Here is a 288,358-nt window from a genome sequence, read left to right as displayed (position 1 = left end):
TCAAATAGCTCAACTATGATTTCAAACTTGCTAGTGAGAAGAGGTTATTTGACATTAGCTCGCTTGATGAATGGAGAACCCAGGCCTATGAAAATGCCAAGTTGTTTAAAGAAAAAGTTAAAAGATGGCATGATAAAAGGATACAAAAACATGAGTTCAGTGTAGGTGATTATGTATTGTTATACAACTCTCGTTTAAGATTTTTTGCAGGCAAACTTCTCTCTAAATGGGAAGGTCCTTACGTTATTGAGGAGGTCTATCATTCCGGTTCCATAAAAATCAACAACTTTGAAGGCACAAATCCAAAGGTGGTGAACGGTCAAAGAATCAAACATTATGTCTCAGGTAATCCCATAAATGTTGAAACTAATATTATTGAAACCATAACCCCGGAGGAATACATAAGGGACACTTTCTAGAACGTTTCAGACTCCGAAAAGGAATAGGTACGTGGTACGGTAAGTAAACTGACTCCAAAACAGTTCTAATGGCAATTTTTCACCGTTTTGGAATATTTAAGAAAATAGGAAAATAAGAAGCAGACCGGAAAGGACACGAGGCTTCCATGAGGGTGGAGGGCGCGCCCTACCCCCTGGGCGCGCCCCTCTACCTCGTGGGCACCTCGTGTGGTCTCCGGACTCCGTTTTCTTGCACGATACTTCTTTTAGTCGGTAAAAATTTATTATATAATCTCCCTAAGGTTTTGACCACCGTATCACGCAATTATCCTTTGTTCTTGTTTCGAGCTGCTTTATGTCAGGGTTGTCAAGGCCAGGCATCATATCGTCCCCCTCCTCCAACAATGGTGACAACGATGCTTGGCTAATGAAGATAGAGCTGAAGAGGGAAGAACCCATGGAGATCAGCAAGGATGAAGGAATCAAGAAGGTCACGGAGGACCAAGTTCCGGTAGCAGAAGCCATCCTTCAACTTAATCACAATTTTCTTACCCCAACTGAGATCGAAGCTTTCAAGATGATTGAGTTAGCTCGTATACAAAACAAGTATCTCACACGTGAAAATATTTTGTTGAAGGAGCATATCATCGCACTCAAGGGCATTATTTGCAAGTTGGAGGACCTCCTACGCTCGATGTGCGACTATCCATCATCACCTCCATCTCCTTCACCAGCAAAAGAGATATAATCACATGGGTATGGGCACTCCCCTTGGAACTGCCAAGCTTGGGGGAGTGCCCCGGTATCGTATCACCATCACTTTTATCTTTACCGTTTTTCTTAGTTCGATCCTTTTGATAATATCTTAATCTAGTAGAATAAAGTTTTAGTATGATCTAGTTGTGAGTTTTGCTTTATGATCCGTCTATGTAATCGAGTCCGTGAGCTATATATAATAAAGATTAGTGTTGAGTCAAGGGCTTGATTATTTTGCTATGATCTTGAGGGAATAAAATAAAAGAGAAGAAATAAAAAGAAATAAAGAGATCATATGGATCTTATGGAGAGCAATGAGCTCACATATAAAGAGTATGATGAATAAAAGTTGTTGAGAGTTGACGAACATAGTTTTGGTCATTGTTGCAATTAATAGGAAGTAATAAAGAAAGAGAGGTCTTCACTTATAAATATACTATCTTGGACATCTTTTATGATTGTGAGCACTCATCAAAGTATGATATGCTAAAGAGTTGACGTTGGACAAGGAAGACAACGTAATGGGTTATGTCTTCTTACATGTGAGATGAATTATATTGTCATGGATCATCCAACATGTTAAGCTTGCCTTTCCCTCTCATGCTAGCCAAGTTCTTTGCACCAAGTAGAAATACTACTTGTGCTTCCAAATATCCTTAAACACAGTTTTGCCATGAGAGTCCACCATACCTACCTATGGATTGAGTAAGATCCTTCACGTAAGTTGTCATCGGTGCATGCAATAAAAATTGCCTTCTAAATATGTATGACTCATTAATGTGGAAAATAAGCTTTATACGATCTTGTGATATGGAAGAAATAAAAGCGACAGACTGCATAATAAAGGTCCATATCACAAGTGGCAATATAAAGTGATGTTCTTTTGCATCAAGATTTTGTGCATCTAACCACAAAAGCGCATGACAACCTCTGCTTCCCTCTGCGAAGGGCCTATATTTTACTTTTATCTTCTACCTTATATAAGAGTCATGGTGATCTTCACCTTTCCTTTTTACATTTTATCATTTGGCAAGCACAATGTGTTGGAAAGATCCTGATATATATAGCTAATTGGATGTGAGTTTGCATGAGATATTATTGTTGACATTACCCTTGAGGTAAAATGTTGGGAGGCAAAACTATAAGCCCCTATCTTTCTCTGTGTCCGATTAAAACTTAGTACCCATAAATATTGTGTGAGTGTTAGCACTTGTGAAAGACTAAATGATAGTTGAGTATGTGAACTTGCTGAAAAGCTCTTATATTGTCTCTTTCCTATGTTATGTTAAATTGCAATTGCCTCAATGACTGAGATTAGAGTTTGTTAGCTTTCAATGAAGTTTATGATTCATACATGAAATTGTGATTGAATTGTTATTTTAGCATAAGAGATCATATAACAATATATATATATATATATGTTGTTGTTCTAAGAATGATCATGATGCCCTCATGTCCGTATTTAATTTTTATCGACACCTCTATCTCCAAACATGTGGACATATTTTTCAATTTTGGCTTTCGCTTGAGGACAAGCGAGGTCTAAGCTTGGGGGAGTTGATACATCCATTTTGCATCATGCTTTTATATCGATATTTATTGCATTATGGGCTGTTATTACACATTATGTCACAATACTTATGCCTATTCTCTCTTATTTTACAAGGTTTACATGAAGAGGGAGAATGCCGGCAGCTGGGATTCTGGGCTAAAAAAGGAGCAAATATTAGAGACCTATTCTGCACAGCTCGAAAATTCCTGAAACTTCACGGAAGTTATTTCCAGAATATATAAAAAATATTGGGCGAAAGAAGTTCCAGAGGGGGGCCACACCCTGACCACGAGGGTGGGGGCGCGCCCTACTCCCTGGGCGCGCCCCCCTGCCTCGTGGGCTCCCTGGTGGCCCTTCGATGCCCATCTTCTGCTATATGAGGTCTTTTGTCCGAGAAAAAATTATAAGCAAGCTTCCGGGAAGAAACTCTGCCGCCATGAGGCAGAACCTTGGCGGAACCAATCTAGGGCTCCGACGGAGCTGTTCCGTCGGGTAAACTTCCCTCCGGGAGGGGGAAATCATCGCCATCGTCATCATGAATGATCCTCTCATCGGGAAGGGGTCAATCTCTATAAACATCTTCACCAGCACCATCTCATCTCAAACCCTAGTTCATCTCTTGTATCCAATCTTTGTATCCAAACCTCAGATTATTACATGTGGGTTGATTACTCCTTGTAGTTGATGCTAGTTGGTTTACTTGGTGGAAGATCATATGTTCAGATCCATTATGCATATTAATACTCCTCTGATTATGAACATGAATATGCTTTGTGAGTAGTTACGTTTGTTCCTAAGGACATGGGAGAAGTCTTGCTATTAGTAGTCATGTGAATTTGGTATTCGTTCGATATTTTGATGAGATGTATGTTGTCATCCCTCTAGTGGTGTCATGTGAACGTCGACTACATGAAACTTCACCATTGTTTGGGCCTAGAGGGAGGCATTGGGAAGTAATAAGTAGGTGATGGGTTGCTAGAGTGACAGAAGCTTAAACCCTAGTTTATGCGTTACTTCGTAAGTGGCTGATTTGGATCCATATGTTTCAAGCTATGGTTAGGTTTACCTTAATACTTCTATTGTAGTTGCGGATGCTTGCAATGGGGGTTAATCATAAGTGGGATGCTTGTCCAAGTAAGGACAGTACCCAAGCACCGGTCCACCCACATATGAAATTATCAAAGTACCGAACGCGAATCATATGAACGTGATGAAAACTGGCTTGACGATAATTCCCATGTGTCCTCGAGAGCGCTTTCCTTCATATAAGAGTTTGTCCAAGATTGTCCTTTGCTACAAAAAGGATTGGCCCATCTTTCTGCACCTTATTTACTTTTATTACTTGTTCCTCGTTACATTTTATCTTATCACAAAACTATCTATTACCGATAACTTTAGTGCTTGCAGAGAATACCTTGTTGAAAACCGCTTATCATTTCCTTCTCCTCCTCGTTGGGTTCGACACTCTTACTTATCGAAAAGGCTATGATTGATCCCCTACACTTGTGGGTCATCATTCATGACCAAGCATTCTAAAACTAGTGATAAATCAACTACCATCTTTTTCCAAACAACCAAGTATTTTTTACGCGAAAACAATACATATAGATGGAGTGATTGTCAAGGTTGCAAACTGACATAGCGTTGCAAGTTCATTGCAGTAGCAACCGACTAGGTCACTGCATCGCTGGCAGGGAAGGAGGGCAGCTCACCTCACCTACGATGCATGTCCAGCGGCGCCGCCGCAACTGGTCCCGGGATTTGGCTTCTCCTACCGCCAATTTGAACAGTTGCACCGGCTCCTCATGCCATTGCGTAGGCATGCGCATTCTTTCCTCCGTAGTCGGCTCCGTGAATATGATCTCTGCCATTAGCCCTAGCTTGAAATCAACGCGACGCTGCCAGATGCTTACATCCCTCAGCATCTCTCCCCTGAGATCGACTTGCGCCTCCGCCTTGTGTTGCACCAGGCATAGCTCCTTGGAACTTCTCTCCAATCGATGTGATGCTTCCTTGATCCGATTTTCCCTTGCTGCCCACCACCTAAAACGCAGCCCTGGCATGTCCTCTAGTGCCACCAATCTGTGATTCCAGAGCAATGGATCCCCTGTAAAACACATGTGGGTTTAGCTCAAAGGCGGCAGTGTTGTGGGCCGCAGCGAGAGGGCAGCCCGTGGGATCCTGGGATCTAAGGGATTATCCATGATTTAACTACTCGCATGCGCGTAGTGGAGTAATAATGTCTTTATTCCGCCCTCACATCCACTCAATTTGCATGCGCTGTATTAATTGACCATCAATGAAATGAAGGATTTACACGCGTCAAATTATCACATGGGGTGGATCTTCATACAAAAATGCGTCGTCCCGTGTACCCTCATGTGCGTGCGAGGGAATGAGTGCGTGCGTGGCGTGCGTGCACATCTTTGCTTCATGCATGTACCGCCAGTGTGGCTCAGAGAGGACGAGTACATTCTTATGGAAGCAACAACACGTCACTGTGATCAATCCACACAAGGAGGTCGCCACAACTCCTCCATGTGTGCCACATAGCTTCATGAACTGTAAGAGACACTGTGTAGCGTGCCATTGGAATTCTAATTTACGTGTTTGCACATACTCGAAGTACTAGTAAGGTACACGTGCATTGCACACATCAGATTTGGAAACCAAATTATGAATAAATAGCACACTATAGCATGTAAGCGCTGAGTCATATATGCCTGACGTAGACCTTCGTTTAATTCTTATAGTTCATCTCATTCAAAATAAATTGGTTTTTATAAAAAAGCTAGGGCCTCTTTGATTCATAGGATTTCCAAAACGCGGGAATAGGAAAAACATGGGATTAGAATGGAATGTCGTCTTGAATCCTACAGGATTGTACGAGTGTTTGATTGTGTATAGAAAAAACGCAGGATTCTTTCAAAGTAGTTTGAGTGGATGGGATGTTTCCTATGAAATGTAGTGCAAATGAATGCTATGGAAAAATTTCTATGGTTTACAATCCTACGAATCAAACAACCAATATAGGAAAAATTCCTAAGGATTAGAATCCACCAAAATTCCTTTGATAATCCTTTGAATCAAAGAAGCCCTTAATCTATTTTATGATTCATGGAATCGTGCATTGTAAAGCATAAAGTAAAAACAAATAATGGCAATTCAACTAGAAAAAAAGTTTGGGCAGTTATGATATGGAAGATTCTAGAACAAAGGAGAAGCACTTGTGTTTTGAGGTTTGTGCATTATGCTTAAGTTCAACCATGGAGTCTGCTAGATTGTACATGTGGCAAAATCCGGTGGGAGACTAGAAGATGGTGCGAGGGGCGAAGTGGTGGGAGACTATGAAGGAGTGCACAAGTGCGAGATCGGTATTTGAAGAGAGGGGGCGAGAACGTGCGCTGTTGCGCGTAGTGGCAGACCAATGAAAAATAAATGAGGTAGGGGCCAAGAATTGCTAGTCCTTTATGAGGAGGGCCAATTCATCAACTTAAACCATTTTACCAGCAATTGTCTAATGATCACATTCATATTAGCCTCGATATATAGTGATGTTTGGGGGGGCAGGGCCCTGGCTGCCCCTGTCTTTGCCACTGTGCGTGTGTCTGAGAGATGAAGCAGAGGCATGGATGATGAGAGGGGACGTTGGATATATAATTAATATGGGTGTATTAGCTATGTAATCCTATATAGAGAGGTATAGATTGATCGATGTGGACGTGGGGAAGAGGGTGAGACCTCAGTAGATATATAGATTGATCAGTTTGTGTGGAAAACTGTGAAAGACCTAGCTATATATACACACTCATAGGGGAACATCGATCATTGCGCATGCACGTGAGAGATAAAGAATGCCCGATATGAAGGGGAGGGGGAGGTGTGTGTGTGCATGCATGGGAGACCGACCTGAAGAAAAAGATTGCATGTGTGTGATGGATAATGCTGACTGGTACTGTGTGTGCATGCATGCACGAGAAAAAGTTAATGGTACAATTATAAAGATAAGATGACTGAGGGAGTCTTGGATTAGGGGGTCTCCGGACAGCCGGACTATATCCTTTGGCCGGACTGTTGGACTATGAAGATACAAGATTGAAGACTTCGTCCCATGTCCGGATGGGACTCTACTTAGCGTGGAAGGAAAGCTAGGCAATACGGATATGTATATCTCCTCCATTGTAACCGACCTTGTGTAACCCTAGCCCCCTCCGGTGTCTATATAAACCGGAGGGTTTTAGTCCGTAGGACAACATACAATCATACCATAGGCTAGCTTCTAAGGTTAGCCTCTACGATCTCGTGGTAGATCAACTCTTGTAATACTCATATCATCAAGATCAATCAAGCAGGAAGTAGGGTATTACCTCCATCGAGAGGGCCCGAACCTGGGTAAACATCGTGTCCCCCGCCTCCTGTTACCATCCTCCTTAGACGTACAGTTCGGGACCCCCTACCCGAGATCCGCCGGTTTTGACACTGACATTGGTGCTTTCATTGAGAGTTCCACTGTGTTGTCGCCGCAAGGCTTGATGGCTCCTTCAATCATGGCTAGCGATGCGGTCCAAGGTGAGTTTTTCCTCCTTAGGCAGATTTTTGTATTCGGCGGCTTCACACTGCGGGTCAATTCGCTTGGCCATCTGGAGCAGATCAAGAGCTATGCCCCTGGCCATCAGGTCAGATTCGAAAACTTGAACTACAGGGCCGACATCCGTGGAGACTTGATCTTCGATGGATTCGAGCCCATGTCAGGTGTGCCGCTCAGTCGCGACGAGCATGACGTAACTCTGTCGTCGGAAAATGTTCGGGAGATCGCATCTGCAACTACTCCGTCCATCAATCCAGAGCAAATCGTGCCATCCGAGAGCGGAGGGATAGACCCCGCCATGGAGGCCGCACTCTTAGTGGCGATAGAGCCGGATACTGACTTCACCCCTTATGAGAGCCGTGTCACCAAACCACTGGATTCTTCTCCGGCCCCGGACTCCGAGCCGCCTGCATCCGCACCCATCGAATCCGATTGGGCGCCGACCATGGAGTTCACCTCCGCAGATATCTTTCAGCACTCCCCTTTCGGCGATGTGCTAAATTCATTAAGGTCTCTCTCCCTGTCAGGAGAACCTTGGCCAAACTATGTCCAGCTAGAATGGGATGCGGGCGACGAAGAAATTCGCTGCCTACCCACCACCCACTTAGTAGCCACTATCGACGACTTAACCGACATGCTCGACTTCGACTCTGAAGACTTCGACGGTATGGACAACGATGCAGGAGACGAACACAAACCACCGCCCACGGGGCACTGGACCGCCACCTCAGCATATGATATATACATGGTGGACACCCCCAAAGAAGGCAATGGCGACGAGCCAGCGGAGGATGACCCCTCCAAGAAGCAACCCAAGCGCCGACGTCAGCGGCGCCGCTCTAACTCCCACCACAGCAAGAGCAGTGATACCGGCACAGGAGATAATAACACTCCAGATAGTGCTGAAGACAACAACAATCCCCTCCAGCACGATGTAGAGACGGAGGACGAACAAGATAGCCCTCCAGAGCGGGCCGTAGATGGAGAACCGGAGGAGGACAATTACATGCCTCTCTCCGAAGACGAGGCGAGCCTAGGCGACGAAGAATTTATCGTGCCTGAGGACCCCGTCGAGCAAGAGCGCTTCAAGCGCCGGCTTAGGACCACGGCAAATAGCTTGAAGAAAAAGCAGCAACAGCTTCAAGCTGATCAAGACTTGCTAGTAGACAGATGGACCGAAGTCCTTGTGGCCGAGGAGTATGAACTCGAGCACCCCTCCAAGAGTTACCCTAAATGTAGGTTGCTACCTCACCCCAAGGAGGAAGCATTGAAACCTCATTCACCAGTGTACGATGCGGCTGACCGGCCACCGCGTGGCCGAGCCAGAGAGGCGTTTCAGCCTGAAGTTCAGCCTACACCCCGCCGCCACTCAATCAAAAATACTAAGGCCCGGGACAACAAAAGGGACCTGGGAGACGTATTGGAGAGTAAGGAAAAAATCACAAGGTCAATATACGGGTCACGGGCACGCGCGCCAACACGGGACGATGATCGTCGCGTCGGATACACCAAGAGTAAATCCGGCCGGGCCAAATACAGCAGACAAGATTCATATGAACTGCGTCGGGATATAGCCCGGCACAGAGGCGCCGCACACCCCCTATGCTTCACTGATGAAGTTATGAATCACAAATTCCCGGAGGGTTTCAAACCCATAAATATCGAATCATACGATGGCACAACAGATCCCGCTGTATGGATAGAGGATTTCCTCCTTCACATCCACATGGCTCGCGGTGATGATCTACATGCCATCAAGTACCTCCCACTAAAACTCAAAGGACCAGCTCAGCATTGGCTGAACAGCTTGCCAGCAGATTCCGTCGGCAGTTGGGAGGACCTGGAAGACGCATTTTTTGACAACTTCCAGGGCACTTATGTGCGGCCACCGGATGCTGATGACTTGAGCCACATAACCCAGCAGCCAGGGGAATCGGCTTGACAAATCTGGACACGGTTCCTGACCAAGAAAAACCAAATTGTAGACTGTCCGGACGCAGAGGCCCTAGCCGCATTCAAGCATAACATCTGTGACGAGTGGCTCGCCCGCCACCTCGTCCAGGAGAAGCCGAAATCTATGGCATCCCTCACAACACTCATAAACCGCTTTTGCGCGGGCGAGGATAGCTGGCTGGCTCGTAGCAACAACACATCGAGGAATCCGGACACCTCGGATACCAAAGATGTTAACGGTAGGCAACGTCGTAACAGACCAAAGCGCCGCAATAACGACGATAACATGAAGATACGACAGTCAATGCCGGATTCAGAGGCTCTATATCCGGTCAGCGGAAAAAGCCATTTAAAAGAAATACTCCGGCTCCGTCCAGTTTGGATCGCATACTGGATCGCTCGTGTCAAAGCCACGGCACCCCCGACAAGCCAGCCACTCACACCAACAGAGAATGCTGGGTGTTCAAGCAGGCCGGCAAGTTAAATGCTGAAAACAAGGACAAGGGGCTGCATAGCGATGACGAGGAGGAGCCCCGGCCACCGAACACAGGAGGAGAGAAGGGGTTCCCCCCACAAGTGAAGACGGTGAACATGATATACGCAACCCACATTCCCAAGAGGGAGCGGAAGCGTGCACTAAGGGACGTCTATGCGATGGAGCCCGTCGCCCCAAAGTTCAATCCATGGTCTGCCTGCCCGATCACCTTCGATCGCAGGGACCACCCCACTAGCATCCGTCATGGCGGATCCGCTGCACTGGTCCTAGACCCCATCATTGACGGATTTCACCTCACTCGGGTCCTTATGGACGGCGGCAGCAGCCTGAACCTGCTCTATCAGGATACAGTGAGAAAAATGGGTATCGATCCCTCGAGGATCAAACCCAGCAAAACCACCTTTAAAGGCGTTATCCCAGGTGTAGAGGCCCATTGCACAGGCTCAATCACACTGGAAGTGGTCTTCGGATCACTGGACAACTTCTGAAGCGAGGAGTTAATCTTCGATATCGTCCCGTTTCACAGTGGCTATCACGCACTGCTTGAACGGACAACATTTGCAAAATTTAATGCATTGCCGCATTACGCATACCTCAAGCTCAAGATGCTAGGACCCAGGGGGGTCATAACAGTAAATGGAAACACAGAACGCTCGCTCCGCACGGAAGAGCACACTGCAGCCCTCACAGCAGAAGCACAAAGCAGCCTTTTAAGGCAGACCACTAATTTGGCATCACAGCCCCCGGACACCTTCAAGCGAGTCCGGAATAAGCTGCAACAGGATTGCCCGGCACGTTCAGAGCTCGCCTAGCAATTCGGCCCCCGTCCCAGTCCCAGCCAAGCGACGAAATCCGTGCCGCGCATACACAACTACGCACTGAAAATACCATGGACATAGGCGGGGGCACGATCAGGGCACGTCCCACAATGCGGCTTAACCGCCCTAGGGGCTATACACCTTTATCATTTCTTTTCTCTTTCAGGGCCTAAATCTTCGGACGCCCTTCCCAGCAGTACGATTGCCGGACACATTCCGGAATCAACAACCAAGGCGGCAAGAAGCTAAGATGAACACGGGAACCCCCAGGTGGTCTCTAATAATAATTGACATACCCGTTTTTCACTATCCATGCGCAGCTTGCCCTGGGATAGGACATTTCGAATTGTCCTACTTTCTTCTTATTGCACTACTTGTACCAGCATGCTTCGACGTATTATTTAATAACAATGCATATCATTAGTCTATTATTGCATTATTTCTCCTTTTCTCTCTCTTATATGTCCATTTACGACAATCCGCACCCGTACGTTCCGGTACGGTCAGTACGCCAGGGGCTTTCATTCGCCCCATAATACGGTGCAAGAAGTCCGAACACTTTCGACAGTGCGGGACCCCGAACTTATAGCATTATATGCATCCGCTCCGAATCATGTCTTTGGTCAAATGTCGGGTTTGCCCGGCTCCCATGCTTTGGTACCTTATGTTCCGCTATATCGTCTAAGGTAGTGGTGGGAGAACTACTGCGATTGTGTCCCGGTTCTTCTGGACGAGCACCTCAGTAGAGAAAGCCGAAAACTGACTGTCATGATAAGGCGAGAGACTGGTCGCTGTTCGAGAGCTCTCAAGTCCTTAAAGACTTTTTCCGCTTCGGGCGAGGAGTCGGCCTTGTCTGGCTTAGGAAAGTATAGCGCCCCAAATTCGGCCTTCCGAACACTAGGGGCTTCGCCAAAGTTTAAAATTGTAGACTTCTATGGCTAAAGTGAGAGTGATAAAGCCTTATAGTCCGATTGCCTGGTTCGTTGCGCTGAACACCTCCCTTGAAGGACCCAAAATTTGGGTAAAGAGTGCTCGGGTTTATCCCGAACACCCCAGTACTAGTTACATGGGGGCAGAAGCCGACGACTGGCCAACTCTCAGATGTTATAAACGGCCGCACAGAAGGTAATATTTTAAAACACAAAAAGCGTTGCATAGCACAGATGAACTTGTTTCATATTACAGGACCACATGAGCGTGATTATTCAAAAATTACATCCTTGGCACATTCATCCGCCACAAGGCGGGAACCCTTCAGGACACTCTCATAGTACATCTCGGGGTGGCGATGCTCCTTGCCCTCCGGCTGCCCCTCCTTCACCAGCTTCACGGCGTCCAGCTTCGCCTAGTGCACCTTCGCCCGGGCAAAAGCCCTGCGCGCACCCTCGATGCAGACGGACCGCTTTATGACTTCAAGCCGTGGGCAGGCCTCCACAAGCCACCTCACCAGACCGAAGTAGCTGCCGGACAAGGGCTCGCCAGGCCACATCCGAACTATCAGGCCCCTCATGGCCTGTTGTAACACCCACGATGCGGCTATATCTCCCACGTGTCGGAGCACGACTTAGAGGCATAACCGCATAGTAGGCATGTCGCAAGAGGGGTAATCTTTACACATCCCATGTACTAAATAAGAAAGGGATAAAGAGTTGGCTTACAATTGCCACTTCACAAAGTACATATATGTAGCATTACATCATCCAGATACAATCAAGGTCTGGCTACAGAACCAAATAAAGAAAGACAACCCCTAATGCATAGATCTCGATCGCCCCAACTGGGCTCCTCTAGTGATCGAACATAAACGAAACAACATAACGAACACGATCTTCATCGAGCTCCCACTTGAGCTCAGCTGTGGCATCTGCACTGGTATCAACGGCACCTGCAACTGTTTGGAAGTATCTGTGACTCACGAGGACTCAGCAATCTCACACCCGCGAGATCAAGACTATTTAAGCTTATGGGTAGGAAAGGGTAGTGAGGTGGAGCTGCAACAAGCACTAGTATATTTGGTGGCTAACTTACGCAAATGAGAGCGAGAAGAGAAGCAAAGCAACAGTCGTGAATTAGAAGTGATCAAGAAGTGATCCTGAAACTACTTACGTTCAAGCATAACACAAGAACCGTGTTCACTTCCCGGACTCCACCGAGAAGAGACCATCACGGCTACACACGCGGTTGATGCATTTTAATTAAGTTAAGTGTCAAGTTCTCTACAACCGGACATTAACAAATTCCCATCTGCCCATAACCGCGGGCACGGCTTTCGAAAATTCAAACCCTGCAGGGGTGTCCCAACTTAGCCCATAACAAGCTCTCACGGTCAACGAAGGATATTCCTTCTCCCAGGAAGACCCGATCAGACTCGGAATCCCGGTTACAAGACATTTCGACAATGGTAAAACAAGACCAGCAAAGCCGCCCGAATGTGCCGACAAATCCCGATAGGAACTGCACATATCTCGTTCTCAGGGCACACCGGATTGTCCAAACTTCCGGTAGGCCAGCCCAGAGTTGCCCCTGGTGGCCACCGGCGGCTGACAGGTTGGACCAACACTCAGAGGAGCACTGGCCGGGGGGGGGTTAAAATAAAGATGACTCTCGGGCCATGGAAACCCGAAGGAAAAAGGCTTAGGTGGCAAATGGTAAAACCAAGGTTGGGCCTTGCTCGAGGAGTTTTATTCAAAGCGAACTGTCAAGGGGTTCCCATTATAACCCAACCGCGTAAGGAACGCAAAATCAAGGAACATAACACCGGTATGACAGAAACTAGGGCGGCAAGAGTGGAACAAAACACCAGGCATAAGGCCGAGCCTTCCACCCTTTACCAAGTATATAGATGCATTAATTAAATAAGAGATATTGTGATATCTCAACAATATCCATGTTCCAACATGGAACAAACTTCAACTTCACCTGCAACTAACAACGCTATAAGAGGGGCTGAGCAAAGTGGTAACATAGCCAAACATCGGTTTGCTAGGACAAGGTGGGTTAGATGCTGCACATGACAACATGGGATGCATGATATAGCAAGTGGTAGGTATCGCAGCATAGCAAAAGAGCGAATAACTAGCAAGCAAAGATAGAAGTGATTTCGAGGGTATGGTCATCTTGCCTGAAATCCCGCAAGGAAGGAGAATGGGTCCATGAAGAAGACAAACGGACGTAGCCGAACGGATCCTCACAACTCCGAAACGAAACCGAAGATAACAAGAGAGGCAACCCGACAAGAAGCAAACAACATAGTAAACAACCATCACATAAGCATGGCATGATGCACAACCAAGTATGATGCATGTCTGGTTTAAAGAGGCACGGCATGGCAAAATGCACAAGCAAAACTACAAGTTAAGTGGAGCTCAATATGCAACTCCGTTGCATATTGACGAAACACCACGTGACTTATTTAGTTCTCTCTCGTTTAGGTACCCAACAATATAAAATGTTGATTAACATGGCAAGAGGTGAAACATGAGTGAAATACACAATTAGGCATTTTAAATGAGGCCGGAAACATCAAACAACAAATCCGGTAGATCCCCATATGCATTTAGCAATTTAAAGCAAATAACAATTTTTAACATTTTAATTGTTGTTATCATGGTGCGGATGACATGTGCAAGTTTATGCAATTTTTATTAAAAGTTGGCAAGAGCATTATGAAGCATTTGTCACCGTGGTGGAAAGAAAAAGGATGCCACGGCAACGATAACGAAAACGGTGCCACGGCAACGTTCCGGTTCCGATAACTCGATTGAGATACCGATGCAAAAGAGGAATATGCGGATGCGAGGAACACGCAAGAGATGGTGGGGTGATCCCAGTTACCTGGTGTCCCATGTGTCGGTGGCATGGAAACCGAGGGTCGTGCATGAAACAAACGGGCACGGTGCAAACACAAGGTTCAACTCGTATCACACAACATTCGTCCACGGTGGTCGTCTCGACGTTATAACTTTGAAGCATGCGTTTACGGGACGGAACGAGTATGTAGAGGGAAGTAGGCATTCTTGCAACGGCGGTAGTGGAAGTAGTCGTTCTCGCTCCGTAGATGTTCATACTCCGTAGGTGTTCGGGGTCAAAACAAAGAACTTGACGTCCACGGGTCTTCGAGGGTCGACGGTACATGTTCTGTAGACGTTCAGGCGGCGATAATGGTACACGGTTCATAGACGTTCATAGTCATAGCGAGGAACTTGACGAAACCCAAGGCGACGGCACTTGTACATGGTCCACGAGTTGTCGATCGTTCGGGGTCCGACTTGCGGATCTTGCCGACATGAAGGGGTACTTGGCATTTTCGTAGAGATACTCTCGATATTGGCGACGGTAGTGGTTCCCGTTTGTTCGGAGAGATGCTTGGTGAATCCACATAATCATACACGGCTCTTGTCGGATCCATGGCGACGGAAATTTGGAGCATCACTAGACTTGGCGATCTTGAAGAAATGAAGGAGTGTCGAGGGGCTTGCTGGTCCCTGCCTCGAGAGGTCTTCGGAGACGCGTGGAGGCAGCTCGAGCTGCTGGTTGCTGGCGCATGGTCAAGCGGCGGCTGGAAGAAGTGGCCGGCGTCGGCCTTGGCATGAAGCAGGGAAGCAACGATAGATGCTGGTTGTTGGCAGAGGACGGACGGAGCAGAGGAGCTCCAGCAAACATGCGGTAGAAGCTAGCAGGGTCCAGCGGGAGCTCCTGCAGGGTGCAGCCGCAGCGAGGGGCGGCCTCCGGGCGTTGTGGTCGAGGTAGAGGAAGAAGGGCGCGACGGAGATGGACGGCGTCGACGGAGATGCAGGTGCGGGGTCGCCGGAGTTGACCTCTGGTGGCATCGTGGGAGACGCAGGCGCAGCGTCCTGGCGAGGCGACGGCGCGGAGGCGGGCCTACGAGGGGGGCGTGACAGAGCTCGGCAGGAATGCTCCTCTGGGCACGGACAAGGACGGCGGCGGGCGGCCATGAGGGACCTCCCATCCAAGGCGCAGCGGTGGGAGCTCCTGCACGGCGACATACGAGGCGGCAAGGAGGAGGCGCTCGGGTCGGGCATGTGTGCGGAGGCGGCGGCCTGGAGGGATCGAGAGGAGAGAGCGAGAAGAAGATGGGATCGGGCAGGGATCGAGGGAGAGGAAGAAGGCTCGGCGGCGCTCGAGGGACAGAGATGGGGATCGATCGGGATTGGGTAGGGTTAGGTCGGGGCGCTTGGAGGCGCAAGTGGAGAGGGAGGGCTGCGCCCAGGGAGGCCGGTGGCTGGGCCTTAGGGAGGAAAGTGGGGAAACAGGCCGGCCTGGCACTGAGGCCCAAGTGGCCAACTGGACCTCTCTCTCCCCCTCATATTTCTTTAGCAGAAAAGACAATAAAGAGGGGGAAAGAAAGAGAGGGTTAGGAAAAGATTTTGGACATGGGGATAATTTTCCCGAACTCACAAAAATTCGCTTGTTCCGAGAAAAATAGAAAAGGCCAAGATTGGAAGATGTAAATTCAAACTCATTTGAATTTAATTCAAATGGGTTTGAACTAGGACTTGGTTTTGGAAGTGTCCAAAAATGTTGAGGTTTTTGGTGGAACTCCGAAAAGTGAAGAAAGAATTTAGGGCAAAGTTTGGAGACGAGGAATTTAGTAAGAAAAGCATGGAATATTTTGCAAGTGTGTTGCGGTAAGTTCCAAAGGATGGAATATTTATTATATCCCCCTAATATTGGGAGGATATGTTATAAAGAGAATCACCATGTGAATATCCCTCGATTTAAATGAATCGAAGATCCATACAATTTAATTGGATGAGTTTTAAGAAGAGGTGCAAGATGACATGATGCAATGCACATGATGCAAAAAGAAAGCAATAGACCAAACAAATCACACGACGAATCTCGGAAACCATGGAAGGTATCTGAAGCTCCGGTCTTGGGGCGTTACAACACTCCAGCACTACGAGAGGATCTTGTCACGAGATCTAGGATGGCACCGGAGAGAAAAGGAAGAGGAAGAGAAGAGGTAAAACTAAGTTGCTTCTTGACAATTGAGTGAAACCAAAGAACCTTGAGAGGTTGAACAAAACGAAAGAAAGAATGCAACGAAGATGAACAAAGTCGAAAACATCCCGTTAGAAAAAAGGAACAAGGAACATTACTAGAACTTTGTAGGTTGAAAGACATCAGAAAAGGGTGCAATGGATAAGAAGTACATGCAAGCACCCCGGTTGAAACGAGATGTACAAGGAATGATAAAGATCAATTACGACAACTCTCCGGTTAAACAAGATAGAGAAGGAATAAGAATGGTGTAATTTGGGCAACACTCCGACTGTAAAATGGGAGGAATAGAACATGGTCTTCACAAGATGAGAGGATACTTGAAAAGAGGACACGACGCTTCGGTTAAAAGGATAAGCACGAAAAAAACACGATCCTCACCATTCGAGATGATGATTGAAAAGAGCAACATTACAATGCCTCCGGAGGAAATGAAAGAATGGAATGAATGAACGGAGGGAAACACAATCTTGAGAGAGCACGCTTACGACAAATGCTGGAACGGAGTCGTTGGACTATCAGCAACGAAAGGATAAGCTTTAAGTGGGCTTATGGAGAACATCTCAAAACTGAGGTGAAATTCTGCCACTAACGAAAACGATAGATTGGATTGAGGTCAACAGGGAGACGAGAAACTATTTCACCGGGAGGATAAATGAATAACTTGGGTCATTTATAAGCACCATAAAAGCAACAATCCTTAGGGAAGGCTTAAGGTGAAATATAACCCAAGATAACTCCAAAGAAGAGAAAGATTGGTTGAAAAGATGTCTTGAGCGAAGAGAAAATGATGGATTTAGATATGTCACTCTTGAAAACTTGTGAATCATGAAACACGAAGGAAAATTATCAACAATGACATAACACCACCTCAAAAGATGAGATATGAAAGAATTGCACTTTGGAATGCAAGATGAAGAATACTTGAGCTCCTTTGAAAAGAATCTTGATGAACACTTCGAGAAGGAATTAAATCCTTGATGAACCATCATGTAGGGCCTCCATGAAGAACTCCGGTAACAAAAGGATGATCTAACGAAAGGAAAGAGAAGTTGAAAACACAAGGTGAAGCCTTGCGATGATTTAGATGGAGCTTCGCGACGAGATAATGCGAAAAAACTTGGAACTCCGGAAAAGAAAGATGAACAAATGAGATCAAGAATTTTGATGAACCTATGGACTAAGGAACTAATCACTTAGATGAAACAAGAATAAGAATTACATTATGCTTGTCCTTCACCAATTTAAATATATGACAAACAACCGATTTGGCATACTACTTATTCTCGTAGAAAGGATTAAGATAGATATTACGCAAACTTGAAAAGGTCTTCAACAAACCAACGGTAGGATTGGAACAACGAATAAATTGATATGATAACGAAGGAAAAGAAATCTTGAATAAACCACCGTAAGATTTGAAAAACGAACGAAGTAAAGGGATGAATCACCGGTAAGAATTAGCAAATGAACGAAGATACATGAGAGAGTTTAGATATAAGAGAACGAAGAGATCATGAACTAATTAGAGGATATTTGATCGATGCACCGGTAATATTTGGAGAAATGAGAGCTGAAAGCTGGAATGAATAAATCCAAAATGGTGGCCTTCGAAGAATCAAATTGAAAAGAATCTTGAATTGCTCCGCATAGGTGAAAAGAATTTTCACAATCAAAAACAATTATGAGAGGATGACATCAAGCTAGAATCACGAACCTTCGAGAGAATGGACAAGATTGAGAGATAAAAATCTCCTTCGGTCTTCAAATTCGAGAATGACGACGAGAAACACCTTCATGAATTGTTGAGATGCTCCGGGATGAAAATTAGAAAGGTTGAACCAATGATGAAAAGAATTTGAAAGATCTTGGAGAAAGGCATTTGACTGATGATAACTAATTCTTACGTCAAACTTTGAAAATTTTGAGAATAACTCCGGTAAAATTAGAAGAGTTAGGTAAGATCCTGGGAAAAGACCTGTGGGTTAGGGCCCACTCAAAAGAACCACCGTTGAAGAGATTGCTTGAAAAGAGAGATTGCGCCGGTTGAATTAAATGGCTTGAAAGAGATAACAACCTTGAAATAGGTTTAACGGATCTTGAATGAAAAGACGAGCCTTCTGAGATATCTTCACCACTCCAGATAACATGAATAGCAAGAGGTGGATGATTAAGAGATGCACCGACATAATAAAATATATGAAAGGAAGAAAGGGATATGATCAACATCGAAAGCTTGAATTGAATCCACCAGAGAAGAAAAGAGAACAAGAATGATAAATACTAAACTCCGTTAGTATCTTCCCGAGAATCACCGGATAAGAACATTGACGGAAAAGAATGGAGAGACTTCACATGAATAAAATGGATACTTGATTAAGAAATCTGAATCCTTGAAGAAAAAGGGATGGGAGGGCGGGAAAACAAAGGCAGCTTGGGATGAATGAAATGAACACCGTTGCAAAGAACTTATAATTGCTCTCGTGAATGTTGAAAATGATCGGATCCACTTGAAGAGAAGCATGCCGGTTTAGAAGAAATTGAGTTGGCAAACTCAAAGATCAAGAAGGATTTGTATTCACATAGGAACATGAGAACACTGCTTAGGAAAGGTATGGAATCAACATTTGACATTCAAGCAACTCGAATACCACAACTCAAAACAAAACAAAGGATTGGCTTGCAGAATAAGCCGGCACAAACATATGATAGAGATTTCGTCCGAAGTTTTCATGGTGGGGCCCACACGGGCTCGATCGTACAGCACCATCATGTACAAGGCAGTGCATATGACATACGAAGCGTCCCCGAGTCAGCATAGCCAAGGACTCTTTAAGACACAACGAGACCACCGTAAAACTAATCGTGGATAGGCGGACCACTAGACGTCGAACCCCAATTTCATATCATACATCTGTCAGAAAGATATCCTAGGAGCTACTTGAATTCTCACTTATAAACTCCCGAAACTTTCTGGTTATGCAATCAGGTGTTCAGGATACAGGGGAAGCATAATATCTCACCCAAACTAGCAATTCCTACATCCAGCTGTATCCATCCTTCAACACATAACCAAGAAACCTTCGGAAATCATTTATCTCAACCTTCGAAAAGCATCCGTTATACGAGTTCTGGCAATACTCCCGAACTCCCGCCCTAGTACTGGGTGGCGTCGAGGTTATCTCACCAACAACTGCATAAAAGAGATTTTCGATGTCGGCGAAACTCAGGTATTCCAGAACTGCAATGATAAAATTGTGACGACAACACCTCGGAGCTCAACTCCCCGGGACACTGCCACAACCCCTAAATGTTAGGAGGCACCAAGAACGGTGTTCTCGTCGCAAAACCATCGGAACGATTCCAAGATACCCACATGATCCTAAAAAAATCGTGAAATTTGAGGAGAGGTAAGTCAAAACTTCTACGTCAGGAGGCCTCACCAGAGCGACGAAGGGACTGAGGAGTAAAAAGAATCCTATTCTCCGATATATATAATCCTATAAGACTCAAAACATTTTTCTAGACTCAACAACGCTAGCGATTCGATCAAGCAGGGGGCTCCTAAGTCGGGGAAGGCTGTATTACCAACTTGTAACACCCACGATGCGGCTATATCTCCCACGTCTCGGAGCACGACTTAGAGGCATAACCACATAGTAGGCATGTCGCAAGAGGGGTAATCTTTACACATCCCATGTACTAAATAAGAAAGGGATAAAGAGTTGGCTTACAATTGCCACTTCACACAATACATAAATATAGCATTACATCATCCAGATACAATCAAGGTCCAGCTACAGAACCAAATAAAGAAAGACAACACCTAATGCATAGATCCCGATTGCCCCAACTGGGCTCCTCTACTGATCGAATGGAAACGAAACAACATAACGAACACGATCTTCATCGACCTCCCACTTGAGCTCAGCTGCGGCATCTGCACTGGTAACAACGGCACCTACAACTGTTTGGAAGTATCTGTGAGTCACGAGGACTCAGCAATCTCACACCCGCGAGATCAAGACTATTTAAGCTTATGGGTAGGAAAGGGTAGTGAGGTGGAGCTGCAGCAAGCACTAGCACATATGGTGGCTAACTTACGCAAATGAGAGCGAGAAGAGAAGCAAAGCAACGGTCGTGAACTAGAAGTGATCAAGAAGTGATCCTGAAACTACTTACGTTCAAGCATAACACAAGAACCGTGTTCACTTCCCGGACTCCGCCGAGAAGAGACCATCACGGCTACACACGCGGTTGATGCATTTTAATTAAGTTAAGTGTCAAGTTCTCTACAACCGGACATTAACAAATTCCCATCAGCCCATAACCGTGGGCATGGCTTTCGAAAGTTCAAACCCTGTAGGGGTGTCCCAACTTAGCCCATCACAAGTTCTCACGGGCAACGAAGAATATTCCTTCTCCCAGGAAGACCCGATCAGACTCGGAATCCCGGTTACAAGACATTTCGACAATGGTAAAACAAGACCAGCAAAGCCGCCCGAATGTGCCGACAAATCCCGATAGGAGCTGCACATATCTCATTCTCAGGGCACACCGGATTGTCCAAACTTCCGGTAGGCTAGCCCAGAGTTGCCCCTGGTGGCCACCGGCGGCTGACAGGTTGGACCAACACTCAGAGGAGCACTGGCCCGGGGGGGGGGGTTAACATAAAGATGACCCTCGGGATCCGGAAACCCGAGGGAAAAAGGCTTAGGTGGCCAATGGTAAAACCAAGGTTGGGCCTCGCTGGAGGAGTTTTATTCAAAGCAAACTGTTAAGGGGTTCCCATTATAACCTAACCGCGTAAGGAATGTAAAATCAAGGAACATAACACCGGTATGATGGAAACTTGGGCGGCAAGACAAAGATAGAAGGTTTGCTAGGACAAGGTGGGTTAGAGGCTGGACATGGCAACATGGGAGGCATGATATAGCAAGTGGTAGGTATCGCAGCATAGCAAAAGAGCGAACAACTAGCAAGAAAAGATAGAAGTGATTTCGAGGGTATGGTCATCTTGCCTGAAATCCCGCAAGGAAGGAGAATGGGTCCATGAATAAGACAAATGGACGTAGCCGAACGGATCCTCACAACTCCGAAACGAAACCGAAGATAACAAGAGAGGTAACCCGGCAAGAAGCAAACAACATAGTAAACAACCATCACATAAGCATGGCATGATGCACAACCAAGTATGATGCATGTATGATTTAAAGAGGCACGGCATGGCAAAATGCACAAGCAAAACTACAAGTTAAGTGGAGCTCAATATGCAACTCCGTTGCATATTGACGAAACACCATGTGACTTATTTAGTTCTCTCTCGTTTAGGTACCCAACAATATTAAATGTTGATTAACATGGCAAGAGGTGAAACATGAGTAACATACACAGTTAGGCATTTTAAATGAGGCCGGAAACATCAAACAACAAATCCGACAGATCCCCATATGCATTTAGCAATTTAAAGCAAACAACAATTTTTAACATTTTAATTGTTGTTATCATGATGCGGATGACATGTGCAAGTTTATGCAATTTTTATTAAAAGTTTGCAAGAGCATTATGAAGCATTTGTCACCGTGGTGGAAAGAAAAAGGGTGCCACGACAAAGATAACAAAAACGGTGCCACGACAATGTTCCGGTTCCGGTAACTCGACTGAGATACGGTAGCAAAAGAGGAATGTGCAGATGTGTGGAACACGCAAGAGATGGTGGGGTGATCTCGGTTACCGGGTGTCCCATGTGTCGGTGGCATGACAACCGAGGGTTGTGCACGAAACAAACGGGCACGGTGCAAACACGGGGTTCAACTCGTATCACACAACATTCATCCATGGTGGTCGTCTCGACGTTATACCTTTGAAGCGTGCGTTTTTGGGACGGAACGAGTACGTAGAGGGAACTAGGCGTTCTCACGACGGTGGTAGTGGAATTAGTCATTCTCGCTCCGTAGATGTTCATACTCCGTAGGTGTTCGGGGTCAAAGCAAGGAACTTGCCGTCCACGGGTCTTCAAGGGTCGACGGTACATGTTCTGTAGACGTTCAGGCGGCGGTAGTCGTACACGGTTCATAGACGTTCATAGTCATGGCGAGGAACTTGATGAAACCCATGGCGGCGGTAGTTGTACATGGTCCACGAGTCGTCGATCGTTCGGGGTCCGACTTGCGGGTCTTGCCGACATGAAGGGGTACTTGGCGTTTTCGTACAGGTACTCTCGATCTTGGCGACAGTAGTGGTTCCCGTTTGTTCGGAGAGATGCTTGGTGAATCCACATAATCGTACACGGGTCTTGTCGGATCCATAGCGACGGAAACTTGGCGTATCACTAGACTTGGCGATCTTGAAGAAATGAAGGAGCGTCGAGGGGCTTGCTGGTCCCTGCCTCGGGAGGTCTCCGGAGACGCGTGGAGGCAGCTCGAGCTGCTGGTTGCTGGCGCATGGTCAAGCGGCGGATGGAAGAAGTGGCCGGGGTCAGCCTTGGCATGAAGCAGGGAAGCAGCGATAGATGCTGGTTGTTGGCAGAGGGCGGATGGAGCAGAGGAGCTCTAGCAAACATGCGGTAGAAGCTATCAGGGTCCAGCGGGAGCTCCTGCTGGGTGCAGCCGCAGCGAGGGGCAGCCTCCGGGCGTTGTGGTCGAGGTAGAGGAAGAAGGGCGCGACGGAGATGGACGGCGTTGGCGGAGATGCAGGTGCGGGGTCGCCGGAGTTGACCTCTGGTGGCATCGGGTCGACGAATCTCGGAAACCATGGAAGGCATCTGAAGCTCCGGTCTTGGGGCGTTACACCTGTTCGGCCGCCTTGTGGAGCTCGACCAATTGCTTCAGTTGGTTGCTCAAAGGCATCGGGTGTTCGGTCCCAGTATACTGGGACCACAACAACTTCTCTGTCGAGCTTCCCTCTTCAGCTCGGTAAAACTCCGCGGCATCAAGTACACTGCATGGAAGATCTGCGAACGCTCCTGGAGAGCTCCGGAATCGGGTAAGAAAAAGGAAAGTTTCCTTCACATGCTTGCTTTGCATAATGAATGCCTTTCCCGCTACTATTTTCTTCGCCGCCTCAATTTCCTGGAGGGCCTTGTGGGCTTCAGCCTTGGCGCTCCGGGCGCTTTCAAGCGCCTGTGCGAGCTCGGACTCTCGCGTCTTGGAGTCAAGCTCGAAGGACTCATGTTTCTTGGCAAGAGCCTCGAGCTCTTGCTGCACCTCGCCCACTCGGGCTTCTTGCTTCTCCCGCTCGATGCGCTCCTTGGCCACTTTGTCTTCGGCCTCGGACAGCGCCTTCTTCAGGGTCGCCACCTCGGTCGTGGCCCCTGGCAAATTCATGATGATCCTATTATTTGGCAATCAAATTCTTTTAGAAAGCGTACACAAGGTATTGCATACCTTTGATCCCCTCGAGCTGCCTCTTGGTAAGGCCAAGCTCGTCCCCAAACCGCTCCAGGTCCTGCTTCAGTGCAAAGACCTCCGCAGTATGCGGCAGCGGCCAGCAGGGAAGCCTGCACTTACAAATAGACACATTCTTATTAGACTCCCAACTCATCATTTGATCCTCTATTCGGCCTTTCTTCTCGAACACCGAACAGAGCATCAGGGGCTACTATCTATGCGGTAATATTTTCTTAGATATATATATATATATATTGATTGCTTACCTCAAAGCCTGTTAGGAGGCTGGCGCAAGCTTTGGTCAGCCCGTTTTTGGCGGACTAAACCTTCTCGACCACCGCACTCATGATAATGCGGTGCTCTTCGTCGATGGAAGCACTGCGAAGCGCTTCCAGCAAGTTGTCCGGTGCCTCGGGATGGACAGAGGGCACCGGCACGGATGGTTGGCCCCCCTTAACGGGGGACCGCCTGCCGGAGTCTGGAACCATCGAAGGTTCCGGCACAGTGTTCGGCTCGGGGCCGAACTCGGAGCCCGTAGGAGCCTCGCTCACTTGGTACCTAGGGTCCGGGAAGTCGCCTCGAGGCGCCCCTAGGACCACCTCCCCTTGACTCGGTGCCTTTCGAGACAACACCCCGGCGTTGTCCGTAGGACGAGGGGTGGAAGCGGTCGGGAGAGAACCACTGTTCATATCCGACGAGTCCAAAGAACCGCTCGACGAGGATACGTCGAGATGAGATCAGGACGGACTGCATAATCATGTTCGGCATGAGGAGAGGCAGTACAATAAAACATACCATGAAGTACTATGGTGTCCGGACACTTACGACTTCGCCAGGGGCTTGTCCCTGGGTAGCCACTCGTCGCCGCTGTCGGCGGCCGTCGTGGCACAGTCCGGAGGGAGGGTCCTTCCTTTCTTGGACCCTTCGGCCTCCCCGGATGGGTCGGCCTTCCTTTTCTTGTCTCCCCCATCCGGGGGAGAGAACTTTCCTCCTCCTCCTTGTTTTATGGGAGGAGGGCGCGTCAGAATGATCGAACGATGAGTCTGATGCAGCCTTGCGCCGGAGACCTTTTCAGGTCCCCGTGGCCTTCTTCTTGGCCTTCTTTGTCGGCACCACGTAAGGTGCCGGAGTCAGCATCTCCGTCAGGAGTGCATCTGCGGGATCTTCAGGCAGAGGGGCTGGGCAATCGAGTCGCTCCGCTATCTTTATCCAGTCTTATTGATGGCGTGAGAACTTAGATCCCGCACATCATTTAAACGGGGCAAATAAATACCCTGAAAGATATGAAAACTTACCGGATTGGCGCGGCGCTTTGCGCTGAGTCCGCGGTCCTCGGTGAGGGAAGGGGGAACCTCGGCGCCTTTAAACAGCACCCTCCAGACGTCCTCGTGTGTCGTGTCAAAGAGCTCTCGCAGCATTTGGTGCTGGGCCGGGTCAAACTCCCACAAATTGAATGTCCGTCATTGGCACGGGAGAATCCGGCGGAAGAGCATGACCTGGACCATGTTGGTGAGCTTGATTTTCTTGCTAATCATGTTCCGGTTGCAGGTCTGGAGTCCGGTCAGCTCCACCGAAGAACCCCAGGACAGGCCCTTCTCTTTCCAGGAAGTGAGCCGCATGGGGAATCCGGATCGAAACTTGGGGGCCGCCACCCAGTTGGTGTCGCGCGGCTCGGTGATGTAGAACCACCCCGATTGCCACCCCTTTATGGTCTCCACATAGGAGCCTTCTAGCCAGGTGACGTTGGGCATTTTGCCCACCATGGCGCCTCCGCACTCTGCTTGCTGGCCGACCACCACCTTCGGTTTGACATTGAAGGTTTTCAGCCACAGGCCGAAGTGGGTCCGGATGCGGAGGAAGGCCTCACACGAGACGATAACCGCCGAGATGTTGAGGATGAAATTGGGGGCCAGATCGCGAAAATCCAGCCCGTAGTAGAACATGAGCCCGCGGACAAACGGGTGGAGAGGAAATCCCGGTCCATGCACAAAGTGGGTAAGGAAAACTACCCTCTCATGGGGTTCGGGCATAGGGACGATTTGTCCCGCAGCTGGCAGCCGGTGCACGATGTCCGCGGCCAGATATCCGGCTGCCCGTAGCTTTGTGATGTCTTCCGCCGTGACGGAGGAGACCATCCACTTGCCTCCCGCTCCGGACATGATTGGAGTGGTTTGAGGAGAAACACGCGAACTTGGGCGCTGGAGCTTGAATGCGCGAGAATGGATAAGCAAGGAGGAAGAAGGCGTGGGTAAAAAGGGGGAATCTTTGTCCCTTTATAAGGGCGGAGGAGGCGATGCGCCTCCCCACTTACCTGTTAAAATCGCCTACTCCCCGAGTGCCGTAATTGATGGCACAGTTGGTTTACCCATACCCGTATTGATGAGAATCCCGTGATAAGGGGACACGATCTCTGCTTCGACTAGACGTGTCAAGAAAACCGCCTCGATATGTGCGGTGCTGGTTGAGGAAAACTGTTCGAATGATGTCCGAGCCATGACATGATGTGATATTGCTAAACGTGTTAGCAGATTAGATTTGTGGAAATATTATTCTTTCTCCGATGGTATATGGAACTTGTTTTGCAGAACCGGACACTATCCTTGTGTTCTAAAAATCTTCCATGGAGTATTCGGAGGAGGAACCCGCGTTGCAATGCCGAATACAATACTGCGTGCCGGACTCATCGTCATTAAAGCCTGGTCCAGGGGCTCCTGAGGGAGTCCTGGATTAGGGGGTCTTCGGACAGCCGGACTATATCCTTTGGCCGGACTGTTGGACTATGAAGATACAAGATTGAAGATTTCGCCCCATGTCCGAATGGGACTCTACTTAGCGTGGAAGGAAATCTAGGCAATACAGATATGTATATCTCCTCCCTTGTAACCGACCTTGTGTAACCCTACCCCCCTCCAGTGTCTATATAAACCGGAGGGTTTTAGTCCGTAGGACAACATACAATCATACCATAGGCTAGCTTCTAGGGTTAGCCTCTATGATCTCGTGGTAGATCAACTCTTGTAATACTCATATCATCAAGATCAATCAAGCAGGAAGTAGGCTATTGCCTCCATCAAGAGGGCCCGGACCTGGGTAAACATCGTGTCCCCCGCCTCCTGTTACCATCCGCCTTAGACGCATAGTTTGGGACCCCCTACCCGAGATCCGCCGGTTTTGACATCGACAATGACTGTGTGGGTGTAAAAGACTAGGTGATGTCATAATCAATGTAAAGTAGAATTCAAATATTTGAATAAGAGATCATGATATTTGAAACCCATGCATGCATGAATATAACTGAGATATGTGTGGTGTGGTTTGGAAACGAGCATGTTGTACTGTATACACATTGAACAAGGTCAGACCGATTTGTAGTTGAGATATCGATGGCAGACATCGTTTGGCCACATTACATTTGTGCATCGACACACTGTTCTAATTGGAGATGATGGGTGGCTGTCGCATCACATACCAATATCTATACCCCTATATATATTATATTTTATATTTTTTATATAGTGTGCGGATAACTTTAACTTTGAAAGATGGTCGTTGGATGAGGCCAATCCGATGGTGCAAAGATGGAAAATTTGAGCACAACTGGCCGTTGGATATCATCTAGATTCCACCAGATTTTGCCACATGTACAATCTAGAAGACTCCGTGGTTGAACTTAAGCATAATGCACAAACCTCAAAACACAAGCACTTCTTCTTTGTTCTAGAATCTTCCGTATCAGAATTGCCAAAATGTTTTTCTACATGATTTGCCATTATTTCTTTTTACTTTATGCCTTACAACACACAATTCCATGAATCTTAAAATAGATTAGCTTTCTTATAAAAACTAGATGATTTTGAATGAAATGAAGTATAAGCATTAAACGAACATCTACATCATGCATATATGGCTCAAACCTTACATGCTATAATGTCGTATTTATTCATAATTTGGTCGCGAAATCTCATGCGTGCAATGCACGTGTACCTTACTAGTCTAAATGGTGTTTGTGTGTGTGTGTGTGTGTTGTGCTTGTTAAACACATTGTACGTAGTATATCATACATGGTTTAGATTCCGAACATCTAGCTAGAGCATACATGTACTATGATTTGAATTCAACATAAAATCTGTATATATATTTGAATTTGAGATCGTATGTACATGTAGTTCGTATTTACATAGGAATTTACTTCTCCTATATGCATGTCATGTGTTGTGAAGATAATATTTAGATGGTTGTATAACTAACCCGAGTACAGTCCCATTCAAATAGGGAAAATGTACTCAAATTTAGTCCATATGCTAGACAACACACATTGTTTTTTATTGTTGAGGGAAGTGCAAATTGTTTTGGTACTATACACGTTATGTTTGTTGTCCTGATTTTTTAGTTCTTTTGTTGTATTTGAATGCATTTCTAGTAATATAGTAAAACGGGACATAGCTCTCTCTAGTGATGAGGTGCGAATTGTCTTTTTTCTGGGTACATGTTAAGCTTGTTCTCCCGAAATTTCAAGCCGCGCCTTGTTATGCCAAAATTTCAAGCTAGCGTCTCTGTCTATCGTGATGCGAAACTCCCGCCTCTTCAACCCGCGCCTTGTTACCTTGAAATATTTAAGATATAGCTTTGTCTCGTTGTGCTCCGACAACTCGCTCCATCTCAACCCGCGCCTTGCTATTCCAAAATTATAATGCGCGCGAAAACTCCCACCTCCTATGAAATCCTGACACGCGAAATGCCCGTGTTACCCCTGAACCGAAAGAACCGCCTAGCTCAAATCAGTGGGGGTACTTTTGTAACTTACCCCACATTTCGAACAAGCGCGTCCCTAAGCCATGGTTCCCCACTCCCATCCCATCTGCCCACCCATTCGTACACCGAGGCCGTGAAAACTCTTGACGCCCCACACCCTCCTCTGTCTATCACCCAGCCGGAGCCTCTTGCCCAACGACGTCATCCATAGCAACACCTCGACGTCCCTCATCCACCGTACCGGATAAGGATCCATCATCGATCTCGTCGTCCCACCGGTTCAGCCACCCTGTCCTCCACCTCCAAGGAGCTGCCCCAACGTTCCCCTTATCTTTCGTGCCTCCTCCATTCCCACACTGCTGTCTTCACCTACACCACTGGAAGAGTATCATCATCACTGTTTCCTCGGATGAAGCTGAGGCGTAATCGGCGCCACCAAATAGGTTGTACACTAATCTCCGCATTTTCTTCTTGATTTGATCTCATGGTGCTACCGGCGCTCGGTCCCGACCCGACACGGGGCGGCTCCATCAACGGAGGCGTCGCTGGCCACTTCCTCCACGACATCGCTCCCTCGGCGGCGATGTCCACATCAATAGGAGCTGCTATTGCTTTAGCTCTCGCTCGCGCTGCTGCTCTGCTCTTGCTCTCTATCCCCTGCTTGGTCTGCTCTTGCTCTTGTTCGCGCTGCTGCTCTCGCTCTTGCTCTTGCTTGCGATGCTGCTATGATTTAGCTACACTTCAGTCGACTGAATCGACTTTCGGGACAGTCGATTTTCAGGGGGTGGGGGAGGGGGCTCGCCAGAGGTAAGGAAGAACCAGCCGCAGCAGGGAGGGGGGCTCGTCGGAGAGGTACCCCAGTATCTATCTTAGGGTTCAGGGTGGGGGCGGTGGTCTCCGGTGGTGGCGTGGGGATCGCCGGAGAAAAAGCTCGGCACAGGGGGCCTAGAGGGATGGCCAGGGCAGCGGCGGACCGGCGGTGGGGAGTGGTTTCGGGGCGGGCGGGGCGGCGCATCGCCGGCCGCGGGTGGCGGGGGGAGGCTGTTTGGCCGGTGGTGGCCGGCGGCTCAGGGTAGCCTCACCTGATGCTGCTACACGACTAGCTACCCCGGCTCTCGCACGCGCTACTGCTGCTGCTACTGCTTTTCTGCTACTAGTGCGTTCAGTTTCGATAGAAAAATTCAGTTTCGATAGTTAAGTTCAGTTTCGACAGTTAAATTTAGTTTCACGAGTTAAGTTCAGAGATGAGCGGCTGATGTATTTTACATCTAGAACTTTGTGGTTATGTATTCTTACGTCATCTATTGGAGATGCTATTAGAATTCCACTCAGGTTAGCGTTGTCTCTCTTGTCTTGCTTCAGCCTCGGCGTCGTACAACTCACCGGAGCTGCTCCAACAACGAAACCCTCCATCACAGCGGAGCAGTACCCCGAGCTCCAGCTCCAGACACCTTAGATATTCTTCCCCTCCTCCGACAGCCAAGTCAGCTGGATCATCCTCACTGACCAACCCAATCACGCTGAGATCAACATGGCTTCGCCAAAGAGGTTGTACACTTGTTGCATCTCTTTTTTACTCTACATGTTATGTATATATTGTCCACTGAGCACACGTAGTAACGTGAAATACGATTAGTTTCTCCTACTATATGACAAGCAGTGAGGTACCAGACAACTTAGTTATCCATGATGGACTCTCTTGAACGCCATCATTATTAATCTCTGCGCGTCTGAGCTGTGCATTTGTCGATGGGCCTGGGAGTTGAGCTAGTAGGGCAGTGGCCTGGGTCCAAAGTAATAGAAGTAGCACAAAAACATTTTTTGAGTGTAGGCTTTTCCTTGCTCAAGCCTGCCTACTAGAATCACCAGTGCTTGAAAGGAAAAGTGAAGGAAAACATAGGAATTGGAAAGTTTCCTATGGTACTACTATTCATGAATTTGGTTCAAAGGAATGGAGCAAGGGAAAACTGTAGGAATTGTTACTTTAGTGTCTCCTTGAAAGAAAAACCGTAGGAATTTTAATTTCCACTTGTCCTCCTTTTCAAATTCCTATTCATGAAGCACAAGACTAAGAGATAGTAGCATAATAACATTATAACCGTACATTTTCTTGTGGTTTGACTAAATCTCACCTTGCTTCTTTGCATCCCGTGATCTTCCAATTCTTGTGAATCAAACACCCAGATTGGCATAAATCCTATGTTTCTAAATTCTCTTTTTTGCACATGCATTCCTATCATATTCCTGTCTATTTCCTATCCCTGCATTGTAGAATCCTCAAATTCAAACAAGCCCTTACACAATTACTTCTGTTACAGATATGTGTGAATGAAAAACTTGTGTGGTTTGTCCTGCTCCTGCTGTGATGTGTTACACTCCAGCTCAGCTGATCCAATGACGGAAGGGTTCACCACAGCAGGGATCCACTCTCCAGACTGTCTTTCGCCGCCTTAGATCTTCTTCCCTGCCGTCAGCAACCACGACAACTGCATTACCATCATCAACTGAGCAGATGAGCTTGAGGACTACACGGGTCCGCAAGAGAGGTCACACTCTTCCGTGTATGCTTACATTATGCATTGCTTAATATGATGACATGCTACTTTATCATCGTGTTCACCTATTAGACTCCGAGTCAGGTCCAAACTAATGCTGAAACTTGAGTTTTTAAATGGTTGTGGGGTACATATTGGGGAAGCAATCAGTACTATCTGTCTACTATCTGGTTAATCTCGGGTGTCTACTATGAGTTTCATGTTGAGTGCAAACAAACATTAAAGGAGCCATTATCTGTACTTTTTAACTAAAGCTATTATCTGCCTGATATCATTGGTTTTGGGTCTATCCACAGTTTGCTACCATCACTCTGGATTTGTGCATGCACTCCTTACATAATCTCACTATGTTTTATTCCTATGCATGTTAGTTATTGTACACAATGGAACTGAACATGTAGAGCAAAAGAGACGAGCCTTGTGTGGCAATAAAATTTCATGCAGACGTCGCTCCATGGTGGGTGCAAAGGCAGCCCCCCTCCACCCATTACGGATCATAATCAAGAGGAAGATAAATGTTCTGAGGGGGATTCAGAAGGAGAAGACCACTCCTATTTACCCCCTGAGGTCTTCACTCTAACTTGACATGCTGATGTTGGTAATACCATGCATATGGTGCCTTGCATTGCTTACTGGATACATCAAATATGTCATCTGCTTTGTTTAGACATGCTTTGTGTCAATGCCATCTGTTTAGTTTCTTTATCCTATGTGTGAATCACGCAATGCCATCTTGTTTAGCCAGACATCATATATGTGAATTTTGCAATGCCACCCTGGTTAGCCAGTCATCTTATATGTGAATTATATCATGCCATCATTTTTTATTACGTGTTAAATTTGTCAACAATTTTAGCACATTCAATTACTCTTCCTGTGCATGAGCCATTCGACACGGTCATGGAAAAAATCTGAAGTGGAAACAAGGTCTTCAGAGTAGACAATGCTATCTGACGAAGCGCATATCTTGCTAGTTACGGATAGCTCCTCAAAGGAGGATTCAGAGACAGATGACCAGTCCTATCCCCCCCCGAGGTGCATGCTCTAACTTGGTAGGGTTATGTTGCTCATATCGTGCGTATGGTATCTTGCATTGCTATGTCATTTCCTTAGTTTAGACATGCTTTGTGTGAATGCCACATGTTTAATGTCTAATTACCATATTTGTGAATTATGCAATGCCATCTTGTTACAAGACATTATATATGTGAATTATGCAATGCTATCTTGTTGCAAGGCATTATATATGTGAATTATGCAATGCCATGCTATTTAGCCAAGCGTCATATATGTGAATTATATCATGCCGTCCTTTTTTGTAATTCTCGTCGCATTTGTCGACAATGTTTGTATATTCAACTGCTCTTCCTGTGCATCAGCCATTTGAATTGGTGATGGAGAAATCTGGAGTGAAAACAAGGTCTTCAGAGCAGACAATGCTACCTGCTGAAGCAGATATCTTGCTGGTTACAGATAGCTCTTTAGAGGAGGATTCAGATATTCACTTGCTTAGTATATAAATCATATATTTGAATTATATCATGCCAAGATGTTTACATAGACAGCATGTATCTAAATTTTATGGCATGCCAACCCATTTTCTAAAGACATAATATAGTTATATCTTCTCATCCTGTTTACATAGTCATCATATTTTGAATTATGTCATTCTATCCTATTTAGTTAGCCATCATACATTTGAAATTGTGTCATGATATCCTGTTTAATTAGCCATAATATATCTGAAATTATGTCCTGCTATTCTGTTTGGTTAGACAACATAAATGTGAATTATTTCATTCCCTGTTTTCTTCCCTACTATCCATTGCATATGTCTATCTTATAATGTCTGTACATTCAATTACTTTTCTTGTTTATCAGCCATTTCAATTGGAGGGGGCGATGGCAGTATCTCTAGGAGTAAAAACACGGTCTTCAAAAAAGATTGTGCTACCTGTCGATGCAGATAGAACCACGGTTGTACTTGCCCAAGAACCAGCCCCACCACACATAACTCAGACTCACGCAGATTGTACCCCTACCCAGTTGGACAGAGAACCAGCTACACCCTTCTAACCCCAACCCCAACAGATAGTAACCCAGTTCCAGTTGACAGAACACCGTCTCCACCACAGAGCACCCAAACACGAGCAGTTAGTAAGGCAACTACAGTACCCAAAGCACGAGGACCACCACTCCGAACCAAGTCAACGCTTAAAGCAGAAGAAGAATTGTTCTCATGTCAGGTTCCGTAGCTATGGTTCATACTACTTTGCTATTGCATCACTGTATTTACTCATACCAACTAATTTCAAATTGAAGGATGCAATTGAAACTCCAATGGCGCAATAGGTTCATACCACTTTCTCTTGTTTTAAACCTATTTCTTTAACGTGTTTGCTGTTGTAACTTGCTCTATGTTGATTTCAGTTTCAATTGAATAAACAGTTATGTTCTCATGCCATGCACATTACAAGTGTTGTTCTTGTTGTGTAGTTTCCCACACTTATATTCTGTCTATGCTGCTTTGTCTTAAATAGATATGATTCAAACTATATCTATCTTGATTTGGCAACATAAACTAGAATGATATAGACCATATAGTGACCATACTACATAGATATATGTTTGTTTCATGCTATTATCCTGTCCACCTTACTACTGAACTAGTTTACAAAAATGAGTTTCGTATGCTACATTGTAAACCTGTATGTGTTTGTTTGTTTCTCTTTTAGAACGCGGATAAAATATTCGAGAAGAGTACCCTGTTATGCAATGGTAAAGGAAGTAATGCAGATAAGGGTCAAGATAGTGAGACATCCCTGTTGGTCTCCAAGAAAGCTGATAAAAACTATATTGAAGACACTAAGACAACCCCAAAGTCATGTCTTGATGTAGTGTTTGAGTTACTGGCTACTACTGCTGGTACCCGCTCTTCGAACTCGCTGCCTGATTCAGTTTGGCTTCTTGAGTCTCAACTTCAAGTTGAAAGACATCGATCAGATGTTATGCCCAGGAAGCCGAAGGACTGAGGAATTCCCTGCAGAATTCGGATGCATACTTTCTGGTGCAACAACAAGTGCTGGAGGATTTAAGTGCCAAACAAGAGAAAGTTAATAAGCTTGCTAAGCATCTTGCCAGCATTATGGGTACCCAGGATATTGTTTCTTGAGCTCTTCTGAAGTGGTTTCAGTTTTGGACTTTTTTTGCTGTGGCGTTTATTTGCACTTGTCGCCAACTTTGACAACCAGTGTATATGATATGCTGCTTTGTTCCCTATATTTGCACTGGTGGCGAACTTTAATGCCCAGTGGATGTAATATGTGTAATAGCCGTGATAGCCTAGCGTAAGTTGCTTGCTTATTTATTTCCTTGTTGTCTTGTTTATTTGTTTGCTTGTAGTCAGTGCAGTTCTTTTTCTGCGGTTTGCTAGTGGCCGCAATAACCTATTTTTTTAGAACTAGGCCACAATAACTAGGGGCTACATATTTACTGTAGTAACCATGGGCCTCCTACGGTCCATAGAAATAGTGGGCCTTCTTAGGGCCATAGAAAGAATGAGCCTTCTTAGGGTCGTAGCATCAATGGGCCTTCTACGTGCCATATGATCGATAGGCCAAACATGGGCCAATAACAGACCGCATTATGGGTCGTAAACAGGCTAGATTTGGAATCGTCGGTTCATGGGCCGACAATAACAGGCCGTCGTTAATCGGCCGTATTTGATAACGTTATGAAAATGATTGAACGGAGTAACGGGCCACAAACAGGCCGATTGTAACCACGAGCTGAATTTGGCCCACAGGCAGAAAAGGACAATGACGGGCCGTAAGTAACCGAATGCTGGAAATGAGCCCAAGAATAAATGGGCCCTGAGAAGGCCGAAATATAACACGGGTTGGAAACGGCCCAATGGAATAATGGGCCCTTAATGGGTATAAAGGGGTACACTGTTCATTGCGGGCCAGATTCACCACGGGCCCTTAATGGGCCAAGAGTTACAAATGGTCTCGTATGGGCCGAAAGACATCATGGGCCATACATGGGCCGGAAGTTACAATGGGCTGGAATCATATTTGAAGGCCCAGATGAAGCTACTAGGCTGAATTCAGATAGGCCGTAACGAGCCGTGAGTTAGCGGGCCGTAAATGGGCTATATGCGAACAGGCCGTTAACAGGCTTTTCATGGGCCGGCCCGTTACCTTTTGACCAAGTCAAATGGGCTGGCCTTTTCACCGGAATGGGCCTCTGTTGGGCCGTGCCATGTGTCGACGTATAATAGGCGCCTCCTGTCCAATGAATGGATGACATCTGTTCCAACGGTGAGCCAACACGTGTTTCCTCCGGCCAATGAGAATTTTACACATGGAAAATCCTCATTGGTTTGGGCTGTTAGCGGGTTATCGGATCCATAACCGGACCCGATAGCTTAATAGCATCCCGTTACAGTGGATGCCACGTGTCGGTCACCCTTGACGAAAGCACTTCCATGACGCACGATTAATTGTCATGGAAGTGGACACTTCCGTGATGATAATTTTGGTAATGTCATGGAACACTTCTACGACAACACATGTATGACTATCTTGATTCTGTCAAAAGTTTGTCATGGATGTACATGCATGACAGAAAATGTGACCTACTATCATCACGGAAGTGTCTTTTTTTGTAGTAGCGCTTGCTGCTAGACAAACAACCTTGCCACTCTCAGCTCGGCCGCTTGAACTGTTGAGCAAACTCGAAACAGAACAAGGGCGTTGCTAATAGCGGGAAGGTCACCTCGCCATTCTCAGTGCGGCTGCTTGAACTGTTGAGCAGACTCGAAACCGAACAAGGGCGTTGCCAATAGCGGAAGGGTCCCATTGCGTGCAGGTTTTCCGTACAAAGAGCAAGATCTTTCGAGGAGAATAACCTTATATTAAGAAGAAATGCTCAAGGTTGTGCGTGACTTAGCTTTTTACTACCACGCGGATGGTTATTGCAGCTGCGGACGGCACCAGAGCGCGGCTGATTGATGTCGCCTTCTTCTCTCGAGCCATCGCAACGATGGAGTCGATAAGTTGACTCCAAAATCGGATTTTCACACCTTGCGCCCCCTACCTGGCGCGCCAAAGATGTTGGGGGAAGTGACACCTATGGGATCACAGAGAATCCCTTCTACAGTTGGCGGGCGTGGGGCTGTGGAAAGAGCGGGTTTAGAAGATCAACACGGGGGAATTTATCCAGGTTCGGGCCGCAAGTGATGCTAATACCCTACTCCTGTTGGTTTGTGTTTATTTGGTGTTCTTGGACTAGCTATAAGGCGTGCATCGTCCAAAAAGTCCGAATCCCCCTCTAGTATGCCTCGGTCCTCCTTTTATAGCCAAAGGGGTCGCCAAAGTGGCACACATGAGGTGGAAAGTTGTACTTCACACAAGTCTATCGCCTGGCACCGCAGGACAAACACATTTAATGCGCTACCGATGTGCCCTCTCACTTTATCGGGGACAGCAAGGAAGCTCGTCTCGTCCGTCGCCGCCTCGTCTTGCTCAGACGCACGTCCAGGCTGACTAGGCATGCAACGCCACGCTGGCTGGCTGGCTGCTGAGTTGGTGTAGTAGCAGAGTCTTCACGAAGATCTGCATGCCACCACACAGGTGCTTGCTGAGTTGGCCTAGAAGCTGCACGTCACCACACAGGTGCATGCCTTGTTGGCGGGTTCACTGCTGTGTTGGAATGGCGGTGAAGCCTTGGCAGGTGGGGGCCTGGCTGTGGCCCCGGAGATGTCCCCGGCAAGGATCTTGCCGGGGGGATTTCCGTATTCTGGTCCTCATCAGGTCTTGTAAATTCTTGGTCTCCACAAAGATCTGCATGCCACCATGCAGGCGCCTCCCGAGCCTTGGTTCCAACGTCATCGACGGTGTCAGGACTCTTAGGCTCAAGGTTGGCGACTCTGCTGGTGTTGGGCAAGTTGCCCCGGCAAGGCTCTTGCCGGGGAGATCCCACCTTGTCCCTTCGCTCCTCGCGCCTCTGGCTTGGCGCTGCTCTGGTAGTCTTGTGTGTTCGCTTCCTCTGCTCCGCCAAGCGTGGTCGCAGGCATGTGGCTGCGACTGCCCGCGCACAAGTAAAGGGGTACAAAAAGGACCCCTACTTTTGTACATCGACATATAGTTTATGAACATCAACATTAAAATAGGACTTTTTACCAGCGTTTTATGGACACAATTGGTCTTGTTCAATGTGTGCACTATAGTTACAATTAATCCCATCCAAAATCCAGCGTTCACACGTTGTGCTATCTCTGCCAGATTATCAACAAAGTTTTTGACATGCTTCAAGCCCTTCCAATGAAATTTGGTATGCTTAGTAACATACAGATCATTCACTATGCATCCAACATATCCTGCTTAAAAGGTGGAAAGGTATTATTTATTCAGAACATGGCAGAAGAATATATAGTGCGCATAAATTGGTAAATAGAATTTGTTACCTCCTAGGAACGGAGTCGGAAAGTGAAATCACAATTGGTTGCTTAAATAGTGATTAATTAGTCAAAACAAATACCCCGATTTTGCTAAGTAATATGACAACATAGAGAAAGTTGAAAGGACACTAACCTCGATCATACTTTGATCGGCTGATGACGTTGGGGAAGTAAACATCCATGTTAATTAGACTAGGCTATGGTGCAAGCACTAGCATTTTATTGCTAGCTTTTAGTTCATAACACTTGGACATTTTTCTCCAATGGTCCGCATTAAGTTTTATGCTAACCGTCGTTGCAAACCCATGCTGCTTTGTCAATATGACATCCTGGGAGTCATCACCAAAGTAAAGCCCAAGATTTCCTTCTACTCCTGTTCTTGCAAAGCAAGGGATGTATTGCTTGAAATGAAAATTAAGATCGTAAATGAGATATATTGAAATAACAAAGCAAGATGCAAATATGGGAGTAACTGATAGAACAGATCAATATATAGATGAACTGAAAGTACAAAAATGTATAATTAAAAATAGATAATGTAACAAAGATTTGATGCAAATATATAGATAATGTAGCAATAGACGGTATATGTTCACAAATTTAGGCCATGCCGACCGTGGTAGGTTGAGATTGAACATACCGAGCGCTCCCTAAAGTCATACGGAATGGTGAGATAGAACTTCATTTCCGACTAGCCGCGACCACACTTGCACGATTTGTGCTCGCACTGTGGACACGTGAATGAACACCCATGAATCAGCTAGAACAAAAGTGATTCCACGACGATTTCCGCCGGTTGATTAACAACAACGGACAGACTACGATAAGAGATGAGTGAATATTTTGCTAAGTTGATTGTCTTCTCCATGAGAAAAATCCCTGGCCCAATCCCGCAGAAAACCCCAGTCGGCCAGAGTCTAGAACATCGACGCAGATAGGCGGATGAAAGCGGTAGGGGTGAAATCCCGTGCCGTTTGGAGCGCAACCTCCACCCCCCGACAATAGCCGTCGAGCTTAGGGTGGCCGCCGCGATAGAAGTTGATGAGGTGCAAAGTTGCAGAGGAGTTCGCGGTGAGTGGGTGGGGACGAAGTGGGCAAGGGTTTTCTTTCTTTCTTTTGCATGTGTGGGTGAACACACACGGTTCACAGAGGCGACGAAGATGAATCGTATGCGATAGTAAATCACCAAGATTGAATGGGAATTCAAATTTCATTTGTCCTTTGTCCATGAGTTTTTTCTACGATGAACATAAACCCTGCTAATCACCGTGTTTAAATTTGACACTTTTCCGGGTTCATTTACAATATTTATGGTATTATGTGCATTTTCTAGGCATTAATGCACATAATTCAAATTCAAACAATCGGTGCTTGAAAAGGTGCACGAGAACGGTCTGGAAAACCATGATCGTTCTATTTAGTAAATTCGCATGCCTTTTACAAGGAATGGGGGATATTTCAAGGAAATGTGTTTACTGGGTACTATAAAAAATGAAATACATGCTTGGAAAACATGAAGCCTGGCGTGGTGCCATGGTATGGCCTCACCATGCCCTAGTAAAAATTTGAGAATGTTTGTCTTACGTCGTCATGCACGCCATTCATAAATCAAACCATCACCGAGGAAATTTCATGGTTTCGAGGGGGAAATCAGCAAGATTGAAGGGGTTGAGAATCCAAATTTCCTTCCTAGCTTGACATTCAGTTTTTTCTACAATCAAGATGTCCCCTCGAATGCAACGTGTTCAAATTTGGCATTTTTCAGGCTCATTTACCATATTAGGGGATTATCACTGGTACAGCGAGGTGCTATACAAACGGTTTTTAACCCCTTTCCGCGATGGCATTTGGAACCACCGCCAAGTCAGTGTGGGCGATAGGGGGGTCCTTCCCACATGCACCAGAAAACGTCGGGGATATGCCCTCCTGGCACAGACGCTGGACAAAATGAGGTCATGTGCGATCGGCAAGCGACCAAATACGGTTATACATACAGTAGTGCTCAAAAAAATACAAGTATATAGGCAGAATCGTTTCAGGTCGTAAGTATATACAACACAGTCAGTCCCCCCCCCCCTAAATGTTTCCATTCATATATACATCCCACACAGTCGCTCCAAGGCAAACGTTTCCATTCGCAGGTATATCACACACAATTTTCCCCGTCAAATCGTTTGTGATAGCGTTGGAATTACACATGATATTAACAATTTTATCATTTGAGTTATTGAATGCATCACACACGCTGCATCGAAGAAACTGTGTGGCAAAGGCTGCCATCACACACAGTTTTTATGTGGTAAACATTTGCGCAAGGTGGCCTAACGCAAACAATTTTCAAGAGAATGTCGTGTGTGATTGTTAATTGATCCAACATGGTTTATTCCTAGAAACTGTGTGCGTTGCCTGAGGTCATCGCCCATGGTGTTTTCTGAATAACCGTTTGCAATAGAAAAACCTAATTAGCAGGCTAATTTCCCTATTATTAATAATCCATTTATTAATCTAATTGACATTCATATTAAGCACATAATATATTTCATTTCCATTTTAAGGAAGCAGGATTTCACAATTGAAATACATCAGAGTACAACATGATATAGCTTCAGGAGTCAGCTACCCCATTACACAACTGCTGCAGCACCAAATTTCCCATGCAACATCTAGAACCTTTCGAAATTAGCATCATAGACGGTACATAGAAAGATGTATCTTATCTGGAATACTGCTGAAGCGAAAGGCGAATATTGAGCCTTCATTCAAGTTGAAGGTCTTTGCAACTTTAGGCCAGTGCCTATGGATGATTGACCGTCCATCCTTTGTCTTCTTCAGGAACACCTCACTACTGCAGGATGGTCCAAACGCGACACTACGATCAGAGACCCTTCGACGAAACCATGTGCGGTTCCATAATCGCAAACGGTGGTGTAAAAAACCCATCAAAACAGGTGCAAAACCGTTTGCGATGACGGATGCATCAAACACGGTTCTGATTTTAATTGTGTGTGCGATGCAGGGCATACAGTTTAGTACAATTAACTGTTTGTGATGAGGTGTAACAAAAGAAACAGGCAGCCAGATGAAGGCGTGTGCTATATACAGCATACGGTTCACACGGATGAACTATTTGTGATTAGGAGGATCAAAAGAAATGGGCATCCAAATGAAGGTGTGTGCAATATACATCAGACGGTTCACTAGGATGAACTGTGTGTGATTAGGGAACACAATGTAAATGGTTCAACTGAACAAGATGTGTGTGATACGCGACAAACAAGTTCGTAATCAGAAATGTGTGTGAAGTCCAATAATAGCACAGACGATTGCTGCTAATAAGCCGTGTGATTTGCTCTGTCTACAGAAGAATACCATGTATTTATATATATATATAACTGAAATAAACATCCAATTACATAAGTGACTATACAGATCATTCGCACACACCTCAACAAACAATTGCATGCATTCTAAAGTAGGAGAAACGATCGTCTAGTCATCTACTTCTTGTGACGCTCCCGCCACTGCTATGTGGCTCGATCCCTCATCTGGAGCAAGAAGAAGACAATTGCTCATGTCAACGATCCGCCTGTATATCTCGTAGCTTGTGTACGTGTCCTTGGCCACGTACTTGACGTGTTCTATCTAAAACGTTTGCGATCAAGAGCTGCACAAATCCTACTCGGCACATTTTCCCTTGGCTTCCTAGGGAAGCTGTCGGTTTACATACGGGGGTTCTAACTAAAACGTTTGCGATGAGTGTTTTATATTTAAAAAACCATTAACGTTTTTTCAAAAGAAAATCGTTTCATAAGTCTGTACTCCCTTCGTTTCTTTTTAGTCTTCATATAAGATTTGGTCAAAGTCAAAGTTTGTAAAGTTCGACCAACTTCACTGAAAAAATATCGACATCTACAATACTAAATTTATATGGTGTGAATATTAATTTCATGATGCATCTTACAATATTGATTTCATATTATGAATCTTGATATTTTTTTCTATAAACTTAGTCAAAGTTAACAAAGTTTGACTTTGACCAAATCTTATATACAAACTAAAAAGAAACGGAGGGAGTACATTAAGAGAGAAAAACGCAAGTTCGCTCAAAGCATATCTTTCATTCAGTCATACTGCGAATTTATATTCATATGACCAAGATACAATTTTAAACCCAAGAAAAAAACTATTTCCGGCAATGGCGGAGGCGGTGTGCCGCGCCGTCATTGTCGTTGTCATCCTCCGTGTCGGATTTCGGGTTCCGGCAGACCCTTGAGGTTTGAACACTGGGGTGCGCGTGGAGATTTCGCCTCCTACCTACCTGCACCCCTCCGCCTCGCTAAGATCTAAACTATGGAAAGAACAACACAAGAGACACAGGGTTTATACTGGTTCGGGCCACCGTTGTGGTGTAATACCCTACTCCAGTGTGTGGTGTGGTGGATTGCCTCTTGGGCTGATGATGATGAACAATACAAGGAAGAACAGCCTCGCGAGGGTCTGTTCTTGGCTGGGGAGATGAACTGCTGGGAGGAGTTCAGTCACCTTTCTCTCTCTCTCTGATCCTTTTATCCTTTCCGAACCTCTATCCCCCTCCAACCTCCTTTCGCTCTGTGGGTGGCTGGTCCTATTTATAGAGGCCCTGGTCCTCTTCCCAAATATCGAGCGGGAAGGGAGCCAACAATGGCGGGCTAATTTGAAGGGGGACAGCTAGTACTAGCTACCCTGACAAAAGTAGTCTTCGCCTGCACAAAGCTCTGGTGATGACGCCGTCTCGGGCTCCACGATGACCTCCTTCTTGTAGTCCTCATGGTCTTGGTCTCGTTGCATCGAAATGGAAACCTTTGCCTGATGCCTCGGTACTCCGCGGCTGCGCTTGCCCCCTTTACACCAAAGAGGAAAGGAGGACACTGCGCGGGCTGGCACCCGCCTGGCGCCCTCGGTCGTCATGGCTTGTGTCACGGGCACCTCGTGAGGTACCCCGCCTTGATCTCTCCGCCTCCTCGTGAGCCGGCCTGACGAGGCCATGCCTGAGGAAGCTCCGCGTCGTCTGCCCCGCGAGGCTTGGCCCCTCGCGAAGGTCTTGGGTTTGTGTTGGTGAAGACGGGCCGTGCTGGGCCCCCTTTTGAGCTACGCCGCAGGCCGCAGGTAGGCAAGTCTGGGGACCCCCGTTCCCAGAATGCCGACAGTAGCCCCCGGGCCCAAGGTGCGCCCGGACTTGGCCGTGCGAGGAGGCGGAAGGGCAAGAGCGAAGCGCCGCGTGCCCTAACAGCCTGTGGCCTTGGGCGCCGCGTGGCGGTTGATTGGACGTGGGCGGCACTGTTCCCCCACGCCCTCCTTATTTTGCGCCATGCTAGGCGGACCCGTAGTCGTACACATCCATTCCCTTTTCTGTTGCTCGAGCGCCCTCTATCCTTCCTCCGCTTGAACTCCGGTTTCTGTTTTCAACTCAATCTTGAGCCTTCCCCCCCCCTTCCCATCGCCATGGCTCCGATGAAAAAGGGAAGAGGGAAGAAACCCGTGTCTCCGCCCTTCCCGCCGCCGTTGGCGGCCCCCGCCAAGGGCTTGGGTAAGGTCAGCTCGGCTCTGGCCACCATCTTCAATGAATGCGGGAGGACGACGTCCTGGCCCGCATCCCACTTCTCCATCGACAGGATAGCCACCGAGGTCCCGTATTTTGCCGACGCCCTGTGGGCGGGTCTGGTTCCTCCCTTTTCTGATTTCTTCAATGCCGTGCTTTCCCATTATCAGATCCACATGATGCATCGGGGTCCTGAATCCATCACTCTCCTTTCGGTCTTCGCCTTTGTTTGCGAGGCTATGATGGGCATCCTTCCTTCGGTCGCCTTGCTGCGCAACTTCTTCTCGCTGCGCCTTGTTGACCCTACCCAATGCTGGGCATGTGTGAGCTTCGTTGCCGCGTCTGAGAGGGCGGCCTCTGGGATTGACTTCAAGCTTCCTCCGCCCGCGGCTAGGTTCCGCGATCGGTGGCTGTATGTGGATGCTGGGGTGCCCAGCCCCCTGCTGTCAGAGCCAACTTCGCCTGCTGTCCCCAATTCAGGCTGGGGCCAGGAGACGCTTGAGAGCCCCCGGCTCGTCTTCGTCTGGCACCGCTTCGCATTCTTGAGGTCGCTTGGCGCGACAACGCCCAAGGTGGTGAAGGAGTTCCTGCTACGCCGCGTTGCTCCTCTCCAGGGCTACTCCCGCCGGATGTGGGCCTTCAACAGGCGTGATGATCGTATGAGGCTCCAGGAAGAGGACCTGACGCCTGAAGTGCTAAGGATGGCGCTCTTGACCCTGACGGGGGACCCCAACCCTGGCAGCATCCAGCAGGGAGGGGCCTTGCTATACCTCTGCCAGAGCGGGGGCGATTTTGTGAGGCAGATGCCTATCTTCGATGAGTGGAGGCCGCGCCCCGCCGGCCTCCAGGGGCCTCGCGAGAACCCAGTGGTGGTGACTGCCCTTCCAGTCGGCCAAGGTGGCTCTTCCTCAAGTGGCGGAGCAGGGAGGCACGAGGCGCCAGAGGCCAAGGGGGCTCCCGGCGGGGCGCCAGCGCTGGGCGATGCTCATGAGGAAGCAGTTATCGGGGCCCGTGCCGCTGAGGTTGAGGGTGACAAGCAGCTGCCCTCTACGCCTACGACCGAGGCCACTGAGGCTCCGGCGGCTTCTCTTGGCGAGGCGATTGGCGGCGCACATCAGGCAGGCGCCCCTGACGCAGATCGCCTTGACGCTCCATCTTCGTCGCAGGTTGATCCCTGCGCCCGACTCTTAGGCCGCTTCCGCGTGGACTTTGAGGCCCTCCGAAGGAGAAGGGAGGCCCTGGGCGACGATTACCCTTGTCGCCTGCTGAAGCGTAGGAAGTACTTCGCCACTGATGAGTAAGCCTTCTCCGTTCCCAACTCCCGATCCTTCTGTTGCTCTTACTGACCCTTGCTCCGCAGGCCCCTTCCAACCGAGCTTGGGGAGACGGCTGAGGAGCCGTCCCCCTCGGCTTCGCCCCCTCCACCGTCCTCAAGCGCTCCGAGCAGTGGAGCCCTTGTGGTGAGGGCGATCGACGAGGCGAACCGCCCCGAGGCGTATCGTGGCCCCGCTCACCTCGCGATCCTTGGTGGGCCTTCTTGTGGCATAGCCAGCCTGCCGTGGACTTCTCGCCTGGTCGTGGACTAAGATTGGCTGAGGCCCTTCTTGCGCTCTTCAGCTGGGGACGGGCTGGCCCCAGGCCGGGCTTCTGACGCGGCGTGCCCGGCCGTCGCGAGGGTGCCAGCCCCCAGCTCCCAGCCCGGAGGGGGAGTGCTGACTCGCGGCCCCCGGCGCTTGCTTGGGGCAGATGATGGTGTGGAAGACGTGCTCGAGCGCGCTCGGGAGCGTCGCGCTCTCCGCCAAGGATTCCTTCAAAGGGCGGCTGACGCGGTAAGCCTACTTGGAGAGGAGCTTGCCGATGAAGACGCGTGCCTTGAGGCCAAGGGCCTGCGCCTGGCTGTAGAGAGGCGCGAGCTAGAGGGCGCCATCGCCCTTGCGCGCCGTCAGCGCGATCTTGACGATGCAGAGGCCAAGGCGTCGCTGGTGACCTCTCGGGAGGCCCGTTCTTGGGCCGCTGAGGAGGCTCGGGAAGCTGACCGGCGGCGCACGGCGGTGGAGGAGCGGGCTCAGGAGCTCCTGGCCTGGTGCCACTCACTGGAGGAGCAGGTGGAGCTGCGCGAGGCAGCCCTCGCGTCGATGAAGGTGGCCTCCGGCGACCCAGCAGAGCTCCAGAAGCGTGAGGAGGCGTTGACGCTGGAAGCCGCCGAACGTACCCGTGAGTACGAGCGTCTGGAGACGAGGGAGCGCTTGGTGACGCGGGCGGAGGATGATGTTGCCGCACAGGAAGCCCGCGTCCTGGAGGAGGTCGGACATCGAGTGGCGATGGCGCATTTGAACCTCGAGCACGAGTTCGAAGAGAAGCTGGGGTTGATCCGGGCCGAAGCTGAAGGCAGGACTGCTGCCTTGAGGGCCAAGCTAGAGGATGCGACACAGCGGGCCGACGCTTTCCGGGCCGCTCTTGAGGTGGCGCAAGGTGAGTTAACCGCCTCCCAGGCCGAGCTGCTCCTTCTCCGCCAGCACATGGAGGAGGCTGAGGTCATCGCGGGCCAGAACGCGGACGAGATACGTCAGCGGCGGATCCTGGAGCATGAGCACGGCCCCATGCTCACCACACTCCGGGAGAGAGCCAACACAGCCTTGGGCAACATCTGCGAGGCGGCTGTTGGCGAGCCGCACGCAGTCAACTATGCTGGCAATCTTCAGTTCTTCATGGACGTGCTGACGCAGCTGGAGGCGCGGTCGGTCAGGGCTGACAGGTTGGTGGAGGAGAGGAGCCATGCCCTGCTTGGGCGCGCCTTTTCTCACGTCTTCAGCCACCTCCGGAACATGGATCCCCACTTTGATTTTGACGCCGCCATCGCCCCAGTCCCCCAGGCCGTCCGAGGCGATCTGGCGCACTGGGTGGAAGACAATGTGGATGCTCTTATCAGGGCCTTCGCTTCAGACAACGACGATGTGATCGTGGCGGCCGACGAGGGCGCCGTGGTGAACAGCCCTGCCGCCGCTGGAGGCGACGCGGACAGTGATGGCGAGTTCAGCGACGCCAGCAACGGCTCGGGTGGTGCTCCCGAGAACGCATTGGGGGATTCGTCCGACTGATCGTGCATCGCTCCTACTTCCTTACCCTGCATGAATAGAACTCAGGTTTTGGCCTGATTGCAGTGAGAGCATTTTGGAGGGGGATCCCCTCATGTAAAACTTGCGTTCATCGTATAAGTAGACGCTACATTGCCCATGCGCCCGCGCCAAGTGGTTGGCCCAAGCGACGCGCTGGTCGGCTAGTTTACCTTTGTCCCGTGCTGGCCCTGAGGCAGCGTGGGAGGTTGTGGTGTCTCGAGTGTTCCTTGATTGGGTTCGTAGGATCTGCAGTAAAACACCCTCCTGAGAGGTCACGTCGGCGGCAGTCTGGGCTGCGCGCGAGCTAGGCCTGACCCGGCTCACGAGGGGCTCGCGAGGGGAGGCAGCTGAGGCGAAGTGGTAACCAAAACGCGAGAAATTGCTCGAATGAGACTAAGCACCCCTTCCCCGAACACACGCAAATCTCAAATTCAAATCCAACTTGAATCTAGCGGGGGAAAGCGACAACCAAAGGGAAAAGCAACGAAAGCAAACAAAAGGTCGCGTCCGGCACCTAGTCTAGTCTTGGACGTCTTCTCACCAGCGCGGAGCTAAGTGCTGCCACTGGGCGTGGGAGGGAGCCCCAGGGCCTAAGGCCGGCACCCCTGAGACTCCGGGGCGTGTACAGCCCCACTCATTATTACGTGAGAGTGTCACGGGGCAGCGAGCTTCACAGGCACTGGGCCTTCTTCATAGGTACTGGCCTTGCTTCATATCGCCAGATGAGGGCCCCGCCGTGCGCCACACTCTAGTGCCATCAACGACAACCGGAAACCAGGACGCCGCCGATGGGGTAGAGTAGTCGCTAGCGGTTCCCCTGACGACCACGGGTCCTCCGCCGGGGGCAGGCCCTGAGGCACCTCCCCAGCGGAGGGCCTACCTCCTGAGAACACCTTGCTCCGAACGCCGTGGTGGTGATGTCGGATCCCGGCCCCTCTCCTGCAGCCCCCTGCGCCCTCCTCCCGAGGGGCAGGAGACTGTGGGAGCGGGGCAGCTGCTCGCTGTGGCGACCTGCACCTCCTGCGATCCATGGTTAGCGTATGCCTGCTCCTGAAGAATTAGCGGTACCCGATAATCGTTGTCCCCAGCATGGCCAGTGGGACCGTCCCGGGGCTGAGGAGCGAGCCTTGTTCGCTCTCGTGTGGGTGTCCTTGGTCCATCATGAGGGGCACGTATTCCTCCGGTGCCGTCATTCCGAATGCCACGCCATAATGCTTCGCATGCCACGCGGTCCTGCCTGACGCGCCCACCGTGGGGTGGCAGCGCGGCTGTCCACTGGGGCCGCGGGTCGCGTCGAGTCCTTCTTCTTCGCGGACCGGGAGCGGGGGCAGCGCCGCCGCCGGTCCAGTGCTGACAGCTTTGCTGGCGTTGGAGTAGCCTTGGAGCCCGCAGGCGCGCGCAGAGCCCCCGCGCGGGCCGCCCTGGGCTTGAGATGGGAGCTGGGTGCAGAAGGGGTGAGCCCCCGAGGCGGCGAAGCCCAGGAGCTCTGCCACTCGCTCCAGCAGCACGTCGCGGCCGCCCTCCAGCAGCCTGCACTGCAGCAGCTCTCGGGCCACTATGAGCGTGGCCCTCGAGTTCGCCTGCTCCTTGTGGGTGTACGGTGTCGTGGTCGCGGCGTGATTGGAGGCCCTTGCTGCCGACCGCGCCTGCCACGGTGTGAGAGCTGTCGAAGCCTGTCCGCGTCGCCCGCGGCCCACGAACTGCCTGGGGCACGGGGTCGCCCGAGGCGAGCGGCTCTGCACGGGCGGGCCACGCCGCCCACGGATCTGGGTTGCCCGCCTGGTCGCCAGACATGGTGATGACGACGGGATGGGGCGCGAAGCGGTAGAAGGTGGATTCCGGCGCACCCCTACCTGGCGTGCCAAATGTCGGATTTCGGGTTCCGGCAGACCCTTGAGGTTCGAACACTGGGGTGCGCGCGGAGATTTCGCCTCCTACCTACCTGCACCCCTCCGCCTCGCTAAGATCTAAACTATGGAAAGAACAACACAAGAGACATAGGGTTTATATTGGTTCGGGCCACCGTTGTGGTGTAATACCCTACTCCAGTGTGTGGTGTGGTGGATTGCCTCTTGGGCTGATGATGATGAACAATACAAGGAAGAACAGCCTCGCGAGGGTCTGTTCTTGGCTGGGGAGATGAACTGCTGGGAGGAGTTCAGTCACCTTTCTCTCTCTCTCTCTCTGATCCTTTTATCCTTTCCGAACCTCTATCCCCCTCCAACCTCCTTTCGCTCTATGGGTGGCTGGTCCTATTAATAGAGGCCCTGGTCCTCTTCCCAAATATTGAGCGGGAAGGGAGCCAACAATGGCGGGCTAATTTGAAGGGGGACAGCTAGTACTAGCTACCCTGACAAAAGTAGTCTTCGCCTGCACAAAGCTCTGGTGATGACACCGTCTTGGGCTCCACGATGACCTCCATATTGTAGTCCTCATGGTCTTGGTCTCGTTGCACCGAAATGGCAACCTTTGCCTGATGCCTCGGTACTCCGCGGCTGCGCTTGCCCCCTTTGCACCAAAGAGGAAAGGAGGACACTGCGTGGGCTGGCACCCGCCTGGCGCCCTCGGTCGTCATGGCTTGTGTCACGGGCACCTCGTGAGGTACCCCGCCTTGATCTCTCCGCCTCCTCGTGAGCCGGCCTGATGAGGCCGTGCCTGAGGAAGCTCCGCATCATCCTCCCCGCGAGGCTTGGCCCCTCGCGAGGGTCTTGGGTTTGTGTTGGTGAAGACGGGCCGCGCTGGGCCCCCTTTTGAGCCACGCCGCAGGCAGGCAAGTCTGGGGACCCCTGTTCCTAGAACGTCGACACTTCGGGACGCCGTTGTTGAATTCTTCAATGCAGCACAAAATGTTCTTCACTTGTAAATGAAACAACATGTCATCGCGCGATCGACGGGTGGGGCATAGGAGGACGGCAGCTGGCGGCGCTGAGAGGTAGCGGTCGACGGCGGCATGCCGCTGAGGGGGGGGGGGCACGCGGGCACGGGGGCTGGCATGTACACAGGTTTGACTGGGTCCGCGGAGACCTCGCTGACACCCGCGGCTTCTAGCTCTGCGATAGTGCTCGGCGACCAGCCCGTTAATTCTACGGGGATGGTCACTGGCGCGGACGCAGGGATGGGAGCTGGGACAGGAGCGGGGGCAGCAACCGCCGCGGCTAGCTCGTTCTGGGCCATGGCCATCAGGCCCCATTCCTCCTTATTTTCTATCTCCTCCGGCTCAAAGTCGACTTCACCAAACTTAAAGACTAGTGGCAGATGATCCTTCTACGCCATGGTGTTGGTGGAGGTCTGCATGAGGGAGGGCAATGGGAGGCGAACAGTAAGGCCGCCCGTATTAAGCAGCGGCTCGGGCGCCATTAATGGAGAGCAAGGTGGGCGGCCATGGAAGTCAAAGGGCTCGCTTCCCAATGAGCATGCGCAGCGTACAGCTCGCATGCTTCCCGATGAGCCTGCGCATTGGAGGACAGCTTGGACGCCTCTCGGTCAGCCTACACACCGGACTGCGCTTGCACGCCTCCCGTTCAGGCAAGGTCAAGTAGCTGTCCACACGGCACCTCCTATAGCCATTAAAACCAAGACATGTGGCGTCACGTGAATCGTTAACAGAACACACACGGTTTGAATTATACAAATGTTTGAGATATTAAAGTGGCAGCTATTTTTTCAAAATGCCTTTGTTGGCTATTAGTAGAGTGCGCCTTCTCTCAAAATGGACACGAAAAATACCACGACATATCGGGTGTCATTCCGTGATAACATGCCAATTTTCAAGAATTTCAGACGAGTTTTGGATTTACTATAATTTAAAAACAAAGTATCTCAATGTTTTGCCAGCAATCAACGGTGCCCAAGTGTTTGAAATTCATTCCCATTTCTTGCATTGGACCTAAGCATGCACCCAAAGATAAAGATTTGATTTTTCAACTAATTTATATGCACTGGAGCATGTGTATGTACTTCAAATTTGAATTATGCACATAAATGCATTGAAAACTCAGTTAATGCATAAAAATGTCAAATGAACCCCGAAAAATCACAAAAATTGACACAACACTCCTATTGTTCTATGTTGACAAGAGAAAGTTTTTGAAAGCAATAAGAGGCAATGGATATCGTTTCGTCCCCAATGGTGGGACGTTCCCTGTCGGATCACGGGTTCCGACAAAACCCTTAAGGTTCGAACACTAGGGTGTGTGCGAAGATTCCCCCCTGCCGATCCACGTCCTAACTCAGCTAAGTTCTTACGAACTAACTCGACGAACTCGCAACATGAAGGACACAAGATTTATACTGGTCCGGGCCACCGTTGTGGTGTAATACCCTACTCTAGTGTGGCAGTGGTGGATTGCCTCTTAGGCAGAGGATGAATAGTACAAGGGGAAGAACAGCCTCCTGAGGTTGAGGTGTTCTTGTGCTTGGCGAACTTGTGTGTGGCCTTGGTTGGGTGGATCCGGTCCAAGATGAGATCCCGCTCTACGGTGGTGGCTAGTCCTATTAATAGAGGCCCTGGTCCTCTCCCCAAATATTGAGCGGGAAGGGAGCCAACAACGGCCAATTCGGAAGGGGACAGCTAGTACAGCTTATCCTGACAAAAGTGGTCTTCGCCTGCAAAAGGCTCTCATGGTGACGCCACCTTGGGCTGCATGGTGACCTCCGTATTGCCGTCCTTCTGGTCTTGGTCTTGTTGCACCGATATGGAAACCTTTGCTTGACGCCTCGGTACTCCGCTCCTGCGCTTGCCCCCTTAGTACCAAAGAGGAAACAAGGACGCTGCGCGCGCTGGCGCCCGCCTGGTCTCGATTGTCATGGCTCACTTCATGAGGCAAACCTCTCCGCCCCTTGCGAGCCAGCCTGGTGAGGCTGCCCCTGAGGAGGTCTTGCGTCATCCGCCTCGCGAGGCTTGGCCCCTCACGAGGGTCTCGAATTCCTTATTGATGAAGATAGGCCGTGCAGGCCTGCTAGCAAAGCCACACCGTGGGCTGCAGGCAGGCAAGTCTCGGGACCCCCATTCCCAGAACGCTGACAGTAGCCCCCGGGCCCAAGGCGCGCTCGGGCTTGGCTTCGAGGCAAAGCCAAAGGTCATGTGCGGAGCGCCGTGGGCCCCAATAGCCTGCGGCCTTGGTCGACACGTGGCGGTTGATTGGTCGTGGGCGTCTCTGCTTCCCCACGCTACCTCGGCAACTGCCCGACTTGACATGTCCCTGCGACATGCAAGGAAAACCATCATTACCTGCAATCATGGGGGGTGCTGGTTGGCCTTCTCTTGGTATAAGTGGGAGGGTGGTGGAGCCCCCATCGCCCATCTTTCCTCTGCCTCTCCCGCTTCTTCCCATTCCTAGCTCCACTCCTTTCTTGTGCAGACATGGCGCCGATCCGGAGGTTTTCGGCCGTAGAGAAGGACAAGGCTCCCCTCAACGAGCCCGAGCTGCTCCCACCGAAGAAGAGGAGGTCTCATCACCGCGAGATGGTCGTGAGGCCGGCGGTGTCGCGGCCTTGGTATGAGAGGCCGCCTCTTGGGTACCCGTTGCCCTTGTATGCTCACGCAGATGATTTCGAAGGGAGGAGCGGTGAGCGGCGCCGCCCGCGCCAGGGCCGTGGTCGCCGTGCCACGGAGGCGTGCGCCGTCGCCCCAGGGGTCCACGTTGCGAACTCCTCGCGCGAGTTCGTGCTGTGGGCGGCGATGCCGCCGAGCACTTGGATTCACCTCCCATAGTTCTTCGCCGCCGAGATGCCGCCGAGGGGCCTTCGCGAGCTTTGGCTGCAACACGCCGACTACGACGCCCCAGCGACTGGAGCGGAGATTGGAACCGTTGCCTCTGGGAAGATCTTCATGACTCGAGGCTGGGGTGAGATTGCCCGAGTCTGCCGCGCGGAGGGCGCCCTCGTGATCCACTTCGAGTACGACGGCGCCTCCGTGCTGTTCGTCAAGGTCTTCGACAAGGAAGGCCGTCGCCTGGAGTGCTGCGCTGAAGGAGGTCGCCAGGACGACGCTGCGGTGGGCGCTGGGCCCGTCGCAGGCCTCGCCTTCAGCTCCTCCAGCGACAGCGGCGACTCCTGATGGTCCAGTGACTCTCTCGAGCTCGTGGAGTCTCCGGAGACGAGCGATGACAGCTACGTGCCTCCGAGCTCCTGTCGAGCCCGGAACAGGGTTGCGGTGTCCAGCCACCGTCGCCGCTGATCTAGATGGGGTTGGCGCCGTCCTCACGTGGCCCACTGTTGATGATGGCGTCGGCGACATCTAGTGCGTGTAGATAGAATTCCTAGGAATTCCCTCCCTTTTGTTCCATGTGAGGAATCAAGAAATGAACCCCGTGGGGGCGTGTTAAAGTGTCTGTAATGCCTTTTGTCAACATTGCCCTTATTATGAAGATTTTGCATGCGCATATCCTGCCGAGGCTCGGCCTCCCCTTTCCAATCATGCGGCAACTTGGTGCTCTATGCTGACAGGTCCTGGTCCCCAGGCAGGCTGTAGCCATTGCCGGTATGCCAGGTTGCGTGCCATGGTCAAGGCCATGAGGTGAGCGGCCTGAGGTCCAATAAGAGCTCCTGAGGCGCGACACTCAAGATGTCCCCTTTAGCGTGCAAGCAGCTGTCTTAGGAGGGGAAAGGAAGAAAACGTTGCCGCAGCAGGGCAGCGAAGGGAGTGAGCGAGGGTCTCGTGCCGTAGCGACTGGTGGATCCAGAGCCAGAACTTATCTTGGCTATCTGGGGTCAGCTCCTCGAGTCGTGCTGAACTCGTACGTCGGCCACCGTGGAGTAGCTAGGTCAGGCCCGTGCGGGCCTCCCCCTCCCCTCCATGTTCTTCTTGGTGCTCTACGTCCTCAGGTCCCGGCCCTCGAGCGAGCTCAGCCACCGCTGGTATGCCAGGTCGCCTGCCATGGTCAAGGCCAGGGGTGAGGGGTGGAGAGCTAGTAAGAGCTCCTGAGGTGCGATGCTCAGGAGCCCCCTTTTTAACACGCAAGTGAATCGCATGAGAGAAGAGGGAGAGTCTGCGGTACCGCCTGCTGTGTCCCTCAGGAAGTTCCTACAAGTTAGCGCGAGGAAGCGCACCGGTCGCCATGGTGATTGCTGATTTGCTTCTGGTGCGTGAGAGGGGACTCCCTACCGCGGAGAGCCCCCGGGGCGTGTACATCCCCGCCCTGACAGGTGGCTTGCACGGCAGGGCTAGACGAGGTGTATCTGCGCCCTCATGAGCCAGCGTAGAACTCATGAGGCCCTACCTCAAGGCAGGTTGCGCCTGGTCTTGGTTCTTGTTCGCTATCTTGGTCCTGCGAGGTGGTTAGACAACGCGAAGGGTCCTGAAGAAATATGGCCGGCGCGCGGCTCCTATGGTGGGTGGCGATCAAGCGGGTGATAGACATAGATAGATTAAACATGAAAGGCAACCTAGCTCAGGTAAATGCAAAACGATACGCGCCACTAGGTCCGGCCTGAGCGGCTTGGGGATGATGCAGCCCAAGGGGCGCCCCAGCAAGGTAAGCTAAAGACATAAACAAGGAAAGATACATGCCGCGAGGACGGAACCATGCGGCCTGGGAATGATGCAGCCCTGGGGGCGCTCCCAGCTAAATGAACTTGGAAAATGTCACCTGGTTCTGTTGATGAAGGAGAGTTGGGGCAGCTGAAGGTATGCGGCGAAGAGGCTCCTCCTCATGAGCCGCCGGGGCCTTGAGCCTCGAGAGGCTCTAGGGGTCCAAGGGGTTCCTTGAGGACCGTCTTCATCTCCGTCAGCACAGCGTGGTGCCTGGCCTCCTGAGTCGCAGGGATGCTCTGCAGGTTGCGCTGATAGGTGGTCGCCACGCTCGGCAGGCCAAAAGGCATGCGAACGTAGCTGTGAGGTGGGCCCTTGCAGCGTCCCACGTGCGAAGGCCAGAAAAGCTCCTGAGAGGCGGCTCGGTTGAGCCCTGAGACGTCGATGCAGACGCGCAACCCGGCATCCTCGCCTGGATGGGGAGCTGCGCCTGGTGAGCTGCAGCCGCCGTGCATGGCCCTTGCGTCTTGCGGTTCTGAGTGGTCTCGGTGATGAACTCCTGAACTGTGGGCACTCCTTGCCCTGTGTTCTCCTGAGGGAAACGTGACGTGAAGCACGCCTCCAAGTGGTGCCCAAGCGACTCCCTCGTGATGTTGGCAAAGTCTGAGGCCCTCCAGAAGAGAGCCCCCGAGCCCTGCCCGAGAGGGGGCGTCGGGTGTGCTTTCCCATGCGATGGAGGGAGGCGCCCCAGGCGCGGGCGCCGATCCTGACGAGGCGCCGCTTGCCTGAGACCCTGCGTGGCGCAACTGCTTCTTCTTCTTGGGGGTGGCCTCAGGAGGGCGCTCTCCCTGGCTATTGGGGTTGTCGATTGTTGCAGCTTGGAAAGCACACTCGAGGGAGCACACCGCGTCTCTTTCCTCGCACGGGACTGTGATGATTCCGCCGCTTCCCGGCATCTTGAGGACATTGTAGCCGTGATGGGTCACCGACATGAACTTGGCCAGGGCTGGATACCCGAGGATGGCGTTGTATGGCAGGCGGATGTAGGCGACGTCAAAGTCGACGTGTTCAGTGTAGTAGTTGTTGCATTCTCCGAAGGTAACAGGGAGGCGGACCTGCCCGATCGGGGTATTGGAGCTGTCGGTCACTACTGAGAAAGGCTTGGTGGGTTGAAGCTAGTCATATGGCACTTGGAGGCTGTAGAACGTGTCGACGGACAGGACATTGAGCCCTGCGCCACCGTCGATGAGGGCCTTGGTAACTTGCACATTGTTGATGACTAGTGAACAAAGCACTGGGAGGACGCCTGCAGTAGCTGCGCACTTGAGCTGATCTGCCGAACTGAACATGATGGGGCACCTGGACCATTTGAGCGGGCGTGTGGCCTCAAGCTTGGGGAGAACTACATTCACTTCGTAGCAAACTGTTTGAAGATACGCTGCGAGGCTGGGGCTTGAGCTCCTCCCAAGATGCAGGCGATAGCGCACGGCTCCTGGAAGCCCCCAGCCCCCTTGCCTTAATGGTGGTAGTCATTCCTTCTGGGTGGTGGCGGTAGTGGAGGAAGGCCAGCGTTGCCCTGAGGACGATCCTCACGAGGCTGGTCCCTCAAGGTGACCTCGCGAGACTGATCTTGCCAGTGGTCCTCACGAGGCCGGTCGCGCCACTCCAAGCGCGGGCCACGGTCGTCCCAGCGTCCGCCAGCACGTCCTCCTCCTCGGCCGTAGCCCCGGTCGCTGCGCTTGGGGCGTCGACCGAAGCGTCATTCTCGAATGGCTTTGAGCTCTTGAGAGTCGTTGGTGTTGTGGGTATGCAGGTTATGAAAGGTGCAGAATGGTCGGCTACTCTTGGATGACTCGGGCTGGTCTCTACCGCGCTTGGTGTTTGGTTCCGCTGCGAGCACGGCTGCTCCCTTGCGCTTCACATCCTTGGCCTTGGTCTTCTTTTCCTCTGGGTCCGTAGCTGGGAGCTCGAGGAGGGAGAGGCACCCCTCCTCAGTTGTTGCACACTTGGTCGCAATGTTGAACATGTCCAAGGTCGTGCACATCTCTTCATGGATGGCGAGCTCCTCCTTCATCTTGACGGTGCGGACACTGTCGGAGAACGCTGAGATGATGTCCTCGTCAGTCACCTTGGGGATCGTGATTCGCGCGGTATTGAAGTGTTGGATGTACTCATGCAAGGTCTCTCCTGGTGGTTGCTTGATGTCGCGCAGGTCACCCATGACCGGGGGGCGGTCGCGAGTGCCCTGGAAGTTGGCGATGAAGTGGTTGCGCATCTCGTCCCAGGAGGAAATCGAGCCTGGAGGCAGGTTCAGGAGCGAGAAGCGGGGGCCATCCTTGAGGGCCATGGGAAACCAGTTCGCCATGACTTTCTCGTCGCTGTTGGCCGCCTCGATGCTCAGCTTGTAGAGCCGCAGGAACTCCATGGGGTCAGGGGTGCCGTCGTAGCGAGGAGGCAGATCTGGCTTGAACTTGCTGGGCCAGGCGACGCTACATAGCTCGGGGGTGAAGGCGTGGCAGCCGGCCGTGGTTACCGGGGCCCGCCTTGGAGGTGGAAATTGGTTTTGGCACCCGCGTGCCGCTATGGCAAGCGGCGTGGGGCCTTGCCGCAGCAAACGATCCTGGCGTGGCGGTGCGAGGAGCGGCGGAGTGTTCACTTGCGGTCGAGGGACTTCTTGACAGCTTCTTTCTTCACGCTCGGGCGCCGGACGCGATGGGTCGCGCTGTGGAGCCACGTGCCTTGGTGCTTGGGCACCGTCTTGGTGCAGAGGTGGTGGAGGTGCTTCATGAGCTGCATTGCCCGTGGCTGGCGGAGGGAGAGGCAGAGAGTGGGACGGTGCAGGGGAGCCCCCTGCGGCGCAGACAAGCTCGGCGATGCGGTCAAGCCAGTCCTCGTAGAGGTCGTCGATTGGGCGGTAGCACAGGAGCTCGTGCGCCATGAGGAGCGCGGCCCGTGCGTCAATGGGAACGCGACGAGCGTGAGACGACAAACCAGCAGGAGTCAGTGATGGAGTGGCGGTGCGGCCGTCCTGTCGCATCGAAGGGTGCAGCGAGGATGCTTGCTGCTCGTTCCCCGCCGGGCCGGTGGCGGCGTTGGCAGCAGGCGACGGAGAGCGATGGGTTGGTCCGCCGACAGGGGCCGTCTGAGCAACGCGGGTGGCGAGGGCAGCCCGGCGCTCGGCGCCGGCGCGGCATGCATTTGCCATGTAGACGATGAAGCGGCATGACACGGAGCGACAGAAGGGAAGCTTCGGCGCACCCCTACCTGGTGCGCCAAATGTCGGATCACGGGTTCCGGCAAAACCCTTAAGGTTCGAACACTGGGGTGCGCGCGAAGATTTCCCCCCTGCCGATCCATGTCCTAACTCAGCTAAGATCTTACGAACTAACTCGACGAACTCGCAACACAAAGGACACAAGATTTATACTGGTTCGGGCCACCGTTGTGGTGTAATACCCTACTCAAGTGTGGTGGTGGTGGATTGCCTCTTGGGCTGAGGATGAACAGTACAAGGGGAAGAACAGCCTCCTGAGGTTGAGGTGTTCTTGTGCTTGGCGAAGTTGTGTGTGGCCTTGGTGGGGTGGATCCGGTCCAAGATGAGATCCCGCTCTACGGTGGTGGCTAGTCCTATTTATAGAGGCCCTGGTCCTCTCCCCAAATATTGAGCGGGAAGGGAGCCAAGAACGGCCAATTCGAAAGGGGACAGCTAGTACATCTTATCCTGACAAAAGTGGTCTTCGCCTACAAAAGGCTCTGGTGGTGACGCCGCCTTGGGTTCCATGGTGACCTCCATCTTGCCGTCGTTCTGGTCTTGGTCTTGTTACACCGATAAGGAAACCTTTCCTTGACGCCTCGGTACTCTGCGCCTGTGCTTGCCCCCTTAGCACCAAAGAGGAAACAAGGACACTGCGCGTGCTGGCGCCCACCGGTCTCGATCGTCATGGCTCACGTCACGAGGCAAACCTTGCGAGGTTTGCCTGGCCTTCAACTCTCCGCCCCTCGCGAGCCAGCCTGGTGAGGCTGCCCTTGAGGAGGTCTTGCGTCGTCCGCCTCGCGAGGCTTGGCCCCACGCGAGGGTCTCGAATGCCTTGTTGATGAAGATGGGCCGTACAGGCCTGCTAGCAAAGCCACGCCGTGGGACGCAGGCAGGCAAGTCTGGGGACCCCCGTTCCCAGAACACCGACATTCCCTACCGAAACCATCATGCTTGTTGTGAGAAGCTCTGGTTTGTGAGAAGCATATACCCAAACCTGCACCAAATGGGACAAAAATTTTACCACGGCATGTTGATGCCACCCCATGATACCATGCCAAGTTTCAGACGAGTATTGGATTTACTAGAATTTTAAAACCAGGTAGCTCAATGTTTGCGGCCGAGTGACAGTGGCAGGGTATTTGACATTCATTCCCATTTCTCGCATGGGACCTAAGCATGCAACCAAGGACACATATTTGAATTTTCAACCAATTTATATACATTAGAGCATGTGCATGCAGTTCAAATTTGAATTATGCACATAAATGCATTGAAAACTTAACTAATGCATAAAAATGTCCAAACGAACCCCGAAAAATCCGAAAAATTGACACAACACTCCTGTTGTTCTATGTTGACACTAGGAAAAAATTGAAATCGGGAAGAGGCAGTGGATATTGTGTCGTCCCCAAAGGTGAAACGTTCCCTACCGAAACCATCAGCCTTGTTGTGAGAAGCTCTGGTTTGTGAGAAGCATATACCCAAACCTATCCCAAATGGAAAAAAATTACCACATCATATTGATGCCGCTCCATGATAACATGACAAGTTTCATGAATTTTAGACGAGTTTTGGATTTATTAGAATTTAAAAACAATGTATCTCAATGTTTGCGGCCGAGTGACGGTGGTAGGGTGTTTGATATTCATTCCCATTTCTTGCATGGGACCTAAGCATGCAACCAAGGACACATATTTGAATTTTCAACCAATTTATATGCATTAGAGCATGTGCATGTAGTTCAAATTTGAATTATGCACATAAATGCATTGAAAACTCAATCAGTGCATAATATTTCTAGACGAACCCCAAAAAATACCAAAAAAATGACACAACACTCCTGTTGTTCTATGTTCACCCTAGGAAAAAAATTGATATCGAGAAGAGGAAATGGATATCGTTTCGTCCAGAAAGGTGAAATGTTCTCTACTGAAACCATCAGGCTTGTTGTGAGATGCTCTTGTTTGTTGTTGGATCTCGGGTTTCGGCAAACCCTCAAGGTTCCAACACTGGGGTGCGCACGAAGATCTCCCCCTACCAACTCACGCCCTGAACCTCGCCACGATTTCAAAGGAAAGCTCGACGAACTCGCAACACAAGGGACACAAGATTTATACTGGGTCGGGCCACCTTTGAGGTGTAATACCCTACTCCAGTGTGGTGTGGCGGATTGCCTCTCGGGCTGAGGATGAACAATACAAGGGGAAGAATAGCCTCCTAAGGCGAGGTGTTCTTGTGCTTGATGGGTGCGTGGATGGGTTGGATCTAGTCCAAGATGAGATGACTGAGAGCTCTCCCTCCTCCTACTGTGGTGGCTAATCCTATTTGTAGAGGCCCTGGTCCTCTCCCCAAATATTGAGCGGGAAGGGAGCCAACAATGGCCAATTTGAAAGGGGACATCTAGTACAAGTTATCCTAAGAAAAGCAGTCTTCGCCTGCCAAAGGCACTGGTGGTGACGCCGCCTTGGGCTCCATGGTGACCTCCGTCTTGCCGTCCTGCTGGTATTGGTCTTGTTGCACCGTGTAACGCCCCAAGACCGTTGCACCAGGTGTCTTCCAGTTATTCGTTGTTGTTGCCATGTAATTTGTTTGCGTGTTGCATATTTCCATGTCATCATGTGCATTGCATCGTCGTGTTTTTCAAAAATTGCATTCGTCCGGGTCTCCCAGTTCTCTCCATTGTTCCGTTCTGAGCCCAACCACTCTCGCACGCACCCGCGACATGTCCAAAATAGTATTTTATAAGTGGCTGGAAAATGTTCTCGACATGGGTTGAAAGATGGCATGCAGTGTTGTTATAGTGTAGATAGGCCGCCTGCCAAGTTTCATCGCATTCGGAGTCCGTTTGATGCCCCAACGGATAACTATAGCGACAATATAGTTGGTCAAATCGTCGGACGTTTTTGGTCTCCGAAAACAGTTGTCGGGATTTCCCTCTCTTTCCTCGCTAGACCGTCTACACAGTCCACTACCTACCGCCAGGCCCAACCTAACCTCTCTCATCAGCCCGCAGCCCTCCTTGCACGGGCGTCCTAAAGCTGTCCCGGACCCGACCCGGGCAGTTGTCATCGTTGGATTCAGATCATCCCCAAACATCCCTAAAACATCTGCGATTATTTGTTTGGACTCCCAAAGCATTTTATTGCTGACCGTTGGATTTTGATAGAATGAACCCTAAAACTTAGGGCACTTGTCCCATCCACCCTTGGACTCCCCTCTTTTCCATATATATAGTCCACCCCTAGTCTAATTTCAGACTAAACCCTAAAACTTAGGGCACTTGTCCCATCCACCCCAAGCCACCGCCACTCCTCCTCTCTCTTCCTCCTCGGGTTCATCCCCAATCCAAAAAATCCCCTCCTCGCTTTCACCACCACACCAACCCGAGCCAGCCACCTCTCCTTTCGCACCAGCCTCCTGCTTCCATCGGGATCCATCCCGATCCACCAGCCAGCCACCATCAAGTCCTCCTCCTTGCCTCAATCCAGCCCACAAGAGACGAGCTCCTCCTCTGTTTTCTCCTTGAGCCTGCAGCAACAGCGCAACGCCCGAGTGCACTTCACCTTGCCTGACCTGTTGGACCCCGCCGCATCCATGATAGAGCTCGCCGGAGCAAGCACCACCAGGTCGTCCCTGCACCCTGCCCTCTTTCTTCTCCTTCCCCGTGATCTCTTCCTCCTGACCTCTCTTTCCCTTTCATGGTCCGCAGCAGAAGGAACACTGTGGCTGCCCGAAGCTTCCCGCCCGCGCCCTGGAGCTCCATCCCCGCACCCAGATCCGTCGGATCCTGCCGTCCCAGTCCCTTCTGGCCGGTCCCCGCACGCAGCCAGCGCCTCTGCTCGCCTGCGTTGACCCGAGCCGCTGTGTTGGCCTGCCTCGTTCCACCGGCCCAGCTCCCCCAAGCCCGCCAGCGGCTACGCCCAAGGCCTAGCATGCGCAGCCAGCCTGCCTTGGCCTCTCCACCGACCTGGGCCTCAGCCCGGGGTGAGCAGCCCAGCCAATCCAGATTTCAGGCTATCATGTTTTTTTCCTGTCCAGCGAATTTAGTAATTATTCCAAAGACAACCGTTTTACAGAAAAACCCTCATGTTTCATGCATTTAATAACTCACAAATGATGCATCGGATTAAAATGATTTATATATGAAAAATGCTTATAAATTCGTCTAGTTTCATAATATGCTACTTTCATCCATGTTTAAAATGTTAAACTTGTTGTTTGTGTTTATTTTGCATAAATGCCATGTTAAAATGATTTAATTCATAACTAATCAACCGTAGCTCGGATTTAAATAATCTTTATATATAAATGGGGTAGAAAAATGCATAGATTAACATGGTGGAATTACTTTGCATGTTTAATAACCCTAAAATTGTGTATAGGGAAGAACAGTACCAACCTTAAAATATGCACATGGGGATTTTCCAGAATTGTTGTTTGTTGTTCAGACCTCATTTAAATTTCTTAGATAGTATAGTTTTATTATGTTTCACCTCTTGCCATGTTTAAAAACATTTAATATTGTTGGGTACCTAAACGGGAGTGAACTAAATAATCGAATGTGGTGTTCGTCAACATGCATCTTGTTACATGTTGATCTCCACTTAACTTGTAGTTTGTTAGTGCACTTTGCCATGCCATGCCTCATTAAACCGGACATGCATCATACTTGGTTGTGCATCATTCCATGTTTATGTGATGGTTGTTTACTATGTTGCTTGCTTCTTTCCGGGTTGCTTCTCTCGTTAGCTTCGGTTTCGTTCCGGAGTTGTGAGGATCCGTTCGACTACATCTGTTTGTCTTCTTCATGGACTCGTTCTTCTTCCTTGCGGGATCTCAGGCAAGATGACCATACCCTCGAAATCAATTCTATCTTTGCTTGCTAGTTGTTCTATCATTATGTCGCACTACCTACCACTTGCTATATCATGCCTTCCATATTGCCATGTCAAGCCTCTAACGCACCTTTCCTAGCAAACCGTTGTTTCACTAAGTTACCGCTTTGCTCAGCCCATCTTATAGCGTTGTTAGTTGCAGGTGAAGCTGAAGTTTGTTCCTTGTTGGAACATGGATACTTTGGGATATCACTTTATCTCTTATTTAATTTAATGCATCTATATACTTGGTAAAGGGTGGAAGGCTCGGCCTTTTGCCTGGTGTTTTGTCCCACTCTTGCCGCCCTAGTTTCCGTCATATCGGTGTTATGTTCCTTGATTTTGTGTTCCTTACGCGGTTGGGTGTTATGGGAACCCCTTGATAGTTCGCTTTGAATAAAACTCCTCCAGCAAGGCCCAACATTGGTTTTAACATTTGTCACCTAAGCCTTTTCCCTTGGGTTTTCACGAGCCTGAGGGTCGTCTTTATTTTAAACCCCCGGGCCAGTGCTCCTCTGAGTGTTGGTCCAACCTGTCAACCGCCGGTGGCCACCAGGGGCAACTCTGGGTTGGCCTACCGGAAGTTTGGACAATCTGGTGTGCCCTGAGAACGAGATCTGTGCAGCTCCTATTGGAATTTGTCGGCACAATCAGGCGGCTTTTCTGGTCTTGTTTTACCATTGTCGAAATGTCTTGTAACCGGGATTCCGAGACTGATCGGGTCTTTCCGGGAGAAGGAATATCCTTCATTGACCGTGAGATCTTGTGATGGGCTAAGTTGGGACACCCCTGCAGGGTATAAACTTTCAAGAGCCGTGCCCGCGGTTATGTGGCAGATGGGAATTTGTTAATATCCGGTTGTAGAGAACTTGACACTTGACTTAATTGAAATGAATCAACCGCGTGTGTAGCCGTGATGGTCTCTTTTCGGCGGAGTCTAGGAAGAGAACACGGTCTTGTGTTATGCTTGAACGTAAGTAGTTTCAGGATCACTTCTTGATAACTTCTAGCTTCTTGACCGTTGTGTTGCTTCTCTTCTCGCTCTCTTTTGCGTATGTTAGCCGCCATATATGCTTAGTGCTTGATGTAGCTCCACCTCATTACCTTACCCTAGCCAGATGCTTAAATAGTCTTGATCTCGCAGGTGTGAGATTGTTGAGTCCTCGTGACTCACATATGCTTCCAAACAGTTGCAGGTGCCGATGATGCCAGTGCAGGAGATGCTACTGAACTCAAGTGGGAGTTCGAGGATGATTTGGGTCGTCACTACGTTTCATTTCCTGATGATCAGTTGTGGAGCCCAGTTGGGACGATCGGGGATCTAGCATTTGGGGTTGTCTTCCTTTATTTTGGTTCCGTAGTCAGACCTTTGATTGTACTTTGGATGATGTATGGATTATTTATGTATTATGTGAAGTGGTGATTGTAAGCCAACTCTTTATCCCTTTCTTATTCAGTACATGGGATTGTGTGAAGATTACCCCTCTTGCGACAAACCTACCATGCGACAATGCCTCTAAGTCGTGCCCCGACACGTGGGAGATATAGCCGCATTGTGGGTGTTATACACCAATATTGAAATCTTTGCTTGATGCCTCGGTCCTCTTCGCCTGCGCTTGCCTCCTTAGTACCAAAGAGGAAACAAGGACATTGTGCACGCTGGCGCCCCCCTGGTGTCGATCATCATGGCTCACGTTGTTGGAACCTCGCGAGGTTTGCCTTGCCTTGATCTCTCTGCCCCTCGCGAGCCAGCCTGGTGAGGCCACTCCCGAGGAGGTCTAGTGTCATCCGCCTCGCGAGGCTTGGCCCCTCGTGAGGGTCTTGAATGCTTGTTGGTGAAGATGGGCCATATGGGCCGCTTGCAGAGCCACACCGTGGGTCGCTGGCAGGCAAGTCTGGGGACCCTCGTTCCCAGAATGCCGACAGTAGCCCCCGGGCCCAAGGCGCGCTCGGGCTTGGCTTCAAGGCGAAGCCGAAGGGCAAGTGCGGAGCATCGCGGGCCCCATTAGCCTGTGGCCTTGTTCTATGCGTGGCCATTGATTGGACGTGGGCGTCTCTGCTTCCCCATGTTGCCTCGGCAACTGCCTGATTTGACGAGTCCCTACTGCATGCAAGGAAAAACCATCATTACCTGTGATCATGGGGGGCGTTGGTTGGCCTTGTTCTGCTATAAATGGGGAGGGGGCAGAGCCCCCATCGCCCATCTCTTCCCATTCTGCTTGCTTCTCCCCCTTGCTCCATCGCCAGCTGCGACACCAATGGTGCCGTCGAAGAGGTTCTCCGCCGCGGAGAAGGGGAAGGCCCCTCGCAAGGGGCCCGGCTCTCCGGTGCCCAAGCGTGGACGCGGCCGTCCTCGCAAGCACACCGCGACCCACGCCGCGGCCCCCCACAGCCGCGGCGCTGCCGCTTCGCGTGGCAGGGGCCGCTCCGGTCGTGGCAGCCTTGTTGATGAAGGGAGACGTGTCGTGGTCGCGCGGCCTCCCCGGCCGCGCTTCCACTCGGTGGAGGTGCTGCCGGAGTTCGTTGTCTGGTCGGAGAACCCGGCCGGCAACTGGCTTCAGCTCCCGTGCTTCTTCGCCGACGAGCTACCGGCCTCAGGTCCCGGCAAGCCCTAGCTACAGGCGGACGGCTGCTGTAGCAGGGCTTCCTAGGTCGCGGTTGAGGTCTCTATCACGGGCAACATAGCCATGTCTCGCGGCAGGCAGACATTTTCCCGCGCGCGCGGCCTGAGGAGGCGGTGCACCCTCCGTTTCAACTATGATGGTGACGCGACCCTCTATGTGAGGGTGTTTGAGGAATATGGTCACCGCGCCGGGTGCTGCCCCGAGGTCAACGACGGCGAGGAGGTGCTCGGCCTTGCCGATAGTTGTGATGACGATGAGGGCGAACCCACCCTTGGGGCCGACTATGTCTCATCTAGCTACGGCACTCTTCCTTCGGCGACAACTCCAGCAACGGTGGTTACGACCAGCCGCCATGCCGCCGCACCCGCTTCAAAGGCGGTAGTGGGTCGTCTCGTCGCCACGCCTCCGTGAAGCACGAGGAGGGGTCTGGCTGAGCTCGGGACGGCGCCAAGAGCCCGCCCTCGCGGACCGCTGTAGGGGCACGCGCCGGTTTTATTTCATTCCTCCTTTCCTTCCTGTATTAAGAAAAAGGCCAGTATGGGCCCCCGAGGGGCGTGCAACAAACTGTGATTTATCATGTATTATGCTATGTTTATCGTTCTTGTGCTGTGTCGCAACATCGTTGTTTTATGTAGAGATAACTCAGCTTGACTTGCTCGGAGTAGTCTCCTCCTCACGAGGCGGTCGCTTCCTGGTTCCTGTCGAGGCCTCCTTGGCCTGGTAGGCGCTTAGGAACTGTAAAAAAAAATCTTTAAGAGGCTTATCGTCCACCCGAGCCTTGGTCACAGGCGCCGCTGGCCTTGACCCAGCGCTTTGTATCACGGTACCCGAGTGGCATGGATTAGGAGAGGTGCACTAGCTTGTAGCTCGAACGAGGGTGCCTCGCGAAAAGCAGACGAAAGGCAAAAAAAGGAAAAATGCTCACGACGTCACCCATCCAGCCCCCTCGCGAGGAATGCGAGAGAGAGTACACGCTAAACTGAAGACGGAAACAGAGGAAGAAAGTGATGGAATCAAATCAGCGAAGAACACTAGAAGCAAACTTCAACTAAAAGAGGGCGAGCCTACTGCGAAAAGCAAATGAAAAGCCACGTCCGGCACCTAGTCTAGTCTTCATGTCTTCTCACCAGTGCGGAGCTAAGTGCTGCCACTAGGATGTGGGAGGGAGCTCCCGAGGCCCGAGGGCGACACTCCTGAGACTCCTGGGCGTGTACATCCCCACTCATTATTACGTGAGAGTGTCACGAGTGGAGATCTTCATAGGCACTGGGCCTTCTTCACAGGCGCTAGGCCTCTCTTCAGGGGTAGAACTTCCGGAGGTGCTGGATGTTCCAGGCGTTCTGGATGGGTACCCCGTCCTGTGTCTCCAGGCGCACGGCGCCAGGCCTCGAGACATGGACGACCTTGAACGGGCCCTCCCACATGGGTGAGAGCTTATGCAGCCTTTCCCTGGAGAGCACCCGCCTCAGGACGAGGTCACCCACCTCGAGCGTCCTGGAGCGGACGCTACGACAGTGGTACCGCCGCAGCGCCTGCTGGTATCTTGCTTCCCGTAGTGCAGGTTCGCGGTGGCGTTCCTCCCCCAGCACGAGGTCCATCCCCCGCGTGGCGTCCTGCTGCATCTCATCAAACGCCAGGATCCGTACGGAGCGATGATTGACGTCGTGTGGGAGGACCGCTTCTGGTCCATAGACGAGGAAGAACGGGGTCTCGCCTGTGGGCTTGGTGGAGGTGGTGCGGATGGACCACAACACGGACTACAGCTCGTCGTGCCAGCCCTTGCCGTAGGCTTTGATCTTCTTCTTGAAGGTCCTGGTCTTGAGGCCTCTCAAGACCTTCGCATTGGCGCGTACAGCTTGGCCATTGCTCCGGGGGTGCGCCACTTAAGTGTAGCAAATCTGCGTTCCAAGGTTAGTGCAGTACGTTTTGAAGAGATTACTAGTGAACTGCGAGCCATTATCAGTGATGATGCGGTTGGGGACCCCAAAATGGCTCACGAGGCCCTTGATGAACTTGACCGCAGAGCCAGCTGGGATGGTGCGGACGGCTTCCACCTCCGCCCACTTGGTGAACTTGTCGATGGCAACGTAGAGGTATCAGTAGCCCCCAGGCGCTCGAGGGAACGGGCCCAGGATGTCCAGTCCCCAGACTGCGAACGGCCATGAGAGTGGAATGGTAAGGAAGCCCTGAGCTGGGTGATGGATTTGCTTGGCGTGGAATTGGCAGGCCTCGCAGGATCTCACCAGCTCAGCTGCATCGTTGAGCACCGTAGGCCAGTAGAATCCGCTGCGGAATGCCTTGCCGATGAGGGTTTGTGACGACGAGTGGTGCCCGCAGTCCCCGCCGTGTATGTCGGCTAGCAGCTCTTTCCCCTGTTCCCTAGAGATGCAATGCAATGAAATGTCATGTGGCCGCTTCTTGTATAACTCACCGTCCTGGATGTAGTATGTCGTGGCTTGCCGGGCCACACGCTCTACGTCTTCCTCCTTCTCCGGCAGCGTCCCTTGCGTCAGGTATTCCTTGAATTCCTTGGTCCAGCATCCCTCCTGGGGCTCGAGCACCAAGATTAGAAGCGCTCCCAAAGTCGGGCCACAGGCTAGGGCTCCCGCGGTAGGTGGCTGCGGGAGCTCCTCCCGAGGCTATGCTGTCCTTGAAAGCGGTGGTGTCGCTGATGGCTTGAAGAGCCGCTCCTCGAAGACACTAGGCTCTTGGGGCTGTCGCTTGGATGCCCTTCTGACGATGTCGTCGTCTTCCTTGTTGGTTCCTCGGGGCACGTGCTGCAAATCCAAGTCTAGGAACTGCTTCTCCATCTTGCGCACTTCCGCGAGGTATGCCTCCATGTGTTTGTCCTTCGGCTCGTACACCTTGTTGGAGAAGTTGACGAGGAGCTGCGAGTCGCCCCTAATGGTGAGATGCTTCACCCCTAGTGCCGCCGCAGCCTTCAGGCCGGCTATGAGGCCTTCGTACTCTACAATGTTGTTGGAGACCTTCTCGCCCTGCTGGAAGCAGAGCTGGATGACGTAGTAGGGCTTGTCCTGAGTGGGCGAGATGAGCACTGCTCCAGCCCTCACACCTTGGCGCGCGAAGGCACCATTGAAATACATGACCCAGCTGTCAGGCACCTCACTTCCCGGCGAGAGGGACCGGTCCTCGCCTATTTCAAGCGTCGGGCGTCCGTCCATTCTTCCACGAAATCGGTGATCGCGGCTCCCTTGATGACCCTGGTGGTGCTGAATTCCAACTGGAATGCCTACAGCTCGATGTTCCACTCGGCAACCCTCCCGGAGGAGTTGGGGCTCCTGAGCACCCTCTCCAGTGGGAAGGCCGAGACGACCTTGATGGGGTGGCCTTGAAAGTAGTGCCGCAGCTTACGTGAGGCCACCAGGAGCGCAAGTAGGAGCTTCTGAGGCATGGGCTACCGAGCTCTTGCATCCCGCAACACCGTGCTGACGAAGTATACCGGGTGCTCGATGAGGGTAGGCACGCTGATGAGGCATGCACATTTCGAGAGTTGGGGTGCCTCCTGAGGTGGTGGAGCCCCCAACGCCTGATCGCTTGTCCAGGCCTTTGTGGGTTCGGGGGCGTCGTCCTGCTGAGCTTGATCTTCTGTCGTCGCTGCTGCAGCCCTTGCGGCGCCCTCCTGGTCTTGCGACGTCTCTGCTGGGGGCGTAGCTCAGCGCGATGCACCCTTTTCTTGGTGTTTTTCCCGAACCGCTACTAGAGCCGCGCTGGCGGAGTGGGGAGTGGCGGCAAGATAAAGCACTAGGGGCTCGAGAGTTCGCGATGCCACCATCACTAGAGGACTGGTCAGGTATCTCTTGATGTCTTGAAATGCTCGGGCGGCCTCCGAGGTCCACTCGAATGGGCCCCTCTTCTTCATCAGCTTGAAGAAGGGTAGAGCGCGCTCTCCCAGCTTGGAAATGAAGCGTCCCAACGCAGTCACCCGTCCAGCAAGCTTATGCATTTCCTTGAGGGTTTGCGGTGGACTCATGTCTTCAATGGCCTTGACCTTCTCTGCGTTGGCCTCGATCCCCAAGTGGGAGACAAGGAAGCCCATCAGCTTGCCGGAAGGGATGCCAAACACGCACTTCTCCGGGTTGAGTCGCAAGTCCACCTGGCGAAGGCTTTTGAAGGTCTCCTCCAGGTCTTGGATCAAGGCCCTCGCCTCCCGAGACTTCACCATGATGTCGTCGACGTAGGCTTCAGCGTTTCTCCCGAGCTGTCGACCCAAGGCGATGTGCATGAGCCGCTGGAAGCTTGCGACTACGTTGCGCAGCCTGAAAGGCATGCAAGTGTAGTAGTACACCCCACACGGGGTCAGGAAGGTAGTCTTCTCCACATCTTCTACCGCCATCTTGATCTGGTGATATCCTGAGAACACATCCAGGAAGCATAACAAGTCACACTCGGTAGCGGAGTCGACGATCTGGTTGATGTGTGGAAGGGGGAATGGATCTTGGGGGCAGGCCTTGTTGAGGTTGGTGAAGTCGACGCACATTCGCTCCTTTCCGCCTTTCTTGGGCACGGCAACGGGTTTTGCTAGCCACTCGGGGTACCGAACCTCGCGAATGACACCCGCAGCCTCCAACTTGCGGGTCTCTTGGATGAGGAAAGCTTGCTTCTCCGTGGACTGTCGCCTCGCCCTCTGCTTTACGGGGTGTACGTTGGGGCACACCTTCAGGTGCTGCTCTATCACCCCTCTTTGGACCCCTACCAGCTGATCGGGTTCCCAAGCGGACACTTCCTTGTTTGCGTCCAAGAACTTCACCAGCGCCTCCTCCTGATTAGGCTTGAGGCTGGCGCCTATGGTAAAGGTTGCCTCCGAGGACCCGTCCTCCTCGACTGGCACTCGCTTGGTTTCTTCCTTGTCGTGAGTGAACAGCTGCTTCTTCTTGGTTGGTGCGGTTCCCTTGGCCTTGGAGGCATCCGCGTAGACGGGCCGCGCTGTTGCGGCGGTCTTGAGGGCGAGCTTGAGTGTCATTAAGGCTTCCTTGGCGTCCCCAACTACCGTGAGGACACCCTTGCTCCCGGGCATCTTCATGAGGTTGTAGGTCGGATGGGTCGCCACCATGAACTGAGCCAAGGACAGGTACCAAAGGATGGCGTTGTACGGGAGGCCGATGTAGAAGTCGACCATCTCGGTGCGGTAGTTGTCACGCGTCCCGAAGGTCATGGTGAGGCGGATCTTCCCCAGGGAGTGGGCGGAGCCTCCAATAACCCCTGAGAAAGGCTTGCTAGGGCGGAGCCACTCGAGCGGTATGTGAAGAAGGCTGAAGGCCTCGACGGAGAGCACGTTGAGGCTGGTGCCGCCGTCGATGAGCGTCTTGGTGACGGTCATGTGGCAGATGGTGGGCGTGCAAAGCATTGGGAGCGCACCCGAGGCGACGGTGGAGACGGGATGATCCCCTGAGTCGAAGGTGAGGTCGGCCTTGGGCGCGGCCAAGCTCGGCGGAGCCCCCGGGCGCATGGAAGTGGCGCCGATCTGGCAAAAGAATGGCTTGACGTGACGATCCGAGGGTGGTGCTTGTAAGCCGCCGAGGAGGGCCGCAACCGCGTGGTGCGCTGGCGCCACGTAGTGTGCAGCGAAGAGGCCATGCAACTCCTCCCAGGATGCCACCGTGGATCCGGGGAGGTTGAGCAGCCAGGCACGCGGTGCGCTAGTGAGGGCCATGGGTAGCCAGTTGGCCATGACCTTGTCGTCAACCAGGCCTTAAGGACGGCCTCCTCATACGCCAGCAGGAAAGCCGACGGGTCCTCCCCGCCGTCGTAGCGCGGCGGCATCTCCGGCTTGAACTTGGGTGGCCACTGCACCCATCGCAAGGCGGGAGCAAGGGCTCGGAGCCCCCAAGCATCACTGTGGGCACCCGTAGATCCGGCCGGAAGGGCGACGCCAGCCATGGAGAATGGGCATGAAGATGGTGGAGCGCGAATCGCCGGAAGGAAAACTCCGGCGCACCCCTACCTGGAGCGCCAAATGTCGGATCTCGGGTTCCGGCAAACCCTCAAGGTTCGAACACTGGGGTGCGCACGAAGATCTCCCCCTACCAACTCACGCCCTCAACCTCGCCACGATCTCAAAGGCAAGCTTGATGAACTCGCAAGACAAGGGACACAAGATTTATACTGGTTCGGGCCATCGTTGAGGTGTAATACCCTACTCCAGTGTGGTGTGGTGGATTGCCTCTCGGGCTGAGGATGAACAATACAAGGGGAAGAATAGCCTCCTGAGGCGAGGTGTTCTTGTGCTTGGTGGGTACGTGGATGGGTTGGATCTAGTCCAAGATGAGATGGCTGAGAGCTCTCCCTCCTCCTACTGTGGTGGCTAATCCTATTTGTAGAGGCCTTGGTCCTCTCCCCAAATATTGAGCGGGAAGGGAGCCAGCAACAGCCAATTTGAAAGGGGAAAACTAGTACAAGTTAGCCTGACAAAAGCAGTCTTCGTCTGCCAAAGGCTCTGGTGGTGACGCCGCCTTGGGCTCCATGGTGACCTCCGTCTTGTCGTCCTGCTGGTCTTGGTCTCATTGCACCGAAATGGAAACCTTTGCTTGACGCCTTGGTACTCTTCGCCTGCGCTTGCCTCCTTAGCACCAAAGAGGAAACAAGGACACGGTGCACGCTGGCGCCTGCCTGGTCTCGATCGTCATGTCTCACGTCGTTGGAACCTCGCGAGGTTTGCCCTGCCTTGGTCTCTCCGCCCCTCGCGAGCTAGCCTGGTGAGGCCGCTCCCGAGGAGGTCTTGTGTCTTCCGCCTCGCGAGGCTTGGCCCCTCGCGAGGGTCTTGAATCCTTGTTGGTGAAGATGGGCCGTACAGATCCGCTTGCAGAGCCATGCCGTGGGCTGCAGGCAGGCAAGTCTGGGGACCCCTGTTCCCAGAACGCCGACAATTATGATTAGCTTATGCGCAAACCTGCCCCAAATGGGACAAAAAAATTGCCACGACATGTTGATGCCGCTCCATGACAGCATGCCAAGTTTCATGAATTTTAGAAGAGCTTTGGATTTACTAGAATTTAAAAACCAGGTATCTCAATGTTTGCGGCCGAATGACGGTGGCAGTGTGTTGGACATTCATTCTCATTTCTTGCATGGGACATAAGCATGCAACCAAGAACATGGATTTGAATTTCCAACCAATTTATATGCATTAGAGCATGTGCATGTAGTTCAAGTTTCAATTATGCACATGAATGCATTGAAAACTCAGTTAATGCATAAAAATGTCCAAACAAACCCCAAAAAATCACAAAAAATGACACAACACTCCTGTTGTTCTATGTTGATACGAGAAATTTTTGAAATCAATAAGAGGCAATGGATATCGTTTCATCCCCAAAGGTGGGACGTTCCCTACCGAAGCCATCATGCGTGTTGTGAGCAGCTCTAGTTTGTGACAAGCATATTCCCATGCCTGCCCCAAATGGGATAATTTTTTTACCATGGCATGTTGATGCCGCTCCATGATAGCATGCCAAGTTTCATGAATTTCAGACGAGTTTTGGATTTACTAGAATTTAAAAACAAGGTACCTCAATGTTTGCGTCTGAGTGACGGTTGCAGGGTGTTTGACATTCATTCCCATTTCTTGCATGGGACCTAAGCATGAAACCAAGGACACATATTTGAATTTTCAACCAATTTATATGCATTAGAGCAGGTGCATGTAGTTCAAATGTGAATTATGCCCATTAATGCATTGAAAACTCAATTAATGCTTAAAATGTCCAAACGAACCCCGAAAAATCCCAAAATTGACACAACACTACTGTTATTCTATGTTGACACTAGGAAAAAAATTGAAGGCAATGGATATCGTTTCGTCCAGAAAGGTGAAACGTTCCCTACCGAAACCATCAGGCTTGTTGTGAGAATCTCTGGTTTGTGACAAGCATATCCACAAACCTACCCCAAATGGGACGAAAAAAATACCACGACATGTTGATGCCGCTCCGTGACCACATGCCAAGTTTCATGAATTTTAGACAAGCTTTGGATTTACTAGAATTTAATGTGTAAAATGTTCAAACGAACCCTGAATAATTCCAGTTATTTTACGACACACATATAATTGCATGTTCACTGCAGATAAAAGGTCTAGCAATTCAAACACCGTCCATTGCCATTGTGACCCCATTATGTAATTCAAATCAAGATGAAAAATCAAGTAGATCCCACACAGTTTATTATCACCAACTGTGTGAGATGGAGCACAAAATATTCGGGAGAACCTTCGGTGTATAGTACGGCTATGGCTTACGCGAGAAGGTGCATTGGCTAGAGTCCACAGCCGGCGTCTCAAGCACACTAGCTCGCGCCCCAAATGTCATTTCATCGTTCAATCGTTGCCGGTGAAAGATGGGCACATGGACCTGCGTCATGAGGGAAACTTCAGTGGCCCACTTCGGTGAGAGCACGGCCGCAGCCGCCATGCGTGTGCTAACAAGGTGCATGAGCACAGCTGCAATCTGCGACCGGGCGGCCAAGGCAAACCAAACGGCCCATATTGCTTCTCAGGTGGTGGCAGCAACATCTGCCTCGGGGATAGCAACTGGCGAGAGCGGCACAACAGCTGACTGTTCCACAGCTGTGGCCTTAGCCCTAATGGAGGCTACCCATGACCATGTCGAAGCCACCCACGATGATGATATGATGTAGACAAGATCTATCTATGTACAGATAGACCCCATTGTTTTATCGTTAGTAGCAACGATACATACGTGTTGTTTCCCTTTCTGTCACTGGGATCAAGCACCGTAAGATCGAACCCACTACGAAGCACCTCTTCCCATTGCAAGATAAATAGATCAAGTTGGGCAAACAAAACCCAAATATAGGATAAGAAATACAAGGCTATAAGCAATCATGCATAAAAGAGATCAAATAAACTCAAATACTTTCATGGATATAAAAAGATAGATATGATCATAAACTCAAAGTTCATCGATGCCAACAAACACACCGCAAAAGAGTTACATCATATGGATCTCCAAGAGACCATTGTATTGAGAATCAAGAGAGAGAGAGATGAAGCCATCTAGCTACTAACTACGGACCCGAAGGTATACAAAGAACTACTCACGCATCATCGGAGAAGCACCAATGGAGGTGGTGAACCCCATCCAAGATGGTGTCTAGATTGGATCTGGTGGTTCTGGACTCTACGGTGGCTAGATGAATATTTCGTCAACTCCCCTAGGGTTTCTGGAATATTGGGGTATTTATAGAGCAAAGAGGTGGTCCGGGGGGCACCCGAGGTGGGCACAACCCACCAGGGCGCGCCTGGGCATCCTGGCGCGCCCTGGTGGGTTGTGCCTCCCTCGGGGCACCCTCCTAGGCGCAGCCAGGGCCCGTTATGTTCCTTTTGGCCCATTAAAATCCTCCGTAAAGTTTCGTGGCATTTGGACTCCGTCTGATATTGATTTCCTGTGATGTAAAAAACATGGAAAAAACAGCAACTGGCACTTGGCACTATGTCAATAGGTTAGTACCAAAAAATTATATAAAATGATTATAAAACATCCAAGATTGATAATATAACGATATGGAACAATCAAAAATTATAGATACGTTGGAGACGTATCAGAAGTAAATGCTCTAATTTAAGGATGGCTAAGTTGATTAGGCTTAGGGGTACAATCGATGGCAATTTGATTGGTCGAGGTCCAGCTCATCTTCAAAATGACGTCTAGGCCAAAAGGATGAATTCTAGGATCTAATTGGGGATTGCGAGCATTCGCAGCATATCGAATCAAGGGACCCGAAATGATAGTGACAGAGGATGTCAACGAAGATAACTAGAAGTATGGAATTAACCATAATGCAGGAAGGCAGGGAATTCGGAAGCAATAGGCTGTTGAGGATTTTCAGAAAATCGAATGGTATTTTGAGGAATTTTGCGAAACACATGATCAACTAGGGATTAACAAATCCTCGATAAGTGTGAGAAATTATTTGCAGGTGTATTCACACTGGAAAGAGCTAACAGTAGGCACAAAGGATTCTCGAGATATTGGAAAATATTCCATGGTATCTAGTAATATCAAGAGCATCTTGGAATAAAGGTATGGATGGCGAGTGTATGTATTCATCCATAGGGACATATCAGTGATAGGGAATTGCAAAAAAGACGGGCACAAAGTCTTGAGAGAACATCAGAGGGTATCTTCAAAATCTTTTGGTGCAGCAGGTGATCATGTGGAATGAAGGAGCTCTCCGGCAGGAAGTGGTAATGAAAACCTAGAGTTATAATTAGTAAAATCATTTGACCCGAATAGAGGAGAGATCAGAATCCAAGAGTACAGACGAGGAATAGAAGATCCTAATACCACCCAATGGCATGGGCCCATAAGCCACACAGCCATGTTAGTAAAAGTTTTGCAATGACTAGACTCGACTTCGACCAAGGAGTCTGGAAGGGGATTCCCATAGGTAGTCGGCTCTAATACCAACTTGTGACGCCCCCGATTCAATCATACACTAATCATACACGCAAATGTGTATGATCAAGATCAAGGACTCACATGAAGATATCACAACACAACTCTAGACACAAATTAAAACAATACAAGCTCTATATTACAAGCCAGGGGCCTCGAGGGATCGAATAAATAAGCTCGAATACATAAGATTCAGCGGAAGCAATAATTTCTTAGTACAGACATGAGTTAAACAAGTTGCCATAAGATGGCTTGCACAAAAGTAGCAACGATCGAAAAGGCAAGGCCTCCTGCCTGGTGACCTCCTAACTACTCCTCGAAGCCAAACTCCACGTAGAAACATCCTCAGGATCCTCTGGCTCCTGGACTTGATCATCTGGTTGCGACATGTGAGAAAAATGGAAAAGGGGGAAAAGAGGAAAGCAACCGTGAGTACTCATCCAAAGTACTCGCAAGCAAGGATCTACACTACATATGCATTGGTATCAATGAAATGGGTAGTATCTATGGACTGAACTACAGAATGCTATAATAAGAGGGGGATAGCTAGTCCTAGCGAAGACTATGCTTCTGGCAGCCTCCATCTTGAAGCATATAGAAGAGAGTAGCTGGTAAGTTCACCAAGTATCATCGTATAGCATAATCCTACGCGGCGATCCTCTCCTCGTCGCCCTGTGAGAGAGCGATCACCGGGTTGTATCTGGCACTTGAAAGGGTGTGTTTTATTAAGTATTCGGTTCTAGTTGTCGTAACGTAGGAATACAACTCCGGTCGTCCTTTTACCGAGGGACACGGCTATTCGAATAGATAAACTTCCCTGCAAGGGTGCACCACATTACCCAACACGTCTGATCCCGTTGTCCGGACACACTTTCCTGGGTCATGCCCGACCTCGGAAGATCAACATGTCGCAATCCTACCTAGGCACAACAGAGAGGTCAGCACGCCGGCCTAAATCCTATGCACGCAGGGGTCTGGGCCCATCGCCCATTGCACACCTGCATGTTGCGTACGTGGCTGGTGAGCAGACCTAGCAGCCTCCATTACAAAGGAAGTTGCATTATGCGGTCTAACCCTGCGCGCGCCACTCCGTCGCTGACGTCAAGAAGGCTTCGGTTGATACCACGACGTCGAGTGCCCATAACTGTTCCCACGTAGTTGGTTAGTGCGTATAGGCCAGTGGACAGACTTAGATCAAATATCCAAATCTCGTTAAGCATGTTATTAGAAGTATCTGCGGATGCCGACCAGGGACCAGGCCTACCTGTCTCCTAGGTGGTTGCAACCTGCCATGTCGCTCCACCACAAAGTAACCATCAGGGGGCTGTCGGGAACCCAGGCCCATCACTACCTGGATGGAACCACCTGCCCCTTCAGCCCCCTCTCTGAACAATGACATAAGTATGTAAAAGTATATAGTATATGTACCTGTGATCACCACCCGAAGTGATCACGACCCAGTAGTATAGCATGGCAGACGGACAACAGTGTAAGGCCATTGATGATAAACTAGCATCATATACTAAGCATTTAGGATTGTAGGTAAAGGTAACAACAAAAGTAACAAGGACAATCTATGCAACAGAATAGGCTCATCCAAAAGCAGTAACAGCTACACTACTCTAATGCAAGCAGTAGAGGGAAAGAGTAGGCGATGTCGGGATGAACAAGGGGCGCTTGCCTGGAAGCTTTGTTGCACAGGAAGAAGGGTCGTTAGTGACGTAGTCCTACCTAGTGGCATCAATGTCGGTCTCGGGGTCTACCGGAGAAGAAGAGGGGGAAGAAATAGTAAATACAGAGCAAACAACGCATCACAAAGTGTAACATGGCAATACGCGGTGCTAGAGATGACCTAACGCAGTACTAGGCGATATTGGCAAAGGGGGGAAACATCCGGGAAAATATCCCGGTGTTTGGCATTTTCGGACAAACGGACCGGAGGGGATGGTTGCGTGTTCGCTATGCTAGGGACGTGTGGCAGATGAACGGACTGCATATTCAGATTCATCTCGTCGTTTTGAGCAACTTTCATGTACAAAGTATCTTCATCCGAGCTACGGTATATTCTCTATGTCTTTCTAAAGTTTTAACCATTTTCTAGAATTTATTTAATTAATTTAAATCAACATTATCCAGAATAGTATGGGATGACATCAGCATGACGTATGTGTGGCATCAGCAGTCAACAGTGCGGTCGACTGGAATCGAACCTAAACTGTGGGTCCAGTGGGTCAGTGACTGTGGCTTTAACAGTGTTAGATTAACTAAATAGATTAATTAGTGGGTGGGACCAACTATCAATGAGTGATTAGCATTTAACTTAATTAATTAATTAACAGATTATCTATTTAACTAAAATCCTTTAATCGGGCGGGACCCACATGTCAGTGAAATGGGGTCGGCCACATCAACGGCTGAACAGGTCAATGTGTTAACTGCGCCCACCCATCAGCGACACAGGATGACCCACGCGTCAGGCAACTCAGCGAGAGCCGACGACTCGTCGGAATCACGCCGGCGAGCTCGTTCGCGGCGGCGCATCCTCGGGCATTGTCGAAAATCACCCACAAGGCATCGTTTTGATCATGGTCGGGCGCGTTAGAACGGCAAGACGACGACGCGTCAGTTGGTGGTGGTTTCGCGGGCTGCGGTGGCCGGAGATGAGCAGTACAACGTCGGCGGAGAGCGCGGGCGGCGGCGGCATTCGGGACCTCATTAGGATCATGCTACGGGACGCTAGAGGGCGCGTGCGGTGGTGCGTTCGGACTCAGGCGTTGAGCCGCGTCGAGTGGTGCTGCTGGCCGGAGTTGGGGCTGCCAAAAATGGTGCCGGCGAGGAGCTAAGGCGGCGGCCGAAGCACGGTCAGGTTAGAGCCGGGCTAGGAGGAATGGGAGGGGGCGCTGGTGGTTGTTACCGGCTCCTACAACCGCGTTGAGAACGATAGCGATCTCAGACGAGGGTTGCGGCCACGGGGGCCACGGGGGCGAGCTTGACCGCGACGGCGGGAGCATGCGTGCGATGGGGGCGAGCTACGGCTATCTAGGAGAGCACAGGGAGAGGCGGAATGGAAGCGGTGCTCACAGCGGGGCGGTAGGGGATGTCAAAGGGCATGCGGTGGGTCGACGGCGCCAGAAACGACAATGCACGGCGTCGGGTCCGGAGGTAGAAGACGACCTCGAACGAGCGTTGCGTTGGCGATGGGCTTGAACGGGGCATTGTAGCCGACGTAGGCGAGGACGAGGGAGCTCCTGGGCAGGCTTCGAGGACATGGGGGAGGCGGTGCCCGCGGTTACTCTGTTTGCGTGGCCATGGGCGCGCTTAGGTGAAAGGGGATCTGAGAAGAGGGAAGCGCGGGTGCGCGAGAGAGGAGGGGGTCGATCTAGGGTTAGCGGGGGGTTCGACGACGACCTTATAGACGGCGGGGATACGCCGGATGGCTTCCGCGTGGCCAACCATGGCCACGGACGCACGCCCGGCGACCATCGCGTGCGGTGAGCAGTAGGAGCTAGGGGAAAGGCCCCCTAGTGGGCTGGGCTGGCTACTATGCACGGCTGGGCCGTAAGGACAGTAGCATTTCCTTCTATTCCTTTTTTTCTTTTTAAAACTTTTCTGTTTAAGTTTTATAAAATGTAAAACTTACACCTAAATTAGTACAGTAAATTAGGCGACTTCCACAATAAGTTTAGTAGTTAAAGAAATTAGTTTAGCATTTTTATAAGTTAGAAAGCATTTAATTAAATGATTTAGCCACTATTTTCAATAGTTTACGGCATTAAAAAATTATAAAGACTTGGTTTCTCCACCAATATATCTTATGAATTATATGTCACTTCCTGAACATTTTAGTTTAAATACTTGAAAACTTTTATTGTTTGACTCGATTTTGAATTTGAATTCGAACAGGATTTGTATCATCGTGAGATCAACAACAGTAATTGTGGTGACGTGGCATCATTAGTAGAGGGTTCCTGTAGCTTAATTATCTGGGCGCTATAGTCGAACAATTGATAGAATAGTGCAAAGTTTTAACGATATCCAGGGCAATGATCATTAATATAGGCATCACGTCCATGAAAAGTAGACCGACTCCTGCCTACATCAACTACTATTACTCCACACATCGACCGCTATCCAGCATGCTTCTAGAGTATTAAGTTCATAAACAACAGAGTAACGCCTTAAGCAAGATGACATGATGTAGAGGGATAGATCCAATCAATATGGTAAAAAATATCTTTTATCCTTAATGGTAACAATACAATACGTGCCTCGCTACCCCTACTGTCACTTGGTGAGGACACCACAAGATTCAACCCATCACAAAGCACCTCTCCCATTGTAAGAAAAACCAATCTAGTATTCCAAACCAAATCGATAGATCGGAGAGAAATAAAAATCTACCTTAATCATGCATAGAATAGTTCAAAAAAGACTCAAATAAAATTCATAGATAATTTGATCATAAATCCACAATTCATCGGATCTCAACAAATGCACCGCAAAAGAAGATTACATCGAATAGATCTCCAAGAACATCAAGGAGAACATTGTATTGAAGATCAAAGAGATCTAACAAGCCATCTAGCTATGGACCCTTAGGTCCGTGGTAAACTACTCACACACCATCGAAAGGGCAGCAAGGTTGGTGTAGAGGCCCTCCGTGATCGAATCCCCCTCCAGCGGAGTGCCGAAAAAGTCCCCAAGATGGGATCTCATGAGAACAGAAGGTTGCAGTGCCGGAAAAGTATTTTTGGTGTGCCCTCTGGCGTAAGGGGAATATTTGGGAATTTATAGTGCTGGAGTTAGGGTTAGGAGAGCCACGAGGGACCCACAAGCCTAGGGGGCGCCCCACTGGGGCATGCCCCTAGGGCTTGTGGCCTCCTCGTAGGTCTTCTGGCCTCCTCCCGAAGCTTCCTAGGTGTTTTGTTGTCCAAGAAAAATCATCAAAAAGTTTCATTCCTTTTGGTATTGATTTTCTGTAAAAGAGAAAAACGAGGAAAAACATCAAATGGCACTAGGTTAATAGGTTCGTGCCAAAAATAATATAAAATAGCATATAAATGCATATAAAACATCCAAAACATATAATATAATAGCATGGAACGATAAAAAATTATAGATACGTTGGAGACGTATCAAGCATCCCCAAGCTTAATTCCTGCTTTTCCTCGAGTAGATAAATGATAAAAACAGAATTTTTTTATGTGGAATGCTACCTAACATATTTATCAATGTAATTCTTATTACTGTGGAATGAATGTTCAGATCCATAAGATTCAAAACAAATGTTTAATATTGACATAAAGATAATAATACTTCAAGCATACTAATAAAGCAATCATGTCTTCTCAAAATATCATGGCTAAAGAAAGTTATCCCTACAAAAACATAAAGTCTTGTCATGCTCTATCTTCATCACACAAAGTATTTATCACGCACAACCCCAGTGTTAGCCAAGCAATTGTTTCATACTTTTGGTGTTCTCAAAAAAAATTCAACTCTCACGCAGTACATGAGTGTGAGACATCGATATATCACTATAGGTGGAATAGAGTATGGTGGAGGTTGTGAGGAGAAGACAAAAAAAGTCTCACATCAACTAGGCAAAATTAATGGGCTATGGAGATGCCAATCAATTCATATCGATGCAAGTGAGTAAGGATTGCCATGCAATGGATGCACTAGAGCTATAAGTGTATGAAAGCTCAAAATAAAACTAAGTGGGTACGCATCCAACTTGCTTGCTCAAGAAGACCTAGGGAAATTTTGGGAAGCCCATCATTGAAATACGCAAGCAAAGTTCTATAATGAAAAATTCCCAGTAGTATATGAAAGTGATAAAATAGGAGGCTCTCTATCATGAAGAACATGGTGCTATTTTTGAAGCACAAGTGTGGAAAAGGATAGTAACATTGTCCCTTCTCTTTTTTTCTCTCTTTTTTTCTTTTTTTTCTTTTAGGCTCTTTGGCCTCTTTTTGTTTTTTATTGGGCTCTTTGGCCTTTTTTTATTTTAAGTCCGGAGCCTCATCTCGGCTTGTGGGAGAATCATAGCCTCCATCATCCTTTCCTCACATGGGACAATGCTCCAATAATGATGATCATCACACTTTTATTTACTTACAACTCAATATTAGAACAAAGGTATGAGTCTATATTAATGCCTCCGATGGTGTACTGGGATGTGCAATGATCTATTGTGACATGTATAAAAAATATGAACGGTGGACAAGCCACAAATACTATGCTAACTAAATGTTCATGTAAAGCAATATGACAATGATGGTGCGTGTCATAATAAACGAAATGGTGGAAGTTGCATGGCAATATATCCTGGAATGGCTATGGAAATGCCATGATAGGTAGGTACGGTGGCTATTTTGAGGAATGGTAAATGGTGGGTTTAAAGAACTGGCGAAAGTTGCGCGGTACTATAGAGGCTAGAAATGGTGGAAGGGTGAGAGTGCGCATAATCCATGGACTCAACATTAGTCATAAAGAACTCACATACTTATTGCAAAAGTTTATTAGCCATCGAAACAAAGTACTAATACACATGCTACTAGGGGAGAGGTTAGTAGGAGTTAACCATCGTGCACTCCCGACCTCCACACAAAGGATGACCATCAATAATAAATCATGCTCTAACTTCATCGCATAAAGATAGACCATACGTGCATGCTTTGGGAATCACAAACTTTAACACAAGTATTCCTACTAATCCACAATTACTCTCCATCATGACTCTAATATCACCATCTGTATATCTCAAAATAAATTCAAGGAATCAAACTTCTCATATATTCAATGCTCTTTATGAAAGTTTTTATTATATCCCTCTTGGATGCCTATCATATTAGGACCAAATTCATAACCTAACAAAATTTCCATACTGTTTTAAGATTGTCAAAATAATATAAGTGGAGCATGATAGTTCATCAATTTCTACAAAATAAAACCACCGTCGTGCTCTAAAAATATATAAGTGAAACACTAGAGCAACTACCTAGCTCAAAAGATATAAGTGAAGCACATAAAGTATTCTAATTAATTCATGATTAATGCACGTTCCTCTCGAAAGGTGTGTACAGCAAGGATGATTGTGGCAAACTAAAAGGAAAAGACTCATATAATACAAGACGCTCCAAGCAAAACACATATCATGTGGTGAATAAAAATATAGCCTCAAGTAAATTTACCGATGGATTGAAGACGAAAGAGGGGATGCCATCCAGGGCATCCCCAAGATTAGATGCTTGTTTGTCCTTGAATATTACTTTGCGGTGCCTTGGGCATCCCCAAGCTTAGGCTCTTGTCATTCCTTATTCCATAGTCCATCAAATCTTTACCCAAAACTTGAAAACTTCACAACACAAAACTCAACAGAAAACTCGCAAGCTCCGTTAGTATAATATAGAAAATCACCACTTTAGGTACTGTTGTGAGCTCATTATAAATTTATATTGGTGTTATATATAATGTATTCCAACTTCTCCATGGTTCATGCCCCCTAATACTACCCATAGATTCATCAAAATAAGCAAACAACGCAAAGAAAACAGAATCTGTCAAAAACAGAACTCTGTAGTAATCTCGAAATTTCGTATAGTTTTGTAACTCCAAAAATTCTGAAAACTTAGGACGATATAGGCAATTTGTATATCAATCTTGTGTAAAATATTCAAGAATTTATCACATTCCAGCAGCTCAGATCAATTCTGTTACTAGGAGTAAAAGTTTCTGTTTTTCAGCAAAATCAAATCAACTATCACCATGGATCATCCCAAAGGTCTTACTTGGCACAAACACTAATTAAAACACTAAAACACAATTACTACAGAAGTAATATTGTGTATTCTCATAAAAACAGAAAATTAAAGCCTTTTAGCTAGGCTTTGATGTTTTTAATGATACTCACATGAAGCAATTGAAACATGAAGAGAGCATCATATAGCATGTGAAAAACAAGTTTAAGTCTAACATACTTCCTATGCATAGGAACTTTATAATCAAACAAACTATCAAGACAAGCAAAAACTAGCATATGCAAGCAAGAAGAAAGAAACAATAGCAATCTCCACATAAAGAGAGGTAATTTAGTGACATGAAAATTTCTACTACCATATTTTCCTCTCTCATAATAATTACATGTAGGATCAGATTCAACAATATAGCTATCATATAAAATTTTCTCTTCATGATCGACATGCATGCAAAGTTGACACTCTTCCAAAATAGTGGGATTGTCATCAAATAAAGTCATGACCTCTCCAAGCCTACTATTATCAAAAAAAAATCATAAGATTGATCAAACTCCAAAGTAGTGGGATCATTATTACCTAGAGTTGACACTCTTCCAAACCCACTTTCAATATTATTACATACACTATTATCAATATCGTATTCATGATGAGGCTTAAATAAACTTTCAAGATCATAAGAAGAATCACCCCAATCATGATCATTGCAATAAGTAGTGGACTTATCAAAATTAGCATCCCCAAGCTTGTGGTTTTGAATATTATTAGCACAATTTACATTAATAGAATTTATAATAGCATCATTACAATCATACTTTTCATTCAAGGAGCTATTGTGAATCACTTCATAAATTTCTTCTTTTAGCACTTCATCACAATTTTCCGATAATCATGTGCACTCAACTCACTAGCAATTGGTTCACCATAATTGGATCTGTTAGAAAGATTAGCAAGTGGATGAGGATCCAAAAACTTTTTTCTTTCTGATTTGGAATAAATACACAATTATGGCAAGCAAATAAACCAAGACATAAAGGCAAACGGAAAAGGACGAATAAAAAAGAAATATTTTTGTGTTTTTCTGAAAACTTTTTAGAAGTGGGCAAGAGGAAAATGAGAGGCAAATGGGAAATAATGAAATGCAAGAGATGAGAGTTTATGATAGGAACTTGGTAGGCTTGATATAGAACCTCCCCGGCAATGTCGCTAGAAATTCTTCCTGCTACTTCTGGATCTTGCGTTGATTTTTCCCTTGAAGAGGAAAGGGTGATGCAGCAAAGTAGAGATAAGTATTTCCCTCAGTTAATAGCCAAGGTATCATTCCAGTAGGAGGCACAAGAAAGTCCCCAATATATGCACCTGCACAAACTTACAAACACTTGCACTCAACGTGAAAAAGGGGTTGTCAATCCCTTCACGGACACTTGCAAGAGTGAGATCTAATAAAGATTGATATAGAATATAAGTAAATAGGCAAAACAAAGTAAATATAAATAAATTGCAGCAATGTATTTTTGGGTTTTTGGTTTTATAGATATAAAAATATATGACGGAAAATGGACCCGAGGGCCATATGTTTCACTAGAAGCTTCTCTCTTGAAGAAAGCTTACAGTTGGTAAACAAATTACTATTGAGCAATTGATAGAAAAGTGCAAAGTTATGACGATATCTAAGGCAATGATCATGAATATAGGCATCACGTGTGTGAGACGTAGACCGACTCCTGCTTGCATCTACTACTATTACTCCACACATCGACCGATATCCATCATGCATCTAGAGTATTAAGTTCATAAAGAATGGAGTAACGCCTTAAAAAAGATGGAATGATGTAGAGGGATCGATCCAATCAATATGGTAAAAAACCATCGTTTTATCCCTAATGGCAACAATACAATATGTGCCTCGCTACCCCTACTGTCACTGGGTGGGGACATCGCAAGATTGAACCCATCACAAAGCACCTCTCCCATTGCAAGAAAAAGCAATCTAGTAGGCCAAACCACATTGATAGACTGGATAGAAATACAAAGCTATCTTAATCATGCATAAAAGAGTTCAGAAAAGACTAAAATAATATTCATAGATAATCTGATCATAAATCTACAATTCATCGGATCTAAAAAATGCACCGCAAAAGAAGGTTACATCGAAAAGATCTCTAAGAACATCAAGGAGAACATTGTATTGAAGAGCAAAGAGAGAGAAGAAGCCATCTAGCTACTAGCTATGGACCCTTAGGCCCGTGGTAAACTACCCACGCATCATCAGAAGGGTAGCAAGGTTGGTGTAGAGGCCCTCCATGATCAAATGCCCCTCCGGCGGAGTGCCGAAAAAGGCCCCAAGAAGGGAACTCATGAGAACAGAAGCTTGCGGCGGTGGAAAGGTATTTTTGGTGTGCCCTCTGACGTAAGGGGAATATTTGGGAATTTATAGTGCTAGAGTTAGGGTTAGGAGAGCCATAAGGGGCCCACAAGCCTAGGGGCGTCCCCCTAGGGCGCGCCCCAAGGGCTTTTGGCCTCCTCCCAAAGCTTCCTTGGTGTCTTGTTGTCCAAGAAAGATCGTCAAAAAGTTTCGTTCCGTTTGGACTCCGTTTGGTATTGATTTTCTGTAAAAGACAAAAACAAGGGAAAAAATTAGCAACTGGCACTGGGCACTAGGTTAATAGGTTAGTCCCAATAATAATATAAAATAGCATATTAATGCAAATAAAACATCCAGCTAATATAATAACATGGAACAATCAAAAATTATAGATACGTTGGAGACATATCAACCAACAAAAGAAAAAAATGTTTTATGACTTAAAACATTACTTTTGGGATGACACACATCTTTATAAAGAAGGTGTAGATTGTATAATTAGACATTGTATACCTGAGCATGGATAGGAACAAATCCTACGGAAATGTTAATCTAAAGCTTATGGAGGGTATCCTGCGGGAGATAGAACTGCACACAAGGTATTACAATCTGGTTTTCATTGGCCTACTCTTTTCAAAGATGCCTGTAAGTTTGTCTTATCTTGTGATGAATGTCAAAGAATTGGTAATATTGGTAAGCGACAGGAAATGCCTATGAATTATTCACTAGTTATTGAACCGTTTGATGTTTGGGGCTTTGATTATATGGGACCTTTTCCTTCCTCTAATGGGTATACTCATATTTTGGTTGATGTTGATTATGTCACTAAGTGGGTAGAAGCTATTCCAACTAGTAGTGCTGATCATAACACCTTCATTAAAATTCTTAAAGAAATTATCTTCCCGAGGTTTGGAGTCCCTAGATATCTAATGACCGATCGTGGTACACATTTTATTCATGGTGCTTTCCGTAAATTGCTTGCTAAATATGATGTTAACCAGAGAATTGCATCAACATATCATCCTCAATCTAGTGGTCAATTTGAACTTAGCAACAGAGAAATAAAATTAATATTGCAAAAAACTGTCAATAGGTCCAAAAGAATTGATCTAAGAAACTTGATGATGCACTTTGGGCCTATAGAACAACTTATAAACATCCTATGGGTATGTCTCCATATAAAATGGTTTATGGAAAAGCTTGTCATTTGCCTCTTGAGTTAGAACATAAAGCATATTGGGAAATTAAAGAACTCAATTATGACTTCAAACTTGCAGGTGAAAAAAGGCTATTTGATATTAGCTCGCAAGATGAATGGAGAACCCAAGCCTATGAAAATGCCAAACTATTTAAAGAAAAAGTTAAAAGATGGCATGAAAAAAGAATCCAAAAGAGGGAATTCAAAATTGTTGAATATGTTCTATGGTACAATTCTCATTTTAGAATTTTTGCAGGAAAACTTCTTTCCAAATGGGAAGGACCATATGTCATCAAAGAAGTTTATCGCTCTGGAGCTATCGAGATTAATAGTGCCGAAGGTACCAATCTGAAGGTGGTCAATGGACAAAGAATTAAGAACTATATTTCATGTACGCCTATTAATGTTGAAACTAACATTATCCAAACCATGACACCGGAGTAACACATAAAAGAAACCTTCCAGAAGTCTCCAGAACCCTGAAAAGGAAGAGGTACGTGATACGGTAAGTAAACGGACTCCAAAAAATTCCACGGAAATATTTTCTGCCAGTTTTGGAATATTAGAAAAAATTAAGAAATAATAAACAACTGGGAAGGCAACCCATGTGCCCACAAGGCAACAAGGCGCACCTGCCCCACCAGGTGTGCCTGGTGGGTAGTGGGCCCCTCGGGCCACTTCCCGACTCAGTTTTCCTTCCGTATACTTTTTTTCCCAAGATAAAAATCTTTATATATGCCCCCGGACGATTTTACCACCGTATCACGGAGAAGTCCTCTATTCTTGTTTCGTGTTGTTTTTCTAACAGATCTAGATCGCCATGGCTGCCCCAAGCTCCTCCAAGGACAAGTTCTTTGAGAAGGTCATCAACCCGTACCTATCGGAGGTGTTGAAGCACCCTCAAGCCATTGAGATGCGTGAGGGGGTGCTCCACATCCGGGACATTCAAGGCCCCAAGAGGATGGGAAGCGTGGAGGCCAGGCTCGAGGCGGTGGAGCATGAGATCTTCAAGTGCCAAGCGATGGTGGAGCGTGGAATCAATGCCAATCACTCCATGATCATGGAATTCACCCGTGATCACAAAGTGGATGGCCAGTCTATGGAGGACATTGTCTTCACACTCAATGACGAAATCAATTTTATGCAAAGCCAAACCTATGATCTTCAAAATCAGGTTTTTGAGTATGAAGCAAGATTTAAAGGTAAGAGTTTAGCTATAGATTTTAGGACTCAGGAGACTCGGGAATACTCTTATGATGGTGAGCCCCTACCATGGAAGCCGGAGGACAAGCTTACTACCTCATCTCCACCACCTCCATCTTCATCAACAATGATGGAAACTTGAGTACACGGGTATGGGCACTCCCCTTGGCTTGTGCCAAGCTTGGGGAGATGCCCCGGTATTGTATCACCATCACTTTTGTTACCTTCACCAACTTTTAGTTTAATCCTTAGTTATTTCGTGATTTAGTTGAATAAAAGTTTAGTATGATCTATTTTCAAGTGCTAGTTTCGTGATCTATCTACCTATGTAATCGATTTGAGAGTTACATAATAAAGTTTAGTTTGAGTTTTTGCTTCTTTACTTTTCTGTTTCAATCACAATAAAGGAAATAATGAAAAAGATAATATGCTAATCTTATGGTAAGTAATAAAATCACATAAGGAAAGTAAAATGATAAAATTTATTGAAAGTTGACAAACATAGCCTTGGTAAATAATGTATTTCATGAAAGAATTAATAAGGGAAGAGAAGAGTCACATGCAAACATACTATCTTGGACATCGTTTATGATTGTGAGCCCCCATTAAATATCTTATGCCAAATTTTTGACGTTGGACAAGGAAGACAGAAGTTATATTGCCATAGATCCTTCAACATGGGCTGCTTGCTCAATATCTTTGCTAGCAAAAAATCCGCACTAAGTAGAGATATTACTTGTGCATCCAAAAACCCTTAAACACAAATTCATATTTTGAGAGTCCACCATACCTACCTATGGATTGAGTAAGATCCTGCAAGTATGTTGTCATCAGTGAGAAAGCACAATGAAAATTGCTTCTAAATGTGTTTGATCTTTTAGTGTAAAGAAAATAAGTGTTGTATGAACTTGTGATGGCAAAGTAATAAAAGCGACAGATTGCATAATAAAGGTTGCTATCATAAGGGGCAATATAACGTGAGGTTCTTTTGCATGAAGAGATTGTGCATACAAAACCGAAAAGCGCATGACAACCTCTGCTTCCCTCTGCGAAGGGCCTATCTTTTACTTTTATGCAAGAGTCAAAGTATTTTCCTCTATTCCTTTTTATTTTCTCTTTGGCAAGCATCATGTGGTGGGGAAAGATCTAGGCATATATATCTAGTTGGATATGAGTGGGCATGAATTATTATTGTTGACATCACCTTTGAGGTGAATAAGTTGGGAGGCGAAACTATAAGCCCCTATCTTTCTATGTGCCCGGTTGAAACTTTTTGCTCATATATATATTGTGATTCTTAGCAATCATATTATGATGAATTGTTACTTGTTCGTGAGAAGCTATGTCTGTATTTTGTTTTTATCGACACCTCTCTCTCTCTAAACATGTGGACATGATTTTTGATATCGGCTTTCGCTTGAGGACAAGCCAGGTCTAAGCTTGGGGGAGTTGATACATCCATTTTGCATCATGTTTTCCTACTATTATATGTAGTGTTTTTATGCAATATAATACTTTGTGGAGTAATTCTAATGCCTTTTCTCTCATAATATCCAAGGTTTACACAAAGAGGGAGAATACCGGCAGCTGGAATTCTGGACCTGAAAAAGATATGTCAGAGATACCTATTCTGCACATCTCCAAATGATATGAATAAATAAAAATACTGGAGAAAAGAACTACCAGAGGGGGCCACCCAAGTTCCCACAAGGCACCAGGGTGCGCCACCCCCTCTGGGTGCACCCTGGTGGGTGGTGGGCTCCTCGGCCCACCTCCGGTGCCCATCTTTTGGTATATAAGGTGTTTTGACCTAGAAAAAAAGAGAGGACTTTTGGGATGGAGAACCACCGTCTCGAGGTAGAACTTGGGCAGTAGCACTTTTCCCCTCCAGCGGAGCGATTCCGCCGGGGAAAATTCCCTCCGGGGGGGGGGGGATCGAAGCCATCGTCATCACCAACAACCCTCTCATCTTTGGGAGGCCAATCTTCATCAACATCTTCAACAACACCATCTCATCTCAAAACCCTAGTTCATCTCTTGTGTTCAATCATTGTACCGGAACCTCAGATTGGTACCTGTGGGTGACTAGTAGTGTTGATTACATCTTGTAGTTGATGCTAGATGGTTTATTTGGTGGAAGATTATATGTTCAGATCCATTATGCTATTTAATATCCCTCTGATCTTGAGCATGAATATCATTTGTGAGTAGGTTCCCTTGTTCTTGAGGCTACGGGAGAAATCATGTTGCAAGTAATCATATGAACTTGATATTCGTTCGATATTTTGATGATATGTATGTTGTGATTCCCTTAGTGGTGTTATGTGAACGTCAAATACATGACAATTCACTATCTTTGGGCCGAAGGGAATGCATTATGGAGTAGTTATTAGATGATGGGTTGCTAGAGTGACAGAAGCTTAAACCCCAGTTTATGCGATATTCCGTAAGGGGCTGATTTGGATCCATATGTTTAAAGCTATGGTTAGATTGTTATCTTAATTATTCTTTCGTAGTTGTGGATGCTTGCAAGGGGGTTAATCATACACTACAGGAATCAGGAACTTTGCCATCAGCCATGGCGGACGGCAAAGGCACACATGGCGGACGGCAAAGACCTTTGTCATCAGCCAGCTGACGGCAACACGTCCGGCTGAACAGGATACAGCAAAGGCTTCTTTGCCGTATGCTGGCGGACGAAAAAGATACAAAGGTCTTTGCCATCCGCCAGCCGACGGCAAAGAGCCTGGACGGCGCACGTGTCAGCTTAGGTCCGTTAAGGGGTTAACGGCGTGCACTGTCGTCGGCTAGCGGACGGCAATAACCTTTGTATCCTTGCCATCAGCTAGCGGACGGCAAATAGCATTGAATCATTGTCGTCGGCCAGCGGACGGCCAAGCGTGCCATGTGGCGGCACCTGGTGGGCTGGCCTATTTGGTAGCTTTGTCGTCAGCTGGCTAACGACAAATATTAAACGTTCTTTGATGTCCGCTGGCCGACAACAAAGCAAAAAAAGGCAGCCTACTGCCCCAGGTTGCACAGGTAGCTGATAGGTGGCATGTTTGCCATCCGCTAGCTAATGGAAAAGCTCGTTGCCGTCCGCCAGCAGACGACAAAGTGTCTATATAGCCCCTGTTTTTTCTGTTTTTTCTTGAAATCATTCAATTTGATAGAATTTCACATATATATATATACACATATGAAAATACTTTTGACAAGCATACCAACACATATACATACCAAATCATATCCCTACCATATGGATATGATCATCCAACACATATACATAGCAAATGGTTTCATCCAACACATATACATAGCCAACCTATCCAACAACAAGCATACAATGGTTTCATCCATACATACATATATAGGTACCAAGTTTGACATTGTTCATCATACAAAATCAAAACAAGAAGGAAGCATAAAGAGAAGAGTAGACTCCATCAACGCAAGCTTCCTCATCTAAAGCAAATCTGCAAATTGGGAAAGAAGCAAGTTAGAAGAAGAAGAAGAAGCAGAAGAAGAAGAAGAAGAAGAAGAAGAAGAAGAGGGAAAGGAAGAAAAGGAAGAAGAAGAAGATTATTTCTTCTCTTTCTTTTTCTCCTCTCCTCTATTTTTCCTTCTTCTTCTAACTAAGGTAGGTAAAAATGCCATTTTATTGCTAAGCTAGGTAAAAATGCTAAGTGTAGGTCATTTTAGAGCTAAGCTAGGTAAATAGGTCATTTTGGAGCTTACTAAGGTTATTATGTCATTTTTGAGGGAAGTAGGGTAAGTCTATATCATTTTGGAGGTAACAAAGATTATCATGACATTTTTGAGGAAAGAAAGCTAAGTATAGCTTATTTTTTTGTCTAACTCAGGTAGTTATGCCATTTAGGAGGAAAGTAAGCTAAGTATGCATTTGTTAAGCAAAACACTAGAGAAAACTTACCCTCATCACAACAAATGTGATGAAGATCACAACAAAGGTAACAATTGATCCAACGGCATAATGATACCAAGCCTCATTATCAATGGCATATTTTCTAATATTCTTAAGCCTCAGGCGTATTGCATCCATCTTCAAGCGCATTGCATTCATCTTCATCTTGTGATCATCGATGACATCGGCAACATACAACTCCAATGTCATCTTCTCTTCTTCAATTCTTTTAATTTTTTCTTTCAAATACTCATTTTATTTTTCAACTAAATTTAACTTCTCGACAAGAGGGTCACTTTCAAATTCCGGTTCACATGCCTCCTAGATTAAATATCTCTATGTGAACTTGATGGCCATAATTGTCATAAATGAGAAATGCAACAAATAGTTATGAAAGAGAATTTACCACATCTGAATCATAAAGCGGGTGAGGGCCGATGAGGACGGACATCAAGACCATGGCACTACGTATAAGAAACAATCATACAAAGTAAGAAAATATACAAGTAACTATATAAATCATACAATCATACAAGTAACTATATAAATCAAGTACAACATAAAAAATTGAATACCTAGTCATAATCTGGTTCAATAAATGCTTCAGGATCAATAAATGCATCATCATCACTATCGGTAATGACATGCTCATCATCATCATTAATAATAAATGCATCATCATCATGTGGAAGACCACCTCTACGTAATCTGTCAAGCATTGACATGTTATCCGCAGCAGTAACCTCTTCTAGTTCAGGCTCTTTTTTTCCGGCTGAGGGGTAAAGTCGGGTTCACTGTCGCTGTCTACTTCAATGTACTGGGGTGAAGTAGAGCGGTTATTGAAATGTTTTTTGGAAAGACGCGTTTCTTGGAAGAATTCTCCTTCATATGTATCTAGGTTAATGTGAGGTGCATAATCATCTTCACTGGGGGGGGGGGGGAGGTGGTCCAACACATGGCGGCACTTCATAAACGACATCCCAACCTTTGAGATTAGGATCACTTTGGCAGACCCACGGTAGATAGAAAACTTGGGTTGCCTGTTGAGCCATAATATAGACATCGAGAACATCCAAATGGGTGCTTTGATTGATTTCCACTAGCCCTATATGTTCATGAGTCCTTCTTGTGTCCTACGGCTGGAACCAATAACATTTGAAGACTACGCCGTTTAGTGGGTTTGCACCATAGAATTGATGTTCATAAATTGCTTCAACTCTTCCATAATACTTGATATCTCCTTCGTCAATAGCAAAGACACAAAAATTTGTAGACTTTCGGTCGGCCATAGATAGCTCTTTGCCATAGGTAAGAAAGCGATACCCGTTGATGTTGTATTTGACAAATGAACAGACCTTATAGTCAAAACCATTAGCGACTTATCTGAATTCGGCGCCGTAAGCTCTGAATTAGCCTACAAATTTAATACGAAAGGGATTTTTTGCATTAGCCAAAAATTAGACAAATAAATGGAATTATCTAATGGAAATTACCATTTGTTTGAACCAAGAGATGAAACCAGGATAGCCGTCCACTTGACTCACCTTATATTTTTGGCTTTCCTTTCGGTTCTTTCATGTTTTGTAACGGCCTATCACATAGCGCCTCCAGATCGACTCTAACCTTAGTATTATCCTTTGACTTTCCATCTACGCTGAACAATGTACCAAAAAGTGCCTCGGCGATATTCTTCTCAGTGTGCATCACATCGATGTTGTGTGGGCAAAGGAGGTCTTTGAAGTAAGGCAGATACCACAAGCATGTATTGTTAGTCCACATGTGTTTCAAATTATAGCCCTTGAAGTTCTTCTTGTCTTTCCTGAACTTATGGCGAGGATCCAGGAACTGTCTATGCATGTTGAAGCAAGAAAACTTGCGGCCGGCCTAAAGCCAACGAAACTCAAGAGCTCCCTTGCATGTGGGGCATGGGAACCTTCCATTCACACACCAACCAATGAATAGTGCATATGTCGGCAAGTCATGTGTCGAGTACATGTACCAGACACGCATTATGAAGTTATGTTTGCTAAAGGCCTCGTATGTCTTGAACCCATTATCCCAGGCTTCTTGCAAATCGTCCTTCAACGGCTGCATGTACACATTCATATTCTTCCCCAGATAGTTGGGCCCTGGAATTATCAACGTCAGGAAAATGTTCTTTCTTTGTATAATCTGTTCGGGGGAGAGATTGAGTGGAAAGACAAATACGGGCCAACAACTGTATTGGGCTGCCGTCAAACCAAACACACTGAACCCATCCGTGCTAATGCCGACTCGAGGATGCCTCGGATCTGCCACTTTGTCATCATGCAATGCATCGAAGCTCTTCCATGCTTCATGGTCCGATGTGTGCACCATCATCAGCTTCCCATCTGCATCTAGTTTGGTTCTTTTTCCCATTTTGTGCCATGTTATCTGTCTTTCCATCTCTTCGACCATGAAAAGACGTTGAAGTCTTGGTACGATTGGCGTATACCGAAGAACATTAACGGGGATTTTGGTCTGCCTCTTCTCACCCATACCATTGTCTACCACCACATACCTGGATGACTTGCAAATGGGACAATAGTTCAAGTCCGCATACTGAAGCCTAAATAAGGCACATCCTTTCTCACAGGCATGTATCTTCTCATAGGGCATCTTAAGAGCATGGAGAATTTTGTCTGACTGGTACAGGTTTGCAAGTAGTACATGTCCTTTGGGTAGAAAACATCCAAATATTGTCATAATTGCGTCATAGCATTCTCTGCCCAAGTTGAATTGAGCCTTTAGAGCCATTATTTGTGAGATGGCATCCAGCTGACAAAACTCAGTGTGCTCGTGGAGAGGATGTTTTGAAGACTCCAACATTTCATTGAAGGCCTTTGCAGATTCCTCCATCTCATCGTCCGAGTCCCGAGCATCATCAAAGTATTGCACCATGTCTTGCATCCCGATACCACGCTCGTCGGTGCGACGACGAAGCACCTCAGCTCTGGCACGTTGGGAAGACTCGCATGAAATGTCCACATCGTATAATCTGGCGCAAAACCCCACTTCTGCAGGTGTTTTCCCATTTCATCATCTGTCCTCTTGTGCCAATTGTTGCACCCGGCGCAGGGGCACCATGTTGTCCTCTGGCCATTTGCAAATGCGGCCCTCAGAAACCCCTTGGTTTTTGTTAACCATTCAATTGTCTTGTTTTTCTGACTAGTGTGACTGGTGTACATCCACGCACGATCAGTCATCTTGCCTAGCTACTGGAAAAATAAGAAACATATATCGTAACGTGGCATCCACCGTAACGGAACGCCGTTAAGCTATCGGGGCGGGTTTTGGATCCGATAACCCGTTAACAGCCCCGACCAATGGGGATTTTCCACGTGTAAAATCATCATTGGCTAGAGGAAACACGTGTCGGCTCATCGTCGGGATAGATGTCATCCACTCACTTGACAGAAGGCGCCTATGATACGTCGACACGTGGCATGGCCCAAAAAGTTTAAATGGGCCGGCCCAACTAAAGGCCCACAAGATTTTGCGGACCATAATGGGCCGGCCCAGCTAAAGGCCCACAAGATTTTGCAGACCATAATGGGCTGGCCTAGCTAAAGGCCCACAAGATTTCGCGGGCCATAATGGGTCGGCCCAGGTAAAGGCCCACAAGATTTTAGTGTGCCATAATAGGCCGGCCCAGGTAAAGGCCCACGGTGACTCTAGCCCATAATGAACAGTAATTTTCTTTATACCCGTTAACGGACCATGATTTACATGGGCCGTTTCCAGCCCATGTTAGCTTTCGGCCTATTGACGGCCCATACGTTCTTGGGCTCCTTTTCGGCCCTCGATTACTTCCGGCCCGTTACTGGCCTGTTCCCCTAATGGGCCAAATTTGGCCCATGGCAAGAGTCGGCCCGTTACTGGCCTATTCCACTAATGGGCCAAATTCGTCCCATGGCAAGAGTCGGCCCGTTACTGGCCTGTTACCCTAATGGGCCAAATTCGGCCCATGGCAAGAGTCGGCCCGTTTCTGGCCTGTTAACCCGTTGCGCCGTTTCCAGCCCATCCTATATTCTGACCCATTAACGACCCATTATGCCTCTGACAGAATTAGGCTTTGTTTTCCTACGGCCTGTTAATGGCCTGTTACCGTGCTGGGCCGATACCAATTACGCCCGATTATGGCCCATGTAGACCCATTTATCCGACGGCCCGAGGCCCACCGATTACAGGCCCATTTATTGATGGCCCGTAGGAGACCCATGGATCCTACGACCTGTATATGGCCCATGGTAGTTGCGGCCACTAGCAAACCGGGGAAAAAGAAGACTAGGAAATAAATAAGGCCGAAACTAACGCTAGGCTATTAAGGTGATTGCACAGATTACATCCACTCGGCATCAAAGATGGCCACCAGTGCAAATATAGGGAACACCCTACACTATAAAAAATGGCTTGATGTTTTCTTCAGGCGGTGGCTGCACGTTAAGAATAAATTTTGTATCGCACCAAAAAAATTATAACTATATAACCAAAGGAAGGTTGGCATAAAACTTAACAGTCTAGCAGATAAATGCACCACCAGAAGTTCAGAAGCTCAGTTCATTTGACCTGACTGTTACGTTTTCATGATGTATTGTCCAATGGAGCACCATAACCCTCGCCTTCATTTACCCTAGGCTCTTGAACAACATAGCAAATGTCTGATAGTATGGTTTCAAAACCATGCATATCTTGACGACATTGAGCTATGTTTCTCCTTGTTTCACAAAGGGTCTCTGTTAGGGAATGGACTTGTGTCTGTAGCGCAGATACAACATTGCTTTGAGCTTGCATATCTTGATCATGAGGCAGTTTGGACGATATTGCCTTAACAACCAACCCAGTATTACGCAGGAACGTGCTTTTGGCACTGTTAGTGGACAGGTAGTGACCCACTGCAGCAAGAGCTGACATTGCGGTTATAGTTGCCTCGCCACCTTCAGAAGATGGCGGTTCCACCATTTTTTCCATAGCTCGCTGAAAAGTTGAGGTTTTACATTAGTAGTACCAGAACAGAAGATATTAAGGAGGCAGCAAAACCAAACAAAATAGCTTTGGTCTATATACAGAACTTATTCTGGTGAACCCATGTAAAATATTAGTTGTATTTTATTGCAAAGTACATAATAAAACCAGGTTCCAAACATATGACCATGTACCATTGCTAATGTATTGTCTATTTCTTCACATTGTATTGAGGTCTAAGGATAAAGAGACGAAGTTTATAATACGGTAAGCATAGTATGACGTCATTCATATCACAAAACAACTGAGAACAGACAAACAGGCAATTGTAACATTGTGTGGGCAAGTCCAGCACGGAACTAGATTATGGGTCAAGATCAAAGGAACATCACTCCTCTCTTTTAAACCTTGTAAGGTGCAATGATACGCTAAGACAATTGTGTATAAAATTGAAAAGAGTAATAGACATTGGATGCAAACCATGCAGTTTAAGGCACAAGTCAGAGTAAGTAGTAGTTAAAAGGCATGAGGATTAAGGACTTACAACAGCGGCTTTAACTGGTGTAGTCATGCCCTTCTTCTTGCTGGTGTGACAGTCCTTGAAGATTTCCACAGCATTTGGTTCAGGTACTTTTGGTCCTTGCGGGCTTTCCTCTGCATTTGGAACAAGTAAATATAGATCTAATAATATGGTACATCGAAAAGAGTGAAACAGCAGCTAATTACAAGAGCCTCACAGTGTGCAATATAGCTACGAGATCCTGTCGTCTGTTGGAATTTCACTTTCGTACGGTTGGCCTTGTTCTTTGAACAGTTCACCTACAAGAAGATAGATTTGTGTGGCACATGCGTAAATAGGACTTCAACATGTGATCTGATGACATATATATATATATATAATGTACCTGATACTTCGGATCGGACCGGTGTTTAACGAGGCCTCTCCAGTCTTCATCAGATATATTTTCCACTGGAGATGTTTGGGCAAGTTCACTGTTAGCCTTGCCTTCAAAGTGAGTTTTCCTCAAGTTATACCGATACTGTCGCAGAGCAGACTTGAAAACATGGGTGCAAGCTTGTCTGGTTGCATCATCTTGGCTATCCAACTTGAACCTCATCTGTTGAAAATTATGGGAGTCTCATTATCAGCAACCTAGAAAGTATTGGACAGAGCAAGACGATATTACTAGTTTCCATACATAACCATACTTACAGATAAATGGTAGAGGAAGATGTTGAACTGGGTTTCGTCTTTGTCATTCCTGTACTGAATCCATGTTGGGAGGATACGTACATGACACCTAACAGCAACCGCTGCCTCTGATACTAACTTGGCTGACTCTGTAGCATCACGTGGCCTTTTTAAACCTGCCTCAAAACGGATCTCCATTCTTCCTCCTCTAGATATAGTTAACCTATCGAGCATTATCCCTAATGTTTGTTTTCTCTTGCCCCTAGGTGCTAGTCCAACAACAAACATAGGAAGTGTTAGTGTACATCAAACTATGAGACTACATATAAAGAAGCATGCAACTGTAACTTGACTCCATCAACTACCTTATTGATGTTGAAGCTCACAAGGTTCAACTGATATTGCCAACTCGTCTTGTGTCAAGAGTGCTTGGGAAGTAGTGTCAGGTGGCAAGGGAGCTTGGGAATGTGCTGCTAGCTCAATTGACGCATGAGTACGTCATGCAACTGGTAGTACTGTGGTAGGTGTTGCAAGAACTAGGGCTGTCTCTACTTGTTTGGTGGCAGCTATTTGTTTCTGTTTGTCTTTTTTTGCAACTCGTGTAGCATGGGATGTCGTGTTTGTAGAATTTTCTGCTGGACTTTAACCTTCTATTGCACCATCAGTACCAGCAGAATCTACAAGATTCATTCGCTTCTCATTCCCTGCCATTCTGTGTTTCTTCCTCTTTCTCTGTGCCCTGTTAAGTCAAGCCGACAAGAAAAACGAATAACAATTTAGTTCTTCATAACAAATTGATTTGTGATGCAGACGAACTGAACTTTGATGTTATACAACCACATGATAGGAGGATGTAATATGTATGAAAAACAGGACAGAAGAGATAACCAGAACTATGATGTGTAAACTAAGAAGAAGACATTTCACCAAATTAGAAGCAATGCAATGGAAGGTAGACACCATATGAAAGATGCTACAAATATCGCTCTGCCAAGTTAACAGTGTCTCATCATAAATGGCGTTTAAACAAATCTGAAGCAGTACAAGAAATAAATCATATGCAAGATGCAAACAACATCACACTACCATGTTAGAGGTCTCTCGTCATTAGTGCCATTGCATATTCACAGCATTACATATTCACAGCTTATGATGTGTAAACTAAGGAGAAGGCATTTCAACAAATTAGAAGCAATGAAAGCTAGACACCATATGAAAGATGCAACGAATATCACTCTACCAAGTTAAAACTGTCTCGTCATAAGTGCAATTTCAACAAATTAGTAATACAAGCTAGAAAAGAATGTGAGATGTAACCTATATCACACTCCGAAGTCAAACGTGTCTTATGATAAGTGATTGTTGCAAGTTACACAACAGTAGTAATTTGATGTAAGAACATGGTGTGATAGACAGATATTGTATGTTCTAGAAACAGGAAAACGTGTCTTATTCAAGTATAATGTGTAAAGTAAGCAGATGGAATTCAACAAAATTCGAAGCAATACAAGCTAGACAGCACACATAACATGCAACCACATATAACAGTGCCAAGTTAGAGGGAGCACCGGTGATGCTGCACTAGGGGAGACGTGCTCATCATAAACATAGCTTTGTTGAGTGTCTATGCTTGTGTTGTCTTGGAAATCATCTTGGGGTGTGGAGGAGTAGAAACTGTAGAGGCCCTCCGTTCATAAGGAGCACCTTTATCCGCTACCTTGCTAACTTCCTCCCGCTTTATTGATTTTGAATTGTAAAGTAAAACCGACAAGAAAAAGAAATAAAATTCTCTCTTCAGAACTCATTCATGCATGATACTAACAATCACTACTTTGATGATAGGCAAACACATGATACCAGGATGGAATATGTACGAAAAACAGGACGGCATGGCATGTTCACAACTGTTTGTGTAAACTAAGCAGAAACCATTCCAGCAAATAAGAAGCAATGCAAGCTAGACACCACATGAAAGATGCAACCAATATGACTCTACCAAGTTAAAAGTGTCCCATCATAAATGGAATTTGAACAAATTAGAAGCAGCGCATGCTATAAATCATATGAAAGATGCAACTAATATCGCACTGCATATACAAAAGGTGTCTCATCATGTTGATTGATGCGGGATACAAAAAAACAATAGTTTTATGTAAGGACATGCTTAATAGATAGATGTACTATGTATAATGTATAAGCTAAGCAAACTAGCACATGTAGTGTAACCAGATTGGAAGAATTACAATCTAGACACCATATGTAACATGCAACCACATATCACACTGCCAAGTTAGAGCAAGCACCTATGATGCTTGTGTAGGGGAAATGCTGTAATCAACTACAGAGCTACGTTCACCATCTTCATCTAGCATTTCTGTTTCTTGAGAATCATGTCGGGAGGCTGACGCTGCATTCTTTAAATGAGGAGTAGTCCCCTTGCGTGCCTCCCTCGTCATAAGTGATTGATGAGGGATACACAAGAACATTAGTTTGATGTAAGAACATGGTTAATACACAGATGTACTAGTATGTACCAAAAACAGAAAGGCATGTCATATTCAAAGGTATAATGTGCAAGCTAAGAAGATGCAATTTAACCATATTGGAAGCAATACAAGCTAGACATCCGGCTGGAGTGGTGAGCATGATCATCTAGGACCTGAGAGCCTGGTGGGAGGCGGGCTGCTTCGCCACCATCGCAGCTTTTTAGTTGGCTTCCAGGTGATGCCTATCTTTGCTGGGCTTGTCACTGGCTCGGCCAGTGCCCTGACTAGCTATTTGTCTTCTGGTGCTCACGGGATCATGGTTCATGTAAAAAAATATCTTTCCTTATCTTACCGACTTCGGCCTTTCGAATACAAGCTAGACACCATATGGAACATGCAACCACATATGACACCGTGAAGTTAAAGCAAGCACCTGGGATGGTGGTTCATTGCGAGCGAGGTCATCAACTCCAGAGCTACGTTCCCCGTCTCCATCTGCTGACGCTACACCCTTTAAAGCGTTGAAACGTGTCTTGCCTAGCCGCACACCAAATTGGAGCGACTTCTCTCTTTTCTTTTTGGCTTCTCTCATGGTAGCAGAGTCTGAAATACCCTTGCATAAAAACACAACAGTGAGAGTAAGGGTGAAGTGTGTGCAGAACTAGTGCACTGTAAAAGTAGCTTTAGTAGGTGGCTAAAAAATAAATGACAGGAGACATATGATAGCTCTACAACATTGCATTACAAACAAAATTAGATTCTACTCTGTATGATTTTGTAATATATGAGCACAGGAAATGCAGGTACTCCTCCAGCACACCACCACATGTGGTCATATCTAAGATAATAGTTGACTAAAAATAAATAGGTCAGCCAATTTTTTTAATGAACCATCCGATCTATAAGGAACGGGCAGATGGCCTTCGTCTACCTCCCGCCAGTAACTGTTGACGGTCTTTCTCGAACTGCCAGCGACCACCGGCCCAGACCCCTGCCTCCGCCGCCCCGCCCTCCCATCGACCTCTCACCACCGCCGTGCTTGGCAGCGCCCCTAGGCCATCCCTTTAATCCCGGCCGACCTCCAGATCGGGCGCCAGCAGCTCTAGGCTGCACACGCCCCTAAGATAAACTCCAAGGCGCTGCTTCCCAGGTGTAATAGGCATACTAGCGCCTGTTACGCCGGGGAATGCTTCCGTTAATTGGGAATCAAGTGGCCAGAAATTGAAATTCAGGGGGGCGACGGGCCTCTAGCTAAGGTGAAATATTATATGAGGAGAAACCTTGTGCATCGCAAGTTACTAGGAACATCTAGTATCAAGAAGAAGCGGTCAACTAGTGTCTTCTGTGGGATGAATACCGTGCAAGCAGAGACGTAAGATTTGCACGAATAATGGAAGAGGAGTACCTTTTTCGGTTGTCGGTGTGGTCACCTCCACAAGTCACACCGATTTTTTTCTTCTTACCAGGGAAACCGATGTTCTGGAGGGTGCAGGCTTGGACGAACCCATGGCCAAATTGTTGACTGTGTTGCCGTGGCCGTATGTCGGCGGAGGGGAAGCAGATCCGAGGCGGCGAAGGACGGCGTAGCAGGAACAGCTCCGGTGTGGTGGAGGGTGGCGAAGTTGGAGCGGCAGCGGTGAGGCGCAGGACGGCGTGGTTGAACTGGCTCGGGTACGGACGGCTCGGCCTCGGCTTCAACTACTAGCCATGGAGGGCGTTGCGGTTGAGGTTGCGGTGGACGACGACATCGGGGTATCGGCTCCGGTGTGATGGAGGAGGGCAGCAGTTGATGGGTGGGATGGGGTGGCGGACGGAGGACGCCGGGGTTTCACAGCTGGTGGAGAGGTAGTTTTGGCGCCCACGGAGTACGAATGGGGAATCAGACGGGTGGGGGGGAACCATGTTTCGGTCTGGGACGCGCTTGTTTTTGGCTTTTTGGAACAGAAATGGGACGCGCTTGTTTGAAATTTGGGGAAAGTACAAACTTTGCCCCCCTCTCAAATTTCGGACCTACTGCGGGTCAGGGGTAGGATGGTAATCCCAGGTGTCCCAAATAGTGGGCGGGAGAGATTTCGGCCGCGCGCGTGTGTGCTTAGGTGGCCATTGTGTATGAATGTTTTTCGGATGCGGTTGCGTGGCGTCTAGATGAAGCTACAAACCTACCCCGGTTTAGACCTTTGGACATCGGGCCGGTAGGTTTCACGGGTCGGAGTTATTAGAAAAGTAATTTCCTTGTACTACCAAACATTGGTCTCACGCGGTTTCGGGCGAGTAGAGGCTCTTTTGGCGCTTCGTTCGAAATTTTGAAACACAAGCATTCACGTTTAGAGTACTCTTGAACTATGAGGATTGACCTAAATATACAACGTTATATTAGACCTTGTATGTTTGAAAACCTCATTAAATTATTCGCTTCTTTTTGAAATTTTGACACTTGAAAATCCTATAACTATGATTATTTTGGAATGGAGGAGCTAAATTTGAATCTATTTTGTACACAACTACATATGCTATTATGTACAAAATCAGAGCAAAGATTGGTGCCCCCATAATTTAGGTATGGTTTACAAATGCCATGATATCAAATTCAAATAATTGAATGGACTTCATGTTGAATTCGATTTTTTTAAACCACCTTAAGTTGAATTCAAATGTATGCTAGTTCATAGGTAGTACCTAGTTATAATGTCCATTGTGTAACTTTTGTATGTATAATGTGCTTTACACACACAACATGAACTATACTCACGTTTATATTCGATTGCAAAAGCGATGCATGTTCTGGAGTTCAAATTACTAACTATGTGGATCAATTGTGTCAAATAATAACATAGACATGCTCAAATTCGATAGAATCTAGATGTCTGATGGATCAATGACCGCTCCTTACGCGAATTGCAAATATCATGATCCCATCCTAATATTTGGATACAATTTATATCTTTAATCAATGTGTAGAGCAGTCTTTAATCAATATTTGGATACAACATTCCTTTTGAATAAAGTGTGGCCAAAAAATTATTTTAGAGTTTCTACATATATATACAACATTACAAAGTTATATGGAGGAGTATGAACGCTAATTTGCATTGCATGGTGCCCACAATGATATTTATTCCGCACTATGAATTTGTATATTTTTATACTATATACAAAGTTAGTCATAATAAAGAGAAACGAAGAGCATCTCTCTCTCCATCGCATACCCCCCTGTACGCCCCTTTCACGTATGCACACAAAACTATCTCCAGGTCCTCTAAAAGTAAGCCCCCAGAAAATTCACGCATGTTTCATCTTTCTCTCGCGATATATGCAATGACGATCATTGTATTTGAAGCGAAAGCACGATACGTACATTGGACTTCAGAATCCACTCATTACGGTCACCATTTACGTTTAGTGGTTATTATGTAGTCACGGGCTCACCGTACAACTCTGTATTTGCTCATGACATGACTAGTTGACCAGTTAAACGCTCCACGTGGCACCTCTAGTGTTGCATCACATTATCTCACTACCATCATGCCCACCTGTCGACTTGTATCTACTCTACATCTACACTCTTATAAAATACACTAGACCATGCCGGCGCGCGTTGCTGCGCCCGTCTCTTTTTTCAATCAAATGATTGTGATTTTTGTAAAAATATGAGGCATAACAAGTATCTTGTAAAAAGGATTTTGCCCCAATAGAAGAGTTGAAATAAAAAGATGGTTTGTTTCATGATTCTTCATAAAGCTGTAGTGCTCTTCACATCTTTGTAAGCCAAAAAAATACATCAATTTTTGCAGAATAACAATCGAAAAATTTAGTAAGAACTGTTTCAATCAGAGCCTCATTTGGCCGTACATAACCAGTGCTCTCATCTTCTTGTTGAGCTATATATAATTTCTTCACTAATATATATCATCATAAGCATAAAAAATGACATGTTACATGATCGTCACATGGATATGCAAATTAAATAACTATTGCTTAGAAGAACAAATGAACTTGCTATACTTCATTCCTAAAATGTAATACATACTGTAATAAAAAAATTGAAACAGTCACTTGCAGGAAATATCTGTAAAGACAGTCATAAGATGGATCTGGTACCAGAAAACTACAAATCACTTGCAGGAAAGGGTCGGGTAGGTGTATTCAAGACGTAATAATCGTTGAAGATACATCTAAAAGTCTGCAACCTGTAATAACATGCCCGAGTTACACATTATGAAGGCGAAGTGCATAGGTTCAATCTAAACAAATGATTTCCCTGAAAGATAAACCGAGGAAAGTACTTGGAGTATGGGCATAGGATTTATCTCTTAGCAACTCCTTTTCATATATAAAAGAGGAAAGTCCTTCATTGCGCTTTAGGACCTGCAGTAACCAAAAACTATTGAGCCGGTGGTGTCTATTTTGATACTCGCATGTTGGCCTAAGATGGCATTAAATTGATCTATGAGTAATATCCAGATTGCATATTTATTTGAATAGACAAAGATATTATAGCCAGGAAAGACTAATTTGTCAATGTCATAGAAATTTATATTAAGGCTAACCGATCATACGTCGCTGCATAATCTTACTTCAGATCAGCGATTTTGTCTTCGGAGCAGTCGCCCAGCCTGTCTAGCGCTATTTAGTGAGGAACAGAAGCTCGTCTAGGATTATAAGGAATCCAATGGCCAGAGACATCCAAAATTTGAAATCCGACAGCTAAAATCGCTGATAGCCTGAGAGGGCTGGATTAATACGCGGCTTTAATATGCTTCACAAAATCAAAGGTATATATAAATACTTCATAGTTGGTTTTTGATGTCTAGATTGACGTATTTTTCTGATGTCTTGGAACAGTCCATGTGAAGATGTGTACATCGTATCAGCTCAAATCATTTGTACCACCCAGAAGACAAATAACTTACTTAATAGAGACCAAAAATAACATGGAATTAAACTGCAAGAAGTCACAAAAATAAAGCAGTCAATATGTGCAGGAATTTCGTGCACAAGTGGAAATACAGAAGCATTCCATGACCTCTCGGCAGATCAAAACCTATATTATCTTCCTTACACTCTTGCTTGGATTGGCATTTAGTTCAGCACCTACAGGGTTACAATCTACACTACTTCCGCAGATGATTCCTAAGCATTTAAAAATTAAAGGAAGAAAAATATGCATATAATCTGACCATATACATGCAGTAGCTTCTGAAGGGCCTTCTTTTTTGGCAAGAAAGCTTCTGAAGAGCCCATAGTTTTCTAAATCTCTAATAATAGGTAGGCATACAATTTACTTTTAAAAGCACACTTGAGCGACTATAGTAGTGCCTATTAATAATATGTGGTACAGTACAGCCACAACAACTGATCTCGTATCATAATACGGATCAGCAGGCATTGTGTACAGAACACAAAAAGGAATCAGAGTTAGTGTATCCTCGTAGAAGATCGTTGGACCAAAAGTGGAATTATTGTATCATAATATTAGAAGCAAAATACCCATGACGCATTATCTGCAATACCCATGTGTCAATTGCAGTGTTAGATGGTTTGTTGACATGCAAGTTTTAACTAAGCATGATAGAACCATCACCCAAATATATAAATTTTACAGCTTACCATAACTGATCATCTCCCAAATAGTACCTATAGATAAAACACATGTTCTAATCCCCCTGGCCTGTTTTTAATTAATTATGGAATATCAACTAACTTCACCCTTTTGCATCCCAAGAAGATGAGTACCTGCGAAGCTTTGTACCTTGTAAACCTCATTGACCTAACCGGATAGAATCAAGAGAAAATTTAAGGGATTGAAATGGAGTTCAGAAGTGGAAAAAACATACCGAAAATAAAATCAATCACGAATTAACACCGATGGTATTAAAGTCTCCCAATTCTGCTAATCAGTTGCAATATTTTCCGTTGAAGAAGAGCGCAAAACACAGAGAAGCCAATGTAGTCATTTGGATGGTGAAAATTTTCATCACTGGTAACTCAAAAAACTGGAAACTTAAGTCAAAAGCTGCAAGACATCCCTGGTGAGATGAAGCAAGAGACTATCTAGTGTGGGAGATGAAAGATCGGGCAAAGTAGTGGATCGAACATCAGGAAGAAGGCAATAGCATATGTACTGTTGAGGCCAACGCCATAGTGGACTACTAGGACACACCGCGTACCAGCCGGCGTGCTATTTCAGTCCTGGTCCGCTGGAGGAGCCGCTGCTGGCTACGCACCTACGGTCCGCCCTCGATTGAAGTCGTGGTCGAAGAGGATACCTAAGATCTCTAGTGGGAAGGGCTGACTGAGTCTTGCATTGAGTGCCGCCGCTTAAAGTGGAGATCGACAAAAGAATATGCCGGCAGTGGCTAGGGCGGCGACCCACTATGACCGGCCGACACCTGGATTGATCGGCCCTCGGTTCACCCGCACCTGGCGCTTCCGCTTGATTCCCTCGAGCTGGATTCCCTCGCGATTGGCAGGAGGCGGTCGCCCACTTCGCCTGAATTGAGCGGCCGCGGCATCCGCCTTGGTTAGGGTTAGCGAGCACACCAATCACCCAAGCGGTTGCTCTGTCGCTATATGGGTTGTTTGGCCCAATTAACCAGATTAGTCAGAAAAAGTTACGGGAGTAGCTGCCCTCCCAAGAGCTTTCCATCCAACGGCTTGAGACGGCCATTATGTGAAATCAGACGGCTCCGAAGGCTGATAGCCTGAGGGAGCTCCTAGGGTGTCCAGTTATAATGTCTTAAAATAAAATACACTCTTATAAAAAACAGAGTTGGTGATGATGGTGTGCCTGCCATCCTGCAATATAGGCCGTCCGATTTATATCTGACGGATAGGAAAGAAACTATGGCAATTTTGCAAAAAGGTACCCACACACCTCTCCACATTTGCAAATAAGGCCTTCCCTCGTTCATCCTTTTCTCTCACAAGATAAAAAAGTCATACAAATGCATCTTGATGTTACATGCAACGCACAGGCATCTTGCTAGTAAGAATGAAAACAAACGACAAAAAAAATATTTGGACGGTGGTTCGAAGTCATGACCGCGGGCACAGCGGACAAGGTGGCCTTGTATTGGTATGCTGAGCTGTCTGTTTTAACACACAGGAGCTGGTGTGGTGATTATACACACACGCACGCATGCACACGAATTGCATCCAGGCAACACTCACACAAACACATGCACCCACGCACGCACGCAACACTCACACGTACACATGTAGCCACGCATGCACGCATGCATGCACACACCAGTACACCACACAACCAACACACACTCTCACGCTCAAGTGCTCAACCTACACGTGCATGCGCACACATCAGGCCCTGACAGACACATACACAACCAGGTGATTCCCGCGCACGGGTTGGAGCCTTGTCGCACCTGCGTAAATTTGTGTTTATCTGACCTTTTGCCTATGCGAACTGATAGGTGGGACCCACAACGAACGTGGTCAATTTAACTAGTCAACATGGCGCCAAACAGACTATTTGGCCAGTCAACAGAGTGCAATCCGATGCTGAGCTGTGAGCAAGTGACCGTATAATCACCGTAAAACGTATATAGTGACCGTAATCAGCTTATTCTGAAGTCCGATGACCGTATTACGCTTTTCTCTCTGTGGGCCCTCCAAAACTACATCTCTACAAGTTCTCGCATGTTACATCTAACAACTATGCAATACAGCACTACTACTACACTCTAACACAATAAATCATATGTGTTTTTAGTTTTACTAGATATCATATTGTTACTTATAATTATTCAGTTTGCATACATTAAAATTGCCTTTGAAATGTATGGCCAGTATCATCTACCGCGCGGGAAAAATCCTGCCCTTTCCTGTTTAATCAGGTTTGTATCGATGGATCATGCGAAATAGCAAAACTATAGTACTATACAGTACAAGTGACAGTTCACTGGGACGACGTGTCGTCTACTCCTCCGTCGTAAGAGTGGAGCGCTCGCTTTCATAAATCTTCTAGTCTCTTTCGCCGACATGTGGTACATCAAGCTACCGGGTCCACGTGCCATACCGGAATACAGTGCAGAGCAGCCGGGGTGAAGCACCCCAGTCATGGCGCCGGCATAGTAATGAGCAATGAGGCGTCAAATCACAAAGCTGCACCTTTTCCGCAGTTAAGTTGGAGGGACGAAGCAACCATCATTTCACTCGTTGCTGAATCCGCTTCTCCCTCATCTTCTTCAACTTAACCACGTGCTGCTTCTGCCGTTGTTCTGCCTCATGTGGGACGCAGATCGGCTTGGTAAAGCACTGACACGTGGGACTGCATGTTAGCAAACCGCCAGGACAACATCTTCCGAAAATAAGAAGCCTAATCCTAGACTTACAAAGGGCTACGTAACTGCTACATATACTTTCCATCTAATCTATATATGCCCCCCTGATTTTCAGTTGGGGTGGGCCTAATCCTCTCCTTCAATCCAATCAAATAGTCCCACATCACATCAGTTCGTAACTTTACGTAAACCATTAGGTTGATGTAGCATTGCTCAAATAAGAAACCTCCCCCGCCATCCGCACGGCAAAATCACCTCCTTTTTACTAATCTCGATTCTACAATTTTTTAGATAAATATAATTGAGATTTGTATAGATAGCACACAGGAGCAAAACCAAGTGGTACGGTTAAGGGCATCCACAATGTGTAGCCAAATGTGAAAATAGCTTTTGGCATCGTGGGAACCATTGTGGACGGTGTTGCCAAAGCCAAAAAGATGGAAACGAAGCTCCCTGATTGATTGATTGAAGGAATAGAAAAATGCAACGTCTCTCCTCTTTCTCCCATGCTTGGACGCATGTAGTACAGTATAGAGCACAGAGTCTACTCCCCTGTCCCTTCTATCACAAATCACAAAGCAGTGAGGCGTCAAATCACAAAAACACGGACGAAGCAACCATCATTTCACTCTTCGCTGACTCCGCTTCTCCTTCATCTTCTTCGAGAAGCCATTTCACCGCATTAGTTATAGTAGTACTAGTAAAGGACTTCCTGGATGCAAATAAGGCGGTTGTCTCGGCTTGCAGGCGGCACTTGCGAACGACTTACCGTGGTCTCCCTCAATGGTGTTCTCCGTCGAACACACTTCGCCAAACCACCAAAAAAAATATCGTCGATGTCACCGCAATGGGGAAGGAAGTCAAATATAGTTACTACCTCCATTTTTTTGTACACAAGGCCAGTATATAAAAATTACAATTTGCAAAGGGCCACTAACACTAATCGAGGCAAAATTGATGACGTTAGCAACCAAGGACATTAATATCCCCTGCATGCATGCGGAAGTGAGAAGGTTGGTTTGCATGGCGCTGCATTAATCAAGCGATGAGGAGTGAGACGGTTAGCTCTTTGGTCTTTGGAGAAAAAAATACTCATTAATTGACATGTGAAACGAGGATTTGTATCGATTAAATCCCGCGAAGGAAAACCCAGCCTTTCTTTTTTAACACTAGTACTCCTAGTACATACGTACTTATCCTATTTGGGTCTAGGCCTTGAATTGCCAAACTTCGCCACACATTTTTGCCAAGCTTGCCTAAAGTTTTCAAAATGAGAAGGAGGTACACTTGCGCACGGCTATCGCGGTCGCACCGCACCCTCACACGGTCGCTCCTGCACACCGCGTTCGCACCGCACCCTCACACGGTCGCTCCTGCACGCCGCAAACCCAACCAAGGGAACGCACCCTCACTGACACGTGATGTCGCATGTGAACACACCAAACTCAGCCATCCTATCGCTGACACATAATTTTTGTTCATAGAGTATGTTTATCCAACCGCATGTTGGGGAGTATCCGTACGGCCCGTGCGGTGGTCTGTTGGGGAAGAAGAAGAGGTGAGGAAGAAGGAAAGAAGGGTTAGGAGGCGTAGGATATTCATCCAACAGCCTGAAATGGTAGAATGACCCAAGTCAAGCGACTTGCATAACAAATATATGTTTTTACACCGCAAAAGGTCCATGAAAACAACAACATAAAGAAAAACTATCACTGCTCGCGGAAAGAGACGACCTCGTCGTCTTTGGCTGCCGGCGCGAACCAGCCGTCGCTGCCGACATGTGTCTCCGCACCTTGGTTGTCCTCGGCCTCCAGCTACTCGTTCAAGCGGAGCGTGCGGGCGCTCTGCACGGACGAGAGCACAGCCCGGTTCAAGTCGAGGACGTCCGGTTCCGCCTGCAGGAGGGCCTCGATGGCAGCGGCATCCGCGCGCTCCGCGTTGAGTCGAGCCTCCGCCGCCCGGTTCAAGTCCAGGACGTCCGGTTCCGCCTACAGGAGGGTGTCGATGAGAGCAGCATCCGCGCACTCTGCGTCGAGTCGAGCCTCTGCCGCCCGGTTCAAGTCCAGGACGTCCGGTTCCGCCTGCAGGAGGGCTTCGATGGCAGCGGCATCCGCGCGCTCCGCCTCAAGTTGAGCCTCCGCCGCCCGGTTCACATCCACGACATCCGGTTCCGCCTGCAGGAGAGCCTCGATGGCAGCAGCATGCGCATGCTCCGCGTCGAGTTGAGCCTCTGCCTCCCGGTCCTCCTTTAGTATCGCCATGTTGAACCGCTGGTCCGCCTGCACCATGGGGGACTCGGACGCCGGCACGAAGTCGACGTCCATTGTCTCATACCCATCGGGGGCCTTCTGCGCCGCGACCTCCGCCATGAACATTGGATCGGCTTCCTCCTCCTCGTAGCTTGGCTCCAGAGAACTCGGGTATTGGCCTGCCGCAAAGCGAGCTTGGGAACGGAGGTCTGTGGCGCCGACCGCCGCCGTGATTTCTGCGCGGCGCTCCGGCGTCAGCATCTTGTAGTAAGTGATCTTGCGGCGCACCATGGCTTTCCGGGGAACTAGGGGACGCTTGATGCGGGCTAGGGGATCGAAAGGTGGGGGAATGGGCTGGAGATTTGGTGTGGTTTGAGGGCAGTGGCTGGTGTAGGCCGAGCAGTGAAGGTTCTGGTGTGAATAGTGGTTCCGGTGACGACCGGTCAATCGGTTTTGACTGTACATCGCTCTTGTCGTGTTCGCATCGCAGCCCGGCACGCTGGACCCTCCACGTCGCTCACCAAATGGAACGCGCTTCGTCTTGCGTTTTCACTCGCTTGTGGGACAGCAGTTGAGAGCAAACCGACGTCCCTCCCCCTCCCCTGCCCGCATCATTTATTATACCACCACTCCCTCCGTTTTATGCGGAGTAAATAAAAACAGAGGGAGTATACTACGGATGAGGATCCCCTGACGTGGCCGAACCCATTGAGTAACTGACATGCGGGGCCTAGCTAGCATGGGGTTCGCCAGTAAATGACCGAAAGGGAGGGTAAGGCAGGGATACCTACGTCAGAGGATCCACTTCCACTATACTACTTTGACCAAATGTTAGAGTAATAATATATGATATGCAACTTACACAAATGTTAGAGTAATAATATATGACATGCAACTTACACAAATGTTAGAGTAATAATATATGACATGCAACTTACACAAAGCATACATGGTCTAATGCGTTTTTCGAGGCTAACTTTAACCAAATGTTAGAGTAATAATATATGACATGCAACTTACACAAAGCATACGCTCAAATTCGTATGTGAAAGGAGTTTCCAATGATATAATTTTCACATTATACATCTCATGTACTATTGATCTTGTCAATAGTCAAATTGGAAACCATCTCGAGTACAAATCTAGGAGTACGTACGAATCTAACAATATTGATTGGGCGTTGTTGAATGTTGATACCTTTTTGATCAAAGTAGATATACTTTGACTACACATAAAACTTATATGTAAACTAGAAAGGATAGGAGGGAGTATATTGTACATTCAAAAATGAAACAAACATTGAATACCCTTTATATATGATTTGCGGATGCTATGATCACCGGTTCAAAATTTTGAATCCGCCTTAGGTATCACGTGCCCCCACTTGTTCCCTCTCGATTTCATCTCAGGGTCCGGAGATCTATTGAAAGAGGACTAGGGTGGGTACATGCGAATGATACTCGGCGGAATGTTCAAATGAGGCATCCGGGAGGATGGACTCGACTGGAGGGCGACATGATCGATGGAGAAGAGGGTTGGAGAGGAATGAGAAATAAGCAAACGCCACATGATTATACTTGAACGGCTCAAATAAACAATAAGTTGTCTCGCTTGGCCTACATAGTGAAAGGCCTAATGCGCAACACGGAGCACTGACGCTCGAATATGGCCGGGAAAACAGGGAAACAGACATGCGGGGCACACCCATCGGGACGACGTAGCGCAGACTAGTCCAATGGAGGAGCTGGCCCACGACCTCCTCGCCACCGACAACTGTTCATGTGGGTCGTTGGGGCCAACAACGGGGCGCAGCTCCAGCACCGCCTCTGGACACGGCGACCGCAGTGAGCGACACGCTCATATCGTCGCTAGACACGGTCGGTTTCAGTTTGCCGAGGGTGGCGTTAGTGCTGTGGCACGACCAACGGTATGTTTGGTTTGTGCCCAAGGTTGCCCCATCAAAGCATTGGGTAGCCAAAATTTTGGTTGAGGTATTGGTTGCCCATGATTTGGCCGACATTGGCAAGAAAAATGAACTTGAGTTGGCTAGAGTTCATTGGCATGCCAAAGAAATGGCAACCATCCAAACAAAGACCAATCTTTGGGTCATGACCAAAATTTTGGTTGAGGTATTGGTTGCCCATGATTTGGCCGACATTGGCAAGAAAAATGAACTAGAGTTGGCTACAGTTCATTGGCATGCCAAAAAAATGGCAACCATCCAAACAAAGACCAATCTTTTGGTCATGACCAAAATTTTGGCAAGGTGCACTTTGGCCACAATCCAAACACACCCCAACACCCGGCTCGTCGAGGATGCACGGGGCGCCGGGATGTGTCCATGGAGTGGTGTAGTGTGGCCAACTGCATCCTCTGGACCTGAGACCATGCCGGTCGTCTTGCTTTTTCAATTACATGCGGGGATCGCATGTGAGCAAAGGGCATCTCCAACGTTGCCACGACCGCAGCTGACTACCCTGGCACACCAAAACCCTCGTCCCTCGCGCCGTTGCGCGGTGCGTTCCCAGCCGGCGCCAGCTGCCCGCATTCATGTCGTCCGTTCGTATGTCGTCATTAAGAGGCTCGATGCCTGCGGAACCAACTCCGGCGACTTAATGACGCACCCGGACGCTTGGCCTCACCGGAATGCGCTACTTAAAGAGGCAACGCCCAGCTAACCTCCACACCATAGCGCATTGTCCTCCTACCTGGAACCACATCTGCCATGACCGCAAGCGCGAACACTCTGCGGGAGAGCTTGTCTTCGGGGATGGAGCTCGAGGTCGCCGCCCTCGCTCAAGTCGCCGCACAAGCGGTGGCCACGCTGGCGGCCGACGACGGGAGCACCGTCAGCCACGCGTTCTACTTGCCGCCGTCCAACGTCCGGCACCACCGAGGTCAGGGACCCCTCCGAGGATGAGTAGGGCATGGGAGACGGCAGGGCATGGTGTGCCAACTGGCCGGTCCGTCTCCCGTGTTCTACTTTTCCTCGCTGAAGACCGCACCTTCACTTTCCGGGTCTTGAACCCCGCCCCCCCACATGGAGATCATAGATGGAGGACGTCGGTCGCCGTCGTAGAATAGGTTTAGGGTCGGGTTTCTTTTATTTTTTTTGTCCTATAAAAGTTCGAAATGTAATGAAAATCTGTCGTGTTTGCATTAATCTCGACCGGTGTATATGAACTTTCACAATAATATACATATTGTAGGAGTACTAGCAAGATGCCCGTGCGTTGCACGGAAGATCAAGATCTTGTGGGAGAAAAGGATGAACGAGGGAAAGCCTTATCTGCAAATGTGGAGAGGAGTGTGGGTAAATTGTCATAGTTTCCTTCCTATCCTTTAGATATAGATCGAACGGCCTATATTGCAGGATTGGACACATCTTTCTACATCTACGGGAACCTACGAAAGGGTTAACGTAAATTGCCTCTCTCTCTCCTCCCCTGATTTTCATGGTGGTGGGCCCCTCCCTCCCCCCAATCTACAATCAACAGATCACACGTTTCACATTATGTTAATTACGTAACTAGGATTACGTAGGTGTAGCATTACTCGTCCTAAAAAACCCAACTAAGCCAACCTCCCAGCAAATCGCGCGGGAAAAGACTCGGCCGCGTCGTTTTAGTCGGGATTACCGGATTACTAGTAGTAGTATCGATGGATCGTGCGAAGCAACAGATTTTTTTTGAGGGGGCGAAGCACCTAGTTTAAAAGGAAAAAATGCGGTACACTCACAGCACTCCTGTCGCGGTTGCATTGCACCTCACATACGTTCGGTCCTGCACACGGCTCACGCAAACGGAACGCGCTTCGGCTTGCCTCTTCACTGACACATGGGACTGCACTTGGAGAAACCGACCATGCGCCAAACTCCCCCCGCCCACCGTGCGAAAATCCTCCCCCCCCCACACCCTAAAATCCCCCCCAAATCCGATTCAACCGCCCTTCGGCCAACTAGCCAATAATATTCCCCAAACCCCCTCCCCCTGTCCCCCTCCACTCCATTCGCTCCGCCAAAGCCGCCCTCCCCGCCGCGCTGATACGTCGGCGCCGCGGTTCAGCGATCCTCTCGCTCCCACAGTACGCTCTTGTAGACTATCGTCCTCTAGCCGCGCTGCCACCTCTGGCTACGTTCTTGTGGAGGCGCACGGCGGTCAGCGCTGCCACCGCTGGCGATGTTCGTGTGGAGACACACGGCGGTCAGCTTCTCCCGCGGTACGCGCATTCTATACTGAGGCCCCGTTCATGTTGGTGTAGCGCTGAATGTTAGCTGATAGACACTGTTAATCTCATTGTTTGCCGAATTAGTTTACTGTCAATATGCTCTGCTTAAGAAGCTTCCTTGCCCTGTTCTGCACTCAATCTGCTTAGCTGAGATGGCATGCCAAGGCCGATTAGTTGCTAAAATATCCTGCCATATATTTATTGTGACGTAGATTGCCATGGTCTAGTAGCCAATCTGTTAGCTGAAATAGCTCTACACCGTTTTATACTCGATCTTTGTTGCTGCGATGGCCTTCGATAGTTCGATGGCTGTGTGCTCGGCCTCATTGACTGCTGAAACAGCCTGCCATAATTTGGCACTCAAATCTGTTTGCTGAATTAGCTTTACATATATTTCGTTACTTAGATCTGCTCGTCCAAATAACTTGCCATAGCTTTAGACATCGACCTAGGTATTTTTTTATGGACTTCATAAAAAAGCATATATGTTTTTCCTGTAATATCTAGTAGAAGAACTAATTTGTATGTCTAACTGATGGACAGGACTTGGATAACTTCTGCTCGAAGATTCTCCGCGGTATATGTCGAGGGGGTTGAAAACTTCATGAACTTTATCAGAGCTGAGTACGGTGGTCCGAAATTAGATGTGCTCTGCCCGTGTAGCAGTTGTATGAATTCAGTTACAAGACCCCAGTCAACTGTGCAAAATCATCTACACTTGTATGGGATGTCGGTCACATATACTAGGTAGGTTCATCATGGTGAAGCTGTGAACATCAATGTTATTGACTACGTGGAAGCAGCAGATCACCATCTTGATCTGCCTAATGCTCAGGTGGAAGAGGAGGAGGTGGTGGTGGTGGCGGAGCCAGTGAGTTTGACCAACATTGAAACAATGCTACAAAATTCTCGTGCATTCCATGAACTTTCACCTGCAGAAGAAAAATGGTGGGCCCGCATGTTAGAACAATGCAACGTTGCTGTCACCCCAGGAAATAAGCTGTCAGTATTCTTAGCTATGGTCACCTTTCTTCAGGTGAAGACATCTGAGCGGATGACCAACAAATCATTCGATGCGATGTTGGCTGCTTTCCGCGAATCTTTCCCAGATGCGTCTGAGCTGCCACACACCTACAATAAAATGAAGAATTTCCTTCGTGCAGTTGGAATTGGATATGATATGATCCATGTTTGTAAGAATAATTGTGTTCTGTTCCGGAAGGATTATGCCAACTTAAGTGAATTCCCGAAATGCAAATCATCAAGATGGAAAGATGGCTATGCTGTGAAGAGGATTCCTCATAATGTTCTAAGACATTTTCCAATTACACCAAGATTGTAGAGGTTGTTTCATGATGCTGAAACAAGAGAGGATGTACTGTGGCATTCTAGGAACCAGAAGTACAGAGATCAGAATGTAATGAGCCATCCATCTCATGGTAGTGAGTGGAAAAGCTTCAATGATAAACACAAAGAGTTTGCTGCTGACCCGAGAAACATTAGACTTGGCTTAGATTCAGATGGATTTAACCCATTTGGCCACCAGAGCGCCACATATAGCATGTGACCAGTGCTTGTTGTCCCTTACAACATGCCTCCAAATGTCTGCACCAAAGAATCAAACTACATGATGGCCCTGCTCATCCCAGGTCCAAAAAGTCCTGGAAAGGATTTTGATTTGTTCATGGAGCCTCTTGTGGAGGAACTTCAAAAGCTATGGAAGGGTGTTCTCACTCGAGACCTATATAGCAGCCCACCAGCTGATTTCTTTCTACGTGCTGTTATAATTTGGTGCATCCATGATTATTTGGCTTTGGGCACTATGTCAGGGTGAACGACACATGGTTACAATGCATGTGTTCGCTGTGACAGGAATTTGCTGTCATACGCAATACTTAGCAAGATCTGTTACATTGGACACCGCCGTTTCCTTGCCAAGGACAAGCGGCATCCTAGAAAATACCGAAGACATGTGTTCAATGCAAAGCATGAAAACCATGATGCACCAAAGAGGCTCACCGCCGATGAGTTGCAAGTGGAATTAGAGAAGGTTAGGCATATTACACTAGCAAACCATCCTGAAATGGTAGCGGGAAAAGGAAGCGTAGCAGGGTAGAAGAGAGATTATTGTTTACCCGCAGGTCCGCTTTGTGGGACTTGGAGTATTGGAAAGATTTGGATCTGAGGCAAAATCTTGATGTGATGCACATTGAGAAAAATATATGTGACAGCATTATCGGCACACTTCTTAATATTGAAGGCAAGACGAAAGATACCTTAAAATCTAGGATTGATTTGACACGCCTGGGTATCAGAAAGGATTTGCAGGCGCAAGATGAAGGTAAACCACGGGATATGGCACCAACTGTGTATGTCTTGGACAAGGTAAAAAGAAAAGAATTCTGCGAGGTCCTGTCATGTGTGAGATTCCCACATGGATTTGCTTCCAACCCTGAAAGGAGAGTCAGTGCAGATGGAAACAAGGTACAAGGGTTGAAAACTCACGACTACCACGTCCTACTTCAAAGGGGTTTACCTGTTATCCTTAGAGGATTGGGCTGCCCTGACTTATACAGACCAGTTGCAGAGTTGGGACAATTCTTTAGGGAACTCTCCAGTAGGAATATCAGGATAGATGCTTTGGAGTGTCTTAGAGACAAGATACCAACTATCCTATGCGACCTTGAGAAGATATATCCTCCAGCCTTCTTTGATGTGATGGTGCATTTGGCTGTTCATCTACCTGATGAGGCACTACTTAGAGGTCCAGTACAGTATGGCTGGATGTACCCTATTGAATGGTGGCTAGGCACTTTCAAGGGCTATGTTAGGAACAGAGCTAGACCCGAGGGTTCCATTGCAGAGGCCTACATTGCTACAAAAGCGTTGACATTCTGCTCAAAATACATTGAAACAGCTGATCAGCTTAGCAAAGAGGTGGGTGAAGACAATCCCGGGCTCAATGTTTTCGATTATTCTGTTCGAGTTACAGGGAAGAGTTGACAAGAGGACAAACATAAAGATTTGGACAAAATGGTTTGGTATGTGTTGAATAACTGTCCTGAGATACTACCTTATATCAAGTAAGTGCAGTATTGCAGCTTATACATCGTAATCTACTAAACTTGCAGCACATTCTTATATATTTAGATGTTTGACGTGATCACTATGTTGTGCAGCATCTACAAAGAGGAGTCACTGCCGCAAAATCCAAGAAACATTGACAAACTGGTTATGGCAGGATTTGCGAAATGGTTCAAGAACCATGTAAGCTTTTGAAGTGCATTGTCAGTTTTGTTAATATATTGAGTACATAAGATGATCAGCTTGTCTATTTTCTAACCATAGGTTAAGAAGATGCGGGAGGATGGGCAAGCAGTTGATGATGCCCTTTACTCACTAGCAATGGGTCCTGATACTCGGGTAAGACATTATGAATCTTGCGTTGTTGGAGATGTGCGCTACAACACCCTTGCACGAGACGAAGGCAGGAAGACAAAACAGTGCCATCATGAGCATGGATACGTATGACAAAGAGACAACTGAAATGTATGCTAACATAACAGACATTATTCAGTTGCAATATATCTCCAGTTTCGAGGATCCTCGGTGTGTGGTTCTATTGTGCTGTCGTTGGTATAACCTGTTTTCCAAGATTGCAAAACCCAGAGCTAATGATTATTTCAAATCCATCAATGTCAAGGCGGCGTAGCAGACCAACGAGCCTTTTATTTTGGCAAATCAAGCAACACAGATTATTTTCTTGGAAGACACATTTGCACATAGCGATGCCTCGAGAGTATTGCAAAGGTTTGAGCAGAGGAATTCGTTTAATGAAGTTGCACAACAAGATGATGCTTACACTGCTCCTGATGTACAAGATAACACAGATATTCCTAATATCTTTGAGAACCATCACATCAATGATGCCGGCGAAAAGATTGCCTGTCGTGTTGTGGACATACAAGAGTTGATCAAGAAGAAGCCAACGTTCGAGGACGTTGAGGACGAAGAAGAAGATGACACCGTGGGGAATTACGATTCAGATTGATACACATGGCGAAGATGTTGACGCTGCTGCTGCGGATGACGATTACATTGCTTTTGTCGTATTTGCCTGTCAGAAGATGTTTTTTATCTACTATGTGAAATTGTGTTTGCTATGACAACTGAAACCTGATGAACATGTTGTTTAGTATTTTGCTGTGAGAACATCACTTGTTATGTATGCTGATTTGTGTTTGGTGATTGTATGACAACTAAAACACGATGACATTGTTGTTTAGTTGTACTCATATTTGGCTGTGAAACTTGAAATTGATGACATAGTTTGTTGTTGGACTACAATTTGCTCGACGTCTTCGAATGAGAACAAAGCTGACCCGACAGGGCCTCTGCAATTTATTTATTTATATGAGCAAAAGGGGATACCCCCTGATTTCCGTTAATAGAAATCATTAGATGTTCACAACACTATGCCCAGCCTGCTACACAAGTTTCATTCATTACTAGTTTCAGCAAAGTGCTCATGTCATAGCCACTGAACACATCACGAGTGCTACATACACTGCAAATAAAGAGACAATCATCCTACAGAGCACATCAATTTTGCCCATTATCTTCACAAGCTCTTTCATCTTCTCATTGATGTCAAGGCCGTTCAGCAGCTGTTGCTTGGCCATGATTAGAGGAACTGCATCTTTAAGCTTCTGCTTTGCATCTTCCTCTTCTGCCGTTCCTTCAGTTACTTGTCCAACACCCCAACCTGCTGGTATTGGGATTCCTCAGCTAACCAAATAATCAGCTTAGTTGCACTCCCCCACATCAGCAACTTCCTAGAAATACAAATCACACGAATCTTCCCTTTTATGCATGAATCAAATTGGTAGATCATCAACCAAACTATTCAAAAATCAGCAACTGAAAGCAGCAGAACAACACTTAAACATATTATTACCCCATGATTCGGGCATTTGTAGAAGACTCGGCCAGGGTTGCGGATTGTGGTTGAGACGCGATGGATGACTCTGCGTGATTTGCAACAGTGGCACCACACCAACGGCAGCGGGTTGCGATGAGCAATCGGCTGCGGTGCGTGTGCCGACGAGGGTGTGATGAGACCCACAGGCGATGGTACGGGTTGCGACTTGGCGCATATCTGGTTGTTGCCTGCTGAAGAGCAGGTGAACGAGCAGCCAGCGGACATGGTTGCTGCGGCCAGAGCTTCTGATGCTAGGCAAAGTAAGTAGAGAAGAGGAGAAGCGAACGTTGGATATGTCAGTTTCATTACTTGCAGAGTAGCATAGCACCATATATAGTCATAGTCTAGGTTTGGATTCAAACTAGCTACAGGAGCACGTCTTTCTTTTTTCTAAAACTCGGCAACGTCTCATTACTGGTACACTAGCTTGTTCTGTATGCCTTCCCAAGTCTTTGATTTTCTTTCCCTTTTTTGCGAGGAAGGAAGGAGGACAAAATTGAGAGTTCCTGGGAATCGAACCGAAGACCTCTCGGTTGAAAACCAAGGGTGCTAGTCACTTATGTGGCGAACGTTCCCTGTGAGGAGGACGGCAGACGAACGCATTTTCCTCGCAGTTTTCTTCCTATATATAAAAAAGTATGCTACTTGGTGTCCGCTTAGTCAACAAATCGATTGCGCCAACCTTGACCGTTGGGTTGACATTCAACGTCTGTCGCGTTTCTTCAGTCTCTTCTTCGTCGAGCCGCCAAAGCCAAACCAGCGCTGGTGGGACCGCCTGCTCCCGCCTCCCACGGCTGGCTGTGATCTGCCCCGGCTCCTGTTCGTTCCCGTCCGAGACATCACCATCGTCCTCCGCCTTGGTTCGCTCGCCGCGGTGCCGCCCTCCGGTGTTGTCAACATAGTCAACAACCGAGAGGAATAAGGAGATGATTGTACATGGTGAGGGACCCAGCAGCGCGCGCAGTAATTTTGTTTTTTCGGGACGAAGAAGGGTATCAACTGGGTTGTGCGGGACCCGTGGCCCATCTAGCCCAGGCTTTTATTTCATATGTTTAGCACATGACTAGCCCAGTTTGTTTTTTCCTTTCTAAAAATTGCTAGCCAGCTGTTTTGTTTTTTGCAGAATAACCAACGTAGGCCAACTTGCTTTTCTACGCCCTGCTGGGCCAGAAATCTTTCAAGACGAGGAGGGATGCATTTTGCCCAGAAAATGAGCTATAAGTAATAAGAAATGGGCTATAAGTAATAATAAATGGGCTATAAAATGAAAAAATACAGCAAACACACAATTAGTTCCAAAATACTGTTTTCTTTCGGATTTTTATATTTTAAATTTCATTTTTTTGTGCAGGTAAAATTTCATTGAATTTAAATTAAGGTATATTTAGATTTAAAATTAATTTGAATCTGGCTAGAAATTTCAGGCTGTATGCTGTTTGGGACAGATTTGGAGGCTGACTTGTGGGTCTACTAGGTTGATGTGTACTTTGGCTTTGTCAACTTAGTCCACAAACGATTCTAGCAGCAGTGACCGTTGGATGTTAATCCAACGGCCGTGCTGCTTCTTCAATGTCTGATCTTCTTGCTCCAGCCGCCCAAACCAGCTCCGGTGGGACTGCCTGCTCCCGCCTCCTATGGCCGGCTGTGCTGCCACATAGGCCGCACCGTCCCACCCTACTTCATTGCTGGCCAGGCCATTCCTCTACTCACCCACACCTCCTGTTATTTTCCGGCGACGGCAGCCGGACCAGTAAACCCTCGTACTCCCCACCGCATGGGCAACCATTGCCGAGTCTTCCCTGACTCCGTGTCATTCCCTTCCGAGGCCTCCCCGTCGTCCACCGCCATGGTGCTCTCGGCGCGGCCTGGTCAACTTGGTCAACGAACGACATCCATCGGCCGTGGACTGTACGCGCAAAATAATGATTCCTCCACCTGACAGCTGGGACGCACCGGAAGGGCCTCTGTATTTCATGAAAAAAACGTTCCCCCCGCTGACATGTCAGACCCACCAACTATATCTTCACACGCAAGGAAGTGCCTCCTTATTACGCACAAAAAATGAATACCCCCCTGCTAGCTGGGACCCACCATAGTGGGAGGATGACTTGTGGGCCAACAAAGTTGACGGGGACGGAGGGCTTTGTCAACTTAGTCAATATGAACGATTCTAGCTCCAGTGACCATATGATGTCCATCCAACGGCCGTAGTGCTTCTTCAACCTATGGTCTTCTTGCTCCAGCCGCCCAAAGCAGCGCCAGTCGTGCCGCATGCTCCTGCCTCCCGTGGTCGGCTGTGCTGCCGTGGAGGCCTCACCGCCCCCTACTATTCCCACCGCTGGCCAGGCCCTGCGGCGACGACAGCCTCACACCGCAGCCGAACCAGTGAACCCTCATACTCCTCTCCGCACGGGCTTCCACTGCCGCGTCTTCCCCGGCTCCGCGTCGTCCCCTTTCTAGGCCTCACCGTCGTCCACCGCCGTGGTGCTCTCCGTGCGGCGTGGCCAACGTGGTCAAGGAACGACTTCCATCGGAAGAGTACTGTACATGGAGAGACTGACAGCTGGGTCCATGGCCACAGCCCAGCTTTTTTGTGATTTGCCAAGTAAGTCGCTTTGTCAGGCCTGTTGGGCTGCAAATCTTTCAAGACGAGCAGAGCTTTCATTCAGCTGGCCGAGAAAATGGCCCATCAGTAATGAGAAATGGGCTGTACATTTTTAAAACACATCAAACCGGCAATTAGTTTCAAATATCTTTTTTTCATTTCAAGATTTTAAATTACATTAATTTTTATGCATGGAGAATTTGTTGGATTTTATATTGATATACATTTATTTTTAAAATCAGTTTGAATGTGAGTCGAAATTTCGGGATTAAAAACAGTTCGGACCGCACCGAAATATGAAAAATTTCGTATAATTCTTTAACCATGGCCACAATTTGGGCTGTAATGCTAACAAAAAGAATATGGGCTCCAAAAAACCTTAAGAATTAGCAAATGGGCTGAAAATTATTAGAAATAATAGCAGATGGGCTGTATGCGGTTTTCCATAGATTTCAGGCTTTCCTAAAAAAGGTTGACGCACAAGCAGTGACTATTGGATGTCCATCCAACGGCCGTCGTGCTTCTTCAATCTCTGCTCTTCCTGCTCCAGCCGCTCAAACAAGCGCCGGCGGGACTGCCTGCTCCCTCCTCCCCGCGGCCGGCTGTGCTGCGGCGCAGGCCTCACTGCCCCACCGTACTCCCATCGCTGGCCTAGCCATCCCTCTACTCACCCACACCTGCTGTTATTCTCCGGTGATGGCAGACGAACCAGTAAACCCTCGTACAGTCATACTCCCCTCTGCGTGGGAAACAACTGTCGAGTCTTCCCTGCCTCCATGTCGTTCCCTTCCTAGGCCTCACCGTCGTCCACCGCCCTGGTGCTCTCGGCGCGGCCTGGTCAACATGGTCAACGATCGACATGCATCTGAAGTGGACTGTACGTGGAGAGGCCGACAGCTGGGTCCACGGCCGCACACAAGGAAATGCCTCCTTATTACGCGCAAAATAATGATTCCTCCACCTGACATCAGGGACCCACCGAAAGGGCCTCTGTATTTCGTGAAAAAAACGTTACCGCCGCTGACAGCTCAGACCCACCAGCGATATCTTCGCACGCAAGGAAGTGCCTCCTTATTACACACAAAAAATGAATACCCCCCTATTAGCTGGGACCCAGTAGAGTGGCAGGCTGACTTGTGGGCCTACTAAGTTGACGGGGACGGAGGGCTTTGTCAACTTAGTCAATATGTACGATGTCCATCGAACGACCGTAGTGCTTCTTCAACCTCTGGTCTTCTTGCTCCAGCCGCCCAAACCAGCGCCGGTCGTGCCTCATGCTCCAACCTCCCATGGCCGGCTGCGATGCAGCGGAGGCCTCACAGCACCCTACTACTCCCACCACCGGCCAGGCCATCCCTCTACTCACCCACACCCCCTGTTACTCTGCGGTGATGGCAGCCTCACACCGCAGTGAACCAATGCCCTCGTACTCCTCTACAAGTGGGCATCCACTGCCGCGTCTTCCCCGGCTCCGCGTCGTCCCCTTCCTAGGCCTCGCCGTCGTCCACCGCCCTGGTGCTCTCGGCGTGGCGTGGTCAACGTGGTCAAGGAACGGCTTCCATCGGACATGGACTGTACGTGGAGAGGCTGACAGCTGGGTCCACGGCCGCAGCAAGGAAGTGCCTCCTTATTACATGCAAAATAATTATTCCTCCACCTGACAGCGGGGACCCATCGGACGGGCCACCGTATTTTGCCCCCCTGACTGCTGGGACCCACCAGCTACATCTTCACACGCAAGGAAGTGCCTGACAGTCGGGACCCACCTGGTTGAAGCGTACGTAGCGTTGTCATTCTAGTCGCGAACGTGTACGTACATATATACTGGTGGATGTAGAGGCGCGCACGTGTCATAGTAGAGGCGGCCAGGGTGCAAGAAAGAAAATATGGCCACGTATGTGTACATACGGGCGGGGTCTCAAACGCCTACTCGCGCATACGTACGGCAAGGGCTCGTTGACATGGCTGGGCCGGAACGGAGAAACATCGTCGTCGTCGTGTTCATGGGGAGGCAATGGAATGCGTCGTGTTCATGGGGAGGCAACGGAATGCGTCATGTTCATGGGGAGGCAACGGAACGCGTGGGAGCCAACTGGCTGGGTCGGAACGGAATGCGTGATCGTGTTCATCAGGAGGGCTTGGACGGAACAGGCGATGGAAACGAGGCCTGGCGTACCGCACAACGGAGGAAACGGACCTCCTACGTTCGGAACGGGGTCCTGTTGACCGGGAGGGGTCTGGCGTACCACAAAACGGAGGAAACGGACCTCCTACGGTCGAAACGGGAGTCCTGTTCATCGGGAGGGGTGTGGCGTATCGCAAAACGGACGAAACAGACTTGTGTTGGAGCGCTACGGTCGAAACGGGGGTCCTATTCATCGGGAGGGGTGTGGCGTACCGCAAAACGGGACTCCACGGGATACTGTTCATCTCCATCGTCGACCCCATCCAGCCTCCACGAGCTACTGTTCATCCACCATCGACCTCCTCCAGCCTCCACCTGCGACTGTTCATCCACGGGCTCCTGTTCATCCAGCCTCCACCGCGCGCTACTCCACCGGCTACTGTTCAACCAGCCCTCTCCACGGGCTCCTGTTCAACCACACCTCCACGAGGCTACTGTTCATCCTGCCCTCCTGTAACGCCCGGATAATCGTGCTAGAGTAAGCCAACGCTAATCATGCCATGTCACCACGGTTACTGTTAATCTACCGTTAGTTCAAAACCGAGTCAAATTCAAATTCAAAATAAAGTTAAATAATAAATGTTTTCAAAAGTTAAAACAAAAATGTTCGGGCAGTGCCATAATTTGCATATTTAATTATGGTGTAATAAACACATTTTTATAAAGTACCTAAATAATTTAAAATGATTTAAAACAGAAAAGTAAATAAATAAAAGAAAATAAAAGAAAAGAAAATGCAAAACAGAAAAGGAAAAAAAGGAGAAAGCCCCTCCCCCTCAACTGGGCTGATTGGCCCAGCTGACCACCGCGCCCCCCTTGGGCCTCAACCCACCAGGCCGCCAGGCCGGCCCACCCCCGCACCACTTAACCCCCCACGCCCCAAACCCTAACCGACACTCCCCCCCACTCCCCACTCGCTCGCCCCCACCCCCTCGCTCTGGATCTGGATCGGGAGGAGCCCCGATCCCCTTCTCCCTCGCTCGGCGCCCGACGCCGCCTCCAGGACATCGCGCCGCCTCGCCGGACTCCCCCATCGGCCTGCCTCCCCACCGGAACGTCGTCTCCGACCTCCTCCTCAACCCCCACTGCCCCACTCCCTACTTCCCCTTGTGAGCCCCCACCCCCTCTCCTAGTCTCTCGCTCTGCCGCTTCACTCGTCCGGCGGAGGCGTGCGCCAGCGCCCGACGCGGCCACCACCCGCGCCTCCCTCGCCGCGATCCGCCTCCCTACGCTGGCCGCTCGCTGCGGCTCGCATCACCGCGCCCGCACCGGCCACGGCCTCGCCTAGCGCCCGCTCACCGTGCCCCCGCTCCCCCGCACGCGCTCACCCCGCGCCCTGCACACTCCTGCCGCCCTTGCCCCGTGCGCCGCCCGCGCACCGCATCCCCTTCACATGCTTTGCTGCGGCTAGCGGCGCGCCGTCGCCCGCCCCTGCGTGCTCGCAGGCCCCCTGCAGCACCAGCACCTCCCGCTCGCCATGCCCCGCGCCACCCGCTCTGGTCGCCGCTTCCCAGCCACTGGCCTCGCCTCCAGCGCCTCGCGCTCGCCGGCGCTGACCGCGCCCTCCCTGGACGCACCAGGGCTTTGCCCTCCTCCCGCCGCGCCTCGCCCCCCCGAGCCCCGCTGCGGCTCCTCCTCCGCCCCCCCCCCCCCCCCCCGCTGCTCTGCGCCACCCGCGGCCGCCTCCCCACTGCCCCGCCCGGCAGGCTTCCTCATCACCGGTGGCCTCGCCTCTTGCCCCGGCGGCCTCGTCCTGCCCTGCGGGCGAGTGCCCGCTCGGGTACGCCCGCACCCGCTAAGGCCCAATGGCCCTATGACAATGGGGCCCCCATCCCCCAGAACGTTTAAAAAAAGGGTTTAAAAATATATAATAAGAATAAATAATTAATTAATTAACTTAATGAATTCTGATTAAATTAGCTAATTAAGATTAATTAACCTAATTAATTACTGTTAATTAGCTAACAGAGTATGACAGTGGGGCCCACCCCCTTAATTAATACTAATTAGGTTAATTAAATTGTTTAATTAAAATGTGTCACTGACCAGTGGGACCCACTGGTCAGGTTGACCAGTCAACCCCTGTTCACTTCTGACGTCAGCATGACATCATGCTGATGTCATAAATCCAATTTTGAATTTATCTAAATAATTAATTAAATTCCAGAAATTAATAAAATCTTTAGAAAATCATATCTTTTAATCCGTAACTCGGATTAAAATATTTTCAACATGAAAGTTGCTCAGAACGATGAGACGGATCCGGATACGCAACCCGTTCATCCGCCACGCATCCCTAGCATAGCGAACACGCAACTTTCCCCCTCCGGTTCATCTGTCCGAAATCGCGAAACACCGGGGATATTTTCCCGGATGTTTCCCCCCTTCACCGGCACCACCACTTACGATGTTAGGGCACCCCTAGCACCGCTACTTGTCATGTCATGCATCGCTATGCATCTATTTGCTTAAATATTTATTATTTCTTCCCCCCTCTTCTCTCGCTAGACACCGAGACCGATGCCGCTGCTACCCAGTACGACTACGGTGTTGACGACCCCTCTCTCTTGCCAAAGCAACCAGGCAAGCCCCCCCCTGGATCACCAGATATCGCCTACTCTCCTCTATACTGCTTGCATTAGAGTAGTGTAGCATGTTACTGCTTTCCATAATCCTATCCTGATGCATATCCTGTCCTTGCTACTACTGTTGTTACCTTTACCTGCTATCCTAATGCTTAGTATAGGATGCTAGTGTATCATCAGTGGAAATTCATTCTTGTCTGTCTACCATGCTATACTATCGGGCCGTGATCACTCGGGAGGTGATCACGGGTATATACTTATACATAATATATGATACTTGTGATGACTAAAGACGGGTCGGCTCATAGGAGTACATGCGAGTGATTCATGGATTGGGTCCGAAAGGACGTTCGTCCCAACGGCCCTCTGAGTGGATCTTTGTGGAGAAGCGACAGTGCAGGTTGAGACCACCTAGGAGAGAGGTGAGCCTGGCCCTAGTCGGCGTTCGCGGTTATTTCAAGATAACACGTTTAACAAGATCTTGGTATTTGATCTGAGTCTGGCCACTGGCCTATACGCACTAACCATCTACAACGGGACAGTTATGGGCACTCGACGTCGTGGTATCAGCCGAAGCCTTCATGATGTCAGCGAATGAGCGGCGCGTGCCGGATTGGAACGTAAGCCTGCTCTTGTATTAAGGGGGCTAGTTCTGCTTCCGGCCGCCCTCGCAACGTGCAGCTGTGCAATGGGCGATGGGCCCAAACCCCTGCGCCATAGGATTTAGACCAGCGTGCTGACCTCTTTGTTGTGCCTAGGTAGGGCTGTGACGTGTTGATCTTCCGAGGCCGGGCATGACACAGGAAAGTGTGTCCGGCCAAATGGGATCGAGCGTGTAGGGTTATGTGGTGGACCCCTGCATGGAAGTTAATCTATTCGAATAGCCATGATCTTCGGTAACAGGACAACTTGGAGTTGTGCCTTGACCTTATGACAACTAGAACCAGATACTTAATAAAACACACCCTTCCAAGTGCCAGATACAATCGGTGATCGCTCTCTCACAGGGCGACGAGGGGAGGATCATTGGTTAGGGTTATGCTACACGATGCTACTTGGTGAACTTACCATCTACTCTCTTCTCCTGCTGCAAGATGGAGGTTACCAGAAGCGTAGTCTTCGAAAGGACTAGCTATCCCTCTCTTATTCCGGCATTCTGCAGTTTAGTCCACATATGATACCCTTAATCCATTTGATACCAATGCATACATATGTAGTGTAGCTCCTTGCTTGCGAGTACTTTGGATGAGTACTCACGGTTGCTTTTCTCCCCCTTTTTCCCCCTTCCTATACTCGATTGCTGCGACCAGACGTTGGAGCCCAGGAGCCAGACGCCACCGTCGATGACTACTACTACTACTCGGGAGGTGCCTACTACTACGTGCAGCCCGCTGACGACGACCAGGAGTAGTTTAGGAGGATCCCAAGCAGAAGGCATGCGCCTCTTTCGATCTGTATCCCAGTTTGTGCTAGCCTTCTTAAGGAAAACTTGTTTAACTTATGTCTGTACTCAGATATTGTTGCTTCCGCTGACTCGTCTATGATCGAGCTCTTGTATTCGAGCCCTCGAGGCCCCTGGCTTGTAATATGATGCTTGTATGACTTATTTTATTTGTAGAGTTGTGTTGTGATATCTTCCCGTGAGTCCCTGATCTTGATCGTACACGTTTGCGTGTATGATTAGTGTACGATTGAATCGGGGGCGTGACACCTCCACCATCTACTATTCATCCTGCCCTCCATGGGGTGGTCCTGTTCATCCAGCCCTCCACGGGGTCCTATTCATCCAGCCCCAACCGGCTCGATCGATCGGGGTCCTGTTCATCCAGAGGCAACACCATGGGGTCCTATTCATCCACCCCCACCGGGAACTGTTCATCCAACCCCCCCCCCCCCCGTGCAACGCTCACTGTTCATCCATAGGCAGCATCGATCGGCTTCAGTTAGCAGCAGTAGCGAAGGAATCGCTCGATCGGGTTTAGTTAACAGCCATCAATCGATCGCTCGGGTTCAGTAACGCGTAGCCTGCAATGCAATCGCTCGGGTTTAGTTAGATCCCAACGCCTCGCTCGGGTTCAGTTAGAGCCAACGCCTCGCACACACGCGCGTACGTGTACGAGAGAAACGCGCATCGCTCGGCCCCCGACCTCCCACCGTAACCGGGAACTCCCCAAAATTTTCCTCCCCCTCGCTTCTACCATGGTTTTTTCCGTAATGGACGGCCCAAAAAATGTCATGCAGCTGCATCTCCGGCCCACCCAGGACGAAAAGCCCATTTTCTGTCATGATTTTTTGTCATAGAAGTAGGAGCCCACCACATCTATGATGATACCGGGTTTTGTCACAATTATCGTCATAGAAGTGTCATATGTATGACAGAAAAAAAATTCGTTCGGCCCAAAATGTCACGGATGTGTCTTTTTTTGTAGTGACGGGGACAGACACATGCAGTCGTTCGAGCTCTGGTGAGGGGGTGGCGGGGCCATGTCGTGTGCCAGGCAAGATTGAGGACGGCTAGGCCGCTGGTGACGGAGTGGCGAGGCCGATCTGGCCCTCTCTGTTTTGTTTCTCTACAACCAGCACAGAGAAGCAGAAAGTTGCTGCTCTTATGTCATATGACCTAACCAATCTCTCTCTCTCTCTTCTCCTGAACTAGCACTAAGGAGCCGACGCTATTGGTAGCACTGAGAACGGAGGGAACATCAAGGCATTCTCCTCCTAGAAAACCAGATGTATAACCATTTGTTGCTATTCGGATGGTGTCCACGGCGGCCAACTACAGCTGGGTTGTGTGCTCTTTTTGTTAAAATAAATCCATTCTTCAGTTCATGCTATTGTACGAGACCATTTTTTGCTGTTCGGATGGTGTCCACGGTGGCCAACTACAGCTGGCTTGTGTGCTCATTTTGTTAAAATAAAATCCATTCTTCAGTCCATGCTATTGTACAAGTTTGATGCGGTAGGTTGAAAAATTATTGGATTTCGTTTGGTTCCTTGAGATTGAGAGGCAATAATTTGTTTGATTAATTTGTTGAAGCTACGCACACATATATGGCTAAGCCCTATTTGTTGTTTGTTGTTATGCAAGCAAAGGATTTCGTCCGGTAAAACACCCAGCAACAGGAGTTTCTATAATGCTGATTGATTCAGAAACCCAAACAGTATGGGTGTAGTTCTTGCAATTAGAATTTTAGAATTACTAATATCCTTTTGTTCCAGTATAATTATTTTTTCTGAGAACTTCTTCAAGATGCTCTGCATCCTCTGTGTGTAATGCACTTTGTTATTGGAGATGACTTGTGGATGGATTATGCCGGTTGAATAAACAACATCTTCGCACAAACTAACATTGGCAACATCCAGAAATTGAGAAAGCTTCTTCTCTGTTAACAAAATTGTCTACTCAGGACTGGAATTGGCGTAGGATTTTTGGGTGGCTCTGTGAAGTAGCAGGTCTAGCTCACTTGGCCTTATCCTTTTAAAGATTGCTGTGTTTCTCATTGTCCAAATGCTCCAGCAGCCAAGGGTGATCTACTCCATGTAAAAAGGTTTCTACAGAGAGCCCTTCAGAGCAATAATCTATTTATTGGCAGAAGACAAATTGCTTTGATCAAAGGCAGGGAATAAATATTCAGAAGACAAATTGCAGACGACAACCCAGGTATTGTTCACGTAGGTATTCAAAGTGTAATTAGTTGCCTTGATTCGATTCTTTTGGAAATAATTAGTCACACTTTCGACCCAAAGCGACAACAACATGACGTTGTAGCTCATCAACTCCACTATGGTTTCCATTAGCAAGTTCTGGTAGCAAGCGAACTACACACTATTGTAATTGGGGTCCAGAAGATGGAGGGGAATGGTCACCGATGACACAAGTGCATCGAGTGGTTGGCATCTTAAGTAATGGGTGTGAGCGGCTAATCTACCATATCTTGTGAGTATATTGCATGTGTTGTCCTAACATATACACATGTTTATTTTGAGCACTTGCATTTTTAGCTGCTATTATTCGACTGATGATGATGCTATAACATGCACTAATTCTCTATTTTGGCTTCACTTTCACTGAATTACTCAAAACTGTGCACTGTTTTTTTAATCTACATAGCTAATTATTTTCTTCTTACAAAGTGCACATATGAGCTTATGAATATGGAAAAATGACTCCTAAGACATCAAGCCACAGTTATGGGAAGCCAGATAAGCCAAAAACCCTACAATTTTCTTATTTATTGTTTTTCTTCAAGATTTTCAGTGAACTTAGGAGCTCTGAATATAAGAACCAAATATCACTACTGAAATGACACATATAAAAATTATCAACCCTGTATTGAGAAAGCTAGAAAATGAAGTATGAAAAGTGTAATTCTGTTAGAACTCCTAAAACCTTGTCTTCAATGTGTGCGATTGTAGCCTCTTTGTGATTTTGGTTCACTTACACAGGAAATTCTATTAGGAGCACACTATGATAAATACATGTAAAGTTTATCATCGGCAAATGAATATGAATCAAATTTCGTTTTCTTATGTTTACTATACAAGAAATGATCGTTCATGATCACTATAAGGATAAATTGGTGGGTTTACTTCATTCAGCAGCATATAAAAATCTATTTGTTGTGTTTTTTGTTATTGGTATTACTATTTTGAAGGGTATAAATAGGTAAATAATTTTAATTAGGTTCTTAGTCTCAGTATATAGTCAAACAGCAGATGCAGTAATTTAGTAGAAGGAATGCAGCCCTTGGTCTAATAGTGATTTATGTTTTTTATGTGACATGGAGCGATCTGTGACTTTGAAGCACATGTGAATCTTGTGATTCTGCAAAATTTCTGTTACATGCTCATGGTTTTGCTATACCGCTCTTATCTGCAACCTACAAAATTGCTATCTGCCTAACACATAATGTTGGTTGTTAACTCGGAACATAATATCACTAGAGCTCTACATATGCATGTTCTTTTAAAAGGAAAATTAATATAAGTTTGTTTCTGGCTAATACACGGTATTAAAAGTAATAGTGTGAGGGAAACCAAGCATGTTCTGTTAGAGAAGAAAATATTCTTTATTTTCTTTAATTCAATCAATAGACGAGTGTGTTTACCAAAACTGTACTATTACTTCTTCCGGTTGAATGATTTGCATGCTTAGTAACACATGAAATGCTTAATATGAGCTTGATATTGATGATTTCAATTTATTAGTTGTTACCGCCGCCCGATATTGATGATTTCCAATGATGACACATCCCCTAGCTATAGATGGCGGCTATTGCGTAGATCCCTTGGCCGGGTTCCAGAGTCGTTGCCCACCCGATGGCCAGCGCGTGACATTCGAGGACTGCTCCACCATGTGTTGGCTGCTCAATAGGCTCCACGTCACATTCCAGGAGCGCGACGTGTCCACCCACGCGCCCTACTGGGACAAGCTCCGCGTACTGCTGCCGGGACAAACGGCTCCATGTCACTGTCACAGCGGATGTTCGCGGATGGTAGGTACATTGTTGGTTTTCTAGACTTGCAGCACTCTGAAATTACAGTAGTTAGGACTTGCTTTTCTACTTCAATTCCCAATTTAGTCTGTGTTATGATAGATTTTAATCTCTGAACTTAGCAATCAAAAGTATCAGTAGGCAGTACATGTTGTTTTACAGTGTACAGCTTCTTCACTGACATTATTCAGTAGCTGTATCTTCTTACCAAATTCAGTGTAAGTTTTGCCTCTTGATGTGTTATAATCTCTACAGTAGGTGCATTGTGATTTTCCTTTTAATGCATAGAATAGAAAGTTCAGCATAAGCGTGATTATAAGCTTTATTAGTCACTTTTCCCATGTTTTACAGTACATAATATAGGCAGAAGTAGTTTCTCCCGGACAGTGTACCAGTGATGTACCTGTGATTCTAAGTTTTATTAGTCATAACATACTCTGTTTCATATGATTTTAATTTATTTTTCTTTTTAGTGTTAGCCAAAGCATGTTGATCAGGTGGGGCCTTAGCATTATCGAGAAGTAGTGATCTGCAGGACACAATCATGTGAAATTCAGAAGATTTGATTGCTAGGGATCCGGCCTGGATTGATCTGCCATGCTTCGCTGCAGGTTTATCATACATATATATCTCCTTGTAATTTCCTATTTTCTAGCTTTGCTCTCCTCCTCTTCTTCTTCCATCTTTATTTTCTATTTTTTTGTTACATAGAAGAGGTATGTTTCCTATTGCTATACTTTTTTCCCAAAGTCTTTGTGTAGAGGGGTTAGGTACAGGTGGTCTACGACAGGGTAGTTCCACCATATGCTATTGGGCCTCACTAGAGTGCATTTATTCGGGGCTGGTTGTAAACGATCTAAAAGTTGTACTGGTATCCTTGACATAAGATTTGAATAAAATTCATTTCCTTTTCGGCCGATTCTTTTGGCTATTGAAGCGAGACATACACTTCTCTTTTCTCATACATACAATTGTTTATTGTTTTGACATACATACAAATGTCATGATTTATTGGTATATTATCTGAAGATGCCCTAAGTTGGTGTTGCTTGATCTAAAAACCGTAGTTTGTCAAATCTACAAGACCATCTGTGAGACATTGAACTATGTGTAGTTTTTTTCCGTTGCAACGCACGAGCCCTTTTGCTAGTATTTTCAATAGGATGAGCGGGTTAGGGGTTCCTCGGCATCGATAGAACCCTAAATAGCAAGTATCATCGGTGCAAGATACATGAGGCGCTCGGCGTTGAACACCAGATCCACATCCCACAAGTGACGTCGGCGCCCGGCGTCCCGCAACAATAGTTCTGGTGGCCGATGACGGTCAAACACCTTGGCAAATTTGTCTGGCAGCCTCTGCGATGAGGATTAAAGCCAAGTTTTGGAATTTCAAACAACCAAACCGACTTGAGTCAGTTTGGGTGTTTCAAGTTTCAACACTTAGCTTTCAATCGTCATCTCAAAGGCTGCCAGACAAATTCGCAATGGTGTTCGACCGCCATCGACGCCGAGAACTGTTGTTGCGGGACGCAGGACCCCTGTGTCACTTGTGGGACGTGGATGTAGTATTCGACACCGACGGCCACATGTATCTCGCACTGACGATACTTGCTATTTAGGGTACCATCGACACTGAGGAACCCCCTAACCCGCTCGTCCTCGGGTAAACTAAGCTAGCATGCATTCAATAAGCAAAACTACATCATCTCTTGCGTTCGTACATCGTCGAATATTATCACTAGTACATCTCAAAGAGTATCATACATATAGCATCGCTAATACAACTAGAACTGTAGCGAACGGCGGGTATCGGCGCGGGCGGTGGACACCCAAAGAGAAGGAACCATCATAGGATCATAGCTCCAATGAGATCCCTGAAGAACCTACCAGGTATTGTCGAACCTACCCTCCACCGCAACCATGTAGTGACGGACGTGCTCATCCTCCTCGCTGACACGGTGATGTACCACCTCTGTGGTGTCCCAAAGCCTCAGCATCGTCACTGGCCCACGCGACCAACACCAAACAAGGTTTGGGTCAATGACGGGCTGGCTCCTCACCAACCTGCGCCCCCGGAAGGTAGAACCTCCCAGTACCAGCCCGGCGGAGCCCAGTCTCTGACATGGCCCCTCTGATCAAGCGGGCCTCCTCTGCCGAGTTGAAGACGACGATGCAGGATAGGCATCGACGTCGAAGCGGGAGTAAATGCTTGAACTAAAATAATAACAACAAATTTCACATGTTCAAAATAAACCAGAAACTTAACCTAAAGTAAATTAAACTAAACCTAAACTAAAATAACTAAACCAGAAACTTGACCTAAACTAAACCTAAAGTAAACTAACTAAACTAAACAAAACCTAAACTAAATTATACTAAACCTAATTAAACTAAATCTAAAAAAACAGAAGAAGAAAAATGAAAATGTCTCACCTTGGAGTGGCCAGGGTGGCGAGGCGGCGCGATGGGGCGGGCCGGCGGGGTGGGCCGGCGCGGAGAGGTGGGGCGGCCGGGGCAGGGCTGGCGCGACCTGGTGGGGCGGCCGGGGCAGCGAGGAGGCCTGGGACCGGCAGGGCGGGGCGGCCCGGGGTGGAGCGGCCCGACGCGGCGATGCGGGGCGGCAACGCGGCCCGGGGCAACGCGATGAAGGGGGGCGGCCGGGGCGGGGCGGCGGTGCGGGGTTGGGATGAGGGGAGGGAGAGAGGGGCAAGGCGCGAGGGTGTTTTGTTACATATAGGGCAGAGCTCTTTGCCGTCCGCTAGCTGACCGCAGAGAGCCTAGCTACCAGACGTTAGAACAGACACTTTCTTTGCCGCCTGCTAGCGGACGGCAAAGTTTCTTTGCCATCAGCTAGCTGACGGCAAAGAAAGTGGCCATCAGATGCCCCTCGTTATTGGCCCACCCTACCTCTTTGCCGTCAGCTAGCGGACGGCAAAGGTTCTACGCCATCAGCTAGCTGACGGCAAAGATGGGGCTGACAGCAAACACTCTCTTTGCTGTCAGTTGCTTCTTTGCCATCAGTTTTCTTCAAGCTGATGGCAAAGAGAGTCTTTGCCCTCAGCTAGCTGACGTCAAAGAAACGGCTGATGGCAAAGTTCCTGATTCTAGTAGTGATAAGTGGGAGGTTTATTCAAGTAAGAATAGCACCCAAGCACCGGTCCACCCACATATCAAATTATCAAAGTAGCGAATGCGAGTCAAACCAACATGATGAAAGTGACTAGATGAAATTCCCGTGTGTCCTCAAGAACTCTTTCCTTATTAAAAGAGACCGTTTCGGCCTATCCTTTGCTACAAAAAGGATTGGGCTATATTGCTACACTTTATTTACCGTTACCGTTACTTGCCCGTTAAAAATTATCTTACTATCAAACTACTTGTTACCGACAATTTCAGTGCTTGCAGACATTACCTTACTGAAAACCACTTGTCATTTCCTTGTGCTCCTTGTTGGGTTCGACACTCTTAATTATCAAAGGACTACGATTGATGCCCTATACTTGTGGGTCATCAGTGAACATGGCCATGGGCGCGGATGCAGATGTGGTGACCAGGGCAGCCGTGCCTCCGCCCCGACATGCAACCCCTCCATGGGCTTCTTCGCCCCATACAGCATGGTGTTGCCCTCGCCATGCTCCGGATGGATCTCGCCCAACTCTGCCAACGTTATTGGCCCGCGCCCCGGTGCCCACGCCCACGCCTACCCGATGCAGATCCCATCCTACCCCATGCCTACACCGCTTCAGCCGCTGTCATGGGATCACCTGGCCATGCTCCAGGCCGCCAACAGCTCTCAGGGCCTCCCCCACGTAGGCAACGTCTCCAACGAGTGGTACCTCGATAGTGGCACCTCATCTCACGTCACCAGCAACCCTAGTAATCTTCACCATTCTAATTCTTCTTTAAATCATTATCCGTCTAGCATTGTTGTCGGCAATGGCACACACCTACCAATACATGTCGTCGGCTCCACCACACTCCCGCCTCACAATTTTCACCTATGTGATGTTCTTGTTTCTCCTAATGTTGTAACTATTCTCATCTCTATTCATCGGTTTACTCGTGACAACTCTTGCTCCATAGAATTTTATCCCTTTGATTTTCTTGTGAAGGATCTTTCAACCAAGAGGGTCATCATGATCTCTGCAAGCTCCAGCGATCTCTACCCGTTCTTTGGCAATAACACGACTTGGTGTGCTGCTCTCTCCACCACCATCTCCACCACGGACGTATGGCACCGTCGGCTCGGCCATCCTAGCCCCAAAACTATTTCTTCTTTTGTAGGGAATTAATTTCTTCCTTCATGTAATAAAGTTGCGCACACTCCATGTGATGCTTGTCAGCTAGGTAGACAACCGCGCCTCCATTTTCCCACTTCCATTAAACACACATATGCTCCTTTCAAGCTTGTCCATTGTGACTTATGGACATCAGCTATTGTCGGTTTTTCCGGCTACCAATATTATTTAGTTGTGCTTGATGATTACACACATTTTTCGTGGTCTTTTCCCTTACGTAACAAGTCTGACACCTCTACCGTCCTACAATGCTTTTTCACCTTCATTCGCACTCAATGTAATGTAATCATGAAAGCTTTGCAATGTGATAAAGGTGGTGAATTCATCAACTCTTCCCTACACACCTTCATATCCACTCATGGCATTGCCTACCACTTCTCGTGCCCCAACACCTGCCCTCAAAACGGCAAGGCCGAGCATATCATTTGTACCACCAACGACATCATATGCACCCTACTCCTTCAAGCTAACCTACCCCACTCGTTTTGGGTCGAAGCATTACACACCACCACATACCTCTTAACCGTCGGCCCTCTCGCCCCATTGCTGGCCACACTCCCTACTTTCTTCTACATGATCGTCATCCCTCCTATGATCACCTCGCGGTTTTGGTTGCCTATGCTACCCCAACCTCTGCACCACCTCGACCCACAAACTTGCCCCTCGCTCCACTTGTTGCGTCTTCCTGGGCTACCCTCTCAAGCACAAGGGCTATCGATGTTTTGACCTCACCACTCATTGCATCATAGTTTCTCGCCACATTACTTTTGACGAATCAAAATTTTCCCTACAAGGAACACACACACCCGGCCACACATCCACATGCCATACCAAATCCCATCTGGCAGCCTCTCCCTGCAACAGATCCACCGCACCCAACTACCTCAAACCGGGCCCCACTCATCTGCCTAGACAGGATGTCCCCATGCACGCCAATCAAGGGCCACGATCCACCTGCCCGCTCCCCACCCGGTCCTGCCCGCTCCCCACGCGCCATCCTCCCACCGGTTTCCATGGGTGCACTGACCCGCCCTTCATCCCCACGCCCGCCCCACCCAGCACCGCTGGCGCGTGTCCCACGTGATCCCCATGTGGTTCCTCAGATCTCGCCCTACCTCGCTAGCTGACGGCACCGAATCCTCCTCTATTTCCATGCCAGCCACTCCCTCTCCACACGCCTCCCAGCCCTTGCACTTCCAATTCCACCACAACACAATACACACAAAATGCGTACACACGCCAAGTTAGGTTTCTACCAACCAAACGATTTTGTCTGGCAAACACACCCGCTACTACTATTTCCCACATACCACCCACTTATAGGTCTGCACTAAAAGATCTTAATTGGCAACAGGCAATGTGTGATGAATATAATGCTTCAATCAAGAATTCAACTTGGTGCTTGGTTCCTAGACCTTCAAGTGTCAACGTGGTGACCGGCAAGTAGATTTTTTGCCACAAGTTCAACATTGATGGCTCCTTGGCACGGTGCAAATGAATATGGTTGTCTATGGTTTCACACAAAAGGAAGGGGTAGATTATGAAGAAACGTTCATTCTGGTGGTAAACCCGGCTACTATTCGAGTTGTCCTCGGTCTTGCCACAATGAGCTCTGATACGTCTCCATCGTATCTACTTTTCCATACTCTTTTACCCTTGTTTTGGACTCTAATTTGCATGATTTGAATAGAACGAACCCGGACTGATGCTGTTTTCAGCAAAATTGCCATGGTGTTATTTTTGTGCAGAAATAACAATTATCGGATTGACCTGAAAATTTACGGAGAATATTTCTAGAATATATAAAAAGAGACTAGCGGAAAAAATATACCAGAAGGGGGGCACCCAGGAGCCACAAGCCCTGGGGGACGCCTACTCTCCAGGGCGCGCCCCGGGCTTGTGGGGCCCCTGTACCATCTACAACCCTAACTCCAACTCCATATATACCTATTCGCGGAGAAAGAAAATCGGGGAGAAGGATTCATCGCATTTACGATATGGAGCCGCGGCCACCTCCTGTTCTTCATCGGGAGGGCTGATCTGGAGTCCGTTTGGGGCTTTGGAGGGTGGAATCTGTCGCCATCATCATCATCATCAACCATCCTCCATCACCAATTCCATGATGCTCACTGCCGGGAGTGAGTAATTCCATCATAGTCTCGGTGATGGGTTGGATGATATTTATCATGTAATCGAGTTAGTTTTGTTAGGGTTTGATCCCTAGTATCCACTATGTTCTGAGATTGATGTTGCTATGACTTTGATGAGCTTAATGCTTGTCACTAAGGCCCATCTGCCTTGATTTCAGATCTGAACCTATTATGTTTTCATGAATATATGTGTGTTTCCTATCTTGCAAGTTGTAGACACCTATTACGAGTTATGATCCGCATACCCCAAGGTGACAGTAATTGGGATTATTTTCTGTTATTACCGTAGTTTGAGGAGTTCATGTATTAACTAGGTGCTAATGCTTTGTTCTGGTTCTCTATTAAAAGGAAGCCTTAATATTCCTTACTTTCCATTAGAACCCCGCTGCCACGGGAGGGTAGCACAAAAGATGTCATGCAAGTTCTTTTCCATAAGCACGTATAACTATATACAGAATACATGCCTACATTATATTGATGAATTGGAGCTAGTTTTGTGTCACCCCAGGTTATGACTGATGCATGATGAATATTATCCAACACAATTATCATTGCTGATCCAATGCCAACGAACTTTTTGCACATTGATCTTTTCTAAGTTACTTTCGTTGCTACTGTTGTTACAATCACTACAGAACTGCTACTGTTACCGTCACAATCATACTACTTTGCTACTAAATACTTCGCTGCAGATATTAAGTCTTACAGGTGTGGTTGAGTTGATAACTCAACAGCTAATACTTGTGAATATTCTTTGGCTCCCCTTGTGTCGAATCAATAAATTTGGGTCGAATACTCTACCCTCAAAAACTGTTACAATCCCCTATACTTGTGGGTTATCAAGACCTTTTTGTGGCGTCGTTGCCGGGGAGCATAGCTCTTTTTGCTGGGTCACTTGGGATCTATCTCTGCTGATCACTACGAAGAATCTGAAAGATACCAGAACCAAGATTTTTCGCTCTATGATGAGGGGAGGTAAGGAACTGCCATCTAGCTCTGCACTTGACTCACCTTATATTTTGAGTAAGCTTACAACACCTACACCTGCCATTAATTCTGATATGTCGCAAGTTATTGATGATACTTGCACTTTGCTTGATAAAATTGTGCCATTGGGTGAATTTCTTGATGAACAACTTGCTAGGGTTAATGAAATTGAGAATTCTGAAACTAATGATATTTCTGAAACTAATGAAATTATTGAAACTGAAAACTTTGAAACACCTATTAGACATAGCACTCCTTGATATGAATTGCCCAATATACCTGAGGGTTATGTTTTGGATGGAGAGGTATCTAGAGAATTTCTTTCTTGTAAGGATAGAGATGATCTTAAGAAACTACTAGTCAAGTTGAAAGAAAAATCTTTGAATGCTAGAATGCAATTTGATCCTAAGTTTGCTAGTTCACCCATCTTTGTTACTGATAAGGATTATGAATTATTGGTCGATCCTTTAATTACTTTGGTTGAATCTGATCCTTTCCATGGTTATAAAACTTAAACTGTTGTGGCACATATACCTAAATTAAATGACATAGCCACCATATTTGGTCATGAGGAAAAAATTCATTATTACTCCTTTCTCATTAAAGGGTGATGCTAAGATATGGTTTAATTCTCTTGCTCCTGGTTGTGTCTGTAGTCCCCAGGATATGATATCTTACTTCTCTGACAAATATTTTCCTGCTCATAAGAAACAAGCTTCTTTAAAGGAAATATTTAACTTTGTGCAAATTGAAGAAGAGAGTCTCCCACAAGAATGGGGGAGGCTTCTCCAATTACTTAATGCCTTGCCTGATCATCCTCTCAAGAAAAATGAAATATTGGATATCTTTTATAATGGACTAACTCATGCTTCTAGGGACCACCTAGATAGTTGTGTTGGTTGTGTTTTCAAGGAATGAACAGTTGAAAAAGTTGAAGAATTATGGAATAATATATTGAATAAGGATAATGATTGGACTCTTCCTGAACCACCTCCTAGGCCAACTCCTAAGAAGAGAGGTATTCTATTTCTCGGTCCCGAAGATATGCAAGAGACAAAGAAATCTATGAAAGAAAAAGGTATTAAAGCTGAAGATATTAAGAATTTACCACCTATTGAAGAAATACATTGTCTCAATACCCCGACATAGGTAGTAGAGGTAAATTCTCTCTATAGATTTGATGAAGGTGATATTCCTTATACTAAATCTGCTAATCAATGCTTGGATAAATTTGATAACTTTATTGTTAAACAAGAAAACTTCAATGCATATGTTAGTAGACAATTGAAACGAAATGCTTATATAATTGAACACTTGAGTGACTATATGTTTAGAACTATTAATGATCTCAAGATTGTTAGTAAACATGCTTCCGTGATAAAAACTCAAGTAGAACAGGTCCTCAAGGCACAAACTAATTTGCTTAATGAGATGAATAATAGCATGAATGATCATGCTGTTAGAGTCATGACTAGAGGTGGTAAAATGACTCAGGAACCCTTGTATCATGAAGGCCATCCTAAAATAATTAAGAAACACTCTCAAATAATTAATACTGATGCACCTAGTCCTTCTAAAAATAAAAGGAAAGATAATAGGGCCTTGCATGCCTCTAGTGAACCTACTGTAGACACACCTGAAAACCCAAATGATATTTCTATTTTTGATGCTGAAACACAATCTGGCGATGAACATTAACCTAGTAATAATGATAATAATGATGTTCACATAGATGCTCAACCTAATAGTGATAATGATGTGGAGATAGAACATGTTGTTGATCTTGATAACCCACAACCTAAGAATAAAAGATATGATAAAACAGACTGCATTGCTAGGAAACATGGTAAAGAAAGAGAACTATGGGTTCAGAAACCCATGCCCTTTCCTCCTAAAGCTTCAAAGAATAAAGATGATGAGGAATTTGAGCGCTTTGTTGAAATGCTTAGACCTATCTTTTTGCGCCTACGTTTGACTGATATTCTGAAAATATCTCCTTATGCTAAGTATATGAAAGATACTGTTACTAATAAAAGATAGATACCATAAGCTGAAATTTCCACCATTCTTGCTAATTATACATTTAAGGGTGGAATACCAAAGAAACTAGGTGATCCAGAAATACCAACAATACCATGCTCTATTACAAGAAACTATGTTAAAACTGCTTTATGTGATCTAGGAGCCGGTGTTAGTGTTATTCCTTTCTATTTATATCGTAGATTTGATTTGAATGAGTTGACAGTAATGGAAATCTCTTTGCAAATGGCTGCTAAATCAACTGCTATACCCATCGGTATTTGTGAGGATGTACCTGTCGTAGTTGCAAATGTTATTATCTTAACGGACTTTGTTATTCTTGATATACCCGAGGACGACAATATGTTGATCATCCTTGGTAGACCATTTTTGAATACTGCAGGGGCTGTTATTGATTGCAACAAGGGCAATGTCACTTTTCATGTTAATGGTAATGAGCATACAGGACACTTTCGGAAGAAACTACCTCAAGTTAATAGCATCAACTCTATTGTAAAATTTTCAACAATTGCTATTGGAGGTTTTGAATTCCCTATTCCTACTGTCAAAAAGAAATATGAAATTCTTATTATTGGGGACATACATATCGCCTTGAGGTAACCTAGTGTTATACGAAGATTCTTCGGTTTCATGTCATTCGGAAGAAGTTTTTTAATAAGACTTGATCAACCTTATTAATGGATTCCTTTTGACGGGCATGAGATGGATGAATTTAGTAAACACAAGCTTCTGTACCCACTCTTCATATTCTGTTATTTAGAATTAATAAAGTAGAAATACTATTATTTCACCATTTTCTGAATTATCCGTGCAATAAAAAATGACAAGAAAATAAAAGTTCTCCAAATGCCCTCAAAATTGTATATGATTTTTTCTAAAATATTTGAAAATTTTTGGCACTGAACACACCCAGGGGGGTGCACCTGTGGGCCACAAGCTCACAGGGCATGCCATGCAGGCTTGTGGGGCCCATGTAGGCCCCCTCACTTATTCCAGCCACCCATCCACTTCTTCTTCCTCCATAAAAAATCACACCCTTGCTCAAACCCGTATTCTTGCTCATCTTGCTGCCATTTTCGATCTCCTTGCTTGGAACTCCGTTTTTGAAACTGTTTTGGGGGATTGTTGCTCGGTATGTGACTCCTCCAATGGTCTAATTAGTTTTTGTTTTTGTGCTTTATATATTGCAAATTTTTGCCGTTGTGGTGACCATGTTCTTGAGCTTGCATGTCAAATGTATATGGTTCAAAGTAGTTTTGTTGCATGATATAGCCTCTAGGGACTTGTGGGAGTAGTTGCTACCATTTTTGTTGAGTTTTGTTCACTTCTATTTTGAGTCACTAATTTTTTCCAGAAATTTTCAGAGGGAGAAAATGTTTAGGAAAATGTTCCAAGGTGGTTCCTTGAAGAAGAAAGCCCTGTGGCTCACGTTACGTGAGTCGGACCTTGAACCACCACGGGAAGCTCTAGTGCGACCTCACGAATGGTCGTCGTATCATTTCATGACCCGTGCAGGTTTCAAGGAAGATTTGATATGCACGTGCACAACACCGACCTGGCAGATTTCTTGTCATATAAGTGATTGCAATACTAAAATCTTACTAATTCTTTTGTGCGGAGATTTGAGTACTCAGTCCATCGCAATACACATTCTATTTTATTTGACCTCTATGATAGATCATTTCGCATGGACCTTGAAGAATTTAATGAAGCATGAAAGATTCCGCAATGGGACACTTATACTAAACCTCGTAGTAGATCCAATTATGTTGATTTCCTTGCTAGCATCACTAGGGGAGAAACTAGAACCATAACACAAGCTACTATAGGGAGCATTCACTTCCTGCTTTACATTATTTTGCTCTCTTTATAGGTAGATGCATTAATGGGAAACATGACCATAGCCACCTTTTCTCCTGATTTAAGTGTCCTCAAGAGCGCAGTAATGAATGATAAACAATTTAACTTGGGTGCTATCATTGCAAGGCAGTTACACAATAATGCTTTAGATGGAGATTTCTTTGGTGGAATTTATGCCACTCGTTTAGCCCATTATCTCGGGGTTCCAATAAAAGCAAATGATGCTCTGTTGCCACATGCCTATGATTCTATGGAACGTTTCCAATTTCTTGAGAGGGATGAACAACCTTTCCAGTACAGGCTAACATTTGAAAGGAACCGCATCTTCCATATTACGCTTCCTGCTCCTTCCTTCTTTGACTTTCAGGTAAAAGGGAGATATTTCATACTTAGAGAGGAGGCAGAAGAGTACGAGAGGGCAAGGGAGACCGCTCGCCTGAATGAGGCTGCCCTCCAAGCGGTAGCAGCTACAATCTAGTACAACCCCAACTACGACTTTGGATATCTAGCTGTGGCCATAGACCAACTTAGGCAATAAGTCTAAGCTTGGGGGAGTATGTATCTCTCACCGACATTACATTCAAGTTCACACATTCATTCCAGTTGTCGGTGTTCATCCTTTTTCATTGTATAATCCATGTTAGTTTATTTTTCTTACTTTCTTCTTGTGTGTTTGAAAAGCTTTGACAAAATCCAAAAATATTTCTTCCTTCTTTTTAGTATTTTTTCTAGTTTAATTAGTTGTAGTATTAAAAGAAAACCCAAAAAGATTTCTCGTTCTTGTTTTGTTTGTTGGGAGCTTTCCCGTGTAAATAGTTTTTCTCGCTTTTGTTCTACTTTATTCAGAAAAACAAAAACTCCAAAAATATTTCAGTGTGTTTCTTTGAAATTCTTTTCTTTTCTTTGGATCATAAGGATAAGACAACGATGAAAATGTTGAGTGGCTCTCAAATGCACTAATGTTAATCTAACAAAGATCCCATATTACCTTGTCTTCTCCTTTGAATAAATATTTGCAGATTCTATCTTAGTCTAGGGCACGCGCACTTTTATTATTATTCACATCATTCGGTCATGCAAGTGAAAGGCAATGATGACGAAATTTGATGAAATGATTGAGATGAGGATCAGCTGGTATGAACTCAACCTATTTTTTTTAATATGATTAGCTCATCATTCTTGATTCGGCCCATTATGAATGAAACATGTTTGCAATGACAATTAGAGATTATAGTTACTCATGCCATGCTTAATTATCTAGGAGTGGATAATTGTTTACCTCATGTGCCAACATGCACTTAAAATGGTTATGATGTCGTATGATAGGATGGTATCTTCTTTTGAATGATTCAAGTGGCTTAACTCGGCACATGTTCACACATAGTTGAATCAAAACCAACATAGCCTCCACGATATTTATGTTCATGGTGATTTATATCCTACTCATACTTGCATTCAATGTTGATTAACCTCAATGCATGTTTATGACCGTTGTCGCTCTCTAGTTGGTCGCTTCTCAATCTTTTTGCTAGCCTTCACTTGTACTAAGTGGGAATACTGCTTGTGCATCCAACTCCTAAAAACCAAAGTTGTGCCATATGAGTCCTCCATACCTACCTATATGCGGTATTTACCTGTCATTCCAAGTAAATTTGCATGTGCCAAACTCTAAACCTTCAAACAATAATCTGTTTTGTATGCCAGAATCACTCATGTAGCAACTGGGGGCTGACAGTATCTTGCATGCTAGGTGGGTTATTCCCATGATGGGTGTTTATTCACTTGTCATTCATGAGAAAGTGGCTGGTAATTGGGATGCCCAGTTCCATGGTAAAAATAAAAATCATAATATAATAATGAAACAAAACTCCCCCAGGACTGTTGTTGGTATGGACGGTACCCATAGATTCGGCTAGCCGTGGATTGTGTTTGTTGGTGGAGGGGAGTAAAACTTTACCATTTTGTTTGGGAACCGCCTATAATGTATCTATCATGGAAGATAGTGAGATCTCTTTGTATTTATGCTGACAATGAAAGCATGCCTCTCAAAATTATATTCATCTCTGTTTTAAAAGCTTCGAGCTCTGGCACCTCTGCAAGTCCCTGCTTCACTCTACGAAGGGCCTATCTATTTACTTTTTGTAGCAACCAGACCTCAAACAGTCTGATCTCTGTGCATCAGTGTCGTCCCTGGATCGGTAATGCTGACACGCACAGTACTTGAGGATTTATAACAGAGTAGCAATAACACACTTATTATATCGAATGTCCCAAAAGAGAACTTATTACAATAAATCTGGCTTAAGGCCATCTAGTACGATAACAACGGAAGGCTTGGAAGATAAAGTGAGTCCATCAACTCCAACCGCATCACTGAGTGAAAGACAACGACCTATGGCTCCTTACTCGTCGTCTGAAAAGTCTGCAACATGATACGTTACAGCCCGAAATGGGTCAGCACATGGAATATGCTGGCAATGTAACACAAGAGAGTAACGAACAGAATAATGCTATCACTACATGCATATATGGCTGGTGGAGGCTGTATGGTTAATATGTTTTGTGGAAAGCCAATTTTTCCCTACAACAAAGGAATAAATTTTATTTAACTATCATGGTGGTTGTTAAACACTGAGAAGGTTCACCCAACTCAATCCCAATTAAGCATCATCATTAAACCCAATCAAATTACATTAAGAGTGATGAGATCCACATGATAATCCAAGAACTAGATACTCAAGATGTCCATAACAGGGGACACGGCTAACCATGATTAATTTGTACACTCTGTAGAGGTTTGTGCACTTTTCCCCACAAGACTCGATCTCCTCCGTTGGATTTCTCGCACTACATAATGTTTGAGAAACGGATGACCGAGACACAATCTTTCCGAAGAGGCCACCTTAACCGATAGATAGGCCTGTACACCTACAATCCCCTACATCTGCTAGCCCATCATGGAAAGGTTTCCCACAACTTACTCAACTATGCCAGAGCCCATAATGGCATGTGGCTGCACACGGAAGTTCCTAGCATGAATAATCTTATGATCCCTTTGAGCTTGGGTGGCAGTCCATAGGAGAGTCACACGGTACCCCGGGATTTCCAAAAATACAGGCAACACTGGGTTCCCCAGGTGCCTCAATCCACCCAGATGCGTATTAAAGTTGCCACCTTAAGTTAACCATTAATTAACAATACTCACATCTATCATGAATACACTCAAACCCAAACCACATCTACGAGCATAGCATAGCAATATAAGCAACGTAGAAGTAACTCCCAAAGGTTTGGTAATAAACAGGATAATAGGTACTACCTCATCTACTTCCCATAACCCGCATATTAATCACATCCTAATCATGCAATTGTTTGAGGAATGATCTAATGCAATAAAACTGGGTAGTAAAGAGGTATGATCAAAGTGTTACTTGCCTTGCTGATGATCCGTGAAACCTAGAGACTCATAGTAGCACGCTTCGCACTCCGGGTACTCTATCGCAAACAAACAAGCATACAATAAGCAATCAAACAAAGATGCATGGGTAAAACTCAATAAGAAGATCTAACCAGAAAGTTCAACTTAAGAACTCTGGTTTGCAAAAAGAATCAAATCGAACGAAGCAACAAAACTCAAACTTTGAAAGAAACAACCTTCGATTCCTAATCTGGACTAAAGTCAAATTTTACAGTAGCAAAAACTTGTTTAAGTTGATTTAACATAAAGAAGGCTTCGAGACAAAACTCTAGGCGCTTGAATCACCTGATTCCAATAAATGAGTGCAAAGATAAACTAAAACGAAAATCGGATCAGAAATCGCGATCGAAAATAATCGCGAAAAATCCGAGAAAAAAAAAACTTACGAAGAGGCTAACGAACAAACATTCGCTGGATGCGGATAAACGGTGAAAATCGTTCGTTAAAACGAACAAACGAACAGGCGTTCGCTAAATAACTAAATCGAAATAAAACCGATCTATAAAAAAATAAACCACGGGTTCTTAAAAAACCGTACGGTTTTCCCAAGAAAACCGGTGGCGGAGGTTGCTACCTCTGGCGAGGCGACGGCGGGTCCGACAGGCGGCGGGGTGACAGCGGGACTCCGGCGGGGCGGCGACGGTGGTGTCGGTCGGCGGTGAGGCGGCGGTGGCGACGGCGTCAGCGTGGCGGCGGCGGCTTAGGGTTAGGGTTAGGCGCGGGTGGGCTGGGGTGGGCTGGGGGTCACGGGCGGCGGCTTATAAGAGGGGGCCGGCTGGGGAGTCCTGGCCGGTTACGGCCCGGAGTCGGTTCGTTTTTTTAATAATTCCATGCAGAAAAACAAAGAAAAGAAATACTAAACGGACTCCAAAAATCCTGGAATAAATTTTCCCCGTCTTCTAAAAATATACCGGACAAGGTGAACATTTATTTGGGACTCTAGTGCAATTTTGGAAAACGCATATTTTTCCTAATTCAAATAAAATAGTGATAAAACTCTGAATAAAATTCACATTTGATTTTAATATTAAATCTCCAATATTTCTTTATTTTGAGGAAGTCATTTTATCCTCTCTCTTTTATTTATATAAAAGAAATATTCGAAGAGAAAATAATTAAAATCAAACGATCCTCTTTTCAAAATTTGAGAAAACTCAAATATGAAAATAATGAAATCCCCAACTCTCTCCGTAGGTCCTTGAGTTGCATAGAATTTCTTGGATCAAACAAAAATGCATTAAAATATGATATGCAAAGATGATCTAATGCATAACATTCCAAATTGAAAATTTTGGGATTTTACAAACCTACCCCCCTTAAGATGAATCTCTCCCTCAAGATTCGGGTTGGCTAGAAAATAGGTGAGGGTGATCCTTCCTTAGGTCTTCCTCTCGTTCCCAGGTGGCTTCATCCTCGGTATGGTGGCTCCACTGAACCTTGAAAAACTTGATAACCTTGTTGCATGTGACTCGGCTGGCAAAATCAAGAATCTTGACTGGTTTCTCCTCGTAGGTCAAGTCGCTATCCAACTGATCGCTTCCAGTGGCACTGTATCTCTCAGAGGGATATCAGCCATCTCTGTGTGGCATTTCTTCAACTGAGAAACATGGAACACATCATGAACTCCCGACAATCCTTCGGGCAATTCCAACTTGTAAGCAACTTCTCCCATACGTTCCAATACTTTGTATGGTCCCACAAAACATGGTGCTAACTTTCCCTTAACTCCAAAGCGCTTCACTCCTCGAAGTGGTGATACATGAAGATACACTCTGTCTCCAACTTCGTAAACTATCTCTTTGCGTTTACAATCCGCATAGCTCTTATGCCTGGACTGGGCTACTTTGAGTCTATCGCGAATCAGCTTAACCTTCTCTTTAGACTCTTTAATCAAATCTGGTCCAAACAACTGTCGGTCTCCACAACAACGGTGTCCTGCACCTCCTTCCGTACAATGCTTCGAAAGGGGCCATCTTCAAGCTAGCTTGATAGATGTTGTTGTAAGAGAACTCTACGTACGGCAAATTTTCGTCCCAACTAGATCCATAATCTAGCGCACAAGCTCTCAACATGTCCTCCAAAATCTGATTGACTCTCTCAGTCTGTCCATCTGTCTGCGGGTGAAAAGTTGTACTGAACTCTAGCCTGGTTCCCAAAGTTTCATGCAACTGATTCCAAAACTTTGAGGTAAACTAGGTTCCTCTATCTGATACAATGGTCCTCGGAACTCCATGCAATCATACAATCCTGGTCATGTATATCTTTGCCAACTTAGCACTTGTGTAAGTGGTCTTCACTGGGATGAAATGAGCTACTTTCGTCAAACAATCGACTACAACCCATATTGAGTCATAGCCTGAACGAGTCCTGGGAAATCCTGTGATAAAATCCATACCTAGCTTGTCCCACTTCCATTCGGGTATCAACAATGGTTGTAGCAATCCTGCTGGCTTCTGATGCTCTGCCTTCACTCTCTGACATACATCACAAACTGCTACATACTCCGCAATATCCTTCTTCATTCCGGTCCACCAGAAACTATCCTTCAAATCCAGGTACATTTTAGTATTTCTTAGGTGAATCGAATATGGTGAATCATGGGCCTCCTACAAAATCAGCTTCCCGATCTCCTGATCATTTGGCACATATACGCGGTCCTCGAACCATAAGGTATCGTGCTCATCCTCACGAAATCCTTTAGCCTTTCCTTTTCTCATCCTTTCCTTTATCTCGGCAATCTCCGTGTCCGTCTTCTGAGCTTCTCTGATCTTATCCATCAAAGTAGACTAAATCTCCAATGCTACTACATAGCCTCTCGGAACTATCTCCAAACATAGCTCGCGAAGATCCTCTGCTAACTCCTTGGGTAACTCTCCGGTTGTCGGTGTCAAAACCGGCGGATCTCGGGTAGGGGGTCCCGAACTGTGCGTCTAAGGCGGATGGTAACAGGAGGCAGGGGACACAATGTTTTACCCAGGTTCGGGCCCTCTTGATGGAGGTAAAACCCTACGTCCTGCTTGATTATTCTTGATAATATGAGTAGTACAAGAGTTGATCTACCACGAGATCAGAGAGGCTAAACCCTAGAAGCTAGCCTATGGTATCTTTGTATGTTGTCCTACGGACTAAAACCCTCCAGTTTATATAGACACCGAAGGGGGCTAGGGTTACACAGAGTCGGTTACAAGGAAGGAGATCTACATATCCGTATTGCCAAGCTTGCCTTCCACGCCAAGGAGAGTCCCATCCGGACACGGGATGAAGTCTTCAATCTTGTATTTTCATAGTCCAACAGTCCGGCCAAAGGATATAATCTGGCTGTCCGGATACCCCCTAATCCAGGACTCTCTCAGTAGCCCCCGAACCAGGCTTCAATGACGTCAAGTCCTCCACGCAGTATTGTCTTCGGCATTGCAAGGCGGCGGCTTCTCCAAATTTTGAATGTTTGTTAAGTAGTGTCCGGCCCCATAAATGTTGGACCTCTTGGGTTCTGCGCCCAATAAGGCCTATCTCCCATGCGTCGAATGAATACGAGGAGCCAGGGTGTTTTTACATTCGCCCCCCTAGCCAGATAAATAAATTGTCTATTAAAGGGATGGGGATTCTTAGATCCAATCCATATCATCCTCCCCCAGCGAGAATCCATCGGAGCGCACTTCGGAAAAATCCACTCCAGCATGGCCGACCTCCGCGGCTCCTCCTCCTGCCCCCGTAGCCCTAAGCCCGGTGATTGGAGAGGTGTTCTGTCCCACACAGTCGATTAGTCAAACTGCAGACTAAGGGATTTCTCCCTCCAGTGTATATGGTTACCGTCCGAGCTGGGCTCGCCACCTATAATGGTGGGGAGCAAGCGGAGAGCTTCCCCAGCCCCTCTATGGGGGAGCGGGTATGCGTTGTTCCTTACTTATTAAGGGGACTCGGAGTTCCAATTCATCCGTTCCTCCGCGGGCTCCTAGAGTTTTACGGCCTCCAACTGCATTAATTTCACCCCTGCTTCCATATTACACATCGTCGGCTATGTTGCCCTCTACGAGTTATTCCTGGGCTGCGAGGCTCATTTCGAGCTGTGGAAAAGGTTATTTTGCCTCGTCCCCCACACACAGGAGGGGTCACTTTATCAAGTGGGCGGAGCCAAAATATGGCGCATCGCCGAAACTGGATACCTGTCCGGTGCTCCGAAGAAGACGTCCGAGGACTAGCCTTCAGAATGGTTTTATATGGAGGACATCCCCCTTCCGGACCCTGTTCGGCGGGGTATTCCTGAGTTCAACAATGCTCCTCTGAAGAAACGCTGAAGTTGGCGCCCACGGAGCCCCTAGGAGGAAGACAACGGAGAAGTCCTTTACCTGATGAACCGGATTAAAGCGCTGGCTCAATCAGGATTGACAGTAATCGAGGTTATGTCAATATGCATAATGCGGGGAGTGCAACCACTTCAATATCGAGGGCACCCCCTGTGGTGTTTTAACGGGGAAGACGATGCCACCCGTTGCGGGTGTAAGGGTCCGGACAACGCTCCTGCTTTAGCAAAAATCATATCCGAGCTGTTCAAGGGAGAGGAAGAGGAGTTCATCTGCATCAAGCCACGGGATGGATTCTCCATGTACAACCCTCCAAGCTAGGTGAGTTATATCCCCTTACTCCCATTCTTCCCACATTCTTTGTCGTAGGTACTCACCTTGCCATTTTACGGTAGGAACTGCGAAAAGCCATAAGGGAGGTCAACAGCCCATCCCCACAACCAGAGGACCCCGACCGGGCCCTCGGTCCCGGACTCGAAGAAGATCCGGACATATTCGTGGAGCTGATAGACCGACAGTTCTATCAATTGAGCTGTGATGACGCCATGGTGGCCATTACGGCCGACTATCCTGGACTGCTCCCTGCGTCACTCGTAAGAAAAACCAAAATCCCAACTCCAAAAACTAGGATCCTCTTTTAGATACTTCACCTACCATATACATATGGTGTTTTACATGGAAGACATTCGGGACGCCGTGCCGAACCCGCAGCAACTCGCCAACAAGAGGCACCGAGGCCGGGTAGGCCAAAAAGGAAGGCGGTCAGGACGGAGACGCCGATGCAGAGGTATGACAAAAACCCTGCTCCATGGTTGTCGTCTTTCTCAAAATGTAATGACATCCATGTTTCTTTAACAGAAAAAACGCTCGCCAGAATATGTCCGGTGAGGCTGCCGATCATGCTTCCACCAGTCGGGCTCCAGGACTGGACACAGAGGCGGAAGCCGACATGGGGCAGACGCCGGATACTCCCCCTACAAAGGATGCGGATAGACTATCCGCTACAAATTCAGAAGTGGAGAGCGCCATGAATCATAGGCGTCGCTAGGCCGTACTCCGTGATGCTTGCTTCTCACCAGAGGCATTTGATGCCTTCAATTCTGGAGACGCATACCACCGTGCTGCTCAAAATGGTCTAGCCAGAGCCACGGACCAGTATGTAAGGGATGTATGGGTAAGTAAATCTGACGATTATATGTATCAGTAGCCCCTGAGACTTGAAACAGTTACCAGAACTGGTTTAAGGATCATCTATTGTGCAGGTTCTTACAGAGAAGAATACTCGACTATCACAGGAGCTGGAGGAATTTAAGACCCAACTTCGGGCCGCCGTTGCCGCATTGAAGGAACCTAAAAAGTCCTCAGCTGGTAACATTTCTTTCAAAGAATGATAGGTACCATATAGCGTGCGGTGTGGCTGCAGATCTAACAATAGATATTGCAGATGAATCCAGAGAGAATCCGGAGGACCAGCATGTCGTACGACAGCTAAAGGCTGGAGAATGCATGCTGACTGAGGTCAGGCGGGAGAAAAACAATCTCCAAGACGCTAATACCAAGCTGAGCGTGGAACTGAAGGATGTTCGAGCCCAGCTTGCGGACTCCGAGAAGGAGAATAAGCGGCTTCGACGCGGCATTTTCAGTAAGCGCTTGGATGAACCATTAAAAGGGGGGCGGCGGAGAAGCTGGCTAACAGAATTATGTCTACAGGTATGCTGACGGGTCGTCCCGCGGAGGAGATGCCCGGGTCTGCGGGTGATCTTCTACCCGAGCTCTCACGACTGCACGAACAAGTTCGGCAGGTGATGCAAGGTATTGCCCAGGCCTTGTGGCCATCCGTCTCCCTACTAGGAGGCATTGGAGAGCTTGCGGAGAAGCTCAAGGGAGCACGACGGCGCTTCCGATTATGGAAGATATCGGCCTGCCGTCAAGGTGCCAGGGAAGCCTGGGCCACGGTGAAGACGCGGTATACCAAGGCTGACCCAAACCACATGCCCGAGGTCGGACCTGTGGGGCCCGATGGGAAAGAGATCCCCGTTAGCTTACTGTATGTGCAAGTAGAATTAGCCGCAAAGTATTCCCAACAGGATTGTAGGCTAGACAGCCTGTTGGATGGTATAGAAGAGGAATTTAGTCAGTCTACATGACTATGTAATTAAAGTGACATGTATAATGCCTTCTAGCCGGATTGTAAATCATTTGTCATGGCGGACCTTTTCGCTTCAACCTCAGGACCCGATAGTCCGGAGTGTGTCCGAATACCCGCTCAGTTATATAAGAACCGGGCTATGCGTGGAAACCAAGCACAGGGGTCATTAGTGCTTGAACTGACAAGTATCCAACTAGTTATGTTATATTACATGGGTAGTAAGAAACATCTTCCAGGGAGAATAGTTCTGTTAGGTGTTCCTTTCCCTGGGTACGCATGCCCTAAAGTGCATGTCCGGACTGCGAGAGGAAACGCAGGCAAAAACATCTGGGGGCACATATGGAAAATAAATAAAAATCATCTTTTGTTCACCAACCGAGTATTCCCTTAAGAACGCTAGCTTTTGGCTTCACCCAGTCTGAGGTACACATCCAGCTGACCCGGCAGTAACAATCACAGAGGTGTTCCCCTTATGCCCTAGCCGAATTAACGGGAACGTAGGGCATAAATACAAGAGCCAGGCAACCCAGCTTGGCCGACACTTAAGTCATATCGATGCATATAATGGTGAAGAAAAGGTACATGCGGAAGAATAACACATGTGCGGGGCATGAAGCCTAGATAAATAATTAAGCTTCTGTGTAAGAAGCCCCCAGGTATAATGGGCATGGTTAGCGCGTCAATAGTGTGCAAGCGGGGCACAAGTTGGCCCTTGAAGGCCTTGAGAAAGAATAAAAGAAAGAAAGAGAAAAAGACAGATAATGTATATGCAAAAAATGGACAGAGGAAAGAGACGAACATAGAGTCCGGTGCTAGGCGTAGAATCTTCGGAGTCTGGCTGCGTTCCATGGGTTCGGCTCAAGTCGATTATTCGATGCATCCCGCAGACGGTACACTCCACCGGTCAGAACTTGGTCAATAATGAAGGGACCTTCCCATTTGGGCTCGAGCTTGGTTTTTTTCTTCTCCGGCAGGTGTAGAACTAACTCGCCAAAGTTATAAGTTTTGGCCCGTGCTTCTCTGCTTTGGTATCTGTGAGCCTGTTGCTGATAGAATGCGGAACGGGCTTTTGCCATGTCGCGCTCCTCCTCCAGGGTGTCCAGAATGTCCTGCCGATCGAACTCGGCTTCTCTTTCTTCATACATGCGCACTGGAGGTGAGTCATGAATTATGTCGCAGGGCAGAACCGCCTCTGTGCCGTACACCATAAAGAAGGGTGTGTATCCGGTAGTACGATTCAGTGTGGTCCGCAGCCCCCAGAGTACGGAGTCGAGCTCCTCCACCCAGTGCGTGTTAGACTCCTTTAGGGACCGCACTAGTATGGGTTTGATGCCGCTCATGATAAGACCATTTGCTCGCTCAACTTGGCCATTGGTTTGTGGGTGATAGACAAAAGCATAATCGAGCTTGATACCCATGTTGCTGCACCAGAGTTTTACCTCGTCGGCCGTGAAGTTCATGCCGTTGTCAGTGATGATGCTGTGGGGGACGCCATAACGGTGTACAACCCCGGATATGAAGTCTATCACCGGTCCGGATTTGGCCATTTTAATAGGTTTGGCTTCTATCCATTTGGTGAATTTATCCACCATGAACAGTAAGTATTTTTTCTTATGGGTTCCCCCTTTAAGGGGTCCAACCATGTCAAGCCCCCAGACCGCGAAGGGCCAGGTAATGGGGATTGTTTGGAGGGCAGTGGGTGGCATGTGGCTTTGGTTTGCAAAAAGCTGGCAACCGACGCAGCGTTGGACCAAGTCCTGTGCGGTTGCATGGGCCGTCGGCCAATAAAAACCTGTACGGAAGGCCTTGCTTACAAGGGCACGGGCTGCGGCATGGTGGCCGCCGAGTCCGGCGTGAATTTCTGCCAAAAGCTTCCGCCCTTCCTCTCCGGAGATGCACCTTTGAAGAATTCCGGTAGTACTTTTTTATACAGCTCTCCCTCGTGGACCCTGTAGGCTTTAGATCGCCGCACTATGCAGTGTGCCTCATTTTGGTCCTCGGGAAGTTCCTTCCTCGTTAGGTAGGCCAGGAATGGTTCTATCCACGGGGCGATGATGGCCATTATTACGTGGGCTGAAGGTGTTATTTCGGTGGCAGAGCCTCCGATTATGTCAGAGTGTTCGGTATCGGGTATTTTGGCCGGGTCCGGACTATTTTTACCGGTGTCCCCTTCCCATACCACGGATGGCTTAAACAACCTCTCCAAAAAGATGTTGGGGGGGATCGCATCGCGTTTTGCGCCGATGCGGGCGAGGATATCCGCCGCCTGATTGTTTTCTCGAGCCACATGGTGAAATTCGAGCCCCTTGAACCGAGATGACATCTTTAGGACGGCATTCCGATAGGCCGCCATCTTCGGATCCTTGGCATTGAAGTCTCCATTTATTTGGGATATTGCGAGGTTCGAATCCCCACGCACCTCCAGGCGTTGAATTCCCATGGAAACTGCCATCCGGAGACCATGTAACAGGGCTTCGTATTCGGCTGCGTTGTTGGAGTCTGTATACAGTATCTGCAGTACGTATTGGAGTGTATCTCCGGATGGGGAAGTCAGGACGACGCCAGCCCCCAAACCAGCCAGCATTTTGGAGCCATCGAAGTGCATGATCCAATTGGAGTATGCGCCGTACTCTTTAGGTAGTTTGGCTTTCGTCCATTCGGCGACAAAGTCGGCAAATACTTGCGATTTAATGGCTCGCCGGGGTTTGTATGTTATGTCGAATGGGAGGAGCTCAATGGCCCATTTGGCAATCCGGCCCGTGGCGTCGCGGTTGTTTATAATATCATTAAGTGGCACTTCCGAGGCTACTGTAATCGAACACTCTTGAAAGTAGTGTCGCAGCTTCCGGGATGCCATGAATACCGCATAGGCTATCTTTTGGTAATGTGGGTACCGTGACTTGCATGGAGTGAGGACAGTGGATACATAATATACCGGCTTTTGAAGGGGGGATTTATGTCCGTCCGCTTCTCGTTCGACGACGAGCACTGCGCTTACAACCTGATGAGTTGCCGCCATGTACAACAGCATTGGTTCGCCGATGTTTGGCGCGGCCAGGATAGGGTTGGTTGCCAGTATGGCTTTTATTTCTTCCAATCTGGCTGTGGCAGCGTCCGTCCACTCGAAGTGTTCGGTGCGCCGAAGGAGGCGATAAAGGGGTAATGGCTTTTCTCCTAAGCGGGAGATAAAGCGGCTTAGAGCCGCCACACATCCAGTTAATTTCTGGATTTGTTTGAGGTCTGTTGGGGTAGCCAACTGTGACAGAGCTCGGATTTTGGCCGGATTAGCTTCGATTCCTCTACTGGAGACAATGACGCCCAGGAGCTTTCCGGCTGGTACGCTGAAAACGCATTTTTCCGGATTGAGCTTGATGTCGTATTTTCGGAGTTGTTGAATGTGAGCCTCAAGTCGTCTATTAGAGAGTCGACGTATTTGGTGTTGACGACCACATCATCTACGTATGCCTCTACTGTTTTGCCGATCTGTTTCTCCACACATGTCTGAATCATGCGCTGATATGTTGCGCCGGCATTTTTGAGCCCGAAAGGCATTGTATTGAAACAGAAGGGGCCGTATGGTGTGATAAATGCCGTTGCAGCTTGGTCGGACTCCGCCATCTTGATTTGGTGGTAGCCAGAGCATGCGTCGAGGAAACACAATGACTCGTGTCCTGCGGTAGCATCGATAATTTGATCAATGTGGGGGAGGAGGAAGGGATCCTTTGGGCAGGCCTTGTTGAGGTCCTTAAAATCGACACACAGGCGCCAGGATTTGTCCTTCTTTGGTACCATCACCAGGTTTGCTAGCCAGTCCGGGTGTTTTATTTCTCTAATGAATCCGGCCTCTAATAGCTTGGCTAGTTCTTCTCCCATAGCGTGTCTCTTAGGTTCAGAGAAACGCCGAAGAGTCTGTTTGACCGGCATTAATCCCTTTAGAATATTGAGGCTGTGCTCGGCCAGCCTGCGTGGGATTCCTGGCATGTCTGAGGGGTGCCAGGCGAATATGTCCCAACTCTCGCGCAGGAACTCTCGTAGTGCGGCGTCCACGGGGGGTTTAGTTGTGCCCCGATGGAGGCTGTTTTTGTAGGGTCCATTGGGTGGACTTGGAATTTGACTATTTCATCCGCTGGTTTAAAAGAGGTGGACTTGGATCTCTTGTCAAGTATCATGTCGTCCCTGTCCACTATGGAGCGTAGCACAGTTAACTCCTCGGCCGAAAGGGCTTCGGACAATGCCTCGAGGGCCAATGCGGCTATTTTGTTTTCGGCGCGGAGTGCTGTGTCCGGATCACTAGCGAGAGTGATGATTCCGTTGGGCCCGGGCATTTTGAGCTTCATGTACCCATAATGGGGTATGGCTTGGAAGATCATGAACGCCTCCCGTCCTGAAAGGGCATGGTATCCACTACTGAACGGGACCACATGGAATGTAATTTCTTCGGACCGATAGTTCTCTGGCGTGCCGAATACCACATCTAGTGTGATTTTCCCGGCACAGTGTGCTTCCCGACTGGGGATGATTCCTATGAAGGTTGTGCTGCTTTGCTCAATGCAGTTCCAGTCTATTTCCATTTTTTGAAGAGTTTCCTCATAGATGAGGTTCAATCCACTGCCTCCGTCCATGAGTACTTTGGTGAGTCGAAAGCCGTCCAAAGTTGGACTGAGGACCAGTGCAGCTGGTGCTCGGGCTATTCGGAATTTAGGTTCGTCACTGGCATTGAAGGTAATAGCCGTGTCACTCCATGGGTTCATTGCTGCCACGTGGCAGATTTCGGCGAGGCTGCGGAGTGTTCGCTTGCGCCTATTATTTGATGTGAAGGTTTCGAAGACTGTTAATACCGTATTGTTATCCACGGGATGATGCTCTGTGGTATTTTGGATGAGAAGATCCTCACCACTTTTGGCCACCTGGCGGAGTACCCAACATGCTCTAAGGCTGTGTGTTGGTGTGGTATCCGATGTACTATGAATTTTGCAGGGGCCGTTGAGCCATCCCTCCAATACGGTTCCATGCCCTGTATAGGGTTTTTGTTTCTTTGTAACTAACTCGGGTGTCGTATGATAGTGCACCCTTTTACTTTGGACTGGATGTATATTCCGAGCCGGATTATCCCAAAATTTTGTTTCGGTTTTCCAGGCACTTTCCATCGTGCAGTACTGTCGTACTATGGACGCCAAGTCAGCGAAGCGTGATATGTCACGACGACTTAAGGCATTAAGGATTCCCTTGTCCGTGCAATTATTGTAGAAAAATGAGACTGTGTCTTCCTCGCGACAGTCCCTAACCTTGTTCATCACAAGGAGGAATCTGGCCCAATAATGATGTACTGTTTCATGGGGCTATTGCCTGATGTGCGAAAGATCATTTATGTCTGGGTGGGTGGGTGGCTTTGAGTCCGAACCCCTACCCGATCTGAGACCCAGGGGCCGAGGAGTTTCCGATCTTGGAAGTTTGGATTCCGGGATGTTGCCCGATAACTCTGGCCCGCTACCTAACTCTAGGTTCAGGGCTTGGGTGATGTCCTCCCGTAAACGGGTGTCCGGCTCGGAGAGTTCAGGAATCCGAACATAGTTAGTCCTCAAGATAGAGGAAGAATCGCCGCATTGTTCCTCCACCACCGCAATATGATGGGTGACCGGTGGAGAGTTAATCTCCCTTTGATCGGGTTTAAGCCCAATCCGATCATAGTCTATAGCGACTCCCAAGGCGGCAATACGATCCAAGAGCTCATTTAGGGAAGAGAGCTCCATTAGATCCATCTGCTCGGCAAATTCCGAGCCGACGTGGAGGCTGTTTTTTGATGACCCGAGAAGTCATCGTCGGCGCAGCGGCCGAACGGGCGGTCATGACGAAACTGCCTAGCCGGAGAGTTTGGCCGACAGCCAGGGCTCCCCGGGCGGTAATGTTGTTTTTAACAACGAGACGAGGCATCCTTCCTCACGGCGACGGCACAGTGGAACTCTCAAGGAAAGCACCAATGTCGGTGTCAAAACCGGCGGATCTCGGGTAGGGGGTCCCGAACTGTGCGTCTAAGGCGGATGGTAACAGGAGGCAGGGGACACGATGTTTTACCCAGGTTCGGTCCCTCTTGATGGAGGTAAAACCCTACGTCCTGCTTGATTATTCTTGATAATATGAGTAGTACAAGAGTTGATCTACCACGAGATCAGAGAGGCTAAACCCTAGAAGCGAGCCTATGGTATCATTGTATGTTGTCCTACGGACTAAAACCCTCCGGTTTATATAGACACCGGAGGGGGCTAGGGTTACACAAAGTCGGTTACAAGGAAGGAGATCTACATATCCGTATTGTCAAGCTTGCCTTCCACGCCAAGGAGAGTCCCATCCGGACACGGGATGAAGTCTTCAATCTTGTATTTTCATAGTCCAACAGTCCGGCCAAAGGATATAATCCGGCTGTCCAGATAACCCCTAATCCAGGACACTCTCACTGGTCATGAGTGTATTGACATGACTCTTGCAGCTCAACGCATCGGCTACTACGTTAGGCTTTCCGGGATGATAATGCAGCCTCATATCATAATCCTTAATGAGTTCCAACCATCTCCTCTGCCTGAGATTCAACTCCTTCTGCGTGAAGATATACTTCAAACTCTTGTGATATGTGTATACCTCACAATGGTTTCCAATGAGAAAATGTCTCCAAGTCTTCAACGCATGCACTACAGGTGCTAACTCCAAATCATGTGTAGCATAATTTAACTCATGGGGTTTAAGCTGTCATGAGGCATATGAAACAACTCTTCCCTCCTGCATAAGTACGGCTCTAAGTCCTCGACGAGAAGCGTCGCAATACACTTCATAATCCTTGCGTTGATCTGGCAAAATCAATACTGGTGATGTAACCAAGCATTTCTTCAACTCCTGAAAGCTGGCCTCACATTCCTCAGTCCATTTGAACTTGGTGTCCTTCTTTAAAAACTCCGTCATAGGCTTTGCAATCTTCAAGAAATTCTCAATGAACCTCCGGTAGTATCCTGCGAGTCCAAGAAAACTCCGGATCTCTCCAACTGACGTGGGTGCCTCCCAATTTGTCACAGTGACAACTTTGGCGGGGTCTACTGCTATTCCTTCTCCAGATATAACATGTCTAAGGAATCCAACTTCCTTCAACCAAAACTCACGCTTGCGGAACTTGGCGTATAGCTGATGTTCTCTGAGCTTCCCAAGTACTAAACGCAAATGCTCTTTATGCTCCTCTTCATTCTTCGAGTAGACCAGAATATCATCAATGAACACCACAACGAATTTATCCAAAAACTCCATAAACACCTTGTTCATCATGTTCATAAAATAGGCAGGTGCGTTAGTCAGGCCAAATGACATAACGGTATACTCATAGCCCGTACCTCGTGGTAAAAGTTGTCTTAGGTATATCCTGCTCTCAAATCTTCAGTTGGTGGTACCCTCAATGCAGATTGATCTTGGAAAACACCTTAGCTCCTTGCAGCTGATCAACCAAATCATTGATCATTGGCAGTGGGTACTTGTTCTTGATCGTCACTGTCGGTGTCAAAACCGGCAGATCTCGGGTAGGGGGTCCCGAACTATGCGTCTAAGGCGGATGGTAACAGGAGGCAAGGGACACGATGTTTACCCAGGTTCGGGCCCTCTTGATGGAGGTAATACCCTACGTCCTACTTGATTGTTCTTGATGATATGAGTATTACAAGAGTTGATCTACCACGAGATCGTAGAGGCTAAACCCTAGAAGCTAGCCTATGGTATGATTGTCTATTGTCCTACGGACTAAATCCTCCGGTTTATATAGACACCGGAGGGGGCTAGGGTTACACAGAGTTGGTTACAAGGGAGGAGATCTACACATCTGTATTGCCTAGCTTGCCTTCCACGCCAAGGAAAGTCCCATCCGGACACGGGACGAAGTCTTCAATCCTGTATCTTCATAGTCCAACAGTCCGGCCAAAGGATATAGTCTGGCTGTCCGGAGACCCCCTAATCCAGGTCTCTCTCAGTAGCCCTTGAACCAGGCTTCAATGACGATGAGTCCGGCGCGTAGTTTTGTCTTCGGCATTGCAAGGCCGGTTCCTCCTCTGAATACTCCATAGAGGATTTTGAACACAAGGATAGTGTCCGGCTCTGCAAAATAATTTCCACATACCACCGTAGAGAGAATAGTATTTCCACAAATCTAATATGCTGACGTGTTTTGACAGCACGACATTACGTCATGGCCCGGCCATTATTCGAACCGTTTTTCTCAACCAGCACCGCACATATCGTGAGGCGGTTTTCTTGACACGTCTTGTCGAAGCAGAGATCGTGTCCCCCTTATTACAGGATTCTCATCAATACGGACGTGGGTAACCCACTCGTGCCCGTTGGTATGACTCCTTGATTTTAGGCGAGCCCCAAAACGGTCGCGAGGAGGACGCTTGACATTCACCCTTTTTATAAAGAGGCCAAGACCCGTCCCTTTTTCCTCTCGCGCTCAATCGAATCCTTCCCCCACCTCGAGTTCCAACACCCCAGGCTCAGATTAGGCACTTCGAACCTTCAACCATGTCCGGATCCAACCTCCAAGGTCGGTGGATGCCTTCCTCTATCACAGAGGAGGACATTAAGAAGCTGAGAGAGGCCAGATATCTGACCACCGAAATCTCGCACAGGCTACCCGCCCGAGGGCAGGTCATCCCCACTCCCGCACCCAACGAGAGTGTTGTGTTTGTCTCTCACTTCCTCCGAGGACTAGGCCTCTGTCGGTGTCAAAACCGGCGGATCTCAGGTAGGGGGTCCCGAACTGTGCGTCTAAGGCGGATGGTAACGGGAGGCAGGGAGCATGATGTTTTACCCAGGTTCGGGCCCTCTTGATGGAGGTAAAACCCTACGTCCTGCTTGATTTATTCTTGATGATATGAGTATTACAAGAGTTGATCTACCACGAGATCGGAGAGGCTAAACCCTAGAAGCTAGCGTATGGTATGATTGTATGTTGTCCTACGGACTAAAACCCTCTGGTTTATATACACACCAGAGGGGGCTAGGGTTACACAAGGTCGGTTACAAAGGAGGAGATATACATATCCGTATTGCCTAGCTTGCCTTCCACGCCAAGTAGAGTCCCATCCGGACACGAGACGAAGTCTTCAATCTTGTATCTTCATCGTCCAATAGTCTGGCCAAAGGATATAATCCGGCTGTCCGGATACCCCCTAATCCAGGACTCCCTTAGTAGCCCCCGAACCAGGCTTCAATGACGATGAGTCCGGCGCGCAGTCTTGTCTTCGGCATTGCAAGGCGGATTCTTCTCCATCTTTCGAACGTTTGTAAAGCAGTGTCCGGTCCCATAAATGTTTGGACCTCTTGGCTTCTGTGCCCAATAAGGGCTTTCTCCCACGCGTCTAATGAATACGAGGCGTCAGGGAGTTTTTACATTCGCCCCCCTAGCCAGATAAATAAACTGTCTATTAAAGGGATGGGGATCCTTAGATCCGATCCACACCATCCTCCCCCAGCGAGAGTCCATCAGAGAGCGTTCCGGAAAGATCCATTCCAGCATGGCCGACCTTCGCAGCTCCTCCTCCCTCCCCCGAAGCCCTAAGCCCGGTCATTGGGAGAGGTGTTCAGTCCCACACAGTCATTTAGTCGAACTGCAGACTAAGGGATTTCTCCCTCCGGCGTACATGGTGCCCGTTCGAGCCGGGCTTGCCACCTATAATGGCGGGGAGCAAGCGGAGAGCTTTCCCTGTCCCTCTATGTGGGAACGGGTCTGCCTTGTTCCCTATCTATTAAGGGGACTCGGATTTCCAATTCATCTGTTCCTCCGCGAGCTCCTGGAGTTCTACGGCCTCCAATTACACAATTTCACCCCCGCCTCCATCCTACATATCACCGGCTATGTGGCTCTCTGCGAGTTGTTCCTGGGCTGCGAGGCTCACTTCTAGCTGTGGAAAAGGCTATTTTGCCTCGTCCCTCGCACACAGAGGGGGTCACTTTATCAAGTGGGCGGAGCCGAAATATGGCGCATCGCCGATACCGGATACCTGTCCGGCACTCCGAAGAAGTCATCCGAAGATTGGCCTTCAGAATGGTTTTATATGGAGGACGTTCCCCTTCCGGACCCTGTTCGGCGGGGTCTTCCTGAGTTCAACAATGCTCCTCTAAAGAAACGCCGAAGTTGGCGCCCACGGAGGCCACAGGCGGAAGACAATGGAGAAGTCCTCTATCTGATGAACCGAATTAAAGCACTGGCTCGATCAGGATTGACAGTAATCAAAGTTATGTCGATTTGCATAATGCTGGGAGTGCAACCACTTCAATATCGTGGGCACCCCTTGTGGTGTTATAACAGGGCGGATGACGCCACCCGCTGCGGGCGTAAGGGTCCGGACAATGCTGTCATTTTAGCGAAAATTCTATCCGAATTGTTCAAGGGTGAGGAAGAGGAGTTCACCCACATCAAGCCACGGGATGGATTCTCCATGTACAATCCTCCAAGCTAGGTAAGTTATATCTCACTGCTCCCATTTTTCCCGCATTCTTTGTCTTAAGTATCCACCTTACCACTTTGCGGCAGGAACTACGAAAAGCCATAAAGGAGGTCAGCAGCCCTTCTCCACAACCAGAGGACCCTGACCAGGCCCTCGACTCTGGACTTGAAGAAGATTCGGTTATATTCGTGGAGATGATAGATCGGCAGTTCTATCAGTTAAGCTGCGATGATGCCATGGTGGCCATTACGGCCGACTATCCCAGACTACTCCCTGCATCGCACGTAAGAAAAACCAAAAATCCCAACTCCAAAACTAGGATCCCCTTTTAGAAACTTCACCCACCATATATGCATGGTATTTTTACAGGGAAGGCATTCGGGACGCCCTGCTGAACCCGCAGCAATGTGCCAACAGGAGGCACCGAGGCCGGGTAGGCCAAAAAGGAAGGCGGTCAGGATGGAGACGCCGGCGCAAAGGTATGACAAACCCCGCTCCGTGGTTGTCGTCTTTCTCAAAATATAATGACGCTCGTGTTTCTTTAACAGAAAAACGCTCACCGAAATATGTCTGGCGATGTTACTAATCACGCTTCCACCAGCCGGGCGCCAGGACCAGACATAGAGGCGGAAGCCAATATGGGGCGGGTGCCGGATAATCTCCCTACAGAGGATGCGGATAGATTATCCACTACAAACTCAGAGGTGGAAATCGCAATGAATCATAGGCGCCGCCGGGTCGTACTCCGTGATGCTTGTTTCTCACCAGAGGCATTTGATGCCTTCAATTCTGGAGAGGCGTACCTCCGAGCTGCTCAAGACGGTCTAGCCAGAGCCACGGATCAGTATGTAAAGGATGTACGGTGAGTAAATCTGACAATTTATATGTATCAGTAGCCCCTGAGACTTGAAACAGTTAGCAGAACTGATTTAAGGATCATCTTTATTGTGCAGGTTCTTGCAGAGAAGAATACTAGGCTATCACAGGATCTAGAGGAATGCAAGACCAAACTACGGGCTGCTGTGGCCGCATTGCAGGAACCGAAAATGTCACCTGCTGGTAACATTTACTTGAAAGAATGATGGTTACCATATAATGTGCGGCATGGCTGCAGATCTAACAATAGATGTTGCAAATGAACCCGGAGAAAATCCGGAGGACCAGCATGTTATGCGACAGCTAGAGGCTGGAAAACGCGTGCTGACTGAGGTTAGGCGGGAGAAAAACAATCTCCAAGACGCCAATATTAAGCTGAGCATGGAACTAAAAGACGTTCGGGGCCAGCTTGCAGCCTCCGAGAGGGAGAATAAGCGGTTTCGGCGCGGCATTTTCAGTAAGTGCTTGAACGAATCCTTTTGAAGGAGTTCGGCGAAGAAGCCGACTAACAGCGTTATGTCTGTAGGTATGCTGACGGGTCGTCCCGCGGAGGAAATGGCCGGGTCTGCGGGTGATCTTCTATCCGAGCTGTCACATCTGCATGACAAGTTCGACAGGTGATGCAGGGTGTTGCCCAAGCCTTGTGGCCGTCCGTCTCCCTGCCAGAGGGCGTTGCAGAGCGTGCGGAGAAGCTCAAGGGAGCACGGCGGCGCTTCCGATTATGGAAGATATCGGCCTGCGATAGGGTGCCAGAGAAGCCTGGGCCATGGTGAAGACGTGGTATACCAAGGCAGACCCAAATCACATGGCCGAGGTCGGACCTGTGGGGCCTGACGAAAAAGAGATCCCCGTTATCTTAGTTTATGGGCAAGTAGAATTAGCCGCAAAGTATTCCCAACAGGATTGTAAGCTAGACCGCCTGTTGGATGGTATAGAAGAGGAATTTAGTCAGTCTGCATGACTATGTAATGAAAGTGACATGTGTATGCCTTCTAGCCGGATTGTAGATCATTTGTCTTGGCGGACCTTTTCGCTTCAACCTCAAGACCCGATAGTCTGGAGTGTATCCGAATACCCGCGCAGTTATATAAGAACCGGGGTATGTGTGGAGACCAGGCGTAGGGGTCATAAGTGCTTGAACAGACAAGTGCCCAACTAGTTATGTTATATTACATGGGTAGTAAGAAACATCTTCCAGGGAGAATAATTCTGTTAAGGGTTCCTTTCCCTGGGTAAGCATGCCCTAAAGTGCATGTCCGGACTACGATAGGAAACGCAGGAAAAACATCTGGGGGTAGATATGGACAATAAATAAAAATCATCTTTTGTTCACCGACCGAATATTCCCTTAAGAACGCTAGTTTTCGGCTTCACCCTGTCTGAGGTACACGTCCAGCTGACCCGGCAGTAACAATTGCAGAGGTGCTCCCCTTATGCCCTAGCCGAATTAACGGGAACGTAGGGCATAAATACAAGAGCCAGGCAACCCAGCTTGGCCAAAACTTAAGTCATATCGATGCATATAATGGCGAAAAAAGTTACATGCGGAAGCATGACACATGTTCGGGGGCCTGAGGCCCAGATAAATAATTAAGCTTCTGTGAAAGAAGCCCCCCAGGTATTATGAGCGCGGCTAGCGCATCTATAATGTGCAAGCGAGGAACAAGTTGTCCCTTAAAGGCCTAGAGAAATAATAAAAGAAAGGAAGAAAGAAAAACAAGACAGATAATGTATTGGAAAAAATGGACAAAAGGAGGGGACAAACATAGAGTCTGGCGCCAGGCGTAGAATCTTCGGAGCCTGGCCGCGTTCCATGGGTTCGGCTCGAGCCAACTAGTTGATGCATCCCGCAGCCGGTATGCTCCACCGATCAGAACTTGGTCAATAATGAAGGGACCTTCCCATTTGGGCTCGAGCTTGTTCTTTTTCTTATCCAGCAGGCGTAGAACTAGTTCGCCAACATTATAAGTTTTGGCTCGTACTTCTCTCCTTTGGTATCTACGAGCCTGTTGCTGATAAAATGCGGAACGGGCTTTGGCTACATCGCGCTCCTCCTCCAGGGTATCCAGACTGTCCTGTCGATCGAGCTCGTCTTCTCTTTCTTTGTACATGCGCACTCGAGGTGAGTCATGAATTATGTCACAGGGCAAGACTGCCTCTGCGCCGTACACCATAAAGAAGGGTGTATATCCGGTACTATGATTCGGCATGGTCCGCAGCCCCCAGAGTACGGAGTCGAGCTCCTCTACCCAGTGCGTGTTAGATTCCATTAAGGAACACACTAATCTGGGTTTAATGCCGCTCATTATAAGACAGTTTGCTCGCTCGACTTGGCCGTTGGTTTGTGGGTAATAGACTGAAGCATAATCGAGCTTGATGCCCATTTTGCTGCACCAGAGTTTGACATCATCGGCTGTGAAGTCTGTGCCGTTGTCAGTGATGATGCTATGGGGGACGCCATAACGGTGTACGACCTCGGATATGAAGTCTATCACTGGTCCGGATTCGGCTCTTTTAACAGGTTTGGCCTCTATCCATTTGGTGAATTTATCCACCATGACCAGTAAGTATTTTTTCTTGTGGGTTCCCCTTTTAAGGGGTCCAACAATGTCAAGCCCCCAGACCACGAAGGGCCATGTAATGGGAATTGTTTGGAGGGCGGTGGGTGGCATGTGGCTTTGATTTGCAAAGAGCTGGCAACCGGCGCAACATTGGACCAAGTCCCATGCATCTGCCCGGGCCGTTGGCCAATAGAATCCTGTACGAAAGGCCTTGCTTACAAGAGCCCGGGCTGCGACGTGGTGACCGCCGAGTCCGGCGTGAATTTCTGCCAGAAGGTTCCGCCCTTCCTCTTAAGAGATGCATCTTTGAAGGACTCCAGTAGTACTTTTTTTGTATAATTCTCCCTCATGGACCTTGTAGGCCTTGGATCGCCGCACAATGCAGTGTGCCTCATTTTGATCCTCCGGGAGTTCCTGTCTAGTTAGGTAGGCTAGGAATGGTTTTGTCCACAGGGCAATGACGACCATTATTACGTGGGCTGAAGGTGTTATTTCGGTGGCGGAGCCTCCGATTGTGTCAGTGTGTTTCGTATCGGGCATTTTGGCCGGGTCCGGACTATTGCTACTGGTGTCCCCTTCCCATACTACTGACGGCTTAAAACAGCCTTTCCAGAAATATGTTGGGGGGGACCGCATCGCGTTTTGCGCCGATGCGGGCGAGGATATCCGCCGCCTAATTGTTTTCCCGAGCCACATGGTGAAATTCTAGCCCCTCGAACCGAGCTAACATTTTTAGGACGGCGTTTCAGTACGCCGCCATTTTCGGATCCTTGGCATCAAAGTCTCCATTTATTTAGGATATTGCAAGGTTTGAATCCCCACGCACCTCGAGGCATTGAATGCCCAAGGAGACTGCCATCCAAAGACCATGCAACAGAGCTTCGTATTCGGCTGCGTTGTTGGAGTCTACGTACAATATTTGCAGTATGTACTAGACGGTATCTCCGGTTGGGGACGTCAGGACGACGCTAGCCCCTAGACCAGCCAGCATTTTAGAACCGTCGAAGTGCATGATCCAATTGGAGTATGCGCCGTACTCTTTAGGGAGTTCGGCCTCCATCCATTCGGCGACAAAGTCGGCCAATACTTGCGACTTAATGGCTCGTCAAGGTTTGTATGTTATGTCAAACGCGAGGAGCTCAATCGCCCATTTAGCAATCCGGCCCGTAGCGTCGCGGTTGTTTATAATATCATTGAGTGTCACTTTTGAGGCTACTGTAATCGAACACTCTTGAAAGTAGTGTCGTAGCTTCCGGGATGCCATGAATACCGCATAGGCTATCTTTTGATAATGTGGGTACCGTGATTTGCATGGAGTGAGGACAGTGGATACATAGTATACCGGCTTTTGAAGAGGGAATTTATGTCCGTCAGCTTCTCGTTCAACGACGAGCACTGCGCTTACAACCTGATGAGTTGCCGCAATGTACAACAACATTGGTTCGCCGGTGTTTGGCGCGGCCAGGATTGTGTTGGTTGCCAAAATGGCCTTTATTTCTTCCAATCCGACTGTGGCAGCGTCCGTCCACTCAAAGTGTTCGGTGCGCCGAAGGAGGCGATAAAGGGGTAAAGCCTTTTCTCCTAAGCGGGAGATAAAGCGTCTTAGAGCCGCCATGCATCCTGTTAACTTCTCGATTTGTTTGAGGTCTGTTGGGGTAGCCAACTGTGACAAAGCTTGGATTTTGGCTGGATTAGCTTCAATACCTCTACTGGAGACAATGAAACCCTGGAGCTTTCCGGCTGGTACGCCGAAAACACATTTTTCCGGATTGAGCTTGATGTTGTACGTTCGGAGGTTGTCGAACGTGAGCCTCAAGTTGTCTATCAAAGAGTTGACGTGTTTGGTTTTGACGGCCACGTCATCTACGTATGTCTCTAGTGTTTTGCCGATTTGTTTCTCCAGACATGTCTGAATCATGCGATGATATGTTGCGCCGGCGTTTTTAAGCCCAAAAGGCATTGTGTTGAAACAGAAGGGGCCGTATGGTGTGATGAATGCCGTTGCAGCTTGGTCGGACTCCGCCATCTTGATTTGGTGGTAACCGGAGTATGCGTCGAGGAAACACAATGACTCGTGTCCTGCGGTAGCATTGATAATTTGGTCGATGCGGGGGAGGGGGAAGGGATCCTTTGGGCAAGCTTTATTGTGGTCCTTGAAATCGACACAAAGGCGCCAGGATTAATCCCTCTTTGGTACCATCACCAGGTTTGCTAGCCAGTCCGGATGTCTTATCTCTCTGATGAATCCGGCCTCCAATAACTTGGCTAGTTCCTCTCCCATGGCCTGTCTCTTAGGTTCAGAGAAATGCCGAAGAGCTTGCTTGACCGGCTTGAATCCCTTTAGGATGTTGAGGCTATGCTCGGCCAGTCTGCGTGGGATTCCTGGCATGTCTGAGGGGTGCCAGGCGAATATGTCCCAATTCTCGGGTAGGAACTCTCGTAGTGCGGCGTCCACGACAGGTTTTAACTGTGCCCCGATGGAGGTTGTTTTTGTAGGGTCCGTTGGGTGGACTTGGAATTTGACTATTTCATCCGCTGGTTTAAAAGAGGTGGACTTGGATCTCCTATCGAGTATCACGTCGTCCCTGTCCACTATGGAGCGTAGCATCGTTAGCTCCTCGGCCGAGAGGGCTTCGGATAATGCCTCGAGGACCAGTGCGGCTGTTTTGTTTTCGGCTCGGAGTGTTGTGTCCGGATCACTAGAGAGGGTGATGAATCCGTTGGGACCAGGCATTTTGAGCTTCATGTACCCGTAATGGGGTACGGCTTGGAAGATCGTGAACGCCTCACGTCCTAAAAGGGCGTGGTATCCACTGCTGAACGGGGCCACTTGAAATGTAATTTCTTCGGACCTATAATTCTCTGGCGTACCGAATACCACATCTAGTGTGATTTTCCCAGCGCATCGTGCCTCCCACCTGGGTATGATTCCCCTAAAGGTTGTGCTACTTTGCTCAATGCGGTACCAGTCTATTTCTTGAAGAGTTTCCTCATAGATGAGGTTTAATCCACTGCCGCCGTCCATGAGTACTTTGGTGAGTCGAAAGCCGTCCACAATTGGACTGAGTACCAATGCAGCTGGTGCTCGGGCTGTTCGGAATTTAGGTTCGTCACTGCCATTGAAGGTAATAGTCGTGTCGCTCCATGGATTTATTGCTGCTACGTGGCAGATTTTGGCCATGATGCGGAGTGTTCGCTTACGCCTGTTATTTGACGCAAAGGTCTCAAAGACTGTTAACACCGTATTGTTATCCACGGGATGATGCTCTGTGGCATTTGGGATAAGAAGATCCTCACTACTTTTGGCCACCTACCGGAGTATCCAGCATGCTCTAAGGCTGTGTGTTGGTATTGTTGTACTGTCAATTTTGCAGGGTCCGTTAAGCCATCCCTCCAGTACGGTTCCATGCCCTGTAGAGGGTTTTTGAGTCTTTGCAACTAGCTCGGGTGTCTTATGATAGTGCACCCTTTTACTTCGGACTGGGTGTATATTCAGAGCCGGATTATCCCAAAATTTCGTTTCTGTTTTCCAGGCACTTTCCATCGCACAGTACTTTCGTACTATGGACACCAAGTCAGCGAAGCGTGATATGTCATGGCGACTTAAGGCGTTAAGGATTCCCTTGTCCGTGCAATTATTGCAGAAAAGTGAGACTGCATCTTCCTCGCGGCAGTCCTTGACCTTGTTCATCACAAGGAGGAATCTGGCAGGGAGCACGATGTTTTACCTAGGTTCGGGCCCTCTTGATGGAGGTAAAACCCTACGTCCTGCTTGATTTATTCTTGATGATATGAGTATTACAAGAGTTGATCTACCACGAGATCGGAGAGGCTAAACCCTAGAAGCTAGCCTATAGTATGATTGTATGTTGTCCTATGGACTAAAACCCTCCGATTTATATAGACACCAGAGGGGGCTAGGGTTACACAAGGTCGGTTACAAAGGAGGGGATATACATATCGGTATTGCCTAGCTTGCCTTCCACGCCAAGTAGAGTCCCATCCGGACATGAGACGAAGTCTTCAATCTTGTATCTTCATAGTCCAACAGTCCGGCCAAAGGATATAGTCCGGTTGTCCGGATACCCCCTAATCCAGGACTCCCTCAGCCTCTCTTTGGATCCCTTTGTTAGGGGACTCATGTTCTATTATGGGCTCGATTTCCACGATTTAGCCCCGGATTCCATCCTTCACATCTCGTCGTTCATCATCGTATGTGAGGCCTTCCTCCGCACTACCCCTCACTTCGGCATGTGGCTCAAGACCTTCAATGTGAAGCCGAAGATGATCGAGGGGCGGCACGTAGAGTGCGGAGGTGCCGTAATAAGCAAAAGCGCTAACGCTCTATGGCCGGAGGGTTCATTCCTAGAGGTATCCGGTTTGTGGCAGCGGGAGTGGTTTTATATCACAGCTCCCCGGAGTGCCAAGTGGGCAGCCATCCCTGCCTTTCGCTCGGGCCCCCCACCACAAATGACGTCATGGATCAGCGAGGGGCTAAACTGGGGTCCAGTAAAGGATGTGGCGATATTGCAGAGTCGCATCCGAGATCTCATTGAGAGAGACATCAACCTAGTGACGGTGATGCGGGTCATGCTAGTTCGCCAGGTCCCGCCTTGCAAACGTAGACCTCTCCGTTTTTGGGAGTTCAACCCGGAGGGACCGCGAATCATTCAGCACTTCGTCGGCATGACGCTAGAGGAGATGTACAAGCTGTTCTTCGGATCACAAATAAAGTGTTCGGACACCACCGAGGATGCGGGTCTGAGCTGTAATCGTCCGGACACCCAAGTAAGTAATCTCATGGCCGAACACACAGTTTCTCTTCATCATAAAATCATTTTTGAGAAGTCGCTCTTTGACCAGGACTGGATAACAAAGGCGAAGATGATCAGGTGTCCGACCCCCCTTCCCGAGGGCCTGGCCAATCCAGTACTAGACAGAATGCTGGAGCCGGTGCCTTATCAGGTGCCCTTGAAGGAAGAGGAAGGGGGGAGTGAAGAGGCCGGAAGCAAGCCTCACTCACTACTTGTCCCAACCGGGGGAACGAGTGCCTTCGCGAAGGAGGACAGCCAAGGGGAAGAATCGGACATTCCTTCTCCCCGGGGAAGAAAGAGGACCACCTCTGAATATCCAGAAACAAAGGTTTTCAAACGAGGGAAGAAATCCTTGCCAGAGGGTCCTGCCCCGGGGGGTACCCTTGCTGCACAGTGTCCGCAAGGGAATCAGCCCTCTACCGAGCTGTAAGTAATCAAAAAGTACTTAGTAGTGAAAATATCCTATCTTACTTTTGAAGACAATAACCGAAGCTTATATCTTGTAGTTCGGATCGTAGCCCTTCTCGGCAGAGTTTGTTTTCGGGGGATCTTCTTCTAGAGATGATGGAGAGCGAAACACCTCCCCCTGCCACCCCGCCTCATGAAGCGGGCGACCCTGAAGTGTCATCGCGGAGGGTTTCTCCTGATCCACCAAGGCCAGGGGGTAATCCCTTGGCCACCCGAAGTCCTCAGTATTCGGCTCCTAAAGAGAGCAACAGAAAGAGTCCGGAACCGTATAGTGTGCGGTCGGACGCACTGAAGGATCTTCTGGAGCAAGCGGCTATCTCAGAAGCGCATCGTACGCTAATGAGTACGGTAGTTGAAAGGATTTCATCCGGTGAAAGCGGATTGCATGAAGCTTTTATGAGTCTGCTGAAAGGCTTTGAGGTACGTGACATGGTGTATGTTTTTGACAGTACCGCACATGTTAGGTGTGCCCTATGCAGATAGTAGCCCCTGAGACTCTGGTTGTCGTCAAAAATGGCGGCAAACAGAGGATCATAGTCCCAGGTAGTAACCAGACCGCCTTTATGTGCAGGTGGCTGAAGCTCCGGTGACTAGCCGGACTGATGGGTTTGCCGAGCTAAAGCGTCAACTTGATGCGGCAGATGCCGACATCGTGCTTGTCAACAAGCGTCTTGACGAGGCACAGGGTAAGTGATTTCTCCGGTGATCAACGCATAGTAAGAGGAGCAGGATGCCAATATCTTTATTATGTTGTGACTGCAGATGGAGATGCCACCCTGGAGACCCTTCGGGCAGAGCATGCCCGGGCCAAGGAACAAGCAAGGAATAGCGATGCGGCCGCTCTGAGGGCGGCCGAAGAGCTGCGGACCGAACAGTCTGCGCATCGCCAGAGCAAAGAAAGGATAGCCCAGATGGCCATTGAGTTGAAAGATGTCACTGACCGTTACTAGCTTCTTGAAGAACAAAACCGAGCGAGGGAGAGGGACCTAGAGAAGGCCATGGTAGCAGCCAAGGAAGCCCGCTCTAAAATCACAGCGACGAAGGAGGAGCTGCATCAAGCTGCGGATATTGTGGCTGGGAAGCCCTTCTTGTTGTGGACTAAGTTCGGAGATCCAAAGTATGCTTCCCTTGATCAACTATGGAGTTCTGCGGACGCCTACGTGGATTTGGCGGCAAGTGCTGCTGATGCGGCGGAATACTTCAAGGATCAAGGAGATCGCGAAGTGGAAAAGCTGTTCTGGTCACAGTTCCATGCTCCAGTGCGTCCGCTGCTGCTGAATGAGCAAATGGCCAAGTGGGCCGAGCTCCATAGGTTGTCCAGACTCGCCATGAGGTCCGTTGTGGATCATCTGTGGCCGGGAGGGCCAAGGCCGAATAGTTACTTTAGTTTGGTGCAACAATTCCTTGGTGTTGTGCCGCACATTGATGCTATGAAGAGGTCGGCGTGCATAGAGGGTGCGCGGATGGCCTTTGCCCCTGTCAAGACATACTGGGCAGAGATGGAGGCCACCACTGTTGCAACACAGGGTTCGGCCGTGGGCCGAGTGGCTATCGAGCACTACTTTGAAGAAGTTCTTGAAGGCGCTCGTTCGATAGAGGCTCAGTGTTCGAAGAATATTATGGTCTAGTAACATGTACTCCCATTGTAAAAACAATGTTTTATTGAGTTATGAAGGCTGTGTTTATACTTCTGCCCTAAAGTATTATGATGCCTCCTGTGCGGCCGTTTATGTATATATGTATATAACCTGAAAGTTTGCAGTCGTCGGCTTCCACCCCCACGCATATAATGCGGGGGTGTTCGCAAAAAACGCGTATTCACACTTGATCCAACATCTTGGTCCATGAAGGAGGTGGTAGCGCAGCGAACGAGGCAATCGGACTATATTTCTTTAACACTTTCACTTAACCATAGGAGTTTGACGGTGGGGCTACTATATAGCCCCTAGTACTTCTGCGCTCGTCCGAATACGGGGCGCATATGTACATGACCGGGAAACGGCCCTTTGTTAATGCGGAGGAATCCCGAAGATTCCGCTGGGTCATCGAGTGGTTGACCAGTCTCACGCTATATCATGACAGTCAGTTTTCGGCTTTCTCTACTGAGGTGCTCATCCGGATGAACCAGGGCAGAATCGCAGTAGTTCTCCCAATGCTACCTTAGCCGATATAGCAGAACATAAGGTACCAAAACATGGGAGCCGGGCAAACCCAACATTTGACCAAAGACATGATTCGGAGCTGATGCATATAAGTCCAAACTCGCGACGCCGAACACTCCCTAAGGTATTCGGTCTTTATAACATATGCCGGGCTGAACAATGCCCTTAATAATAAACCTCGGGTGTCCAGGTACGTGCAATATCCTGACGTGGCCACATGCCAATATGTCGGCATCCTTCTCGGATGTATTGAGTATCCGGAGGATGTGGGCAACAAGAGACAGTAAAAAGGTTGACGCAGGGTCTTAATCTAAAAACAAACCTTTGAGCGGGTCCCTGCTGCACGTCTGCGCCTGTGTCTCTGTTGTACCGTGTCCTGGACGGGTGTATCACGATTGTTATCTATAAAAGAGAAGAACTTAGGTGAAAGTTTCCATGCCAGAAAATTGGTTATTGTTAATAAACCATTAAAATTTAAGATAAGTAAAGTTGAGCCGGACTAGCCCTGATTACACGCGGGAAGCCCCTGGTGCCGTCTAGGAGGGCTTGATTATCAAACCAATCTCATGTATATGTAGTGGTGCACCGGACTCGTCTAACCGTGTCCGTGTTCTTAACGACCTGTCATTTTTTCTGGTTGGTGAGGCCATCTAGTGCTCGGCGGCTAAAGCCGCCACACATTCTCCCGCGCATAGAGCACGCTCAGCATTTCCGCTAACTGTGATGGTGCCATGTGGACTGGGCATCTTAAGCTTGAGAGAAGCGTAATGCGGGATTGCATTAAAACGAGCGAAAGCCGCTCTTCTGAGTAGTGCCTGATAGCCACTTCGGAATGGAGCGATGTAGAAATTTAACCTTTCGCTTCGGAAGTTGTCGGAAGAACCGAATACAACCTCTAGTAATAGAGAGCCCGTGCAGTGGGCCTCTAGGCCTGGTATTACTCCCTTGAAGGTAGTAGTACGGTGGCTTATTTTTGATCGGTCTATCCCCATTTTACGGACTGTGTCCTGATATATCAGGTTTAGACCACTGTCGCCGTCCATAAGGACTCGCGTGAGATGGTATCCATTTATTATTGGGTTAACACCAAGGCAGCCAATCCTTCGTGTCGGATGCTTGTCGCGTGATCCCCGCAATCAAAGGTGATCGGGCAGGCCAACCAGGGGTTGAACCTAGGGGTGACAGGCTCTATGGCGCATGTGTCTCGGAGTGCATGTTTGCTTTTCCTCTTCGTCACATGGATCATGTTGACTGTTTTAACCTTTGGTGGGAATTTTTTCTGTCCTCCAGTGCTTTGCTGGAGAGGTTCATCCTCGTCTTCGCTTGGTGTCTCCCCCCCCCCTTGTGTTCGGCATTTAGCTTACCGGCCTGCTTGAAGACCAAGCATTCTCTGTGGGTGTGATTTGCAGGTTTATCGGGGGTGCCATGAATCTGACATAGTTTGTCAAGAATCTTGTTTAGGCTAGACGGTCCGTCTCTGCTGCCTTTAAAAGGCTTTTTCCACTGGCCTGGTCGAGAGCCCCTGAATCCGGCGTTTACTTCCGTATTATCTGGGATATCCTCTTTATTTTGACGCTTGCTTTTATTGCGTCGTGGTTTTCCATTGCCATCCCTGACTTCGGATGTGCTCGGGTCACTGGTGCTGCTGCGGGCTAACCAGCTGTCTTCGCCCACGCAAAAGCGGGTCATGAGACTTGTTAGAGCTGCCATTGTTCTCGGTTTTTCTTGACCGAGGTGTCTAGCAAGCCATTCATCTCGGACGCTGTGTTTGAAAGCTGATAAGGCTTCGGTGTCCAGACAATCAACGATTTGGTTCTTCTTGGTGAGAAACCTGTTCCAAAGCTTTCGGGCGGACTATCCGGACTGTTGAATTATATGGCTTAAATCGTCTGCATCCGGAGGTCGGACATAGGTCCCTTGAAAATTAGCCTGAAAAGCGTCCTCGAGCTCCTCCCAACTTTTGATTGAGTTTTCGGGGAGGCTTTTCAGCCAGTGTCGAGATGGTCCTTTAAGCTTGAGGGGCAAGTATTTAATGGCATGGAGATCGTCTCCACGAGCCATATGAATATGGAGGATGAAGTCCTCAATCCAGACCGTAGGGTCTGTGGTCCTGTCGTATGCTTCTATGTTCACTGGTTTGAATCCTTCTGGGAATTCATGGTCCAGCACTTCATCGGTGAAACATAGGGGGTGCGCGGCACCCCTGTACTTGGATGTACCATGGCATTCGGACGGTTGTGGCATTTGGTTTTGATTTTGTGCTGGAGCATGCTTCCTAGATCCGTAGATGGATCTGGTCGCACCGGATTTTTGGCGCAAGTCCTCGCATACATCGTGTGTTGACTTATGTGCATATTTGTTATCCGCTCTATCGCGGTCACAAGGTGGTGGATCCGGCCGGTTGGCCGTTTCATTGTTTGGATGTGTGGGCTCTAAGGCCTCGTCGTCGAATTCGGGTAACAGTTTGCGCTTTGGACAGCTCTTTGTGTGGTGACTTCCACCATACTTTGCTTCGCTGTCGAGCACTTTGTTCCACCTGCTGTTGAGTGTGTTTTGTGCGGCCTTAAGCCTTTGCTTCTGCTTCTTCAGACTCCTCGCTGTGGCAATAAGCCTTCTGCGGAGGTTCTCTTGCTCCAAGTGCGTTTCCGGGATGATGTGTGCATCTTCGTCTGGACTGTTTTCCTCCCCCGATGGGGTTTGATGAGGGTTATCCTCGGCGTCGCCGTGTTCGGACGTCAGATCCGTACTATGTTCGCTGCTTGCAGCTTCATCGTGCTCTGCTGCCGGGGCAATGTGGTCGTCGTTTCCTCTGAAGTCGACTGGAGTGTTATTTTCTCTTGCGTTGTTATCGCTATTTTTGCTATGGCGGGACTTAGGGCGGCGCCGCTGACGTCGGCGCTTGGGTTGCTTCTTGGAGGGGCCAATCTCCGCTGTATCTTCGCCATTGCCTTCTTTGGGTGTATCCACCATGTATATGTCATGTGATGAAGTGGCTGTCCGGTGCCCTGTGGGCGCTGGATCCTGTTCGTTTCCTACATCTTCGTCCATGCCGTTGATGTCTTCGGAGTCGAAGTCGAGCATGTCGGTTAAGTCGTCGACAGTGGCTACTAAGTGGGTGGTGGGCGGGCAGCGAATTTCTTTGTCGTCCGTATCCCATTCTAGCCGGACATAGTTCATCCAAGGTTCTCCTGATAGGGAGAGAGTCTTTAATGAATTTAGCACATCGCCGAAAGGCGAGTGTTGAAAGATATTCGTGGAGGTGAACTCCATGATCGGCGCCCAGTCGGATTCGATGGGCACAGATGTAGGCGGCTCAAAGTCCGTGGCTAGAGACGAATCCAGTGGTTCGGTGACACGGCTCTCGTAAGGGGTGAAGTCAGCATCCGGCTCCATCGCCACTGAGAGTGCAGCCTCCATGGCGGGGTCTATCCCTCCGTCCTTGGATGGCGCAATTTGCTCCGGATTGGAGGCCGGAGGAGTTGCAGATGCGATCTCCCGAACACTGTCCGACGGCAGAGTTACGTCGTGCTCGTCGTGACTGTGCGGCGCACCTGACACGGGCTCGAATCCATCGAAGATCAAGTCTCCGTGGATGTCGGTAGTGTAGTTTAAGTTTCCGAATATGACCTGATGACCAGGGGCGTAGCTCTCGAACTGCTCCAGATGGCCAAGCGAATTGGCCCGCCGTGCGAAGCCGCCGAATACAAAGATCTGTCAGGGGAGGAAAACCTCACCCTGGACCACATCGCTATCGATGATCGAAGGAGCCATCAAGCCTTATGGTGACGACACAGTGGAACTCTCAATGAAAGCACCAATGTCGGTGTCAAAACCGACAGATCTCGGGTAGGGGGTCCCGAACTGTGCGTCTAAGGCGGATGGTAACAGGAGGCAAGGGACACGATGTTTACCCAGGTTCAGGCCCTCTTGATGGATGTAATACCCTACGTCCTGCTTGATTGTTCTTGATGATCTGAGTATTACAAGAGTTGATCTACCACGAGATCGTAGAGGCTAAACCCTAGAAGCTAGCCTATGGTATGATTGTCTGTTGTCCTACAGACTAAATCCTCCGGTTTATATAGACACTGGAGGGGGCTAGGGTTACACAGAGTCAGTTACAAGGGAGGAGATCTACACATCTGTATTGCCTAGCTTGCCTTCCACGCCAAGGAAAGTCCCATCCGGACACCGGACGAAGTCTTCAATCATGTATCTTCATAGTCCAACAGTCCGGCCAAAGGATATAGTCCGGCTGTCCGGAGACCCCCTAATCCAGGACTCCCTCAGTCACCTCATTCAATCCTCGATAATCAACAACCATCCTCAACGATCCATCCTTCTTCTCCACTAGAAGTACTGGTGATCCCCAAGGTGATGAGCATGGGCGAATATATCCTTTATCCAGTAACTCCTTAATATGCTTCTTAATTTCCTCTAAATCATGTGCGAGCATCCTGTACGGTCTCTTAGATATTGGCCCTGTGCCTGGCAACTCTTCTGGAAATACATCCGGAAAATCCTTCACCACTGGTACTTCCTCCTGTACAACTCCTGATAAGGAATTTACTTGAGTCCTAATTGGCACATGCCGGGATACATACTTGATCCTTCTTCCTTCTGGGGTGGTGAGCAAAATCAACTTACTAGTGCAATTGTTGTTTCCTCCATACATAGATAGCCAATCCATACCCAGAATCACATCCAAACCTTGCGACTCCAAAATTATCAGATCTGAGGGGAAAACATGCCTACCAATGGTCAATGGCATCTGAAAACATCCTTGGCTTGCCATATACTCTTCTCCTGGCGAGCTCACTAAGGTAGGTATACTAAGAACTTTGGTGGGCAGCTTATACTTATCCACAAATCCCCTTGATATGTATGAATGCGATGCACCAGTATCAAAAAGAATGACTGCAGTAAATGACTTAACCAAAAACCTACCTATTACTGCATCTGGTTGGGCTTCAACCTCCTCCACGTTAACGTGGTTCACTTGTCCCATGTTGAAAGGGTTGGGCTTCTTCCCAGAACTTCCATTTCCATTTCCATTCTTAGCTTCAGGACATTCATTGGCGTAATGTCCAGTGTTCTAGCACTTGTAGCAAGTAACGTGGCTTAGATCTTTCTTGGCGGGTGTTGCTGGGTTGGAACGGTTCTGGCCGTTGCTTCCTCCATTACCATTCCCATTCTTGGGGCCACTATGGTTGTGCGAACTTCCCCCAGTGTGATTGTGACCTCCATGGTTATGCTGAAGGGGTCCTCCCGAGTTCGGGGGAAAACGGGGTCTCTGCTGAGCTCCAGAATTATACTTCCCTTGTCCATACTTCCTCTTGCGGTTGTCAATCTGCTGCTGCTTCCCTTCAATCATGAGAGTTCTATCTACCAACTGTTGGTAGTTATTAAAGTTTGCTACCATCAACTGCATGCTCAGCTCATCATTCAGTCCTTCCAGAAACTTCTCCTACTTAGCTGCATCTGTAGCGACGTCATCTGGGGCATAACGTGCTAGCTTACTAAAATCATCCACATACTGGCCAACCGTGCGTCCTCCTTGGCATAAGTTGCGGAACTCGCACTTCTTCCTTGCCATAGCTCTTGCTGATACATGGGCTATGTGAAAAGCCTGCTGAAACTGGTCCTACGTAACAGTGTCGATGGGATAGGTGACAGTGTAATTCTCCCACCATGTTGTTGCGGGTCCATCAAGCTGATGTGAGGCAGAATGCACTCTTTCCACATCTGTGCATCCTGCAGTGGTCAACTCCCTTCCAATCTTGGGGAGCCAATCATCTGCAACTATCGGCTCGGTGCTACTAGAGAACACCGGCGGATTCAGCCTTAGAAAACGGGCTAAGTGATCAACAGGTGGTGGTGGTGGGTTGTTGTTGTTGTTCCCCTGATTCTGATTCTGGACTAGTATCTGCATCAATGCATTCTACAGCTGGATCAACTGAGTGAGTTCCGGTGGGAAAGAAAATCCATTGTCGCATCTCGGAGGCATCTGATGGGTTTAGAAAAGATGAGAAAACAGAGTAGAATGAGGTCTAGGGGGAAAACACTACCCATATGCACATGAGACAAACATAATCATATCACTCAATCAATCAAGCAACGGCATACAATCGGTCTAGAACTATCGTTACAAAAGTGCTCGGACTATACTATATACATGGTGGAATACTACTACTGTTTTGGTGGTCGACTAGAAAAATTGATCGGTAGAAGACTCCATACACTACTAGGAAAAGGGATATAGCTAATATGGACATTAATGGCGCACCACATATGTGGTGCGCCATTAGTGTCCATATCACTAATGGCGCACCACTCCCACGGTGCGCCACTACTAACAAATTTCTATTTTATTTTCCAAAACTAGTAATGGCGCACCAGGGCATAGTGCGCCATTACTAGTTTTAACTAGTAATGGCGCACCACACGCTCTGTGCGCCACTACTAACATTTTTTTTACTTTTTTTCAAAACTAGTAATGGCGCACCACAACCACAGTGCGCCACTACTAACAATTTTTTTATTTTTTTGTAAAACTAGTAATGGCGCACCACGTAACAGGTGCGCCATTAGTAACCAGGGTTACTAATGGCGCATTTTTAGGTGGTGCGCCATTGGTAACCTCAGAGCAGCTAGATATTTTGGACGACCACCTACCACACTCACTTTCCCCGCTTCATTCTCTCCACCTCCTCCTCCAAGCTTGTCTCGGCTGCCTCCTCCTCCTCACCTCATTTGCACCATAGATTCACCCAAATTAAGTGGTTAAATAACCTTTTTTTGATAGGTAAGTAAGGGGAAAGCTTTCTTTATGTTGTAGATCTACTTTTTTCTCCCTCCAACAACGTGCACATGCACTTTTTATGGCCTAGATCTATGTATGTTTGTGGTGTTGCATATGTTTGTGTTTGCACGTACCGGTATTTGAAATGCGATAATTGCCAATATTTTGCCAGAATGTTGATTCATTTCCGTTTTGGCGAGAATTTGGCACTATGCATTCTTTTTGGTCCTATTTTTAGGCAAAGTGATGCAAAAAAATTGGTTCTAAAATATCGTTTTGCTCTACCCCGCAGGCGACCATGGTCCGCACGATGACCGAAGGCATTGTGAATAGGTTTTTGAGCTCCGTGAAGGCCGAGATACTTCAAAAGAACGAGACGGAGATAAGATGTCAGTGTCGAAGATGCAAGCTGAAGAGCCTTATGGACCCGGATTCCGTACAGGTGCGGGACTACCTGCTCTTGCGTGGTTTCATGGATGGCTATCGGTGGCAAGGTGATGAAGATGACTATGAAGTCGTCCATGGGGGCCGGGCAAGAAATGAGGAAGGGCAGCAAGACAACCGTGGCGAGGGCGGGGGAGAAGACGAAGAATCTCCATGACATGATCACGAAGTAGATGCAGTACATAGTCATCATGTAGAAGATGTCGGACATGATGATGAGGAAGATGCCAGAGCAGACGAAGGGCATGATCATGAAGATGAAGATGTCGGAGCGGACGACGATGGACCATCGACGGGCTGGGTGCAGGACCCTCATATTCAAGAGCTGCTTCTCAAGTAGACGGATAACACAAGAGCTGCCGCCCGAGAGAAAGCCAAGCTGGATCAACTGGAGATAGACACGGTTACTCCATTGTATGAAGGATGCGGGCCCGAGGATACCCGCCAAAAGTAACTCTCATGGCTCTGGAGATGAAGGTAAAACACAAAATGACGACGCATGCTTCGATGAGAACATGTCATTCTAGCACGAACGTCTTCCCAAGGGGAACAAGTGCCCGACTAGTTTCGAGGAGGTGAAGAAAATCATGTGTCCTATGGATTTACCGCACGTGAAATACCATGTGTGCATGAACAATTGCATCATTTATCGGGACGAGCATGCGGAGTCTACCATATGTCCGGTGTGCGGCGTCACTCGATACAAGAAGAGGAAGAAAGCTCCTCGAAAAGTGGTGTGGTACTTTCCGATCACTCCTCGTCTGCAGTGGTATTTCACGGACCCTAATCTAGCAAAGCTCCTGCGTTGGCACGCGGATAGGGAGGAGAAGAAGCGAGAAGATGACAGAAATGATCCGGAGATAAATAAAAAAGACAAGATGCTGAGTCACCCTAAGGATGCGAGCCAGTGGCAAGCGTTGAACTTCAAACACCCATAATTTGGGGACGATCCAAGGAACATCGTGTTGGGCGCGAGAACTGATGGAGTCAATCCGTTTGGCAGCCAGAGAAGCACACATAGCACCTGGCCTATGTTTGTGTGGATGTACAACCTTCCCCCTGGTTGTGCATGAAGAGGAAGTACATTCACATGAGTATGCTAATTGAAGGGACGAAACAACTAGGGAATGACATCAATCTGTATCAGGGGCTGCTGAAAGAGGAGCTAGACCGTTGTGGAAAATGCCAGCCAATACGTGGGACACCGCAAAGAAAGAATATTTCCCTATGAGAGCCGCACTGCTCATGACGGTGCACGACTATCTCGGTTACGGATATGTCGCGGGGCAGGTGGTCCACGGATTTTCTGGATGCGTCAGGTCCATGGATGACACAATGTATAGCCAGCTAGATAGAGATCCGGGGTCTTCGAAAACTATGTTCATGGGACATCGAAGGTGGCTTTGCGATGATGACTCATGGAGAAAACGCGAGGATCTGTTCGATGGTGAAACCGAACCCCGAAGACGCCCGCGTACGAGGAGCGGCGAGGAAATAGACAAGCTGTTGAAGAATTGTAAAGATTGCCCACTGCTGGGAAAGAAGCAAAAGGCGTCGGAGCCGGGAAAGAAGTGAAAGGCGCCAGAGCCGCTGCTAAAGGTATGGAAAACGAGGTCTGTTTTCTGGGACTTGCCGTACTGGAAGATCCTCCGTGTGCCTCACAGCCTTGATGTCATGCATATCACGAAAAACGTGTGCGAGAGTCTGCTTGGTACCCTGCTCAACATGCCAGAGAGGACCAAAGATGGGCCGAAAGCAAGGGCAGACTTGAAATCAATGGGCATCGGGGAGGAGCTTCACGCTAATGATGATTATGATGAGGCGAAGCAGGACACGAAAAGTCGTCGCAAAGGCAAAAAGGCCAAGAAGATCGGAAATGACTACCCTCCCGCGTGCTTCACTCTAAGTCAGGAGGAGATCAAGCAGTTTTTCACCTGCCTCGTAGTAATAAAACTTCCTTATGGTTATGCGGGGAAGATAAGCAGATACCTAGACTCAGCGAAGAAGAAGTTTAGCGAGATGAAGTCTCACGACTGTCACGTGCTGATAACGCAGATACTTCCAGTTGCAATCTGTGGGATCATGGCCGCGCACGTCCGTTAAACGCTATTTGACCTATGCAACTTTTTCGACGTCATCTCTCGGAAGTCGGTTGGCATGAGGCAACTCAGAAGGCTACAGGAAGAGATCGTGGTGATACTATGCGAGCTTGAGATGTACTTCCCGCCCGCATTCTTCGATGTTATGGTGCATATGCTGGTCCATATCGTGGAGGATATCATCCAACTCGGGCCGACGTTCCTGCACAGCATGATGCCGTTCGAAAGGATGAATGGTGTCATCAAAGGATACGTTCGCAACATGTCACGTCCAGAGGGAAGCATAGCCAGGGGCTTTCTGACCGAAGAGTGCATCTCCTACTGCACGAATTATCTAGGCATCGAGAACCCCGTTGGTCTGCCCGTCAACAGGCACCTCGGCAGGATCGCTGGATGGGGTCACCGCGATGGTCGCCATGAAATGCATGTCGACTTCGAGGGTCGACTCGCCGACTTTGAAAGAGCAAACCTAGTCGTGCTACAACACATAGACGTGGTCGGTCCTTGGGTGGTAGAGCACAAAACCTTTATTGAGAAGACGTACAATGACCGAGGCCAACAGAGGACGGACGGAGATATAATCAAAGAGCACAACGCATGTTTCACGTGTTGGTTCAAGGAGAAGCTTCTGTCGTACCCTTTACATGAGGATTCTTCCGCAGAAACTCATATTCGCCTTGTCACAGGGCGCCGAGCACAACCTGATGACCTATGAGGCGTACGATATCAACGGCTACACATTCTACACCGAGGACAAGGACATGAAGAGCGATGGTTATCAGAACTCCGGGGTAACGATGGAATCCTACACCGGTAACAACAAGGACAGATACTACGGAAGGATCGAGGAGATCTGGGAGCTGAGCTACGCTAGAGAGAAGGTCCCGATGTTCCGTGTCAGATGGGCCAAGAGCGTCCTAAAATAAGGCCGGTATTTCACCACCATGGTTATACCCGAAGCCAAATCCAAGACCGCGGGCGCAAATGTCACCGCGAAAAATGAGCCATGGGCACTAGCTTCCCAAGTGGACCAATGCTTCTTCATTACCGGCCCGTCAAAGCCCAGTCGTGTTGTCATGAGCAGAGGCAAAAGGAAGATCATCGGAATGGATGGAGTCGCCAATGAGCAAGACTTCGACAAGTACGGCGACCCGAAGATTGAACATGACGACGACGATGAAGTGCCATACACCACAAGAAGACGCAGGACCACCCTACCTAAAGGACGTCTGTTCAACAGAAGAACTCCATTTGCGAAAAAGAAGGGCAAGAAGATTGTGAAAAGATAGCAAGCTAAGATCTATTGTATTTAAATTGTAGTCTTCATTTCTCGATTGTATTTCGACATATTGAAATGATATTTCTTCTGTTCTAGTCCTCATGAATATTTATTTATGTTTATTCTGGTAGAAAAATTTTTATTTATGTTTATTCTGGTATTGAATTTCTAACTCACAAAAAGTATTGAATTTGTTAATATTTTTTGAACTCGTGAATATTTTTAAATTTCATGGGCACGTTTTGAATTCATGAATATTTTTTCAAATTTGATGATATTTTTCATATTCATAAATTTTTTACCAATTCACAAATGAATGCAATTAAAAATCCAAAAAAACAAATTTTATGATATTTTTTCAAATATTTTCAAATAACAAATTTGATGATATTTTCAAATAACAAATTTGATGATATTTTTTCATATTCATAAATATTTTCAAATAACAAATTTGGTGATATTTTTTCACATTCATAAATGTTTTCAAATTTGATTGTCATTTTCTAAAAAATTATTAGAAGCAACTAAAAATAATAGTAAAAAGTTACTAATGGCGCACCAGGAGAAGGTGCGCCATTGCTATCAATGTACTTATGGCACACCCCTAGGAGGTGCGCCATTGGTATACCAATTTTTATGATAGTTTTTCAAATATTTTCAAATAATAAATTTGATGATATTTTCAAATAACAAATTTGATGATATTTTTTCATATTCATAAATATTTTCAAATAACAAATTTGATGATATTTTTTCACATTCATAAATGTTTTCAGATTTGATCGTCATTTTCTAAAAAATTATTAGATGCAACTAAAAACAATAATAATAAAGTTACTTATGGCGCACCCCTAGGAGGTGTGCCATTGCTATCGATGTACTTATGGCGCACCCCTAGGAGGTGCGCCATTGCTAACCTTCCCCCTCTATCCCTCCCTCGCCAGATCCCCCTCGCCCCCACGCCAGATCCCCCTCCATCTCACTATCCCCCTCGACAGATCCCCCTCCCCCCCCCCCCCCCCCGCCGCCGACGACCCCGCGCCTGCTCCGCCATCGGAGTCGCCGCCGGAGCACTAGGAGGAGGAGGCCCGCGTCCACTAGGAGAGGAGGCCCGCGCACTTCTCCTTCCTCCGACCGACCCCATCTCGCCGTCGCCACCGCTGCTCCAGTCCATCCCCGCGGCAACCGAGGTGTCCACAAGCCCCGTGGTGACCTCCTCCCTTGCCCCCCTTTCCCCCTTTGATTTAGATGCCATAGGATGCCGACTCCATCGTGCCCGAACCCTACTGCTGCTGCGCGGCATACGGCCTCGCCGCGCGCCGAGCTTCCTTCTGCTGCCCCGTCCTGATGCACGCACACCGCGCCCGGCCGCGCCTCTGAAGTCCCTGGCCGCGAGCCCCGCCTCACCTGGCCGGTAGCCCTGCACCCATGCCCGCCTTCCGCTGACCCCCAGGCCATCCCCTGCTCACGTTGCTGCCCTCTGCCTCACGTCCACCAGGAGAGGAGGCCCGAGCACTTCTTCGTCCTCCGACCGACCCCATCCAAGGATCTGCATTGTTTCATCAAATTTGGTTAGATGTTGGGTTAGTGCTGCTGTGTTCAGCTTTTGGTTTGGTGCTGCCATGTTGGTCGATCTGTGATATGTACTGGCAAATGCATCTTTGAGTAGATAACTGAATGTAGTTGTGCTGGTTCAGAGTAGGAGAGGCCCCTGGTAATTGCTTTCTAGGGACAAGTTGTTCAAGATACACTGCAGAGCACAGACGATGTATGTACCTTGAACAACTTGTTTTGTTATAGCATGATGATGGCCATCATGCGGAAAATCATGCGATACCTTAACCATTTGACACCGCTCCGGAACAGCTGGTGGCAGAGTTGTTTTTCTATCCTAGGGTTTGAAACCCAACTTTAGCTCTTCTTCTCAACATATACACATATGCAGCACTACTACATATCAGTTTTGCAGTGTTGGGGTTCAGATTTCTGGGTACTCCCTCCGTTCCATAATGCAGTGCCTATAGAATTCTTTTTCTAAAAGTTCACGTAGTGGGTGTTCTGACTAGGTACCCAAGAGAAGACCAAGCCGGTGTGTTGCCTGGAACACAGCGAGTCTTGTTGTCCGGTTCATTCCTCTGTTCTTGTTGCCCTGTGTGTCCATTTCAGTGACTGAGATTTTCTTCTAGTTCCCAGGAGATAAGAATTTGTAAATGCACCATTTACCCGATTAAATGGCCTCCTCCTCTGCTCTGTTGCTTACCCAAATACATGTGCATGGGGTAGTGGTACCTTGAGTAGCGGAGTGTCAAAGGCTTCTTGTATTTTTCGCTGTGTATTTCTACATATGCTCCTTTCCTTTAAACCTCCTCTACTGCTTGGTGAAATAGTTTGACAAGTATCAGGTAGAGCATATTTGTTCAAAAAGGAGTTAAGGATGTGCAGGCACCATTACTTATTTCAGATGAACAACTCCTGTAGTGCTGAATGTATTAATTGCTTTCCCTACATGTTTGCAGGTTAAAGTGGAAAAAGAGGAAGAAAGGAGAATCAGGGTAGGGTTTCATGGCTAGAAGATATATTGTTGGGTTTTGTCTCCGACCATCGTGTCGTGATGATATTGGGGGGTTTTGTCTCTTCTAGTTTCCCGAGAGGTGGGATAATGATTTTGCAGGTACCCCGAGAGGCCCTTGAGTTTGCCGGAATGTCGATTAACTTCTGTTCCGACAAATTCGGGTACTCCATATGTCCTATTTTCAGCAAAGGTCATGCTGAAATTTTCCGTGAATTTTAGCATGACTTTGCTAAAAATAGGACATATGGGGTACTTGCGACTAATGCATGGGCTAGGGTATCTTAGTACTTAATCTGTAGATTTCCAAAATTGTTCCTTGACAATTATTAGCAACTAGTTGTATTCCTCTATCTGAGATATTCTGTGTACATGCAATATATATCCAATCAGTGGGATAAAAAGCCACGAGAAAGTAGAGCTGGACATGTAAGATGCAATCGACTAATGCTTCATTATCACCCTGTTATGCTCAGCCCAACACTCCCAGTCAAGATTGGTGATAGATAGATATCGTTCCCATCTTTTGTTACAAGCTAACTTATGTTCCTTGACTCCAAAACCCTTAGTTAGACCATCTGCTACTTGATTCCCTGATATTACATGATTTAATTGAATTATACCATCATAGAACTTCCCCTTAATAAATAAAGGATCTATCTCCACATACTTGGTTCTGTCGTGTTGGATCGGGTTACTGGTTATGCTTATAGCTGATTTATTATTACACCACACCTTCAAAGGACCTTTTCCCAGCACCTTCATTCTGATAGATGATTTCTACCCATAATATTTCACTAAGTCCTAGTGACATAGCTCTATACTCTACTTTGGATGTTGATTTGGACACAACTAATTGTTGCTTGCTTCGCCATGACACCATGTTTCCCTCCAACCAATGCACAATAGCCTAAAGCAGATCTTCTGTCATCAAGACAACTCTCCCAATCAGCATCGCAATAACCATCCATATTAAGATGGCCAATCTTCTTAAACCCCTTCCCAGGACCACATCTTAGATATGGCAAAATAGGCTATGCTGCATCCATATGTCCACTCCTAGGATCAAGCATGTATCTGTCTAACACACTTGCGGCATAGGCAATGCCAGGTCTTATATGCCTTAAGTATAGGAGTCTGTAAGTGCATCTAGTGCCACCCCTAGTTGGTTTTGGAGTATTGACGACAAACCTAGTTGAGGGACTAATGTGTTTGTGAGAATTGCAAGATAACACAGGTAGAAGTCCCTCATTGATTCGGTTTTCCTACCAGAGATGACCCCTAAAAATGTATGAAGACATTGAAGTCAAAGGTGGGATGTGAAGACATTCACATTGAAGACTATGACAAGAGAAGACATCATGTGAAGACTATGGAGCGCGAAGACTTAGTTGTTTCGTCGTTCCTTTTCTTCTTCGTTGAGTCATAGGAACCACCGTACTGTTAAGTGGGGTCCAAGAGAACCAATCAGAATGACTGAAGTGATGCTTAACCAAAATCCTATGTCTTCGAGCAAAGACAATGAGAGCAAATCTTATCCAGAGCTGGATAAGTCAGCTTTGCTTGTAGCCCAAGTAAAGTTCCCGTGTGTGTTTGAAATTTGACCATTGGAACACGTGTCAGTTCCTTAGTGACCCAGGGTCATTTCGGACAAATCAGGTCGGGTTGCCTAGTGGCTATAAATAGCCCACCCCCTACAACCATAAACGGTTGGCTGCTCAGAGTTAGTGTACGGCTTTTGTCGTTTGAGAGCAACCCACCTCGAAGCCTTTGAGAGAGAATTCCTTGCGAGGATAAAGCCCTAAACACCCAGAGCCAAAGAGTGTTAGGCATCACTTAAGTCTTCCTGTCTGTGTGATCTGAAGACTTATTACACTTGAGGACTGTGAATCCTCCAGCCGGTTAGGCGTCGCGTTCTGAGCATCCAAGAGTCATTGTGGATCGCCGGTGAACGAAGTCTGTGAAGGTTTGGAAGTCTACCTTTAAGACTTACCAGAGTGATTGGGCAAGGACTGGGTGTCCTTAGCTCAAGGGGAATAAGTTGAAGACACGGTCTTCTGAGTTGAATCCCAGCCTCCCTAACTAGACATACAGTTGTCACAGCAACTGGAACTGGTCTAACAAATCATTCTCTTCAACGAGTCACTGGTTTCATCCTTCCCATTCCTTTACTTACTGTTGGCTCTGGTGAACATTGTATGATTGCATTTTTTTGCCTTCACTGAGTGACCGCTTGTTCTTATTGGCTTCACACTATCTTCCTACCTGATCTATACTGCCTAGCTGCTATTAGTCGTTGTGCTTTCACTTCATTGAATACTTGACTATGGCTTGCTTAGTGTAGTCTACCTTCCGCTGCATGATAATAGGCTTATTTCTATCGTTTGTCTTTGAAACTTCCGTGTTTTGAAGACTTTCATAAAAATCGCCTATTCACCCCCCCTCTAGTCGATCACTAGCACTTTCAATTGGTATCAGAGCAAGGTACTCCCTTGTTCTATGTGATTCGGTTTAACCACCTGGAGTTTTAGCTATGTCGACTACAGGGATAATCAAAGTCTCCGCTGCGTGCCCAGTCTTCGATGGAACTGAATATCCCTACTGGAAGAATAAGATGCGCATGCATCTTGAAGCCATTGATGTCGACCTATGGTATGTCGTCAAGAATGGCGTTCCCAAGGCTGGTGAAGGTGTCAGCGCTGCTGATGTCAAGAAGTTCGTTCAACTGGACTCCACTACCAAGAACATCATCTGTGGTCATCTGACCAAAGGACAGTATGGCCGTGTGAGTGCTTTGGAAACATCCAAGCTAGTCTGGGACTGGCTCTCCAAGGTCAACGAAGGCGTCTCAACCCAGAGAGATCAGAGAATCAGTGTCCTTCGCAACCTCTTCAACCTCTTCAAGAGAAATGACAATGAGAATGTCCAGCTCACGTTTGATCGACTCACTGACATCACAAATGAGCTTCAAGCCCTCGGCGCTACTGAGATCACCAAGCATGAAGTCGTCAAGACACTCCTGAGATCACTTGACAGCTTGTTTGACACCCTAGCCCTGATGATTCAAGAACGTCCTGACTTCAAGACACTCGATCCGTCTGACATACTTGAGAGGCTCAACACACATGAGTTTCAGCTTTCTGAGAAAAGAGACATATACCGTCCCAACTATGGGCGAACTCGTGCCTTGAAGGCAAAAGCTGTCTCCTCATCTGAAGAAGAATCTGACAGTAGTTTTGATGATCCTGAAGACATTGGAAAGGAGCTTGCTATGCTTGTGAAGAAGTTCCAAAAATTCACCAAGAAGAAAGGCTTCAGAAAGTCTTACGATCAAGCTCAAGGAATGATGAAGCTTCTGCTCATGACTACAAGAAGAGAACATGCCACAAGTGCAAGAAACCTAGCCACTACATCTCTGAGTGTCCGCACTGGGACAATGAGAACAAGAACAAGAAGAAGAGAAAGGAGTATGATTCTGACGACAAGAAGAAGAAGAAATACTCAAAGTCTTCTTCCAAGTCTTCCTCAAGGTCTTCATCACACAAGAAGATCTCATCTGGCAAGGCTCGTGCGTTTGTTGGCAAGGAAATGGATTCAGAGGAGGAGTCCGCTTCTGAGGAGGCAGAGGTGGAGTCTGAGGAGGAGTCCGATTCTGGCGTTGCAAGTTTGGCTACAGCATACGTTGCCAAGTCCACCTTCAACACTGAAGACAATGACTTCATCACCGACACCGATGCAAATGACAAGGACTACTCTGCTCCCACCTACTGCTTCATGGCACGCGGTGCCAAGGTAAACACACGCACTACTCATTATCAAACATCCAGTGAAGATGACTCTGATTGTGGTTCCAAACCTAGCTACAAAACACTTGCTAAAATTGCAACTGAACAACAGAAAACTATGGAACATATTCAAAAACTATTAGACAAAAGCGATGACCTGTTAGACGCTGAAATGACTCGATCTCAGTCCTTAATTGAAGACATAAAAAATATTCATGTTAAGTATGAGGAACTTGAAAGTCGTCATGAAACGCTCTCAACAACTCATGAAAAGCTTTCCTATGATTATCTTCAAAGGAAGCAAGATCTTGAGAAATTGAGAGCGGCTCATGAAGATCTTCAAAAGGAAAACGAGTCACTTCACGCCAAACATATTAGTTCCGCTTAGGAAGGATTTGAACCACCATGTCTTAAATGCATTGAGCGTGACAACGCTACTTCTATTGCTGGGTGTTCTACTGCTGCTACTAATGCAATATCTTCAACTAATGATGTGGTAACTAACCCCTCTGCTGAGGATACCACTGCTATTGCTGATGAAAATGCAAGGTTGAAGACATTGCTTGAAACAGGGATGTACAAAAGTCTCAAAGGGCATCAGACACTATGTGATGTTCTCAAAAGGCAGATCCTGAACCAAAACCCTAGGAAAGAGGGTCTTGGGTTCGACAGGAAAATGAATGATGATGGATCTTACTGGAAACCTGAGTAGTACCCCAAAACCACATGGGTTGCTGCAAAGGAACCCTCAGTTGATCCATCAACCCTGTCAGGCTTCAATTGTGCTAATCCCATTGTTATTGATGAATCCTTTGATGCAAACTATAAACTGTTTAAGAATCAGAATGGTGAAGTGTTTGCCAGGTATATTGGTACTAACTGCAGGACTGGGCCACCTATGAAGAAAGTCTGGGTGCCGAAAAGATTGCTGGAGAATCTTCCTGTGAATGTCGTCATGACACCACAAGTGAAGAAGACAAACCCCAGACCACAAGCTTCATATGGTCCAAAGGCTTCATACAGACAAAGGACTCACCTGAGTCGCACTAATGCAAATTTTTTGCAGGGAAGCCATACTCAGGCCTATGAATATGAGCGCATTTCATCAAACCGCCATGTTCATAAGACCAAGAACTACTCTGCTTATTCTTATGAGTACTATTGTCCACTAGCAAGACTTTTTGCTAGGGCTCCAAAGCCAAAGTTCTCATATGCTGCACTTAGACTCATTGCTTCGAAGCCACCCTTGAAGATGTGGGTGGCTAAGAAAGCTTAACTCTCTTTTGCAGGGAAAGGTCTCCAGCCAAGAATCAAATTCGTCTGAAGCTATTGCTGGGGACCTTGAACATCTTGTAGGGCGCAAGATCAAATGCCCAAATGGTCTTATTATGTATTTTGTTCCTGAGTCGCTTGCTACTTGCCCTATCAGTCCTAACCTCGATCTAAGCTTTCATAATCCACTTGCTCGTCAAATGTTTATGCTTCACAATTCTCTTCGTGAAGCCTATCCCCCTAACTGCACTATAGGATACGACACCAGCTGCTTCAGAATGGATTGTTGATAGTGGGTGTACTAATCACATGACTGGCAAGCGAAGTCTTCTCATGGACTCAACTTTACGTCCATCTGACAAAAGTCACATCACATTTGATGACACTGGTAAAAGCAAGGTATTGGGTCTATGTAGAGTTGCAATCTCAAGGGATCAACACATGGATAAAGTGATGCTTGTTGAATCCCTTGGTTTCAACTTAATGTCTGTCTCAATGCTTTGCGATTTAAACATGATTGTGATATTTGGAAAATATCGTTGCCTTGTTCTAATGGAATCTAACAAGTCTCTAGTCTTTGAAGGGTATCGAAAAGATGATTTGTACATGGTAGATTTCTCAGCAGGACCACAACTTGCCATATGTCTTCTAGCAAAAGCTTCTGAATGTTGGCTCTGGCATCGGAGGCTAGGGCATGCTGGCATGAGGAACCTGCACACTCTTGCAAGGAAGAAGCATGTAATAGGCATCGAGGGCGTCAAGTTCAAGAAGGATCACTTATGTGGTGCCTGTGAAGCAGGAAAGATGACGAGGGCCAACCATCCCTCGAAGACAATCATGACAACGACTCAACCCTTCGAACTGCTCCACATGGACCTTTTCGGTCCCACTCATTACTCAACTCTTACTACTACTGCTTGTCTCTATGGCTTTGTCATTGTTGATGATTATTCAAGATATACTTGGGTGCATATAATCCTCTACAAGACTGAAGTGCAGGATGTCTTCAGATGCTTCGCCAATCGAGCCATGAACAACTATGGCGTCAAGATCAAGCACATCAGAAGTGACAATGGGACTGAATTCAAGAACACTAGCCTAGACACTTATCTTGGTACTTTGGGCATCACACATGAATTCTCAACTCCGTACACGCCGCAGCAGAATGGCGTCGTGGAATGCAAGAACAGAACACTTATTGAGATGGCCCGGACGATGCTCAATGAATACAAGACTACAAGAAAGTTCTGGCTTGAAGCCATTGATACTGCATGCCATATCATCAACCGTGTTTATCTTCACAAGCTTATGAACAAGACATCCTATGAGCTCCTTACTGGCAAGAAGCCAAATGTCAGTTACTTCAGAGTATTTGGTGCCAGGTGCTGGATCAAGGATCCACATCACACTTCAAAATTTGCGCCGAAAGCACATGAAGGTTTTATGCTTGGATATGGAAAGGATTCACACTCCTACAGAGTCTTCAACCTCTTTCACTATAAAGTGGTTGAAACTGTGGATGTGCGGTTCAATGAGACTAACGGCTCGCAAAGAGAGCACCTGCCAAATGTGCTAGATGAAGTTCCATCCAGTGAATCAATCAAACTTATGGGAACTGGAGAAATCATACCATCTGAAGCTCAGCCTGAAGAGGAACTTATCATCTCTACACCTGATCAACCTGAAGACAATGCTCAGCCAGAAGACAATCCTTCTAACGATGACAATGATCAGCAAGAGCAAAATCTTTGTCATGTTCATCCTCGTGTTGCAAATGAAGTACAGATTGAGAGAATAATTGATAGCATCAATGCACCAGGTCCACTCACTCGTTCAAGGGCAACACAGCTAGCAAATTTCTGTGGGCACTTCGCATTCGTCTCAATATCTGAACCCGAGAAAGTTGATGAAGCCTTCATGGAACCTGAATGGATTCAAGCTATGCAAGAAGAGCTTTAACAGTTTGAGCGGAATAATGTATGGGAACTGGTTAAGCGTCCTGATCCTCGTAAGCACAATATAATAGGTACTAAATGGATATATCGCAACAAGCAAGATGAGCATGGTCAAGTTGTCAGAAACAAAGCTCGTCTCGTTGCTCAAGGATATACTCAAGTTGAAGGGATTGACTTCGATGAAACATTTGCTCTTGTGGCTAGGCTTGAAGCTACACGCATACTGCTGGCCTATACAAATCATCATAACATTATTCTGTATCAAATGGATGTGAAGAGCACTTTTCTCAATGGCAAGATTGAAGAATAAGTGTATGTTGCACAACCGCCTGGCTTTGAAGATCCAAAACATCCTGACATGGTGTACAAGCTCAACAAGGCACTGTATGGCCTCAAACAAGCCCCTCGGGCTTGGTATGACACACTCAAAGACTTCCTGAAGAGAAAAGGCTTCAAACCTGGTTCCCTGGATCCTACTCTCTTCACGAAGACATATGATGGTGAACTGTTTGTGTGCCAAATATATGTGGACGACATTATCTTCGGCTGCACTAACCAGAAATACAGTGAAGAGTTTGGATATATGATGCAAGAGCAATATCATACGTCCATGATGGGTGAGCTGAAGTTCTTCCTTGGTCTTCAAATACGTCAGCAACGCAACGACATCTTCATATCTCAAGAGAAATACCTCAAAGATTGCCTGAAGAAATTTGGAATGCAAGACTGCAAAGGCTACATGACGCCAATGCCAGCCAAACACCATCTGGGTCCCGACGACAATGGTAAAGAGTTCGATCAAAAGGTATACCGCTCCATGATTGGTTCTTTGCTTTATTTATGTGCATCTAGGCCAGATATCATGCTTAGTGTTTGCATGTGCGCTCGGTTCCAAGCAGCACCAAAGGAATCGCATCACTTAGCTGTGAAGCGAATTCTTAGATATTTGGCTCACACCCCAACACTAGGATTGTGGTATCCAAAGGGCTCAAAATTTGATCTAGTTGGATTCTCGGATGCTGATTATGCTGGTGACAAGGTGGATCGCAAGTCTACATCAGGCACATGTAATTTTCTGGGACGATCACTTGTATGTTGGTCTTCAAAGAAGCAGAACTGTGTATCTCTCTCCACTGCTGAATCTGAATACATTGCTGCTGGATCTTGCTGCGCTCAGCTTCTATGGATGAAACAAACACTCAAATATTATGGCATCCATCTGAAGCAAGTGCCACTCTACTGCGACAATGAGAGCGCCATCAAGATTGCCAACAACCCAGTTCAGGACTCGAAGACAAAGCACATTGAAATTCGTCATCACTTTCTCAGAGATCATGTTATGAAGGAAGATATTGATATCATACACGTCAACACTGAAGAGCAATTGGTAGATATCTTCACCAAGCCCTTGGATGAGAAGAGGTTTTGCAAGTTACGGTGTGAGCTAAATATCCTAGAATTCTCAAATGTCCTGTGATCAGGCACACATCCTAACACTTAAGCATGTTGATAACTAAGATGTGCAACACACGACGTAAAGTATATCTTCAATCAATGAAGACTTACATTCTGAGTGTGAATATATTAACGTGGAATTTGACTTCGGAGCGCCACGATAATTGTGCGCCGTGTCTGGGTCTAATATTTCCTATACGGTGGGTAACGCCACCCCCAAAATTCTTCCCTTTGAAGTGTTCTTCTCATGGCATTACATTTGCAAAGTCTTCACATTTTGTTTGTCTTCAATGTTAACATGGCCTCATGTTTATCTTCAATTTGGTTTCTGTCCTCTACAACATTCACTTATAGCTATGTCTTCACGTTGAATCTTTTGACCTAAGTGAATGTGATCGGACCCTAACCCCTCTATGCTTCTATCTCAAGTCTATCTATCCAAATCATATGCATTCAATTGACACTGTCAAACTGTCTTCTCTGCGTCCTTGTCAGCAGAATACACAGAGACAAACATTAATCTATTTTTCAATGCTAAATCCTTCAACCTGAAACCCGGAGAAGTGGGAACGACCACCCAACAATCCAGGCGTGCGTGGGAACGTGGAACAACCTTCGATGTGTTGCATGGGAGCCACGTGTCCTTCAGACATGAACCGCTAGGGGCACCTGTGTAATAACATTGTGCCGTCCCTGTCCCTATATATACATGCCTCACCACAGTCATTATCCTTTCTTCCACTCTCGCACAAACCCTAGCGCCACCGCTAGCCCTCGACGATGCCGGCGACGAAGCGCTTCGCTGCCGCGACTTCACCGACGCCGTCTTCACGCCGACCGCGGACATCGTCTTCTCCGTCATCGCCATAGGTGTCCTCCATCGCCAAGTTAGGGCACGGAAGATTCAAACTACTCGGCCTCCTCTTCCACTCCGTCTAGCAGTTCCTCGTGTGATAAATAAAACCTCCTTTTTACGGTCCCTTTGATCCAATAGATTCATCCTTTTCTACCACAAGCAGTTTCTATTCACACAAGTTGGATCTATTTCATACTGCATCTCATATTATGCCTAGTATGTTCACTTATGCTTCACAAAGTAGTTAGATTCCTCACTTGTACTTATTCATGGATTCGTACAAATCTGGAACCAACTCTCTATCTATGAGTGAATGTCTTCGCACTATGAGGTCAATGTCTTCTAAATTTATTTATCTTCAAAATCTTATGAGAATGCATATGACCTCTTCCCCTTCCCTCGCACCTTAATGCTATCACAGGTACATGTCCGTGGGAGAATCCCTTGGTTCTCATAGTCTGCATTCATTTGTAGAATTCTTACAACATCATATAGATTCCACTGAAGCCAATTCTTGTCTGACAAGTAGACGAAAGACTTTGACAATTTTGAAGCCTTTCAGTCTAAACTTCATGGCACCAGAAAAAATCTGCAAGGAAGGGTGGCAGGCAGCATCATGGCAACTGTAGGATCGAAAGTATGTCTAGAGGGGGGGTGATTAGACTACTTGACCAAATAAAAACTTAACCTTTTCCCAATTTTAGTTCTTGGCAGATTTTAGCTATTCTAGGACAAGTCAAGCATTCATCACACAATTCAAGCAAGCATGCAAAGAGTATATTGGCAGCGGAAAGTAAAGCATGCAACTTGCAAGAATATAAAGGGAAGGGTTTGGAGAATTCAAATGCTATTGGAGACACGGATGTTTTTCCCGTGGTTCGGATAGGTGGTGCTATCCTACATCCACGTTGATGGAGACTTCAACCCACGAAGGGTAACGGTTGCGCGAGTCCACACAGGGCTCCACCCAAGGGCAACGGTTGCGCGAGTCCACGAAGGGCTCCACCCACGAAGGGTCCACGAAGAAGCAACCACCCACAAAGGGTCCACGAAGAAGCAACCTTGTCTATCCCACCATGGCCATCGCCCACGAAGGACTTGCCTCACTAGCGGTAGATCTTCATGAAGTAGGCGATCTCCTTGCCCTTACAAACTCCTTGGTTCAACTCCACAATCTTGACGAAGGCTCCCAAGTGACACCTAGCCAATCTAGGAGACACCACTCTCCAAGAAGTAACAAATGGTGTGTAGGTAATGAACTCCTTGCTCTTGCGCTTCAAATGATAGTCTCCCCAACACTCAACTCTCTCTCATAGGATTTGGATTTGGTGGAAAGAAGATTTGAGTGGAAAGCAACTTGGGAAGGCTAGAGATCAAGATTCATATGGTAGGAATGGAATGTCTTGGTCTCAACACATGAGTAGGTGGTTCTCTCTCAGAACATATGAGTTGGAATGATGTGTGTGTTCTGATGGCTCTCCCACTGTTGAGAAAGAGGTGGAGGGGTATATATAACCTCCACACAAAATCCAACCGTTACACAGTTTTCCAATCTCGGTGGGACCGAATCAAAAAACTCGGTCTGACCGAAATAGTAAACCTAGTGACCGTTAGGAATTTTGGTGGGACTGACATGCAACTCGGTAGGACCGATTCGGTTAGGGTATGGGCATAACGTAATCTCGGTGAGACCGATTACACAAACTCGGTGAGACCGAATTTGGTAATTAGCTAACCAGAGAGTTGGTCAGGCAAACTCAGTGGGACCGTTTGCTCTTTCGTTGAGACCGAGTGGAACTCGGTGAGACCGAAAAGTTACAAAGGGGAAACACTGAGTTTACATTGCAATCTCGGTGGGACCGATTCGCTCTTTCGGTGGGACCGAAAAGTTACGAAAGGGAAACAAAGAGTTTGCAACCCCATCTCGGTGGGACCGAGATCCTTATCGGTAGAACCGAATTGCTAGGGTTTGGCAGTGGCTAATGACAAGTGAAACTCGGTGGCGCCGGATAGGAAGAATCGGTAGGACCGAGTTTGGCTTAGAGTTTAGGTCATATGTGGATATGGGAAAGTAGTTGAGGGTTTTTGGAGCATATCACTAAGCACATGAAGCAAGAGGCTCATTAAGCAACACCTCATCCCTCCTTAATAGTATTGGCTTTTCCTATGGACTCAATGTGATCTTGGATCACTAAAATATAAAATGAAGAGTCTTGAGCTTTTGAGCTTGAGCCAATCCATTGTCCTTAGCATTTTGAGGGTTCCACTTTCACATCCATGCCATGCCAATCATTGAGCTTTCCTGAAATAATTATCTTGGAATAGTATTAGCTCAATGAGCTATATGTTGTTATGAATTACCAAAACCACCTAGGGATAGTTGCACTTTCAATCTCCCCCTTTTTGGTAATTGATGACAACATATAGATCAAAGCTTCGACAAAAGATAATAAGCATGAAATATATCGTCACTTTGAGAAGTATGTGATAAGTAAGAGCTCCCCCTAAATTTGTGCATATTTAAAATTTGCTTTGGACTGCAAATGCACAAAGAGTTAGAGTCATGGGTTACTCTTCCATGTCACATACATCTTGGTGGAGCGCTCAAAATGATAAGATTGAAATGCATGCACTCATCACCAAGAATAGTGAATGATCACAAACGATAGATAGAATGATAATATTTAAGCAAGCATTAAGCAAACATTAAGTGTAGCTTATGATCAAACACATGATCATCAATGTCTCACAGGCATAAGGACGTAGTATCTCACACACAAGCAAACAAAGTTCGAAAAACCACCAAATAAAGCAAGAGAGAAAAGCAACACTCTCTCTCTCTCGAAGCCTATGATCTATACATCTTCTCCCCCTTTGGCAACAAGTTACCAAAAAGTTCCTAGAAAATGCATAGCACTAGATCGACGCTCAGGCTTGATCTTCAGGTGGTGGTGGAGTCCGGATCACTCCAAGGACGAAGCCTTCGGTAGACGTGGTCGGAGTCGAGGCTGAAGTGGATGCTGGAGCTGGTGGAACGGAGGCTGTGGCTGGTGCAGACGTTGTAGCTCTGGTGTCAGCAACTGGCATTGCAGATGACCTCGGACCTCGTGGCACCCTCGCAAACGCATGAGTCGTGGTCCTGCCTCTCCTCTCATTCATGTCCTCCTGGAGCTGCTCCACTGCAGACTGAACTTCTGTTACCATGATGTCCAAGTCATAGAACCTCTGTTCCATGATCCTCTCTAAACTCGCCTGGTTCTGAGTCAGGGTGGCTATACTCTGCTCAATCCGCAAGGTGGACGCAATCAAGTAACTGAGCTGCTCTTGTTTGGTCTTCAAGAAATAGTCAGATGCCTCCGCTTGAGTAGGCATCCTGGCAGCTTTCTCCTTATTCGCCTTCTCCTTCTTAGCTTGTGCATGGGCAGATGATGGTTCATTCTCTGTCATCACAACTTCATTGTTCTCAAAATCTGGACGGATGGGCAGGTGTTCCTTATCCAACAAATATACTTCCGTGCCCATCTTAGAGTTGATGAGCTCCTGAATCTGAGGGGCATATCCACAGCTCCTCTTCTGATCTGCCGCGGTCCTTTTGATTGTTTCCACTATAAGGCTCATAACTTTGAATTTTTGAGGCACGTCAAAAACATGAAGCAAATTGATCGCGTGACCTCTGATCATCTTGTGATCTCCAGACTTGGGCAGAAGGGTGTGCCTAAGGATCCAGTTGATCGTAGGCAATCCTGAGAGCAGATAATGCACTGAGCCAAACTTGAACGTGTCAAGTGCTTCATTCGGAATCTCCTTGTACATGTTGGACATGGAGTTGTGGTCCATCTTTTTCTTGGCATAAATGTCCAAGTCATTTGCTTGCTCCTCTGGGGCATTGATCAGCTTCGCCCATTCCTCAACAGTAGAGTGGTACCTTGTACCCTCAGACATCCATGTAATCCTCCCATCTGGATAAAAGTGAGCTGTGGAGTAGAACTGCATGATGAGTTCCTCGTTCCACTTTGTGAGCTTTTTCCCAACAAAGTCCTCTACTCCACACGCCTTAAAACTGTCCTGAACTCCTGGGTAGTACTCTTCATTGTCCTTCATATAGGTCCAGTCGACCCATCTCATGTCACATACGATTGGCTTCTTGTCAAGTAGCACTGTCTCATAGAAATCCTGTTGCTCCTTTGTATGAAACCTGTAGTCCACTGCAGTCCTTCTCCTAGAGGCATATGGATCTGCTTCTCTCCACTAACTGAGCCCTGAGTCTCTCCTGAGCTTCATATCCTCAGCCACAGGATGAGCATCGTTGTGGTCTGGGATCTTGGGCTTAAGCTTCCGAAGGACACTCTCTTCCTCTTCCTCTGCAACAGTCTCAGGCACTGGGGCCTTGTTCTTCTCAGTGGCTGGGATGCTTCTTGTTTTTCTCTTTGGTGCACTCTTAGGCTTAGATGCAGCCTTAGGTGCTTCCTTGGGCTTGGATGCAGCTCCCCCTGACCTTATGGCATCTCCCACAAGTTTGGCTGCCTTGGGCGCTGCTGCAGCTGCCTCTTCTTCCTCCTCCTCTTCTACCATGATGGAGGCCTTCCCAAGCACTCTAGCCACAGTCTTCTTCACTCTCTCTTTCCTTTTCTTGCCCTCAGCTGCAACGGGCTCAATGGGAGCAGGCTTCTCAGTTGAGGCTCTAGCCTTTGACATGGGCTGCCTGCCTACTGTCCTTTTGATTTTCAGGCCTGGCTTTGAGCCTTGAGCTGGCTCAACTCTCTTGGAAGTGGCCTCTTCCTCTGCCACATAGTCCTCATCTTCAGAATCTGAGGTTTTCTTCTTCCTTTGTCTCGTGGCAGCTTTAGGTAGGTTGCTGGGTGTGCTCCTGCTGCCATCATCTGAGGAACTTGAGGGGCTAGTGCCCTCACTTAACTGCACTTGCTGCTCTGACAAGTTTTGGCTGTCACTCTGGTCTGACATGTTGCAAACTGACTGCTGACCTTGTGAATAGATTATAGAGGAGATAGAGTGGATGAGCATCACAAAATGCAGAGATTTTTGCAAAAAGAATGATCCAAAAACTTAGTTTTAGTTTCCCACTGAAATCATCTCGGATCTACCGATTTTCAAACTCGGTGATACCGAAGCAGTTTTGGAACCTAAACTAGTGAACTCGGTAGGACCGAGTCACAGTTCGGTGGCACCGAGACTGCTAGGGTTTCACTGAGTTCAAAAATTGGTCACACCAATAGTAATTCTCGGTCAGACCGAGTTTTACTTGTGCAATGGCATAAGCCAAATCGGTGGGACGAGTTTTTCAACTCGGTGGGTCCGAGATGGTTTCGGCGGAAACCTAAACCTAGAATTTTCGAATCAAACCTAATCTATGAGCGTTTTGACTGGATAGAAGTTTATCAAACGTGGCCAGAAACAATGTGATCACAATGTGCTAGGAATCAGATTGAGGAATAGCACAAAGATCAAGTCCATACCCTAGTTCGGCGGGGACTTGCTACGGCGGCAACGGCGGGGCAGAAATCCCGTTGACGGCGACGGAGACCAGCGACTGGAGGCTGCTGGCGGCGAGAAGACGATCCGGAGACCTCGGGGGCAGAGCAGGCTATCGCGCGGGCGAAGGGGTTCGGAGAAATTTCCAAATTTTGCCCGTGACTATATATAGCCCGACCCTGTCGGTGTGACCGAGTTGAACAACTCGGTGGCACCGAGATTCATAACTGCGTGCAGTTACTGAAACTCGGTGAGACCGAAAGGTTCAAATCGGTTGCACCGAGATTGAAAACTTAGATCAACTTAATGATCTCGGTAGGACCAAAAGTGGAGTATCGGTCAGACCGAGAATCATAAAGAGGTTTTGGATGTTTAAGTCTATGACGAATCGGGGACTCCGAGCGCTCCTCACACAGAGTGGTTCGAATCTGACTTGATCAAATTTTGTGATGCAGCATGAATAGAGTTTGAGACGAGAAAAGCATAGATAGATAGAGGAGGTTCTTAGGCATTCTTGTCCATCCACTTGGCAAAAAGAAATAAAACCGAACAATCAAAGCAACAAGTGGATGTCCTCGAATGAGTAAAATATGCAATCAGCATGCTCACACAATAAGATGGCAAATGAAATATGTGGCAAGGCATGCACAACCAATTCTAGCATCTATCAAGCAATTTGCGATGACTAGGTCATCTATATATGAGTATATTGACTTAGGAGTCAAGTGAGAACACTTGATCGTAGGTCATACTCATCGTTTAAGCTCAAGTGGGGTTACCACTTTTACATAAAGCATTGTTTTGTTCACATATTTAGAGTTGCTTTAGTTCAAGTCTTAGAGTAAAGCTCCCCCTAGATGTGATATCCCCCCCTAAGAGGGATGAACTAACCTTGGGTTTTGTCGATGATGACTTCATGTAGATATTGAAGATGTGGATGCTCAATGTTGATGTAGATCTCTTGGAGCTATCTATTTGAGTGAATTGCACTTTCAATACCTACATGGGTTAGTCCCACAAGGAACAAACAAGGATATCCATATACATAGAGTGATGCACACAAAAGATGATGTCCATGAAAACTTTTAGGTTACCTTGTCCCTTGTCTTACCAACAAGAGGGTTTGTGACTCCTTGAACTAGTGCAAGATGTGGAAGTTGATTGCACTTGTTCTTGCCAAAATGATAAGAGTGAAGTATGTTGGCGGAGTCACCCTCAAGAACTCTCTAGTTCTTCTTCTTTTGGATCCACATCATCTTGATGGGAATCCTTGGAGTTGTAGTCGTACTTGATGAAGTGGAACTTGAAGTAGTCTTGGGAATCCACTTGACTAAGGTCTTAGGAGCTTCTTCAAATGCATCAATTTCCTCTTGAAGCTTGTCCTTGCCTTTTTGCTCGTAGTCTTGTGGTGGAAGATCATCTTGAGCTTGTGTCCCCTTGAAAAACTTCTCTTGTTGAGGGACAAACTTTGTCTTGGGGTATTGATCTTCTTCCCATTCAACTCCATTGGCATTGAACTTTCGTTCAAAACCAATACCTTGATTCTTCCGGTGCATTCCTTGCTTGCGCACAATTTCCTCGAATTGCTTACTCCCGGCAAGGCTTTTGTACACTCCTTTCTCTATAATTCCCTTCAATAAGCTATTTTCTTGCTCAAGTGTAACTTGGCTAAGAGAATCATTAGTGGAATCAAGAGAACTACTAGAAGCAACAATATTGGATTTAGCATGATCATTGTTACTACTAGCGGAAGAATCTTTCTTGTTAGATTTGACTTGAGGCATGTAAGTGGATAAGAGTAAACGCTTGGCAATGTAAGAAGAACTTTTCTTGCGGAGATCATCATTGATTGCCTTTAAGAACTCATGCTCTTGCTCAAGATTGAGCTTTTCAAAGCGTAGCTTCTCATGAGCTCTTAAAAGTTCTCGATGATCTTCGAAGATAGTGTCATGAGCTAACTTAAGAGTTTTTAGTTCTTTAGTTAGAGCCTCAATCTTCTCCTTATCATTGTCATTCGTTTTATCTTGATTAGCATGATTAATTGGTCTTTCATCATAGTATTCATCACTAGAGTTTTCACCAAGCAAATCATCACCTAACAAGTCATCTTCATCACTATTGAAATCAACATACTCGGGTGTGTTACCTTAGGACCTTTGGCCATGAAGCATCTTCCAATTCCTTCATTTGGTGAGTCAAATATGTCGTAGGAGTTGGTTGACACAAGTGCTAGACCGGCAACACCTTCATCTTGAGTATCTTCGGAGTCGGAGTGATAACTTCTCTCGGAGTGGCTGTCGGAGTCGGAGCCGGATACCCATTCACCAACATGAGCTTGATGTCTTCGTATTGTGTAGCTCCTTGATGATTTTTCCTTCCTTTCCGAATCCTTGCTTCTTCGTGAGTATCTTCGTTCATAACAATCATCTCTACTCCTTGTCTCTCTTGGTGGTGATCCTTTGCTTCTTCTTTTTGGAGAATCTTCTCTTCTCTTGTAGGGAGCCGTACACTCATTGGAGTAGTGTCCGGGTCTTCCACAATTGTAACAGTTTCGCTCTCGACTAGAAGATCTTTTGTCATTGTAGGACCTTGACTTGGAGCTTCTATATTTGCTTCTACTCTTGTAGAACTTGTTGAAGTTCTTCACCATTAAGCTCAATTCTTCATTGAAGTCTTGTTTCTCACTTGATGATGTAGGGGCTTCACATGAGGATTTATAGGCACCACTTGATTTGTTGTGAAGTTCCTCTTTATCCTTAAGTGACATCTCATGAGCAACAATTCTTCCAATCACTTCCGTTGGCTTGAGATCTTTGTAATTGGGCATCATTTGGATCAATGTGCACACGGTATCATATTTTCCATCCAAGGCTCTTAGGATCTTCTTGATGATGAATCTATCGGTCATCTCTTCACTTCCTAAGCCGGCAATCTCATTTGTGATGAGAGCAAGCCTAGAGTACGTTTCAGTGACACCTTCACCATCCTTCATCTTGAACTTGTCAAGTTGGCTTTGAAGCACATCCAACTTGGATTCCTTGACGGATTCGGTACCTTCGTGCATATCAATCAAAGTGTCCCAAATTTCCTTTGCATTCTCAAGGCGGCTGATTTTGTTGAATTCTTCGGGGCACAATCCGTTGAAGAGAATATCACAAGCTTGAGCATTGTATTGCAACATCTTCAACTCATCCGCGGTAGCTTCACGGTTTGGTTCTCTCCCATCAAAGAAGTCACCTTGCAAACCAACACACACAATAGCCCAAACAGCGGGGTTATGTCCAAGAATATGCATTTTCATTTTATGCTTCCAACTAGCAAAATTAGTACCATCAAAGTAAGGACCTCTACGGTGATAATTTCCCTCGCTAGACACCATACTCTCCTAGGTTATGAAACCAAGGCTATGACCACCAAAAGCTATGGAGATCAAGCAAATGGAGACCAAAGCTCTGATACCACTTGTAGGATCGAAAGTATGTCTAGAGGGGGGGTGATTAGACTACTTGACCAAATAAAAACTTAACCTTTTCCCAATTTTAGTTCTTGGCAGATTTTAGCTATTCTAGGACAAGTCAAGCATTCATCACACAATTCAAGCAAGCATGCAAAGAGTATATTGGCAGCGGAAAGTAAAGCATGCAACTTGCAAGAATATAAAGGGAAGGGTTTGGAGAATTCAAACGCTATTGGAGACACGGATGTTTTTCCCGTGGTTCGGATAGGTGGTGCTATCCTACATCCACGTTGATGGAGACTTCAACCCACGAAGGGTAACGGTTGCGCGAGTCCACACAGGGCTCCACCCAAGGGCAACGGTTGCGCGAGTCCACGAAGGGCTCCACCCACGAAGGGTCCACGAAGAAGCAACCACCCACAAAGGGTCCACGAAGAAGCAACCTTGTCTATCCCACCATGGCCATCGCCCACGAAGGACTTGCCTCACTAGCGGTAGATCTTCACGAAGTAGGCGATCTCCTTGCCCTTACAAACTCCTTGGTTCAACTCCACAATCTTGACGGAGGCTCCCAAGTGACACCTAGCCAATCTAGGAGACACCACTCTCCAAGAAGTAACAAATGGTGTGTAGGTAATGAACTCCTTGCTCTTGTGCTTCAAATGATAGTCTCCCCAACACTCAACTCTCTCTCATAGGATTTGGATTTGGTGGAAAGAAGATTTGAGTGGAAAGCAACTTGGGAAGGCTAGAGATCAAGATTCATATGGTAGGAATGGAATGTCTTGGTCTCAACACATGAGTAGGTGGTTCTCTCTCAGAACATATGAGTTGGAATGATGTGTGTGTTCTGATGGCTCTCTCACTGAATGAGAAAGAGGTGGAGGGGTATATATAGCCTCCACACAAAATCCAACCGTTACACAGTTTTCCAATCTCGGTGGGACCGAATCAAAAAACTCGGTCTGACCGAAATAGTAAACCTAGTGACCGTTAGGAATTTCGGTGGGACTGACATGCAACTCGGTAGGACCGATTCGGTTAGGGTTTGGGCATAACGTAATCTCGGTGAGACCGATTACACAAACTCGAGGAGACCGAATTTGGTAATTAGCTAACCAGAGAGTTGGTCAGGCAAACTCGGTGGGACCGATTTGCTCTTTCGTTGAGACCGAGTGGAACTCGGTGAGACCGAAAAGTTACAAAGGGGAAACACTGAGTTTACATTGCAATCTCGGTGGGACCGATTCGCTCTTTCGGTGGGACCGAAAAGTTACGAAAGGGAAACAGAGAGTTTGCAACCCCATCTCGGTGGGACCGAGATCCTTATCGGTAGAACCGAATTGCTAGGGTTTGGCAGTGGCTAATGACAAGTGAAACTCGGTGGCGCCGGATAGGAAGAATCGGTAGGACCGAGTTTGGCTTAGAGTTTAGGTCATATGTGGATATGGGAAAGTAGTTGAGGGTTTTTGGAGCATATCACTAAGCACATGAAGCAAGAGGCTCATTAAGCAACACCTCATCCCTCCTTAATAGTATTGGCTTTTCCTATGGACTCAATGTGATCTTGGATCACTAAAATATAAAATGAAGAGTCTTGAGCTTTTGAGCTTGAGCCAATCCATTGTCCTTAGCATTTTGAGGGTTCCACTTTCACATCCATGCCATGCCAATCATTGAGCTTTCCTGAAATAATTATCTTGGAATAGTATTAGCTCAATGAGCTATATGTTGTTATGAATTACCAAAACCACCTAGGGATAGTTGCACTTTCAGCAACACCTCAAGAGATTTGCCTCCAGACCTCTATGAGTTGTACAAGACAGATCCGGAGGAGGACTACAATCAGCGGAAAACTCGAATCCAATGAATTCGAAGATATTGGGTAGAACAGTGGTTCAAGTACAGGTTCGTGACCCAGGAATATGCTGAGAAGAATGCCATCAAGCGACCCTGGGGAGACATCTTGTACAGAAACCTTCAACCCAGGTCCAGAGCTGAAGCCATTGAACAAGGCTTCTATCCTTGCATGGTCCGTGGACCACAGCCTGCAGATGCAGACCCATCTTCATTACTATGGTGCCGTGACGATAATCTGTTCAAGCGCAACTTCCAGTTTGCCAAGAATTCGGCCAAAGAAAACAAGAAGTCGCGGGGATTAGACTTCAATCCAGGCCCCCTGCTCCTCGTGCCGATGGCACACGCAAAGCTGAACCCAATCTTGTTGGGCCCTTCTACAACCTAGAAGGTCTCATCACTCACATTATGGTTCAAGGGACAGCCGTGGATGAACCTACAGACGACGCTGATTCTGATGAAGCGCCTGCACCACCGAAGCCAAAGAAGTTGAAGAAACCTCAAGCTTCGAAGCCTTCCCCAGCACCAAAGGCCTCACGGGCGAAGCCTCTGGCCACTGCACCTCCTGAACTCAGTGTGCAGTCTGAAGATTTGTCACGCATCTCCAAGCCCTCCAAAGTGAAGATGCCCTTGCAACCCACTAGCCAAGCACTGACCGCTACTGCTATTCTGCGCAATGACACCATTGATCTGTCAAGCGACGATGATCTTGGCGATGATGCTCTTGAGAAGTTGATCAAGAGCAAGCAAGAGGCAGAAATCTTCAATGACCTTCCTCTCTTTGATGTTGAAATCATCAACACATTCATTGATGAGTGGTTTGACAGCCCAAATGTCAGCTTTGATGATCTTCAGCTTCCCATTGGCCTCAGCGTCGCCTTCCACGGAGCCATTGCTGTTGAGCTGGCTCTAGCTCAGAGGATTGTTGAACTGAAGCATAAGATAGATTATGAAAAGGCTCAGTTCAAGAAGCACATGGCCAAGCTCAATGTTGAAGACATTCAGAACTTCCAGACCATGATGCATGAGCTTAAGGAAGCATTCCGAACCAAACGCGAGGACGCCAAAGGTTCTCCTGAGCGCATGAAGGGTCTTGCTGCTAAATGTGTCCAAGGATACAATGAGGCTGAAAAGCGCAAGGCCTTGGGGCGACCAGGAATCGACCAAAGAATGGCGGCCAAGAAGAAGAAGAAGCCAGCTGTGGCAGAACCCGAAGCACCAAGGCAGGAAGTACATCCAATTGTCTTCCCAACCAGTATGACAGGCTCGAAGCCTAAGGTCCCCACAGTGGCTTCAGAACTGAAGAAAACAAGGGCTGCTGAAGCTGAAGCCAGAAAGCGAAAAACCAAGGGCACTACTGATGATGCTCCTCCATCCAAGGAACGCAAAACCAAGAAGAGAGATCGGCCTGCTCCCACGGAGCCCCTTAATGTCGAGCCAATCTCAGTGGCTCTTCCTGTGTCTGAACATAGAGAGCGCCGGTTGATAGTTCATGAGCCTGCTTCCATAGAGGCTCCTGAAGCTGAAGACAATCCTGAAGATAATCCAGCTGTTGACCCCACCGCAGCTGAAGACATTGGTCCTCACGACAATGTTCAAGATGATGAAGTCCTTCCTCAGATCGAGTACCAATTGGTATCATCGCCTGTGCTCACGCACAGCGAACTCATCAGCATTGGTCGTCCTCTGACGCCAACTGCTCAGGATGCATCATGGGCTGATAACCCACAACGACAAGACACTCCAAGCTCTCCCCAACCGCAAGCTACCCCACCAGTGCAAGATGACGATGACTTTGAGGCCCAGCACACTCCATCTCCACAAGCGTCGCCCGCACTACGCAGGCTTCGCAAAGGACCAAGGCCCCAAGTCACTCCCACTATGCATGAGTCTGAGTCCGAAGCCAAAATGGCTGAAGATATTCCGGCAGCATCAGCCGATGAAGAAGAAGCACCAAGAGTTGAAAGAGTTGCTCCACCTCCGTCCCACCAAGATGTTGTTCTCGAGGAGAACGTGTCTGACCCTCCAACTCCTGAAGTGGAGGTTAACAACCCTGAGGCGGCCACCAACATCACCGCTGAAGCCAATGACGTCGTCATGGCTGAAGCTAATACAGTGCCTGAAGCTACTGCGGTGCCAGAAGTCCAAGCACCTGAAACCACTGCAGCACCCGAAGTCAATGCTGAAGCACCTGAGGTACAAGCACCTGAAACCAATGTGGCCCCTGAAGCCCATGAAGACAATGTCAATGCTCCTGTTCCCCCTTCAAGACCTCATACAATTGAGCTGGCATTTGATCGTGGTCAGCCTGTTATGGTCCGCTGGCCCGTTCTGGTTCCTCCACCTGCTGCGGGTCCACAATTTGAGTATCATGTCGAGCACAGACCTCAAGTCCAAAAGCCCAAGCCAAGACTTCCATGATTCCCAGGCACTGCCACTTCACCTGGGGTCTTCAATGTGAATGGCTTCATGGCACATAACACCTTCTTCAATAGCTCCAAGAACCCTTATACCAGACCTCGCATTTCATTAGATCGGTTCTTGAGCTATCAGCAGCGCAGCTACTATTCCTACGTCCTATACAATCAAGGGTGCATATTTCCACATATGCGCCTCGACTCTGAAGCTATAGCTGGCCTGCCCTGCCTTGAAGAAGCGTTGGATTGCTTCAGATATGTTGGACTGTTGCAGTTTGTCACAGATAAAGAACACTGGAATGAAGAGCTTCTGCCACAGTTCTATGCAACTCTTCATGTTCGAGGCTACAACAGGGATCCAAAGACTTGGGTCCTTGAGTGGATGACAGGCAATGTCCATCATGAAGCTAAATCTCTTGATATCATTGAGCTCACAGGCTTGGCCACTCCTGGTGAATACTATGAACCAGGTTGTCAACAACACCAAGATGCCTTGGAAAGCATCTTTTAGAAGCCAGAACCCAACATGAGTCAAATGTTGAGCATGATGAAGCCTCTGCCTCACGACGCTGAATACCCATTTGAGTTCTTTGTTGAAGACCTAGAGTACCTGCCTCGCACCATTTACCATATCATCAGGAAGACTCTATGGCCTGTCAAAGGACATTCATCTGCAGCGAAGCTTGAAGGAGCAATGAAGACTTTGGTTTTCTTTATCTTCAATGGCATCAGCTTCAGTGCTCAAGACTTCTTCATCAGACAGTTGGCTGCATCTCGCTCCGACATTTTTGGGTTGAAATTCTATGCTCCATGGGTCATGCGTTTTATCAAGCGTCACTCAGCCTTCAACTATCAGCCGTCTGCGCGCAATCATCTTATATTCTTGCCAGAGGTTGATCTGTCAGTTGAAGCTATTTACCCAGAGCCTGCTAAGGATCCTATTTATCTTCACAATGTTGATCACCAAAGCTTCACCCAGCCTATTGAAGGAGTTCCAGCAGTTTCTCGTGTTTATCCCCTTGCTGGCAACACACGTGCCCCTTGCGCTCAAACTGACGCCACTAGTAGCACCATTGCGCAAAGGACTCGAAGGCAATCTCGTGTCCTAAATGACCGAGAGCTTCTCGTTGCGCTGCACCAGAAATAGGACAAACATCACGACTGGCTTAAGCGTCAGATGCAAAGCCTCTTGGTGGATGTCAACCGCATTCGCAATCTTGCCACCAAGAATGGCTTTGTCACTCATGAAACCTGTCGGAGGTCGTGGAAGAGTTTGACCTTACTTAGTGCTGAAGCTGATCTGCAAGACGATGGCTTCACCGAACGGTTCAAGTTTGACTCAACTCCTCCCATAAATGCTCACTTGCGTCGGACTCCCTCACTTGAAGACTCTGACTACTCGTCCTCAGCTGCGACAGTGAATGCCAGAGTCATCGATGACCAAGATGATGCAACTTCACCTCCTCCAACTTCAGCGCATGTCGACACTGCACCAATTCTTCTGCACCACCGGACCTCAACGACGACCCTGCTGCCTCGCCTGCACCTCATGGGAACGAGTAGGCGCTCTATGTCTTCAAAACTTTTTGGTCCTCACTGACAAAAGGGGGAGAACCATATGAGTTGATAGTCTTCAAGTGGGTCCATATGGGTGGTTGCTTTACTTTTGCTACTTTTGCCAAGTGCTTACAACTCTCGTTTTCGATACATTTGGTTCTTTGAGTTGTAACACTTAAACTCGATGGTCGTCTGCTACTTATTTGCTAATCTGTGATGCGATGATAAATTCCGCATGTGCGATGATAAATTCCGCACTTAGATCATTTTGCAGATGTCCATTTTCCATTATGCATGTCATTATCTTCATTACATCATATCATGCATGATGAATTGTCATCATAGGTTGAAGAGGATCTCCACAAGTACAACCTGCCATGTGCATTTGCATTCCAAGAGCAAATTACTTATATGCACATCTTCAGGGGGAGCCTTTGCAACTTATGAAGACAATACCCTATCCTTTACAATTTCACATATTTTATTCCCCGTTGAAAACTTCAACCGGTTTGTCATCAATCACCAAAAAGGGGGAGATTGTAAGTGCATCTAGTGCCACCCCTAGTTGGTTTTGGAGTATTGACGACAAACTTGGTTGAGGGACTAATGTGTTTGTGAGAATTGCAGGATAACACAAGTAGAAGTCCCTCATTGATTCGGTTTTCCTACCAGAGATGACCCCTAAAAATGTATGAAGACATTGAAGTCAAAGGTGGCATGTGAAGACATTCACATTGAAGACTATGACAAGAGAAGACATCATGTGAAGACTATGGAACGCAAAGACTTAGTTGTTTCGTCGTTCCTTTTCTTCTTCGTTGAGTCATAGGAACCACCGTACTGTTAAGTGGGGTCTAAGAGAACCAGTCAGAATGACTGAAGTGATGCTTAACCAAAATCCTATGTCTTCGAGCAAAGACAATGAGAGCAAATCTTATCCAGAGCTGGATAAGTCAGCTTTGCTTGTAGCCCAAGTAAAGTTCCCGTGTGTGTTTGAAATCTGACCATTGGAACACGTGTCAGTTCCTTAGTGACCCAGGGTCATTTCGGACAAATCAGGTCGGGTTGCCTAGTGGCTATAAATAGCCCACCCCCTACAACCATAAACGGTTGGCTGCTCAGAGTTAGTGTACGGCTTTTGTCGTTTGAGAGCAACCCACCTCGAAGACTTTGAGAGAGAATTCCTTGCGATGATAAAGCCCTAAACACCCAGAGCCAAAGAGTGTTAGGCATCACTTAAGTCTTCCTGTCTGTGTGATCTGAAGACTTATTACACTTGAGGACTGTGAATCCTCCAGCCGGTTAGGCGTCGCGTTCTGAGCATCCAAGAGTCATTGTGGATCGCCGGTGAATGAAGTCTGTGAAGGTTTGGAAGTCTACCTTGAAGACTTACTAGAGTGATTGGGCGAGGACTGGGTGTCCTTAGCTTAAGGGGAATAAGGTGAAGACACAGTCTTCTGAGTTGAATCCCAGCCCCCCTAACTAGACATACAGTTGTCACAGCAACTGGAACTGGTCTAACAAATCATTGTCTTCAACGAGTCACTGGTTTCATCCTTCCCATTCTTTTACTTATTGTTGGCTCTGGTGAAGTCATTGTATGATTGCATTATCTTTTGTCTTCACTGAGTGACCGCTTGTTCTGATTGGCTTCACACTATCTTCCTACCTGATCTATACTGCCTAGCTGCTATTAGTCGTTGTGCTTTCACTTCATTGAATACTTGGCTATGGCTTGCTTAGTGTAGTCTACCTTTGGCTGCATGATAATAGGCTTATTTCTATCATTTGTCTTCGAAACTTCCATGTTTTGAAGACTTTCATAAAAATCGCCTATTCACCCCCCCCCCCTCTAGTCGATCACTAGCACTTTTAGAGTCCCCCAACAAATCTGGCATCTCTTAGTACATTCTAAGAGATTTGCAGATTCCAAGGTAGATTCTATAGTTCCAAACAAGTAAGCATGACATAGGAATGTAAATATGTGCACCTGATTCAAGTAAAAGAAGATTAATGTTGCATATTCCAATAAAAATGTGATAAATAGAGCACCACCTATATATATTGAGTATTGATTCAGCATCACATGCTTTTTTGGAGATTGATATAGCAAAAATATTTGTAGAAGAAGATCAGGGGTACCTAGGCAATACCACAAAACATCTCTCAATTGATCCCAAAACACTTAGGCAATATCACAAACTCTCTCAATTGTTCCTTGAAAATAACCAACTTTTTGGCAACATTCCTCAAGAATTAGGTTATTTGGTCAACTTAGAGATCTTGTTCCTTGACAATAACCAACTTTTTGACCAAACTTTTTTGCTATTTAGAGCGAACATGGCCAACAACGATGAGGCCGGCGGTTCGGGCAAGCAATTCTGGGAGCTGTCCTGGAAGATGGAGGAAGAACCTCATCGCTATGAGGACGCCGCGGAAGACACCGATCCCGACTACACAACCCCTAGTGGCGTCCGGGATGACACCACTGATGGTGCCGTCGAGGATGCCACCACTGATGATGGCAGCGCACGCACAGATGGCAGCCAACCGAAGAGGCAACGGAAGGACCGGCGCCCGAACGTGCTCGGCACCATCAAGGAGGAATATACTGAAGTGTCCTTCAGTGGGCAGCCAACGGCGCCCAAAGAATTAGTCAAGGGGTATGCGGGACAGCTCGGGTGCATTCTCTGGAGCACCGTCTCGATCAACACCGAGAACCTAAGGCATCATGACCGAGGGAATTTGCGCAACCTCCTCTTCACGAAGCTGCACGAATGATACAAGTTCCCCGGTGACTTCACAAACACACGCCTCTTAGGGAATAAAGTGAACAGTGCCGCCCTCACGAAGATGAGCACAGCCCTGGCTACTTGGAGAGCCGCGGTGAAGAGAAGTATTGAAAAAGGTGATAGTTATGAGAAGATCAAGGAGACAAATCCTTCGATCAGCGAAGCTGACTACCTGGAGTTCAAGATCAAGTGCGAGAGCAACGCAACCGCGGAATCAAGTCAGTGGGGTAAAGATATGTGGGACTTGAACTTAGGGGTCCACAAACTCGGTCCCGGCGGTTACAGAGTGGCAGAACCTATATGGGACAAGGAGGACGCGGAGCGTGCCGAGCAAGGCCTACCGCCCCTCTTCGATAAATACCGTGACAAGCAGACCAGGAACTATGTCAGGGCCCGGTACAAGATTGACCCGGTAACCAAGGAGCTTACCACGGATCCGAAGACCAAGGCGCTTGAGCTTGTTCTGGTAAGGAATACACCCCCGTGTAATTAGCTCCATATGGTTGCATTCTAATTAATCAAGCCAATTTTCTAAATGGTTCATGTTCCTTTCACAGGAAACTGAAAGCAGTAGTGCGGGGTCATCTCAGAGCTCCCCTTGGGACACCACTTTAAATATGGTGTTGAACGTAATGAAACACAAGGATAAGCTCAGTAAGCCGACGTCAGCTGGTCGTGTGGCCGGCAAAGGCTTGTCCATGAAATGGTCGAAATACTATACCGCTGGGCGAAAGGAGAGAAAGACCAGCTCGGAAAGCCAGGAGCACGAGGTTCAAGAAATCAAGGCACAAGTGGCGCGGATTCCGGAGATAGTCGAAGAGCAAGTGCGAGACCAACTAGGAGCGACGATCACCGCCATTATGCCTACCTTGCTTGAGGGGCTGCAGGCATGGATTGCGGGCGGCCAACAGGGACCTTCCCTGATTCCCAGCTTCACGGGCAGCAACTCGCACAACGTGCCGGTGGCGCCATTGGTGTCTCCAGCGAAGGCGGCATTGGTGTCTCCGGCGTCGGTGCCGGCATTGGAGCTTAATGCACTCGGGTGTGGGAAGAATACGCCGGCCGGCACCTCGGCAGCAAGCGGCCCCTCCGTCACTTGCATGCCCGCCGTTGGCGGTGCCTAGACATTAGCCGAGCTCGACGCCATCATAGTAACTAAGACTCTCGGTCGATGACTTCATCTCCTTGCCTTTGACTGGGCATCCCTGACGCCCTACATGTTTTCGCAGGGCGCCGCCGACGTTCCATGCACTCTCCTGCACTTCGTGAACGGCGAGTTGATCGATGTCGCCAAGGCCAAAATTGTTCAACCGGGCAAGCGCCTGTTCCACGGTAATCCGATGCCACCCAACGTGTATAGGGTTCAATTGGTTCGGGTGCTGCGGGGCTGCGACGACTTGTTACCTCCGTATCGACCCCCTAGGTCCGACAAAGATGATGTGATGACCCTCAGCGCCTGCATAAGCTGGTCCATGCTTTGGCCGAAGAGCCAGATTCGTTTGGGGGCGAGGGACACCACCCCATAGACAACACCGCCAGTCGTGCCGGCGCCAAGCCATGGCAAGACCGCCGCAACACTACCGGACGACGACAACGAACATATGGCCGATCCGGACATGCATATGGCACAGGATCCGGACGACGACGACGACGGTAGATTTACCAGGGTCGATAAGTACTTCAATGAACATGGGTACGGTGACGAATTCTTCGGGCCTCCTTCTCAAGAACCCAACCCTGCAAAAGATGATCGCAATCTAGCTGGTACCATGGAGAAACCCAATTGCAACAGGCGTTGTCTGGCGTTCAATTCTCAGGAGACGCCTCCAGCTGCCGCCTTCACCGAGCCTCAGATAGCCGAGGTGCGAAATATTATCAGCCCCAACACACTCAAGAAGGATGTCTCTGAGCAGAACTCGATCCCATTACAGCAGAAGAAGAAGGGACAGAAAAGAAAGAATAACAAGGGTGCGAGCCAGCCGGCACCGAGTACGATCCGTGCTCAGGACGGGCCACCTTCATCTAAGGATATATCGAGGAGGGTGCATGTGGCGGGTTGGCCGATGCTACCGACTAATCTGCTCAATGCTGCAACCAGTGCTATGCGGAGTCTACATGACAGTGTTCTTTCTTTGGAGAAGCGGTGTCTCTCCGAGAATGATGTGGCATACCCGGTTTTCGTGGCCAAGGTGCCAGAGGGCTAGGGATTTGTCGATGTGCCATCGGGGGTATGATCGTCCTGCGGTTTGATGACATCTTCGCTATGTTTAACCTTCATCCGCTGCACTACACCTTCATTCGGCTGTTTTCGCTAAGTATGGAGATGTGGATCATTAGAGACAAGACCCCGGACATCGTGATAGTCGACCCATTCTAGATGTGTGCCAAGCTCTTGGGCAGCGCTGGGGACCTGCAAGTCATGAGTTCATACCTCAAAGGCGTCATTCTGGCGAACCCAGATAAGGATAACTTCCTCGTGCCTTACTTTCCCGAGTAAGTCATCCCCTCACCGCCCCGTAACATACGATTTCTTAGATTTCGATCGTTCTTTTTTCTCTAACATTTCGTGTTTTGTGTAGTGACACACGTGGCACACTCATCCTCTTAAGCCCGAACTATTCCATGGCCAGGTGTTTCGACTCAGACCATCAGTCGAATAAAGACTACACAAATATCAAGAAAGTTCTTGATGATGTTCTCCCCGACTACGCCAAATCTGGAGGCACCTTCAGGAGGCCAATTTTTACGTATGGCAAGCACGTGTTCACCCACGTAACGACGTTCCCCTGTGTCAAGCAGCTGCCTGGCGGTCAAAAGGATGCCTACTACGCCCTCCATCACATGCGGGCGATCGTACGGGACCATAATCACCTTCTACTACCAAATAGTCTCAAAGATTGGGCCGCACGCTTGTCGGCAATCCAGGACGTGGACCTTAGACAAGAATTGAGGGAGTCCTGGATTAGGGGGTGTTCGGATAGCCGGACTATACCTTTGGTCGGACTGTTGGACTATGAAGATACAAGATTGAAGACTCCTTCCCATGTCCGGAAGGGACTTTCCTTGGCATGGATGGCAAGCTTGGCGATACAGATATACAGATCTCCTACCATTGTAACCGACTCTATGTAACCCTAACCCTATCCGGTGTCTATATAAACCGGAGGGTTTTAGTCCGTAGGACAACATACACATCAACAATCATACCATAGGCTAGCTTCTAGGGTTTAGCCTCCTCGATCTCGTGGTAGATTTACTCTTGTACTACCCATATCATCAATATTAATCAAGCAGGATGTAGGGTTTTACCTCCATCGAGAGGGCCCGAACCTGGGCAAAACTTTGTGTCCCTTGTCTCCTGTTACCATCCGGCCTAGACGCACAGTTCGGGACCCCCTACCCGAGATCCGCCGGTTTTGACACCGACATTGGTGCTTTCATTGAGAGTTCCTCTGTGTCGTCGCCGTCAGGCTTGATGGCTCCTACCATCATCGATAGCGATGCAGTCCAGGGTGAGGCCTTCCTCCCCGGACAGATCTTCGTCTTCGGCGGCTTCGCACTGCGGGACAATTCGCTTGGCCGTCTGGAGCAGATCGAAAGCTACGCCCCTGGCCGTCAGGTCAGATTTGGAAGTTTAAACTACACGGCTGACATCCGCGGGGACTTGATCTTCGACAGATTCGAGCCACTGCCGAGCGCACCGCACTGTCACGATGAGCATGATCTAGCTCTGCCACCGAACAGTGCCCTGGAGGCCGCACCCGCATCGGCTCCGACCCTTAATTCAGAGCCAACTGCGCCGATCGAGGATGGGCGGTTGGACGTCACCTCGGGGGCTGCGACCCCAACGGCGATTGAGCCAAGCACCAGCCCCGTACTCTGCGAGACTCGTGACTCCAAGGAGCCGGACTCCTCTCCGGACTCTGAACCCTCCGCGCCCCTGCCAATCAAATCCGATTGGGCGCCGATCATGGAGTTCACCGCCGCGGACATCTTTCAGCACTCGCCTTTCGGTGATATCCTGAAGTCACTGAAGTCTCTCTCTTTATCATGAGAGCCCTGGCCGAACTACGGTCAGCAAGGTTGGGGTACGGACGATGAAGAAATTCAAAACCCACCCACCACCCACTTTGTAGCCACTGTCGACGACTTAACCGACATGCTCGACTTCGACTCCGAAGACATCGATGGTATGGACGCCGATGAAGGAGATGATGAAGAACCAGCGCCTACTAGGCCCTGGAAAGCCACCGCGTCATATGACATATACATGGTGGACACCCCAAAAGAGGGAGATGGCGATGGAACAGCGGAGGATGACCCCTCCAAGAAATAGCCTAAGCGCCGGCGTCAGCGGCGCCGCTCAAAATCCCGCCAAAACAAACAAGGTGATTCCAGCACGGGAGATAATAATACTCCGGAAAGCACCGAAGAAAACCCCCTCCAGCAAGATTTAGCACAGGAGGATGGAGAAACCAGCCCTCATGAGAGAGCGGCAGACAGAGAGGTCGAGGACGATAATTATATGCCTCCCTCCGAAGACGAGGCAAGCCTCGATGACGAGGAATTCGTCGTGCCAGAGGATACCGTCGAGCAAAAGCGTTTTCAATGCAGGCTTATGGCCACGGCAAGAAGCCTCAAGAAAAAACAGCAACAGCTTAGAGCTGATTAAGATTTGCTAGTCGACAGATGGACTGAAGTCCTTGCGGCCGAAGAGCATAAACTCGAACGCCCCTCCAAGAGCTACCCAAAGCGCAGGTTGCTACCCCGATTAGAGGAGGAAGCACTTGATGCGGCCGACTGGCCACCTCGTGGTCGCGACAGAGAGTCCTCTCGGCCCTCCACTCAAGCCGCACCCCATACCAAGGCACGGGAATATGCGCCGGACTTACGAGACATGTTGGAGGACAAGGCAAGGCAAACAAGATCGATCTACGGATCACGTAGGCGCCCCACGGCTCGAGACGGTTACCGTCACGCCGGCCACAAATTCGGCGGGGCCGAACACAGTAGACAAGGCTCATTGGAGCTACGTCATGATATAGCCCAGTACAGAGGCGCCGCACACCCACTCTGCTTTACAGACAAAATAATGGATCATCAAATCCCCGAGGGTTTCAAACCCGTAAACATCAAATCATATGATGGCACAACAGATCCTGCGGTATGGATTGAGGATTATCTCCTTCATATCCACATGGACCGCGGTGATGATTTCCACGCCATCAAATACCTCCCACTCAAGCTTAAAGGACCAGCTCGGCATTGGCTTAACAGCTTGCCAACAGGATCAATCAGTTGTTGGGAGGACCTGGAAGCTGCATTCCTTGACAATTTCCAGGGCACTTACGTGCGACCCCCAGACGCCGATGACCTAAGTCACATAATTCAGTAGCCAGAGGAATCGGCCAGGCAATTATGGACACGGTTCCTAACAAAGAAAAATCAAATAGTCGACTGTCTGGACGCTGAGGCCCTAGCAGCCTTCAAACACAATATCCGTGATGAGTGGCTGGCCCGGCACCTTGGACAGGAAAAGCCGAAATCTATGGCAGCACTCACGACACTCATGACCCGCTTTTGCGCGGGAGAAGACAGATGGCTTTCTCATAGCAACAATATGACCAAGAACCCTGGTAATTCGGACGCCAGGGACAATAGTGGCAGGTCGCGTCGTAAGAAGCACAGGCGCCGCATTAACGGTGACAATGCTGAGGATACGGCAGTTAATGCCGGATTCAGAGGCTCTAAATCCGGTCAGCGGAAAAAGCCATTCAAAAGGAATCCTAGGGGCCCGTCCAGTTTGGACCGAATACTCGACCGCTCGTGCCAAATACATGGCACCCCCGAATAGCCAGCCAATCACACCAACAGGGACTGTTGGGTGTTCAAGCAGGCAGGCAAGTTAAACGCCGAAAATGAAGACAAGGGGCTGCATAGCGATGACGACGAGGAGCCCCGGCCGCTGAACAACAGTGGACAGAAGGGTTTTCCCCCACAAGTGCGGACAGTGAACATGATATACGCAACCCATGTCCCCAAAAGGGAGCGGAAGCATGCGTTAAGGGGCGTATACGCGGTAGAGCCAGTCGCCCCAAAGTTCAACCCATGGTCCTCCTGCCCGATCACCTTTGATCGAGGGGACCATCCCACTAGCATCCGTCATGGCGGATTCGCCGCATTGGTTCTAGACCCAATTATTGACGGATTTCATCTCACTAGAGTCCTTATGGACGGCGGCAGTAGCCTGAACCTGCTTTACCAGGATACAGTGCGGAAAATGGGCATAGATCCCTCGAGGATTAAGCCCACCAAAAGGACCTTTAAAGGCGTAATACCAGGTGTAGAGGCCAACTATACAGGCTCAGTCACACTTGAAGTGGTCTTCGGATCTCCAGATAATTTCCGAAGTGAGGAGTTAATCTTCGACATAGTCCCATTTTGAAGTGGCTATCATGCACTGCTCGGGCGAACCGCATTCGCTAAGTTCAATGCGGTACCGCATTACGCATACCTTAAGCTCAAGATGCCAGGCCCTCGAGGAGTAATTACGGTCAATGGAAACACCAAACGCTCCCTCCAAACGGAGGAGCACACGGCAGCCCTTGCAGCGGAAGTTCAAAGCAGCCTCTCCAGGCAGTCCTCTAGTCCGGCCACTAAACGACCGGACACCGTCAAGCGCGCCAGGAGTAACCTACAACAAGACCGCCTGGCACGATCCGAGCAGGCTTAGCAATGCGGCCCCAACCCCAACCCTCACAAAAAGGTGACGCCGGTACTTCGCGTACATAACTACGCTCTAGAGATACCATGGGCACAGGGGGAGGGGCACCATCACGGCACGCCCAAAACACGGCTTAAACCGTACCAGGGGCTGCCGATTTTTTAATTTTCTCTTACTTTCAGGACTTCATCCTTCGGAAGGCCTGTTCGGTAGTTCAATTGCCGCACAAACGATGCAAGAACCAGGGAAGCAGACAAGCCACCGCCGCACTATGGAACTCCCAGGTGGTCTCTATCACGAGCAGTATACCCGTTCCGCATACTATTCCGCAGCTTGCCCCTGGAACGGACATGTTAACTAGTCCAACCTTCCACTTATCGCATTATTTGTATCGTTCTGCTTTGATCGCAGCCCCTTTTTAATAAACAATGCATAGCTTTGGTCTATTTTTGCATTCCCCTTTTTTATATATATGTTCCTTAATGACATGTTGCACCCGTACACATTGGTATGGCCAAAATACGCCAGGGGCTTTAGTACCCCTCAATATGGTGTGAGAAGTCCGAACACTTTCACAAGTGCGGCACCCCGAACTTATAGCATTATATGCATCGGCTCCGAATCATGTCTTGGGTCAATAGTTGGGTTTGCCCGGCTCCTATGTTTTGGTGCCTTACGATCCGCTATATCGGCTAAGGTAGCACTAGGAGAACCATTGCGATTGTGCCCCAGTTGAGCTGGGTCGAGCACCTCAGTGGAGAAAGCTAAAACTGACTGTCATGATGAAGCGAGAGCTGGTCGCTGTTCGAGAGGTTTTTTCGAGTCCCTAAAGACTTATGCCGCTTAGGGCGAGGAGCCGGCTCTGTTCGGCCAAGGCGTGGATAGCGCCCCGAACTCGGTCTTCCGAATACCAGGGGCTTCGCCGAAATTTAAAATTATAGAATTCTATGGCTAAGTGAGAGTGTTCAGGCATTATAGTCCAATTGCCTTGTTCGTTGGGCTGAGCGCCTCCCTCGAAGGACCCAAACATGGGAAAAAGAGCACTCAGATTTATCCCCGAACACCCCAGCACTAGCGGCACGGGGGCAGAAGCCGACGACTCGCCATCTCTCAGAATTGATAAACAGCCGCACAGAAGGTAATATTTTAAATTCCAACAGCATTGCTTAGCGCATATAAACAAGTTTTCAGCGCACAGGACAAAACGAGCAAGTTTCACTCAAAAATTACATCCCTAGAACATTCATCCGCCACAAGGCGAGCACCCTTCAGAACATCCTTATAGTAATTCTCGGGCTTGCGCTGCTCTTTCCCCGGCGGTGGCCCGTCCTTCACCAGCTTCTCAGCATCCAGCTTGCCCCAGTGCACCTTCGCACGGGCAAGGGCCCTACGGGCACCTTCAATGCAGACGGAGTGCTTGATGACTTTGAGCCTTGGACAGGCCTCCACCAACCGCCGCACCAGCCTGAAATAGCTCCCAGGCAGAACCCCTCCAGGCCACAGCCGAACAATGAGGCCCTTCATGGCCTGTTCGGCCGCCTTGTGGAGCTCGACCAGTTGCTTCAGCTGGTCGCTCAGGGGCACGGGGTGTCCGGCCTCAGTATACTGAGACCAGAACACCTTCTCTGTTGAGCTGCCCTCCTCGGCTCGGTAGAATGTGGCGGCATCAGATACACTCCGGGGAAGATCTGCAAACGCTCTTGGAGAGCTCCGGATTCGGGTAAGTAACAAGTAACTCACATTTATGTGTTTGCTTTGCATAAAGAATGCCTTACCCGCCGCTATGTTCTTCACCTCATCCAACTCCTGGAGGGTCTTCTGGGATTCGGCCTTGGCAGACTTGGCGTTTTCAATAGCCACCGCGAGCTCGGACGCTCGCGTCTTTGAGTCAAGCTCCAAACTCTCATGTTTTTCCATGAGAGCCTGGAGCTCTTGCCGCACCTTGCCAACCTCGGCCTCATACTTCTCGCGCTCGGTGTGCTCTGAGGCCGCCCTCTTCTCGGCCTCGACCAGCGCCTGCTTAAGGGTCGCCACTTCAGACGTGGCCCCTACAATAGCCACGACAATCCTGTCATTTTTTTCAATTGCACCTTTTTTTATATATTTAGACAAGGTATTTCTTACCTTCATTGTCCTCGAGCTGCTTCTTCGCACGACCGAGCTCTTGCTCGGACTGCTCGAGGTTCCGCTTTAGCGTGTCCACTTCCGCAGTCAGTGCGGTGGACGCAAGCAGAGAAGCCTGCATACGCATATTGACTCCTTTTGTTAGACTCCTGCGAATTTTATTTGATCCTCTATTTAGCTTTTCTTCCCGAACGCCAAACAGAGCATCAGGGGCTACTGTCTATGCGGTACTATTATTTACACATTCTTTACTTACCTCAAAGCCTGTCAAAAGGCTAGTACAAGCTTCAGTCAGTCCGCTCTTGGCGGACTAAACCTTCTGGACCACCGCACTCATAATAGCGCGATGCTCCTCGTCGATGGAGGCGCCTTGGAGCGCCTCCAACATATTGTCCGGCGCCTCCGATTGGACGGGGGCCACCGGCACGGCGGACTTGCTCCTCTTGGAAGGAGGTCCCCTGCCGGACTCTGGAACCTCTGAGGTTTCCGGAGCGGTGTCCTGCCTAGAGCCGGACTTGGAGCCCCGGGGGGTTTCATCCCCTTTACTCCTGGAGTCCGGGAGGTCGCCTTGCGGCGCCTCCAGGACCACCTCCTCCCGGCTTGGAACCTGTCGAGACAACACTTCGGTGTCGTCCGTAGGGCGGGGGGAGGAAGCCGTCGGAAGCGTGTTCACATCCGACGAGTCCAGTGAGCCGCTCGATGACGCGTCGAGCCGGTCTTTGGGTGGGCTGCATAAACATATTCGACATGAGGGAAAGCTGTGCAATAAACGAATACTATGAATTACTCTGGTATCCGGATACTTACGATTTGGCCAGGGGCTTGGCCCTAGGCGCCCACTCCTCTCCGCCGCCGTCGGCGTCGGTGGAGCAGTCTGGAGGAAGGGTTTTCCCCTTCTTGGACCTTTCGGCCTCCCCAGTTGGGGCGGCCTTCCTTTTCTTCCCTTCCCCCGCTGGAGGGGGAGGGGTCTCTTCTTCCTCCTCCTCATCTTCACGGGAGGAGTGCGTCTTGGATTCGTCGGATGATGAATCCGACACCTCCGGGCGTCGGGCACTCTTTCCAGTCCCCGTGGCCTTCTTCTTGACCTTCTTCTCCGGCACCACATAGGGTGCCAGAACCAACAGCTTCGCCAGGTGAGCGTCCGCTGGGCCTTCGGGCAAAGGAGCCGGATAGTTGATCTGTCCGAACGTCACCTACCAATCCTGTCAAAGGAAAGGGATCTTAGATCCCGCATGGAATCAAACTATGAAAAACTGATACCCTATAAAAGGAAAAAAAAACAGCTTGCCGCGAGAGCGTGACGCTGCGCACTGAATCCGCGATCCTCGGTGGCGGATGCGGGAGCCTCGGCGCCCTTGAAAAGCACCTTCCAGGCATCTTCGTACGTCGTGTCGAAGAGCCTGTTCAGGGTTTGGTGCCGCGCCGGGTCGAACTCCCACAGGTTGAAAGCCTGTTGTTGACACGGGAGGATCAAGCGGATGAGCATAACCTGGACCATGTTGACAAGTTTGAGCTTCTTGTCCACCAGGGTTTGGAAGCATGTTTGGAGTCCGGTCAGCTCTCCCTTCTTACCCCACGACAGGCCCATCTCCTTCCAGGAGGTGAGCCGTGTAGGGGGTCCGGATCGAAACTCAGGGGGTGCAACCCATTCGGCATCGCGCGGCTCGGTGATGTAAAACCACCCCGATTGCCACCCCTTTAGGGTCTCTACAAAGGAGCCCTCGAGCCAGAGGACGTTGGCCATCTTTCCCACCATGGCGCCTCCGCACTCCGCCTGGTTGCCGCGCACCACCTTCGGCTTGACGTTGAAAGTCTTGAGCCATAGGCCGAAATGGGGGCGGATGCGGAGGAAGGCCTCGCATACGACGATAAACGCCGAGATGTTGAGGACAAAGTTCGGGGCCAGATCGTGGAAATCCAGGCCGTAGTAGAACATGAGCCCCCGGACAAATGGGTGAAGAGGGAAGCCCAGTCCGCGGAGGAAATGGGGGAGGAACACCACCCTCTCATGGGGCCTAGGGGTAGGGATGAGCTGCCCCTTTTCGGGGAGCCGGTACGCGATGTCGTTAGACAGGTATCCGGCCTTCCTCAGCTTTTTGATATGTCCCTCCGTGACGGAGGAGACCATCCACTTGCCTCCCGCTCCGGACATGGCTGGAGAAGGTTGAGGTGGGGAGTGCGGACTTGGGCGCTGGAGCTCGAATGAGCAAGAATGGATAGGCAAAGGAGGAAGAAGGCATAGGTGAAAAGGTGGATCCTTATCCCCTTGTATGGGTGGACGCAACTACATGTCCCCACCAGCCTGGTAAAACTCGCTTATCTCCAAGCGCTGTAATCAATGGCGCGGTTGGGTTACCCACGCCCGTATTGATGAGAATCCCGGGATAAGGGGACACGATCTCTGCTTTAACAAGACGTGCCAAGGAAACCGCCTCGCATGACGCGCTGAGGTGGGATAATGAAACGACTCGGATAAAGGCTTGGCCGTGGTGTGTCACGCTACGGAATACGTCAGCAGATTAGATTGGTGTAAATATTATTCTCTCTATGGCAATATGTGGAAACTTATTTTACAGAGCCGGACACTATCTTCGTGTTCAAAATCTTCTATGAAGTACTTGGAGGAGGAACCCTCCTTGCAATGCCGAAGACAATCTGCGCGTCTGACTCGTCGTCATTAAAGCCTGGTTCAGGGGCTACTGAGGGAGTCCTGGATTAGGGGGTGTTCGGATAGCCGGACTATACCTTTGGCCGGACTGTTGGACTATGAAGATACAAGATTGAAGACTCTGTCCCGTGTCCGGAAGGGACTTTCCTTGACGTGGAAGACAAGCTTGGCGATACGGATATACAGATCTCCTACCATTGTAACCGACTCTATGTAACCCTAACCCTATCCAGTGTCTATATAAACTGGAGGGTTTTAGTCCGTAGGACAACATACACATCAACAATCATACCATAGGCTAGCTTCTAGGGTTTAGCCTCCTCGATCTCGTGGTAGATTTACTCTTGTACTACCCATATCATCAATATTAATCAAGCAGGACATAGGGTTTTACCTCCATCGAGAGGGCCCGAACCTGGGTAAAACTTCGTGTCCCTTGTCTCCTGTTACCATCCGGCCTAGACGCACAGTTCGGGACCCCCTACCCGAGATCCGCCGGTTTTGACACCGACAAGAAATCTTTCGCATGCAGTCGGAGTTTGCAGAAATCATCCATCAAGATGTCCTTCGTACCTTGGGGCAGTTCTACCTCAGATATCAACTGTACAACAGTGAACAACGCTACAAATGCAGGCTGACAACGATCGCGATTTCATGACCATCACGAAAGACGGCGGCTTCATCCACGCTCCGGTTCCTGAGTCGAGTCAAAAGTAGTGATGCTATGTAGTTCTGAAATATCGATTAGCTCATGTTGTAATTAAACTTTAATGAACTTGTATGTCTCTTTGGTTTGGACAGTCGTTCAACTTATATGTAATCGATGCTATTTATTAGTAGGACCATGAATCATGCTATTAATGTGTTGCTTTTCTCTTCCGATCCTTTTGTTGCATACTTATATATTGCTTATGTATTGTCTCTGGATTGCTACTAACGTTTTGTTTGTCTAGTGCATAGAGATGCCGTCATATGTCGTGTACAAGGGTAAGGTTCCCGGAGTCTACGACGGCTGGGAGGAGTGTCGGAGACAGGTTCACCGTTTCAGCGATAACAGTTACAAAGGGTACACCACTAGGGCGGAGGCGGTAGCTAGATACGCGCGCTATCTAGCGGGAGAGAGGAGGGAGCGGAGGAGGAACCGGATGAAGACCAGTTTCATCGCGATGATGCTCATCGTGATGACCGCAGCTCTCTTCTATGTGATGGTAGTTTAGATGATCGATATCGACTTGTAATGTGAAGACAAACTCGCTACTCGCGGTCTCGAGACTTGTAATGTTCTAACTTTGTTCGGTCTTTTGAATTCGGAGACTAATATGGTGAATTTTATTCGGAGACTAATCTTCTATTGTATTCGATAAATCTGTTGTTTATATGTTGTGTTGTCTATATTCTATGCAGTAATATATTTTGTAACCTGTGCAAATATCAGAAAAGAAAAAATTCCTAATATTCATACTAGTGGCGCACCATACTGCGCTTTAGTGGCGCACTGCAATAAACATACTAGTGGCGCATTATCTAGAAGTGCGCCATTAGTAACCCAGAGCACAAGGTAAATATGGCCCCCTGGGAGGCATAGTAATGGCGCACCAGGGGACATATTAATGGCACACTGCCAGGTGCGCCACTATTATCTGGGATACTAGTGGCGCACCAGGGGTGCGTCATTAGTACTTGTTACTAGTGGCGTGTTAATAGCGGCGCACCTGTAGTGCGCCATCAATGGCCAAAATAGGTGCGCCACTAATTAGCCTTTTCCTAGTAGTGATAATATCCGCTCCAACTTCATCAACAAAGTCGTCATCGCTATTGTCGGGGTCCGAGTCGGTGTCGTCGATGATGATGTAGTTCTCCGGGCAAGTGGAATCGTCATCTTCTCCTCCTGGCGCGGGGTCTCCCATGAAGACTCCTAGCTTCCTTGTCAGGTCGTCATTCTTCTCCACTAGTAAGACGATTTCCTCCTCATAATCTTCGCGAGTTGCCTTGAGTTCTTCTTCAAGGTCGGTGATCCTTGTCATTGCCTTCTTCAGATCTATCATGCCTGTGCACATCTAGTTCTCCTGGCGACGTATGTGCTGGTTTAACTCCTGGATAAAAGCGGCAATTGATCTATCCCTCCTGGTGCTGATCATCTCCCATTGCTCATCTCGGCGCCCACAAATCTGGTAGATAGTATCCTTGAGATCCTTGTGGTAAACTTCTCCAATGCGTCCCATAGTGATGTGGGCTGCCATACTCTTTCCTAGACTCCAGGTTGGTGCATCAAAGGAAAACTCTATGGGCTCAGTGATTGGCATAGATGTCCTTCCTGGAACTTGAACTTGAATCATCCAGCGCTCCTCTTCTGGTAAAGTGGTGTTGTAAGTCACGGTGAAGCTTGGTACTCCGATGTTCAGGTACCTAGTGACTTCCTTCAAGTGGCGTCCAAAAGGTGTGTCCTCATCCGGTTGTGCAAACTTGTTCCTTGTGTCTGCCATCCTAAAGAGTAGAAAATGGAGAGGAGTCAGAAATGAGAAGAGAGTAGTGATCTAGAGATTTAGCTTAGTGGTCGTGTCCTACAGTCAGCGTGTGCTCTGATACCATCTTGTAGCGACCAGACCTCAAACAGTCTGATCTCTGTGCATCGGTGTCATTCCTGGATCGGTAATGCTAACACGCACAGTACATGAGGATTTATAACAGAGTAGCAATCACACACTTATTACATTGAATGTCCCAAAAGAGAACTTATTACGATAAATATGGCTTAAGGCCATCTAATACGATAACAGCGGAAGGCTTGGAAGATAAAGTGAGTCCATCAACTCCAACGGCATCACTGAGTGAAAGACAACAACCTATGGCTCCTTACTCGTCGTCTGAAAAGTCTGCAACATGATACGTTGCAGCCCGAAATGGGTCAGCACATGGAATATGCTGGCAATGTAACACAAGAGAGTAATGAACATAATAATGCTATCACTACATGCATATATGGCTGGTGGAGGCTGTATGGTTAATATGTTTTGCGGAAAGCCAATTTTTCCCTACAACAAAGGAATAAATTTTATTTAACTATCATGGTGGTTGTTAAACATTGAGAAGGTTCACCCAACTCAATCCCAATTAAGCATCATCATTAAACCCTATCAAATTATATTAAGAGTGATGAGATCCACATGACAATCCAAGAACTAGATACTCAAGATGTCCATAACCGGGGACACGGCTAACCATGATTAGTTTGTAAACTCTACAGAGGTTTGAGCACTTTTCCCCACAAGACTCGATCTCCTCCGTTGGATTTCTCGCACTACATAATGTTTGAGAAACGGATGACCGAGACACCGTCTTTCCGAAGAGGCCCCCTTAACCGATAGATAGGCCTGTACACCTACAATCCCCTACATCTGCTAGCCCATCATGGAAAGGTTTCCCACAACTTACTCAACTATGCCAGAGCCCATAATGGCATGTGGCTGCACACGGTAGTTCCTAGCATGAGTAATCTTATGATCCCTTTGAGCTTGGGTGGCAGTCCATAGGAGAATCACACGGTACCCGGGATTTCCAAAAATACAGGCAACACTGGGTTCCCCAGGTGCCTCAATCCACCCAGATGTGTATTAAAGTTGCCACCTTAAGTTAACCATTAATTAACAATACTCACATTTGTCATGAATACACTCAAACCCAAACCACGTATATGAGCATAGCATAGAAATATAAGCAACGTAGAAGTAACTCCCAAAGGTTTGGTAATAAACAGGACAATAGGTACTACCTCATCTACTTCCCATAACCCGCATATTAATCAGATCCTAATCATGCAATTGTTTTAGGATTGATCTAATGCAATAAAACTGGGTAGTAAAGAGGTATGATCAAAGTGTTACTTGCCTTGCTGATGATCCGAAAAACCTAGAGACTCATAGTAGCACGCTTCTCACTCCGGGTACTCTATCGCAAACAAACAAGCATACAATAAGCAATCAAACAAAGATCCATGGGTAAAACTCAAATAAGAAGATCTAACCAGAAAGTTCAACTTAAGAACTCCGGTTTGCAAAAAGAATCAAATCGAACGAAGCAACAAAACTCAAACTATGAAAGAAACAAGCTTCGATTCCTAATCTGGACTAAAGTCAAATTTTACAGTAGCAAAAACTTGTTTAAGTTGATTAAACAGAAAGAGGGCTTTGATACAAAACTCTAGGCGCTTGAATCGCCTGATTCCGATAAACGAGCGAAAAGATAAACTAAAACGAAAATTGGATCAGAAATCGTGATCGAAAATAATCGCAAAAAATCCGAGAAAAAGAAACAATTACGAACAGGCTAACGAACGAACGATCGCTGTCTGTGGCTAAACGGTGAAAATCGTTCGTTAAAACGAACGAACGAACAGGCGTTTGCTAAATAACTAAACCGAGAAAAAATCAATCTATAAAAAAATAAGCTGCGCGTTCTTAAAAAACCGTACGGTTTTCCGAAGAAAACCGGCGGCGGCAGTTGCTACCTTCGGCGAGGTGACGGTGAGGCGACGGCGTGTCCGACGGGCGGCGGGGCAACGGCGGGACTCCGGCAGGGTGGTGGCGGTCGGCGGCGGCGACGAAGTTCGCGGCGGCGGCGGCGGATCCAGCGGCGGCTTACGGTTAAGGTTAGGCGCGGGTGGGCTGGGGGTCGCGGGCGGCGGCTTATAAGAGGGGGGCGGCTGGGGGGTCCTGGCCGGTTATGGCCCGGAGTCGGTTCGTTTTTTTTAAATAATAATTCCACGCAGAAAAACAAAGGCAAGAAATACTAAACGGACTCCAAAAATCCTGAAATAAATTTTTGCCGTGCTCTAAGAAACTACCGGACAAGGTGAACACTTATTTGGGACTCTAATGCAATTTTGAAAAACGCATATTTTTCCTAATTCAAATAAAATAGCGATAAAACTCCTAATAAAATTCACATTTGATTTTAATATTAAATCTCCAATATTTCTTTATTTTGAGGAAGTCATTTTATCCTCTCTCTTTTATTTTTATAAAATAAATATTGGAAGAGAACATAATTAAAATCAAACGATCCTCTTTTCAAAATTTGAGAAAACTCAAGTATGAAAATAACGAAATCCCCAACTCTCTCCGTAGGTCCTTGAGTTGCGTAGAATTTCTAGGATCAAACCAAAATGCATTAAAATATGATATGCAAAGATGATCTAATGCATAACATTCCAAATTGAAAAATTTGGGATGTTACACTTTTATTGTTGAGTCATCATCTTCTCATTAAAGCACCAGCTGGAGAGCACTATTTTCATTTTTATGCTTTGTTTTTAATTGATGTTGAGTATGAGTGTGACTGGATCTTCTTTGCCCTGAATTACAATGTCTACTCAGTGCTTGATCTTCAGGGCTGCTCTGCATTTATGTTTTGCGGTCTCAGAAAGGGCCAGCGAGATACCATTTTGTCATATTATATCATGATTGATTTGAAAAAGTGTTGTCATCCGAGATATATTATTATTGCTCGCTAGTTGAGTATGCCATTGATATGGGTAAATGTGAGACCTAAATCTTATTGTGAATATGGTTAGTTCATAATCTTTGCTGAAAACCTGAACATTGGCTAGACATGTTTGCAACAACAAGATCAAACAAAGTTTGTAAAAGTTTTTCTTTGTCACTTTCAATTTATCAACTGAATTTCTTGAGGACAAGCAATTGGTTAGCAAGGGGGAGTTGATACGTCTCCATCGTATCTACTTTTCCAAACTCGGTTTCCCTTGTTTTGGACTCTAATTTGTATGGTTTGAATGGAACTAACCCGGACTGACGTTGTTTTCAGCAGAATTGCCATGGTGTTCTTTTTGTGCAGAAATAGAAGTTCTCGGATTGACCTGGAAATTTTCGGAGAATATTTATGGAACATATAAAAAATACTGGCGGAAAAAGATACCAGAGGAGGCCACCCAGGAGCCACAAGCCCTGGGGCGCGCCTACCCCCCCCCCCCCCCCCAAGGAGCACCCCCGGGCTTGTGGGGCCCCTTGACAATCTACAACCCTAACTCCAACTCCATATATACCTATTTGCAGAGAAAAAATTGGGGAGAAGGATTCATCGCATTTTACGATATGGAGCCGCTGCCACCTCATGTTCTTCATCGAGAGGGCTGATCTAGAGTCCATTTGGGGCTCCGAAGGGTGGAATCCGTAGCCATCATCATCGTCAACCTTCCTCCATCACCAATTTCATGATTGCTCACTGCCGGGAGTGAGTAATTCCATTGTAGGCTTGATGGACGGTGATGGGTTGGATGAGATTTATCATTTAATCGAGTTAGTTTTGTTAGGGTTCGATCCCTAGTATCCACTATGTTCTGAGATTGATGCTGTTATGACATTGATATGCTTAATGCTTGTCACTAGGGTGCGAGTGCCATGATTTCAGATCTGAACCTATTATGTTTTCATGAAAATATGTGTGTTCTTGATCCTATCTTGCAATTGTAGACACCTATTACGAGTTATGATCCGCATACCCCAAGGAGACAATAATTGGGATTATTTTTGGTTATTACCGTAGTTTGAGGAGTTCATGTATTCACTAAGTGATAATTCTTTGTTTCGGTTCTCTATTAAAATGAGGCATTAATATCCCTTAGTTTCCATTAGGACCCCGCTACCACGGGAGGGTAGGACAAAAGATGTCATGCAAGTTCTTTTCCATAAGCACATATGACTATATAAGGAATATATTAAGGAAATATACCCTAGAGGCAATAATAAAGTTATTATTTATTTCTTTATATCATGATAAATGTTTATTATTCATGCTAGAATTGTATTAACCAGAAACATGATACATGTGTGAATACATAGACAAACAAAGTGTCACTAGTATGCCTCTACTAGACTAGCTCGTTAATCAAAGATGGTTATGTTTCCTAGCCATAGACATGAGTTGTCATTTGATTAACGGGATCACATCATTAGGAGAATGATGTGATTGACTTGACCCATTCCGTTAGCTTAGCACTTGATCGTTTAGTTTGTTGCTATTGCTTTCTTCATGACTTATACATGTTCCTGTGACTATGAGATTATGCAACTCCTGTTTACCGGAGGAACACTTTGTGTGCTACCAAACGTCACAACGTAACTGGGTGATTATAAAGGTGCTCTATAGGTGTCTCCAAAGGTACTTGTTGGGTTGGCGTATTTCGAGATTAGGATTTGTCACTCCGATTGTCAGAGAGGTATCTCTGGGCCCACTCGGTAAAACAAATCACTTAAGCCTTGCAAGCATTACAACTAATGAGTTAGTTGCGGGATGATGTATTACAGAATGAGTGAAGAGACTTGCCGGTAATGAGATTGAAGTAGGTATTGAGATACCGACGATCGAATCTCGGGCAAGTAACATACCGATGACAAAGGGAACAATGTATGTTGTTATGCGGTTTGACCGATAAAGATCTTTGTAGAATATGTAGGAGCCAATATGAGTATCCAGGTTCCTCTATTGGTTATTGACTGGAGACATGTCTCGGTCATGTCTACATAGTTCTCGAACCCGTAGGGTTCGCACGCTTAAAGTTCGATGACGGATATATTATGAGTTTATGTGTTCTGATGTACCGAAGGTAGTTTGGAGTCCCGGATGTGATCACGAACATGACGAGGAGTCTCTAAATGGTCGAGACATGAAGATTGATATATTGGACGACTATATTCGGACACCGGAATGGTTCCGGGGGTTATCGGATATATACCGGAGTACCGGGGGTTACCGGAACCCCCCTGGAGGTTAATGGGCCTCATGGGCCCAATTGGGGGAAGAGGAGAGGCGGCCAAGGGGCAGCCGCGCGCCCCTCCCCTCCCAAGTACGAATTGGACTAGGAAGGGGGGCGGCGCCCCCCCCCCTTTCCTTTCTCCCTCTTTCCCCTTCCCTCTCCTCTCCTACTCCAACATGGAAAGGGGGGAGTCCTACTCCCGGTGGGAGTAGGACTCCTCATGGGGCGCGCCAAGGGTGGCCGGCCCCCTCCCCCTCCTCTACTCCTTTATATACGGGGAGGGAGGCACTCCTAGAGACATAAGAATTGATCCCTTGGATCTCTTAGCCGTGTGCGGTGCCCCCCTCCACCATAATCCACCTCGGTCATATTGTAGCAGTGCTTAGGCAAAGCCCTGTGTCGGTAGAACATCATCATCATCACCACGCCGTCGTGCTGATGGAACTCTCCATCAAAGCTTGGCTGGATCGGAGTTTGAGGGACGTCATCGAGTTGAACGTGTGCAAAACTCGGAGGTGTCGTAGGTTCGGTACTTGGATCGGTAGGATCGGGAAGACGTACGACTACATCAACCGCGTTGTGCTAATGCTTTCGCTTTCGGTCTACGAGGGTACGTGGACACACTCTTTCCCTCTCGTTGCTATGAATCACCATGATCTTGCGTGTGCTTAGGAATTTTTTTGAAATTACTATCCCCAACAGTGGCATCCGAGCCAGGTTTTATGCGTTGATGTTATATGCACGAGTAGAACACAAGTGAGTTGTGGGCGATACAAGTCATACTGCTTACCGGCATTTCATACTTTGGTTCGATGGTATTGTTGGATGAAGCGGCCCAGACCGACATTACACGTACGCTTACGCGAGACTGGTTGTACCGACATTCTTTGCACACAAGTGGCTGGCGGGTGTCAGTTTCTCCAACTTTAGTTGAACCGAGTGTGGCTACGCCCGGTCCTTGATAAGGTTAAAACAACACTAACTTGACGAACTATCGTTGTGGTTTTTATGCGTAGGTAAGAACAGTTCTTGCTCAACCACTAGCAGCCACGTAAAACATGCAACAACAAAGTAGAGGACGTCTAACTTGTTTTTGCAGGGCATGTTGTGATGTGATATGGTCAAGGCATGATGCTACATTTTATTTTATGAGATGATCATGTTTTGTAACCGAGTTATCGGCAACTGGCAGGAGCCATATGGTTGTCGCTTTATTGTATGCAATGCAATCGCCCTGTAATGCTTTACTTTATCACTAAGTGGTAGCGATAGTCGTAGAAGCATAAGTTGGCGAGACGACAATGATGCTACGGTGGAGATCAAAGTGTCGCGCCAGTGACAATGGTGATCATGACGGTGCTTCGGAGATGAAGATCACAAGCACAAGATGATGATGCCATATCATATCACTTATATTGATTGCATGTGATGTTTATCTTTTATGCATCTTATCTTGCTTTGATTGACGGTAGCATTATAAGATGATCTCTCACTAAATTATCAAGGTATAAGTGTTCTCCCTGAGTATGCACTATTGTGAAAGTTCTTCGTGCTGAGACACCACATGATGATCGGGTGTGATAGGCTCCACATTCAAATACAACGGGTGCAAAACAGTTGCAGACGCGGAATACTCAGGTTAAACTTGACGAGCCTAGCATATGCAGATATGGCCTCGGAACACTGAGACCGAAAGGTCGAGCGTGAATCATATAGTAGATATGATCAACATAGTGGTGTTCACCATTGAAGCTACTCCATCTCACGTGATGATCGGACATGGTTTGGTTGATTTGGATCACGTGATCACTTAGAGGATTAGAGAGATGTCTATCTAAGTGGGAGTTCTTAAGTAATATGATTAATTGAACTTAAATTTATCATGAACTTAGTACCTGATAGTTTTTTGGTTGTCTATGTTGATCGTAGATAGATGGCTCGTGCTATTGTTCCGTTGAATTTTAATGCGTTCCTTGAGAAAGCAAAATTGAAAGATGATGGTAGCAATTATACGGACTGGGTCCGTAACCTAAGGATTATCCTCATTGCTGCACAGAAGAATTACGTCCTGGAAGCACCACTGGGTGCCAGGCCTGCTACAGATGCTGCTGATAACGTTAAGAACGTTTGGCAGAGTAAAGCTGATGACTACTCGATAGTTCAGTGTGCCATGCTTTACGGCTTAGAACTGGGACTTAAACGACGTTTTGAACGTCATGGAGCATATGAGATGTTCCAAGAATTGAAGTTAATATTTCAAGCAAATGCCCGGATTGAGATATATGAAGTCTCCAATAAGTTCTATAGCTGTAAAATGGAGGAGAATAGTTCTGTCAGTGAACATATACTCAAAATGTTTGGGTATCATAATCACTTGACTCAACTGGGAGTTAATCTTCTTGTTGATAGTGTCATTAACAGAGTTCTTCAATCACTGCCACCAAGCTACAAAAGCTTCGTGATGAACTATAATATGCAAGGGATGAATAAGACAATTCCTGAGCTCTTCGCGATGCTAAAGGTTGCAGAGGTAGAAATCAAGAAGGAGCATCAAGTGTTGATGGTCAACAAGGCCACTAGTTTCAAGAAAAAGGGTAAAGGGAAGAAGAAGGGGGACTTCAAGAAGAATGGCAAACAAGTTGCTGCTCAAGAGAAGAAATCCAAGTCTGGACCTAAGCCTGAAACTGAGTGCTTCTACTGCAAACAGACTGGTCACTGGAAGCGGAGCTGCCCCAAGTATTTGGCGGATAAGAAGGATGGCAAGGTGAACAAAGGTACATGTGATATACATGTTATTGATGTTTACCTTACTAATGCTCATAGTAGCACCTGGGTATTAGATACTGGTTCTCTTGCTAATATTTGCAACTCGAAACAGGGACTACGGATTAAGCGAAGGTAGGCTAAGGACGAGGTGACGATGCGCGTGGGAAATGGTTCCAAAGTCGATGTGATCGCAGTTGGCACGCTACCTCTACATCTACCTTCGAGATTAGTTTTAGACCTAAATAATTGTTATTTGGTGACAGCATTGAGCATGAACATTATATCTGGATCTTGTTTGATGCGAGACGGTTATTCATTTAAATCGGAGAATAATGGTTATTCTATTTATATGAGTAATATCTTTTATGGTCATGCACCCTTGAAGAGTGGTCTATTCTTATTGAATCTCGATAGTAGTGATACACATATTCATAATATTGAAGCCAAAAGATGCAGAGTTGATAATGATAGTGCAACTTATTTATGGCACTACCGTTTACATCATATTGGTGTAAAGCGCATGAAGAAACTCCATACTGATGGACTTTTGGAACCACTTGATTATGAATCACTTGGTACTTGCGAACCGTGCCTCATGGGCAAGATGACTGAAACACCATTCTCCGGAACTATGGAGCGAGCAACAGATATGTTGGAAATCATACATACAGATGTATGTGGTCCGATGAATGTTGAGGCTCGCGGCGGGTATCGTTATTTTCTCACCTTCACAGATGATTTAAGCAAATATGGGTATATCTACTTAATGAAACATAAGTCTGAAACATTTCAAAAGTTCAAAGAATTTCAGAGTGAAGTTGAAAATCATCGTAACAAGAAAATAAAGTTTCTACGATCTGATCGTGGAGGAGAATATTTGATTTATGAGTTTGGTCTTCATTTGAAACAATGCGGAATAGTTTCGCAACTCACGCGTAATGGTGTGTCCGAACGTCGTAATCGTACTTTACTAGATACGGTGCGATCTATGATGTCTCTTACTGATTTACCGCTATCATTTTGGGGTTATGATTTAGAGACGGCTACATTCATGTTAAATAGGGCACCATCGAAATCCATTGAGACGGCGCCTTATGAACTGTGGTTTGGCAAGAAACCAAAGTTGTCGTTTCTTAAAGTTTGGGGCTGCGATGCTTGTGTGAAAAAACTTCAACCTGATAAGCTCGAACCCAAATCGGAGAAATGTGTCTTCATAGGATACCCAAAGGAAACTGTTGGGTACACCTTCTATCACAGATCTGAAGGCAAAATGTTTGTTGCTAAATTTGGATCCTTTCTAGAGAAGGAGTTTCTCTCGAAAGAAGTGAGTGGGAAGAAAGTAGAACTTGATGAGGTAACTATACATGCTGCCTTATTGGAAAGTAGTTCATCACAGAAACCGGTTCCTGTGACACCTACACCAATTAGTGAGGAAGTTAATGATAATGATCATGAAACTTCAGATCAAGTTGTTATCGAACCTCGTAGATCAACCAGAGTGAGATCCGCACCAGAGTGGTACGGTGATCCTGTTCTGGAGGTTGTGTTACTAGACCATGACGAACCTACGAACTATGAAGAAGCGATGGTGAGCCCAGATTCCGCAAAATGGCTTGAGGCCATGAAATCTGAGATGGGATCCATGTATGACAACAAACTATCGACTTTGGTTGACTTGCCCGTTGATCGGCAAGCCATCGAGAATAAATGGATCTTCAAGAAGAAGACTGACGCTGATGGTAATGTTACTGTCTATAAATCTCGACTTGTTGCAAAAGGTTTTCGACAAGTTCGAGAGATTGACTACGATGAGACCTTCTCACCCGTAGTGATGCTTAAGTCTGTCCGAATCATGTTAGCAATTGCTGCATTTTATGATTATGAAATTTGGCAAATGGATGTCTAAACTGCATTCCTGAATGGATTTCTGGAAGAAGAGTTGTATATGATGCAACCGGAAGGTTTTGCCGATCCAAAGGGAGCTAACAAAGTGTGCAAGCTCTAGCGATCCATTTATGGACTGGTGCAAGCCTCTCCGAGTTGGAGTAAACGTTTTAATAGTGTGATCAAAGCATATGGTTTTATACAGACTTTTGGAGAAGCCTGTATTTACAAGAAAGTGAGTGGGAGCTCTATAGCATTTCTAATATTATATGTGGATGACATATTGTTGATTGGAAATGATATAGAATTTCTGGATAGCATAAAAGGATATTTGAATAAGAGTTTTTCAAGAAAGACCTTGGTGAAGCTGCTTATATATTGGGCATCAAGATCTATAGAGATAGATCGAGACGCTTGATTGGACTTTCACAAAGCACATACCTTGACAAAGTTTTGAAAAAGTTCAAAAAGGATCAGGCAAAGAAAGGGTTCTTTCCTGTATTGCAAGTGTGAAGTTGAGTAAGACTCAATGCCCGACCACTGCGGAAGATAGAGAGAAAATGAAAGATGTTCCCTATGCTTCAGCCATAGGCTCTATCATGTATGCAATGCTATGTACCAGACCTGATGTGTGCCTTGCTATTAGTTTAGCAGGGAGATACCAAAGTAATCCAGGAGTGGATCACTGGACAGCGGTCAAGAACATCCTGAAATACTTGAAAAGGACAAAGGATATGTTTCTCGTTTATGGAGGTGACAAAGAGCTCATCGTAAATGGTTATGTCGATGCAAGCTTTGACATTGATCCAGACGATTCTAAATCGCAAACCGGATACGTGTTTTTATTAAACGGTGGAGTTGTTAGTTGGAGCATCGTAGCGGGATCTACATGTGAAGCGGAGTACATAGCTACTTCGGAAGCAGCAAATGAAGGAGTCTGGATGAAGGAGTTCATATCCGATCTAGGTGTCATACCTAGTGCATCGGGTCCAAAGAAAATCTTTTGTGACAATACTGGTGCAATTGCTTTGGCAAAGGAATCCAGATTTCACATGAGAACCAAGCACATCAAGAGACGCTTCAACTCCATCTGGGATCAAGTCCAGATGGGAGACATAGAGATTTGCAAGATACATACGGATCTGAATATTGCAGACCCGTTGACTAAGCCTCTTCTACGAGCAAAACATGATCAGCTCCAAGGCTCCATGGTGTTAGAATCATTACTGTGTAATCTAGATTATTGACTCTAGTGCAAGTGGGAGACTGAAGGAAATATGCCCTAGAGGCAATAATAAAGTTATTATTTATTTCCTTATATCATGATAAATGCTTATTATTCATGCTAGAATTTTATTAACCGGAAACATGATACATGTGTGAATACATAGACAAACAAAGTGTCACTAGTATGCCTCTACTAGACTAGCTCGTTAATCAAAGATGGTTATGTTTCCTAGCCATAGACATGAGTTGTCATTTGATTAACGGGATCACATCATTAGGAGAATGATGTGATTGACTTGACCCATTCCGTTAGCTTAGCACTTGATCGTTTAGATTGTTGCTATTGCTTTCTTCGTGACTCATACATGTTCATGTGACTATGAGATTATGCAACTCCCATTTACCGGAGGAACACTTTGTGTGCTACCAACCGTCACAACGTAACTGGGTGATTATAAAGGTGCTCTACAGGTGTCTCCAAAGGTACTTGTTGGGTTGGCGTATTTCAAGATTAGGATTTGTCACTCCGATTGTCGGAGAGGTATCTTAGGGCCCACTCGGTAATACACATCACTTAAGCCTTGCAAGCATTGCAACTAATGAGTTAGTTGCAGGATCATGTATTATGGAACGAGTAAAGAGACTTGCCGGTAACGAGATTGAACTAGGTATTGAGATACCGACGATCGAATCTCGGGCAAGTAGCATATCGATGACAAAGGGAACAACGTATGTTGTTATGCGGTTTGACCGATAAAGATCTTTGTAGAATATGTAGGAGCCAATATGAGCATCCAGGTTCCGCTATTGGTTATTGACCGGAGACATGTCTCGGTCATGTCTACATAGTTCTCGAACCCGTAGGGTCCGCACGCTTAAAGTTCGATGACGGATATATTATGAGTTTATGTGTTTTGATGTACCGAAGGTAGTTCGGAGTCCCTGATGTGATCACGGACATGACGAGGAGTCTCGAAATGATCGAGACATGAAGGTTGATATATTGGACAACTATATTCGGACACTGGAATGGTTCCGGGGTTATCGGATATATACTGAAGTACCGGGGGGTTACCGGAACCCCCCCCCCCCCCCCCGGAGGTTAATGGGCCTCATGGGCCCAATTGGTGGGAGAGGAGAGGCGGCCAAGGGGCAGCCGCGCGCCCCTCCCCTCCCAAGTCTGAATTGGACTAGGAAGGGGGGGGGCGCCCCCCCCTTTCCTTTCTCCCTCTTTCTCCTCTCCTACTCCAACATGGAAAGGGGGAGTCCTACTCCCGGTGGGAGTAGGACTCCTCATGGGGCGCGCCAAGGGTGGCCGGCCCCCTCCCCCTCCTCTACTCCTTTATATACGGGGAGGGAGGCACCCCTAGAGACATAACAATTGATCCCTTGGATCTCTTAGCTGTGTGCGGAGCCCCCCTCCACCATAATCCACCTCGGTCATATCGTAGCGTTGCTTAGCCAAAGCCCTGTGTCGGTAGAACATCATCATCGTCACCACGCCATCGTGCTGACGGAACTCTCCCTCATAGCTCGGCTGGATCGGAGTTCGAGGGACGTCATCGAGTTGAACGTGTGCAAAACTCGGAGGTGTCATACGTTCGGTGCTTGATCGGTCGGATCATGAAGACGTACGACTACATCAACCGCGTTGTGCTAACGCTTCCGCTTTCGGTCTACGAGGGGATGTGGACACACTCTTCCCTCTCGTTGCTATGCATCACCATGATCTTGCGTGTGCGTACGAAATTTTTTGAAATTACTACGTTCCCCAACAATACATGCCTACATTGTATTGATGAATTGGAGCTAGTTCTGTGTCACCCTAGGTCATGACTACTACATGATGAATATTATCTAGCACAATTATCATTATTGATCCAATGCCTACGAACTTTTCGCACATTGATCTTTGCTAAGTTACTTTCGTTGCTACTGTTGTTACAATCACTACAAAACTGCTACTGTTACCATCACTATCATACTACTTTGCTACTGAATACTTTGTTGCAGATATTAAGTCTTTCAGGTGTGGTTGAATTGACAACTCAACTGCTAATACTTGCGAATATTCTTTGGCTCCCCTTGTGTCGAATCAATAAATTTGGGTTGAATACTCTACCCTCGAAAACTGTTGCGATTCCCTATACTTGTGGGTTATCAAGCTTCTGGCCCATTCATCAATGTGATGTCAAGAATGCATTCATTCATGGAGCTCTCAAGGAGATGGTGTACTGCGCTCAAACTTCTAGTTTTGTTGATCCTCACCATCCAGATCATGTGCACTTACTTCATAAGTCTCTATATGTCTTGAAATAAGCCTCCCACACATGGTTTAACTGATTTTGGTCATTCCTCCTTTCCCTTGGCTTTCTAGCCTCCAAGAGTGACTCCTCCCTCTTCATATTGCATCATGGTGACTCCATTGCATATCTTGTTGTCTATGTGGATGATATCATCCTCACTGCTAGCACCCCCACACCCTCCAACATGTCATCCATGCTCTCAAATGGGAGTTCTCCATGACAGATCTTGGTGAGCTTCATCACTTCCTTGGCATAAACGTCACACCCAACACCTCCGGTCTATCTTTGTGTCAACAACAGGATGTTCTGGAGATCCTCAAACGGGCAAACATGCTTAATTGCAAACTTGTTTATACACCAGTTGACACCCACTCCAAGATTTCTGCCGGGGATGGGAACTTCTTAGACAACCCCACCTTGTATCACATCCTCACTGGAGCTCTTCAATATCTTACCCTCACTCGGCCCAACCTTGCCTATGCCATGCAACAAGTTTCCCTCTTCATGCATGCACCACGCGATTCCCATATGTAGCTCATCAAGCACATCCTCCAGTATTTGCATAGCACTTCTCACTATGGCTTCAAACTATACAAGTCCTCCTCTCATGAGCTTATGGCCTACACGGATGCGGATTGGGCCGGTTGTCCCGACACCCGCAAGTCCACATCTGGTTTTTGTGTATTTCTTGGGCAAAATCTTTTGTCGTTGTCTTCCAAAAGGCAAGCTACAGTCTCACGGTCGAGTGCAGATGCGGAGTATAGGGGTGTTGCGAACTGTGTGGCCGAGTCTTTGTTGGCTTAGTCAACTATTGCATGAGCTTCGAAGACCTCCTTCCCAAGCCAGCATTGTGTATTGTGGCAACATCAACGCTTCATACATTTCCTCCAACCCATTCCAGCATCAACGTACAAAGCACATTGAGGTTGACCTTCATTTTGTTCGTGACCGAGTAGCCTTCGGTGAGGCCCGTGTATTGCATGTATCGTCCAGCTCTCGGTTTGCAGACTTGTTCACCAAGGGGCTCCCTACACAGGTATTCCATTAGTTTCGAGGCAACCTCAATGCCCTTCTGAATGGCGTTCCGGCTGAGGGGGGGATGTTCACATGTAATATAGCTTGTGTGCAACTTTGTACTCTTGTACACATTACTCCCTAGTTTATACGATCGTGACGACAGCTCAAGCCTGCGTGTCGACTCCATCGAGCTACCTGTTGTACTCAACCTCATGTATATGACTATATGTTGTAATTGATCCATGGACAGATCAATACAGAGAATAGTTCAGCCTATCGTCTTCCAACTCACTTTGCACCCGATCAATACATCGACAGTTGCATTGCCAAAACCTATTCTCCTACAGCCGGGCATGTCCGGGTCCAACGTAGCGGAGGTCCGGGCGCCCTCAAACTTTCCCTAACTTTGGTTCCAATTTATTGGATTTCAAACATCAAGACCGGTTTGGAAAAATTTGTAGACACGGTATTAGATTGCAAAAATGTCTAGGTCGTCCAGTGTGAACATTTTTTTTAATGTTAGCAGGAGAACTGCTCAATTCATTCAATAGATAGATGGTTGGTCCAGTTTATGAGGGAAACTAGACCAAAAAACCATATAGACGACGCCAAACGGCATACAACGCATACATCCACGAGCCATGGGTCCCTCTAACCGAATCCACCTCCAAGACGATGCCCCCAAGAGAGAACGTGACGCCAGATAGCACCTCTATCGTCTGATCTAAACTAGATCAATGGTTTTCCCCGGAGGACGTCAGAAAAGACAAGCTAAGAGCAGCTACATCGATGCCTCCAACGAGGGAGCAATGCCTGAAGGCGCCACCATCGACGACTCCGGCTACAATCGGAGTACGACTTTTGCCGGCAGTCTCACCTACATAGTCCAAACTCAGGATCCGATTAGGCGAATGTAACACCCCGGTAACTAAGCTACAGTAATCACACCCTAATGGTTCCATGTCATCGCAATTATTTTTTCTAAACCTCACTTTGTTCTAAACCGAATTCAAATTCAAATTAAAATAAATTTAGGTTATTATTTCTTCAAATGGTAAAAAAAATGTTCACTATGTTGCGCAAATTTGCTAACTAATGTTCGTGAATAAACCAACATTATTTGACTTATTAAAATGCCATTAAAATATTTTAATCTGGACCAAACAGCCCCAAATTAAATATTTTCTATTTAAAAAAATTCAAATGAATTCAAATACGGTTCATACTTTTTATGGCAGTGCTAAATATGACATATTATTTATTAAGACAAGTTATACTTTTTACAAAAATTAATTGGTCGCTCTACTTAATGCAGAACAATGTACAAATTACAAAATAGAAAAATAACAGCGAAAAGTAAAAGAACTAGAGGCCTACTGCTACACTGGGCCCTAGTGGCCACAGTGCAGCCCAACCCACCTAGGCCATCCTCTACCTCACGCTACAGGGGCAGAGGCAGGGCGTGGCGAGCATCCAAGCTGCCATGACCATGGATGGCCTCCACGTGCCCTCCCTTGGCCTATAAACACGCCCAACCGAAACCCTGTGCTCGTCCGATCGCCTCTCGATCCCCCTTCGCCCCTCTCCTCTTTGTCCCGAAATCGAGCTCGGGCTCGATGCGGTGACTGCGTTCGTCGTCGTTGTTACCGCGGCCACCGTCGTCGCCCTCGCGCGGGAAGACGTCCAGGAGATCCGCAGCTGCCGTATTCGTGTTTCACGTGCACCAAATCGAGCCGAGACGGCCCGTACGTTCGCCATCGACCTCGTTTCCACCGCGTACGTCGTCGTCGTCCGCCGTCGATTGCCACCGCTCCGGTCCGTCCCCGATCTTCCCGAGCACGCCTACAGCTCCGCGATGAGCTTTTCCCCCAAATCCCCACTTTCACTACCTCGACCCGTCGCCGTTGAGGCCCGCCCTGTGCTCGACCGCCATGGCCGCCGAAGCTGTCCGTGCGCGCTGGCCCATCTCGGTCCGCGTAGGTGCCAGCACCCCGCGCCGCTCCGCGCACGCTCCGTGCCGCATCCACCTGCCTCTGGCTGCGCCTTGGGCGCGCGTGCCCATGCCCGCGGGCCTGCTGCTCGCGCTGCTGCCGTGTTCTGCTGCTCGTTACTTGTTCCTACTGTTGTTTGCTGCCGCCACCACCCATTGCTGGCGCTGCTGCCAGCTACTGCTGCTCCCATGTGCTGCTCGCTGGTGGTGCTCATTTGCTGCCCGGCCGGCCGCGCCGTGGTGGCATAGCACAGCTGTGTGCGTGTGTGTGTCATGTACTCATGTGTGTGTGGCCGGCCCTATCCAAATTGCTTAGTGCTAATTAGATTAGTTAGGTTTAGTTCAGCCTAACCTGTCCATGACAGGTAGTCTCATCGCACTAAAAATCCTTTTAGTTAAAAGGCCACTCAATAACATGTGTGGACCTTGTTAATTTAATCCCTAATTACTAATGTTCCTATTACATGTGGGCCACAAACCCTCTGTTGACTAGTTAAATTGACGGGGTCAAACCCAATCTATGGCCCCACTGCCATACACACCGTCTAGTAGAGCCCCTTGTGACAAAAGATTTTCTATTTAAATTTTCGAATTAAACAATTTTATAATGTTGTTAAAACTTTAAAAATTAATATAAAACAAACCGTAACTCAGATGAAAAAAACTTTGTACATGAAAATTGCTCAGAACGACGAGACGAATCCGGATACGCAGCCCGTTCATCCACCACGTATCCCTAGCATAGCGAACATGCAACTTTCCCCCTTCGATTCATCTGTCTGAAAACGCGAAACACCAGGGATATTTTCCCAGATGGTTCTCCCCTTCATCGGTACCACCTCATACCGCGTTAGGGCGCACCCAGCATCACGCTTTGTCATGTCTTGCATCACTATGCATCTGTTTGCTTAATATTTATAGTTTCTTCCCCCTCTTCTCTCGCTAGACACTGAGACCGACACCGCTGCTATCCAGTACGACTACGGTGTTGACGACTCCTCTCTCTTGCCAGAGCAACCAGGCAAGCGCCCCCCCCCCCCTTGATCACCAGATATCGCCTACTCTTCTCTATACTGCTTGCATTAGTGTAGTGTAGCATGTTACTGCTTTTCGTTAATCCTATCATGATGCATAGCCTGTCATTGTTGCTACAACTGTTGATACCTTACCTGCTATCCTACTGCTTAGTATAGGATGCTAGTGTTCCATCAGTGACCCTACACTCTTGTCCGTCTGCCATGCTATACTACTGGGCCGTGATCATTTCGGGAGGTGATCACAGGCATATACTATATACTTTACACTGTTACATTATCGGTGATACTGTTTGAAGATGGGGGCTGAAGGGGCAGGTGGCTCCATCTAGGTAGTGGTGGGCCTGAGTTCCCGACGGCCCCCAACTGTTACTTTGTGGCGGAGCGACAGGGCAGCTTGAGACCATCTAGGAGAGAGGTGGGCCTGGCCTTGGTCGGCGTTCGCGGTTATTTCAAGATAACACGTTTAACGAGATCTTGGTATTTGATCTGAGTCTGGCCACTGGCCTATACGCACTAACCATCTACGCGGGGACAGTTATGGGCACTCAACGTCGTGGTATCAGCCGAAGACTTTGTGACGTCAGCGACTGAGCGGCGCGCGTCGGATTAGACTGGAATGCCTGCTAGGCTAGGTCTGCTTCCGGCCGCCCTCGCAACATGCAGGTGTGCAATGGGCGATGGGCCCAGACCCCTGCGCCATAGGATTTAGACCGGCGTGCTGACCTCTCTGTTGTGCCTAGCTAGGGCTGCGACGTGTTGATCTTCCGAGGCCGGACATGACCCAGAAAAGTGTGTCCGGCCAAATGGGATCGAGCGTGTTGGGTTATGTGGTGCACCCCTGCAGGGAAGTTAATCTATTCGAATAGTCGTGATCTTTGGTAACAGGACGACTTGGAGTTGTACCTTGACCTTAGGACAACTAGAACCGGATACTTAATAAAACACACCCTTCCAAGTGCCAGATACAACCGGTGATCTCTCTCTCTCAGGGCGACGAGGGGAGGATCGTCGGTTAGGATTATGCTATGCGATGCTACTTGGTGAACTTACCATCTACTCTCTTCTTCTGCTGTAAGATGAAGGTGGCCAGAAGCGTAGTCTTCGATAGGACTAGCTATCCCCCTCTTATTCCGGCATTCTGCAGTTCAGTCCACATATGATACCCTTATTCCATTTGATACCAATGCACACATATGTAGTGTAGCTCCTTGCTTGCGGGTACTTTGGATGAGTACTCACGGTTGCTTTGCTCCCTCTTTTTCCCCTTTCTATACCCGATTGCTACGACCAGACGATGGAGTCCAGGAACCAGACGTCACTGTTGATGACTACTACTACTACTACTACTACTCGGGAGGTGCCTACTACTACGTGCAGCCCGTTGGCGACGACCAGGAGTGGTTTAGGAGGATCCCAGGCAGGAGGCCTGCGCCTCTTTCGATCTGTATCCCAGTTTGTGCTAGCCTTCTTAAGGCAAACTTGTTTAACTTATGTCTGTACTCAGATATTGTTGCTTCCGCTGACTCGTATATGATCGAGCTCTTGTATTCGAGCCCTCGAGGCCCCTGGCTTGTAATATGATGCTTGTATGACTTATTTTATTTGTAGAGTTGTGTTATGATATCTTCCCGTGAGTCTCTGATCTTGATCGTACACGTTTGTGTGTATGATTAGTGTACGGTCGAATTGGGGGCGTCACAAGTTGGTATCAGAGACGACTGCCTGTAGGAATCCCCCTTCCACACTCCTTGGCCGAAGTTGAGTCTAGTCGATGGAAATTGTTTTACTAACTTGGTTGTGCGGCCCATGGGCCCACGTCGCTATTGGGTGGTATTAGGATCTTTTATTCCTCGTCTATACTCTGGGATTCTGCTCTCTCTTCTATTCGGGTTAAATGATCTTACAAATTATAACTCTAAGTTCTCATCACCACTTTCTCCCGGAGAGCCCCTTCCGTCCAGATGATCGCCGGTTGCACCAGATGATTTCGAAGTTACTCTCCGATGTTCCCTCGAGACTTGGTGCCCGTTGCTTTTGCAATTCCCTATCATCGCTACCCCTATGGATAACCACGTACACTTACCATTCATACAATCATTCCCCTTGATCTTGTTATTACAAGATACCCCGAAATTGTCTCTATTATTCCGAGTATACTTTGTGCCTACTGCCTTGCAGTTCCTTGCCACATAAATACCCCTACGGATAATTCTTCGCACTTGCCGAGTATCCGGTCATCCCTAGTTGTTCATGTGTTTCACAAAAGTCCTCGAAATACCATTCGATTTTCTGGAAAACCTCAGCAGCCCATTGCTCTTGAATTCCTTGCCTTCCTGCATTATGGTTAATTCCATACTTCTAGTAATCTCTGTTGACATCCTATGTCACTATCATTTTGAGTCACTTGATTCGATATGTTGCGAATGCTCGCAATCCTCAATCGGATCCTAGGATTCATCCTTCCGGCTCAAACGTCATTTTGAACATGAGCTGGTCCTCGACCAATCAAGTTGTCGTCGAATGTATCCCTAAGTCTATTCAACTTATCCATCCCTAATCAGAGCATTGCTTATGATCCCCTGTTTTGGAATTCATACTTCCTTTGCAATTAAGCTTTGAATTAAGTCAGGTGTTTCTATCATCTGATCTCCTTGCATTCTTTCTTCTTCTGGTTGAGTACCGATGCTCGCATCAGATCCCTTATGGACCACCAGATCCTTTGTTGGATTTTATCCAACAACGTCCTTTATATTCAATAACCTTGTGAGCCTTTCCTCGGATACATACTGCCTTTGGTAAATTGTATCCGCTGCTTTCTCAACCATGCTCTGCCTTCGAGCTTGAGTTATTTACTCCTGAAGTTTGTGGTTTATGTTCCAAAGAGTCCCCGATGGGTTGAACCTATGCCTTTTCTAATATGTGTGAACCCGAAAGTTTTCACGAGACATACTATTCTGGTGCTTCGCCAGATAAAATTTCAACACCACAACTTCTTCGTAAACGAGAAGTGAATGAAAGGTTATGCATTACAGAAGTGGGAGTCGATCTTGAACTTTGTGTTCATGCCCATGGACCCGATGTGGAACTTATCATGGAAGCTTCTCGCAAAATATTTGATCATTTGGGTAATTCTTTCGGTGTCATTAAATTGGATCCCTTACAGTTATGGTTTCGACCATATTGTTCTTCCTTGATCCCATTTCTCGGCCAAGTTTAAGCATTTGTCTTCTGCGGATCAATGCCCCAGTCCAACCTTTATTTTAATCTACCTTCGAGTATACCCCCCTGGTATCTCGAGGATATCAACCGGTTACACTATATCTTATGCATTCCTGATGAAGTAGCGCCTTTCCCCGTCATAGTCACTCCATGGGTTCTGGGTTGTCGTCAACCGAGAACACCGATTAGTGAATCGAATCACCCCTGTGATTCAGTACTCCTAGTACTTTGTGGTTGAGAAGTTTAATACTCCATCACGTCATTCCTAGTCTGATCGACTATATCATTTTGTTCTAAATTTTAACTGTGCTACCTGGTCCTTCTTCCCGGAGCACAATTTTCGATGATGAGATAACCTTATGCCGATCTTCCTCGTCGTATCATTTCGCCTTGAACAACAAGATCGATTTCGAGTTTGGGTCGTACCTTTGGTTCCAATAACCTTTTGCTTCATCATTTCTTTGACTTGATGTCATCGCCGATCGATTACATCTTCATGAAACCTCTCGACAAATGTGTCGTGATCATAATCAACATTTTGAGTGTTTCCAGGATATCAGTCAAATTCATGATGAGAGATATCATCCTTGCCCCCACGATGATTGTGTTAACATCGACAACATTCTTGCATTTCCGCAACACAAAACTGGTTCACGGTTTGTGTTGTACCTTGAGTTCCTTGCTATCCAACTTATGTTATGTTCTACCTTGGAGTATTACCATCTTTTATGTCAATAATGTTGTGAGAATTTCACCACCTCTTAAGAATTCTTGATATAGTAATACTTCTCGTCATCTCCGTTCATATCTTGGTCCCCGTGTTGTTTCTAACCGGGATACGAGCCATTTAACTTTGATGTGTAATTTCAAAACTTCTAGCAACCCTATTGCTTGAAGTTAATGGTTGATAGCTTGATTCTTAGTTTATTGGTTATTGAATCACCATTCTAACATTGATTTTGCTACCTAAGCACATATTTCGGGTGCACCCTTCAACCAATGTTAATTGTGTTTGTTTTCCTCGAGCATACATCATTATATCATTTGATCTGACAAATGTTATGTCCGTGTTCATATAATTGTGGAAATCCATCTTTTTGGGAATCTCAATGAATTGGCGCTGAGTCCATCAGCCACCTCCTCACCCTCTCCTTGATTTAATGATGAACTCTTGTTTCGGAACTCGTGTCCATAGTTCATTTCCCGAGGATATTACAATGTCATCTCGTCAATTTGTGTTGCACTTTTCTTCTCATGCATCTTGAGTCTGAGGTATCCTGACACCAATCAGATCTGAATCTTGGTCATATATGATGGTTGGAACATATTTCCAGGAGTTATAACACCTTTACATGACCGAGTAAGGTGATGTCATGCCTAGCACACCTGGACGGAGCACCTAGTGTTATGGTTTCCCTTTCCGCAAGCTTATCCATTCATCCATGAGGAAATTGTAAGACTTATTCTACAACTTGTTCCTGATGGATCCTTCGTGTATCCAGAGTCTGACCTTTGCTTGAAAACCAGGTCAATGCTATCTCGAAGCATGTCACTGGTACTCCGATTTTCAATAAGAACATTTGAAGCACAAAGCTACATTTTCTTTATCAATTATCCAAACACCGTTGTATGGGTAATGGCATGAAATTTCTCTCCCTTTTCCTAAAGGGTTTTCTATGTTATATCCCGTCATGGATATCATGCTCTGCTTGCCATTGGGAAGGATATACCCCTGAAATATGTGTTTAAACACATTTTCCTTTCCATTACTCTGTTTAATCTGATGATCACATTTCCTTTACATTGGTTTGTTTAACCTTTTCGGCGATCTATATGATCTAAGCAGTAATATTCTTCTACTTATGTAAACGCCTAGGTGTACAATCGTGTCGGTAAGACCCTGTTACTATTGTTGATGACATTCCGGTAACCACCGATGGACGAGAACTTTTCCTATTGGTCCGCCTCGTTCAACGAGCAGGAAGATGGTTCTCTTCGTCCCTCGCCCTTGGTACCGACGTTGTTGCTGACATAACTAACAGGTTATCCGCTGACATGTCTTGCCTACATGGTCATACAAGACGTCACCGCCCTTCCTACCATTAACTCACATGGTGGGCCCATAACCCACAGTTCCAGAAGATCGAAACCTGACTCTCCTGTACATCCCTGTTCCCAAGGTTATTCCTCACGCTTGGCTTCGTGTGTAATTCACGAGCCACCTTCTTAGTGATCTATTCTGGTATGAGGCGCAATACCTATTCTCGTTGCCCTGAAACCCTTTCACCTTTTGATTAGGCATCGAACGATTGCATGTCCATTTGAAACTTCTCATGGTACCTTCTTACTTTGCTCTCGATATCTTATTAAGTTTCAAATCGAGAGATACTTATGCTTCTTCCCTGAGTTAACCGTCTGATGCTCGATCATGTTAGAATCCATCCATATGTTTTCCCTTCTTACCCTTTCGTAAGTACGGTGAAGATCCTGAAGAAAGGATCCCGGCTTCATCATGATGACTTGAAGTAGAGAAATGAAGACATCCACTTAATAGATCGACCCCTTCACGAAAAGCAACCGAGACCGAGAAGACTCGATAGAATTTCGTAACCAAACCTTTCCCCCTTACACAACCTCTTAAATCTCGGGACGAGATTTCTTGTAGTGGAGGAGATTTGTAACACCCCGATAACTAAGCTACAGTAATCACACCCTAATGGTTCCATGTCATCGCAATTATTTTTTCTAAACCTCACTTTGTTCTAAACCGAATTCAAATTCAAATTAAAATAAATTTAAGTTATTATTTCTTCAAACGGTAAAACAAAAATGTTCACTATGTTGCGCAAATTTGCTAACTAATGTTCGTGAATAAACCAACATTATTTGACTTATTAAAATGCGATTAAAATATTTTAATCTGGACCAAACAGCCCCAAATTAAATATTTTGTATTTAAAAAAATTCAAATGAATTCAAATAAGGTTCATACTTTTTATGGCAGTGCTAAATATGACATATTATTTATTAAGACAAGTTATACTTTTTACAAAAATTAATTGGTCGCTCTACTTAATGCAGAACAGTGTACAAATTACAAAATAGAAAAATAACAGCGAAAAGTAAAAGAACTAGAGGCCTACTGCTACGCTGGGCCCTAATGGCCACAGTGCAGCCCAACCCACCTAGGCCATCCTCTACCTCACGCTACAGGGGCAGAGGCAGGGCGTGGCGAGCATCCAAGCTGCCATGACCATGGATGGCCTCCACGTGCCCTCCCTTGGCCTATAAACACGCCCAACCGAAACCCTGTGCTCGTCCGATCGCCTCTCGATCCCCCTTCGCCCCTCTCCTCTTTGTCCCGAAATCGAGCTCGGGCTCGATGCGGTGACTGCGTTCGTCGTCGTTGTTACCGCGGCCACCGTCGTCGCCCTCGCGCGGGAAGACGTCCAGGAGATCCGCAGCTGCCGTATTCGTGTTTCACGTGCACCAAATCGAGCCGAGACGGCCCGTACGTTCGCCATCGACCTCGTTTCCACCACGTACGTCGTCGTCGTCCGCCGTCGATTGCCACCGCTCCGGTCCGTCCCCGATCTTCCCGAGCACGCCTACAGCTCCGCGATGAGCTTTTCCCCCAAATCCCCACTTTCACTACCTCGACCCGTCGCCGTTGAGGCCCGCCCTGTGCTCGACCGCCATGGCCGCCGAAGCTGTCCGTGCGCGCTGGCCCATCTCGGTCCGCGTAGGTGCCAGCACCCCGCGCCGCTCCGCGCACGCTCCGTGCCGCATCCACCTGCCTCTGGCTGCGCCTTGGGCGCGCGTGCCCATGCCCGCGGGCCTGCTGCTCGCGCTGCTGCCGTGTTCTGCTGCTCGTTACTTGTTCCTACTGTTGTTTGCTGCCGCCACCACCCATTGCTGTCGCTGCTGCCAGCTACTGCTGCTCCCATGTGCTGCTCGCTGGTGGTGCTCATTTGCTGCCCGGCCGGCCGCGCCGTGGCCATGGCATAGCACAGCTGTGTGCGTGTGTGTGTCATGTACTCATGTGTGTGTGGCCGGCCCTATCCAAATTGCTTAGTGCTAATTAGATTAGTTAGGTTTAGTTCAGCCTAACCTGTCCATGACAGGTAGTCTCATCGCACTAAAAATCCTTTTAGTTAAAAGGCCACTTAATAACATGTGTGGACCTTGTTAATTTAATCCCTAATTACTAATGTTCCTATTACATGTGAGCCACAAACCCTCTGTTGACCAGTTAAATTGATGGGGTTAAACCCAACCTATGGCCCCACTGCCATACACACCGTCTAGTAGAGCCCCTTGTGACAAAAGATTTTCTATTTAAATTTTTGAATTAAACAATTCTAGAATGTTGTCAAAACTTTAAAAATTAATATAAAATAAACCGTAACTCGAATGAAAAAACTTTGTACATGAAAATTGCTCAGAACGACGAGACGAATGCGGATACGCAGCCCGTTTGTCCGCCACGCATCCCTAGCATAGCGAACACGCAACTTTCCCCCTCCGATTCATCTGTCCGAAAACGCGAAACACCAGGGATATTTTCCCGGATGGTTCCCCCCTTCACCGGTACCACCTTATACCGCGTTAGGGCGCACCCAACATCACGCTTTGTCATGTCATGCATCACTATGCATCTGTTTGCTTAATATTTATAGTTTCTTCCCCCTCTTCTCTCACTAGACACCGAGACCGACGCCGCTGCTACCCAGTACGACTACGGTGTTGACGACCCCTCTCTCTTGCCAGAGCAACCAGGCAAGCCCCCTCCCCCTTGATCACCAGATATCGCCTACTCTTCTCTATACTGCTTGCATTAGAGTAGTGTAGCATGTTACTGCTTTTTGTTAATCCTATCCTGATGCATAGCCTGTCATTGTTGCTACAACTGTTGATACCTTACCTGCTATCCTACTGCTTAGTATAGGATGCTAGTGTTTCATCAGTGGCCCTACACTCTTGTCCGTCTGCCATGCTATACTACTGGGCCGTGATCACTTCGGGAGGTGATCACAGGCATATACTATATACTTTACACTATTACATTACCGGTGATACTGTTTGAAGATGGGGGCTGAAGGGGCAGGTGGCTCCATCCAGGTAGTGGTGGGCCTGAGTTCGCAACGGCCCCCGACTGTTACTTTATGGTGGAGCGATAGGGCAGCTTGAAACCACCTAGGAGAGAGGTGGGCCTGACCCTGGTCGGCGTTCGCGGTTATTTCAAGATAACACGTTTAACGAGATCTTGGTATTTGATCTGAGTCTGGCCACTGGCCTATGCACACTATCCATCTACGCGGAGACAGTTATGGGCACTCGACGTCGTGGTATCAGCCGAAGCCTTTGTGACGTCAGCGACTAAGCGGCGCGCGCCGGATTGGACTGGAATGCCTGCTAGGCTAGGCCTGCTTCCGGCCGCCCTCGCAACATGCAGGTGTGCAATGGGCGATGGGTCCAGACCCCTGCGCCATAGGATTTAGACCGGCGTGCTGACCTCTCTGTTGTGCCTAGGTAGGGCTGCGACGTGTTGATCTTTCGAGGCCGGGCATGACCCAGGAAAGTGTGTCCGGCCAAATGGGATCGAGCGTGTTGGGTTATGTGGTGCACCCCTGCAGGGAAGTTAATCTATTCGAATAGCCGTGATTTTCGGTAACAGGACGACTTGGAGTTGTATCTTGACCTTATGACAACTAAAACCGGATACTTAATAAAACACACCCTTCCAAGTGCCAGATACAACCGGTGATCGTTCTCTCACAGGGCGACGAGGGGAGGGTCGTCGGTTAGGATTATGCTATGCGATGCTACTTGGTGAACTTACCATCTACTCTCTTCTTCTGCTGTAAGATGAAGGTGGCCAGAAGCGTAGTCTTCGATAGGACTAGCTATCCCCCTCTTATTCCGGCATTCTGCAGTTCAGTCCACATATGATACCCTTATTCCATTTGATACCAATGCACACATATGTAGTGTAGCTCCTTACTTGCGAGTACTTTGGATGAGTACTCACGGTTGCTTTGCTTCCTCTTTTCCCCCTTTCTATATCCGATTGCTACGACCAGACGATGGAGTCCAGGAACCATACGCCACTGTTGATGACGACTACTACTACTCGGGAGGTGCCTACTACTACGTGCAGCCCGTTGGCGACGACCAAGAGTAGTTTAGGAGGATCCCAGGCAGGAGGCCTGCGCCTCTTTCGATCTGTATCCCAGTTTGTGCTAGCCTTCTTAAGGCAAACTTGTTTAACTTATGTCTGTACTCAGATATTGTTGCTTCCGCTGACTCGTATATGGTCAAGCTCTAGTATTCGAGCCCTCGAGGCCCCTGGCTTGTAATATGATGCTTGTATGACTTGTTTTATTTGTAGAGTTGTGTTATGATATCTTCCCGTGAGTCCCTGATCTTGATCGTACACGTTTGTGTGTATGATTAGTGTACGGTCGAATCGGGGGCGTCACAGCGAACTCCACCCCTCGACCCCATTTTGTCCGGCCCCATCCGTTTGGGGTAAAAGGGACAAACCAGGCGGCCCAGCGTGCGACGGCCCGAACCCATCTGGTCTGTTTTGTGTCCGGACGGACCCATTTCGAGCGCAAACATGCGCCGGGTTTGGGTCGCGGCGGACAGCGAACGGACGCTTCGAACGTCCACGTCGGGGCCGCGTGGTAGGCCGCCACCTACCTCCCACCCGCCAACATCAATGGCACAGGCGGGTGGCCCCACCTGTCATCCGCCCAGCGAACGGTCGCCGTCCTTCTTAAATGGGAAGCCGTGGATCGGTCGTCGTCCACACTTCCCACTCCGGCCCTCTCTTCCCCCTCGAAACCCGACACTCTCGAAACCCTAGCCACTCCTCGTCCTCGACCTCGCCGGCCGGCCGCAGCCATTGGGCTTTGGAACTACGGCCGCAAGGGGAAGCACGACCGCGAGGCCGGCTCCTCCTTGGGACGCCACCGTAGCTCCGTCAAGGAGGAGCCCGCATCACCACCGCGCTCCTCCAATCGAGCCCCCGCTCCCGCCCCCTTCACCATCGCCCCTAGGGCCGTCGGCAAGCGCGGCCAGTGGTACCTGGCCGTGGACGTGTGCTGGCGGTACTGGGAGACAAGGACGCCGGTCCCATGGAGCGACGTGCACCTCCCAACAATTGACACATCTTCATGGACCGGGTCCCGATCCCGCCGGTGCCGACGAGAGGCCGTGTGCGGCGCGATGAGATCAAGCGCCGCCGTCGCCTCCTCCCCGACGACATCTACTACGACGAGAGGTATGCCCCCGACTCCGTGTTGTGGTACACGTGGCTCTAGGACAAGCACGACATGCAACGCGCGTCCTAGTTCGCCGGCACGGTGTCGAGGCCGCGTCGGCTACGTCGGGAGGTGCACGGGCGTACGCGAGTGCGCGGCCTCACGCCCACGCCGTCGCCTTCCCCGTCTCCGTCACCACCTCCACCTCCTCGCATGACAGCGGAGGAGGAGGCCCGTCTCATGGCGCGTGTCATGGAGGACTCCATGCGCACGCACGACGAGCGCCAATGGGAGGGCCTCAAGGAGATGACGGCCCTCTCCGCGGCCGGCGACGTCGCCATCCCTGAGCTGGAGATGATACCGAAGAAGGTGATGGAGGAGCCGTTGATAGCCGCCTTCCACCCGGACCTGATGGGCCAGGGGTGGACCTGGTCGTGCATGGCGGGACAGATGGCCGACGCCGTGGGGGCATTAACTGGTGCCCCACGCCGCTGCAGTCGCCGGAGCGGGACGCCTCGCCTTGGGAGGAGGTGATGCAGGCATCGACCACCTTCCAGCCCGCCGCCCTCTAGTGCCATTCATCTCCACATCCAGCCTAGCACCTCCCCGACACGCAAGCACAGTGCCACGCCTCGCCATGTACGGCTCAAATCTGCAGCACGGGTCCTCCACTGCAGGCTCAGAGCGACCCAGATCGGTCCTGCAGCCTGCAGATCTACCGCCTCCGACAAGCCGGAGCCTTCGCACGCATGCCGAACTGCACACAACCTTCCCCGTGGAAACTGGCGGCCGGCACTCCACTTCCGCGAGCACTTGCCATGGCAGACTGCCCCGACGTCACCGTCCAGCCGCCCCAGCACATCCGCATATGGGCACATCCGCATCGCCAAGCCGCTCACTCGCGCCGAGCACAAGCACGCCCCGACGCTGCCTCCCCAGATGCGTGGCCCAGGGCCCGCCGGAAACCCAGATCGGACCCGGCCCCTGCAACCCTCGCACCGCCGCGGCGCGCTGGACCATCTCGCGCTGCACAAGGGCCTCGCCGCACCTCCTTGCGTCCCCGCGTGGCCGCGTCGCACCTCCTCACGGCCATGGGTCCGCCGCGCCGCGCGGCCTCACGCCACTGCACACGATGCACTGGCGCAGAACTCCTCGAGCCAGGAACTTGCGCCCCACCGCCGCCTTCCTTGGGGCCGGCCCGGGCTTCGCCAGAGGCACCCTCTCGCGGCGGCAAGACGGGCAGGGGGAGGGGAAAGAAGGTGGCGGCTCCTCTCGATAGCCGGTGTGAACATTTAGAAGCGACTTGGTAAAGCTCGCGTCGGAGTTGCCCGTAGAGTAAAGGTGAAAAAGGCGACTGAAGGCTGATGCGGAGGGAGGAGAGGTAGTGTAGCGTGAGCTCGTGTGTGCTAGCATGATGCAGAGAAAATATCCGGTGCTACCAAGCTTTAGGTGCTACTGTGATACAAGCTTCTCGGCCGTCGGATTCTTGGATCTGGTGGCTCTCAATAACTCTACAATATTTGCAAAAAAAACCTACAAGGAGTCCAAAATTCACGCATAGGTCTAGCAGATCCAACAGCTCACGAATGTCATTAAATATAAGAATCCAACGGCCCAGATGCCCGTATCATGGTAGCATTTAAGCCTTCGTAGCACCATGATGCACGCAGCACATACTGCCACCGCTGCTGTTAGAGAAAAGAAAAGGAAAAGGGAGTGAGCAGGAAATGCCCCGCGATTCGCGCGGGACTTCTGCGCGAGCTGCAGTCTCCAGTCGCATCGTTGCTGGCCGTACCGGCCCCACACGTAGGTGGGCCAACTCGCGTACTGTTTCTCAGATGCACACTCGCGCTCCCCGGCCTAAAGCAATGGATGCACACTCGCGCTCCGATCCTTCATTGTGCACTTCACTCTACATTTTCCTCCAAATTGCAATATTCTGTTGGTCAGCAAGGAGCAGTGGTGGTAAGTGTGGAAGGAGTGGAATTCGTTGATTTTTTACCACAAGAACTTGACGGAAAAATAGGTGCCGGATCAAATCAAGAATGATCTCATTAATTGGACGTTGGCCGGCAAACATAAGGTGGCCTTAATGATTCACAGACCTAGGAAATCAGATTAATATTTGTGCTGTTGGTAGGCTAGTAATGAGGTTCAGATTGTAATTAGGTGGCTGGATACTAGCTTTGTATCCTGGGTAACTTGCTAGTTGCTATACCACTATAAAACTCTTCTCTAATTTCAATGAAATGCTGCATCATAGTCTTTTTGTCAAAAAAAAAAGCAAGGAGCAAGACCTGCCTTTCCTTGGCTGTAATTTTGTTTCACCGAAACTACTAGCGTTCACGACCGAATTTGAATTATTTGACGGTGAGAAATGCAATATTATTGTTTTGCCTCTGTGCAACTTATCCCCCCACTCCCGTGGCACAAGAAAAAAAAATTCAAGGCAAGCCAACAATGAAGATCAGAACATATTTTCAATTAAAAAGGTTGTATAGCCTTATCCTCTATAACACTAATCTCTCTAATTTTAAAAACCACACATTTAATTGGGGCGATGATAGGCGCCGATGCATTGGCCCAATCATCCCGCCGATCGGCTGCTAGCCACCTGATCTAGAAAACGAGAACCGTCAGATCTCAGCGTTGTCTTCCTCCGTTCTCTGTCTTTCTTCTTACTCCTGCACGCATAGGGAACAGAAAAAAAAACAAAAAGGGGATCCACACGCTCCCCACAGGCACGCCACGACTCCCTCCTCGTCGTCGTTGTGGTCGTGCCCAACGAGCTCTGGCGAGGTCCCACCCCACTGCCACCATTGATTTCAGGCGCAATTCACAATGGATGCAGCTCTAAAAACGGTCAAATCCGGTGCGGGCGCCCTGATTGCTACATCCCCAGCGTAACCCCAGCCTCCGGCTTGTTGCGGTCGTCGGCTTGCACCGTCATGCTCAGCAAAAAAATCTAAAAAATCATCAAATGCTCAGTGGTCTGTTGAAGCAAATCATTATAATGTTCCAGCAAAAACAGACATTGTTTTCAGCAAAATCAAGCTCAACACGGATAACTTCAGTGATTGATTCCTAGCAAACCAAAATGCTAGTTCTAGCAAAAATAAATGATGGTTCCAGCAAATAACTCAGTAGGGAGACTCCCATCGGTTTCGATTATAGCACAAAAGAAGGATTGTACCAAAAAGAAAAGCTAGTTCCAGCAAAAACACGCGCTGGCGGCGAGGGCGCGTCTGGTTCCAGCTAATCGCATAGCCGATGGCAGCAAAAACTGATGTCGGTTCCAGCAAATGGATGACCGGTTACAACAAAGAAGGTCGTTCACAGCCCGCTGTCTGTCTCCCGGTGTGAAGACCTTTCGGTGGTTGAAGCAGCTGGGGGCACCGGTTCCAGCTCTGGGATGTCGGGTTGCAACAAAAAGGCCATTGCTGTCATGGGTTTCCAGCACTTGTCGTCATCGTCACCAGCGCTAGCGGGTACTGATTGTGGCACTTGTCACCATCGACAGAAAACGGATGCAGAGATGGTGGATGGTGGCGCTCCCATGGTCGGAGACCCGCGACGGCCGCTGTTGCGCGGCGTCGTCTGTCGACCGCTGCCGCACCCTATGGGTGAAGAAGCAGAGAGCGAGCATAGGTAGCGAAGTGCGCGGTCAGGATAGGATTGAGGATGGATGGGCGAGGGAGATGGAATGTGTGGTGAGGAAAATGAAGGAGATGGATAAGGCAATGCTCGCTCGTTGTGAAACGGTGCGTGGGGCCCATAGGCAGTGCATGTGTGGGAGCCGACCGGCACAAGCTTGAGCCGGTCCACCGACTTGAAGCGTTTTCCATTTAATCGACGTCTTTAATTAGAATTGGATCGTCTGATTTTGATCAGGTCAACAATTTCTCAAAACCCTCTCATTCAATTTTCTTATACTATACACTATGCTTCCTAATTTTTAAGGCCTCACAATTAATCGAGCTTTTTAATTTAGAATTGGACTAACCGATTTTGATCGGGTCAACACTTTCTCAAGCTCTTCCATTCAATTCTTTTAATTCACTGTGTTCGTTAAGTTTGAAGCTCTTTCATTCAATTGAGCTATTCAATTTTGGATTTAGTTTATGATTTTGGTTGGGCCAATGACTTTTTAAATCAATCAGTAGCAACCGGTCTGTAAAAACATATTAATCCCGCACACCCTCCCACCATTGGCGAAAAAGAAGGGCCGCCATGTGATATTGTAGCACTAATATAGTAGTACATGCAACCACCGACACACAATTTCTCCACATGAATATACGTTGCTTAGCGGATAACACATAATCACACCACGAAAGACCCTCCAAATAACCACGTTATAATTAAAAATAAAACACACTTTATCATCTCCCCTCTTATCAAACTAAATATTCCATCGGTCAAAACATAAGGGGTATTAGTTTTATAGAAAGTCAAATTTCTTTAGCTTTGACCAGGTTCAGAGCAAAAATATCGACATTCACAATATTAAACAAAAAAGATATGGAAATTCAATTTATGTTGAATATAAAAATACCGTATCGATACTGACTTGAGGTATTGCTCTCTTGCAAATATTTTTAATTAATGAAAATATAAAAATACTGACTTGATATTATGGATTTTGGTATATTTCTCTACAAATTTGATCAAACTTAAAAGGTTTGATTTTTAAAAAAAGTAATGCATCTTATATTTTGAAACGGAGTGATTAGTTTTTTCTTTTTTGAGAAACCCAACAACACCAATAACATAGCAAAGCGCGTCTAACCCTTCTAGTCTCAAATTAATTGTCAGCCTTGCTATTTGACAATCCATCCAAGCCCAAACCCTGAACTAGTTTAATACTATGTGTGTATTAATCCATCTCTAGCCATCGGCACAGCTTAAAAAATCCGAGCAACCAACTACCTCGAACTTTGTTAAGCGAAAGAACGACCAGTAATGGATCGGTTCTGCTACGTCGCAGTCTGCTAAGCATGCATGCACTACGATGCTTTGTCCTGCAACATGTTATGCCATCATTTGCAAACTGTTCAAAAGAATTGCGTAAGGGCATATGCAAAGTGGATCTCAAACCGCCCGCATTAGTCCGGACCTGAACGTTTTTCGCCATCTAACACGGGACTGCAGCAATGTGCGAACGTCCGAACACACTTTTTCGGCAAACTCGAAGCAAACCGGGACGGAAGGTGTGGAGGTGTTGCAGGGGTCCGAATATAAGCCACGTAAGACTTTTACACCCCAGGCCACTCAAATCTCTCTCTCGGTCGCATTCTCTTCCACTCCGCCCTGGCCCCCCCTTGATTTGCGTTTGTGGCCTCCGACGATGATGATGCGGCCGTACTACCTCTTCGGCCGCCACCCAGGCATTGCGGGACATCCGCAACCATCACCAACGCGCCCGCTCCCCTTGTACTATGGTGTCATCCACTTAGGATCCCTCCCCAGCCAGGTACCTCCGCCCCAGTTGTCGACGATGTCCATGACGATCACCACACCTGACAGGTGTTCAGCCAAATGTCATTGAGCTTTTTTCGAATTTCATGTCTTTTTTAGAGTACGAAGGAGGACGGAGTACTCGAGCATGGACGATGAGTTCTCGTGTGATGCGTGGTTGGCTGTATCGTGGATTTCGTAGGCAGGAGCAGAAGGAGGCTCTTCTGTCAGTGCATGCATAATTCATTTCACGCGCGAAAGCACACCGCATCCTGCGACATGCACATCATCCATGAACACAATGTCAAAGTCGTTATCGTATCGATGGTACAACATCCGGACCACCGTCACCAAGTTTTGTGGCGTGGTTGATCGGCTGGAGGCAAGGTGGCCATTGCGTGCGGTAGCCGTGGAGATCATAAGTTTTGCTTCTTGCTCAACTTGTTGATTGAATAGTTCATTCACTCAATGTTGCTCTACACATTATACAGCCTGTAAACGTTGTTGTGAAGTACCACAGGATAGAGGGATGACTATTTACGCACATAAACTATTGGATGAAACTGAAGGAGCAGTATGTGTGGGATGACATGATCATCCATTCATGAAAACTTTTGAACATATGATTAATCTTGTCGAATTTCAACTTATTGAATTTAACTAATTTAAATCTAATAATCATTAAGGAAAATAACCAGTAGGATGGAAAAAACTAGACATGGAACAATCAATAGAAACTAAATTACATTAAATTTGTATGCTGCCAGCCATAGATCGAAAATTACACCGAAGCAATAGTAAAAGAAATATATGCCTGCAAACGTCTTCGCCATACCAAGCTTAAAAAACCGTAATAGTTACTCGCCTCTTCAAATAGGATATGGAATCAATGAAGCAATATGGGCTGGACCATCACTCCACACCACACAGACTTGCAATCCATCACTACCAGTGTAAAGAGTAGGAAAAATTGAATAATGCCGCAAAACATCACGAAAAAACATGTCGAAGTAGCTGCAACAATAGCCGGCCAATTGCTCTCTTTGCCACATACACCCACTGAGAAGATCCGAAGAGCCAATAGAACTGGCGAAACAAACTCTCATATGCACTTCGTCAATGCTGGTGTGAATGTCGTCGAAGTAAGGAGAGACCAGAGTCACCTTATTCAAATATACCATTTTCGGTGCCACCTCATCAATGCCGCCAAAGAAACAAAACCAAAGAAAAAGAACATGAAACGAATGGGTCCCATTCTCTTGCCACCGCCGAGGCAGCTAGACAGGGGAGAGGAGGGGTACTGACAAGAGAAGGGCCGTCACAGATACCTTTGATGACAACAACTAGGGCCAACGTAGTACTAATTTGACTGTACTAATAGCAACTCTTTAAGACGATAATTCAATTTAGAGCTAGGACTCATGTACACACGATGAACAGTAAAATCAAAACAAAAGGTACAAAAACCATAAAAATCCGAAACTTTTTTCATTCAAGATGCTTCAATGCATGAGGTATATATGTGCAAAAATTCGTGGGTAAACGATATTCAAGGAGCTTGCGGCAAAAAGGATAAAATTGGTTATGACTTGTACGTTTTTTCAAACTTCCTCACATCCCCAAAATTTATCTTTTTCCACGAGCTCCTCAAATGTCCAAACTCCACCTAATTTTGGCACGGGCATCACACATTTGACCATCTTGCACCATAAGTTTTTTTGCTATTTTAAATATTTTTATTGTTCACACCTGGGAGCATCTGGACCTCGGTGCAGAATCGCCGCGTCCCTTGTTAAGAACTCTCGTTTAAGACAGAGGGGGAAGGTGGAGACACGGGAGGGAGGACAGTGAATCACACGCTGGTGCATTAATACTTGTGCAAATACCTACATTTTAACGCTTCTTTTTTTGTGAAAATACATTTATAATGCTAGTTGGGGTACAATGCAGATCACACCAAATTGTCTAGATCTTTGAGATATAGCTGTGATTGGTGTGATTGTCTAGATTTTTTTTATGATTTGAAGATTACTCACCACGCCTGTTGCGCGATAAGATTAAGATTATTTAGATAGTACTAGGAAATGTTGATGGGGAATGATACATGGGAAACAAATAATTTCCTACGCTCATCAAGATCAATCTAGGAGATGCACATCTACGAGAGGAGAGATTGGATCTACATACCCTTGTAGATCGCTAAGCGGAAGCGTTAAGAAACACAGTTGATGTAGTCGAACATCTTCGTGATCCAATCACGATCCGTCCACGAACTCCCGATCAAGTGCCGAATGGACGACACCTCCGAGTTTAGCACACATGCGGCTCATAGGCGTCCTCTCCTTCTTGATCCAGCAAGCGAGAGAGAGAGGGGTTAGATGATCGAGACCAACACGACGACATGGTGATGGTGGTGGAAGCGGAATTTCGACAGGGCTTCGCCAAGGGCGTACTGGTGAAACGTGAGAGGAGTTGGGAGAGGTAAAGGGCAAGGGTCGAAGGGTGCCTTCCCCTAACGCCTCTCCACCTTTATATAGGCGTGGAGGGGGCTGGTGGCTTGCCCCCCAAGGCCCTAGGTTCATTGGCCAAAGGGGGAGGAAGGAAATCCCACCTTTCCTTCCCCACCGATCGCTATCCCCCCTTTTAGGGATCCTGATCTTATCCCCTTGGGATATGATACTATTCCTTTTAAGGGAGGATCTTGGTGCGCCTAGACCAGGGTTGTGGGGACATTCCCCAGTACCCACGTTCATGTGGGTTCCCCATGCAGGTGGGCCCCACTCGGGAACCTTCTAGAACCTTCCTGGTACAATACCGAAAAAACTCGAACTTTTTCCGGAACCCTGATAACAATTTTCCATATATGAATCTTTACCTTCGGACTATTACGAAACTCCTCGTGATGTCCCGGATCCATCCAGGACTCCAAACAACCTTTAGACTTTCCACTATTAATATCTCAATACTACCCTAGCGCTACTGAACATTAAGCGTGCGACCCTACGGGTTCGAGAATCATGTAGACATGACCGAGACTCCTCTCCAGTCAATAACCAATAGCGGGAACTGGATGCCCATATTGATTCCTACATATTCCACAAAGATATTTATCGGTTGAACCACGATGTCAAGGACTCAGTTAATCCTGTATACAATTCCCTTTGTCCGGCGATGTGTTACTTGCCCGAGATTCGGTCGTTGGTATCTCCATACCTAGTTCAATCTCGTTACCGGTAAGTCTCTTTACTCGTTCTTTAATACAATATCATGTGACCAAACTCATTAGTCACATGCTTGCAAGCTTCTTATGATGTTGTATTATCGAGAGGGCCCCGAGATACCTCTCCGTCATACGGAGTGACAAATCCCAGTCTTGATCTATGCCAACTCAACAGACACCCTCGAAGATACCTATAGAGCATCCTTATAGTCACCCAGATAAGTTGCGATGTTTGATACACTCAAGGTACTCCTCCGATGTCAGTGAGTTGCATGATCGCATGGTCATAGGAACAGATACTTGACATGCAGAAAACGGTAACAATAAACTTGATACGATCATATGCTACATTTATAGTTTGGGTCTTGTCCATCACATCATTCTCCTAATGATGTGATCTCGTTATCAAATGACAACTCATGACTATGACTAGGGAACCATAGCCATCTTTGATCAATGAGCTAGCCCGGTAGAGGCTAACTTGGGACATGTTGTTGTCTATGCAGCCACACATGTATTTGAGTTTCCAATCAATACAATTATAGCGTGGATAATAAACGATTATCATGAACAAGGAAATATAATAATAACCACTTTATTGTTGCCTCTAGGGCATACTTCCAACAGTCTCCCACTTGCACTAGAGTCAATAATATAGCATTACATGGTAATGAATCTAACACCCATAGAGTCCTAGTGTTGATCATGTTTTGCCCGTGGAAGAGGTTTAGTCAACAGATCTACAACATCCAGATCTGTATGTACTTTGCAAATGTTTATGTCCTCCTCCTTGATCGCATCGTGGATGAAATTGAAGTGTTGCTTTATGTGTCTGGTCCTCTTGTGAAACCTTGGTTCCTTAGCTAGAGCAATGGCACCAGTGTTGTCACAGAACAGAGTCATTGGGTCCAGTGCACTGGGCACAACTCCAAGATCTATCACGAACTACTTCATCCAGACACCTTCCTTTGTTGCCTCCGAGGCAGCTATGTACCCTGCTTCGTAGGTAGAATCGGCTACCATGCTTTGCTTGGAACTGCACCAGCTTACCGCTCCCCCATTTAGAATATACAAGTATCTGGTTTGAGACTTAGAGTCATCCGGGTCAGTGTCAAAGCTTGCATCGACGTAACCCTTTACGATGAGCTCTTGATCACCTCCATAAACAAGAAACATTTCCTTAGTCCTTTTCATGTACTTAAGGATATTCTTGACCGATGTCTAGTGTTCCACTCCTGGATCACTTTGAAACCTTCCGACCATACTTATGGCAAGGCTGACATTTGTCCTTGTGCACATCATCGCATACATGATAGAGCTTATGGTAGAAGCATAGGGGATGACACTCATCTTTTCTCTATCCTCTGTAGTCGTTGGGCATTGAGTCTTACTCAACTTCACACCTTGCAAAACAGGCAAAGAACCCCTTCTTGGACTGATCCGTTTTGAACTTCTTCAAAACTTTATCAAGGTATGTGCTTTTTGGAAGTCCTATCAAGCATCTTGATCTATCTCTATAGATCTTTATGGCTAATATGAAAGCATCTTCTCCTAGGTCCTTCATTGAAAAACTCTTGTTCAAATATTCCTTCACGTTATCCAAAGTTCTATATTGTTTGCAGTCAGCAATATGTCATCCACATATAATATTAGAACTGCTATAGAGCTACCACTCACTTTCTTGTAAATACAAGCTTCTCCGTAAACTTGTATAAACCCAAACGCTTTGATCACCTCATCAAAGCAAAGATTCCAACTCCGAGATGTTTGCACCAGTCCATAAATGGATCGCTAGAGTTTGCACACTTTGTCAGAATTCTCTGGATCGACAAAACCTTCCGGTTGCATCATATATAACTCTTACTTAAGGAAACCGTTAAGGAACGCTGTTTTGACATCCATCTGCCATATTTCATAATAGAAAAATGCAGCTATTGCCAACATGATTCTAAAGGACTTAAGCATCGCTACGGGTGAGAGAGTCTCATCATAGTCAACTCCTTGAACTTGTGGAAACCCCTTTGCCACAAGTCGAGCTTTATAGATGGTGACATTACCGTCCGCGTCCGTCTTCTTCTTGAAGACCCATTTTATTCTGAATGGCCTTTCGCCCTTCAGGTAATACTTCCAAAGTCCATAATTTGTTTTGATACATGGATCCCATCTCGGATTTCATGGCCTCTAATCATTTGTCGGAATCCGAGCCCACCATCGCTTCTCCATAGCTCATAGGTTCATCGTTGTCCAACAACATGACTTCTAAGACAGGGTTATCGTACCATTCAGGAGTAGTACGTATCCCTGTCGACCTACGAGGTTCGATAGTAACTTGATCCGAAAATTCATGATCACTATCATTAGCTTCCTCTTCAACTGATGTAGGTGCCACAGAAACATCTTTCTGCGTTGCGCTACTCTCTGGTTGAAGTGAAGGTTCAGTAACCTCATCAAGTTCTATCTTCCTCCCACTCAATTCTTTCGAGAGAAACTCTTTCTCGAGAAAGGACCCGTTCTTAGCGACAAACACTGTGCCTTCGGATCTGAGATAGAAGGTATACCCGAGCGTCTCTTTTGGGTATCATATGAAGACGCATTCATCCGCTTTGGGTTCGAGCTTTTCTAGCTGTAGCCTTTTGACATAAGCATGGCAGCCCCAAACCTTAAGAAATGACAGCTTAGGTTTCTTGCCAAACCATAGTTCATATGGTGTCGTCTCCACAGACTTATATGGTGCCCTATTTAAAGTGAGTGCAGTTGTCTCTAATGCATAAACCCAAAACAATAGTGGCAGATCGACAAGAGACATCATAGAACGCACCATATCCAATAAGGTATGATTATGACGTTCAGACACACCATTACGCTGTGGTGTTCCAGGTGGCATCAGTTGTGAAACAATTCCACATTGTCTTAAGTGATTGCCAAACTCATAACTCAGATACCCTCCCCCTCGATCAGATCGTAGGAATTTGATCTTCTTGTTACGATGATTCTCAACTTCACTCTGAAATTGTTTGAACTTTTCAAATGTTTCATACTTATGCTTCATTAAGTAAATATACCCATATCTACTCAAATAATTGGTGAAGGTGAGAAAGTAACGATATCCACCGCGCGCGTCAATGCTCATCGGATCGCACACATCAATATGTATGATTTCCAACAAGTCACTTGATCGTTCCATTGTTCCGGAAAACGGGGTCTTAGTCATCTTGCCCATGAGGCAAGGTTTGCATGTATCAAGTGATTCAAAATCAAGTGACTCCAAAGTCCATCAGCATGGAGTTTCTTGATGTGTTTTACACCAATATGACCTAAGTGACAGTGCCACAAGAAAGTGGTACTATCATTACCAACTCTACTTCTTTTGGCATCAATGTTATGAACATGTGTATCATCACTATCGACATTCAGTAAGAATAAGCCCCTCACAATGGGTGCATGACCATAAAAGATATTACCCATATAAATAGAACAACCATTATTCTCCGATTTAAATGAGTAACCGTCTCGCATTAAACAAGATCCGTATAATGTTCATGCTCAACGCAGTCACTAAATAACAATTATTCAGGTTCATCACTAATCCCGATGGTAATCCAAGAGCGAACGTGCCGACGGATGATGACCCACAAGTTTAGGGGATCTACCGTAGCCTTTTTGATAAGTAAGAGTATCGAACCCAACGAGGAGCAGAAGGAAATGATAAGCGGTTTCAGCAAGGTATTCTTTGCAAGCACATAAATTATCAGTAGCAGATAGTTTTGTGATAAGGTAATTTGTAACAGGTAACAAGTAATAAAAGTAAATACGGTGCAGCAAGATGGCCCAATCCTTTTTGTAGCAAAGGACAAGCCTAGACAAACTCTTATATAAAGGAAAGAGCCCCCGAGGACACATGGGAATTATCGTCAAGCTAGTTTTCATCACGTTCATATGATTCACGTTCGGTACTTTGATAATTTGATATGTGGGTGGACCGGTGCTTGGATAGTGCCCTTACTTGGACAAGCATCCCACTTATGATTAACCCCTATTGCAAGCATCCGCAACTACAACAGAAGTATTAAGGTAAATCTAACCATAGCATGAAACAGATGGATCCAAATCTGCCCCTTACGAAGCAACGCATAAACTAGGGTTTAAGCTTCTGTCACTCTAGCAACCCATCATCTACTTATTACTTCCCAATGACTTCCTATAGGCCCAAACAATGGTGAAGTGTCATGTTGTCGACGTTCACATGACACCACTAGAGGAAAGACAACATACATCTCATCAAAATATCGAACGAATACCAAATTCACATGACTACTTATAGCAAGACTTCTCCCATGTCCTCAGCAACAAACGTAACTACTCAAAAATCATATTCATGTTCATAATCAGAGGGGTATTTATATGCATAATGGATCTGAACATATGATCTTCCACCAAGTAAACCAACTAGCATCAACTACAAGGAGTAATCAACACTACTAGCAACCCACAGGTACCAAACTGAGGCTTTGGGACAAAGATTGGATACAAGAGATGAACTAGGGTTTGAGATGAGATGGTGTTGGTGAAGATGTTGATGGAGATTGACCCCCTCCCGATGAGAGGATCGCTGGTGATGATTTCCCCCTCCCGGAGGGAAGTTTCCCCGGCAGAACAGCTCCGTCGGAGCCCTAGATTAGTTCTGCCAAGGTTCCGCCTCGTGGCGGTGGAGTTTCGTCCCGTGAGCTTGCTTATGATTTTTTCTTGACGAAAGACTCCATATAGCCAAAGATGGGCATCAGAGGGCCACCAGGGGGCCCACGAGGCAGGGCGGCGCGCCAAGGGGGGTAGGGCGCGCCCCCACCCTCGTGGACGGTGGGTGGCCCCCCTCTGGTACTTCTTTCGCTCAATATTTTTTATATATTCTGAAATGTGCTCCCGTGAAGTTTCAGGACTTTTGGAGATGTGCAGGATAGGTCTCTAATATTTGCTCCTTTTCCAACCCAGAATTCCAACTGTCGGAATTCTCCCTCTTCATGTAAACCTTGTAAAATAAGAGAGAACAGGCATAAGTATTGTGATATAATGTGTAATAACATCCCATAATGCAATAAATATTAATATATAAGCATGATGCAAAATGGACGTATCAACTCCCCCAAGCTTAAACCTCGCTTGTCCTCAAGCGAAAGCCGAAATCGAAAAATATGTCCACATGTTTAGAGATAGAGGTGTTAAAATAAAATACGGACATGAGGGCATCATGATCATTATTTGTGACGCCCCCGATTTGATCGTACACTAATCATACACGCAAACGTGTACGATCAAGGTCAGGGACTCACGGGAAGATATCACAACACAACTCTACAAATAAAATAAGTCATACAAGCATCATATTACAAGCCAGGGGCCTCGAAGGCTCGAATACAAGAGCTCGATCATAGACGAGTCAGCGGAAGCAACAATATCTGAGTACAGACATAAGTTAAACAAGTGTGCCTTAAGAAGGCTAGCACAAACTGGGATACAGATCGAAAGAGGCGTAGGCCTCCTGCCTGGGATCCTCCTAAACTACTCCTGGTCGCCGTCAGCGGGCTGCACGTAGTAGTAGGCACCTCCCGAGTAGTAGTAGTCGTCGTCGACGGTGGCGTCTGGAACCTGAGCTCCAACATCTGGTTGCGACAACCAGGTAGAAGGGATAGAAGGAAAAGAAGGGGAAGCAACCGTGAGTACTCATCCAAAGTACTCGCAAGCAAGGAGCTACACTACATATGCATGGGTATATGTGTAAAGGCCATATCGGTGGACTGAACTGCAGAACGCCAGAATAAGAGGGGGATAGCTAATCCTGTCGAAGACTACGCTTCTGGCAGCCTCCGTCTTGGAGCATGTAGAAGAGAGTAGACTGAAGTCCTCCAAGTAGCATCGCATAGCATAACCCTAACCGATGATCCTCCCCTCGTCGCCCTGTGAGAGAGCGACCACCGGTTGTATCTGGCACTTGAAAGCGTGTGTTTTATTAAGTATCTAATTCTAGTTGTCATAAGGTCAAGGTACAACTCCAAGTCGTCCTGTTACCGAAGATCACGGCTATTCGAATAGATTAACTTCCCTGCAGGGGTGCACCACATATCCCAACACGCTCGATCCCATTTGGCCGGACACACTTTCCTGGGTCATGCCCGGCCTCGGAAGATCAACACGTCGCAGCCCTATCTAGGCACAACAGAGAGGTTAGCACGCCAGTCTAAATCCTATGGTGCAGGGGTCTGGGCCCATCGCCCTTTGCACACCTGCACGTTGCGAACGCGGCCGGAAGCAGAACTAGCCCCCTTAATACAAGAGCAGGCTTACGGTCCAATCCGGCGCGCGCCACTCAGTCGCTGACGTCACGAAGGCTTCGGCTGATACCACGACGTCGAGTGCCCATAACTGTCCCCGCGTAGATGGTTAGTGCGTATAAGCCAGTGGCCTGACTCAGATCAAATACCAAGATCTCGTTAAACGTGTTAAGTATCCGCGAACACCGACCAGGGCCAGGCCCACCTCTCTCCTAGGTGGTCTCAACCTGCCCTGTCGCTCCGCCAGAAAGTAACAGTCGGGGGCCGTCGAGAACCCAGGCCCACCTCTACTGGGATGGAGCCACCTGCCCCTTCAGCCCCCATCTCCGAACAGTATCACAGGTAATGTAAATGTGTAAAGTATATAGTATATGCCCGTGATCACCTCCCGAAGTGATCACGGCCCAGTAGTATAGCATGGCAGACGGACAAGAGTGTAGGGCCACTGATGGAACACTAGCATCCTATACTAAGCAGTAGGATAGCAGGTAATGGTAACAACAGTAGTAGCAAGGACAGGCTATGCATCAGGATAGGAATAATGGAAAGCAGTAACATGCTACACTACTCTAATGCAAGCAGTATAGAGAGGAGTAGGCGATATCTGGTGATCAAAGGGGGGGCTTGCCTGGTTGCTCTGGCAAGAGAGAGGGGTCGTCAACACCATAGTCGTACTGGGTAGCAGCGACGTCGGTCTCGTAGTCTACCGGAAAGAAGTAACGGAGGGGGAACACAATAAATAACAGAGCAATCAAATTATAACATGACAAACGTGGTGCTAGAGGTGATCTAACGTAGGGATAGGTGATACCGGCGAAGGGGGGAAACATCCGGGAAAGTATTCCCGGTGTTTCGCATTTTCGGACAGATGAACCGGAGGGGGAAAGTTGCGTGTTTGCTATTCTAGGGATGTGTAGCGGACGAACGGGCTGCATATCCGGATTCGTCTCGTCGTTCTGAGCAACTTTCATGTACAAAGTTTTTCGATCCGAGCTACGGTTTATTTTAAAATGATTTTCTAAAGTTTTATTAATTTTTGGAATTAATTATTTAATTCAACATTATCCAGAATAGTAAAAGATGACGTCAGCATGACATCATGTTGACATCAGCAGTCAACTAAGCAGTTGACTCGGTCAACTATGTGTGGGTACCGCATGTCATTGATTGTTTAGCCTAATTAGTGTTTAACTAATCTAAGTACTGTTTAATTAAACTAATTAGTTAATTAGGTTAATCTAATTATGATTAATTAGCTTAATTAATTACTTACTTAATTAATTAATTTAATTATTATTTTTTATTTAATTATTTTTATTATTTTTTTAATTCCTTTTTTTATTAAAACATTCTGGGGGCTGGGCCCCACATGTCATAGGCCCCAAGGGGCCTTAGCGGGTTCGGGCGCTAGTGGGCGCCGGGTGCGGCTGCACCCGAGCGGGCACTCGCCCGCAGAGCAGGACGAGGCCACTGGGGCACCGAGGACGGGGCAGGCCGGCGCGGCCAGCCGGGCCACGACGGGCGGAGGCGAGGGGGGTGCGAGGAGCGGGGCCGCGGCCCTGAGCGGAGGAGGCTGGAGACGGGCGAGCAGCGGGACCGTGGCGCGTGTGTGTGCGCGCGCGATGGCGTGCCATGCGGGCAACGGTGAGGTCCAGTGGGCGAGGCGATGACCGGAGCGACGGCAACCTCAACAGAAGCAGCAGTAGGGGTTCAAGTAGTAGGGAGAAGAAAAACGAACGAAGCTCACATAGGGAGCTCATGGAGGCTCTGCGAAAGCTTAGGAGCAGCAGGGGTTCGAGTAGTCGATGACGAACGCCGGCGGCTGAAGCGGGTAGCTGAAGTCGATCTGCTTGACTTGGCGCATCCCAGCTCGTTCTTCTTCTCAATGACAATGTAGTGGACGACGACGGAGTGGCCGGACATGGCCTCACGGCGCGGGGACGACGGTGATGCTTGGCGGCGGGGCAGAGCGAGGTGCGGGAGCAGGCAAGCGGCGGCGCAACAGCTCGGCAGGCGCGGCACGGGGAGCATCGCGAGCAGGGGGCGCCAGGGGACAACGCCAGGCGGCTGCGGCCATGGGCGCGCAGGGGACGGGCGCGGGGGGGGGGGGGGGAGGAGGGGAAGGAGGCGTGCGGGGACGGGCGACGGGGTCGGGCCTCTCCCCGATCCAGATGGGATCGAGAGGAGAGGGGGGGGAGGGAGTGGCGTCGTGGGGGGGAAGTGGGTGACGGGGTGGTTAGGGTTTCGGGGGGGGGGAATGGATAAGGGGAGGGGGTGGCCGGTTGGGCCTGCGCCCGAATGGGCCGGCCAACTAGGCCAGTAGGCCGTGGGAGGGAGTTCCCTCTTTTTTTTGTTTTGTTAGTTTCTTTCTTTTATTTATTTTCCTTTTCTGTTTTTAATTCATTTTAAATTATTTAGGCATTTTATAAAAATGTGTTTACTACATCATATTTATATAGGCAATATTTAGTACAAACCGAACATTTTAATTTTAATTTTTGAAAACTGTTATTATTTACCAAACTTTGAATTTGAATTTTGGACCGGTTTTGACCTAATGATAGATTAGCAACAGTAACCGAGGTGACGCGGCATGATTAGCGTGGGATTACTTGTTGGATTATTATCCGGGCGTCACAATTCTCCTCTACTACAAGAAATCTCGTCCCGAGATTTAAGAGGGGAGTAAGGGGGGAAGGTTTGGTAACGAATCTAGCGGGTCTTCTCATCCTGGCTTGCTCTTCTCGAAGAGGCCGGTCCAATACATTGATGTCTTCATTTCTGTGCTTCAGGTCATCATGATGAAGTCGGCGCCCTTTCTTTAGGAACTCCATCGTACTTACGAAAGAATAAAGGGTGGGCATTCTAGGAGACCGGACGTCGGCAAGGTTGACTATCGGGTCGACAACATCGAGGAAGGTGGCGGAATGTAACTCTCGAATCGAATCTTAAGAAAATATCGAGAGCAAAGTAAGGAGGTAACCTGGGAAGTTTCGAGCGGGCAGGCAATCATCTGATGCCTGTTATAGGGCGTGAAAGGGTCAAAACAACGGGAATAAGTATTGTGTCCGATATCAGACCTGAAGGTGGCTCGTGAATTTCATACGAGGCCACGCGTGAGGAACAACCTTGGGAACATGGGGTGTACAAGAGAGTTAGGTTTCGATCCTGTGGAACTATGGGTTATGGGCCCACCATGTGGGGTAAAACTAGGAAGGGCGGTGACGTCTTGCACGATCATGTAAGCAAGGCATGTCAGGGGATAGCCTGTTAGTTATGTCGGCAACAACATCGGTACCAAGGGCAAGGGACGAAGAGAGCCACTTTCCTGCTCGTTGAAACGAGGCGGACCAATAGGCAAAGTTCTCGTCCATCGGTGGTTACCGAAATGTCATCAACAATAGCAACAGGGTCTTACTGACAGAGTGGTACAACGAGGTGTTTACATAAGCAGTGAATAATTACTGCTTAGATCATATAGATCACAAGAAAGGTTAAACCAATCAATGGAAAGGAAATTATGATTATCAGGTTAAACAGAACAATGGAAAGGAAAAATGTGTTTAAACACATATTTCAGGCCCAAGGACAAGCAGTGCATGATATCCACGACAGGATATAATGTAGAAAACTCCTTAGGTAGGGGAGAGAAATTTCATGACATTACCCATACAATGGTGTTTGGATAATTGAGCAGGAAACATTTAGCATTGGGCTTCAAATGTTCTTGTTGAAAAGCGGAGTACCATAGACATGCTTCGAGATAGCATTGACATGGTCGTCAAGCAAAGACTACACTTCGGATACACGAAGGATCCATCAGGAACAACTTGTACAATAAGCCTTACAATTTCCTCATGGAAGAATGGATAACCTTGCTAAAAGGAAGAACTATAACAATAGGTCCTCCGGCCAGGTGTGCTAGGCATGACATCACCTTACCGATATATAAGGACCAATGTAATAACTCTTGGAAATATGTTCAACCATCATATCCGACCGAGATTCAGATCTAATTGGTGCCAGGATGCCTCAGACTCAGGATGCCTGAGAAGAAAAGGTGCAACAAAATTGACGAGACGACAATGTAAGATTCTCGGGAAATGTACTATGGAAGCGAGTTCCAACACAAGAGTTCATCATTAAACCAAGGGGAGGATGAAGAGGTGGCTGATGAACTCAGAGACAATTCATTGAGATTTTCAAAAGATGGATTGATTTCCACAATTATGTGAACAAGGAAATATCATTTGTCGGATCAAAAGATATAATGATGTATGCTCGAGGGAAACATACACCACTGAACAATGATAGAAGGGTGCACCCAGGAATCTGGACTAGGTAACACGATCAATGTTCGAATGATGATTCAATAAGCAATAGATTTAGAATGAAACTGTAGACCAATAACTTCAAAGCAATAGGGTTGCTAGAAGTTTAGAATTTACACATCACAGACCATTTGTCGGTATTCCGGTTAGATACAACACAGAGACCAAGAAAAGAACGCAAAAGGCGAGAGATATTACTATATCAAGAATTCTCAAGAGGTGGTAAAATTACCACGACATTCTTGACATAAAAGGTGGTAATATTCCAAGGTAAAGAAGAGCAAATGCTGGATAGCAAGGTTCTCAAGGTATAACACAAAACATGAATGATTTTGTGTTTAACGGAAGGCAATAAAGTGGTCGGGGATAACACAAACCATTGAGGGGCGAGGATGGTATATCTAATCAAGAATTCGATATATATCTTGGAAGAGCTCAGGATGTTGATGATGACCACGACACATTTGTCGAGAGATTTCATGAAGATGTAATCGGTCGGCGATGACATCAAGTCAAATGATGATGCAACGAAAGTCAAATAATACTTGAAGAAGAACTCATAAGAAGTTATGCATTTCCGTGATAATCTCGAGATACCAGAGGGGTAATACTCGATGACAAATCAAAGTAGAGGTTGGACTGGGGTATTGCTCTACAGAAGACAAGCGCTTAAACTTGCACGCGAAATGGTATTTAAAAGAGAACATGGTCGGAACCACGATTGCAAAAGGCCAGATCCCGGATATAAGATGAACTTATACCAAAGGAATAATTTAATTTAAGAGAAGCTTTAATGATAAGATCTACATCGTGTCCATGGGCATGAACACAAAGTTCAAGGTCGACTCCCACTTCTCCAATGCATAACCTTTCATTCACTTCTCACTTTCGAAGAAGTTGTAGTGTTTGAAATTTTATCTGGCAAAATACCAGAGGTGTATGACTCGCGAAAGCTTTCGAGTTCACACAGTTTAGAGAAGGCATATGTTCAACCCATAGGGGCTTCTTAGAAACATATACCACAAGTTTCAAGAGTAAATATTACAAGCTCGAAAGTAGAGCAAGGTTGAGAAAGTAGATGATACCATTTACCAAAGGCATAATGTATCCGAGGGAAGGCTCACAAGGTTATTGAATATGAAGGACGTTGTCGGATAAAATCCATTAAAGGATCTGCCGGTCCATAACAGAGCCGACGTGCGCATCGGCACACAACCAGAGGAAGTAACAATGCAAAGGCATTGGATTATGGAAACAACTGACTAATCCAGAGCACAAATGCAAAGGAATTATGATTTTCAATTCAAGGGATCAGAAGCAATGTTCTGATTAGGGATGGATAAGTTGAATAGCCTTAGGGGTACAATCGACGGCAATTGGATTTGTTGAGAACCAGCTCATGTTTAAAATGATGTCTGAGCCGGAAAGATAATTTAGAAGGATCAACTGATGATTGCGTGCATTCGCACTCATGTTGAATCAAAGGTATCAAAATGACGGTGTCTAAGGATACTAACGAATATTGCCAGACATATGGAAAGCATCCATCATGCAAGCAGACAAGTATTGCAGAGCAATAAGCTACTAAGGATTTTGGAGGATCGAATAGTATTTCGATGACCATTGTGAAACACATGAACAACTGGGGGATGAGCGGATACTCGATAAGTGCGAGAATTATCCGTAGGGGTATTCAGGTGGCAAGGAACTGCAAGGCAGTGGGCATAAAGTATACTCAAAACATTATAGAGAATTTTGGGTTATCTTGTGATAACAAGATCAACTGGGAATAAAAGTAAGAACGACAGGTGTAAGTATTTATCCATAGGGATATTTCGGTGGAAGGGAATTGCAAAAGCAATGGACACAAGGTCTCGAGAGAATATCGGAGAGTATCTTCGAAATCTTCTAGTGCAACCGGTGATCATCTGGACTGAAGGGGCTCTCCGAGAGAAAGTATTTTCGAGAACCTAAAGTTAGATTTTAGTAAAAATCGTTTAACCCGAATAGAAGAGAGTTCAGAATCCCGGAGTAAAGATCGAGAAGTAAAAGATCCTAATACCACGCAATGGCGACGTGGGCCCATGGGACGCACAGCCATGTTAGTAAAAGTTTTGCAAGGTCTAGACTCGACTTCGGCCAAGGAGTATGGAAGGGGGATTCCTACAGGCAGTTGGCTCTGATACCAACTTGTGACGCCCCTGATTTGACTGTACACTAATCATACACGCAAACGTGTACGATCAAGGTCAGGGACTCACGGGAAGATATCACAACACAACTCTACAAATAAAATAAGTCATACAAGCATCATATTACAAGCCAGGGGCCTTGAAGACTCGAATACAAGAGCTCGATCATAGACGAGTCAGCGGAAGCAACAATATCTGAGTACAGACATAAGTTAAACAAGTGTGCCTTAAGAAGGCTAGCACAAACTGGGATACAGATCGAAAGAGGCGCAGGCCTCCTGCCTGGGATCCTCCTAAACTACTCCTGGTCGCCGTCAGCGGGCTGCACGTAGTAGTAGGCACCTCCCGAGTAGTAGTAGTCGTCGTCGACGGTGGCGTCTGGAACCTGAGCTCCAACATCTGGTTGTGACAACCAGGTAGAAGGGATAGAAGGAAAAGAAGGGGAAGCAACCGTGAGTACTCATCCAAAGTACTCGCAAGCAAGGAGCTACACTACATATGCATGGGTATATGTGTAAAGGCCATATCGGTGGACTGAACTGCAGAACGCCAGAATAAGAGGGGGATAGCTAATCCTGTCGAAGACTACGCTTCTGGCGGCCTCCGTCTTGCAGCATGTAGAAGAGAGTAGACTGAAGTCCTCCAAGTAGCATCGCATAGCATAACCCTAACCGACGATCCTCCCCTCGTCGCCCTGTGAGAGAGCGACCACCGGTTGTATCTGGCACTTGAAAGGGTGTGTTTTATTAAGTATCTAGTTCTAGTTGTCATAAGGTCAAGGTACAACTCCAAGTCGTCCTGTTACCGAAGATCACGGCTATTCGAATAGATTAACTTCCCTGCAGGGGTGCACCACATATCCCAACACGCTCGATCCCATTTGGCCGGACACACTTTCCTGGGTCATGCCCGGCCTCGGAAGATCAACACGTCGCAGCCCTATCTAGGCACAACAGAGAGGTTAGCACGCCAGTCTAAATCCTATGGTGCAGGGGTCTGGGCCCATCGCCCTTTGCACACCTGCACGTTGCGAACGCGGCCGGAAGCAGAACTAGCCCCCTTAATACAAGAGCAGGCTTACGGTCCAATCCGGCGCGCGCCACTCAGTCGCTGACGTCACGAAGGCTTCGGCTGATACCACGACGTCGAGTGCCCATAACTGTCCCCGCGTAGATGGTTAGTGCGTATAAGCCAGTGGCCTGACTCAGATCAAATACCAAGATCTCGTTAAACGTGTTAAGTATCCGCGAACACCGACCAGGGCCAGGCCCACCTCTCTCCTAGGTGGTCTCAACCTGCCCTGTCGCTCCGCCAGAAAGTAACAGTCGGGGGCCATCGGGAACCCAGGCCCCCTCTACCGGGATGGAGCCACCTGCCCCTTCAGCCCCCATCTCCGAACAGTATCACAAGTAATGTAAATGTGTAAAGTATATAGTATATGCCCGTGATCACCTCCCGAAGTGATCACGGCCCAGTAGTATAGCATGGCAGACGGACAAGAGTGTAGGGCCACTGATGGAACACTAGCATCCTATACTAAGCAGTAGGATAGTAGGTAATGGTAACAACAGTAGTAGCAAGGACAGGCTATGCATCAGGATAGGAATAACGGAAAGCAGTAACATGCTACACTACTCTAATGCAAGCAGTATAGAGAGGAGTAGGCGATATCTGATGATCAAAGGGGGGGCTTGCCTGGTTGCTCTGGCAAGAGAGAGGGGTCGTCAGCACCGTAGTCGTACTGGGTAGCAGCGGCGTCGGTCTCGTAGTCTACCGGAAAAAAGTAACGGAGGGGGAACACAATAAATAACAGAGCAATCAAATTATAACATGACAAACATGGTGCTAGAGGTGATCTAACGCAGGGATAGGTGATACCGGCGAAGGGGGGAAACATCCGGGAAAGTATTCCTGGTGTTTCGCGTTTTCGGACAGATGAACCGGAGGGGGAAAGTTGCGTGTTTGCTATGCTAGGGATGTGTAGCGGACGAACGGGCTGCATATCCGGATTCGTCTCGTCGTTCTGAGCAACTTTCATGTACAAAGTTTTTCGATCCGAGCTACGGTTTATTTTAAAATGATTTTCTAAAGTTTTATTAATTTTTGGAATTAATTATTTAATTCAACATTATCCAGAATAGTAAAAGATGACGTCAGCATGACATCATGCTGACATCAGCAGTCAACTAAGCAGTTGACTCAGTCAACTATGTGTGGGTACCGCATGTCATTGATTGTTTAGCCTAATTAGTGTTTAATTAATCTAAGTACTGTTTAATTAAAATAATTAGTTAATTAGGTTAATCTAATTATGATTAATTAACTTAATTAATCCCTTAATTAATTAATTAATTTAATTATTATTGTTTATTTAATTATTTTTATTATTTTTATTTTTTAATTCCTTTTTTTATTAAAACATTCTGGGGGCTGGGCCCCACATGTCATAGGCCCCAAGGGGCCTTAGCGGGTTCGGGCGCTAGTGGGCGCCGGGTGCGGCCGCACCCGAGCGGACACTCGCCCGCAGAGCAGGACGAGGCCGCTGCCGCACCGAGGACGGGGCAGGCCGGCGCGGCCAGCCGGGCCACGACGGGCGGAGGCGAGGGGGGTGCGAGGAGCGGGGCCGCGGCCCTGAGCGGAGGAGGCTGGAGACGGGCGAGCAGCGGGACCGTGGCGCGTGTGGGTGTGCGTGTGATGGCGTGCCATGCGGGCAGCGGTGAGGTCCAGTGGGCGAGGCGATGACTGGAGCGACGGCAACGTCAACAGCAAGCAGCAGTAGGGGTTCGAGTAGTAGGGAGAAGAAAAACGAACGAAGCTCACATAGGGAGCTCATGGAGGCTCTGCGAAAGCTTAGGAGCAGCAGGGGTTCGAGTAGTCGATGACGAACGCCGGCGGCTGAAGCGGGTAGCTGAAGTCGATCTGCTTGACTTGGCGCATCCCAGCTCGTTCTTCTTCTCGATGACGATGTAGTGGACGACGACGGAGTGGCCGGACATGGCCTCACGGCGCGGGGACGACGGTGATGCTTGGCGGCGGGGCAGAGCGAGGTGCGGGAGCAGGCAAGCGGCGGCGCAACAGCTCGGCAGGCGCGACACGGGGAGCATCGCGAGCAGGGGGCGCCAGGGGACAACGCCAGGCGGCTGCGGCCATGGGCGCGTAGGGGACGAGCGCGGGGGGGGGGGGGGAGGGGAAGGAGGCGTGCGGGGACGGGCGACGGGGTCGGGCCTCTCCCCGATCCAGATGGGATCGAGAGGAGAGGGGGGGGAGGGAGTGGCGTCGTGGGGGGGAAGTGGGTGACGGGGTGGTTAGGGTTTCGGGGGGGAATGGATAAGGGGAGGGGGTGGCCGGTTGGGCCTGCGCCCGAATAGGCCGGCCAACTAGGCCAGTAGGCCGTGGGAGGGGGTTCCCTCTTTTTTTTGTTTTGTTAGTTTCTTTCTTTTATTTATTTTCCTTTTCTGTTTTTAATTCATTTTAAATTATTTAGGAATTTTATAAAAATGTGTTTACTACATCATATTTATATAGGCAATATTTAGTACAAACCGAACATTTTAATTTTAATTTTTGAAAACTGTTATTATTTACCAAACTTTGAATTTGAATTTTGGACCGGTTTTGACCTAATGATAGATTAGCAACAGTAACCGAGGTGACGCGGCATGATTAGCGTGGGATTACTTGTTGGATTATTATCCGGGCGTCACATTATTATAACAGCAACACACACACACACACACACACACACACACATATATATATATATTGTCATGTGATCTCTTATGCTAAAGTAATAATTCATTCACAGTTTCAAGTATGAACCAGAAAACTTCATTGGGAACCAACAAACTATAATCTCACTCATTGAAGCAATTTCAATTTATCATAACATAGGGAAGAGTCAATATAAGAGCTTTTCAGCAAGTCCACATACTCAACCATCATTTAGTCTTTCACAATTGCTAACACTCATGCAATATTTATGGGTATGAAGTTTTAATCTGACACAGAGAAAGATAGGGGCTTATAGTTTTGCCTCCCAACCTTTTACCTCAAGGGTAATGTCAACAATAATAGTTCACGAAAACTCATATCCAATTAGCTATATATATCTGGATCTTTCCAACACATTGTGCTTGCCAAAGGATAAAATGTAAAAAAGGAAAGGTGAAGATCACCATGACTCTTATATGAAGTAATATATAAGAATAAAAGATAGGCCCTTCGCAGAGGGAAGCAGAGGTTGTCATGCGCTTTTATGGTTGGATGCACAAAATCTTAATGCGAAAGAACGTCACTTTATATTGCCACTTGTGATATGGACCGTTATTATGCAGTCCATCGCTTTTATTTCTTCCACATCACAAGATCATATAAATCTTATTTTCTCCACACTAATAAATCATACATATTTAGAGGTCAATTTTTATTGCTTGCAATGATTAAAACTTACTTGAAGGATCTTACTCAATCCATAGGTAGATATGGTGGACTCTCATGACAAAACTGGGTTTAAGGGTATTTGGAAGCACAAGTAGTATCTCTACTTGGTGCTAAGAATTTGGCTAGCATGACAGGGAAAGGCAAGCTCAACATGTTGGATGATTCATGACAATATAATTTATTTCCGATGTAAGAAAACATAACCCATTATGTTGTCTTCCTTGTCCAACCTCAACTCTTCAGCATGTCATATTTTAATGAGTGCTCACAATCATAAAAGATGTCCAAGATAGTATATTTATATGTGAAAACCTCTCTTTCTTTATTACTTCCTATTAATTGCAACGATGACCAAAACTATGTTTGTCAACTCTCAACAACTTTTATTCATCATACTCTTTATATGTGAAGTCATTACTCTCCAAAAGATCCACATGATCCCTTTATTTCTTTTTATTCTTCCTCTTTTATTTTATTCCTTCAAGATCATAGCAAGATAATCAAGTCCTTGACTCAACACTAATCTTTATTATATATAGCTCACGGACTCGATTACATAGAAGGATCATAAAGCAAAACTCAAAACTAGATCATACTAAAACTTTATTATACTAGATCAAGATATTACCAAAAGGATCAAACTAAGAAAAACGGTAAAGATAAAAGTGTGATGGTGATATGATACCGGGGCACTCCCCCAAGCTTGGCAGTTGCCAAGGGGAGTGCCCATACCCATGTGTTTATGTCTCCTTCCTTGGAGGTGGTGATGATGGAGTTGTTGATGATGTAGGCTTGTCGTCCATCTTCCAAGGCATAGGCTCACCATCATAGAAGGATGATCGAGTCTCCAGGATCCTCAAATCTGCAACCAAACTCATCCTCTTGAATCTATATTCATACTCATAGTTTTGGTTTTGCAGGTCATAGATCTGGGCTTGGAGGCGCTCAATTTTCTCGTGAAGCTTGAAGATGGCCTCCCCAATGTTCTTGTCATCCAACTTGTGGTTGTTGGTGAACTCCACTATCATTATGTGATTGGAGTCGAGTCCACGCTCCACCATCTCCTGGCACTTGAAGACTTGTTGCTCCATTGCTTCGAGTCTTGTCTCCACGCTTCCGGTCCTCCTTGGTCCCTCAACATCGCGGATGTGCAGCAACCCCTCACGCATCTCAATGGTTTGAGGATGTTGCAACACCTCCGCAAGGTAAGGGTTGATGACCTTCTCGAAGAACTTTCCTTGGGGGCACTTGAAGAATCCATGGCGATCTAGATCTGCCAGAAAAACAGCTCGAAACAAAGACAGAGGATATTTGTGTAATAGGGTGGTCAAAACCTTCGGAAGATTATATAATGAATTTTTACCGACCAAAAGAAGTATCGTGCAAGAAAACGGAGTCCAGAGAGCACACGAGGTGCCCACGAGGCAGGGGGCGCTCCCAGGGGGTAGGGCGCACCCTCCACCCTCGTGGAAGCCTCGTGTCCTTCCCGGACTACTTCTTATTTTCCTATTTTCTTAAACATTCCAAAACGGAGAAAAAATGCCATTAGAACTGTTTTGGAGTCGGTTTACTTACCGTACCATGTACCTATTCCTTTTCGGAGTCTGAAACGTTCTGGAAAGTGTCCCTTATGTATTCCTCCGGGGTTACGGTTTCGATAACATTAGTTTCAACATTTATGGGATTACCTGAGATATAATGTTTGATTCTTTGACCGTTCACCACCCTCGGATTTGTGCCTTCGAAGTTGTTGATTTTTATAGCACCGGAACGATAGACCTCCTCGATGACGTAAGGACCTTCCCATTTAGAGAGGAGTTTGCTTGCAAAAAATCTTAAACGAGAGTTGTATAACAATACATAATCACCTACATTAAACTCACATTTTTGTATCCTTTTGTCATGCCATCTTTTAACCTTTTCTTTAAATAGTTTGGCATTCTCATAAGCTTGGGCTCTCCATTCATCAAGTGAGGTAATGTCAAAAAGCCTCTTTTCACCGACAAGTTTGAAATCATAATTGAGCTCTTTAATGGCCCAATATGCCTTACGTTCTAGTTCAAGAGGTAAGTGACATGCCTTTCCATAAACCATTTTATATGGAGACATACCCATAGAATTTTTGTATGCAGTTATATAGGCCCATAATGAAGGAAATATGCCCTAGAGGCAATAATAAAGTTATTATTTATTTCCTTATATCATGATAAATGTTTATTATTCATGCTAGAATTGTATTAACCGGAAACATGATACATGTGTGAATACATAGACAAACAGAGTGTCACTAGTTTGCCTCTACTTAACTAGCTCGTTTATCAAAGATGGTTATGTTTCCTAACCATAGACATGAGTTGTCATTTGATTAACGGGATCACATCATTAGCCGTGGACCCAGCTGTCAGCCTCTCCATGTACAGTCCACGTCCGATGGAAGTCGTTCCTTGACCATGTTGACCAGGCCGCGCCGAGAGCACTACAGCGGTGGACGACGGTGAGGCCTAGGAAGGGGATGACGCGGAGCCGGGGAAGACGCGGCAGTGGGAGCCCGCGCGGAGAGGAGTACGAGGGTTCACTGGTTCGGCTGCGGTGTGAGGCTGCCGTCACCGCAGGGCCTGGCCAGCAGTGGGAATAGTAGGGGCGGTGAGGCCTCCGCGGCAGCACAGCCGGCCACGGGAGGCAGGAGCATGCGGCATGACCGGCGCTGCTTTGGGCGGCTGGAGCAAGAAGACCAGAGGTTGAAGAAGCACTACGGCTGTTGGATGGACATCGTACGGTCACTGGAGCTAGAATCGTTCATATTGACTAAGTTGACAAAGCCCTCTGTCCCCGTCAATTTAGTTGGCCCACAAGTCATCCTCCCACTATGGTGGGTCCCAACTAGCAGGGGGTATTCATTTTTTTGTGTGTAATAAGGAGGCACTTCCTTGTGTGCGAAGATATAGCTGGTGGGTCTGACATGTCAGCGGGGGGAACGTTTTTTCACGAAATATAGAGGCCCTTCCGGTGGGTCCCAGCTGTCAGGTGGAGGAATCATTATTTTGTGCGTACAGTCCATGGCCGATGGATGTCGTTCGTTGACCACATTGACCAGGCCGCGCCGAGAGCACCATGGCGGTGGACGACGGCGAGGCCTAGGAAGGGAACGACACGGAGCCGGGGAAGACTCGGCAATAGTTGCCCGCGCGGTGGGGAGTACAAGGGTTTATTGGTCCGGCTGCTGTCGCCGGAAAATAACAGGAGGTGTGGGTGAGTAGAGGAATGGCCTAGCCAGCAATGAAGTAGGGTGGGGCGGTGCGGCCTGTGCGGCAGCACAGCCGGCCACGGGAGGCGGGAGCAGGTAGTCCCACCGGAGCTGGTTTGGGCGCCTGGAGCAAGAAGATCAGATATTGAAGAAGCAGCACGGCCGTTGGATTAACATCCAACGGTCACTGCTGCTAGAATCGTTTGTGGACTAAGTTGACAAAGCCAAAGTACACGTCAACCTAGTAGACCCACAAGTCAGCCTCCAAATCTGTCCCAAACAGCATACAGCCCGAAATTTCTAGCCAGATTCAAATTAATTTTAAATCTAAATATACCTTAATTTAAATTCAATGAAATTTTACCCGCACAAAAACAATGAAATTTAAAATATTAAAATCCGAAAGAAAACAGTATTTCAGAACTAATTGCCTGCTTGCTGTATTTTTTCATTTTACTGTCCATTTATTATTACTTATAGCCCATTTCTTATTACTTATAGCCCATTTTCTGGGCAAAATGCATCCCTCCTCGTCTTGAAAGATTTCCAGCCCAGCAGGGCGTAGAAAAGCAAGTAGGCCTACGTTGGTTATTCTGCAAAAAAACAAAATAGCTGGCTAGCCATTTTCAGAAAGGAAAAAAACAAACTGGGCTGGTCATGTGCTAAACATATGAAATAAAAGCCACGCCTCTCGCCGGTGACCCCGTCCGAGCCCGAGAAGCCGCGCCCGCTTCCCCGAGGAACCGTCACGGCCGTGGCGGCATGCTTGCGGGGACGCCCGCAACCCCTCTTTAGCGGTGGCGAGACCAGCTCCTTCACACCCTTGCCCCTCTCTACGGCGGAGGACTTCCTCAGCGGCGCCATGGAAATCTTGGGGCGAAGGAGAGCAAGGGAAGGAGAGAGGATGGTGGCACTAGCTTGAAGATGGCCCGGGGGCTTCCACCCCGGGCCTCATTTATAGGGTGAGGAAGGCCAACCATCGCTTGGTCATGGCCATGATGGCCGCGTCGCCCGCGTCGGGGAGTCGTCTAATCACATGGTTACCAAGGTTGCCTGGGGAGTGGAGTCGCCACGTCCCATCCAACCGTCATGCGCCAGCCTGGACCGCAGCCTTTGGGGCCCGCGGCGCTTCGTCCTCAACTAGGCTTCGCCCAGAAGCCAACTCCGCGCGCGCCTTGGGCCCGGGGGCTACTGTCGGCGTACTGGGAACCAGGGTACCCAGACTTGCCTGTTTGCGGCCCACGTCACGTTCCTGGTATGGCCCGATAGGGCCCAGTTGATCGACCATCTGCTCAAGACCCTCGCGAGGGGGCCAGCCCTCATGAGGAGAACGACCAAGACCTCCTTAGGGAGCGGCCTCACCTAGGCTGCTCCGGAGGGGCGACCAAGACCTCTCCCTAGAGTGGCCTCGGCTAGGCTGCTTCGGGAGGGCGGAGATCTCAAGGGAAGGGTTGCTTCAGGAGGAGGCAGTGACGCAAGCCATGACGAACCGTGCCAGCGGGCGCTAGTGCGCGCCAGCGGGCGCAGTTTCCATATTGGTGCAAAGGAGACCACACAGGCGCAGGTTCTCGAGGGGCGAGACAAAGGTTTCCCCTTTGGTGCAACAAGACCGAAGAC

Source organism: Triticum urartu, chromosome 2A (assembly GCF_056163025.1).
Source record: "Triticum urartu cultivar PI428250 chromosome 2A, HENAU_Tu73, whole genome shotgun sequence".
In the NCBI taxonomy this organism is placed as follows: domain Eukaryota; kingdom Viridiplantae; phylum Streptophyta; class Magnoliopsida; order Poales; family Poaceae; genus Triticum; species Triticum urartu.
This window is presented reverse-complemented; position numbering follows the sequence as displayed.